Below are 288,358 nucleotides of genomic sequence, written 5' to 3'. Positions count from 1 at the left end.
TTAAGTTTTAGATTACATTTTCTGTAAAACACATGTCACCTAGAGTCTTTTCATCACACAGCACCAAGGCTGTGTCTGAGTAAATTTATCCGAATGCTTCCAAGAAACACATTAGAATTGCCAGATAAACACCCTCTAATATGATACTTTTTGAAAAGGACAAAAATAACACTTTAAATGCAAATAGTCACAGAACCTTAAAGTCTTTATCTCTTTAAACTTTATCTCTTAAAATGATAAATTTCTGCATTTTAAAATTAACTTTCTTGCAAATAAGAGTAAAAGATATTGCAATGAATGTTCATTAAAACCAGAACCTGTCACAGATTCCTTTAGGCAATTTTGCTGTAAAGTATATACCTATAATCTCATTATGTAATGTCTCATCTGAATAGTTAAAATAGGTCTTGTATCATACTCAAAACAATGGTAAACATACATGGTAACCTAGAAACATGATTTAAAATGTTATCATCTTACATAATCAAAACATCATTTAAGTAAGTAAGCCAAGATGACTGCATATAGCTGCACCTATTAATCTATAAATTCAGATGAAAGTTCATTGTCTACCATGGTAAGAATACGAGTTTCTGATTAATTACTTCTTCAAGGTTATATTATTATGGTGGAGTTTTCAATTGATGGCCAAAGCTCCTTTGGATCTTTTGCAGAATATTGATGCAAAGTAGACTCTATTATTAAGTTTAAGGAGACTGCCCAGACTTGGAATGTTTTCATTCATTTTCATTGATAGAGTATGCATATTATAGAACCACAGGATATTATATCTACAAATTGCTGATGAAACTGTATCATATAAATTTAGCAGAAAGATTACAATAAAGTAGATTTGTCTCCACTGTATTGTCATTTATTATAATTGATTTATATTCTAATTTATTATATTATGGACTTACTTGTAATTCAGAATAGGTCTGATCTATTGGACTGTAAATGCCAAAGTAAATTTGTTTATACAATTGTCCCAATGTGATGATAATGATATTTTGTGTATGGGCATCATATTGTCAAAAAACTGGAAATACTTATTGATCCACTTTTGAATATATAAGCATTAGATGATTTAGTCAGTATCTAGCCAGTATGATTATGGGCACATAAAATCACAACCACAATATGATGTTGTAAATGTTAAGTAGAAAGGAGGCAACAATGCTCGATAGGAAATGTACTCATTACCTTGCTCATGTAGCTGTAACTCCTGTGTACAGTATTTTTACAATAAAAATGTACGAAAAAAGAAGGCATAGAATGGTATAGGAACACAGAAGACTTGTGTGGACAATGGATTTTGGGATTATACATGTCAAAATAGGGAATTATGTTAAGGAGCAATTGAAGTACTGTAAACAAAAGGCGATGAGGGCCTGGATCAATAACACAGTTTGAGAATAAATTGACATCACTTTTCAATGTCACAGTTTGGGATAAATTAATAGGCCATAAGTATCTATGGCTTATCTTTGTAGTTATATCCAATTACAGTTTAATGTAGAGTCTGAATTTAGATTAAATTTAAATTTAAACTAGATCTCAGGTATCACTGGTCTCATCCAATCTGTCTGATTTCTATCACTGTAGTCCTAGCTTTAGTCTATTACATCTCATATTTTGCTTTATGTGCTGGTATTAAGAAGTCAGATAGTGAGAAGGAAGGAATGAGAATTGAGGTGCATATTTATTTATCAGACATACATTCATTTCTAAAAGCTTTCTAAAGCCAGTTGGTGAAAAACGAATAATAATGATCATAAACTAGCAATCATCTTTCTTCTACCTTCCTTTTTTACCTCTCTAACTTTCTTTCTTCCCTCCTTATTGACTTAAAACATGTATATGAAACCAATTCCTTGTATTGATGTAGAGGTTGAAGTGTCATTAAACATAAAAAATTCCTTGTCCCTATGAAATTTTCATTCTAACAAAATGAGGGTGTGAGTGTAGAGCCTTTCTATGTAATTCCATGTACACTTTATAATTTGTTTTTACCAATAAGTTGATCAACTCCAAGGGGCATGATTACATAAATTGTTCAAGATCAGACTAAGGGCAGAGACAAGATTCCAACCTAGGTGAAACCTGACTCTAAAGCTCAAATGTATGACAGGAGAAATCAAGCTAAATTAGAGATATTCAGTGCTCAGTGTGAAGAATAGACATTTGGTAGATGATACTTAAGTCTAAATACAAATTAAGTATATTTTATCTAGAATAGAGTGCTAGGAACATTGGAAAGAATCTGGGGCAGTTAATGTGTGAGATGAAAATCCAAAAAATTGGTCAAAAGTTAGAGTTTGAATTTACTTAATATGATATTCTAGAAGAGTTTTAAAATATTCTAACAAGACCATCTCAAGTCTTCTCATAAGCAAAAAACCAAAGTGGTCAATTGATGCAAATTGCCTATAAACTATTTTTTGCAAAGTGCAGAGGGACCTAATGGTATGGTAGTACCATGACTGCCTCTGCCTCAGCCAAGCCCAGGCACAGGAAACAGCATGTGAAGCTACATAATGATGAATGAACTTGAATTCCATAGGAGGGAAGGACAAGAAAAAGGAGAACTGCAGGAGAGACAGTCACAGAGATAGAAGACTAAGAATGAAGGATCTTACAACCTTGCTTAGGATTTCACTGGTAGTTGTCATTTAGATCCTGTATTAAATACCCCGACTCTCTGTTCAAGGTTCAGATTTGAAAAGGAATGAATCACAGATAGGACTTGGAGAGCTCAGGGAGTGGGTAAAACAGAAGAGATAACAATGCTCAGGCTCCTGCCAAACTGATTCCCACAGTATAGCCACACCCTGCTTGCATTTCATTTCTATCTTGAAAGTGGAGTTTGAGCAGACTGGGAGTGGAAGGTCAAACTGAGTACCCTGTAAAAATTTTGTTTTGATCTCTTTCCATTTTGTGCCTGGGCAGAAAAAATGGAAGATCAGCACGAAAATCAGTTATGCTGCTGATACGGAATTTAAAAGGAATTCTACCAATTATTTCCCTTCTAGAATATTAAGGGATATTTCTGCCAGCACAAAGGCTGATATAGTAATGCTATCCTGATTCGAACTTTAAGAGGAATTAACCATATATAAAATAAGTCACAAAGAACACAGTTTATAAATAAATAGTTCTTTCTTAAAAGTACTCTGCTTTAAAGGGCAGATTGAAAGTGAATTTTTTTCCTTCTCCATTTTCTATATTAAAAAGCAATTCGTAAAGAAGTTGTAAATATTCTATATGGAAAACACATGTTGTTGTTGTTATTATATGGTACTGTGCTTGCTCTGCCATATATTACTATCATATGATTCTATTCTGTGTTTCTGGGTAGATGACCACATTTAGACATTCTTAAGTTTGACCACAAATATCATGTGTTTTCTCTTATTCTTGATACCCCTAAGTAGTTTGATTGGCCTTTCACTATTACAAAGAATAGTCAAAAGTTCTTGAAGTAGTTTATTTATAAGTATATAAATATATGTTTATGGTTTTATTATTTTAGGCATGAGTAGCCAGAGAGAGAAGAGTAAATTAAGAGTCAAGATCATTATTACATTTGTGCATTAGACCCAATCATCAGTCCAAAATTCACTCAGAACCTTCAACAAACTGTGAAAGCTTTAACCTTGTCCTACATGCCTACATTCAAACTCATGGTTTTGAATGAGTGTAGTGCTCAAATCTCTCAAAACACATACCATGATTTCTATTCATTATTCAATAGATAATAGCAATGTGTTGAAACTCATAGTAGGGACAGTGATGACTGTATCAGTTGTCTAATTTCACTGGTACTACTGACTTGATTTTCTTTTACTTCTCTGGAAGCTGCAGGGGAACTGGATGATAGTCTTTAGATAGCTCTTAAAAGCATTACTTTTTTTTTTGTAAAGGGACTGCTTTCCTGGGCTTCCTCTTTTAATATATTCCAGTACTGAGTATTTCCTCTTCTGGGGCATTATCCCAGAATGTAAATGTCTGTCACAATCTCCTGGCATCGCTAAAGGTTAAATCCTTGGGTCATTACCACTCTCACACATGCTCTCTAATCTCAGATAAGAAAGTTATGTACTCCTTTTTATCTCTTATTACCATTTTCCCAAAACTTTCACAGCATCCTTAAAACTTCACCAATTGCCAACATATTCTTTTCCTTTCAATCAACTAACAATTCCATATACTCTCCTGTTGTACTGAATCTTTCCATTATCCACCACTTTTTTTGCTTGCTAAACAGTTAGTCTCCTTCTAATGGGCATTTGTATAATCTTGGACATATAATTTCATGCCACTTCAAGCAAGAGCTATACCTGTTTCAAAGAATTCACTAATTATCTTTTGAAAAGTACTTACTGCATTTATTAGGTAAGGGATATGTTAGGCATTTGGAAAATAATGAAGATATAAGACAAATGAGTCATCTGCCCTACTGGGAGTTTATGACCTATAACAGGTGTTGGAAAACTATAGCTTGTAGGTCAAATTTGGCTCACCATCTGGTTTTGAATGTAAAGTTTTATTGAACACAGCCATGTCTATGCATTAACATATTGTCTGTGATTATTTTTATGCTATAAGGGCAGCATTAGATAGTTGCAACTTCTGCTCTGGCCTGAAATGCCCCAAATACTATTTCACTTTATTCCTAGTCTAGAAGTATCCCTCAAATATCCAGAATGAAATATTAATTTAAAATGTTTTAATATGCTGGGTGCCCATGGCTCATGCCTGTAATTCTAGCTACTCAGGATCTGAGATCTGAGGATCGCGGTTCACAGCCAGCCTGGGCAGGAAAGTCTATAAGACTCTTATCTCCAATAAAGCACTAGAAAGCTGGAAGTGGTGCTGTGGCTCAAGTGGTAGAGCTCTGGCCTTGAGCTGAAGAGTGCAGGGACAGCACTCAAGCCCAGAGTTCAAGCCCTATGACTGACAAAAACAAAAAAACAAAACAAAAAAAACCCAAAAAAATGTTTTAATGTATCTATTACTATGGACAGATACTTCTATAGATTGTGAAAGAAATGACATACTGGGGAAAAAATATCCAATACTCAATCTTAGTTTCTCTTGGTAGATGGATGATAGTTTGCACACCAGTATTCATCACTAGAACACTAGTGCCAGCCTTTAAAAGAAGGCAGAAAGCAAGCAAGTAATAACAATTTTTTATCATATGTCAAATTTTACCAAGAATTATGATGAAGCATTATAAAATGATATAAGAACTAGTTGGAGTGGAGATCAAGATGGGAATGCTAAAATGGGGTTAAAGTGTGAATGTAGCTGGTTGCTGTGGTGTGCACCTGCAATCTCAGCTACTTAGATGAGTGAGTTGAGACCAGCTTGACCTAAATAGTGAGACCTCATCTCAAAAAACTGTGTAACCATTTTCTCTCTGTGTGGCTTTACATCACTTTCCCTTTGTGCCTGTTTGTGTCTTCACAAGACTTGCTCCATCTGTGTGTTTTCCTCTCCTCGTATTTTCAGTCATGTTGGATGAAAGCCCACCGAAATGACCTTGTTCTAAGTTGATTAAATCTGTAAAGATTCTATTTCCAAATAAGGTAATATGTAGACACTGAAGGGGTTAGGACTTCAGCATATCTTTTTCTGGAAAGGTTGCAATAATTTAACTTAGAACAGGTTCCAACATGATATTTACATTTCAGTTGGCAAAAGCAGTAAAGAGAGATTATTCCTCTTTCTTCAAGGATACTTTCTAAATGGTATGCAGAAGATTCTGCTTATGCTATCCATACCATGGCACAAGGAAGTTGGTGTATTTTAGTTTTTTCATGAAGAGAGAAGGAAAGCATCTATTTTAGTTGATAGCAGGTACTACCTCCATTTGCTTAAAGTTGCAAAGTTACACTTAGTAATTTCTCCGAGTTATTGGATTGCAACATTTGCACTCTCACAGGGAGCTATGTAGTCAGTTTTAGGCCTAGAAAGACATAGCAAACTTTCAGGAAGTTTCTGACAAGCCACTAAAATAGTGCAGTGAGGAAATAGGATTAGAATCAGATTGTAGGTTGGGAGGGTGTGGCTTAAGTGGTAGAACTTTATAGACGTTTGCTGTATACAAATCTAAGAAAGAATTCTAAAATAGAAAAAGGGAAGAAGGCAGGAGAGGGGAAAAAACATGGCTATCTGGATATAATCTAGAGTAAGGAAAAGCTTGAGGAAAATGGGTATACTTTTAATGTCCTTTTAAGTACATTGTTTTAAGACAATGTTTATTACTATTTACTCTTATCCATTCTGTTATGATTCATAGTTATGCTGCACAGTTGGAATAGTTGTTTGTGGGAGCAATTAGTTTTCAGCCAGTCTAGTCAGGAAAGACAGTATCATGTGTTCTGAAGTCATGGCAGGTATTATAGTTTCAATTAACCCAGAGCAGCCCAAGGGACTCCTTTTCTGTTGTATAGGTAATGGATTCAGCTTATCTAACAAACATGATAACAAATTGAGCCTGCTATTATTAGCCTTCTACTGTCCATGTTTTAAAATCTTTAGCTGGTACACATTGGCCACCTACCAAATGACATTTCTTGGACTTAATTGAAGTCAGGTATAATTTGATCAAGTATCAACTAAATTGATGTGAATACAGTGACGTGTACACCTTCTGGTGATGTCTGTGAAAGGAAATTATGTCTTTTTTCTTTTCCTTTTACCTAGGGAGTGTACTTGGTGGTGAATCTTCTCTGTTTGGGGGCAACTACTGAGGATAGCATAGAAATAATGTCATGTGAGCCTAAGTCCCCACTATCATGGAATTGTTGTTTGGGCCCACTTTTCGTAAACTTGTATTGCTACTGAAAGAGGAAGCATTTAAACACTGAAATTTTGGGCTTGATTATAGTCACTGAATTTGTATCCTACAAACATAAAAGTGGGCACTGACTGAGTCAGGAAGTGGCTATAGAAACAGGTTTACCAAAACCAGTATAGCTATTATGTAGTAAGAAAATTCTTGAACAACTGTTATTTATAGTTACTTGGAAAACAGACCAGGTTTAAAGTTAAGAGAAATGGTTAAAAAAAAACCCTCCACAATTATAGGCTGTATTGGATACTTCTTTGCATATCTTAACAAAGTTTTCAAGATAGATGTGGGCTGGATTGAGCCATCTTGCAAAAAACGGAAGAGAATACAATTTTCATAGGATTAACAGCAACTAGCAATCTAAATTGAGAAATTGAGTAATTTAAGAAGGAAGATTGAAAGAACCAACTACCTGTTCAGGGCAAACAAGAAGAAAGAAGAGTGGCAAGAATGCTGTCTTAGTCCCTCACTTCTACTGACTCTTCCAAAACAAGTCCAAATAAAACTTATAATGGTTTCAAATAATTTTTCTTCAGTGAGTATTTCATGATGGCATCTTTAAAAAATTGAAGTATTTTTGATTGGAATAAACAATCTAAATAAAATGAATTGTCATTCCATGCAAATATAGTTTTAAATGAATTTCATCTGAAGATTTTTCAATCAAATATGTACATCCCTGTTTTAAAAGATTTCTCAGGTGATTCTTGGACAGAAATATCTTTCAGGTAGTCAGTATTAAATATTTAAGTTTATTCCTTCTGAAAATTGATAAGAATTTTTCCTGTAACCAAGAGTTATTGTATTTCCCTTTAGCTGTCTTTACTTTTGCCGGTCTTCCTCCTGACTACAAAAAGTCTACTACTTCTCTTCCAATTCCAATCTTATATTGCAAATGTGCTATACTTTATGATATTTGCAATAAAGAAGGACTAATAATATTGATAACCAGATAACGTCTAATTAGGATACCTAGACCTTTGGGTCATAGGAAAAATACATTTAATTTCAACTTTGATACTTTTCGTCATTGAAAATAAGTATGGTTAAATGATGGAAGTGACTAATATGAGGCTGGGAGCACAAAATTATTATATTAATATATAATTATATAAGGAAATTGAAAATGAAGTATGAATTTACAGAAGAAATATAACTATTTGATAAAAACTTGTTCACATTTTAGAGAGTGAATGTTAATTTTTACATTCACTATACATACATACATATTTTTACACTTTATAAACACTATGTTATTTACATTCCTCTTGGGACATTTAAAGGAATTATATAACTATAGAATATTTGGAGTGTCAAAATACAAAATATATTGAAATTCTTTTTTCTTTTATGTAAATTTATGAGAAAAATAAGAAGTATTTAAGTATTCTTTAATTGTATACTCAAGCAAAAATGTTTTAAGATAGCATTTCTATTCCCCATTGCAACTAGATTATTTCTCTTAAATCCTTTCTATTTATAGAATTATGGATTTATTGTTGCTCCTGAGTAAATGATGCCCTGTTTAGATTTTCTGGTGACTTCTGGATGTTGTATGTTGTCTAGGGAGGCAAGTGAAATCAGCAGGAATTTGTCTGCATAAGTGTAGAGAAGGTTAGTTAGACTTGAGTATAATGAATTGGCCTTTCAGTTTAAGTATAAACATAGCATTAGGTTATTTGAGGTGAAGGAACATGTGGAAACAATAACAATGTATGTTTTTTTTCTTTTGATGAGGTCTTCCTTTTTTTTTAGAAAAGGTTGAAAACTACTTTTGCATTCCTTCCATATTTTATACTGTTACATGGAGATAATCCTGCTGAAACAATGTTACTCTACATGCTTTTCTTGTATCCAAAGCAAATACTAGTTTCCAGTCTTTTGTATTTTTTTTTTCCCAGTAGGACTGTAGAGTACCCTATTATGAACTGCATTCATTCTGCTATAGCTAGAAGGCTTGGCAAGTACTTTCTAAGGAAACGTTGTGTACCTTATTAGGTTCATAGTTTTTTTTTAAACAAAAGGTACTGAGAAAAACATGTCAAAGGAATGTTTTTAAAATATTTTATCTTAATTTTCCAATAAGAAAACAAAGATAGATCTGATTTGCACATTAATCACATTTTTACAATGTGGGAAAATGGGGACTCAATGTAATGTTAATACAACTTTACTTTCTAATTTCCTCTTTGCTATACTGTATATTGCTTCTTGAAAAGCCACCTGTGAAAATGCTAACAAAATATGATAACTTATCTTCTGTTTGGATATATTGATTTCCCTTTTTTTGGTGAAATTAGAGCAATGAAACTCACAATAGTTTTGCCAGTGAATTTGGACACTCAGTTGGAAATCATCAAATCCTTGTGATAATTCTTCTGGGGTCTCTTTTTTTCCATAACAATTATGATCTATTTGCTCCCTTATAAGATATATATTACCACTACCATCAGCACCAACATTCCTTGGCTGCCTTAAAAGATTGTTAACAGCCAGCAGAATTGTTCTCTGTGCATCTCTTCCAAAATTCATTTTTTTGGAGGCGGATTGCCAAAACCTTTTCTTTATATTATGCCTTCATTTTTCATTCTCTAATCAAAGATAGTAGCAGATATTTGTGGATTACTAAAACACTGAATAATCTTGTGTCTGTTGGAAATTTAACACTTGCTTTTCTTCTTTATTCTCATTTCCTATTGAGTGTAGGAAGAGTCCTTGAGTTTAAAACCCAAACATCCACAATTTGGGCATTTGGATTAAGGAACTAATATAGACCATGAAATGAATAGATATTACCAATTAAAATTTCTGATGTCTGCAACTTGCAATTTCTGCAGAAGAAATCTCAAAAAGATCATGTTTTCTCAAAAGTGAAAAGGATGTTTTTATCTGTTGTTACTATGTAATCATTTTTAGAAGAAGAGATGGCTTCCTGATTTCCTCTTCCTTCACAAAGGTGGTTGCATTCCCAGCTCCTAGTTAAAAAACAAATAAATTCAATCATAAGTAGAGAATAAATTTCCATCTAAGCCTGACTAAGTTCCTGAGAGAAACTATGATTGGCTCAGCTCAGGTTGGAAGGAGAACAGGCTGTAATTTCTGGTTTAATCAATCAAGTACAGTGGAAGTGGATTGTTGCATAAAACTAAAAGAAAGGAAAGGTGGGCACTCATGCCTGTAATCCTAGCTATTCAGGAGGTTGAGATCTGAGGATAGAGGTTTGAAGCTAGCCCAGGCAGAAAAATCCCTGTGAGACTCTTAATTTCCAATTAACCACTCAAAAAATCAGAAGTGGTACTCTAGCTCAAGTGGTAGAGAAGTAGCCTTGAGCACAGAGGCTAAGGGACAGTTCAAGCCATACAACTGACAAAAAAAGTAAATAAATAAAATGCTGAAATAAGGATACAGGTTGACCCATTGTAACAATGAGATGTACAAAACACTATTTTGAAAATGAACTTTACAGCTTTGTGGGGGAGGGAGGAGTTAGGGAGGTGGAGAGGAAAGGGATGGTAGGGGAAAAACAAAGGAGGAGGTAACAATGCTTGATAGGAACTATATTCATTACCTTACTCATGTAACTGTAACCCCTCTGTACAGTATTTCTACAATAAAAACCATATATAAATAAATTAAAAAAGAACTAGTAAAACTCTTCAAAGCACCAAGAAAAAAGTAAATAAATAATTTTTAAAAATAAATAAAAGGAAGAAGACATCTGTGGGGTAGCATGGACAATTCCCATGCCCAGGGAAGGTGAGACTTTAGGAGCTTTTTGTTTTCTCATGAATTTTGAGGAAGGGGAGGGATTAGTATCTAAATTCTCTTAGGTTACAACCTGAAGAATAAAATACCAGTAAAAAATCATGGCACTGACTATAAATCTATTAGTAAACCCAACAGATAGTAAAAGGCAAAAAATTATACTTGGGCATATGATAAATTAAATAGCAGTCTAAACCAAAGAAGAATATTCTCAGGAAGAGATCATAAGAGCTCAATAGCTATGTACATATTATCATGTGAAATGATGCTTATTGAAATGAACTCCAAGAAGTGGAATCAAGAGGTTTTTTTCATTTACTTTTTGCAGTTCTTTTTAAAATTTTATCGTCAAGGTGTGATGTATAGAGGGGTTACAGTTATATATATATATAAGGTAGTGAATACATTTTTTTCTATTTTCTTCTATTTTGTTGCTGGTTTTGATTTTTTTATCTTTTGTCCTGTATGTAAGTTTTTCTGATTTGGGAAGGGGAAAGCACAGAAATGGTAGAACAAAGGGTGAGTGAATTCAGCAGTGAAACTCACTAGACACCATTTTGGAAATGAACTGTACAATTTGGTGTGGGGGGAAGGGGAGGAAGGGACAAAACCTTGGAGAAAATGAGGGAGGGGATGACACTGTTCAAAAAGAAATATACTCAGTACCTGGCTTATATAACATCTCTGTACATCACTTTTCAATAACAATAAAAAGTAAAGAAAAAAGTCATGGCATTGGGGTTGAAGATGTGGCTCACAGTACTAGCCAATTAGCACATGTTGAGTTTCAAGTTCAAGTTCTAGTCTTGGACCTAAAAAAAGCATTATAGAATTTATGTTTCTGTTGTTTAAATCATTGTTCTCAGTTTTGGAGGAAGTAAGAGGAAAGATCAGGCTCACATATTAGTGTTACTAAATATCACTTTATATTTAAGTAAGCGTTAGTAACTAGTAGCAGGCACTGACGTGTCATAGCTGATACCTTTTTAGTGTTTCTAAGCCTGTACTCCTTTGAGGGGAGGGAGAGAGGAGTGTTTCTTATTTCCATTTCCTATAATCTTTCTGCCCCATGACTTCTCTGATTTTATGAGGATCTCTTGATTCAAAACCAGTTTGGGCAGAAAAGTCTGTTAGACTCCATGTCGAAAATAATCAGAAAAAAGCTGGACTGGAAGTATGGCTCAAGTGATAGAGTGCCAGAAAGCAAGGCAAAGAAACTAAGGCTCTGAGTTCAAAACCCTATACTAGCAAATAGATCTATAAATGATTTTGAATGATGGAAGGATTCTGATTTTAAAAATGTATATATATATATATATATATGTGGACTAATTAAATTGCAACCCTCTTGGATAACCATTTGAACATTAAAAAATAAAAAGAATTGAGAGTCAAATATCTTTTGCTGTTTAGTTGTTGAAGTTAATGTGTATGTTAGCTAATAGCTCAAATGAATAAACGTTTTGTATGTGTGAGCTGGTCCACCAAACTTCAGCTTTTACCTGAAGTTTAGCCATGTAATCAGAAATGGATTTTCCATTTATTTTTACTAGTAATATTTCTTAAACAACTTTATAATGAAATATCCTACAAGATAATTTGGAGACTTTTTCAGTGTGTTATTTTTACATTGGCACACTTTCCTTAGTGTATATAAGAGGGGTCAGTGTATTGCACAAATTGTTTAGTTTATTGGCATAAAATTGCTCCTTTTTCCTTTTGATGTCTACAAGACTTCTACAATAATTTCTATTATTTATAGTTTTTGTTCTTTCTTTACAGTTCCTAATCATTCAGTATAAGTGGGTTCATTAATTTGTTAGCCTTTGTAAAGAACTGCTTTTATTACGTTTTCTATTGTTAGCTAGTTCATTGATTTCTTCTTTTCTTTTCTTTCTTCAGATTTTTTTTTTTTTTGGTCTGGTCGTGGGGCCTGAACTTGGCCTGGGCACTGTCCCTTAGCTCTTCAGCTCAAGGCTAGCGCTCTACCACCTGAGCCACAGCGCCACTTCCAGCTTTTTTGCTTTTTGCTTATGTGGTGCTGAGGAATCGAACCCAGGGCCTCATGCATGCAAGGCAAGCGCTATACCACTGAGCCACCTTCCCAGCCCTTCAGATTTTCTTTCCTGTTGTTTTTATATTTGTCTGAAGTGATTTTATACATTACTTATTTTCTAATATAAACATTTAACACTGTATATTTCCAAATAAGTGCAAATATTCTATGATACATATTTCCTTGACACTCAGTTTTGAAACATAACACCATTAAAATATTGAATTCTCCTTGTTATTATTATTTGTGGTATTTATTTATTATTTACTTTTTGAAATATGATCTCATTATGTAGTTCAAACTGTCCTCAAACTTCCAATCCTCCTGCCTCTGCCTTCTCAGTGCCAGGATTACAGATGTTTAGCAAGCTCAGGCATTGTCATTGTTTGTTTTATATTTTTCTAATGTCTTTTTCACTTTCTTTTCTGAGGATACAAGTAATTTAAAAGTATGCCATATGATTTCCAATATTTTGTATTTTTTGTTTTATTTTTATTGGATTGTTACCATCATGTCTCAGTTTTCTGTGTCCCTGAACTTTTTTTTGCTCAAGGCTAAAGTTCTACTTGAGCCACAGCTGCACTTTTGGCCTTTTTGGTGGTTAATTGGTGAGGTGACAAGAGTCTCATGGGCTTTCCTGCCCAAGCTATCTTTGAACTCCAAATCCTCAGGTCTCTGCTTCCTGAGCAGCTAAGATTAAAGGTAGGAGTCCCTGGAACCTGGCTAAAATTTCCACACTTTTGGTGCTAAGTTCTGGAATTTCTAAACCTCTATCTCACTTCCGTGGCAACTTCAGAGTTTGGATTTAGAGGAGATATCTTTGTTCTTTTACCACATTTTCTGGAAAAACTAGTAGATTCTAAGATAGATAAATCATTTTGCTGTGTACCTAATATTTTCTAATGTTAGCAAAGAAATGATAGAAAGAGAAAGGAAGAAAAAGGAAGGAAAGAAGAAAGGAAGGAAGGAAGAATAGAGATAGATAGATAGATAGATAGATAGATAGATGGATGGATGGATGGATGGATGGATGGATGGATGGATGGATGGATGATGGATGGGTGGATGGATGGGTGGGTGGGTGGGTGGGTGGGTGGATGGATGGATGGATAGATAGACAGACAAGACAGACAGACAGACAGACAGACAGACAGACAGACAGACAGACAGATGGATGCTGATAGTCCTCCCATCAAGGTGTTTTTGTTTCTTCTCCTTCTTGCTAAACTTTAATGTAGTCAAATGACTTGCTTTAGATAAGGAACCCTGAGCCCACATCTATGTATCACTTCTGATGGAAATCCTAAAAGCTAGCTTGCCATTTTCTCCTTTATTATCTGCCATGATATGTACTATACTCATGTTCTGGATCAAGGATTAAAATTTCCTTCCTTCCTTTCCTTCCCTTCCCTTCCCTCTGTCCCTCCCTCCCTTCTCTCCTTCCTCTCTCCCTCCCTCCCTCCTTCCTTCTTTCCTTCCTCTTTCTTTTTCTCCTTTTTTTTTTTTTTTTTGTAAAATCTGGTAATATTTTAGGTTTTGTAGACCCCTCTATTGCAACTAACTACTCAGCAGTTTTCTTTCTTTCTTTCTTTCTTTCTTTCTTTCTTTCTTTCTTTCTTTCTTTCTTTCTTTCTTTCTTTCTTTCTTTCTTTCTTTCTTTCTTTCTTTCTTTCTTTCTTTCTTTCTTTCGTTCTTTCTTCTTGGGTCTGGTCGTGGGGCCTGAACTCTGGGCCTGAGCACTGTCCCTCAGCTCTTTAGCTCAAGGCTAGCACTCTACCACTTGAGCCACAGCGCCAATTCCAGCTTTTTTCTTTTTGCTTATGTGGTGCTGAGGAATCGAACCCAGGGCCTCGTGCATGCAAGGCAAGCGCTCTACCACTGAACCACCTTCCCAGCCTACTCAGCAGTTTTCTATATGATAGTACAAATGAGCCACAGGCAATATATAAATGATTGTGCATTTCTGTGCTCTAGTAACACATCTTTTATGGACTCTGAAACTTTAGTTTCATATAATTTTCACATGTCACAAAATATTATTCTGTTAAAAATGTGTTGACTCTTTAAAAAATATAAAAATCATTCTTACTCCTGGGTCAGAAAAAATCAGGCAGCAAGCCAGTTTGTTCCACAGGCCAGAGCCTTTTCTACAGAGAAGCAACTTCAAAAACCTAATTCCCACAGGGAGGTAGCACTGAGCAAAATCTCCAGCTGACCCACAAAGGATATCCGGTGCATGGAAGAAAAAAAGAAAAAGAAAACTTATTATTTTAAGAAACAAGAGTTGTTTATTAAAATTGTACCATAAAACCCACCGAATCTTCTACACGAATTCTGTATTTATGTAAAAAGTAAGGAATGAATAACTAGAAGAAAAATTTCAGTGGAAAGTGAGAAAAGGTCTGGAGGAGCTTAAACTGAAAGTTAACTCATTAAAATTCAAATCTGAAGTTTTCCCATTTTTTTCCTTTGAACTTCTGATCTTCAAATCCTGAATATCTGCCTATTTACACATTTATAATAAGATGATCTCTTTACAGGGTGCTTGAATGTTGACCCTTTCAAATAATAATAATGATTAGTAGTAGTAGTAGTAGTAGTAGTAGTAATATCACTGCAAGATTTTTAAAGTAGATCTGAAAACTGTATGAAAGGCCAAAATAAGGAGCCCTGTTAAAAGACATTCCATCAACAAAAAAATCTTTTCTCTCTCTGCCATGGCAATTCCAAAATAGTAAAGAATATGTAATATGCAGTATCCTTATGTGAACTAGGATGCTGAGAATCATGCAGCCAGAAAATGTCTATTTTGATGGCAAGAACCAGCAGATAGATTCTGGAAAGAGATTGTTCTTATTCGGTAGCACTTATTGAACCTTTCCAATTGGTAGTGGCAGAATTCCAGAGATAATTTGTACATTCTTTCTCCAGTGGCTTGTAACTGTGTAGTTGCTTTGCCCATTTTTGTAATTGTTGTGGCCCTAGTTTGTATGTAGTGGATGTGTGTTAAATAATCCTTCACTGAATGTGCCAGGGGAGGAACAAGGTGAGATGTTTGTGGTGATACAAGTTACACTTGCAGAGTCTCTTGCCTTGGAAATGTTGTGGGTGAAACAGTCCTTATTTGATCATTTTTGGGGTGAGGAAAATGAAAATAAGTCATGTGCAGAATCTCTAACTGCCTCAGGATTGCTAAGTGGGAGAAGAAACACTTTGGAAAACTTACAGTTTATTCTTACAAAACAATGTAGCTTCTAAGAAGTTGAAAACATTTGGAGAAAGTACAGAAATGAAAAGCATTGTTGTGTGAAGTTCAAACTCTGAGGGGGAAAAACTGTGTTCTATAAAAGGCTCAGACTTTACTTTTTGCCTTGGAAATCCTCTGGGCTACAATATGATTTGTTTAAAATATGGCACTTAAATATTTAAATGTAGCAGGCCCTATGTGTTTGGTTTCTTTGTTTAACTGGTACATAGTTTCCCAACTATGTAGTGACTGGTGTGAGGCTGTTCTAAATTTATGTGGCTCAGCTTTCCAGAATATTTGGATACTGGCTTTAAATATGTACAGTAATACAGTACTATTCCTTTTCAGCAGTGGTGAAAATACCCAAATACATCAGTATCACCTTCGCCTATTCCACTTCCTGACACACAGTTAAAAAGGAGAAGAGTGAATTCAACTTATCAATTTAGAAATATACCAGAATTTCAATTGCAAAATAAAATTTCTATTTACAGTGTGGAAACTCAGATGCCTAGTAAATATTAATTATCTTTTAAACAAATACCTTTGGTATACAAATTTTTTGTGTAGTATCATCATTTGAAAGAATTGGAATTATTTAATGTGAAACACAGAGCAGGGCAGTAGAATTTGTAAAATGATCATTGAGTTGATCTTGGCTCAGAAGCAATGAACAAGTTTTTAAAGGAGAAAAAAATGAAATGATACTCTCTTGTAATTGGTTTATACACAGAAATGAATCTTGTCTACAAAGGTTTGGCCATACTGGTACCCTGTGGCATAGATCCATTGTAACACAGAGAGAAATGAATATAAATGTCATGATTTGGTCTTGACCTTACTTAATACCTGGAACTTCTCCCTGGGGCAGTCCTTATTGGAGTAAAGTCAAAATCAAGAGTATTTCTTGACAGAAACATGAATTGATGAGCAAAAAAAAAGATTGACTATATAACAAATAATTTCTGGGCATAATTCAAACATTAAAAAAATCTCCAGATAGCATTGTCCTTTGGGGTATGGAAAACAAAGAAAAATAAAATAATAAAATTAGAGTATGGGAAACCATACTCAAACAACCATGTTTGTTTGTTTTTATTTTCTGAACCGGTCATGCAAGCTAAAACCATAGTGAGTTTAAGATATTCAGGGATGGAAAGCATAACTATGTTTTATGAAAAAAATGGGCAGTTGCTAGCAATTAACAAAATAAAATTGTTCTCTTCTTTTCTTTGTCTTGGATTTGCTTTCCCTTTCCATAGGACTTCATGTCTTTGTTTCTTTCCAAATGTCTTCTATTTTTCCTTCTCTCAGAAATCTGGTTCTTTCTTACTTCTCATCAACACAATTACACCCAGTAACCATCCTTGCTTGTGACACAGTCATATCTTTTTTGCTTTCACTAACTGCTGGTTCTGAGCCTGTCTACTTTCACAAGGGAGAGGACAGGATGGAAGCAGCATGAAGGTCAGATGTCCAGCTCTGATCCAATCAGCTCTTAGTCAGGGAGGAATGAGGTCCGGTAACACTAACAGCTGGGACTGGAGCTAGAAGAGGCAGGGCTCAGAGAAGATGGTATGAGCTAAGCAGGCACAGTAACATATGTTGATGACAGGCAATATGATTAATATCCAGGAGAGTTTTAAATCAGTTTTGCTGAGGAACAGTTTGGGAAAACATTTTATATCGAAGATGCAGTGTGTGTGTGTGTGTGTGTGTGTGTGTGTGTGTGTGTGTGTGAGAGAGAGAGAGAGAGAGAGAGAGAGAGAGAGAGAGAGACAGAGAGGAGTGGGGGGCGGAGAGAGAGAGGTGGTAGAGTACAAAATTCCCATTATAGAAGCCAGGCCTAAACAGGAAGGAAACTAATCTTTCAGATACCAAAAATGGACCTAAGAATAGTAGCTTTCTCTAGGGCTGGAGGTTGGAAATTATTTGGAAGATAATTTCTAAAAAACTGGAAAAGTGGACCTTATGAGAAGATAGCATCTAGGGAGAAAACCTTCGGAAGTTAGTACTGTATCTGACAAGGGCTCCTAAGGCAATTTCTTAGTGAAATTAACTCTTACTCACATGAGTAAGAGACTCAGATCATTCCGGCCCATCAACCTTTTATGTGAGTACAAACAAGAACAAAGAGTAAAAACAACGTAAAGCTAATAAAATGTTTAAAAAGGAACACAGAGAAGCCAGCGAAAGAGCGAGAGAGAACAAGAGCTTGATGTATTGACTAGCAAAATCAAACTCAGACTAAGCTAAGAACTGGGAAATTACTTTAGCTGTATTAACCCTTTAAAAGCTTGTATCCAAACACTAAAAAAAATAGAAAACAAAAAATTATGTCCAGGAATTCTCATTCAGTGTGGTAAGTAAGCTGTACGTGCACTGTGTTTGGATTGCCCAGCAATGGAAGGGGCCTGTGGAGAAAGATTTGGGCCCAGGGATTTATCAGATTTTTTGTGTGTGGAAAAATGTTTTAGTAGCAATTATTACTGGAGATTCAAAAAACTTAGGGGAAATGTAGAGTAGGGAAGTTAATTTTCATACTAAACTAAAAAAAATTGATGGTAGTATGCTTTTGCCTAATACTAGCAGTTGTTAGGTGAGTTCTGTCACTTGAGTCACACCATCATCTTTTTGCTTTTGCTTTTTTTTTTTTTAAGATATAATCTTGTTGTTTTGTCTGTGGCTGGCCTGGAAAATGATTCTTCTATCTGTGGATTCCCACAGAGGTGGAAGCCACACAAGTGTGCCATGACATCTGTTTTTGTTTTTTAATTGAGGTGGGTTCTGTCTAACTTTCTGCTCTAGCTTGCCTTGAACAGTGATCCTCCCAATTTCTACCTCCTGAATAGTTGAAATTACAGATGTAAGCCAACATGCCTAACCCATACCTAACTCTAAAAATGATTAAACTATACTAATTTTATAAGAAAACAAAACCAAATAATGTTGAAAACTTACAAAAATACATTAATATTGATAGCTATTATGTCCTGACTATGATACTAGGGTTTTAAAATAAATATATACGTATATTTAAAGAAATACATTACCTATCTATTTCTGGTTTTACAGAAACATTTTAACTGCATTGGCTGAAAATCTCACTAAAGTACATGTTGCTCTTTTGTTTTCTTAGGTAATATATTACTGACTCAGGAACAAGATGATTACCATGTGCAGAAACTCAGATGAAAGGCTACAAAGTTGAGTACCTTGAACTTTATGTGCATGTCTGTTCTAAAACAGAAATACAGCCTAATGCACTATTGTAACATAAATTACTCTTTTAGGAGTACATTATGTGGTTCCTGAGTTCTGGAGTATAATACATAAAGTAATAAAAACAATCTGATAATTGATAGTGCCCCAGTCGAAGTCACCTATTCTTAAGCATTTTAGTATTGAATTGAGAAAAATGATGATACTATTTTATCATAGCACTGCTTTTTAAAAATGTCTGGAAACCAAATCAGACCCATGATGTTACCTAGCAACAATGAGAAACAAACACTTTGTTTCTTAAGCTGACATTAAAATACTACCAAAGATGCCTAAAAATACCTACCTTGGAGTTTAGTTCTCAGTGAATCTTTTTATTCTCAAACATGACTTTTCCCATATCAGAACAGGAGACACTAAAATACTTTAGTAAGTTTATCAGCAATTCACTAGCTTCTTTTTCTTTGAGAAGGTTTATATGAGTACTGCTCTTATTAAAATCCATTTCAGTTTAAGTACTGTAAAATTACAAGTTAAATGCATGTAAATGCAGATAACTTCAGTACAACTTTGGACTTAGGAGATGTTTTAGTGTTACAATGTGTGCTGAAGAGAGAGCAGTTCTAAGTTGTGTTTTTCAGAATTCCCACCCCTGGGGCCTCATCCTAAGGAAACCTGATTTGTGGGGGAGGTGGAAGAGTCTGTTTATAGCTGCTTGGCTCAACTGTCTCCTCAGACCAGGATTATAAAAAGTTACTCTTCTAGATCAGCTCCTTGCCTAAATTGGAAATCTAGAAATCACCTGAACAAAGAGATGACTCTCAGAAGGGGAGATAGGTTATGTTCTGGATGGGAGAAATATCAGTAACTCACTGTGTCTTTGAAAATGCTACGATTTATTTAAGTTTCTTGGAATAGATATGGAGATACATCAAGTAAAACAGATGTAACGTGGCTAGAAAAATTAGTTCTGTTTATTGAAATTCAGAGAAATAATATTTTATTGAACATTTATTATGTTAGCACTAGAGAAATGCATTACACTTAACCTTTATAATTACAGTTGAAGCACATAGCAATGCTCCTCATTTTCAATATGGAGAATTATCAGAGAGTTTAGGTATTTTTTGCCTAAGGTCACATATGGAAAGTAGAAGAACCAGTTTTAAACCTGAGCCTATCCTGAAGCTAAAGGTCCTCTTCTCAACCACAAATATGCATATAAGTGCTCATTTGTTGTTTGATATTAGATAATTGGACAATATGGGGTGTTTCAATTTGTTAACTACTCAAGATATTAACAAATTTATTGGAAACTTTCTTTTTTTCTGAAAATACTTAACTAAAAAGTAATAATCAGGGTTATAGATATAGTTTAGACATAGAAAAAGATCCTACTTGTACAAGGCCCTGGCTCTGATCCCTAGCATTCCAAACATATAGCAAGCAAAGAAACAAAAAAGTGCTAATAGGAGTAATCAATGACTTATGTAAGAAAACCAGTTGTTACAAACTTGCTATGATGGCTCATGCCTGTAGTCTCAGTTACTCAGGAGGAGGATATAGGTTTCAACTCATCTCAGGCAAAACCCCAAAACCCTACCTGAAAAACAGACTAAAAGTAAAAGGACTGCAGATGTGAATTAATGGTAGAGTGCTTGTGTAGCAAACACAAATCCCTGACTTCAAACCATAGTAACTGATCGATCAATCAATCCATCAATAAATAAGGAAGAAAGAAAAGAAAGAAAAAGGAAGAGAGAGAAAGAAAGGGATAAAGAAAGAGAAAGAAGAAGCAATATGGGAAGAGACAACAGCGTACTACCTGGAAAATTTGAATCTCTCCAAGGATTTACCTACATTAACTCATTTACAACTCACAATAACCCCTCTCCAAGGCTGATTCTAATATCTTTTACAGATGAGCAACTTGAATCAAAAGAGGTTAAGGAAATGGCAAACATGATATGACTTGTAAATGAGCCAAAACTTAAACTGTCTAGCTCCAGAGAGCAGTAATTATGTCTTACAGTCTCCATAGGGTAAAGAGTAAAAGAATCAAATAAAACCACGTTGACTGGGACTCATCAAGTTACTTTTGCTTTCCCTTTCTCTTCATCTAATCTAGTACCCTTTTCTATGTCTCATGCTAATTCCTCTCTTCACTTCCAAGATGTATGTTTAGAGTGACTATCTTAGTTTGGGGCTGCTAAGACAAGTTACTAGAGCCTCAGTGCCTTATAAGTACCAGAATTCTATTTGTCATAAGTTTCTAAGGTAAGAAGGAAGTCTAAGTTAGCGAGGCTAGAAGTCTAATATAAGGTTGCCAAAGTAGTTGAGTTCTGTTGAGATCCTTTATTGGAGTGAAGAAAACTATCTTATTATAGTATTATCTTATGGCAGAAAGAGCTTAGGGGGGAGCCTTCTGAGATCTCTTCTAGAGGGGTACTAATCCCACTCAAACAAACTCCATCCTTAACAACTTTATTACCTTCCCAAGGCCCACCATGACTTGGGGAGTTAGGAGTTCAACAAATGAATTTTTAGGGGGAAAAACATTAAGCCCATTTCAGCAATCACATTATTCATATTATGTAGACAGGGCACTTTTGAGAGTAAGAGGCAGTGTTAATTCCATGAGCTGTGATAGTAAGCATGAACCACAATGCCCTAGAAATTGGGATTTTGGGTCACCATAAACATGCTATGAATCTATTCAGTGTCTTTCTTTGGTTTATGGGTACATGAAGTCAGCAAATTTTAATACTTTGCTTTCCCATATTTGTGTGTAAATCTGCAGAACAGGTTAAATAGTATACATATTTGTAGCTTTGAGAAACATTACAAAATCATACTTCAAAGAGATTTTACCAATGCATATTCTTGTCAGCACATATGAGAGTGCCTAGTCCTAATATATTTGCCAACACATTATGCAACAAAAATGTTGGATCTTTGCCTATCTGATAGATGTGAATGATATTTCAGTGTGGAACTTATTTGCATTTCTTTCATTTTATTTCCGTTTTAGTAGATTGCTTATTTGTTCTCTTTCCTATTTTTCCTTTTGATTTGTAACCTCACCATCCAAAATCTTTGTTATGAATTTGCTCTTGAAAGATAATTTTAGAAAATCATTGCTGTATTATGAGAGCACAGATTTGCTTCTAGTTCTTGACAACCCTAAGTGTTCAAGATGAGGACTTCTCTAAACAAGTGCTTTGTTACTTGATTTGTTTGAATTCTTAATATGTGCCCTGGATGATGGTTATTGAAAACTTTCTTTCTTTCCTTCCTTTCTTTCTCTTTCTTTCTTTCTTTCTCTCTTTCCTTCTTTCTTTCTCTCTTTCCTTCTTTTTCTTTCTTTCTCTCCTTCCTTCCTTCCTTTCTTTCTTTCTTTCTTTCTTTCTTTCTTTCTTTCTTTCTTTCTTTCTTTCTTTCTTTCTTTCTTTCTTTCTTTCTTTCTTTCTTTCTTTCTTTCTTTTTATTGGTAGTGGGTCCTGAACTCTGGGCCTGGGGTGCTGTCCTTCAGCTCTTCAGCTTATGGCTATCACTCTACCATGTGAGCCACATAGCCACTTCTGGGTTTTCTGCTTATGTGGTGCTGAGGAATCGAAACCTTGCCTCATGCATGCAAGGCAAGCACTCTACCACTGAGCCACCTTCCCAGCCCTGAAAACGTATTTTCCAAATCTATCATTTGTCTTTGCTCTTTGATGGTAAATTTTTGATATGCACATTTTTTGTTTTTACTTTCTCATAGTTGTATTTGTTGTTGTTCTATTATGGTTTTAACTTTTAAATCATGAGGATCTTGGTTTAAAGACAGACAGGAAAGTCTGTGAGGCTCTTATCCAAATTAACCACCAAAAATATGCAAATGAAGCTGTGGGTCAAGTGATAGAGTACTAACCTTGAGCACAAGAGTTCAGGGACTCAACAGCCTAGGCCATGAGTTCAAGCCCTAGGATAGCACTAGAAAAAAGTTTTTACATATTATAAAAAATTCACTGTGATTTGTCCTGTAATTTCAGTATTTTACTTTTCATATTTTTATAATTGTTCCATTTGAAGTTAATTTTGTGTAAAAATGCCACAGCAGAATAAACTTGTTCTCTAGATGACTAGTTTCTTATACTGCTTAGTAATCCATCTTTCTGATACAATTAGTCATGACACTATACTATATACTGATTTCTGGTAAGTACTCAGTCCTAATTTTGGGCTTTCAAAAGCAAAATCATACAGATTATAGTTCCATATTTCTGCTTAGCAAAGTGCAGGTACAGATTTTGTTAATTATTATGATGTTATAATATGATGTAAATATTTAGTTAAGCTACATATCCTTTTCAGAATTATCCTATATTTTATATATGATATATAACATACATCAGTTATGATATGGTATGTATGGTATACATAATACACACATATGTGTATATATCATACGTACACATGCACATACTATGGAATCAACTTGGTGAGGGGAGAAAATCCCCATGGCAGTTTTTAAAACAATCATATTAAGCCAGGTACTGGAAGCTCATGCCTATAATTTTAGCTACTCATGGGACTTAGATAAGAGATTGTGGTTCAAAGCCAGCATAGGCAGGAAAGTCTGTAAGACTCATCTCCAAATATTCAGCTAAAAGTTGGAAGTAGAAGTGTGGTTCAGGTGGAGTAGTGCTTGACTGGAAAAGCCAGACTGTACCCTTCCCTCCAAGTCATGTTAAATAGTATAAAATTACAGAAATTATATACATTGAGAAAATTGGCATTAGTATTTTATATTATATTATTTTATATTTTTATATTTATAATGTGATATGTCTTTCTACCTGTGCAAGTCTTCTTTGGTTCCTTGGTATTAAAAAAATTCTTTAAGCCAATGCCAGAGACTCAGGACTGTAATCCTAGCTACTCAGGAGACTCAGATATAGAGGATCACTATTTTGAAGCCAGTCTGAACAGAAATGTCTTTGAAACTCCATCCTCAAAATAACCAGAAGGCTTGATTGGTGGTATGTCACAAGTGGTAGAGCACCAGTTGAGCAAGCACAAGTCCTTAAATTGAAACCTGAGTAACAAATTTCCTCATGTGTATTTTACAAATCTGGTTAATTCTGTTTTTGGAATTTTATCTCTTGCTGTTGATATGGTACATAGGATTTTAGAAACATAAGACCCCATATAAAACAAGTAACTTTTCTCCTTCCAAACCCTAAAATTATCCCACATTCTGTTCTTTGAAGTTGAATATTCAGATATAGAAGAGCTAATAACTGAATATGAACATTATTATACATATATTCCTATTTGTACATTTCTTTAAACTATCACAAGCCTTTCCCTACATTTATATTTCTTGGACTGTGAATGATCTCTATTAGTAAATGATCATTTTTCAGCCAGCTGGTTAATTCAGGAGAAGTCCAACTCAAATTTATTTCTTCTCCTTTGTTTCTATCTCCTCTGTCTCCTTCCTCAAGAGTATCAAAGTGTATCAGTGTTATTAGCTGGTAGATATCTATTGTTTTCAAGAAGGAAAAGAAAAAAAATTCCTGACCCCTTAATTCCAGAGGAAATTTAAGATATGATTTTCTTTCTGGGATATAATCTTTATGAATCCAGAATGTGTGTACTTAAGAATGGGAAGACACCTTGATTTTAATAACTAGTGTATTTTTCCTCATGTGATTCCACACTCATAGTGAATATATAACATAGAGTTTTGTGTTTAGGCCACACAACTCTGTTCTTACCCCGAAATTATTTTGCTTACAGATACCATATTGCCTTTCTCTTCTCTAATCTCTGCTGGCTTATGTGACTCAGTTACAATTTTTTCTTTTTCCTTTCTTGGTGACTGTACCAACATTGCTACCAGAAGGAGAGGTGTTGACACATAGCTGACACATACCAGGCTATCAGCTGGCAGAATCTTGCTCTCACATCATTTTATTTATTTATTTTTTCTTGGCTGAGGATACTCTTGTTTGATTTCTGTCCCAAATGAAGTTTTTAGAATATTGGAGGAAAATCTCTTCTGTAAGAGAAAACATGTTATTAAAAAAGTTTCTAACCTCATTATCCAAAAATCTTTGTTATGAATTTGCTCTTGAAATATAATTTTAGAATATCATTGCTGTATCATGAGAGCACAGGTTTGCTTCTAGTTCTTGACAATCCAAAGTGTTCAAGATGGGGACTTCTGTAAACAAGTGCTTAATGTGAAAATAATTTTGAGTGTTTGGAAATTCTGTGCTGTATATGTGGAGGGTAAAGTGTCACTGTGTTAGAAGGTGAACTTCTCCACCTCAGCCAAGTTCATGCCAGTGTTTTCAAAAGGAAATATTAATTGCATAATAGTTGGGGATGTAATTAGGATATAATTTTCCAGCCAAATAGTAGCATAGGGAAGCCTTCAAAGTCAGACAGATCTGGTTCAGGATTCTAGTTTTATGACATACAGAGCCATAAATGTGATATATTCGGTAATCTCTGTAGATCTCAGCTTCTTCAATCATTAACTGTGTGTAAGTATGTGAGCCTGCATGTCTGTGAGTGAGGATGCTAAAAAAGGATGTAAAAAGGCCAAATTAAGAGGTTAAAAGAGTAGAGACTATTTTAACATTAAAAATGACTGTGGTAAAAGGATGGCAGTAAACATTACAAATCCTGGGCTATATTAGCCTCATCACAAAGTCAGAATTCAATGGGGTGTGTATCTGTAGTCTTAGATACGCAGTAAGCCAAGAAAGAAGAATTACTTGAGTCTAGGAGTTCAAGGAAAATCTGTACAACATGACAAGATCCTTCTGAAAACTAAACAAGAATGTAATGGGCATTTTTATTCAATGAACTGTTAGTGAGTACTATGAAGACAAAACAGTGTTGGGATTATATCCTTTGGAATAAAAGCTTCCAGCCAGCTGGGAATCAAAGTGGAGGGGGAAGATATCAAACAATAAATCTCCCTAAAGTTGCTACCATAAACCAAAGATTTTTTGCATTTAAATGTTGGCAAGAAATGTTGGGTGAACTTTACTCAACAGGAAGTTACTGAGTATATGAAAATACTCAGAAAATGTATGAATTCAGTCTCTTTTCCCAAGAAGATTATTGTCTTTTTGAATGCACCTTCCAATAAACTCAAGATATTCATGAACAAAGCAATAAAACATTGCTTTTGCTGGGTGCCAGTGGCTCATGCCTGTAATCCTAGCTACTCAGGAGGCTGAGATCTGAGTATCACAGTTCAAAGCCAGCCTGGGCAGGAAAGTCTGTGAAACTCTTATCTCCAATAAATCACCAGAAAACCAGAAGTGGCGTTGTAGATCAAGTGGTAGAGCACTAGCCTTGAGCTGAAGAGCTGAGGGACAGTGCTCAGGCCCAGAGTTCAAGCCCCATGACCGACCAAAAACAAACAAAAAAAATTGCTTTTTTTTTCCTTTTTAAAATTTTCTTTCTTTCTTTTTTTTTTTGTGCCAGTCCTGGGGCTTCAATTAGGGCCTGGGCACTGTCTCTGAGCTTCTTTTGCTCTACCACTCTACCACTTGAGCCACAGCACCACTTCTGCCTTTTTCTACTTATGTGGTACTGAGGAATTGGACCCAGGGCTTCATGTATGCTAGACAAGCACTCTTACCACTAGGCCACATTCCCAGCCCTAAAACACAGCTTTTTAATAAATTAAAGTTGTATTTAATTCCAAAGTATACTTCTAACATAAAGGGTACCAGTTATTTAAAGAAGGGTCCCTGTTGAGATAATGGGAAGATCTATTGCTTCTGCCTGCCTGAGACCACTGTTTGCCTCCCTGTCTACTTCTTTGGGAGTAACAGCTCTTCTCCAAACTACAGTTAGTGGTTATAGGAGGGATTATGAGTCATTGTTTCCTGACTTGCCCTTTGTGATCTCAAATTCCTCCTCTTCCAGGGATTAATAGGTTTATACTAGCATATCACTTAATAGCTTTTAGGATTACTCATAAACTGAGAGAATGAATCAAGACATACTAACTGGCATGAAGCTCTGGCCACTGACATTGAGTTTTGAGTGATGTTCCAGTCACGTTTAGGCTTAAGGTGAGTAAGTCAACATTGTAGGGCCTTGCTAACTTCATTTCCCTATTTTGGCCACCAAGATAATTACTGTAGGACCCATTAAGGTCTGACTCAGGCTCTTCTCTGCAATCCAAAGAAATCCCTTTACACCAGAATCACAAAAGGGTTAATTGAAACTATATAATTGATATGTGATCTTCCTTTTTATATATAGCAGAGTAGTCTTACTGGATTTATGGCTTGGGATAGATTACTTTGTTTTTGAACATTTTTACATTCCTGTAAAATAGTATATGATAGTATATACCTTATGTAAGAAGTAGTATTCAGTAATAGTCAAGTATACAGTGTCTGGGAGTAAAACTTTCTATAGTCAAATATTCTTACATCATCTATGAATGTAACATTTAGACTTTCTCTTTTCTATTTGAATGCCCTATCACCCTATGTTTCTTTCTCTTGCCTGATTACTCTGGCTGGGATTCCCAGTTATATGTTGAATAAAAGTGATAAAACTATTCACTGTTGTCTTATCCCAGATCTTAGTGAGAAAGCTTGCAACTTTTCCCTACTCAGTAGGATGTGATGTTGACTTAATACATATAGCCCTAATATGCTGAGGTTTATTCCTTCTATACCTAATTTGTACACCATTTTGTCATTAGGGATGTTGGATTTTTTTCCCGTATCTTTTTTTTTTCATTGATTGAGATGATCATGTAGTTTTCATTCTTCTATAGTGATTTGTTATATCACATCTATTGGTTTGCTTGTATATATTGAACCATGTTTATATCCCTGACTTTGACTTTTTAAAATGTAAACTGGGAATATATAATGACAAAGAATACAGTGTCTTCTAGAACAGTTTTCTGTAACTAGTTATGCTAGGTTGCCAGCATCTTAGTTGTATTATTAAAATAATTTTGACCTTGTGAATATTTCTGAGAAGATCTCAGAAATCCCTAGATGTTTACAGATTTCAGTCTTGGATTGCAGTTTTGAATTGTAGTCTTGGATTGGGAGAATTGTTAGAAGATAAAATTGAAGAGGACCTGAGCCCTATTGCAGTGCTGTGTCAACTACTGTAAACTAGGTAGCTTATAATAAACAACAGAAACTTATTTTTCACTGCTGTAGAGATTGGGAAGTTCAAGGTTAAGGTTAAGGTCAAGCCAACCAGATGCTGGCTGACTCAGTATCTGATAAGACTGTTTCCTGGTTCATAGATGAGTCTTCTAGCTGTGTCCTCACATGGTAAAAGGGGAAAGGTAGATCCTGGTGGCCTCTTGAGACCTTCCCCTTGGGGCATAACCTCCTAAAGGCCTCAGCTATAAATGTAACTACCTTGAGGGTTCAAAGTTCAACATAAGAACAAGCACAATAATTCTGAGTTGTCTTTTAAAAGTTCAGGTACAAATGTTTGTTTATTTATTATATAAAATGAGACTAAGAAAATGACAATCTAATTATCTATGTTGGGGAAACATTCACACATATGTGACAGGTTCATGATATTAGTGTACATTGAGGAGTTGTTTAGTTTGTGGCACGTCTTAGTTTACACTCTCTAGTTCTTTTACTTTCTTAAACTCTTATTAATTAGTGTCCTCATCTGAAAAATAGAAAAATTAATGTTATCTGTCAAAAGTGGTTATTACAATGATTACATGATCTAATATTTTTAAAGAACATAGCAATCTCTGTCAACCTATGTTTATACATGATTGTTTTCCCGTAAGAAAAATCAGACAGAGAAATTGAGTTTTTCTGTGAAAATCCTGGGACAGAAAAGAAGGTAGAGAATCGGGGCAACCAATACTTAGGAGAAAAGTAAAATAAGGGCCAGTGTAGATGGAGCAATGAGGAAGTCAGGGAACATTCCAGAGAGAGGTGTCTTAGAACCCCAGTGAGTATTAGCAGCAATGTAGCCTGTAGGCAGGAATGTAAACCTTGGTGGTAGGTGTTGTATCTGTTCTGTTCTGCCAAATTTGTTGGACTTAGTATAGTGCCTGATAGATGTCAGGAGCCTACTAAATACTTGGTGAATGAAAATGCTACTGAGTAGAGTTGAAATGTATTTATTCAGGTTTAGCAACATTTAGGGACATTTAGGTTTAGGTTATTTAGGGACTTAATTCTCTTCTGCAGTGTCACACTAACATCAGGATTTGAAATAAAGATTCTTTGTTTTTTTACTTAACCCTTAGAGTTATTGCTTCTTATTACCACCATTTCATTACAATTGGGCAAAACAGGCCTGAAGTACCATTGTTTTAAATAACTGTTTTCCACCTTGATCACAGGCATATTTTTAGTTCTTTTTCTTAATGCCCAAATTAGTCATAAGATGGAAGTCCTGATCACTAAACAAGCCACTGGATGACTCAATCAATATTCTACCATTTGACATCATATTAGTTTTCTAACAACAGTGTAGCTGTGTTTTATGCTTTTCAATTTTACTTTACCAAAAAAATTCAAATCTAAGATACTGATTTTGGGGCTGGGGATGTAGCTCAATGGCATACTGATTACCTAACATGGATTCAATCTCCAGTACCGCAAAAAGCACGGACAACAAGAACAGCAACAAAACACCTGATTTCCTTTCATTTAAGCTGTAGCAGAACATTGCTTGAGCCACAACTCCACTTCAACTTAAAAACATTTTTTTTTTTTGGTGGTTAATTGGACATAAAAGTCTCACGGACTTTCCTGCCTGAACTGGCTTTGAACCATGATCCTCAGATCTCAACCTCCTGAGAAGCTAGGATTATAGACGTGAGCCACTGGTACCCACCTCATCCAACATTCTTGTTTGGGATGACGATGACGATGATGATGATGATGATGATGATGATGATGACGACTACTTTTATTTTGTTATCCAGGCAGGTCTCAAACTCATAGGTTGAAGTGAGTCTCCTTCCACTTTCTCATCTTCCCAGGCAGGTAGTACTACTGCAATGTGCCACCACACTCAGCTTGGAGTTGGTATTCCAAATACTTGAGAACCAGGTCTGGAAACTTTGCTTGGCTTTACATTTTAGCTCTGTCATGTACTGCTATGTTGCATTGGACAAATAAAGTCTGTCTTAGTTTCTTCCTGTGTAATGTAGGGGATGACAGCACCTTCATCATTGGGTTGTCCTAATGCTTTGATAAGCAAATGCCTATAGAATGCTTGAAACTATTTAATACATAGCATACATAAGTGCTATTTGTATAGATTTATTGAAATTAGTATCGGAAAATTCTTAATCAATATATGAATTGAATTGATATTATATTCAGCTGCTTTTACATTTTGAGGTAAGCATATGTAATTATGAGTTTTAAAACTATACCAGCTACTTGGATGACAGATTTGAAGGATAATGATCAGAGACTAACCCTGAGCAAAAGCATGAGCTTCTATCTAAAAGAAAATAAGAGTAAATGACTAGGGGTGCCTCAAGTGGTAGTGCACCTGCCTAACATGCAAGAAACGAGGCCAATTAAGTTCAAGCCCCAGTATTCCCTCCCACCATTACCTAGTTTATTTCCAATTAACATTGTACAGGAAGTTCTAACCAGGACAATCGAGGAAGAAAATGTAATAAAAGGTATGCAGAGTGGGAAGGAAGAGGCAAAACCATACACACAGATAACATGATATTGTATATAGAAATAGAAAGGCACCCACAGAAAACTGTTAGAGTTAATAAACAAACAAATAGACCAGATGTGGTGGTTCATTTCTGTAATCCCAGCTACTAGCAAGCAGAAATTAGGATGATTGTAGTTTAAGGCCAGCCTGGGCAAAAAGTTACTGAGATCTATTCTCAGCCAACAAGCCAGGCATGCTTGTTCAGACTGGAATCCTAGCTATGTGAGATGCATAGGAAGGAAGATTGAAGACATCCCCAGCAAAAAAATGTAAGACTTTATCTGGAAAAATAACTAAATAAATTGAATTTGCTTCAGCACTTAAGCCATACCTTTAGCCCTCTGTGCTTTGTTATTGTTGATGTTGTTTTTCAGATATACTGTTGTATTTTTTGTCCAGTATCATAAAAAGAAAAAAGAAAGATGCAGTAGGAAGAAAGAAAGAAACAAGCTAATAAGCTAATAAATAGCAAATTCAGAAAAGGTGGCAGGTACCAGATCAATGTACAACAACAATTGTATTTCTACAAGCCAGAAATAAACCATCAGAAAAGAAGTTAAAGACAAGAACTCCATTTCCAGTAGCATTAAAAGTGTAGTCTTTATTTTACCAGAACACAAAAAAGTGCTTTGCAACTTGTTTTAAGAACTGTAAATATACTAAAAAAAAAACCCTCTGATTTTCATTCTGTTTCTTAGTGATTTATTTACACATAAACTACATGGTGTTCCCATCTCCTCAAAACTTGCGTGTGGCTCTTCTCTGTCCTGGAGTAAAAATCAAGGACTTTAAGGAATCTGGTTTCATATAAAATGAAACTTATCAAAATGAACCCAAAGAAATGGAGATGAGAAGTTTTTATAATGTACTGTTTGCAGTTATTTCTTTTTTCTTTCTTTTTTGTCCCCTTTGGTTTATGCCCAGATGTAACTGTTTTGATTTCTGTATACTTTGTCTTGTACATAGGTTTATCTGATTTGCAGAAGGGAAGGAGTATCACAGAGATGGTGGGACAAAGGATGAACAATGCAACAGTGATACTAGACACTAGGTTGGAAATGAACTTTACATGGCGGGAGGGAAAGGGAAAGAAGGAGAAAAATGGGAGGGGGGAACACTGTTCAAAAAGAAATGTACTCATTTCCTTACTTATATAACTATAACCCCTATGTACATCACCTTTACAATAAAAAAAGAAGAATCTCCTCAGTAGCTGGGATTACAGGCTAGTTACTCAAGAGGCTGAGATCAGAGGATTATAGTTCAAAGCCAGCTTGGGCAGGAAAGTCCCTGAGACTCTTATCTCCAGTAAGCCACTAAAAACCGGAAGTGGCTCTGTGACTCAAGTGCTATAGTACTCGCCTCGAGCTGAAGAGCTGAGGGATAGCATCCAAGCCCAGAGTTCAAGCCCCAGGACTGGCAAAACAAGAAGAAGGAGAAGGAGAAGGAGAAGAAGGAAGAATCTGGTCTCATATTAGTAGTTTAGAATGCTTATCAGAGGTTAGGGAAGTTGGGATTGGATGACAGGATGGAAGAATTGTCCAAAGAATACAAAATTACAGTTAGATGGATGGAATCAATTTAAGAATTTTACTGTACAATGTAATGATTACAACTAATGATGAACAATTGTGTTGGAAAATGCAAAATGAATATTAAATGTCTTTGCCACAAAATGATAACCATGTGAGGTAATGTATTTGTTAATTAGCTCTAACCATTCCACAATGGATATGTACTACAACATATGATGTTGCATGTGATCAATACACTCAATTTTGTCTGCCAATTACAAAGTCTTACATGAGACTTCTTTCATGCATGCTCCTGCCTGGAAGCCTTGAACTTACCGTCACTTGCCTAGGATTCTTGCCTCCACATGTCTATCTATATAGCTGGCTTCATAAGTGTGACATTCTCACTGGATCATTTCCAGTTCTTTTAATATAAATCATCATTCTTCCTTCCACTTTGGTGTTCTTCTTTCTCTGTACCTTAGCTAATTCTTTTTCTACCTAAGCTTTTACCTTCTATCACATTAGTAGTTGTGGTCAGTTCTCCCACTGCCCCTGCTACACAATTAAATGCACACTCAATAGAGACTTTGTTCTGGTCACTCATTTTTATCTGGTGCCTAGAATACTGCCTGGCATATAGTAGCAGCAACAAAATATAGCATTGAATAACTTAATTGGATAAATAAAAAAGTTAGCATGACTAGGGTATTTATCATTTAGGCTTTGTAATATCTCTAAACTCTATAGGATCTGTTTTGAGGCTACTGATCCCAATTTGGTCACAGTACAAATGTATTTGTGAAGAAGGGGGGGAGGGTTGGTTTAGCTCCTGCTTTTTACAATCATGTCTTTTTTTTTCTCCTACTTGTTCACATCTAACATTTCCAACCCGGCAAGTGGATTGTTTTTGCAGCCTCCTGCATGTTTATAAAAGTCCTAACCCAACTGCAGCTTTAGGCAGGCTGCCTGCTTCTGGCCCCTCTCTTGCTCACTGCATTTGCTTTGTGTTCTCTTTCTGGTTCATGGAGATATTTATCTTGAATTTGTACCCAGCGAATGTCACAAAGCTTTTATCTTTTTGTATATTTTTAATCATGGCTGAGTGTTTAGAACAGAGAGGGCGTGGTAATTTATGAACTTACTAAACCCTCTTGATTAGAAGTCCCCATATATTCTTAAGCCATGTTTGAATTGTTGCCAAATTGAAAATCCACAAGACAGCACATAAAAATTCAGATTTACGGTTTATCTTGAAAATTGGTACCATCTGGCAACACTAGGCCAGCATTTCTGTTTGTGCCAACTGCCTGCAGGGAAGGAAATATTAAGACCCTTCATTGGGTCATGGACTCTACAAGTTGCCAAGTCCTCAGCACTACATAGTTTCCCCAACTTGACAGAAATGACTTCACTCCTTTGCTTTATCAGTGTAACCCCTGTAGGTATTTTAATCTGTGAGCCCTATTTTGAGTACTTGATAAGCTAAAGCATCAGGTCATTTATTAAAATGTTTAAAATAAAAATCACAAAGCCCCAAACATAGTCCTTATTTTGAACATGATATAAAAAATGGAGAGAGGGAGGAAGGAAGAGAGAGAGGGAAGAAGGGAGGGAAGGAAAGGAAGACAGTGGAAATATGGAAAGAGAGAGGGAGGGGGAGAGAGAAAGGGGGAGAGGGAACATGAATTTAATTTGATATTTTCTCTTTTTTTGTGTGCAAGGTTTTCCATCTATCTTCATGGGACCAAAGATTACAAACCTACTAAACTTGAAACAACTTCCATTTTGGTGAGAATATGTCCATAGGGCATTTTTTCTTCAATAAAAATGTCATGTAAAACTTTGTAACTTGGAATACAGAGATGCCAGTGAGAGTGAAAAGCAAGTCACTGAGCATGCAACGTATGTGTTTTCTTTCTTATGTCAATCAAGATCAATTGCATATTGCCTTTTATTCTTTTCTTTCCTCCTCCTCCTCCTCCTCCTCCTCCTCCTCCCCCTCCCTCTGCCCCTCCCCCCCCCCCTCCTCCTCCTCCTCCACTGGAGTTTAGAACTGGAGTTTAATTTCCTTGCACTTGCTAGGCAATCACTGTATTACTTGAGCTACATTCCCAACTTCTTTATGCTCAAGTTAGTTTCAAGATGTGGTCTTGAATTTTTGCCTAGGCTGGTCTGGACCATGATATTCCTATTTACTCTGTCTGTCAGACTGGGATGACAGGTGGATTCCATCATGCTCAATGTTTTTTCAATCAAAAGATTTTTTTTCCTGGTGAGATGACTTCTGGTGAACTTTCTTTGCCTAGACTGGCTTGGAGCCACAATCTTCCTGATTTCAACCTACCATGTAGTTAGGATTACAGATCTTAGCCACCGATGCCCTGCCAAGAATTTGATTTTTAAATGCAAGAATTGAGACAATCAGATCCTTTTTTTTTGCACATGTATTAGAGATATTATTTCTCAGAACAGTTGGTATCTAGTTTCAATTATTCCTATTTCTTGATGTACAAATATATGGTTGATATTAAATAATAATTCTGTCAGAACAATACTGGTGGGGCTGGGATGGTGGCTCAGTGGTAAAATACTTGCCTTGCATGCATGAGGCCCTGGGTTCGATTCCTCAGTACCACATAAGCAGAAAAAGCTGCATTGTGGCTCAAGTAGTAAAGTGCTAGACTTGAGCTGAAGAGCTGAGGGACAGCATCCAGCCCAGAGTTCAGGCCCCATGACCATCAAAACAACAACAACAACAACAAAACCAAAAACTGGTTTTGTGATCCTAAGAATGGAATTTGTGCCAGGCACTGGTTGATCATGCCTGTAATCCTAGTTACTCAGGAGGCTGAGATCTGAGGATCACCGTTCAAAACCAGCCTGGACAGGAAAGTCCCTGTGAAACTTTTATCTTCAATTAATCACCAGAAAACCAGAAGTGTTGCTGTGGCTCAAAGTGGTAGAGCGCTAGCCTGGAATGAAAAAGCTCAGGGACAACACCTAGGCCAGGTTCAAGCACAACAACCAACAGCAACAAAACAAAAATGGAATTGGCATTTGCCATGTTTATGTGATTTGTGGGGCATCTGTTAAAGCAACTGCCCCATACTTGCTTTGCTAGTGTGTAATTGTTTCAGAAGTGATGGTAATTCTCCTTTATTCAGGGTATTGCATTGAAGCTTTTGCTGAATCACAAGAAAATCTTTTGTTTGTTATCATTATCATCTCATTATGGATTTCAGGTTTGCAAGAGAAGTTTACACAATGTTGCCTCTTACTTCCTTAATGCTTTGCCAGAAAACTTATTACACCATGACTAATATATATTTATTACTTACAAGTGCCTAAGTAAGGAGAATTATTTGTGATCTAGAATTCAATTTTCAAGAGTATTTCAAGGTTCTAGTTATATCCTGTGTTGATCTTTTATGAGAAGAATCTCATAAACAGAACTGTTTCTTCAAAATAAACATTTACTATAATTTAGTTACCATATTTCCGAGAGTCATTTATATAGGATAAGACCATAAAAAATCAAATATGCTAATTAAATTTAACAATAAATTAAATATTAACCTATTTATTTTTTAAATTGTATTTTTAAAATTATAAAGGTGATGTACAGAGGGTTACCATTTCATAAGTCACGTAAGGAATACATTTCTTTTTGGGCAATGTCACCCCTTCTTTTGGTCTCTCCCAGTTTTTCCCTCTTATCTCTGCCCACAAGACATACAGGGAATATAGGGAAACCAGTCTTTTTAACATAATCTTATTTTTTTAACCTAAGCTTGAGTTATAAATCCTGTTTTCAATTCAACATAAATTATAAATGAATACATACAAACATTGATGATAATGATGATGATGCCAGTCTTGAGCTTGAACTCAGGGCCTGGGTAGTGTACCTGATATTTTACACTCAAGGCTAGAATGCTACAACTTGAGCTGCAGCTCCACTTCTGGCTTTTTTGCTTAATTAGAGATAAGAATCTCATAGACTTTACTGCCTGTACTGGCTATGAACTATGACCCTTAGATCTCAACCTAAATAGCTAGGACTACAGGATAATTCTGTAGTCATTCTTCTTCTTCTTCTTCTTATTTTGGTAAACTCAGATTTCAGTGGTTAATTCTTCTGTTTTTTGTAACTTTATTTTTTTTATAGTGAAAATACTGTACAGAGGGGTTACAATTACGTGGGCAAGGTAATTAGTACATTTCTTATCAAGCATTCTTGCCTCTTCCTTTGTTTCCCCTTCCCATCCCTTTCCATCTTCCCTCCCCCATACCCCACCCCTCCCACCCCAGCCAAAGTTGTAAAGTTCCTTTTTGGATATAACGTCTTGTACATCTCATTGTTGCAATAGATCCACCTGTATCCCTAATAAGCAATTTGTTTTTTCCCTTCCCCTCCACAAATTATACCAACATCAAATACAGTGAAAACAGGAGTTATACCATGGGAGAGGGACATACAAAGCAAAAAAAATCTTATAAATATGTTAGAAACAATCACAAGAAAGAAAATCCTTATCTTGGGGTTCCTTTCGCCTAACACCAACTGATCTAACTGCTTCTGCTTGTCTCAGACATATACTAGTTATTGCAAATAAGGGAAACCATGGGACCTATGTTTCTTTGGGCCTGGTTTACTTCACTTAATATAATTTGTTCCAGGTTTTTCCATTTCCTAACAAATGGGGCAATGTCATTCTTTTTTGAGGCTTAGAATTCCTTTGCGTATATATACCACATTTTCTTGATCCATTCATCTACTGAGGGGCATCTGGGTTGGTTCCATATCTTAGCTATGGTAAATAATGCTGCAATAAATATAGTTGTGCTGGTAGCTTTAGTATGGTCTTGTTTGTGATCATTTGGGTAAATGCCAAAAGTGGGATTGCTGGGTCATAGGGGAGCTTTATGTGGAGTCTTTTGAGGAACCTCCATACTACTTTCCAAAGTGGTTGAAGAAGTTTAAACTCCCACCAACAATGTAGTAAGGTTCCCTTCTGTCCACATCCCTTCCAGCAACTGTTGTTATTAGTGTTCTTGGTTATAGCCATTCTAACTGGGGTGAAGTGGTATCTCAATGTTGCTTTGAATGCATTTCTTTTATGGCTAGGGAGGTTGAGCATTTCTTCATTTATCTATTGGCCACCCTTCTTTCCTCTTCAGAGAAGTTTCTCTTTAAGTCTTTAGCCCACTTATTTATTGGGCAGTTGTTTCTTTGAGGATTTGTTGTTGGGGGATTTAATTTTTTTCAGTTCCAGGTATATTTTAGATATGAGACCCTTGTCTGTTGTATGGCTAGTGAAGATCTTCTCCCAATCTGTGGGCTTTCTATTGATCTTGCTAACTATGTCCTTTACCATGCAGAAGCTCTGCAATTTCATGCAATCCCATTTGTCCAACCTTTGTTTGATTTGTTGTGTTTCTGGTTCTCTATTAAGAAAATTTCAGCCTGTGCCAAGGAGACCTAGGGTTTCTCCTATTCCATCCTGTAATGTTTTCAGAGTGTCTGCTTTGACTCCGAGGTCTTTGATCCATTTGGAGTTGATTCTGGTGCAGGGTGCTATATAAGGATCTAGCTTTAGTTTTCTACAGGAGATTAACCAGCACCATTTACTGAAGAGGCTGCCTTTCTTCCATTCTAATTTTTTCAGCACCCTTATTGAAGATTAGGTGGCTATAGGTCTGTAGGTTCATTTCTGGGTTTTCAGTTCTATTCCATTGGTCCTGAGGCCTGTTCTTGTGCCAGTACCAAACTGTTTTGATTAATTCTGTAAGCATTTGATCTCTGTCTCTCTGTGGAGCTCTCTCTCTCTACTCCCTCCCTTTCTGTTTCTCTTTCTCTCTTGTCAGTCATGGGACTCAGGACCTGAGCGCTGTCTCTGAGCTTTTTCACTCTACCACTTTGAGCTACAGTGCTACTTCCAGTTTTCTGGTGGTTAATTGGACATAATGATTCTCACAGAGTTTCCTTCCTCAGCTGGCTTTGAACTGCAACCCTCAGATCTCAGCTTCCCCAGTAGCTAAGATTATAGGCATGAGCCACTGGTGCCCAGTTTGATCTCTTTGAAAGAAAAAATCTTCAACTACTTACATAGAAACTAAAAGTGAAGTTACAATTCCTAGTAAATACTTTGTTCATAGGAAGGGACAGAAAAATGTTTCTGGACCCCTCTCTATCACATGACTCCAGGTGAACTAATTCCTTTTAAGCCCTTTAGAGTTGACTCTGAAGTCATGTGGGGACTTTCTTCCTGGAAAATCACCTTATACATTGGCTTAGCCTGTCTTTTGGAACCCCAAGCATGTATTAAAATTTTATATTCAAATTCCAATTTTGAGAGTTGTTTCTAAAAAAATGAGTTCAGTCTTTTCAGGGCCTTTAGTAAAAATGAATTCCTACAATTATTATGACTTAATTACAATCTAGCTGAACAGGACCAGGACCTTTGGTTAGATTCCTTCAGGTAGCTAGGACAAAGCCATCTATGTAACTTTGTGTGGATGTGGACATTAGTAAAGATGTGAGAAGAGGAAAACCATCAGATAGAACCTTCTTAGTAGCTGTCAAGAGTGTAATGAGTGTGCTTAATGTAATTCCATTCACTACTGTTCAGAATTCATCTACTAGAGCCTTAGTAGCCCATCAACAGCTTTGGTGCCCTCCACTTTTCATCTTCAACTCTTTCTCACTTTCATTTCTTCCTTTTTCTCCTCTCTCTTTCTCTCTCTCTTATGCTTCTTAAGTGCAAAACTACTTAAGACTAGTTTTTCTATTATTTGATTTTCAATGTCCTATTATGTAAAGTCTGATCTTGAGATCAGCAGTATCAGCATTACTTGGAAACTTGTTAGAAATTAAGAATCTCAGGTCTCCTTAGACCTGAGTCATATCCTTGTTATTAAGATCTCCAAATCTACAAAATATTGCGCTAATATACTGATCTTATTATTTTCCCCTACTACTAACATTTAATCTTCCTTCAACTTTTCATGATCATTATTAAGTTTAGATACCATGGCTCATTCTGTGAATAATATATTTATCAATACTCTCAACATTTTTTGTCTTGATTCCCTAAACTTCATTCTTGTTTGTCTGACAAATACCCAACTCTGAATTAACATATCTATATATTTCTCTATGCCTATCCCTGAATAGCTTGGCAGATTGATGCCAATATAATGGGCCAATTAAACGTACTAACTTTTCCATATTTCCCTGGTAAAATCTCTTCTGGTCTCTGCCACAAGTCTACAAAAAATCTACATTCTATTTAAACCTTGAAGTTTCTTAACTCCTCATTCTCAACAGATGACTTTGCCTCCTACTTCCTGAAGAAAATAGAAAGCATCAGATGGGATCTCTCTCAGCTTCTTGATACAACATCCATGTGGTTCCATCTGCACCCTTATTCTCTTTTCACCTATTTTAGTATGCAAAAATAAGTATTCTTCTCATTTCAGGCCAATCTCTCTACCTGTGCTTTGGGTTCTATCTCTTCATGTTTCCCCCCACTACATTGTCAATTATATTTAAATTATCAACTAGTGTTCCCCCAGGTGAAAAGTTTAAAACAACCTTAAAACAACCTTTTCTTGAGTCTTATGTTCCCCTTCAACTCTTTTTTCTCCATTTATTTCAGCCTAAATTTTCTGAACAGTTCATTTTCTTACCTCTAACTCATTGCTTAGCCTTCTCCAATTTGCCAGTTGTCAGCATTGTACCATAACAACTTTAGCAAAGGTCACCAGTCACCTCTAGGATTTAAATCCAATGCATATTTTCTAGTACTCTTTCCCATTTTTTTGGAAACATGTATTTGTTTTGGCTCCTGAAATACCATACCATTCAGGTGTGTCTTCATGAGTTTCAGCATTTTCTTCTCTATTACTTCATAGACTTTGCCCTTCTCAATCTATGGTTATAAGTACTTCCCTGTTTTCATTTTATTCTATGTTATAGGTTAGATTCACTAGATTAGTTGTGGTTGAAATGGAGTTTTGAATACCATATGCTTACTATAAATAAAAACTGTGGAAAGAAGGCAAAGAAAGGATAAAGAAATTGAACTAGGATGTAAGCTTTACAAAGTTTGGCAAACCAGGGGGCACTGTGAATCATAGTACCTTGAATCAAAATGTTGCTACCTTAATATTGCTGCCTTGTCATTCACCAGGCGTGTGTGTGTGTGTGTGTGTGTGTGTGTGTGTGTGTGTGTGTGTGTGTGTGTGTGTGTGTTTGGGAGGAGATGGGGTTGGGCCCTAGAGAAAGCTAATTCTGTAAGAAAGCTCTCTCAGATAAGGCAGACACTGAAAGAGCTGAGAACTGAATTCTATCTGTTGATCTCATTTGTCAATCTGGGCATCAAATCTTCTGTGGGAAGCACATCTGAGTAGTGTGTCTTTGTGTGTATTATGTATTTTCTCTCATAGATATTCTTTTGATAACAATGGCTCAATTTCATGAATTATCTGATGGTCCATAAATTTATACCTCTAAATCAGACTTTTGAGTTTTTGACCCTTATACCCAATATTTATACTTGGGTGTCTCAAAAGCATCTCAGATTCTGTGTCTAAACTTAACCAGTCAACAAACAAATCATGCCAGATTTATCTCCTACTTATCTGAGAATACATTCACTTTTCCTTTTCTACTGCTGCCACTCTAACCCTTATTACCATTTTTCTCTAGTCTGGACTTCTACAGTCACTCACTGTAATTTCTTTACATCTATCCTTTCTCCTTCCCATTGTTTCTGTATCACAGCCAGAGTAATGTTCACAAGCATAATTTTGAGTATTTGTTTGAATCTCATTTCTTCAGTGATTTCCCATACTTGTTTTAGGGAATAAATTAATGAGCATAACTTTCAATAGCTTGTATGATTTGGTGTCTATTTGTTTCCTGTCTACTCGGACTCACTTTGCTTTCCCCCCTTAATTTGCAGATTTCACTAGGACTGAATATTTATTTATTCATTTATTTATTTTTTCCTTAGGGGGTTCACAGACTCTTACACTATTGTTTTCTTCACTAGAAACAGCTGGTTCTTATTCTTTAATTTGTTAGCTTTATTCTTTCCAGTTCTCAGCTCAAACCTCATTTTTATCAGATAAGACCTGCATATGCTTCTCATATTGGGTCAGGCTCTTCTAATATTCTGCCTTATTTCTTCTTAACAAGTACGCTAGAATCTAAATGTTCACTCATTTACGTGATTATTTGACCAATATTTCTTTTTCGGTTAGTATTCTCCTTTAGTATAGAAAACCACTCACTTTTCAATATTCCCAACATTGGTACTGATGCAGAATATTTCCTTAGTATGTATTTGGTGAATGAATGAAAACTTCCTAGAGTATAGGATCACATTGTTAGCTACCATGTAATACAGAGTTTAGCATGCAAAACTTACATTCCAGGCTACCAAGTAGGCTTGGTCCACCCTGTCCATGAATGTGATTGGTTGAGGGTTGAATAGTTTGATTCCATGTACCAAGTTCAGTCAATCTTATGTTGGGTGCTACAGGTATTTCCTTCTCAGATGGTGCCTATTGGCAGGGCAGGCCTTGGAGTATAAGTGGCTCTTCTCCACTTCAGGAACTGAATGCATATTTTTATTGGCATTTTTTATTGGATATAAAAGAATAAAACTTCCACAGTCTGTGCTTTCCTAACTATTAGATGCAGTGTAATTCTAAGTGCATTTTCATTGTGCTTTTAACTACTGTTGAATAGAGCTCTGGGAAATTTACCTTAGGAATTGCTCATTGCAACTAACTGAAGTGCATAAAATCTAAACATTTTGCTCATATAAGCCCATGAATACTAATGGATGTCCTTTGATGGAAAAACTTTGAAAGTGGTTTGCCTTCTCACAGAAAGTTCAGCAATACTAGCCAGGTCTAAGACTACAGCTGGTGGAGGCTGTTTAATGTAGCGCAATTAAGCCTTTCAAAATGCAAATAGGAAGGAACACCTTATTCAGCTGAAGCTTCAGGGGAAATTTAGAAAGGCAAATATAATTATGCAAATTGGACAGCTGCCAAAGAAGGAGTTGGCCAACATCTTTAATTTTGCAAAGAGGTCCATTATCAATTTTTATATATAAATCTCCATCTGCCCCTGGAGAGATAATGAGTCCTCTAGGGTGCAAAGTGAAGAGATGTTTTTCATGGTGAATCAGTAATACATAAACAATGCCATTGATGCCAAGATACATATAGCATCTGCCTCCAAACACAGTTATGTGCATATAATTAGACAGTGGTAAGCAGTGGCCAAGGTCTAGAATTTTCATTATGCATGAATTTTTGTTTTTGCATTGTGAATAACTCCCCAGTGAGAGAGGACAGAGGATAAGCATGTCACTCCACATGTTGTCTCTCCAAAAGTGTCTGAAGAAAATAGTCAAACATATTCCATCAGTTTTTACAAGGTAAATGGTAGTAAATGCATGCTTATCATTTTTCTTACCCTTAAAGTAATATTCACAGAAAATTCTTTTACTTTGCCTTAAACTCTTCTTTCTTTCTTGGAAAATCAAAAGAGTAACTGATAACTATGGCGGGGGGGGGGGGGGGGGGAGGGGGGGGAGTAGTTGGGGACATGGGAGAGAAGGGATTGTAGGGGGAAAACAAAGGAGGAGGCAACAATGTTCAATAGGAAATGTACTCATTACTTGCTACTGTAGCTGTAACCCCTCTGTACAGCATTTTTACAATAAAAAACGTACAAAAAATTCTTTTTTTTGTCTGTTGTGTGACTTAAACTCAGCCTGGCCGCTGTCCCTGTGCTCTTCAACTCAGGGTGAGTGCGCTACCCCTTGAGCCACAATGCCACTTCTGGTTTTCTGAGTGGTTTATCGGAGATAAAAGTCTCACGGACATTCCTGCCTGGGCTGGCTTTGAAGCACAATCCTCAGATCCCAGCCTTCAGAGTAGCCAGAATTACAGGCATGCGTCACTAGTGCCCAGCTGAAAAGTATATTTTTTAAACATTTTATTCTGGTTATGACTATATATAATTCAGTAGAATACCTGGCTTTTAAGGCAAAAATTTGGTTCCATTGCAAGTCCACAGTGCTACAGAGAGCTACTAATTTTTCCAGGAAGTAGGTAAACAATTTTAAAGAAAAAGCACAATTTTCTAGTAGCATGACAGCTAGAAATATGACACAACATTTGTTAGCTAGTGAAGAAGTGAGAAATAGAGTCTGAAATATAGACACTAAAAGGAGAACTTGCCAGACTCTGGTGGCTCACACTTGTAATCCTAGCTACTCAGGAAGCTGAGATCTGAGGCTCATGTTCAAAGCCAGCCTGGGCACAAAGTCTGTGACACTCCTATCTCAAATTAACTAAAAATTGGACGTGGTACTGTGGCTCAGAGTGTTAGAGCTAGTACAAAAGAGCTTAGGAACATCACCCAGATCCTGAGTTCAAGCATTGTGACTGACAAAACCCAAAAAACAAAAAAACCAAACTAACAAAACAAAAAGGAGAAGTATATATACTACACTGAGCAGAATAGTATTCTGTTGTTTTTGTGGACCACATTTTCTGTATCCATTCATTCATTTATGGATGTTCAGATCAGATTGTTTCTATATCTCAGCCTTGTGAAAAATGCTGCAAAAACCCTTAATAATATGGATTTTGCACAACTAGCTAGTATCTTTTCAATTCTCCTTAGTATTTATTACTTATTTGATGATACAGAGCCTCATTCTTGCTAGGGATTTGCCCCTTGAGCTATACTTCTAACCCATTTACTTTTTCCTTATTGTTTGAGTAAGGCCTTAAGTTTTTACCCAAGGCCAGCATGGACCATGATCTTTCTGCCTATGCCTCCCATATAACCTAGATCATAGGTATAACCTAGATCATAGGTACACCTCACCACACGTAACTTGTTGGTTGAGATGGAGATCTTGCTAAGTTTTTGCCTTGGTTGCCTTGGAACTCTGATCCTCCTGATGTCCATCTCCGGAGCAATTGGGATTAAAGTTATGTATAAGTGGAATTACAAGCACGTACCACCATGATCAGCCTCAGAATTATATTTTTAAAATAAATAATTTCATTATGTCCTGTATCCTACCAATTCTACCTCTATGCTTAGTGGTTGCAGTGCTTCTTTCTTTATTGCTAACCGTGCCTTCTATATCTTACCTATCTGCCCAATACCTCTGCTTTCACCCTTTCTCTTTTTCTTCATGACACAGAAGGAAAAATGTCATTCCCCTGTTCAAGATAACATCTTCTGTTCTTTAATTTGTATTCTTTTTTTTAACCTCTTGTGAGCCTTACTTTACCAGTCTTCCTGTCTTCTTGGTATCAATCTTCATTAGTTCTTAATAAGTAAACTATTTAAAATATTCCCTTAATTTCCTATTTTCCTTTGCCTATGATTCTTTCTTTTTTCTTTATTCCTTTCTTTTTTATATAAATGTATCAATTTCCTCCCCTCTCATTCATACTTTAACTTACTACAGTAAGATTTCTGCCACTAGTTTCTGCCCCTAGTTTACCAATGATTTCTGCATCTTTTTTCTCCTTATCTTCTGTGACCTGTTTGCAACACCTGGGGTTGTTGATGGCTCTTGCTTTGAAATAATCTTCCTTCTCACTTTTCTGTTATGAGACTTCTCTCATGTAGTTTCTACTAGCTGTCTAGTTGGGTAATTTTCTTTGCTAGCTCACCACTAAGGACTAAGTCTGCCTCATGACATACACTAAAGTAATAATAGAACCCACAATCATTGAACACTAGTTTGTGCTGAGCTTAGATAATTATATTAACTTTTTGAAATAAGAACATTTCTTATCTCTTCTTTACAAATTCAAAAGTTGAGATAAAGAGAGAATATATGACTTGCTCAACATGGAGTCAGGGTCTGAATGTAGAGTCTGCTTTATATTAAGAAGTTCATTTTTTAACTAAAAAAAGCATACTATCCCAAATGATAAATGAACAAATGCTAGATGAAATAGGCAAACTTTCTCACAATGTTCTCAGCACCCTAGAAACTGCTTTGTATTATCTCAACACTCCACAAGGACACCTACATCCAGATTTCTAAATTCAGTTAGCTCTACATCTTTTCAACCTCATATAAATAGAATTGTAGAATTACACAGGATATAAGATGCACAGAAAAGCTCAAAATATTTATTCCTTTAACTTACTACAAAAGTAGATTCTTGGATTGAGTAAACATTTTCAAATGTGCATTATTTTCTTTTTTTCTTCAAGTGCCACAGAAACATCTAGAAGCTCCAAATGTGGCTAGCTTTTGTTTCTTCATGGTACAACTGCTGATATAACAGCCAAAGATACATTACATTTTGTTTTTGAGACAAGGTCTTGCTATGTAGCTATATAGCTCAAGTTGAATGTTTGATCTTCTTAATTCAAGAAGTAGGAACAGAACTGGAATTACCAATCTGTACCACCTCACCTGGCTAGTCACATTCTTTGGTTCAAACTATTTTCCTGAACAAGTAGATTTTGCTTTAATCAGTGCTACGAGTGAGTGTTCCACAGTGTTCTAACTGTTTCTGTTTGAAGCAGCTGACTCCAATACTAGAAAATCATGTGTCATGGAATACATACTGTGAACCCAGTAGTTCTCTGTGAAGGAAACCCATTGTGAAGATCCTTTTACACTGTACAGGGCTGAATAAAGTCAAGTCTTTCTTCATTCTTTGAGTGATTCTTTTATCCCACAGATATGCATAAGTTAAAACCTAACATTACCCAGCTCAAATGTTATGTGAACATAGTGCCAGAAAAAAATGCACTAGAGTTTGACTGACTTGTATTTTCTTCTTGTTTACAGTACTTTTACATTCCAACTGTTTCATTTCTTCTAATCATTTTGCTAAGTAAGGATCATAGTTGTCCATGCATCCTTACATACTGTTACATTTATCAAGATAGAAAGAACAGACCTGTCAATATTTTGTCCTTCCTCTATATGAATATTAATATATATGTAGTGAGTATTAAAGCATAGTAGAAATATATACCTAGTGATTGATCATTAAATCATCAAGAAAAAGCAATTCTGGTTGAATATGCATGCTTTAATTTAGTGTAGAGGCATTGCAATGAAATATAATCACAGCCAACATTCAGAGTCCCATGAACTATTTTTCTATAGATATAATGTGTCAGATGGAAGAGATCAGGCAGATTGTGATTTAGGCCAGCTAGAGTAAAGGTTAGCAAAGTCCCATCTTGAAAAGATTCCAGGCCTGTTGGTCCATGTCCACATTCCTTGCTGTTCCAGAGGTGTGGGTACGAGACATTGCTGAGTCCAGCCAACTGCAAAAAGCCTAAGACACTATTAAAAAAAAAAAGCCAAAAAGGGCCAAGGTATGGCTCAAGTGATAGAGTGCCTGCCTAACAAGACCTTGAGTTCAAACTCCAGAACCACCAGAGGAACAATAAAAAAAGAAAAAGCTGGGCAACAGTGGCTTGTGCCTGTAATCCTAGCTACTCAGAGGCTGAGATCTGAGAATTTCAGTTCAAAGCCAGGCAAGAAACTCCATGAGACTCTTATCTCCAATTAATTATCAAAAACACCAGAAGTGAAGCTGTGGCTCCAGTGGTAGAGGGCTGCCCTTGAGGGAAGAAAATAAGCGTAGACCCCAGGACTGGCACACACACACACTCTACACTAAAAAAGGAAGTAATGAGGAAGAATGGAGTCAGCTTTTACATGTAAATAAGGACTAGTCAATATTTGAGAAATTTATGAAACTAAAGCCTTTGCAAATTGCTCTTTTGAATGAATATTTATAACAATGCCAATGTAAAGTTTTTGTAAAGTCATCTTACTAGAAGTTTTCTCCACTGACATGTATAGAAACACCAATGTTTCTAACAATGGTTTTCATGAAAGAATGCTTTTAATTTAATACCCACTTGTAATCCCTGTTTGATAATGATAAGTTTATTTAATTAAAGAGTGTGTTTTAATTTTAAATAGTTCAGGATAACAATCTAATTTCATGGATATAAGTAGTTCAGCAAAAGAGAAATTACTGAACTATCGAAAAAGAATATTTGTGTTTTTCTTATCTCATGTGTATTGAATATTAACCTCAGACTTGGTACTGATTTCTCTTTGCATTTGCAAATTCTGTGGTTAGGCTTGGCTCTTAGGAGCCCCAGCAAGAAGAAAAGGGAGGGAAGAGACAAAGGTCCTGGTTTTTCCCTTGCTACCTTCTTGAAGGGTAAGCATTAGGCAGCTTAGCTAATTAATCCTTTTGCCACTGGCTATGACTTCTACCAGGTGGCATCTCTACAGGATTTAAAATTTGAGGTCATCATAAATTCCTTTGTAACCGAGCATGTGTAGTATGCATTGACTTGGTCTCTAGTACACTCAATTTCTAGTACAACAATTTTCCCTTCACTCTATGCCATTAAAAATATTGACCAGCCAGTCACCAGTGGCTCATGCCTTTAATCCTAGCTAATCAAGAGGATAGAGGTTTGAGGTGAGCCTGGGCAGAGAAGTTTGTGAGATTCTTAGCTCCAGTTAACCACCAAGAAGCTGGAAGTGGAGCTGTGTTTCAAATGCATGTACCAACACACACACACACACACACACACACACACACACACACACACACACACACACACAGATGTCAATTATCTATAATTGACTCTAAAACCCTTTTAACTTTTAAGCTTCTTCATCCTCAGAGTGTGTTGGAGAACATCCAGGACATTGTTAAAACAAGGAAGTACTCAAATAAGTGATTGTTTTAAAAATAAGCAGTATTTTCCTTGCAAAAAAATGGGAGGCTGGAGACAATTTATTCCTGAAAATTGAGACTAACAGACTCTTTATGGGACTGCTTTAAGTGCCAGCAAGAATTTTTTGGACATTATTATCAGTATTTGAATCACAGATAATAAATGATACATAAGTTATGGAAATATTGTCATTCACAGAGGCTAAGTGCATGGGCCCAGGAGGCAGAAGAGCAGTGTCTCAGGTCTTAATTCTGCCACTTGCTTGTTGGTGGAACTTGGGCAGATTTTTAAAAAAATCCGTATATACCTCAGTTTCTTCACCCAGTCAATGGGGGGTTAATTTATCTCCAAGGATTATTGTAATAAATACACAAATAAATACATGAAAAGCAATTACAACAGTTCTTGACATATAAGCAGGAAGGAAGATGGGCTTGAAAAAGAGAGTTTTAAAGTTGAATTCAAATTAAATGACAAAAATCTGTATGTATAACTTCTAACCAAGGTTGACAATTTATTTTTATTATGAGCTTATTTAAATATGTATATATGTTAAGCTAGATTTAAAATTCCAAATGATACTTCTTAAATGCCAATAAAGTAAATACAAATGTAAGATACTGTGAAAATCAATGAGATATACATTAGAGACATTTGGTATGATGCAATTCTGTTGGAAGGAAATTGTTTCTTGTAATGTGAATGCTCACTATTACAATACTGATTCGATTCGGGCTGCTGCTGTGCCTACCATAAATTTTGTGATGACTCACTTTAAAAAAAAAAGCTGGTTTACAAGGAAATAATGTGTATAGCCTGCTTTAGTGTCATCTTTTGTCTCCACGTGGCACAAGAATCATCACTTAGGAATTCAGTCAATCTCTACTTCTTTCCCATTAAGCAGTGACAATTAAAGCAGTAGTCTGTGTTGATAGCATCATCATAAACAGAGGCACACATTCAGGCACTAACATTGAGCCACAGTATTTAGTTACGAGAGCTAGTGATCCATAATCTTTTTTCCCATTGTATTGTATTAACATCAAAGTAGACTCATGGAATTTTAAAAAGTCCTCAGAGAACCCTTAATCCTCTGAAAACATTTCCAAGGACAAATGTGAGAAACATTGATTTGTAGAATTTTCACTTTACAGACTATAGATACATATTAAATTTATTTTTGTTAAAATGATTATGAAATCATGACTGACAAAGTCTTGAAAGTATGAAAGAGAAGTACAAAACAATCCTGTGACGAATGGACTAACCCATACATTTGGCACATCAAAGTTACACAGAGAATTAAAAAGAAAAAAATCATTCTTCAATAAATCTAATATTCTGTTAAAATTTTACATTAGAAAAACTTTGGACCTTCACCTATTAGCTGTGTGGTGAATTCTTCCTTTGCCTTAAGTGTCTCTTGGATTAAAACATAAACCAGCAGCATTGTAATGTTGGATGCCAAAAGCAAACGTGGAATGCATATATTTCATATTGTCCAGCAAAGAAGAATTCTCAACAAGACCAACGAAGCACCTAAATAAGGTGGCATTGAAAGAACTGAATATAATACATCAACCAAATCACATTGAGTTGTCTTGAGTTCAGAGGTGGAAATAAACAAGTGGAACACCATGTCTGTTCTCTACTAGGAATGTGTATTTTTAAATAACTGCAATGAAAAGGAGGGGAAAAAGACCAAACACTATATACTCTTACTTTCTTTTTCAATTTAAATTTTTGACCTGGAGGAGATATATTAAATCTTAAAGGTCATAATATAGAAAGGAGGGGGTAACCTGCACTTTTGCAGTTTAAATTGCAGTTTTTCTGTTTATAAAAGAAAATTGTAAATCTTGGGAGAAGTTTCAGCAATACAGAGCACATTTTGCAATATCCATCTCCTCATGTATTTCTCATTTCTTTTGGTTGAAAATGTTTAAATTCCTGTCTTCTAATAGAAATTGATTCATTACATTAACATTAAAATTTAATTTACATTAAATTGAATCGATGCAATATCAGGATTCTCTTATTTATGGTCAAATTGTATTCTATTGTAGGAAGTAGAGCTGTGGCTGAAGTGGTATAGCTCTAGACTTGAATAAAAAAGCTTAGAGATAGTGCCCAGGCCCTGAGTTCAAGCCCCAGGACTGGCACAAAAAATATTGTATTTATATACCACATTTTCTTTATCCATAATTCATTCATTTCTATACCTACTAGAGAACTTGGTTATTAATTGTGAGCAGTTGTGAGCAGTATTGCAATAAACATGTGCATTTACATGCACATTTCTCTTGACAAACTGATTTTATTTCCTTTGGTTATATACCCAGCAGTAGAATAGCTGGATCACATGGTAGTTTAATTTGGAAAAAAAAATGGAGGAATTTCCATGCTATTTTCCATGATGGTTGTTCTAATTTACTTTGTCTCTGACAAGTTCCCCTTTCTCTTCATGTTTATTAGTATTTTCATTTTATATTTTAACTGGGATAAGAGGGAAGATATCTTTGGGTGGTTTTGATTCATATTGATTTAATAATTAGTGATGTTGAGCATTTTTCTCATACTTGTTGGCAATTTTTTTGCTTCTTTTTTTCTTGAGAAATAGTTACCAAGACTAATTTTATTTGGATTGTTCATTTATTTGCTATTGAGATTTTTGTGTTTTTTGCGTATCAAGGATATTAATCTTTGGTCATTTGCATAGTTTGCAAATATTTTCTCCTATCAGGCAGGTTTTCTCTTTATGCTAATTACTACCTTCTCTCTATGTAATCTTCATAAAAAAATTCTTATAAATCATTTTATTTGCTTTTGCTTTGTTGTGGGGCTTGAACTCTGGGCCTGGGTGCTGTCCCTCAGCTCTTCAGCTCAAGGCTAGCGCTTTATCACTTGAGCTACAGCGCCACTTCTGGTTTTTGGTGATGTATTGGAGATAAGAGTCTCACGGACTTTCCTGCCCAGGCTGGCTTTGAACTGTGATCCTCAGATCTCAACCTCCTGAGTAGTTAGGATTACAGGCATGAGCCACCGGCGCCTGGCACTTTTAAGTTCTTATCCAAAAAACACTTGCAAACAAAGAAACAAAACAATTAACCTGTATTCATGTATTTAAGTTTCCTTTATGTTTTCTTTTTGTAATTTCCTAGTTTTAAATTTTTCCTTTAGGTATTTGATTCATTTTGAGTTGGTCTGTCTTCCTTCCTTCCTTCCTTCCTTCTCCTTCCTTCCTTCCTTCCTTCCTTCCTTCCTTCCTTCCTTCCTTCCTTCCTTCCTTCCTTCCTTCCTTCCTTCCTTTCTTTTTCTTTCTTTCCTTCCTTCTTTCTTTTTTTTTGCATAAAGGAAGAGATAACAATGAAATTTTATTCTTCTGTATACAGATATTCAGAGTTCCCAAACCTATTATTGAAAGGATCATCTTTTCTCCAATGTATAGTTGGGTACCTTTGTCAAAGATCAGATGTATAAATTCGTTTCTGATGTTCTCTGTTCTATTACCTTGTCTATGTGTTAGTTTTTATGCTAGTGCTATGCTGTTTTGGTTATTATAGTTCTATAGTATGCTCCAGATTTCTTTCCTTATTTAGGGTTTTGGTGGTTCCATTCAATTTAAATTTTTCTTTTTTATTTCTGGGAAAATAACATTAATATTTTGATGCATAGTTTGCACTTTGTATATTTTAACAGTGTTAATTCTTCTAATCTATGATCATTGGTTGTCTATCCATAAATTATGTACTCTTCAAGTTCTTTCATCACTGTTTTGTAATAATTTTAATTGTGGATATCATTAATTTTTTATTAGATTTATTTCTAGGTATTTTCTTTATTTTTGTACTTGTAAATTTATTTTTGTAGCTATTATAAATGAGATTGTTTTCTTAGCAAGTACATTATTGTATGTAGAAGTGCTACAGATATTTGTAAACAGAATTTATATCCTGCAACTTTGCTGAATTCATTTATTATTTTTTAATTTTAATGAATTAATTAAAGTTTTTCTTTGTTAAGAGTCTTTGAACATATGTGTTTACAAGCAAGGGTGTTTATGAATTTTATCAAATGCTTTTGCTGTGTCTATTGAAATGAGTATTATTTTCAGTCTGTTAATGTGATGGATTACATTTTTTATTTCTTTTTGTTGAAATATTCTTGCATCTCTGGACTAAATCCTATTTTTTATTTTTTTGAGATTTTCTTGATGAGCTACAGGATAAGTTAGTATTACTTGTAGAAAATATTTGCATCTATGTTCACCAAGAATATTGGTCTTAGGTTTTCTTTGATGTCTTAACTGGTTTTAGTATTTTGGTCATTATGAACTCATAGAATAAGCATAGAATTATTCTCTGCCTTTCAATTTCAAGGGGAGAGCTGGTTAATTCTTTGAAAGTTTGGTAAAATTCAACAGTGAGACTATCAAATCCTGGTCTTTGTTGAGAGACGATTTATTATTGCATCATTACAGTTACTTGATATTCGTCTATGAAGGTTTTTCATGTATAAATGCCTCAATTTTGATAGGTTTCACGTGTGTGGAGGTTCATCTATATCTTCCAAGCTTTCTAGTTCAGTTCCATAGAATTGGTCACATGTTCCTTGTGTTTCTGTGACACCACTTGTAAAATCCTTCTTTGCCTCTCTGAGTTTCCCTATTTCAATCTGCTCTCCATTTTCCTTGGCTAGTCTAATTAAAAATGACCTAGGCTGCCTATTATTTTTTAACATTTATTATTATTATTATCTTTAAGTAGTTGTACAAAGAACTTCCCATTCTACAAAACAGTATATGAATACAAGGAGTCTGACAACATTGTCACCTATTGCTCCTTACCCATGTCTATCATTTTTTAAATGGCGGGGCAGAAACACTTTGGCAGAAAGACATGGTAGGAAGAGACCTGCTAACCTTAATGAAGTTAGGAAGCTGAGAGTGCACAGAAGGATCCCTGAGCAAAACAGACCCTCCAAAGGCATGCTCCCTCTAGAGGCTATGTGTATATATATATATATATATATATATATATATATATATATATATATATACACACATACACATATACATATATATGTATATATGCATATATATGTATATGTATATATACATATATATGTATATGTATGTATATATGTGTGTGCATATACATATATACACACACATATGTGTATATATATACATATATATATGTATATATATACACACATATATCACACACCCAGAAGTGATTCCAACATATGCTGCTTTGTACCTTTCCAAATCTCAACAATATATTTTTGACATCTTTCAATGATCTTACACTAAAAGACAGTAATGGCTGCTCACTTGTACCTTTGTAGATGACAAGCAAAGGATTGTTTAATTAGAATTCATTCTAGTTTTTTGTAATTACTGGAGGCTGTAATAAATATATTTGTCAATATTCATTTGGATACAATTTGGTGACTCTATCAGAAGAAACCAAATTATGTCTTATTATTCAGCAAGTTAGAAACACTAAGCATTTAGATAAAATAATGCATTTCTTATTTACATAATGCCCTGTAAGACATAATTGACTCTTCTGAGAAATTTTTCTTCATGAGTTGGTTCACAATTTGGGGGCGGGGGAAATGCTTTGATATCAACAAATACTCGTGTTTATTGTGACAGGAGAATGAGTTAGGAGTCATGCAGTGGCAATCATATTCTTTCCTTGTGTGAGCCACCATAATACTGACCTAAGCAGATAGCATGATTTTGTGTAATTTCATGGGAACAGAAGGTATGGTGGTTCTTTGCACTTGTGGAAAAGGAGATCTGAAACCCGATGAACCTGACTAGCATAGGGACTGATTCATGGATTGTGGAAAATAAGTGAGGAGTCCAAGATAACAAAAGGTTTTTAAGTAAGTGCAAGAATGCCATTAATTAAATCCTGGCTTACATCTGGGAATGATCAGTTAAGTAAGATGGGATGCAGATTGTGGGAAGGAATGGGATCAGATATTATGTCTGCTCCTTGGCTGGGAGAATTTCCCAGCAGCTGCTATGGACTGGAGATTGCAGTCTAGAGAAAAAAAAATATCATAGTGTGGAAGGAGATGATATTTCAGACACAGATTAGACAAATGGTTGGCCTTGACAAAAACATGAACATGAGGCCCTATTGTCCCAATAGGTAGTTGGTTGGAGACTAGGCCTGACAAATCCAGAATTAGTGACTTTTAATTGGAGCCTAAAAATGGGCTTGGAGAATGACATGGTTCAAGGTGTCAGCATGGGATTCAAGATCAAACATGAGATATCCCTACAAATATAGCAATACTAGCCAAGTGGATTTCAAATTTGATAAATACAGATTATATTCTTAATGCTGGAAAACATATGAATACAATATTTTCAATTTTTTAAAAACTGAAATCATTATACATCTGTAACACTAGGCATTCTTTCATACTAAAAGGCTGCAGGTATAGAGACTTCTTTTCCCCAAATGTCCTTGTCTTTATTATATTACTAAAGACATATGTCTCTTTGTTATCTCTTAGCTGTTACCATACATCTCACACTTTTCACAGTGTTTCACAGATAAAGACTCATATTGTCATTTTAATACAAGGAGAAGGTTTTTAAAAATATTGATTCATTAGAAAGTAAGACTCTTTAATGAAAGATTTGTGTTGCAATATGGTTCACATAGCAAAAAAGTGACCATCTTAAACAATATTCAATGGTTATTAGTATTTTCACAGAGTTAAGCAACCATTATTATAACCGGTTTTAGAATGTTTTCATTATCCAGTAAAGAAACCTTGTTTGATTATCTGTCATTCTTTACTCCCTTTTCCTCCAGGTCCATGAGAATAATCTCTGTATACTAAGGTAGATTTAGAAAATAAAGATTTCCTCAATTCTACCTTAACGATACCTGTTGTCATTTGTTTGGCTAACTCCTCACTGAGGAAACCATGAAACTAAAATATTTGGGCAGGTTGATTAATTGGTAGTTAAAGAGATCTAAGTAGACATGGATAATTGTAGACTTAAGTAATTCTTATTTGTTCCCTTTAGAGGTGGGTAATAGGGGACAGGTTAAAAAAAATAAAATTATGGATGGCCTAGTTCAGCTCACAGTGAAATGACATGTTCACAAAGCAGCTTGCTGGTCATTGCTCTGGTTCTTAAATGCCTAACTGGAATGTATACACCTGAAAATGGAAAGAAGCTACACTTTGTTTCTGATGTAGAGGGTAAGCCCTATCATTATGAGGAAGTCTACCTGGGAAACTGTGAAATTTCACTCACATCCTGGCCCAATAGTAAATAGAAAATAATGTTGTGGAAGAAGGAGAAGGCGATGGCAAAAGTCAAGGCCATTCTTAAAAAGATTCTTAAAGATAACAGAAATCATGAGCCCCATCATGTTTTCTTATAATTCCCAAGTCTGGACCATAGCAAATCAGGTGGACTGTGGAAGATGACTGTAGCTGGATGCAAATCCATCCAAGAAGTAGCCCCAGTTACTGTTACTATACTAATGTGGTGTTCCTGCTTGATGATAAATCCAGGTGCATGTTATCTTGCCAAAGAACTTTTTGAACATGTTTTAGTCTATCCCTCAAAATAATCTTGGCAAATATCTGTGCTTATATTAACTTGCAAATCTAGACACACACAGTGTCTTTACTGTAACAGGAAGATTATAATAACATCAATTTTATAAAGATGTTGTGGGAATTAACTAAGTTGATCTATGCAAGTTGCTTAGCCAACACTTGGCTCAGAGTACTCTGAGTTGTTAATTGTAGCTGGTCTTCTACAGAGAATTTAATAAAATTTTGTTTTGAGAGAGTCCATACCTGAAACTGGTAAGAACTTTTATATTCAAATCCATTTCTATCTTTTTAGAGTTATGATTTTAGGAAGTTATTTAAATGTTTTCTATGTTAAGGTTTTTGTTGTTGTTGTTGTTTTTTGTCAGTTGTGGGGCTTGAACTCTGGGCCTGAGTGCTGTCCTTGAGCTCTTCAGCTCAAGGCAAGTGCTCTGCCACTTGGGCCACAGTGCAACTTTCAGTTTTCTGGTGGTTTATTGGAGATAAGAGTCTCATGGACTTTCCTGCCCAAGCTGGCTTTGAACTGCGATCCTCAGATCTCAGCCTCCTGAGTAGCTAGAATTACAGGCATGAGCCACAGGTGCCTGACTACGTCAGTTTTTTTTATAGAGTAGTGTCAATGGTTATAATAAAATGTGTATAGCATACTAAATATGGTACTTAAAATCATTAGTGCTTACTATATAATAGAGATGAGAAATACTATTAGATTAGTCAGCAGTCATAATTGAAAAATTACATTGCTGATGTCACTTTTCAAAAATAGTCACCTAATGAAATAAATGTGTGGCAAGATCAGTAATTTTTTCAGGACTACCTCTGCATTAGAAAATGTTGTGCATTAAATCACAATGAGGTTCATGATGAAAAGCAGTTTACCATTTGGGAGATTAGTCATCCACAAATGGGAGAATTTTTATGACGCTTTTAGTCTGTGTTCTGACTGTCACAGTGAAAGCTCAACCACTGAGTACTGACACTATATTTTATTAATAATAAAAATATACTTAACAGAAAGGTAGATGATATAAAACCAACAGAGTATATGGATGTGTATCCTGTATACACTAAGAGGCTAATTAGGAGGTAGAGATTAGTGTAAAATGGGAACAAGATGAGGTGAAATTATAGTTGATTTTCTTGTTATTCACAGCAGTTATGTTCTATCAAGTTACCACAGCATGAACTTGGGAACACTGGAGCTAACTGCTTCAGCAAGGAAGCCCTGTTTATGGGGGAATACATGGTAATGTGCTGGTTACATGTTTTTCAATTGATCAATACTTAACCTTGTTTAATGTGTTTTTGTTTATGGACACCTTATTTAATATAAATTGTTCATTCATTAATTTTAAACTAAAGGTCAACAGTTCTGTAACCTATGTCTGAGTTATGCTTGTTGGACACAAATATTTTCTTTGTATATTTCCTGTGCTTAGAATTAGTAGACAGCCCTTCAGCACTATGCTTGGGCTCCATTTAAAAAAATAAAACAAACAGCCAAAGCATAAGATACAAAACACATGATATTAAATAGATGGTGAAAAACGTATTTGATTACAATAACATAGCTTGAATAAATAAATAAATAATAGAATGGACGAAAGAGGAAAAAAGGAAGGAAAGTAAGAAAGAATGAGAGAAAGGCAAAGCTGCCTTGTTCTATCTCTGCTGGGAACATATCTGCTCATTTCTGGGAATGAGCTCAAAAACAAAAATCAGTATTGTTTTAAAGATTACAAATAAATTTTAACCAGCAGATGAATTTTCACATACCACACTTGTGAATAATTAAAATCACTGTGTTCTTTAAACCTGCAGGGCTTCATGAAAGAGGAGAGTCTTGAGCTTGGCCTTGAAGGATGAACAAATAAAGATGGGAGTGAAGGATGGAAGAAATGTCATTCCTGACAGGTTTTTGTCTCATAATGCTTCCAGCTCTGTCCACAGATTTCTTTGCTTACTGTAATCTGCAAGCTGTCTCTCAAGCTGAATCTTTGAGCTTCACACATCACTGCTTATTGAAGAAGCTGTGTCATAATCAAATGCAGGTGACATCTAATTATAGAATATTGTTCAGTTTTTCTGAACAATCTTTTATGTAAGGCAAACTTCTTTTTTTTGTAAATGAGAACAATCTGGAGATTTCACACTTGGAGGTAGATATTAACTAAAAGATTTGCTTCCATTCCCACAACTTAATCTCTAAATCAGAACAGATGATGGTTATTATTTTGTTATCATGCACCCATATTAGGCAGACCAGACATAGAGGACTGGGGTGGGGGATGATGAAGGAGAACCTTTTAACTTTATCCCTCTTCATAAGGTTATGTATTTTATTGTCTTCGTTAAGTAGAAAAAATGATTTGCCCTTATTCTATAATTCAAACATTACTCCGCAAAAGTGATTAAAAATAGCATGTAGGTATTAGTCAAAGAGTTGTTTTCTCAAGATTTGGCTCAAAACCAAACTAAAACTTCCATGTGCTCCAATAAACCCAGTGTTTCTCATAGGTTGCTATTTCTGATCCCTGTTGCCGTGGAAATGGACTTTACATCAGCAGAAAGGGGATGAGGTACTGAGTGATTTATGCCCACTGTTTGATATTTTAAGTGATTCACCACTGCTCTTTTCCTTTTCTGTAGAAAGTATAGAAGGGTATTTTTCTTGTAGGGCTTTCAGATCTTCAGATAAAGAAGCCCAAGAAATTCAACCCTTAAAGGGTAAAGCCATCACCAGGGCCTCCCTGATAAGACTTGGGCACAAGTTTCAGTGCTCACATGAGCCATCCTACAAGTCACGGTAGATGGCTTCCCTACTCATAATGGTTTGATGGAATTGAGAGGTTTATGAAACATTTATTCTGCAATACCAGGTTGGAGGTATGGAACATTTAAAAATTATGAATAAAATGAGACAGTTCAGGAATGACTGTTACTTACCTCTCTACATTTAAATTCAAGGAACACTAGAGCCTCACTCAGTTCGAAAGGGCAGTGGCTTGACTCCACTTGCCATGCAGAGAGGAGACAAGTAATTCAGATGGGTCCATTGGTAGCCCATCAGTCAGTGCTGCTAATTGCTTCCACATCAATGGGAATAACTAACTCATCAAAATCAGCTCTGCAAGGGTCAATTACACACATGGCTCTGACTGACGCCTTTCTTATTATTGGGCTAAAATTTTCACATTTCACCAGAGCCTGGCAGTCAGGGATACCTCTCATCTACAACTGACAGGTTACAAAGTTTCTCCAAGAACTTGGAGGTTTTAGCTGTCCAGTTGGTAGCATGTATTTTTACTGTAAAAACATAGTTATACTAAGCACTTGATAATTATCAATAGAGGCTCATATACACCCAAATTGTTGAATTCTACTTTTTAAAGCTTTTCAAACTTCTGGACATTATTTGATTAAATTCACTGATAACCTGTGTTAAGTTGTTAAGAGGCAGTAGTTAGGAACAGAGGTCTCTTTTTGACAGAAATGATCCCCCTCACCCTTTTTTGTTTCTTTCGTGCCAGTCTTGGGGCTTGAACACAAGGTGTGGTTGCTATCCTTAGCTTTTTTGCTCAAGGCTAGTGCTCAGCCACTAGAGCCATAACTCCATTTCTGCCTTTGTTTGTTTGATTGTTTGCTTGGTTTTGGTGCTTAACTGGAGATAAGAGTCTCAAGGATTCTTATTCAACCTAGGCTGACTTGGAACAAACCATGATCCTCAGATCTAAGCCTCCTGGATGACTAGGATTCCAGACATGGCCCCCAGTGCCCAGCTAGAAATTAAACTCTTTCTTTTAAGCTGGTGTTGGAGGTGTGAGCCATTCTTACAGCTCTGTAATGTTTATGCAAAGGAAGAATGACTCAGACTGGATGTCATTGTTGTGGTAAGAGAAATAAATCCTTTCCTACTTTTGTTTATTCAGTTCCTCTACTTTCACTTTTTCCCTCCATGTAGTTCTCCTTTCAACTGGAGAAATTATTTCTTCTAATAAGGCTTAAAGTATACACAGAATGTCAGGTCTGGAGGTGTGTACCAAGTTTAAGTGATAGGAAGCTTGCAAGTATGAGACCCTAAATTCAGTCCTCAGTACCTCTACACACACACACACACACACACACACACAGACAGAGAGAGAGAGAGAGATATTGATGTACATATCATATATAAGCACATATATATGTATATAATATATGTGTGTATATATACATGTATATGTATGTATATGCTTTAATGCCTCTCTAGCATGGAAACTTATTGACATTAAGGTATTATTTTCTGTTTTAAATGATGAATGTATTCTCCAATAGGACTAGATTCATAGTTGCCACTGATCAAGCACTTAAATATGAGCTTGGTGAAAATTTCACATTTCCAGTATGCTGATGAATAAACATTCAGTAAAAGGTGAAATGGAAAGCCCCAGTTTTCAGAAGTAGGTTTCTCTTACAGGGATTCAAATGTTTGCTTTAAAAGCACTTAGGAGGTTCCTGCAGAATCTCTTGCTATCACTTTTGGACAAATACGGCTTGCTCCTCCTCTTGGAAGGTTATTGTTAACCTAAGAGTTTAAATAAAATGATTTGGAACAAGTCAGAACAGGCTGCATGTCTCTCTGTTGTTTTTGTGGTGGCAAGTGGGTGGAATGCACATCCCATCCAGTTTTTTTTTCTAACACAAAGAATCCTAAGTACTCTGAGTATCTGAGTATAAGAATCAAGGTAGTCACACCCCCCTCCCCTCTTTCTAGAACTGTTTTTTTCTCCTCCCCATTTCTCTCCAACCTCCTCTCTTCTGTGAAGGCTTTTGAGTGTTTGCCACCTAAAATAGAAGGCTAGGCTGACTGTTCTCTCACAAAGGTCTCATAATTCAATGAAAGTGAAGTAAGAAAAATAATTAGACTGTACCTTATGAATAGTACATTCATCTTGGGGCCTAGTCGAGGGACATATAACACAAAATATTCAAAATATTTAGTACTTGGTCTCATATTCACATTACATTACCTAGTAAGTGTGAAAACAGTATTTCTAAAAAATGTCTTCATGTAATAAATGAAGAAATAGAGTTTCACATTGGAGAAGCAAACTGACTATAAGGGGATATGAGGTGAGCACTTGTATTGTCTCAGCCTCACAGTGTACAAGAAAAGGGGGAAACTACTGCAGGTAAAACTACGATATTGATGTCTTCAATACAGGAAAGCAGAAAATCCTTTCAAGACACATCAGAAATTAAAATATTCCATTTTCAATTTCAAAAGTAATCTGGTAAAAGTGTATTTGGTCTGCAAGGACCAACAGATATCAAGTTAATGCTCTTTACTCTGAAATGCAAACTTATGTAACCATTTTTCCAATCCAGACTTCTGTAATTTTCTTTTTACTCTTTCCCTTCAGATGTCCATTACTTCTGGATCTATGGATTTATCAGGTGATGAATCTATTCTGCTACCTCTCCTTAAACCCAATACAAGTAGGTTGCTGAATATAGTCGTTAAGAGGCTCTCAGCCACTTGGTCCCTGTGTGACTGAGCTAATTACCTGCTTCCTGTGTCTCTCTGCTTATCAGCAAAATGATGAATGAATATAGAAGCTTTGTCATAGACTTGCTGTAAGACTTTATGAAACTAACATGTAGATGTAGGCCTCTCTATTGATTGTGTTATGCCAAGGTTGCAGGACCCCTCCCCGCAAGAAGACCACCGAAAGTTAGACTCTGCAGCTGTTTTATTTAAACAGGCTGCAGCTCGGGCCTTGTCCTACACTCCGACACAGGGGAGCCTAGGAGGAGAGCCCCAAGCTAAGGATTTACAGGTCTTATAAAGGCACACAATCAACCAGGTGTTTTGATTATCACCACGTGTTGCTTTGCTAGATAGAAACAAGCAACATGTGGTGGTCACTGCCTCAAACTTTAACCCACCGTGTGGGTCGGGGTCCTTGGAACCCGCTGTGTGGGGCGGGGGTCCTTGGAACCTCGCCCATGTGAATTGTGGGGTGAGAGTCAGTTCTGAGGCCCAACTTGCCCACTGTGGGTCTGCTCCTTCTGCTGTGGGGCATGGGTGTCCCATTACAGGAGTCAGCGGATCAATTTGGGAGATCTCCACTTCTTTTTTTCGTAACTGTCAGGCCTGCGTGTGTCTTGTTTGTACTGGTTGTTGTTTTTTGGACTGAACGACTGACGGGACTGGAAACCATGGGCACCACTCCATCTAGCCCCCTAGACTTACAAAAAGAAGCGGAGAAAGAGGAAAAGAAAAGGTACCCCCCGGTTATTCAGGGAGATAACTTGGAAGAAGAAATGTTTCCTCCCCCATACTCCCCTTCCCAGGTTCCTTTTGCAGAACCTGAGAATGATCAAGAGGAGGAGGGAGCACCTGCCATTGTTTCTGAGGGGCCAGTCACTCAAGCCACTGTGGAATCAACCCCCCTTCTACTGCAGCTGTTTTTCCTTTACGCGCCATAGGTCCTGTGGATGTGAATAGTCAACAGCAACTCCAATATTGGCCATTTTCTACCAGTGATCTATACAATTGATGCACCCAAAATGCCCCCTTTTCTGAGAAACCCCAGGACTTAATTTGTTTGCTTGAAACTATTCTCTTTATTCACCAGCCCACTTGGGATGATTGCAGTCAGCTTTTACAGGTCCTTTTTACCACTGAAGAGAGAGACCATATCCAAAAGGCAGCCCGGAAACATATCCCTGGCCCCATAGGAGCGCCCATCACTGCCTATTTTCCTGAGATCCGACCAACATGAGACTACAATATGGTAGAAGGTAGGGAGCGACTCCTAGTCTACCGCTAGGCTCTGTTGGCAGGTCTCAAGGCGGTGGCTCGCCGACCTACTAATATGGTCAAGGATTATGATGTAAGACAGGGAGGAAGTGAAAGTCCAGCAGCATATATTGGGCGGCTCATGGAAGCTTTTAGTCAATATACCACATATGATCTTGAGACCCAGGAGTCGGCTCAGATGATTATGTTTGCCTATATAAATCAAGCTGCACCAGACATAAAGAGAAAGTTGCAGGCTCTAGACAAACTTGGTGAAAAGTCTATTAGGGATCTAGTAGCCGCGGCGGAAAAGGTTTACAATAAGAGGGAGACAGAAGAGCAAAGACAGGAAAGGAAGGACAGAGAACATGAAATTGAGCGTGAAAAGAGAGACCAAGCCAAGGAAAAGAGGCCAGACTTGTTGGACTCGCCACTATCACATGCTGAGCATACCTGGTTCACAGACAGCAGCAGTTTCATTCGAGATGGAAAAAGGTACGCGGGCGCAGCAGTCACCACGGACACTGAGATAGTGTGTGCAGAAGCACTCCCCCAGGGAACGTCTGCACAAAGAGCAGAACTAGTGGCACTAACAAAAGCCCTGCAAATGGGAAAAGGGAAGAGACTAAACATTTACATAGACAGTCAGTATGCTTTTGCCACCGTGCATGTCCATGGAGCCATTTACCAAGAGAGGAGGCTGCTGACAGCTGAGGGAAAGGCTTAAAAACAAACAAGAAATTTTAAGCCTCATCCAGGCCATATGGGAACCAGCAAATATTGCCATTATGCACTGCCCTGGCCATCAAAAGGGAACTGATTCAATAACCAAAGGAAATAACTTGGCCAATCAGGCAGCTAAGGAGGCGGCCCTCCAGCCCAGAGTGGAAGTACTGACCTAGGGCCACGAGCTTTGCCTCCTGAGTCTCAGTACTCCCAAGAAGACTTGGAGTGGATAAGAAAATTCCCATGGCGTATAAACCCCCGGACAGAGAAGGAAACAAAGACTGGTGGAAAACTGGTGAGGGAACCTGAAGAAGCAGGACTTGCTCCAACACTCAGAAGTATTAGGCAAAGAAATCAACTCATTGAGGACATTGTTAAAAAGAAATCAACTCATTGAGGACATTGTTAAAAATTGTAAAGCCTGTCAGCTCACCAGTGCCCCCAATCAACTGGTTACAAAAGGAGCTCGCCTCCATGGAGAGAGGCCAGGTGAATATTGGGAAGTAGACTTCACAGAAATTAAAACTGGAAAATTTGGATATAAATATTTGCTAGTTTTTGTACACTTTTTCAGGATGGGTTGAAGTCTACCCAACAAAGCATGAGACCACGAACATTGTGGCTAAGAAGATTTTGGAAGAAATCCTACCCAGATATGGCTTCTATCCACCATCGGGTCGGACAATGGACTGGCCTTCATTTCAAAAGTAAGTCAGGGAATAGCTGTGGCACTGGGGACGGATTGGAAATTGCACTGTGCTTATAGACCTCAGAGTTCAGGGCAGATAGAAAGAATGAATCAGACTCTAAAAGAGACCTTAACTAAATTGGTCTTGAAGACTGGCACAGACTGGGTATTGCTCCTTCCTTTTGCCTTGTTTAGAATAAGAAATTCACCCTATCAACTTGGTTCTACTCCTTTTGAAATAATGTATGGACACCTCCACCCATTATCCCTAGCCTTCAGACTGAATTGCTTGCTGATTTGGATGATACTGAATTTCTGTGTAAGCTTGACTATTTACAGCTGGTGCATAAGAGTATGTGGCCCCAGCTTAGAGCATTATATGCTTCTGCTTCTATTCCTACCCCCCCCCCCCATTTGTTTAAACCAGGGGACTGGGTATTTGTTTGAAGGCACAACTTGAGATCTCTGGAATCACGGTGGAAGGGACCTTACGTGGTGCTACTGGCTACACCTACTGCCCTTAAGGTGGATGGCGTTGCTGCTTGGATCCACCGCTCGCACGCCAGACCAGCTGACCCCTTTGCCCTGGAGACCGTGGAGAAACATGGGAAGTCTCCAAGCATCCTACCCAACCACTCCACATACGCCTCAAAAAAAGAAAAATGGACTGATTGTTATTGGTATACCCATTCAAGGACCATAAGTCAAGGGTGGGGGGGGGAATGAAAGGTTAAAGTTTGAGGCAGTGACCACCACATGTTGCTTGTTTCTATCTAGCAAAGCAACACGTGGTGATAATCAAAACACCTGGTTGATTATGTGCCTTTATAAGACCTGCAAATCCTTAGCTTGGGGCTCTTAGCTAGCTAGGCTCCCCTGTGTCGGAGTGTAGGACCAGGCCCGAGCTGCAGCCCGTTTAAATAAAACAGCTGTAGAGTCTGACTTTTGGTGGTCTTCTTGCGGAGAGGGGTCCTGCGACCTTGGCATAACAATTGCACAGAGAATAGTGTCAAGATGCTTATTATTGCTCATATGACCTCATTATTTTTCCCAAAGCTAGCCATTTTCATGATTTTCTTGTGTGAACTGCACCAACATGAGGCTGCTTAGTGGTGCAAGCCCGATGGGTCAGTCTAATTTATTATTAAATCATGTTGATATGGCCTTAAGTATTTCTTGAAACCATCTACTTATCTGTGCTTCATCTACTTCTTTATGGTTTATGGAGAAAATATCAAGGTGTTTATGAAGATCCTAATGATAATGATTCATCAGATTCACACCAGAGTCACCTTCTTTGCTTTCTTACAATTCTACTGACAACGACTTGGCTTTTGTTATTTTTTGTCAATATTATATCTTCTCCCCGTTATTCTCCCTACTAGAATGTTCTCATCTTCCCATAATTAATGCAGTTAATTCCTCAATATTCAGCTTAAATGTTGTATCCTTGGCCTCCAAAGAAGTCCAGTACAACTGTTATATATATTCAAATCAGCCTGTGCTTTTTTTCTAGTGCTCTTAGGGTTTGAACTAAGGTTATATACTTGCTAGGCAGGTGTTTTACCACTTGAGAAACATTTCCCAGCACTCCCCATTTTTCCCCAGGCTGGGCTCAGACTCTGATCCCTTTACCTATGACCTATGGCTGTAACCACAAATCCTTGCCACCACCCCAGACTTGATTGTTGAGATGATGGGTATCTCACTAAATTTTTGCCTTAGCTAGCTTGAACCCTGATCATCTTGATCTCTGTTTTCTGGGTAGCGGAGAGTACATATGAGAGCCACTGTACCTGGCCACATAGGATTCATTTAAAATGTAATCAAATAATCATTTAGATAATTGATCTATCTAGTGTGCTACAGTGTGAGTACCATGAAAGAGGTTGAATATTTTGCATGGATATGTCATTCATTAAGTATTTATTGAATGGCTTTCTGCTTTTAGGAATTTAGTAGTAGCTGAATAATACAAGACATATTGTTAGTGTTTTAAAAATACCCACAGCAGATCTGAGGATGTAGCTTTGTGGCAGAATTATTCTCTCACAAACTTCTCTGAAGAAGAAAGAAGGATGGCCAATAGACACATGAAGAAATGCTCAACATTCCTAGCCATAAAAGAAATGCAAATCAAAACAACATTGAGATACCCCCTCACTCCAGTTAGAATGACAAAAATCAAGAACTCTAACAACAACAGATGCTGGAGGGGATGTGGACAGAAGGGAACCTTACTTCATTGTTGGTGGGAATGTAAATTTATTCAACCACTTTGGAAAGCAGTATGGAGGTTCCTCAAAAGACTTCACATAGAGCTCCCCTATGTCCCAGCAATCCCACTTTTGGGCATTTACCCAAATGTTTACAAACAAGACCACACTAAAGCTACCAGCACAACTATGTTTATTGCACCATTATTTACCATAGCTAAGATATGGAACTAGCCCAGATGCCCCTCAGTAGATGAATGGGTCAAGAAAATGTGGTATATATACACAATGGAATTCTATGCCTCCATCAGAAAGAATGACATTGCCCCATTTGTTAGGAAATGAAAAACTTGGAAAAAATTATATTAAGTGAAGTAAGCCAGGCCCAAAGAAACATAGGTCCCATGGTTTCCCTTATTTGCAATATCTAGTATATTTATGAGTCAAGCAGAAAAGGTCAGATAATGTGATGTTAGGAAAATGAATCCTTAGATATGTATTTTAATGTTTTTTCTTTTTATGCATTTGTTTCTAACGCATTTATAAGATTATCTCTTTATAGCTTTGTATGTCCCTCCCCCACAGTATAACCCCTGCTTTCACTATATTTGAAGTCAGTATAACTGGTAGAGGAAATGGGGAAAAAAGTCGTATAAGGATACAGGTGGAACTGTTGCAACAATGAGAAGTACAAGTTGTCATGTCGAAAACGAGCTTTACAATGTTGGTGGTGGGGGGAAAGCGGGGAGGATTGGGTGGGGGGTTGGGGGGTGGCTGGGAAGGGATGTGAAGGGTAAACAAAGGAGGAGGCTGCAGTGCTTGATAAGAAATGTACGCATTAACCTGCCATGTAATTGTAACCCCTCTGTACTGTGTGTTCACAAAAAATTAAAAAAAAAGAATTCTTCTCTCACATGCATGAAACTCTAGATAAAAGTCTTAGTACTACAAATCAAAAACAAAAACAATATCATACGTTTGAAAACATTCATGTACAGTTTGAAAATTAATATTTTAGACCCTTGACAACTGATTTCCTTGCTTCTGAAGATTTAATAATATTTCAAATGTTATTAACCTTTTGTGCTTGGGGATTTGAAATTTTAATTTAGTTTATATAGAGTATAACCTGCTATTTTCCCCATTGACTTATTCTAATTACCAATTGTGGTTAAGCTGTAAAAGTGAAAAATCCCAGTATTTGCTTCTATTTTAGTCTGAAAATAATTTGAGACTGTTAAGAGTGAAGTCTTATGCTAGGTTCTGTGAGGGATATAGAAATATATGAGCAAGAAGCCAAATCTAAATGCAGATTACAAACTATGAGATAGGGTAAGAGAAACAGTCAAGTATGCAATAGATTTTTGGTGAGGTCAAGAGTTTTCAAGAACTCTCAATCCCACCTCTTATACCTTAGTTGTTTTTTTTTTTTTTTCTAAAATCACATGCCTTAAAATCTTTCACTTCTCATCTCTTTTGGACTCACCTAGGTAGCTTTATAAAGTTGATACCTTGATAAAGTTGTTTCTTGCCTCAGACCAACTAAATTAGAGATGCCAACAGGAGCATGCTCCATGCTATTATGTGTGGTACTAAGCATTTACTTGGAGAAGGACCCAATGTACTCAAATGGTTAGGGCTGAGGATACACATACTAATGTAGAAGACACAATGTCTTATTAAAATTTCTGCAAGAAGAGCTGTGAGTAGGGCTAGATGTTGGGGAGAGATGCCTAGTCAGGCAGCTCTTCAGTAAAAGTACTTTGATATTATGTCACACAAAAATTTACACAATGGGTTTATATCATCAGTCTTTTATAATATCAGGATGAACTTACCAAATTATAAACCCAAAACTTGTGAGACAATGCAAAGTAAAATTAAGAAAATATACTGAGGAAAAATTGTGACTGAATTAGCATTTTCACTTTGGTGAAATTTATTTAAAAATATTGTGGGAACATATGCAATTGAAGTATGTGTGGGTTCAAAACATCTGTGCAGAGGAAGTTATATCAAAATAAATTTATTATCCCTCACTCATAAAATGCTAGAGAAAAAGTAAAAAGGAGATTAGAGTTCATTCCCCATTTAAAGTTAGAGTTATTAGAGAAGTCAGTTTATTTGCTTAAGGTCACACTGTTGGAGAAGATTTATTTGGGGAAGATTTATTACACACTAAATTTCTAAAGGAAAGAGAAATAAAGATATCAACTCAGAAGATGCTGTTTCAAGATAACAGGTTTTATCTTTGCACTGAATGTTTTCATTGTTCTTGGACAATGTCCAAATTGATTTAATACTTTTTTTTCCGAAGAGTAAAAACTGTCAGTGTTTTTATCTCAGCATATATAGATATTTAACTATATGTTAAGAATCATAGCTATAAAAACTGAATATTACTATAAAAGTGATGGTTTTTAAATAACATTTATATTTTCTAAATATTGTCTCCCTTCTCCTTACTACACCCACACAGACTTTATTATTCTAGATAAAAAGTGATAAATTCATATCCTGTGTATAACTACTTTTAGAAAACTATTACTAACAGTGGTTTACGGAAAAGTTTACAAAGTACTGGAATTTTGTTATCAATACCTGACAGAACATTTACTAGAAACTATGAAAATCTCCTTTCCAAAAGATACTAGAGAAACATAAGTATTAATCTTTTGTATATAAAAACATTTCCATCAAAACATGAACAGACTATGTTTTAGATATGTTCAGAGTTAAATATAAGACCAATATCATATATTATTAAAAATAAAAGAGAGTCACTCCCAAACCCACAAGAATAAAGGAATTCAAATCATAACCACTGCAGTATATTGACTAGGCTATGTATTGACTCCAAAGGATAATACTTCATTCAGATGTTACATTCAGACATTACCACTTAGTGGCTGTATGTGGCTATAGTTACTCAGGAGATGATGAAGGAAGATGTTTCAGAAACTACTTCATACTTCACAAATCCATGTAGAGTCCCACAGCACTGGACTGATATTCTAGTTCACTTTAAATTTTCAGTGGATTTGACAATTTCTCTCTCTCTCTCCTTCTCTCTCTCTCTAGACATATATATGTACACACACATATATGTGTGTGTGTGTGTGTGTGTGTGTTTTAAATCTGTTCAGAGTAAGTGTCATCTTCTTTAGACCCCATTTTTCTTCTTTCTCAAAACATTCTTACTAATTTCTTCTCTTGCTTTCTTCTGTTTCTTGCTTTCTTCTGTTTATCTTTCCTAAATGGATACATACTTTTAGTTTTGTAGGCAGGTGGCACAGGTTTTACAGAAATTGGAGACACTTGTGTGTGGGAAACACACAAACACACCATGCACACATACAATCCTATACCCCATTCTTCACTAGTACTCATTATATGTACTGCTTTCAGTTATTTCCTACTTTAAAAACTTTGGCTGTATTTAATTAATGGCTATGATACAGAAAGCACGGATGAACTGAGCATAATCTTATTAATTCAGCAACAAAACCTGTGGCAACATTTATTATCACTATATGTGGGAACATGTTTTTGAAGCACTATTCTCTTACTTCTGCTAGTTTATTAAATAAATCATGTTGAAGTACCCATTTGGAAAACTTACCACAAATGTGTGACTAACCTCTTTAGCATTAAATTGGATAGATGGATTATGTTCTGCTTGATATTGGCTGGATATTGTCAGGTGATCCCTTGGTACCTTGGTTATGAGCAGATATGTCTTGAACGACTGTATTAGTTTTCTACTATTGTCATAACAAATGATCCAAAACTTAATGAAATGTTATTCACATGTTCAAAAGCAACATGTAAATTGCTAATATCAGAAACTTGGCAAATGTACTTCAGTTTTAAATTTAGCCATTTAATTTTCTGTGAGTTGGTTTTAGAACACTTGCTTTTTGACATGGTGAACTGCTTCCTTATCAAATATATAATTGGAATATTATAGTAAGCTTGGTTATATATTATGCAATAATTCTGAATAATTCTTTTTGTGGTGACACGTAGGCATAGACATACCTAATTTTCTTTTATAAATAATTTATTTTTATTTTTATTTTTTTGTAATTTTTAATATTGTGAATAACATGTTGCAATTTTTATGCCTGATTGATGATAAGAAATTTGACCACTTGGGTAAATGGTATTTGCTTTGTTGTCCTCTTATTAAATTACTTTTTCCTCTCTTTGCAATTCATAACAATTTATGTGGGAGATATTTTCAAAATGTGTGAGAAGTCTCTATCTTGAGCTTTTAACTTTGGTTTTAGCATCTGCTGATGACTTGCTTGAAGAGACCATTATTACACTGATGGTTTCACAAAAGAGCTTTCTGTTATTCTAACATTCTTTCCACATATAGTGCTGTCACTCTACTATAAAGAAATTTCCCATTACCCTTTTCCCTTCTTTAGTTTCACTTCGGATATATAGGTTCTTTTTTTCCTTTCTTTTTAAAAATTTTAAAAAGAATTAAAAAATTTTATTGTTACTATTATTCTTTCTGATGCTAAAATTAGATAAGATTTAGCTATCAGTCAGAAAACTGAGGGGAGCCCAAAGACTGGCAGAAAAAAGTCAGAAAGATACAAAAATCCATGTGTAATTTTACATTAGAGAATGCAATCCCAGGGATGTTGGTGTGAGTGAAAAGATGACATAGGAAAACTAAATGAGGATATATTCTGAGCTGGCCTCTGTTATTACCTGTTATTACCTCTGTTATTACTTGTTATTACATCGGATTATTAATCCTGAAGGGCTTCCATCCACTAGGCCATATTGAACATGTTATGGGTGGGAGGCAGTTGTTCCATATTGGGAAGAAGAATTTATCCAAGAATTCTCATCTGCCCTTGCTCAAATGATTTGTCTAACAGCATGTACTGCCATGAACAACAGTTATGCCTGTGTGCATCCTTAGCACACGAGGCAGAGTTGTGGCCTCGGGGGAAGCCATGGGCTAGAAAATAAAAGGTGATCCATTGTCATGATGTCAGTGCTGTTGGTTAAGAGTTGTCAGAGTCCATGCAGAATTGGTTATCAAGTAAAGGTTCAGGTGACCAGTTGGAGAAGGATCTCAGGATTGAGAGAATCTGGGATGGTGTGAAAAAGGTATTTGATAATATTCACTTTTACTTGTGAAGTTTAGTTACATTTTAATTGCTACACATAAAATACAGGCACTAACAGTTATCTACAAGTCATTTTAAAATATAAATTAGAACATAGTATATTTCCTAAAACAGGTTTTTTTGATTGTTTTCTTTAATAAATTTAAATTCATTCAGTTATTTTAGGTTTGAGACATTGGAATAATCTGACTCATTCTTACTGTGTAATCACAGAAGTCATCATTGAGAGCTACTCTTCATGATGGCTGTTGCATACTTGGCCTCACTTCCTTCCAATGCCATCACTTTAAGTCAGGCTTTGAGAACATTTTGCCTTGAAGTAGCCATCTGATGTTTCTCTTATATCTCTCTCTCCTTTCCTTTCTCTTCCCAGACTAATTATCCTAAGACCTCTGCTTATGTATTATTCCTTTTAAACATAAATTGCTCCCAAGAGTCTACTAAATTCTGCCTCCTTTCTCAAGGACCTAAAAAAAATCTACAGCTTAATTATACTTACCTTTACTCATTGGTTCTCTTTTGTTAATATCTATGTACTTAGTTGCAATCAGGTTGACTTTCATAGCTTTTCTTGGACAGACACTATTCTTTCAGGTTATTCCAGCCTCATATTCTTGCACAGTATTAAATATCCTTCCTGCAGTTGCATTTATTTATTTGTTTGTTTAAAAGTATTCCACTTTCATCAGGCACCAGGGGCTCACACCTGTAATGCTAGCTATTCAGGAGGCTGAGATTCAGACGTTCAAGGTTCAAAGCTATCCTGGAAGTTCCATCTCCTAAAATAACCAAAAAAGAGCCAGGCTGGAGATATGTCTCAAGTGGTAAAGTGTCAGCAGCAAGCATCCAAACTAAGCCAGTTTGAGGCCTCTGAATTCAAGACTCCATATTGCCCTGCATCTTGTATGTACATTTTCTAATTAGATGAGAGGAAGGCAAAAACCAAAATGCTTAAATTGAGATAGTGGCTGACCCATTGTAACAATGCCAAGTACAAGACACTATGTTGAAAACGAACTTTACAACTTCGGGCGTGGGGTAATAGGGAGGGAGGACTTGGGGAGGTGGGAAGGGAAGGGATGGTAGGGGAAAAACAAAGGAGGGGTAACAATCTTCGATAGGAAATGTACTCATTACCTTATTCATGTACAGGGGTCTATACAGTATCTTTACAATAAAAAATTATATATTTTAAAAAAGATTCCATATTAGTGGTATGTAACCTCCCTTCCTACAAAACACATCTTTGAAAGCCAGCAAGGAAAGTCCCTGAGATTCTTATCTCCAATTAACCACCAGAAAACCGGAAGTGGCGCCATGGCTCAAAGGGTAGAGCGCTAGCCTTGAGCTGAAGAGGTAAAGGACAGTTTGCAGGCCCAGAGTTGAAGCCCTACTACTGACAAATAAATACATAAATAAAATAATGAATAAATAAAATACTTTTTTCAGGAAGTCTGGGCAGCACCTCAGTTGCTTGGGTATTTTTCACCTTTTATGTGAACTCTTTTTTTTAACCTTCCACTATAGAGGAAGAGATCATACTGCTTCTCTATTATCAGAGCTACAGGACCCCACCAACATGCTGTCTGGCTTAGAAGGTTGTTTTAAACCAAGAAAGAGTAAGTTTGGCAGAGTCAGATACTGGGAATCAGAAGGAATGATGATTCAAGCTGCTCATGTTTTGTACTTCTCCATTCATCATCCTTCATCATACAAATCTACAGAAAGGTCTCTGACCTGCCATCAGCCATAATGCATGATTGAAATAGGCTGATCAATTTTGCAAAGAAAAGTTACAGTATTTACTAATAAAAACCGTCTGTTGGAAAGGGGACATAAAGGTTATAATACTTGTTTATCCCTGATGGCTCAGGAAGGTGAAGGTGACACAGATCTCCTATTCCCAAAGAATGGAACTACAAATTCAATACATTTACAAAGCACAGTGTGTAAATGTTCAAGCAGTTGATCTCTACCACAGTCCTTTGACATAATTATACTTGGGAGCACTAATATGAAACATGGTTTAACTGACATATTTTAAACACTCAGATATTATTTGCTTTATTTTGGTGGAGTTATTTTTATTTTAATGGAATTAGGGAAAATGACTCTCCCTACATATAAGCTAACATTTTGTACTAGTGAGAACATATTTTGGTAGGAAAAGGATGAAGGCTAAAAATAGCAACCTGGAAAAGTTATTTTTATCAGGCAGATATGACTAAGAAAGAAAGATCCTAAAACTCTCATCTTAAATGTTTAAGCTTAGATCTATTATTTTTTGTCATATTAAGCAAAGGAAAAAAGATTGTCCATTGATATTGATATTGAATATTAAGTGAAGTTTCTGGTTTCAAAGCAAATAGAATTTTATATATTGAGAAAAATCCTGCTTCTGAGGAAGAAGCTGGCTAACTTTGCTTTTCCCTAGAATCACAATTTTCTATCTGATGAGAATTTGAGGAGTATTATTATTTATGCTGGAAAAAGACAGTGGGAGGATGATAGGAAAAGCATCAAGAGATTTTTATACTAAGCTGATAGACACAGAATCCAATATTTTAAGAATTAGGATTGTAGGACATTTTCTTAAGGTGAATAAAGTGTGATTGAGTTCTGTGAATACAAAATGATGTTATCACGTGAATCTATTTTTAGTTTATTTATAAGGGTGATGTACAGAGGATTACAATGACATGAGTCAGGTAATGAGTACATTTCCTTTCATGCAGTGTCTTATGTTCACTCATTCCCTCTCAGTCCCTCCCTCCCACCTCCACCCATGAGTTGTATAGTTTACTTCCATCAATGTCCAGTAAGCTCCACTGTTGCACTTTTATACCTTTTTCCTTTAAGTTCTATATTATCCCTCTCAACTCTTCCAAAGAAGTACTAGTGAATACACCATACATAAGGTGGAGAAGACAGAATCATAAAAAACTAAAAACTGAAAAAAAGAAAGGGAAAAAAGAAGTCTTTGTTTTCATATCTTGGAGTTTGAGTATGCGTATTATTTTATATAAATATGAAGAAGCACTTAGGAATTATACCTTTGTGTTTCTCTCATGAGAAAATCCTCTTTTGTTTTTTAATTTTTATTCTTAATATGTTTTTATTGTAAAAATACTCTACAGAGGGGTTACAGTAACATGAGTGAGGTAATGAGTATATTTCCTATTGAGCATTGTTACCTCCTCCTTTGTTTTCCCCTATCACCCCTTCCCTCCCTCCCTACCCTACTCCTCCCTTCCCCCCAAGTTGTAAAGTTCACTTTCAACTTAGTGTCTTGTACATCTCATTGTTACAATGGGTCAACCTGTATCCCTATTTAAGCATTTTGTTTTTTCCCTTGCCCTCCCCATATTAGAAAAATGTATATACAAGATGTGGAGCACTGACATCAAATACAGTGAAAACAAGGGTTATACCATAGGGGAAGAACATACAAGAGAAACAAAAGAATCACATAGTACATTTTAAATATGTTAAAAACAATAGCAAGAAAGGAAAAACCACTTGTGTCCCTGCCTTGGGTTTCATTTCACTTAACATCATCTTGTATGGTCATATGTACATAGCTTTTGACCTTTTCTGCTGGTCCTAGACTTATACTAGTTATTGCAAATAAGGGAAACCATGGGATCTATGTTTCTTTGGGCCTGGCTTACTTCACTTAATATAATTTTTTCCAAGTCTTCCCATTTCCTAACAAATGGGGCAATGCTATTCTTTCTGATGGGGGCATAGAATTCCATTGTGTATATATACCACATTTTCTTGATCCATTCATTTACTGAGGGCATCTGGGTTGGTTCCATATCTTAGCTATGGTAAATAATGCTGCAATAAACATAGTTGTGCTGGTAACTTTAGTATGGTCTTGTTTGTGATCATTTGGGTAAATGCCCAAAAATGGGATTGCTGAGTTATAGGAGAGCTCTATGTGGAGTCTTTTGAGGATCCTCCATACTACTTTCCAAAGTGATTGATCCCTTTGATCTAGATTTGTGTCCTTACTGTTTCCTTTGATCAGCAGGTTGATTTTTTTCTTGTTTATTTTTCTTTCTTTCTTTTTTTTTGGGGGTCCGGTCGTGGGGCCTGAACTCTGGGTCTGGGCACTGTCCCTCAGCTCTTCAGCTCAAGGCTAGCACTCTACCACTTGAGCCAGAGAGCCACTTCCGGCTTTTTTCTTTTTGCTAATGTGGTGCTGAGGAATCGAACCCAGGGCCTCAGGCATGCAAGGCAAGCGCTCTACCACTGAGTCATCTTCCCAGCCCTCTTGTGTATTTTTCTAAAACAGTTTGTCTTCTTTTTAAAAATAATTTATTTTTTTGACATTGACTTTGCTTCGATTCAGTTCAAATGTGAGGAGACATTCCTGTTTCAGAGGACCCTATGGGATGGGTGAGGTGGGTGTTGCTCAGTCTCTCCTTCTGTCCTTTTCTGCTTTCATCATTCACTGTTGTTGCTGGGAACACTTCCAAGTGAAGATCTTGTATGTAAATATCTGGCTCAGGATGAACTCATGACTCTAAAACTACCTCAAGTAAACCATCCAAAATAAAAAGATTATTTTCCAAGTGTATGCAGTATTAAAACTTCTGGACCTACTTCTCAATCACAGTTTTCCCTTAAAGCTCCTTCTTCAGCTATTCTGGAAGAACTATTGATTCTAACTCACTGCCAAGTATAAACATTAAATATCTCCAATAGCCTAATCATCCTCAGAAATCATTTTTGTAGAGGTCTGTAATTCTTCCCTAGAAGGGAGAGAATCTATAAAACACAAAGTAGATTCAACTCATTTAAGGGGAAAAAAAAGCAAACGAACCAATCAAAACCCCAAACCAAAACCATAGCAGCAGCTCAGATGATCTTACTTGATTTTCTAAATTGGCCAAGTAAATAGAATACTCAACACAAAACTTTTTACTTTGTGTCTTGTAGATGATCTAAAATTACAATGTAATGTCAGGCTAGTGGAACTTTGATGGAATTTAGGTGAAACTTAGATGAAGATGACAGGATAGTATAAATCAGTAGCAGAAGGTTCTCAGGGGGTTTATGTGATGCAAGTGGCCAATCCTTTTATCCTTTAGTTATGTTAGGCAGGAAGCATTTGTAGTAACTTCCAGTAACTGGAGGTGAGCCTAGAATGTAAGAAATGCACACAGGGAATAGAGTGACACATAACTTACAATTTGTTCTTAGTTTCAGAACATGATTTTGTAAACCTAAGATAGAAATTAATACAAAGTCATCATAAGGCTAATAAAAATGATTAGAGCCCTAAATCCATCTGAGGCTCAAACTGTTAGAATCTTTTTCCTTTCTTTTCTTTTCTTTCTTTCTTTCTTTCTTTCTTTCTTTCTTTCTTTCTTTCTTTCTTTCTTTCTTTCTTTCTTTCTTTCTTTCTTTCTTTCTTTCTTTCTTTCTTTCTTTCTTTCTTTTCTTTTCTTTTCTTTTCTTTTCCTTTTTTTGTTGTTGGTTGTGGAGCTTGAACTCTGGGCCTGTTGCTGTTCCTCAGCTCTTTAGTACTCTATCACTTGGGCCACAGAGCCACTTCCAGTTTTCTGGTGGTGTATTGGAGACAATGTCCTTTCCTTGCCCAGGCTGGCTTTGAAGCTGGACCCTCAGATCTCAGCTTCCTGAGTAGCTAGGATTATAGGCTTTGTTAGAATCTTTTGAGGTTGATTGAGAAAATAGCAACAACAAGGAAACAGTTGAGAAATTCTTTGAATTGTGCAGGTAACTAAATAAAATTGAGATTGTATTTAGACTGATACATACTGACATATACTGAGTTCTAGGAAAACATTCCATTGCAATAAGGAAAGAATAAGCAAACATGCTGTCACCTCAACACTGAAATAATTTTCAGTACCCTAATATTCTCTTTGCATGATCATGATTATGTACCAAGATAATGAATACAAGACAGAAATAATTGTGCTTTCTCATTTCACTGTGCAATGACAAAAATAAAATGAGGGTACAGCCAAGGCAGAAGTTTTGTGTGAGATATAGTACAAGGTACATTGCACTACTAATTGTCAGCATTGTTATTGGATGGAAGAAAATTCTGCTAGCTGAGATTAAGATGTAACCGCCAAGAAAAAATCCAGATGTAGATTCAGAAGATAATTTCTTTGTATACTCTTTGCTGACTGTGTTTATAGAAGTAAATGTCAAGGAAAGCTTGGCAGGGAACAAAAGAGATGAGTCACATTTCTCTAGTCTCATTCCCAAGATGCTATCTTTTACCTTTCTGAGTATGCACAAGTCTGACATAGGGTTTCGACTCCTTTATGGGAAACAGTATGCAAACACTTAAATAGCATCAGGGCAGTCATTTTTCATATATACTTTGTTTTCATTTCTATGACTTGGAAAGACCAAGTTTCTAAATGCAGAAATCTTTGTAATTGCTCTGCAACTCAAGTCCTTGCTTGCACTCTGAACTTTATGAAACAATTAGTTTTAAAAATGCATTTGGAAGAAAACATAAGCTTTGAATTAGAAATTCCTTTTCTTCATGTCTTGCTTTCACATCAAACAAAACCAAATTCATTTAGAGTATAGAAAGATGTACTGTCAATACTTGGCCTTTCTATATATTTTCTATTTCTGAGATTGCATCTAACCAATCAACTATTATGTTATAGCCTGCAAAGCTAATGTGTGCTAACAGAGATTGTGCCAGCTATAGAAAATGTTGACCTAGTTGCCCATTTTTTGTTTTTTTTTCTCTTTAGTTGTTTGATTTTTTGAGTGATTTATATATTGTGATTATATCAGATGGATGGCAGGCAAAAACTGTTCCATTTTTGTAGACTGTCTCTTAATGCTGCTGAATGGTTCTTTTGTGTGTAGAAGACTTTAATTAAGTCACATACAATTCCACCTTTAAAATTCTTGCTCTTATTTTCTAAGTTATTGGTATTCTATTCAGAAAATTTGTGCCTATTCTTAGATGTTGAAGCATTTCTCTTATGTTTTCCTCTAATAGGTTCAAAATTTCAGATCTTACATTGAGACCTTTGACCCATTTCAAATTTACTTGTTTTGTACAGTGACAGAAACATCAAATTTCAATCTTCTACATGCAGAAATCCAGTTTTCCTTTCCCTCTCTCGTTCTCCACTTCCCTCCTTCCCTCCCTCCCTCCTTCCCTTCCGTTTCCTTCCTTCCTTCCTTCCTTCCTTCCTTCCTTTCTTCCTTCCTTTCTTCCTTTCTTCCTTCTTTCCTTCCTTCCTTCATTCCTTCCTTCGTTCCTTCCTTCTTTTTCCTTCCTTCCTTCCTTCTTTCCTTCCTTCCTTCTTTTTCCTTCCTTCCTTCCTTCTTACCTACCCACCTACCTTCCTTCCTTTCTCTCTCTTTATCTCATGGATACAGGGGTTTGAACTCAGGGCCTTATGCTCACTCAGCTTATTGCTCTTGGATGATTCTCTACCATTTGAGCCATGTTTTCAGCCTGGCTTTTTGCTAGTTAATTGGAAATATAGCTGGTTGGATTCTTTTTAGTGTACTGGCTTTGAATTGTGATCCTTCAGAGTTCAGCCTCCTAGGTAGTTAGAATTACAAGTATGTGTCACTGGTGCTCAGCTATTTCTGAAAGAGGCTGTCCCCACTAATATGTTTTTGGCACCTCTCCCATTAATCAGATGGCTCTAGCTGTGGGCTTTATTTCTATTATCTTTTTTTCTGTTCCATTGATTTATATGCCTGCTTTTGGCTATTTTAACAATATTAATTATGCTGACTCATAAACATTAGAGGTCTCTTTTCAAATGAAAAGTACAAATGACCAATAAATGCATGAAAAAATTCAATAAATTTAGCCATTATGGAACTAGAATTCAAAACATTGCACTTCTGTATCACCCCAGTCAGAATGGCAATCATAAATAGCTCCAAACCTCAAAACCAAACCAACAGTCTCTAACTCCCATTATCTGCATGGGGAACAGGAAATGTCTCCTGTAGTCAAGGTACTGTGGGAATACATATGGAGGTTCCTTGATAAATTAAAATAGATAGAACTTCAATCTGATAAATCTCTATCACTTCTGAGTATATACTCAATATATCAAAATCAAATATAATAGAAATACCTGCATGCCAATGCTTATTTACAATGGCCAAGCTAAGAAATCAGCCTCAATTTCCAGATGAATGGCAGAAGAAATTGTGGTATATATACATACACAAAATGGAGTTTAGCTATAAAGAAGAATGAAATTGCTGGGCACTGGTGGCTCACACCTATAATCCTAGCTAGTCAGGAGGCTGACTTCTGAAGATCATGGTTTGAAGCCAGCATGTGCAGAAAAGCCTGTTGAGAGTCTTAACCATCAAAAAGCTAGAGGTAGATTTGTGGTTCAGGAACAGCACACAGGCCCTGAGTTCAAGTCTCAGGTCTGGCACAGACACGCACACACAATGCACACACATACACAGAATGAAATTATGTCATTTTCAGGAAAATAGTTGGAACTGCAGATTGTCATGTTAAGTGAAATAATCCTCTCACATTTCCTCTTATGTGTAGAATTTTACATGGGATATGAAAGTAAAAGGATGACTATTAGGGATGCGTGAGGAAAGGGGGAGGAGAGAAAGGAATAAGAAGGAGTAGTAAATGGAATGAATATTATCCAAGTATATCATCTGCATATATGGAAATATAATAAAACATTATTTTATATAACTAATTATTATATAATAGAGTATGACCTTTATTACTTATTGCTTTGAAATGAGGATGATGGGACCCTTCTTTAACATCATGTTTTTGACTTTTTGTTTACTTCCATGCTTCCCTAAAACACTTTCTATATGTCACCTCTGTTTCCTGACTTTTCATTTATTCTTATTTCCATGTGGTCTGAATTTTACCCCATCACCTTTCTGAAATTTTCTTCACAGTCTTAAGGACTTTTTTAGGAAGCATGCCTAACATCTTCTGAGAACTGATTCATTTTCTGGACTTTTCCACAGCATTTACCTTGTTGATCCTCCTTATTGCTTTCAAAACTATTCCTTTGTTCTTGTAACTTCCAAGATGCCATACAAAGCTGATGCTTAAGCTCAGTATGTTTTCTCCATTTATTTATTTTGAGCAGGATTTAAAATAATGTAGTTATTTTTTACTTATTTTTATTTCCTCCTAAGTCTTGCCTATATTTCTTTTGCAATATTTTAGCTTTCTTTTGTTCTTCCAAATCTTGTTAACACACTTGCCCAAGTTCTATGTCAGGCTTTTGTATTTTTTTGTGGGGGCGGGAGGGGAAGCAGTTTTGCATTATTTAGGCTGGTTTTCCAACTTGCTATAGAAGACCCAGGCTGGCTTCAAATGCATAGTCCCTGTGTGTCTACCTTCAAGTTCTGGTGTTACAGGTATGATGCCACCACACCCAACGTTCATACTTGTTCTTCATAACTAATATTTTTGTGCTCATTTTTCCTAATTCCAGTCATTACAAAAGTTCCATCACAAAAGTGCCTTGACTTAAGACAGTGAAGAATGCATTTTTTGATGATACATTTCCTTTCTTATGTAGCTGTAACCTCTCTGTACATCACCTATACAGTAAAATAAAATAAAATTACAAAAATAGAAAAAGGCAAAAATAATTAGGCAGACAAACATTGGCCTTGTCTTGGATAAATATGCTGAGGTAGGACAGTTTGATCTACACTTTGATTTGGATTGTATGGGATAGAGGTTAGAATTCTTCATTTAAAGGGAACTTGAAGAGCTAGAAGTTTAAATGGAACCAATGCAGAAGTTTGTTGAAGAATATTAGTGGTTCTAACCAAGGAAACAGCAAGCCAGCGTGAGGACAAGTAAAGGTAGGTGTTATTCAGGCAATAAAGGAAGTGGCCAGTTTATGGACACGGTTGAACAAATTTTCATTGACATACTACTAGAGATGATGTGAGACTAAGAAGAGATTAGCCACTGTTCAATGCATTTTTGAGACAACCATAGGATTAGATGTTTGCCACCCTATGGGCACAAACCGATTACGTGAACAGTGTAGTCAGCAAGAGTCTGCCTGGACCTTACTCTAAAATGATCCCTTAAAAACAACTAAACTCCACAGTAATGGATATCAAGACACTGAAGTGTATGAAATCTCAAAGAATTCAATTATAAGAATGGGCAATGAACATATAGAGGGCACAGATAAATATTGAATGAATCCAAGAGAATACAAATTAACAGCTGTATGAAATAAGAAAGACAATGCAGGACATGAGAGGAATTTGATATAGAAATTCTAAAACAAAGTTAAAATGCTTGAAATGAAAAGCCTAATAAATCAAAATTTAAAAAAAATGCTGATGAAAGATTCATTAATTGACTGAATCAAGTTCAAGACAGACTACTAGGATTTTTAAGACAAGGTAAAAGAATTAGAACTTCTATACAAAGATAAAGAAAATAATAATAAATTTTAAATGAAATATGCAAGAAAGACCCCTGGTACACCATTAAAAGTCTAAAGCTAGAAATCTTGGACATAGAAGGAGAAAAAGTATAAGAAAAGGTACAGAAAATATACTCGATAAAATAATAAGAGAAAATGTATCAAATCTTTAGCGTCATCTAAAGATAGAAAAAGTCACCTGACAAGAACAATAAAGGTAATCTCTGTAATATGTTTTAGTCAAAACACTAAATTACAGAACAAGGAAAGAATATTGAAAGCTTCAACAGAGAAGAGTCGTCATCTGTAAAGGAAAACCTTTATAAATAGCATATTTCTTTTTTTTTATTGTGAAAATACTGTACAGGGGGGTTACAATTACATGGGTAAGAAAATGAGTACATTTCTTATCAAGCATTGTTTCCCCTTCCTCCTTTGTTTCCCCTTCCATCCCTTCCCATCCCTACTCCCGACACCCCCTACCCTATCCAATCTCCCCCCCCCCCCCCAGCCAAAGTTGAAAAATTCATTTTTTGACATAACGACTTGTACATCTCATTGTTGCAATGGGTCCACCTGTATCCCTATTTAAACTATTTGCAATAACTAGTATATGTCTGAGTCAAGCTGAAAAGTTCAGATAAGTTGATGTTAGGGAAATGAACCCCAAGATAAGTATTCAAATGTTGTTTTTTTCTTTCATGCAATTGTTTCTAGCATAGTTATAAGATGATTTCTTTGTTGCTTTGTATGTCCCTCCCCCACGGATAACCCCTGCTTTCACTGTATTTGATGTTGGGATAATTTGTGGAGGGGAAGGGAAAAAATATAAATAGCATATTTCTTAAAGATTTTTAAAAAATGTAGGAATCCTATATACAATGGAGGAAGATAAATAGTACCACAAAAATATGGAAAAGAATAAATATCAGCATATGATTCAACAAGCAGCTTATTAGGAAAGTAGTAAATATTATGAAATTGGGAATCACTACATGCCCTTCAATAGTAACTGAATATTAATAGTCTCACATTTCCAATGAAAAGGCATAAACTTCCAGGGCTGGTGGTGCATGCCTACAATCCTAGCTATTCTGGAAACTTATGTGTGAAAATCACAGGGCAACGCCAGCCTGGGCAGGAAAGACTCTGAGACTCTTATCTCCAATTAAAAAGTCTGTGAGGCTCTTGTCTCCAGAAAACAGGAAGTGCTCAAAGAGGTAGAGTGCTAGCCTTGAGTGAAAAAGCTCAGAGACAATGCCCATGACTGACCCTCCCCCCCCCAAAAAAGGGCACAAACTGCCGGATTGGATACAAAACAACACCTGATCATTTGTTGCCCACAAGAAAAACACCTCACTGGCTAAAGCAAAGGAGGAGTTAACGTGAAAAAGAGTTGGAAAAAACATTCCAAAGTATATAAAGAGCCTGAAAGCAAATAGGAGTAATTACACACAGCAAAGCAGTTTTCAAACAAAAGGCAATCAGAAGATGCAAAAGAGGTCATTCATCTTGATAAAAAGAACAATCTAGCAAGATGTAGCTGGGCCAGTTCACACTCCCCAGAAGAGCTGAATATTTTCATTATGATGTCACATTGACTTCTTTTTCAGCTTTGTACTACTTATAAGGAGATCAAAATATCAATTATAATTCTACATTTCTCAAAACATGTGCTGGATTCATTGAACATTAGCTCAAGTAATTAAGTCATGAGCACATGAAATTAAATATTCCTCATTTCTGCCCTGAAACATAAATATTCTTGGCCTATCATTCCAGCAACAATATTTTCCAGAGATAGGTAAGATTCCAAAGGAACAAAGTTTTATGGCCACATTTTTCTTACCTGCATGTCATGCTGATTAAACATTACAGAACATTGTTGAAGACAGCAGGACTGATGAGGTTAGAGTTTTCCCCATTTTCACCAACATCATGAGTCAGAAAAAGCAAGATGAATAGTCAGTTTTCTACCTCTTTATCCATCCCTGTTACATTTGTAATAAAATTGCATTTTACTTAAGCAACATTTTGATTGTATGTTTGTGTTTATGAATTTGTGTAGTTACATATTTATTGTTTATTTGAAATATTGATTGTTGTGCTACATGCTATGCCAAGCACTCTACCACTTAGGCCAACCCTTCCACCACCCTCAGCTTATCATCTAAATTTAAAATGCAAGTGAAGTGAGTAAATTAAATTGTTTTCCAAGTTGCCAAGGTTTAATTTTTGGTTATTTCTTTAAGGGGAATGACTCTAAATTTATAATTAGGATCTTATTTCTGAATTTAGAAATTTTTGATTAAAAGTGACTTTTGGACTTGTTCTTCCCTCTACTTGGAACAAATTTTCCCCAAGTAGTGACAAACAAGGTTATCAGATAAGCCGTTCCTGACCACCTTGTTGAAAAAGTTTTTTTTTTTTTTTTTTGGGTCCGGTCGTGGGGCCTGAACTCTGGGTCTGGGCGCTGTCCCTCAGCTCTTCAGCTCAAGGCTAGTGCTCTATCACTTGAGCCACAGCGCCACTTCTGGCTTTTTTCTTTTTGCTTATGTGGTGCTGAGGAATCGAATCCAGGGCCTCATGCATGCAAGGCAAGTGCTCTACCACTTAGCCACCTTCCTAGCCCGTTGAAAATTTTTATTTTTACCCTATTCCTACTTTCTTAGCTATCTCATAAGCCTCTGTAATTTTTCTCTTATGTCATTTGCTGCTATGTGCTGTATTGGTTGTTTTATTTATTTATTTATATTTTTCTTTCTTCAATTTCTCTTCTAATTTCACTGGGAAGTAAGCTCTTCAAAGGTAGAGATTTCAGTCTATTGTTGCTATTGTACTTGGAACTGGAATTTTGCTGGGCACATATTGCTCCAATTTATAGGAAACAGTATTTTATAGCTGTCTCAGAAATGAGATTTTACTAATAATGCAAAAGCTGTTTTTCTTTATACTACAATCAGTAGGAAGTACTTAACCTCTCAAATTTCATTCGATCAAGTCAATTATAATTAGTCCAAACTTCTGTGTGGTATTTATAAAGAAAGCTAGTGGTGGGCTGGGATGTAGCTCAGTGGCAAAGCGCTTGCCTAGCAAGTGCAACGTCCTGGGTTCAATCCCCAGTACCAGAAAAAAAAGAAAAGACAAAAAAAATACAATTAAAAAAAAACAAACAAAAAGAAAGCTAGTGGTTACTATAGCTGCATGTTACTAGTGTGTTACTAGATTAGCAAAGAAAAAATGCCACTGAATTGATATTTTACTGAAAATTTAATTATCATCTAGTATATATATTTCTAGCAAAATCCACTGTGAATAAGCATTTATTTTCTTGTTTACACACAGAAGACATGAGCATGGTGTTTTAAAAGGATCACCTTAACCTGTCTAGATGTTCTTTGATGAACGTGTTGAGAAACAGAATTGACCAAAATAACTTGCTAAATTAGAGAGTTGACCTAAGACAAATCAGGTCACACTGTGGAGGTTTTAACATCATTCTGTGTGGAGCTCAGACCCTAATCCTTTTACAAAACAATAATTAATGCTGATCAAATTCTGAGAATTTATTTTTAATCCTAATTTTACAGATGAGGTAGCAAATGGGGAAGAAATTAAATGGCTTATTTAAAGCTGCATCACAAATTGACGGAAGCTGGGACTCTGTCTCATGTTTCTAAGTTTATTAATGTCATGATCTACTGCCAGGATAATTGCTGCAGCTCAGGCCTTGGGAGCATAATTGATTTTCTGGGGGTGCCTATGTGATGACTGAAGACTTCTCCACTAAAATTCAGTCTCTGGAACAAGACATGGTTCATGTTGCTATAAATGGAGCACTAACATGTATTTCTGTTCTTTGGGAAGAATCATTATCTTGATTTCTCCTAACTTTTACACAGACGAACTGAAATAATAGGCTCAGTGGAAAACTCATATTTTATTCTAATGTGAATACAAAAGCATATCATGATTTATAAAGAAATTCGATGTTGGAGTTTCTCAGAGGTGGTAGGTAGATAACTCTTTTCGAGACAGTTAAATACTCAGTTATGCAGACAATGATGAGTTCACTGTCATCAGTATGCCCCAGTTTATTACAAGGAACCAGTCTTTATTTATGGTTAACCGGGTTATTCTGAAACTTAGACACGCATTTGAGAGACATAAAGCTTTCAGCCATTTCATTTCCTTGAGGGCTGGGATTTTGTGTGTGGAGGGGGCCATGTACATAGACTTTTCCTTCTTGGTTTCTGCAATTATTTGAAAATATTGCCAAACCAAGTTTTTTTTTTTATTATCTCCATTAATCTTCCCTTGCCTATAAGGAATTAGAGTCTTACTGAATCTCTTCCTTTGAGCAACAGCTTCTTTCTTTCTTTTAGAAAAAGGAGCTTAGATGGATAAGTGCACTTACTAAAAAGCTGTCAAGGCCAGGTGCTGGTGGCTCACGCCTGTAATCCTAGCTACTTAGGAGGCAGAGACTGAGGATCCAGTCTGGGCAGGAAAGTCCATGAGATTCTTTATCTCCAATAAACTACTCAGGAAAACTGGAAGTAGAACTGTAGCTCAAGTGGTACAGTGCTAGCCTTGAGCACAAAGAGGCTCAAAGACAGTGCTCAGGCCCTGAGTTTAAGCCCCCGGACCAGCAAAAAACCAAACCAATCAAAATAAAAGAAACCTGTCATTTACTCAATAAGGATATTTTTATATTCTTATTTTCCTTATCTGTAATATAGTAGTCACAGTAGAATGTTGTGGGGCTTGTGGAATGGCCCAAGTGGTAGAGCCTTCCCTGCCAGTAAGTGCAAGGCCCTGTTTACAAACTAATGTTTCAAAAAAAGTCATAGTAGAACATCTCTAGTAAAGATGAAATAATTTAGTTGGCACATTGATTGACATATGGTAAGTCTATTCATCTTTTGCTTTCTTCTTATTATAATGCTGATGATTAGTATATGAAGATGAGAATATGTTTCCTACAGATGAAAAGGAACAGGAGTGGTAGGGGAGAAGATTTTTCTTCTCTTCTCTTTCAAAGACTGGCTAACAGGGCTTTTGTTATCAGACGTTAAATAAGAACATCAACTTTGTTAAGACTGAAATGATTTCAACATCGAAAGCCAATGGCTAAATTATTGATGTTAAACAATAAAAGCCAATGCCAAGGAAACATAAATTTTTGTTTTTGTTTTTGTTTTGGTATTGGTCTTAGAACTTGAAATCAGAGTCTGGGCACTGAGCTTTTGGGCTCAAGGCTAGCATGCTACCACTTGAGCTACAATTCCACTTCCTTTAAAAATGTTTTCTCCTTTTGGTGTGGGGAATTGGAGATAAGAGTCTCAAGGACTTTCCTGCCTGGGCTAGCTTTGAACAGCTATCCACAGAACACAGCTTCCTGAGTAGCTAGAATTCCATGCACGAGCCCAGTGCCTGGTGGTTTTAGAAAAAGACAGCAGTTCAATAACAAACCCTCTCTGAATAGTGAATTGATGTGTTCTCAGAGAATAGAAGTTATACTGAGGCCAGAAATGTTAAGCTCACATTGATTGCTGGCACATTATTAACTCTAAAATGTTTTGTGAGTGAAATATATATGTATGCACATGTATGTATATGTATATGTGTGTATACACAAGAATATACATATACATGTATATATACGTGTAGATATACAGGTACATATATACCTACATATGCACTTATATACATTTACATATATATTTAAATTCACCCAACTTACTGAATTTACCTTCAGGTAACTAATGCCAAAGACTGAATTAAATCCTAATTGTAAATTTAAAAATCGTTTGCTCCACAAGAATTATAAAGAACCAATGATATTGATACAGCTCTTGTAGATGTTTTCTGGAACTTTTAATTCTTATATCTTTCCTTTTTTACATTTCAGGCAGGAACTGGTAATGTGTCACATTTCCTGAGTTCTTAACTTGTATTAAGTAGGTGGCTATTTGAAGTAAAAATGGCATTTTAAAAAAATTAGTGATCGAAATAAAATCGAGCTGTGCAATTATCTTTTTTTAAAAAACTTTATTTGTGGAACATTAATACTTGCAGAGGCTTATCTTTATTTTTCACTTCTAATGGAAATGGCTAATATTTAGACTTAAGATGTAAGATGTAAGATGTTTTTATTAAAACTTCTTCATATCTGTATTGAGGGAATATTCCCTCACCACTCACTCAAGCCAGAAAGGTAGTATCTCTCTTTCACTTCCTGTAGCCTAGTAAAAACAAATTACTTTCATTTTGTAAAATTAAGATGTGAATGTCTCTTCTCTGTTCCTACTGTGGATGCTACAAAGAAAAAAATCTTTGTTTTTTGAGTTGGGTTACATGAAGCAGAGAAAATTAAACAGTCATCAGAATCTAGGTATAGAGAGAATGGGATCTAACAGAAAGAAAACAACATACAAACTTTGGTGAAGAGGATGCTCTCACTTTACATTTGATGGGAACTTGACTAATGCTTATTTTAAAAAATTATTAATATTAAATCTGGGAGGCTTTGGTATATTTAGGCAGCTATGGAAAGGGATGTGTATGAGAGAGAGAAAAAGTGGCCTGGCTAAATTCCCATGGCAATATTCCAACTGGGGAATATTTTTTGATAACAAAGAATGAACTAACCTAATGGTAGGCAAACTTGATACGAGTTAACATAAGGCTTCTCTTTGTTTCTATATTTTTTGTGAACATTCCTGTACTTTTTGTTTTCATATTTGAAGTGAGTATTCCTATATTTTATAAGAGAAATGTGAATATATGTGAGAAGAGAATGTTTCCTCAGATTGCATTAAGTGGCTCTTAAATATATGCTCCATATTACATTTCTGAAGTCCAAAATATTCAGAATTCCACTGACAGCCAATATCATATGCTGCTAAGAAGGGACCTGAAGTTGGATTAAGGAAGAATAGGTGGTGTTTGGGCTGGGAAGGTGGCTCAGTGGTAGAGCGCTTGCCTTGCATGCATGAGGCCCTGGGTTCAATTCCTCAGCACCATATAAGCAGAAAAAGCCAGAAGTGGTGCTATGGCTCAAGTGGTATGAGCACTAGCCTTAAGCTGAAGAGCTGAGGGACAGTGCCCAGGCCCAGAGTTCAAGCCCCACAACCGGCAAAAAAAAAAAGAGAAAGAATAGGTGGAAAAGGCTTTCACTGAGCCCCTTAAATCACAGCCTAGAAGTCACTACTTGGTCTGTGTTTAAGAGGATGGTAGACAAAACCATTAGTTAAACAAGTATTCTTGTTCTCTTCCCTTTCTTCCCTTTATTTCTCCCATAGTTCATCATATGTCTTCTGCTTCCTTGGATCCTATAGATTTTTATACAATAGATTCTCCACATTTAATTTTCATTTTACAGTTTTTCAGGTAAAGCTCTTATTATTATACATCAGAGTAATTTGGAGCAGAAGAGGAGGTGTGACTCATTTCATCCATCATATTTGGTGAAGTGTGTTAGTTGTTCTCCATGGCACAAATAAGGTAGAATATGGACAGTAAACACATATGTGCTCAAAACCTTATGTCAGTCACTCCTGTACTTGTAACAAGTGGCAAATCTTAACTGCAAAGGCAAGCTGTTCTTGTCATAAACTATTCAGGTGATCTATTTCTAAATCTAGAAATTCTTTTGTGCTAAAAGATACAGTATTACCCTTGGAAAGGCTAAAGTATTACCTAGGCGAGAGTAAGTAGCACTCAGAAAATAACTTACTTGGTCACAGATAGAGGTGTAATATTCTTTTGTATGTTTGATGTTTTACAAAATGTTCTACAAAATGTTTTACAAAATGTTTTATGCCTCTCAATATAATATCTGATGTACAAAAATAGGGGAAAATAAAAAAGAATTTCGGTAATTGTGGTGAGGAATTTGATCTCTCTCAAATAGAATCCTACATGAACCAAATTTGTTGTTCTTTGTAAATCTCTCAAGAGTATTTTTTCTGTTTACCTTAGTGAACCAAACTTGCTTGAAAATTTTTATCTATCCTCAATGTAATATTCATTTAAAAAAAATGTTTCTTTCTATTCAGCTATGACAGAATAATATATTCCCTGCTGAACAGAATGTCAAGTAATTTTGTATCCAATAAAAATGAAAAAAAATGAAGCTGTTCAAAAGAAAGTTCCAAATTGCTCTGCAAATGAAAATCAAGAGAGTGACCCTGGTAGCCTGGGAGATCAAAGAGTAACACTCAGAATGTATCTATCTTCATTCTTCTTTTATCTCTGCAGCTGGTGATGTGCTACGTATTGGGTTTTTGCTGTTTGTAGACAAGAAACAAACATGGCCATAACTGGGGAAAGAAAGTCTTGAAGCTTTGTAGCAGACAAAAGAAAACTCATAAATAGTTCTTAAGTCCACACAGGCAGCCACTGTGATTGTTTTTAGTAATGGATGGTGTGGAGCAGGTATTGTTCATTTTCACTGTGTCATAGAATATGACATAAAATTTAGAATTCTTGCTCCACAAAGAAGTACCTTCTATAATTTAAGAAAGTGTGCAGATCCTGTGGCAAGCTCAGGTCTGCACCTCAACCTAAGTCTACACAAAGAAGGCACAAAAAGTTAAGTGAAAGTAGATCCCTATGATTTCTTTGCTTTAAAAAGCTGTTTCTCCAAGTTATGCTTGTTTTCTCTTCTGTGTATTTTAAAGAAACTATGAAGAGAGGAAAAAGGTTTAATTATTTAATTCTGGAATTTTTAATGGATAGAATAATAATAGAAATGATAACAAAATCAATTTTAAAATCCTTATGAGACTAGATAGACCAAAACAAACTATGATGAGATTTTTTCTAAAATTAAAAGTATCAGTTTAGGGGCTGGGAAGGTGGCTCAGTGGTACAGTGCTTGCCTTGCATGCATGAGGCCCTGGGTTCGATTGCTCAGCACCACATAAGCAGAAAAAGCTGGAAGTGGCACTGTGGCTCAAGTGGTAGAGCACTAGCCTTGAGCTGAAGAGCTGAGGGGCAGCGCCCAGGCCCAGAGTTCAGGTACCATGACTGGCAAAAAAACAAAACAAAACAAAACAAAACAAAAATATCAGTTTACCTGGAGACATTATAAAGAAAAATTCTGTATAAAAGAGATTGAGGGAAGAAAACAATTTTATTTGTATTTGAGTCGGTACTGCTTTTTGGAGCGTGGAATTTTACCTTTGGATGTTGACTAACTTCTTTTGTTGGCTGCCTTGTATGTTGGGACTGCTCTTGAGTGGAAGTGATAGGGGGGAAGAAATCCACTAGTCACTAATGGCTCTCTAGCTTAGAAGACATTTAAAAATTATCATTATCAAGCTGGTGGCTCACACACTCAGGGGGTGAGATCTGAGGACCACAATTCAAAGCCAGAGTAGGCAGGAAAGGCCAGGAGATTCTTTATTTTCAAGTAATAACCAAAAGCTAGAAGTGGATTAGTGGCTCAAGTGGAAAAGCAACAGCCTTGGGTAAAAAAAGCTAAGGGACAGCATCCGGTCCCTGAGTTAAGTCCCAGTACACACACACACACACACACACACACACACACACACACACACACACACACACATGAAAGATAGATAGAGAGAGAGAGAGAGAGAGAGAGAGAGAGAGAGAGAGAGAGAGAGAGAGAGAGAGAGAGAAAAGGAAAAGTGAAAAAGAAAAGAAAGAAAAATTATCACTGTTATCCCTAAGGAGGATCATGACTTTAGTACTATATGAAACCCAATAACAATAACAATAATTAAGCATTCAGTAACTTGTCTAGTACTTTGCAGTTCACTTTACAGGTATCAGCAATGTAGCCATGTAATATCACCATGTAAAATCAGCCATGTAATAATCACTATTCTTACTTTTCAAACAAAGAAATTATGGTCAGAGATGTCCAATCACTGCTCCATCAAACTCAAGTTGTGACAGATATAGGGCATAAATCCTTCTACTCATTGTTCACTTCAAGAACAGCACATTCTGTGCCGGAGACACCTGGCCCTGTGGGTGAAAACTGATGAAATCAGACCTATTTCTCTTAGGCCAGAAGAAGCATGGTCACAGAGCATTTTGGGCCCTTAGAGAAAAAACAGAAAGGAGGACATGGTAAGGTGTAGTGCTCAGTGTGTCAATGAGGTGAGAGAGGTCCTTAGGAATGTAGGGGTGATGGATGGGGAGAAGCAGAGGCCCAATCAGTTTTGTGCTTCAACTTTGCTGAGGAAAATGCCAAGAAGATTTTTCCCTCCCAAATACCAGCCTGCAGATGAAAGGTCGGAAGTGGTAGAACAAAGAGTGACAAAGGCACAGTATGTTCTAAACTTGATGACAAAGTATATGCAAATAAATAACTGGAACTGAAAGATATTCATCCGAGAGAACTGAAGGTACACAAGAGTAAAATAGTCTGTGGTTCTAAAGCTATTTATAGTCATACATAACCTCACTATGTACCTAAAATTTGAGGACAGGTAACAAAACGATCCCCTGCTGAAAAATCCAGCCTTTGGATGGCCAATAGACACATGAAAAAATGCTCAACCTCTCTAGCCATAAAAGAAATGCAAATCAAAACAACATTGAGATACCACCTCACCCCAGTTAGAATGGCTATAATCAAGAACTCTAATAACAACAGATGCTGGAAGGGATGTGGACAGAAGGGAACCTTATTGCATTGTTGGTGGGAGTGTAAACTTGTTCAACCACTTTGGAAAGCAGTATGGAAGTTCCTCAAAAGACTCCACATAGAGCTCCCCTATGACCCAGCAATCCCACTTTTGGGCATTTACCCAAATGATCACAAACAAGTTCATACTAAAGCTACCAGCACAACTATGTTTATTGCAGAATTATTTACCATAGCTAAGATACAGATGCCCAGATGCCCCTCAGTAGATGAATGGATCAAGAAAATGTGGTGGGGGGGGAGGATTGAGTGGGGGGAGAGAGGAAGAGTATGGGAAGGGATGGGAAGGAGAAACAACAAGGAGACAACAATGCTTGATAAGAAATGCACTCTTTATCCTGACCATGTAATTGTAACTCCTCTGTACGGTATTCTCACAATTTAAAAAAAAAATCCAGCCTTTGTCAGCAAAGGCTGGATTAAAGAAAACAAACAATAATTTACAGATGTGATTTTTTTTTTAAGGTTTGTTAAAAAATTGGGAGAGAGATGATTTCCCATATATTACCAGTTTTAATCTTTTCTAACTACTGGAACAAACAACTATGTATGGCTAATAAACTAAATTTATTTCCCACATTCTGCAAAGACCAAGCTCAATACAGCTGATCTGATCTCTGATGACAGCCTGGGTCCTTGTTCATAGTCACTCATTATCTTACTTTGTCTTTTAGCAAAAAAGGCAGGGGAGTTGCCTAGGTCTTTCATGTAACTGTGGCAGTAGTCCCCTTAATGATGTACTGCACTCCTGAAATAATCCTCTTCTACTGGCCCCACATCTTAAAACCATTACTTTGGGGATAGCATTTCAACTTCAGAATTTAGGCAGAGGGCACAGACAATCTAGGTCCTCCTTGTCCTCACGCATGCACAGCATCTGTCATCAATATCCCCTATCAGAGTGGCATATTCGTTATAATTGATGAATCTACATTGACACCAAGTCATTCTATGTGTTTGTGCATAGTAAATAGTAACAGGAAGAGATAAATAAGGGAGAATACATAAATCATAACCCTTATTAAAAAGTGAATACGATTATTAAGAAATGGAGATATTTTCAAGTTAATAACTTCAATCACACCGTGTAGCTACTCTGATGATATCATATAGCATATTTCCAGTGCCCTAGGATTCCTCTGTGCTCTCCTTATTCATTTCCTTTCCTCACTCCCCTAATGTGTGAGTCTTTTCTAAAGTCGAGTCTTTTCTACAACTTCTCCACAGTTGTTTCTTTTCCAGGATGCCATACTGTTAGAATTATACAGTATATAGATGTTTCAGATTAGCTTCTTTCACTTGGTAACACACATTCAAACTTCCCTAGTGTTTTTTCATGTTTAGATAGATGATTATTTTTAAATGTTATTGAATAAATTAAAATGGAGATCACATTTGAAGAATCCTGAACAGACTTTAGTCTGTTCAGACCACTTAGGCCTCTTAAGTCACCTAAGTCTGGCTTGTCTTGTGAACATATGTAAAACTTAATTTTGACTATTTCTTGTAAATTCTAATATTAAAGAAAAATTAAACCTGTCAATTTAATAAGAAGCTACCAACTAACTTTTAGTTATATAGCTTAGATTTGTAGCAGGATAGACCAAATAAGGCCACTATATGTCTATTTTATTTCCCTGTTTGTCCTACAAAAGTTTTCCTCTTAGATGTCTTTTTCCAGCACTGCTTGATCCATGAATTACTGTTTAATCAAATAAACTTTTTTTTTAAATTGTGAAAATACTGTACAGAGGGGTTACAATTACATGGGCAAGATAATGAGGACTTTTTTTCCTGTGAATATTTTTGAAAATGTTTTTATTGTGAAAATACTGTACAGAGGGGTTACAATTACATGGCCAAGATAATGAGTACATTTTTTATCAAGCATTGTAGCCTCTTCTTTTGTTTCCTCTTCCCATCCCTTCCCATCCTCTCTCCCCCCGCCCCCCCCAGCGAATCCTCCTCGCACCCTCCCCCTCCACCAAAGTTGTGAAGTTTGTTTTTCGACATAATGACTTGTACATCTCATTGTTGCAATGGGTCCACCTGTATCCCTGTTTTAATGATTTGTTTTTTTCCCTTCCCCTCCACAAATTATACCAACATCATATACAGTGAAAGCAGGGATTATACCGTGGGGGAGGGACATACAAAGCAACATAGAAATCATCTTATAAATATGTTAGAAACAATCACATGAAAGAAAAAAAATTGAATACATATCTTAGGGTTCATTTCCCTAACATCAACTTAACTGACCTTTTCTGCTTGACTCAGACATATATTAGTTATTGCAAATAAGGGAAACCATGGGACCTATGTTTCTTTGGGCCTGGTTTACTTCACTTAATATAATTTTTTCCAAGTCTTTCCATTTCCTAACACATGGGGCAATGTCATTCTTTCTGATGGAGGCAGAGAATTCCATTGTGTATATATACCATATTTTCTTGATCCATTCATCTACTGAGGGGCATCTGGCTTGATTTCATATCTTAGCTATGGTAAATAATTCTGCAATAAACATAGTTGTGCTGGTAGCTTTAGTGTGGTATTGTTTGTGATCATTTGGGTAAATGCCCAAAAGTGGATTGCTGGGTCATAGGGGAGCTCTATGTGGAGTCTTTTGAGGAACCTACATACCACTTTCCAAAGTGGTTAAACAAGTTTATACTCCCACCAACAATGTAGTAAGGTTCCCTTCTGTCCACATCCCTTCCAGCAACTGTTGTTATTAGTGTTCTTGGTTATAGCCATTCTAACTGGGATGAGGTGGTATCTCAATGTTGTTTTGATTTGCATTTCTTTTATGGCTAGAGAGGTTGAGCATTTCTTCATGTGTCTATTGGCCATCCTTCTTTCCTCTTCAGAGAAGTTTCTCTTTAAGTCTTTAGCCCACTTATTTATTGGGCAGTTGTTTCTTTGAGGATTTGTTGTTGGGGGATTTAATTTTTTGAGTTCCAGGTATATTTTAGATATGAGACCCTTGTCTGTTGTATGGCTAGTGAAGATCTTCTCCCAATCTGTGGGCTTTCTATTGATCTTGCTAGCTATGTCCTTTGCAATGCAGAAGCTCTGCAATTTCATGCAATCCCATTTGTCCAACCTTTGTTTGATATGTTGTGTTTCTGGTTCTCTATTAAGAAAATTTCAGCCTGTGCCAAGGAGACCTAGGGTTTCTCCTATTCCATCCTGTAATGTTTTCAGAGTGTCTGCTTTGACTCTGGGTCTTTGATCCATTTGGAGTTGATTCTGGTGCAGGGTAATATATAAGGATCTAGCTTTATTTTTCTACAAGTGATTGACCAATTTTGCCAGCACCATTTACTGAAGAGGCTGTCTTTTTTCCATTCTATTTTTTTAGCTCCCTTATCGAAGATTAGATGGCTATAGGTCTGTAGGTTCATTTCTGGGTTTTCAATTCTATTCCATTGGTCCCGAGGTCTGTTTTCGTGCCAGTACCAAGCTGTTTTGATTACTATGGCTTTGTAGTAGAGTTTGAAATTTGGTATTGATATTCCTCCAGCACTGTTCTTTCTGTTGAGGATAGTTTTTGCTATTCGGGGTCTTTTATTGTTCCATATGAATTTTTGGATTGCCTCTTCTATTTCCGTGAAGAATGAGGTTGGAATATTGATAGGTATTGCATTGAATTTGTTGATAGCCTTGGGAGGTATTGTCATTTTCACGATGTTGATCTTTCCAATCCAGAAGCATGGGAGTTTTTTTTTTTTTGCCACTTTCTAAGTTCTGTTTTTGTTTCCTTTTTCAGGTTTGTAAAGTTTTCATTGTAGAGGTCCTTCACTTCTTTGGTTAAGTTAATTCCTAGGTATTTTATTTTTTGTGGGGCTATTACAAATGGAGCTGCTTTCCTAATTTCAGCCACATTTTTCTCATTGTTGGCATACAGAAAAGCCATTGATTTTTGAGGGTTAATTTTATACCCTGCTGCTTTGCCAAAGTTAATCAAACAAACTTTAAGATTTGAGTTGCTGGTTTACTTTTTCACAATGTTGAATAATCTTCCATTGTCTTGTTCATGATACTTTATTTTTTTTATTTTTTATTGTGATTAAGAGATTACATAAATTTCATACCATTGTGAAATAATGATATTTAGTTAAAGTCACAAACACATTCTAACCTGCATGAGGCAAATAGTCATTATTGTGGTCTCTAAGGTTTGTGATTTCTATGAGCTTTGTCAATATACAGCTATTTTTCCCACATTGGGTGATATGTACATTTCTTTCCTTTTGCTTAGTGTTAGCTGTTCCCTCTATCCCTCTCATTCCCTCCCTCCCATTGCTGCCCTTGAGTTGCTCAGTTTTTTTTCATCCATGTCCAATGCAGCTGATGGATCCCTCTGTTGTATGTTGCCCCTGCTTCCCTCTGATTCTGTGTCCTCCTCCTAGTTTCCCTCAGATGTGCACATATATTACCTTATATATGGTCAGCAGCATGGGGTCATTTATTAATGATATGACAAGATGAGTAGAGGTCCTTTGTTTCTCAAGTCCTGTTTACTTTGTCATATCTCCTTACATTTTGTATTTAATATCCACATATCAGGGAATGTGCCGTTTGTCTCTTTGCTTTTGTTTTACCTCACTCAAAATCCATCATACTTTATTAATCCATGTACCTATTTAAGAACATCTTGAGCAGTTCTAAACTTGGGAAATTCTCCTTGCTTCAAATTTGAGTAATTATGAATAAAGCTGTTAAGAATAACTATTTGAATGTTTTTGTATGGATAACAGCTTTTGAATCCTGTGGGTAAATACCAAGGAATGTGATTCTGGATCAAGTGCTAAGGTTGTCTTTGGTTCTGTGAGGTATTACTGTCTTGTAAATGGTCAACAAAAGTTGAGAGTTTTTGTTGCTTTACGTCCCCACTAGCATTTGATTTTGTTATGTTACAGATTTTGGCATTCTTATAGATATCTAATATAATAGTAGTATCATGTTACTGTTTTAATTTGAATTTTCCTGATGATACAGCATATGGGTTGTTTTAGTCATGTCTGTGAAGGCAAAAATATGCTGACAATATATTTCTGAGATTGTATTTTTGAGCTCTTTTTCTGTTCCATTGATCTATTTGTTCTTTTATCAATATATAATAGATATTATATAGCCACACCTACATATATGCTTGAATTTAAATGAATTCCTGTAACTAAAACTGGAAATTCTTGTTTTCATATTACCAATGCACTTCTTCAGCAATATGCTATAGTTCTACACATTTGTGTCTATGTGTGTTCGTGCAATTTAGTGTAATACTTGCCTAATGATAATTTCTTCGTATGTAATGGAGCTAAATAGAAATAAATGAAATTGAAGTTAGTAAATTCATACAGAATTTAAGTATAGAAAAGCACCACAGGATCACAACCGTTTTCCCACAATTCTCAAATTTATAAAGCTCTGAAAACTAAGCTTTTAAAAAGTAAGCTATGCCAGGCACTGGTGGGCACCTGCCTGTAATACTAGCTACTCAGGAGGCTGAGATCTGAGGATTGCAGTTCAAAGCCAGCCCAGGCAGGAAAATCCATGAGACTCTTATCTCCAATTAACCACTAGAAAACCAGAAGTTGTGCTGTGGCTCAAGTGGTAGAATGCTTGCTTTGAGCTGAAAAGCTCAGGGACAATGCCCAGGCCCAGAGTTCAAGCCCCACAACTGACCAAAAACAGTTAAACTCATTTGATTAAAAATTCTGAAATGAACTGATATGAAGCTATCTACAGAACTATGTATACTACTTAATATAACTTTATTTATAAGTTTCATTGCAGAAAAATGAATATACTTGATCTTAAGAGACTTGCCAGAGTGTACTGGGGATGGTAAGTAATAAGGGTAATGTAAACATATAAAACTCCAAAAGATTCTGAATTCAGAAATCCTTTGGTCCTAAGGTAGAGGGCTATATGGCTATATCATATTTCAGCAAAGAAAAAGTTATCTTTGAAGTGGGCCTTGCAGAATTCATAGAATGGCCAAGATGAAAGATAATGGTGTTTTGAGTGAAAAGAAAGCTATGAAGAAAATTGTGAAAAAGGGAAAAATTGCAGTAATGAGGAAAATAGTAAGTAGTAATAGAAGGAGATAAATAAGGAAGTATATATAAACCATAAGCATTATCAAAAATTAAATATCATTATTAGGAAATGGAGATAATTTCAAGTTAATAGCTTAAATAACACTGTGTGTTAAAAGAATATTAAACTAGATGACTATTTTAATAGGGAAAATATTGGACATGAAGTATATTTAACAGGTTGCTTTAATAAGATGAGTCAGTACAATTGAAATTGAGATGAGGCAAAATCATGCCCAGCACAGCACAGTGTCAAAACATATAGATTCTACAGAACATGAAAATAGAGTAGGTGAGGGGGAAGAAAATGGGACATCTAATTACATTCTTAGTCAATTAGGGATAGTCTTAATATGAACAGAAATATCCAAGGCAGGGAAAGGAGCCAGTCTGGGGGAGGATAGAATGTTTAAGTTAGGACATTTTGAGGGAGCAAATATGAAGGCCATCTGGAAGTGACAGAATGTATCTGCAGATGGAAAACAAATACCTGCTTCCTTAAAATCATTTATAAACTCATGAGGATGTGAAAAAGTGAATTCAAACTTGAAATTAGCATATGGAACTCCAATGCACAACTGATAGATTTTCCGCTGGTAAAGCTCTTGAAAACACAAGTCTTGCCAATGCTTGAACTTAAATAAATTTCTATAACTAAAAACAGAAATTCCTGTTTTCGTATTAACAATTCACTTCCTCAGCCCATATGCTATCATTCCAGAATTAGAAGCTGAAAAAAATTTCAAAGTGATTTTTGTGGTTTTGATTTTGAGTTTGGAATTATCTTTCTGCAGCAATATGAAAAATATTATTCCTCAAAAGTAGTTCATTAAAGAGACATGTTATCTTCGTTTGTGAAATGTTAATCACAAAACCACAGACATAGTTTTATCATTGCTCAAGTACTACTGAAATTGTACTGTCAGGGAAACAGATGCATGTCTCTAATTATAAAGACAGTGTCTTGCTCATAGCACACATAGTTTCCAAGTTTCCAACAGTTTCTTTTCCATCACATAGATATCTGAAGCTAGAACAAGAAATGAATACAAAGACACATGTATGAGTATGCTAGGGCTGCTGTAACAACATTCCATAGATGGATAGTTTATATGACAGAAATTTATGATCTAAGTTTTAGAGACGCGAAGTATGAAAGGCAGGTGTCAGCAGGATTGTGGCCAGAGGACAGATTCTATTCCCGGTCTCTCTCATTGATTTGTAAAGGCTTTGTTTTTAAATAAGAAGAAAATCTTAAGGAAAAAGTGCAGAAATGCACAATGAATATTGAGAACTAACATGAAGAAGGGACAAGATAAGAGGAACATTTGTTGGCAATAAACAATGGTATTTAGTGAAAATGAATGCAAAGGATGGAGAGGAGAGTTCCAAGGACACAGGGGGTTGGCATGAGTGAAATGTGAGAATGATGTTGAAATGAATGCATTTAGAAAATTATCTCATGATAGTGTTTGTGGGGGACATGGAAAAAAAGAGGCCTGATCCAGGTGAGCTGTCAAAAAATATGAAGAATTTTTTTTCTTTCACTTCCATCTGATAGGAATTTTCTTCTAAGATTTCTTTACACCTTTTTTAAAAATTAGAAATATGACACAATAAGGTTGAAATTATATGTGCTTTGCTACTCTGATAACTGCTGATCATACCTCACTGCTTATTTTTAACTCTTGCTAAGAATGCACATACACTCATGCTCTATATTCATTAAATATTTAAATAAATCAGACTATGTGCAAAGCATTATATCTGATGTCACTAGAGGTGATGTGGTAGTGACCATCAGATGTTTGTGCAGAGACACGTGACAAAGTGTTTCCATTAGGAAACTAGATATTCTACATTTGCTCTTGCCTGCCTCCCCAATCATTCCCTGCTGACTACCTTGTATTACTTGTTACTCTTCATAACAGCTTCAACTCAGTTCTGTTGCCTTTTGGCGTCCTGAATTCAGTTAATGAATGTACCAGCAGAGAGTCAGATGCTGGGAAAAAGTCTGCTTCTTGCCTGATGGGCCTGAAGATTGAGAGTGGCTGAATTTTTTCTTGGGTCGGGTCGTGAGCGTGAACTCTGGGTCTGGGCGCTGTCCCTCAGCTCTTCAGCTCAAGGCAAGCGCTCTACCACTGAGCCACCTTCCCAGCCCGAGAGTGGCTGAATTTTTTAAAATGCAGTTTTAGAAATTTCCATTGAATTTCTTTTCAGTAGCAGTGGCAGCCCTTTCCTAGAGCTACCACTCACCGTAAGTTCTGGTAATGGTTTCCCCTATCTTGGCCCTTTAAAATAGAGCAAGTGATGACAATAGCTTCTTGGTGTTGCTCATCCTGAGTTTCTCTTAATTCCACTCATAGTTTTATGAATGATCCTTTTATTCAGCCTTCTTCAATTGTTCCTTATTTTGCTATCTCTTCTGTCAGAACCCTGACTTATACACCTACTTACAGCAAGGTCAATATGTGAATTAAGAGACAAATGTGTTAGTTGACTTTTTTCCCCAAATGCAAACTTTGCTGGTTTAGTAGTATATATTTTCATATATTTTTCTCTTCAGAAAATTCTTTTTTTATTAATAAGTTTTTTTTATTGTGAAAATACCGTACAGAGGAGTTACAATTACATGAGCAAGTAATGAATACATTTCTTATCAAGCATTGTTGCCTCCTCCTTTGTTTCCCCTTACCATCTCTGCCCTTCCATTCCCACCCTCCGCCCAAAGTTGTAAAGTTTGTTTTTCGACGTAATGTCTTGTACATCTCATTGTTGCAATGGGTCCACCTGTATCCCTATTTAAACAATTTGTTTTTTCCCTTCCCCTCCACAAATTATACCAACATCAAATACAGGGAAAACAGGGTTATACCGTGGGGGAGAGACATACAAAGCATCAAAGAAATCATCTTATAAATATGTTAGAAACAATAGCAAGAAAGAAAAAATATTAGAGTCCTTATCTTGGGGTTCATTTCGCCTAACATCAACTTATCTGACCATTTTGCTTGTCTAAGATATACACTAGTTATTGCAAATAAGGGAAACCATGGGACCTATGTTTCTTTGGGCCTGGTTTACTTCACTTAATATAATTTTTTCCAAGTCTTTCCATTTTCTAACAAATGGGCAATGTCATTCTTTTTGATGGAGGCATAGAATTCCACTGTGTATATATACCACATTTTCTTGATCCATTCATCTACTGAAGGGTATCTGGGTTGGTTCCCTATCTTAGCTATGGTAAATAATGCTTCAGTAAACATAGTTGTGCTGGTAGCTTTAGTATGGTCTTGTTTGTGATCATCTGGGTAAATGCTCAAAAGTGGGATTGCTGGGTCATAGGGGAGCTCTATGTGGAGTCTTTTGAGGAACCTCCAAACTACTTTTCAAAGTGGTTGAACAAGTTAGAAAATGCTTTTTATATATACTGTTCATCTTCTTTGAGATAGTAATTGTGTCATATACTATGTAGTATATTAGCTTTATTTTCCTTCTCCTTTTTCTCTCTTTTCCTTTCCTAATTTCCTTGTTCTTTCTGTTTTCTTTCTCTTTCCAGAATGTCAAGAAAAGCAACATTTTAGCAATGTTTGGACAAAACTATACAATGGATGCTTTAAGGAAAGTGACTACAAGGATATATATTTTGATGCCTATCTTGCATTAGAAAAAAAATTAAATGCTGGCATTTTTATTCAAACGTTATGATGCTTCAAACCCAAATACTCACTCACTGTAACCTTCTTGCCCTTCTGCAGTTTGTTACCAAATCCTAAATCTTTTATTTCCCTAATATCTCAAGAACTTATTTTTATTTCTCTATGCTTACTATAATTCCCTTTAAAAATTCATTCTATGGTACGATACCCAAAATTGAATAGGTGATAGCTTAATTATCTCTTTTCCTCTGTAGAAAAACTCAACATGGGTGATAATGGTAGAATCTCATTCTTGTTCCTTAACTTTTGCCATGTATTTCTGAGTAAAGACTGTCTAGATGGAAATGGAATATCAGATAAGAGCTCTAGTCTAAGCTTTGCTTGCTTTTTTCCTATATTATCCTTTGATGGTCAGTCTCTGTTTACATGAAGTTTACATGAAGTTATGAGAACCACTTTCAGTTCTTTGAGCAGTGTAGTATACCTGATAGTTTCCGGTTTCCCTGTCTCAAATTTTCCTGCATGGGCTGGCTTTGAACCGCAGTCCTCAGATGTCAGCCTTCTGAGTAGCTAGGATTACAGGCGTGAGCCACTGGCACCCGGACCCTGTCTATATTTTCAAAGATGTAGTTCTTTCTGATGGGTAAATTGTATTATCCTTGATCTTACTTCACCTTTCCCATTTCGAATATCTATTGCAGTTAAGCTCTCAAATAATACATGGCTTTTAAAAACACTGGGGAATTAAAGTCCTTCTTATTCCAAAGATAGGGAAATGGAGCCTTTGAGATTTACCTGCTAACATAAAATCAAGAGATCTATAAATTATAAGTTGTGTAGAGAGAGTTAGAATTTTAGTTTGCAATTCTAAAATATGTGCCTTACTGTGTTATATAGCTTTACATTATTATAGTGAAATACCTGAGATAATTAACTCATGATAAAAACAGATTGGCTTATAGTTTTGTAAATTCCAAACCAAAGCTGAGGACTCCACTGGTTGGAGCCTCTGAGTAGACAGTACCTCATGGTGAGAGTGTGTGGCCACATGCTCACCTCATAGCTGAGAATTAGAAGAAAAAGAAGAAGAAAAAGAGTTCCCAAGCCCCTTCAAGGATATCTCATTGAACTATTTCCCTATCCTTACTGTAATTTCCTTTACAAAATTTGTTCTATGGTACAACAAACAAAATTGAATAGATTATGATAGCTTCATTTCCTCTTTTCCTCTGTAGAGAAACGCAACATGGCTGATAATTTTGGTAGATGCTCATTCTTGTTAAGGATAGCCCACCTTTGCCATGCATTTCTCAGTAAAGACCAGGTCTTACGAGCTAACGGTTCTACTTACCCCCTCCCCCCCCATAACCATCCTGAGGGCAAGGTCATTACCATATAGACCTTTGTGTGAAATTTCTCCAAATCTTAGTAATCACTGTAATTACTGTCTATTCATACTGTGGATATTTATGAAATTCCTGATGTATTAGTGACAAGGATATTTACTGGTTTAAAAATTCTCAGTTTATGGGCAGCTACATGCAGAAAACTAAAAGTGGACCCCAGCCTATCACCATGCACCAACATCAACTCAAAATGGATTAAAGACCTTAACATTAAACCTGAATCTCTGAAACTACTACAGGACAGAGTAGGAGAGACACTTGAACTAATAGGCACAGGAAGGAACTTCCTGAACAGAGTCCCAGGGTCACAACAAGTTGGAGAGAGACTCGACAAATGGGACTACCTTAAAATAAAAAGCTTCTGCACAGCTAAATCTATCGCAACTAAGCTAGAAAGACAACCAACTAATTGGGAAAAAATATTTACCAGCAATATATCAGACAAGGGGTTAACATCCTGTATATACAGGGAACTCAAGAAACTAATCCCTCCCAAACCTAACAAACCAATTACTAAATGGGCAAGGGAACTAAAGAGGGACTTCTCAAATGAAGAAATAAAAATGGCAAAGAAACACATGAGGAAATGTTCATCATCCCTGGTGGTGAAGGAAATGCAAATAAAGACAACCCTGAGATACCACCTTACCCCAGTCAGAATGTCCCACATCCACAAATCAGCCAACGACAAATGCTGGAGGGGATGTGGAGAAAGAGGAACCCTATTACACTGCTGGTGGGAATGTACACTTATACAACCACTTTGGAAAGCAGTCTGGAGTGTCCTTAGAAAGCTAAAGATTGACCTCCCTTACGACCCAGTCATACCACTTCTAGGCATCTACCCTGAACAACAGGAACCAATATACAAGGACACGTGCACCTCCATGTTTATTGCAGCACTGTTCGCAATAGCTAGGATATGGAAACAACCTAGGTGCCCCACCACAGATGAATGGATCCAAAAATTGTGGTATCTATACACAATGGAATATTATGCAGCCATTAGAAATGACAAAATAATGGCATTTGCAGGGAAATGGATGGAGCTAGAAGGAATCATGTTGAGCGAGGTAAGCCAAGAACGAAGAGACAAACGGTACATGGTCTCCTGATAAGTGGATGCTAAATCCAAAAGGTTAGGTGATACGACAAAACTAACAGGACTTAAGAAACAAAGAACTCCCGCTCATCTGGTTGAACCACTACTAAATATCCCCATGCTGCTGATCACAAATATGGTATATAACATGTGAACACTGTTATATATTACAGACTGTGGTAGACAATTTGCTCCAGGGAAGTTAGAATGAACTTGTGACTTTGAAATTATGTAATCATTTAATCACAATCAAAAAAAAAAAAAAAGAACCTCGGGGAAGGGAGGGAGGGAGGGGATGGTAGGGGGAAAACAATGGAGGGGGTAACAATGTTCAAGAGGAAGTGTACTCATAACCTCACTCATGTAACTGTAACCCTCTGTATAGTAGCTTTACAATAAAAAAAAAAAAATTCTCAGTTTAGGGCTGGGAAGGTGGCTCAGCGGTAGAGCACTTGCCTTGCATGCTTGAGGCCCTGGGTTCGATTCCTCAGCACCACATAAGCAGAAAAAAAAAGCTGGAAGTGGCGCTGTAGCTCACGTGGTAGAGTGCTAGCCTTGAGCTGAAGAGCTGAGGGACAGCACTCAGGCCCAGAGTTCAGGCCCCACAACCCGACCCCTCCCCCCCATAAGGATAGTAGGTAACATTTTTTTTTTTTTTTAAAGGACAACTTAATGGTGGTAGAATCAGAGAGCAAAGGAGCTGCCATGTACTAGGAGATCAGAAAAATTGTGCTATCAAGGTGACATTGAAGTCATGACTGTTCCCATAGGTTTTTTTTAAAAAAAAATATTGTATTTGAAATATTTATTTATATCTATGGGTTCTTTTGTTATCTCTTCGAATTTTGTTTTTGAAATGAGTGTTTTCCTTTTTTTTTTTTTTCGGTTGGGTATGGGGCTTGAACGCTGGGCCTGGCGCTGTCCCCCAGCTCTTCAGCTCAAGGCTAGCGCTCTACCGCTTGAGCCACAGTGCCACTTCTGGTTTTCTGATGGTTTTTTGGAGATAAGAGTTTCACGGCTTTTCCTGCCCAGGCTGGCTTTGCACTGTAATCTTCAGATCTCAGCCTCCGGAGTAGCTAGGATTACAACTGTCTCTTGGCTGTTTTGCTTTTTCAACCTGTTCTTTTCCTCAGTAACAGTTTTGGGATTGGTCAAAGTAGTTTTCGAGGGCAGAGTGAGGGTGTGAGTCTGTGCCAGCTCTGGAGAGATGGAAACTGCTCCAAGATGGGTTTTGCTGGAGGGTGAAATAGCTGTGTAACAGGCTAAACATTTTTGTTTTGATTTTTTGAAAGCATATTTTAAAATCAAGAGTGATTTGATCATATCTGATTTTTCCAAGATCCATTTAGAGGACAAGAGTGAATGAGATCAAGACCTGAAATGGGGAAATAAATGGAGTCAATTCCATTAAATAAGATAAGAAATATTGAGCACATAAATAAGAGCAATGATACAATTACTTTATAATTATATGTTTCTGTTTCTAATTATACAATGATTATTTTTTCTTCAAGGAACAGTCATTTGTTCAAGAATTTTTTTATTTTTTTGTTTTATTTTATTTTATTTTTTTGTTGGTCATGGGGTTGAACTCTGGGCTTGGGCTTTATCCCTCAGCTCTTCAGCTCCAGGCAAGTACTCTATTGCTTGAGCCACAGTGCTACTTCGGTTTTCTAGTGGTTTATTGGAGATAAGAGTCCCTGCCCGGGCTGGCTTTGAACCTTGATCCTCAGATCTCAGCCTCCTGAGTAGCTAGGATTATAGGCATGAACCACAGGCGCCAGGCTCAAGAATTATTTTTAAAATGTCATCATCTGTTATTCTCTTAATATTTTGATTGACTTTAGGTATAAAGTGAGATGAATCATTTTTACACCTCTACCACACAATGCTTTATCTGATTGATTCTTCCTTTGCAAAAAAAAAAAAAAAATCAACAGTAAGAAACCCTATGGTTTATTTTGTTTAGCATCTCAGTACTTAATGAAAACATGAAAAACAAAATAAGAGCAAAAAGCCTGCACAATTGAGAATAGTCTCTAGTTACTTAACAATTATTCTTGTAATTCTTTACAAACTCAACAGTAATGGGAAAGCTCTTTCACAATATAAATGCTCAACACATTCTACTATCTTTTAAAATTTATTGACTTAGAAACAGCATTTGGCTCTGTGAGAGGACTTATTTATTTTAAATTATAACCTAAGTCTTATAAACATGGATTTATAAAAATAAAATAAATTCATTTAGAAGAAAGTTCATCCAAATTTAAGTCAACCAGTGTTAGGTCATATTCATTATTTAAATTGTGCTAGTTTTGGGGGAATCTCAGAGTATTATTCTACAAAGTTAAGATATGAAAACATAAGGGTCAATTACTTTCATTAAGAGTTATAGCCATGAGTATGAAATTATGAAGAATGGAACAAAGTTTGTCCTAGAAAAAAATAAGCTACTTTGGGAGGTAATGAGTACTTTTATTTTGGCAGTGACTCCTGGAACACTGGAGAATATTGTTTAATAGGTTTTTTAAAAGTGTTTTCCTCATTGGAACTTCACTATGAAGTGTCTTACATTTTTTCCCATTTTAATTTAACTTTTGATTATATGTATGTAATTATAAGCTTCACAGAAAATGCATATTCACAATATGTTTAGTTTCAATTTTATAACAACAGAGCACAATGTTATTAGTGTCCTATCATAAAATGAATTCTCTCTTTTTACAGTAGTCATAGGATGAGGAGTAGTTTCTTATTAGCTTTAAGAATAAAACCTTTCCTAAAAATCTTACAAAATTTACATATGTTGGTAAGGTATTGCCATCATTTTCTTTCCTTTCTTTTCCCCTTTATATCCACTGTTTTCTACTAATTTGACCATTTTTTCCATTCCCAAAGTTTCAAAAGTCATCTCTTAATTGAAGATTAAATCTTATCAACTTACTCCTGTCTTATAAAGCTATAGTTTTGTGAGCTTTTTGAACTTTTCTCTAAGGTTTTCTTATTTTCTGTCTGGTCATTATAGAGAGGATTGCAGATGGCCCTGAAATGGCTTCAACATTGGATTTGAAGTCCATATTTTTTTGTCTTTCCTTTTCTCTAGAACTGTATCTTTCTGATACAGTTTTTACCCTCTTTCTCTCTTTCATCCCTCTACTGGTGTTCTTTTTTCACAGTCACAATGGATCAGCTATGCTTGGTTTTCCCTAGTTTAATATCCTCTTGTCTCCCCCAACTCTCCCAGTTGCTAATTTATTATGGTAATGTTCTTGAAATATAAGAATGATTGTGTTATATGTTTTTCCTTGCTTACTAGTAAAGGCCAAATATCCCAATCATCCTAACCTATCTTTATTTTATTGCATTTAAATTTGGCTTTGTAAGAATTTACAGAGTATAAAACTTAATTTCTTTGGGATATGCAATTCAATGAGTTGTGAGAATGTGTAATGACACATAATCATCACCATAATATTGTACATACATTTTGTCATTCTCAAATTATTCTGCATGGTGTTCCTTTGTAGTGCAGTCTTCCCTGATCATTGGCAGTTACTGATGGTTTTTTACTTCCTGTGGCTTTACCTCTTCTAGAATATGTCTTATGTGGAGTCATGAGTATGTAATATGTGACCCTGGATTCTTTCTGTTAGTATAATACACTTGACATTTCACATAACAATAGTTCATTCTATTATTATTATTATTATTATTCCTGGGAAGTATTCTACACCAGAACTTTCTATGCATTAATCCACTGAAGGACATTTGGGTTATTTGAAGTTTGAGGAAATTACAAATCATACTGTTATAAGCATTTGCCTATAAGTGTTTTATGAACATATATATATATATATATATATTTTTTTTTTTTTGTGGAATAAATACCTAGGAGTGGAGTGATTGAGTCATATGGTAATTTATATGTTTAGTTTTATTAGAAACTGTCAAGCTATTTTTCAGAATGGTTATACCATTTGTTTACAATAGCAATTACAGGAGTTCCAATTGCTTTGAATACTTGCCAGCACTTTTTTGAAGCTATTTTAATCCATGTGTAGTGATAGCTCATTGTGGCTTTATTTTAATTTCCTTTTCCTTAATGAATCACAATATTTAAAATATTTTCATGTAACTATGTGTCTTCAGTATATCTTTTTGACTAAGGTTCTATTTCAAAGTTTTATTCAGAATTTGTCAGGCTATTTCTTATTGTTGGGTTTTGAGAATTTCTTTGTATTTTGTTTATGAATCTTTTCAAGTTTGTATTTTTTCTCTCAGTCTATAGTTTGTACTTTCATCCTACTAACAGTATGTTTGAACACAAGAATATATTAATTTTGATGGAACCTTACATTAATTTATTTATTGGTGGCTTATCTCAAGTTTCTTTGTTGAATGCAAAAGCAGGGAAATTTTTTCCTTTGTTTTCTTCTACAGTGTGTGTGTGTGTGTGTGTGTGTGTTCCAGTTCTGGGACTTGAACTCAGAGCCTTGGTTGTGTTCATGAGCTTTTGTGCTTAATGTTAGTTTTTTACCACTTGAGCTACAGCTCCACTTCCAGCTTTTTGGTGTTAAATTGGGGATAAGAATCTCCTGTTCTAATTCTATGCCTCCATCAGAAAGAATGACATTGCCCCATTCGTTAGGAAATGGAAAGACTTGGAAAAAATTATATTAAGTGAAGTAAGCCAGGCCCAAAGAAACATAGGTCCCATGGTTTCCCTTATTTGCAATATCTAGTATATGTCTGAGTCAAGCAGAAAAGGTCAGATAAGTTGATGTTAGGGAAATGAACCCTAAGATATGTATTCAAATGTTTTTTTCTTTCATGCGAGTGTTTCTAACACATTTATAAGATTATTTCTTAGTTGCTTTGTATGTCCCTCCCCCACAGTATAACCCCTGCTTTCACTGTATTTGATGTCTGTATAATTTGTGGAGGGGAAGGGAAAAAACAAATCGTTTAAATAGGGATACAGATGGACCCATTGCAACCATGAGATGTACAAGTCATTATGTTGAAAACGAACTTTACAACTTTGGTGCGGGGTGGGGGGGGGTGTATGCGGGGAAGGATTGGGTGTGGGGGGGGGGGAGAATGGGATGGGAAGGGGAAACAAAGGAGGAGGCTACAATGCTTGATAAGAAATGTACTCATTATCTTGCCCATGTAATTAAAACCCCTCTGTACAGTATTTTCACACACACACACAAAAAGAATCTCTTGTTCTTACCTGCCCAAGCTGGCTTTGAACAGCAATCCTCAGATCTCAGTCTCCTTAGTAGCTAGGATTAAGGGTGTGAGCTAATGGTGCCCAGTTACTCTACAAGTTTTCCAATTTTACATTTAGGTTTGTGATCCATTTTGAGTTATTTTCTTTTACAATGTGTTAGTATATATGACTGTTAGTATATATGAAAGTCCAGTTCACATACTATTGGTTAAAAATAGGTCTTTTCTGTATCGTATAATTACTAAACGTACTTGTGTTGATATTCTTTTTTTTTTCTTGTCGGTCATGAGGCTTGAACTCTGGGCTTGGGCACTGTCTCTGTTCTTCAGCTGAAGGCAAGCTCTCTACCGCTTGAGCCACAGTGCCACTTCTGGTTTTCTAGTGGTTTATTGGAGATAAGAGTCTCAGGGATGTTCCTGCCTGGGCTGGCTGTGAACTGCAATCCCCAGATCTCAGCCTCCTGAGGAGCTAGGATTACAGGAGTGAACCACCGGCTCCCGGCTGTATTGATATTCTTTTGGATTTGTTATTCTGTGCCAATGGTCTTTCTTTTTTAATTAATGTGTTGACTGTAGTAATTTTATAATAACTCTAAAAACCTGGTACTTTTCAAATTTTATGTTTGGGCTTTATATTGGTTATTTTGTAATATTTAAAAAATTTCACTATGTAGGTATCATACATATTATGTTTTCCTTTCCAGGTTGCTTTGAAGGTTTGACAAACCTTCTAGTTAACTAAACCAAATTTTGTTTCACTACTATGATAACACTCTAGTTAAATCACAGTGAATTAGGAAGTTTTCCATTGTGTCTTGTCAAATTGAACCCAAGACTTTGAACACAATATGCAAGACTACAATGAAGCTATACCTCCAGTATTAGTAAACGATTAGTTCAGTTTTGTTTTAGACATGCTGAATTTGTTGTATTTATTGACCTCATTATAGGCAGTTAGATGTATTAGTTTGGAGTTTAAGAAGCAAGTGGTATTACAAACTCATAGAATTTTTAAATCACCAACATTTTGGCAGTTGTAAAAGACATAGAAATGTGTAAGTCTCCATGTGCTCAAGACAACCATGATTAATGCTAGATACTATCCACTGTTCTTTGAAAACTAGGTTTTGCCCAGGAATGTTGGAGGTTGGGGTTGCAGAGTGAAGATCTTCAGTTGGCTGCTGAAGGGATCAGAGCAGATAGAGACGAATAGAACCCATTCTCCACAGAAACATTTCTCAGACTTTGAGTTTTGGACAAGGGCATGATGACTCTCTGAGGATATTTCATTCCTGGCTATTAGTGCTATTATATCACTGTCTTTGGGTGTGATCTACATCCAAAGATTCTACATTTTAAAGAAAACTTTAGAGAGGGTATTATAGTAATCTAGAGAGTTTATCTTTTCAAATACATACTATTTGGGCCCTTTGTTAGTAAAACTAGAAATTTAAACTAGGGATTAAAAACATGTAGTATGTTGCCTTAAATTTTGTTTGCCTGTGCTCACAGCAAACACTTTCCTGGTGAACCCAGTCATGACCATAAAATATTTTCGAAGTTCCACTTCAGACAGGTCCTACTAAACAATGAGTTACAACATGTCCTTATAGTAAGAATTCAATGAGAAACTTGTTTTGATTCTTAAACATTATAAACCCATGGCGTGCTGCCCTCTATTGGTTACAGTAGCCCCAAATCCAAATTACCAAATAGGGAAGGGTGCTGAATGACTCATCTTTTCCTTTTAGCTAGAACTCTCATGAAAACAAACAAGGCAGGGTGAAATAATTCCACTCTCTTTTCTCATTTTATCTGACTTCAAAGATTGTTTGTTTAGGGAGATAGAAGACAAAATCCATACTGAAAACTTAGACCTCTACAGATTCAAATCCTATAATATATTTAAACTTGGAACTCCAGAGTTCCAAAGATCTTTACATCATAACACAAACTTGTATCTAAAAGTTAAGAGGATGAGCAAAGAAGACCATATCCAAGGGCCCTTTCAGGTTAAAATCAGCTTCCTGATTTAGTACTATGGACACAAGTGGAAAGGTAATTTTTCATCCTGATACTAAGTACTTGACTTAGTGAGGAAAATTAGGGGCTGTTTTAGAAGGTAAAGTATATATTTCCTCTTCTTGTCTTCCTCCCTTCTTCAGTTCCATCCGGCTTCATCAGTCGATTTTCAGTTACCAACGATCCATTTTGATCATATTCATCCTTTCATCTCTCTCTCTCTCTCATTATCTCTCTCTCTTTCTTTCTCTCTTTTTCTTTTCCTTTCCTGGGGCTTCAACTCTGGGCCTGGGTGCAGTCCCTGAGCTTCTTTTGCTCAAGGCCAGTGCTCTACCACTTAAGCCACAGCACGACTTCCTGTTTCTTTTGAGTTATTTATTAGGGATCAGAGTCTCACAGTTCTCTGCCCTGGCTAGCTTCGAACCATGACTCTCACATCTCCTGAGTAGTTAGGATTACAGGTGTGAGCCACAGGTGCCAGCTCTTTCATTTTTCTAATTTGCTCAATCTCCTCTTGCTAGTAACAACCCCCCCCCCCCCCCCATACAACAGAGTTTATTTCTCTTTCCTTGAAATAAAGTATACTTCTGTAGATCATGTAGAATTTCTAATTGGGTCTCTGCTTGAACCATTTTTGAAGATCCAGCAGAAGTCCAGGAAGAATAACCCTCATTCATTTAATATAAGATGACAAGATAATGGATGCACAGGAAAATTGTCCCCAGTGAATGAGGTCTCTTATATGATAGGAAAGTCCTGGGCTTGTTAATTTTCCAGTGTTATAACCAAATGTTTGTTTCATACCTCATGGAACTTCACTTAGTATAAAGACAATGAATAGTAAATAGACATGCACTATAAATAACAGGAAAACTCAATTAGGACAGGCTTTGAGCTTTATCTCAAATGTCAGTAAAACCCAACTTTCTTGGATGTGAGAGGGAAAGGCATTCCAAAACTGAAAGGCAGCGGGTGACAGGATGCTCTACACCTCTCAGAGGACAGAGAGGTTTGTAGGCTGGTGCCTGATGTGGGATTTGCACCATCTTTGATTAGGGGCTAATCTTAGCAGAAAGATCATGTGTCAGTCATGAGCAGACTTATCCTCTACTGTCTTGGAAAGGTCACCGGATTGCTGCCCCTTCGTTTTTGAAACCCAATCTGGGGTCCACATAGCCACAATGAGTTGGATCACTGCCATGTGCTCTAAATTGGGAGAGGAGGCTGACTCAGTGCCAAGAGTTGATACAGGATGCAGCTTGAAGTATTCAGTTGGAGAGAGGGCTGAGGTTTCTTTCTCATTTTCATGATTCTATTTGAGGAGATATGATTGTATATGAACATCAAAGAATAAATTAAGTGTGATTTGTCATGCACTTGGATAGAACTGATCCACAAACTTTCTTATGTTCAATTTTAGTGCTCTTGGGTTACTTTGCTGTATTTGGAGGCTGATGGTCCTTTTGAAAAAGTCTGATCTCTTTAACCTTACAAATTGTCTAAAAGTTTATAAGAAACAAAGGAAATCACTCTTACAAGTAAGGATATGCATAGATACATGAATACAGTTCCTTTTATTTGTGTGTGAATTTGCAAGCAGTACCTCACTAGAGCTGAACTTTTGCTATATAAATAAAACCATCTGGCATGTCCAAAGAATTCCAGTCTCTAGAGAACAGGATCATAAACAATCGATCCTCCACAGACCTTCCAGTGTTTTAGTTTGAGCAGTTTTCCCACAGCACTGCTTTGTTTTATCTGTTTTTAATTTTCTAAAGATTTTTTAAAATTTGGTTTTTCAAACCCAATGTCTTTGTGTGAGTACTGGGGAAAAAGCTATCCACCATTTTGGCAATATAAGAGAAATTCAATGCATCTTTTGGGGTATTTTGATGAATAGATCATATATATATATATATATATATATGCAAAGGCAGATTAATAGAAAGTATTGAAGAAGGAATTGCATTAATCCATTTTTTCCTGATGAGATGATACAAAGAGTGACAAGTTCAAGATCCCATATCCCACAGCTATTAACTGCTGAACATCATTCAGATTCTGTGAATCCCAGTTGAGTAATCTACTCACACTGTTTTTAACTTGATGTTTATTTTAAGCATGGATAGCAAGCATGCTTCTGAGTAAAACAAAGAGAATCCAGTCTTTGACCAGTTGACCAAAAAAAGACCCAGGATCTGGGAAGTAAATAATAATAAAGTTTAACAAGAATTTTAGATTGTCTTTTTCTTTAATCTCTCCTGACTCTTTTAGCAAAAGAATTTCCACTATATGGCTAATTGTTTTTTGAAGAAAGCCTTTAAAACTAGAGTGTATTTACCTAGAAGACCAAAATGAATTGCTTGCAAAATTTAAATCATTGAATGTTGGCCAAAGTAATATCCCCACCCACAAAACTGTGTTAGAATTCTCTAGAGCTTTAAATATACAATGCTAATGGCTTGATCTCAAGATAGAAGGAAGGATTTCATTGATTTGGGTGGCAATGCTCTCCAAGATGATTCTATATATGCAGGCTATGTTTAAGAATCACTATTTGATGAGATAGACCTTGCCATTCATGGAGTCAGTAGAGATAGGTGTTCCTATCTTTCTCCTGCTCTTTTTTTTTAAAGCAATAATGTGAAGTAAAACTATGACATTAGATAGACAGCAATCAGGATGGAAGCTCTGAGGGATAGAAAATCGCTGAATATTGTGGAGAGATTCACCAAAAACTGGGTTTTTATTCTCCTGGAGTTCAAGTAGACCTCCTAGTATAGCTTGCTATACTAGGAGGAAGCTGGAGAAATAAGTCTCAGAGGCTCCTGTTAGAGCTGGCCACCAAATCTCAGGCACTTCTTTTTTGTAGCTAGCTGAAACATTATAGATTCTGCCTTTATAGCCTGGATATAAAGCAATGCTGTTGCCTTTATTTATTTTTGCATGTGGCAGTTATCTACATTGAAATTATATTTAGATGTCTCTTATTAGGCTGCTGTATGCATGCACTGATGTTTGCTGAATCATTGCTTGAGAACAGAATGTTCCTTGAATCTCAAATGGACATGTAAAAGAGCCTTCCTAGTCTAGCAAAAGGGAGACTGCAGTGAGAATAATTTTGAAATATTTTATGCTTAGGGATAATACAAAGAAATTTGAAGAATCATAGAAAGTAGTTAAAACCAATGTCAGCCTTTTCTTTTAGACATCCAGGTTTCATGGGTACAAAGTCAGTTTTGATTTGTAGTTGGTGTAGATCTATTCATGACATCTTTCATCAAAACCATAGTCATTGTCCATCTCAATTTGAGAGTAATCCAAGTTTAGTTTAATGTTAGAGTTCTTACGGGTTTCTTTTTTAAAAATAGTTCTTACTTTACTTTGTAGTTCATACTTTCCCCAAGCTGGTATGGGGAGTCATGGTGAGGCTGTATCTAACAGGGAAGGCCAGCCCGTACATTAGGCAGGCTAAATCTCCTATTCTGAAGGCTTTTTGTTCCCATAGAATGGGCTGCAAGAGATAGAATATATAACCCATGGACCTCAAATTACTACCTCTTTACCTTCTGTGTAGATCAAGCCCTGACAAAAGACATACTGAAGTTTATTTTCATGTCATGCCTCTAAGATTATTGGATATGATTAAGATTTGGTTTCAGAACAAGTCAGGGAACAGCTAAATGAGTTTTAAAAAACCACTTGATGTGTTGCTTAATATGTACATATTTATTCAAAAGAACTAAATATGGTAACAATTTTAGAAAATATTGTTTTGTTCATCATTTGTCTTTCATAATAAAAACATAGCATTCAGCTAGGTACTGGTGGCTCTTGCCTGTGGTCCTAGATACTCAGGAGGCTGAGATCTGAGGATTGCAAAAGCCAACCCAGGCAGGGAAAGTCTCTCAGACTCTGATCTCTAATTAGACACCAAGAAGCTAAAAATGGAGCTGTAACTCAGGTGGCAGAGCACTAGGCTTGAGAAAGAAAAAGTTCTGGAACAGCACCCAGACTCTGAGCCCCAGCTCAGGCACCCCCCCCCCCCAAAAAAAAAGTAACATTCAAACAGTAAAGTTTTTCCTGAGATATTAGGATTTTATTGACATCTGATTCTGTGAAGGCATTGTTGGTATCTAGTTTCTTTCTTTCTTTCTTTCTTTCTTTCTTTCTTTCTTTCTTTCTTTCTTTCTTTCTTTCTTTCTTTCTTTCTTTCTTTCTTTCTTTCTTTCTTTCTTTCTTTCTTTCTTTGTATCTAGTTCCTTCCTTCCTTCCTTCCTTCCTTCCTTCCTTCCTTTCTTTCTTTCTTTCTTTCCTTTTCTTTCTTTCTTTCTTTCTTTCTTTCTTTCTTTCTTTCTTTCTTTCTTTCTTTCTTTCTTTCTTTCTTTCTTTCTTTCTTTCTTTCTTTCTTTCTTTCTTTCTTTCTTTCTTTCTTTCTTTTTTTTGCAGTCATGGGGCTTGAACTCTGGTCCTGGGCACTGTCCTTCAGCTCTTCAGCTCAAGGTGAGCACTCTATCACTTGAGCCACACTGCCACTTCTGGTTTTCTGGTGTTTTATTGGAGATAAGAGTCTCATGGACTTTCCTGCCCTGGCTGTCTTTGAACTGTGATCCTCAGATTTCAGCCTCCAGAGCAGTTAGGATTATAGGCATGAGCCACTGGTGCCCCGTGGTAACTAGTTTTATAATGCTCACATTGTAGTAGAAAGAGTGATGGCTGGGGAGCAGCCAGAGTGAGTAAATGTCTTTTTAATAATCTGAAGGGAGGACTTGGGAACTGCTGTACTAGCTTTCGACATGATAGAGCATTCCATGAGATTTATATTGTATTGAAGGAATTCTAAGTGAAATCCGGTTCAGATTTGCTTTCAAGAGCTTTATATTTGAATTCAAGTTACATTGTAAAGCAGATTTTCTGTGAATGAGTCATCAAGGTTGACCAATATAGTTGTTTCTTTGCTTTTCTTCTTTTTATTCTCCCTTTCTCCTCCTGCTTTTTCCTTTTATGGGGAAAATCACCTCCCTGGTCTCTATATTTCAGAAACTTAGGCATATTATTTGGTCATTCTCGGATACCCACAGGGCAGATGGTGAACTTTTTGATTAGACAAGATGACAAATCAGACTCCAGAGCCAAAGTTCCTCCTTAGTGATTGTTTCCACTCTCACAGGTTTTGCTGTGGTGTGTATGTCCCATGAAATCAGTATAGTATCAAGTAGGCTCCAGCCTACTTGTCTAGACAGGGTTGGCTATCTGGTGTTCTGACCGTGATGACTGCAGACCAAACTCTGCCAGAGATTCTTCCCTTCTTTCCACAGAATTTTCTCTCAGCTCTTCATTCCAAGCCCTTCCGTCTTAGCTCTCACCATGGGAGCTTACTCTCTCACAAGATTTTGTGGGATATTCCTTTTAGTTAAATGTGAATTTCCATACTGGAAACATTGCTCTCATTAAAACAAATCATAGATTTTACAGAAAAAGCAAGTTTCCTCAATATGGCATAAAGTTTTACCCAACTGCAACGCTGTTTACCAAAAGTAAAAATAGCTTGCCCTTTTTAACAGGCAAGGCTTTCTGAAGGGAAATGCTGTGTGATATTAAGAGAAAAGGCACATGTATTTTTTTTTGTCTAGTGTCTTATTGTGTTTTAAAGTAGGCAAAATATCTGCCAAATTAAGAATAAAACTTTCTTGGTGTCTCATGGTAGATCAAAATAATTAAAAGCTACAAAGTTGCTTTAAAAATAATATATAATTGTTTTAACCATAAAACTCTCAAAAGAAAATACAGTAAGTACATAGGAGGTAAACAAATATTTCATGAACTACAACAAAAAGTATGACTTAAACAACCAGCAGTTCAAATTGAGAGCCGGGGATCATTTGCACATAGTATGAACATAACCAAAATGGTTTTAAAAAATGAATGAGTTGAATTTTATGAGAATTGCTGGTAGAACACTAGGACTGGGTATTTTTGAGAGGGCCCCCAAGCCTCTTAAACTGGAAAATACAAAATGTCCTCTAGATGGAGCACCAAGCCTTTGTTTTGTTATGATAACTGGTGAAAGGAACTTCAGAACTTCATTTTAAAAAGAAAATGCTTCAAAGAACCAGACTGGGGTCTAAGGTGGGGGGAAAGCACTAGAGTTTGAACTGAAGCCTTTGTGCTTGCTCTGCAGGCATCTTCTCACTCCTCCAGCCCAAGAACCTGATTCTTAATCATGGCTGATGTCACTGGGAACATCTATTTTTGGCAAGGGAAATGTTCTATTTCAGGCAATGTAACTTATCATCACATGTACTTGAGTAAAGTACAGTTGACATTTTGAGTTCTTCAGGTGAGAGCCATTGAATTTTTTGATGTCATAGTGGCAGGTACATTAACCAGGAAAGCCACAGGTGCTCTTGAAGTCTCAACTTTTCATCGAGAGGGAGAAAGGGTGAGGATTGAGGATGGCCAAGGTAAGAAAAGTTCTTTGCTGGTGGAAGAATTTCCTAAGGATGCTTCAAATATAATTATGAATGCGAAACATAGAAATTCTAAGTCATCTAATACAATCTTCTCACTTTATAAAAGAAGATACAGAGGAGATGCAGATAGGAAGTTGTCCTTGTCTTGCATTGAGGGAGATAATGATGGTGCAGAGTAAAATGGAATAAACTGTGTAGTGAATCCTTGTTTTCACTGCCTCTTCCTACAGTGCTTTTCTTTGGGGAATAATATTCTATGGAGTCTTGGAAAGATGGTAAAAGAAACTGAGAGATCCCTAGAAAGTTTTTGTATGTAGCCAAAGGTTAGGTATGTGACCCAATCAGTCACTGGTGGGACTTCACATCTTCTACAGAGTTTTTGCAAGGAATTTCCTTTATCTTTGCTGGCAATATAATATCTAGTTCTGTGGCTTTTCCAGTACATGTCTACCCATTTTGCCTTTTGCTTAAACTGGCCCAAGTTAACATGTGATACCTGACACTAAAGTATCATCAGTAATTCTCACACCAATGATCTACTTCTCGCACTGACATTTAAGTTGCTAAGAGTAGCTAAAAAATGATTCTTATAGGAAAACATCACTCTTTTCAACTTTTCCCAACCAGAAATATACTCTGAATATTATGTCCTACATCTTTTGAGTTACTACAGAGTTATGACAGTTTTTAATTACAGTAATATGGATATGACAATGGTATTTGCAGTCACTGTTACATAATTTTTTTTTTTGGGTCCGGTCGTGGGGCCTGAACTCTGGGCCTGGGCGCTGTCCCTCAGCTCTTCAGCTCAAGGCTAGTGCTCTACCACTTGAGCCACAGCACCACTTCTGGCTTTTTTTCTTTTTGCTTACGTGGTACTGGGGAATCAAACCCAGGGCCTCATGCATGCAAGGCAAGCACTCTACCACTGAGCCACCTTCCCAGCCCCACTGTTACATAATTTATACCAGAGAGCATGCAAAAATATATTTCAATATAACACATATAATTTTTCTGATTAGAAAAGTAGTTCTGATATTTTGGCAACTTTTAAAATCTTACAAACTATTTTAAATGAATAAATTTTAGTTTGTTCTCTTGTTAGAAAGGAGAAAAAAACAACTTCTAAGCTGACAAAGCAATAAACCATTGATTATATAATGCTTGAGATAAGCAACAACATTTTTTAACATTTCCCTCTTTAAATTCAATTCTCAAAAGCACCTAGCTTAGCCAGGCTATTAGAAAATGTTACAAAACGACCCCATTTTTCTTTTAAATGTAATTTATTTCTGTGTATCCAGCAAGTGGACCCTCCTCTCCCTCTTTGTATAACTTGGAACATAATTTTTAAAGAGTTATTTGATGTTTATAAAATTTTCTTCAGGCTATTATAACTAATCTTTGGGATAATACAGGTTATATGATTAATGAACTGACAAGTCTTACATATTAACAATGAAATCTTCTAGAAACTGTTAGGCCACTCTTATCTTAATGGCATTTTAAGACAGAGTTGGCAGGTTGGCTCACCTTGCAAAATGGGCAAAAAATGTCCTCCTGTGTGCTTGTTGTCTTTCAAAAGTTAGCCAGCAGAGGGCTTTTTGATAATTGACACAAGTTATTTATTAGTAGCAGATTCCTTGCACAACTGAAGAAAAATTACCATATAAAATATAAGCCCAGACTAAAAGGAAATAATTTTCAGAGACATAAGTAGCTTGAATAAAAATAAAATAGAAGGGATAGTTGGTAGAATGACATTTATGTCACTTAATTGCTAGATCCTTTCAAAGATCACAGTATACATTACACAGGTAGATGTATAGGTAAAAACTTTCCATTTTGTGGGGTCCTCTCAAATTTTGATGTAGATAATTCTCTGAGTGAGCTCTTTAACTGGATCATAGCTGTGTGCCAGAACTAGCTTTTACTGGCTCATAAAAGCTGATGGTTAAATTTGTAGGGATTTTATGAGCCATATGAATTATGGTGTGACTCCAAGTTGGCCATGGTGGGTAGATTTCTATCAGGGAAATCTAAAAATTCTACAAATTAGGATACTTCACGAGATGTTTGTTAGCCAGTTACCAGAACATGACTGGAGACAACAGAAACGGGATTGTCTTGAGAACCACATCATCGATCACCATAAATACATTCTCATGATTGTCCATGCCAGCTGTCTCTAATCCAGCTGAGAATACAAAATCAACCTTGTAGATTTCACTCTAGTCCTTCACATGTTCAGAGCTGAATCTGACTCTCTCCTAGCCAGTGAGGTGAGATCCAGAGATAGACTTCGGAGTCGCCTTAGTTTTTGGTGTGCAGTGGGAGATCTGGGGATGAGATTCTGAATAGAGAGTACTTCTATGTGTCTGAGTACTGAGCTGCAGCTCCGCACTCCTTCCTGTGGTATATTTTGTCCTCTCTGCTCTTTCACAGGGCGTGAAATGCACAGGATGTGGTGAATGTCATTTTCCCAGGAATGGTTCACTGGTTTCTCAGTTTTATCTTTTAAAATGCCATAGCCTTTTAACCACACAGGTCACAGGACACCTGACATTGTTGATGCAATAATATTATTATTTTGTAAGTGTAGTGAGCATCCTATTCAGATGTGCAATAAGGTGGTTTTTTTTTTTGTTTTATTCTTGTAGCTGACCTTATGATCTCCTTCCTTGATCTATTTGCATGACTTAGGTAGATGTCTTTCAGGATTCCAATCCCCTTTTTGATCTAACATATGTGTAGGGTTAGGAAATGGTTTCTTTGTCCTTGATTGTCTTTGAGACACAAGATTTGAAATCTGGGTTGCCTTTCTGTATGTGTGCTGGTCTCTGCTGCTGGTGACTGCTCTGGCCTTCTCTTTGGACTAGTGATCTGCAATACATAATTCATCCCATCCCTGGTCCTCTGCTGATGTCTGCAACTGCTAGCAAAAGCTGCTCCAATTTCAGCCTTGTTATGATTATTTTCTCTGATGACTGAGGGTTCTGTGTTGGTCCTAAATGGCTTTGTGGGAACCCCTGCAGTCTGTCTGTGAACCCCAGTCAATGTAGTTTAACCTACAGACTTCTTTTACAAAGATGATTCTTTCTGCTTTGCAGCCTAACTCTTCCTCTCACAGCATTCCTTTATAGACACATGGCCACATCTCTTAAGAGGCACCTGAGCAGGCTAAGAGAGTTTAACTCAGGTTTTCTCTTGCTTATCCACACTTTGCTTGTACCCTCCTCACATCTTCCATTGGGTCATCTTCTTGTTTATCTCTGATTCTTTCTTTTTCTCACAGTCCTAGCTGTGACCAATGACATTTAACTCTTTCTGCTGGTCTCATTGGAAACCCCATCATGTAAACCTCTAAGATACTGTCCCTCATTTTTTACTCTTAATATGCCTAGTGTTATAGTCCACATTAAATGGTAGATGATTTGTATGTTTTTTTTTTTCCGTCCCCAGTCCTGGGGCTTGAACTCAGGGCCTACGCACTGTCCCGAGCTTCTTTTGCTCAAGGCTAGCACTTTACCACTTGAGCCACAGAGACACTTTTGGCTTTTTCTGTTTATGTGGTACTGAGAAATGGAACCCAGAGCTTCATATATGCTAGGCAAGGACTCTACCACTAAGCCACATTCCTAGGCTGATTTGTATATTTTACTTTTATAAGTTTTTATACATTTCATATTGTTCAACATAGTGCTAAAGCTAAGGCTAAATCTTCAATAATTTTTTTTTTTTTTTTTTTTTTTGGGTCGGTCGTGGGGCTTGAACTCTGGGCCTGGGCGCTGTCCCTCAGCTCTTCAGCTCAAGGCGAGCGCTCTACCACTTGAGCTACAGCGCCACTTCCAAGGCTAAATCTTAATAACCATTCCAAAACTTTATTCATATTTAGTTTTTTGTGAATACTTGGGTTTCCCCCCCTACTTTTCCTCTGTTCTCTCTTGTCTAAATGAAAAGCAGAGTATTTTGTGAGATATTTGTATGAAGATGAAGGTAACAAGAAACTCATCAGAAAGCAAACAAGATGTTGGGTTCTAAAATGTATTATTATCTTAGAACATTAAAAAAGAAAGCTATTAGTACTTATAATTATTTCACTGTGTTCAGACTCACGTCCATACTATTCTCTATGAAACTTACAACTTTCCATGGCCTGAACTTGACCCCCTTTCTAGCTTGATTTCCTATTCCAGTGAAGTTTTGATTCTGATCTTCCCAAGCTCTACAAACATATCAGCAGATGATTGTCAGCTTTGTTATTATCATCATCACTAACAATGTTTGATAAGGCTTTATCCTTGGTAAGCCCTATGATCAATTTGGATCATAGCTCTTAATATCTTGCATATTTGATAGAAAGCATTATCTGTACGCATGAAAGATCAAGAGGAATATAATTAGTTATAGTTGGAGCCAAGTAGTGATCGAGAGATGTGCAATTTCTTGAGATGTGTAATAGTGCTTTATTCACATCTTTATGTTTGTGTTTCCAAAGATAAATGTGATTTTGGAGAAACAAGGAAAAACAGACAAGGAAGAGATATTTCTGCCTTTCTCTATGAAGACAAGTCCTGTGGTTTATCCATTGCTTTTAGAGTCTTTCTTCTTCTTCTGTGTCTTCAGAACTACTATCACTGCAACCTGAACTCAGAATAGAAAGGAAATGACCAATAGTCTTCATCCAAGTTCTCTTGACTCCCTAGCTCCAAAACTTCAGAGATGACATTTTTTACAAGCACCAATATTACCTTGATCTAAGGAGGCAATGCTTAGATTGGTTCACATGCAGGAGTTAGTTTGGTACACTGGCTTGATTACATGGCTTTGCTCACTCTTCTTTCCCAAGGCTCTTATGTCGATGCAGACATTAATTTAATAAAGCAACAAACACTTGAACATACTTGACTAAGCAACAAAGAAGAAATTAAAAATGTATCCATGCTTTCAAAGATCCACAGTAGGTAAGACAGATTAAATAAAGAATAAATATAATACATTGTGATGGGAATAATGGCATAGGTAAGAATGAGTCATCACAGAGAAGGCTGAACACCTTGATAATGGAGCACAGCTCAGATTTAATCTAGAAGATAAACAAGAATTATCTTTGCTCTGGCAGAAAAGTAGTTATTACTTCTCCTTTGTCTCTTATGCCTCCTCCCACCCGATAACTCAGAAATAGCAGCACTTTGGTCTAACCTGTGGAAGAAGATGGAATGATTGCCAAACACAGTTGAAAGCATGTTGGAACAAAAGCCCTAACTCTAACCAGCAGATTTGTCCATCTCCACCCTAGTGACTCCATAGGGAAGCACAGAGTGAATAGGTTCTTCTGAATGTATCAAGTCAGTCCCACAATAATGCTGCATAGAGCTAGCAACTCCAAATCTTGGCATAGCACATGTTTATTTCTCTTGCTTATGCAAGTCAGCTCTGTGAAGGTGTTTCAGGCTGGACATCTTTCCACATGTTTTCAAATTCTCTTTGGACTAGTGGCTACCCAGTTCACCTTCTTCTTCTGGTGGATAGCAGGAGCATAGGAAAATAATCTCAATTTCCATGCCCATCTGAATTCTCTGCTAGAGTCATATGTGCTGTTTACTTTGTCCAGAAAGAGTCACTTGGGTACTCCAAACATCAATGGGGCAGGTAAATATGTTCCTTTTACTCTTTCTAGTACAAAAGTACATAGAAACAGGAAAGCATGCCATTATTTAAGAGGGAGGCAATTTAAAATACAGATGGCTAGTGTCCTTAGACTCTATCCAAAAACATGAGATAGAGTTAAGGTGGGTTTTGAATCAGTGCTTCTAGTATGTTCCCCAGGTAATTCTTACACGCACTAGTTAGAGACTGTATCCCTGGCTGTACTCTAAGCAAAGCTGATAAACATATCTTGTTAGAAGAGAACACTGAAGAAAACCTTCTAAGAGAACTAGGCTATTTTCACTGTAGCTTCTGGGAGATAATGGTAACAATGTAACTCAGTAAGATACTAATTCAGACTGGGGCAAGGGAAGAGGTCATAACAAGATAAAGGAGGAAACACTAGGGATTGGTGTTGATAAACCTTTGTTTGACTCATAAATCACAATGAAAGACTTAGTTTCCACTAAGTCATACTTCATACTGATTTGTGCTCTGCTAAAAATCGCAGTACTGCTGTATCTTCAAAGACAGTTTTCTCCAGTCACAACCTTTGCAATTCAGGAGAGGCATAAGATGATAAAATGAAGCTTGTCACTCCATAGTGTGTAACAATGAAAGTTGTCCTAAATTAGGTTACAGGATGTTCTCCTGTGCCTTCTTTATAAATTTGCAGTTGTTTGTTTCTAATACTTTTTGTTTGAGATTAAGCTAACAAAACTAGAATTAAGCTGATTGAGTATGAAAGCAAATATACAAAGAAAAGTACGTTTGATGTTTGATGTTTTTGTTCTAGCAGTATAATGGATTAGAAGACCTGAAATTTTGCAAGCTATAAAATGGTTGGAAAAGACAAGTAAATTATAATAGTGAATCATGAAAGACATTGGATGCTTACATGAGGTTACAGTGGATTTCACTAGAGGCCAAAATCAAAGCAAAAATTCAATTTGGTCTTCCTTTACATTAAGTTTGGGATTTGAATTTATGCTCCATGGTCTAAGGGCTTCCAAACTGAGAAATTAACAAGAAATTCCCTGAAACACTTCACAAGAATAGCTATAAAACCTTTCTTTGGAAAGTCATTTCTTTTAGAGTGGCAACAAAGGATTGTCATAAGAAAATAACCCTACCAGGCATGGATCAAAATTACAAAACACATAACTTAATCCTCATTGAGACAAGAAAACACAACCAAGGGCTGGGAAGGTGGCTCAGTGGTAGAGCGCTTGCCTTGCATGCCAGAGGCCCTGGGTTCGATTCCTCAGCACCACATAAGCAAAAAAAGAAAAAGCCGGAAGTGGCGCTATGGCTCAAGTGGTAGAGCCCTAGCCTTGAGCTGAAGAGCTGAGGGACAGCACCCAGGCCCACAGTTCAGGCCCCACGACCAGGCCCTCCCCCCCCCCCCCCAAAAAAGAAAACACAACCAAGAACAGGAATAGAGCACTTACCTTTCTTCCTTGGGAAACTGAATTAATAATCTCCCTTTGCAGTTTTCAAATAAAAACATAAATAATGAAATGTAACTGAAATGAAACATATGAGAAACCAACTTCATTCATATGATCATAATTACAAAATGAGACAGTAGTTCAGAAAATAATATATATATTTATAAACTAAAAGGTATTGACACAAAGTACTGGTGTTAATATCCTTCTGATGCTATACTGATGATAAGAAGCAACTCTAGTTGAAGGAACATTACTTCCTTAGAAACATCACTTAGATATTATAAGCTAATGGTATCATAGCAACCTGAAGAAAGAATGTTCCAATAAAATAGAGCCAAGTGACTGATGGTTTGCTTTAAATTGAAATTCAACTTTAAATTGAGATCATGACCAGCGCACACACTTTTTGAAACATAATCATGTCCTTATTGAGAAAAGCTACGATAGATGCCACTTCTAAATTTAATTATATGAAGCGCCAAGGAAATTTCCAAGTAATACCCTGATACTCTGAAAACATAAATAGAATATTATCCAATAATAAGGTGGTAAAATCTAACATGGTAAAATTCATTCTGAAGTTGTAGGACTTTTTTTTTTGCTGACTCAATGATAACATAGATAAAATCATTGAATGTGAAATGTGTTAGGCTCAATGAAGCAAGTCAGAATAATTGCATTTCACTAGTAGAACATGATATTATGGGAGCCAAGTGCTATCTACTTTAGATTTGATCTCAGTTAATGTAAATGAGTGTTATGTAAGTCACCAAAGAAATGAAGTTGTCTCAATGAAGACGAATATAATTAAAAAATACCTATCATTGATATTGATATCATCAGTACCAAAATTTCTTATTTTTGCCAGTTGTTTCTGTGTGGTATGTTGAGGCCAATAGGAGTTCAGGTGTCAACTTTCTGAAGATCATATTCCATGTGGGAAAATATACAGTCTTTTGTAGTAGAAAGGGAACTGTTTATTACATGCACTATATAGTTTGCCTCAGACTTTTTTTATGAACTTGATATCTCTTCACAAGTTGGTGGCTGACTCACATTTTGCCAAAGTTTCTTTGTCAGAGTAGAATGCAATATAAAAGCTGTCATTTTGACAGGAATAATTACACATAGCAAATCATAAATTCCTTTTTTTGTGTTTCTGAGTCTAAACTTTCATCTAAACCCTCTGTTCTATTGTAGCTATTCATGGAAGTCTATTTTGCTTATTTTCATGCTGACTACCATGTCAGGTAATGCATTCATAATGTAGCAGCTGAAAAAGTACTTGTGAGTTTTGTTATTGCTTTCTTTCCCTTTGTTCATTCTCCCTTTGGAACTTTTTTCTTCCCTATTGTAAGACTAGATGGAGGAGGAAGTCTCTTCCTACAAAAAGAATACCTGCCCTGGTGATTCCTTCCCTATTTTCTTCATTAGTCAGAACAAGTTGCAGTTTTTGAATACATGCAGTTAAAAACAGAAAACTAATTTAAAAATATTGCTAATACAACCTTTGAATGTTCACATTTATTCAGTGAAAATTGCTGTGGTGATTTTGAATAACAAGTTTAAAGCTATTAATTATAATGCAAGATGACAATTCAGACATATTACATCTTAATTTCACAAAATATTAATGATTATATGAGAATGGTATTTTTCATATAGCTTTATGTTGCTAAATACCTATCCTTTCTCAGCAAATTCTTGGAATATAATAAAACATTACTTTTTTTTTGTTATTATAAAAGTGATGCACGGAGGGGTTACAGTTACATAAGTCAGGTAAGGAGATTTCTTTTTGGACAATGTTACCCCTTCCCTCACTCTCTCCCAGATTTTCACTCCCATCTCCACCCATAAGTTGTATAGTTCATTTCAACATAGTGTCTGGTGAGTATAACTGCTGCATTTGTTTACCCATAATCATTAATATATTTTTTATGTGTGTTGGTGCTGGGGCTTGAACTCAGGGTATGGGCGCTATCCCTGAGCTTTTTTGTTCAAGACTAGAGCTCTACCACTTAAGCCACAGCTTCTACTTCTGGCTTTTTGTGGTTAATTGGAGATAAGAAAGTGTCTCAGGGACTTTCTTGCTTCCAACCATGATCATTAGCTCTCATCCTCTAAGCTAGGAGTATTGGGATGAGCCATTCATGGATGCCTAGCAAAAACATTTATTTTATTAAATTATAAAATTCAGCTTTTATTTCTACTGTAGAGTATTGTTCTATATGTGTACCACTCATAAAAATGTTTAAGCTCAAATAAAAATTTAAAATGTTACTAGATTGAGAAAAACTCTGAAATATGATTTATACATCATTCAATTTGTAGGTTTATTTATGTGGGAGACTAGGAAGCCAAAACAAAATATTGTAATTTAGAGACTTAATAATGTATTTTGATCATAAATATTTTACTTAAAATTTTTCTCCTGTTAGTTAAAGAAATTCTTTGGAGGATATTATTGTGTTGTAGATTGATTTCAACCTTGTTTTGCTTTTGGTCAGTCATGGGGCTTGAACTCAGGGCCTAAGCACTGTCCCTGAGCTTTTTGGCTCAAGGCTAGCACTCTACCACTTTGAACAATGGCTCCAGTTCCAGATTTCAGGTAGTTAATTGGAAATAAGATTTTTAAGAACTTTCTTACTCTGCTTGGCAAGAAAAGTACTCATTACTTTACTCAAAAAACTGTAACCCCTCTGTTCAACATCTTTACAATAAATTTTTTTTTTTGTCTTTGAACTGCAATCCTCAGATGTCAGCCTCCCGAGTAGCTGGGATTACACCAGTGCTTGGCTTCAACCTTAACTTTTTACCTGATTTTGTATTTGCAAATCTTTTATTTCTTTTGTGGACAGATTTATGAGTACAATATATTACATCTTATGTATGGTCTTTGTGTTCTCTGGAAAGAGGGCACTCATACCAGTATCATGTAGCTTTTGATATCATGAAACCTTAGGTCTAATGAGTCTAAAACAAATTAGGATCAAAATAAAACTTATTAGATGTATAAACATCTCCTGAACAGACTAGCTTGTAGTTTTGATTTTGATCGACTAGATTTGTTATTTTGGACCAATATTCAGAATGTAAGTACAAAATTATTGAGTTATCTGCTTTGAGTTAGACAATTATCTAATGATTTCAAAAGAAATAGACAAGTTTACCTTTCAATAAATATTAACAAACATATGCTTCACTTGTAAGCATATTAAAATTTTAAAGTGAATATTTGAATATCAAGGATATGTCACAGGAAAGAAAACACTTATTGGAAAAGATATACTGAGTAACACAGGATAAAAAGTGCTGTTCAGTTTTGACTCAGAAACTACTTCCTTAGTAACTGGACACTTCTTAACTGCTACATCCTCATTTGTTAAAGGAGTCTGCTAGTAGTGAAGGTATGTCATAAATCCACTATAGGACATGCACAGCCAGGGCTTCCATTCATCTCTAGGCTTGGGCTTAGGTTATCTGTGGGATACACATTATGAAATATTAGAGCACTTCTATGATGCCATTCTAGGCAGTCAGTTACTTCCAGAGAAAACTTCTCTTCCTCCTAGATTAAGAAGTTTTTTTTTTTTTGTCATCTAATTGGGTACTTATCATAAAGGGTCAAAAACAGTATAAGAAAGGAATGTTTTGGGGGTCAGGTAAATGACTTTATTTTCTTTATGAAAGCCATATATTAGAATAACAACTCTCGTTCCCTCTTAAAGTCTGCTTTTGTTACAGAATAATTAACAAGAGGATCTGTGAGCCTGAGGAAGTATCAACTTATACTAAATTATAATGGATTTGAACTGAAAGTACATGCACTTAGTTTTGATTTTAGTTTAGTTTTTAAAATTCTTTAAGAAATAGTTGTTCTAAGGAAAATTATAGGAATTTGCAACCCCTTGTTCCAAAGAATTCTATTTATGACTTAAAAATATCTAATAACATAGAGAACTGTAAGAGACATCAACAAGTATTTTATCATACTACTGTTTCAGAAGCTATGAATGGCTGATACACACACACACACACACACACACACACACACACACACACAATGAGTGTGATGGGCAGGTGTATGGCAGAGTGTAACTAATACCACCAGCTCAGGTAAAAAGCTGCCATGAATTGCTAATGAGAGACTCAGGCAAAGGGTTGTCTGCAAGTTCTAAAGCTCCAGATGCTGTATGTAGCTAGAAAGTCTACAGTATTTTTTGCATTACTTTGTTACATAACTGTATTAGAGTTTGAACACAGCATAAATATACTTACTTCTAAGATGACTTCATACTTAAGACCAACAATTTGATTACATTTCAGGGAGAAAGGCTACACTGAAATGACCATTGTGAGAAAATTGAATTTAATGATACCTTTGAGTGTTTTCTTGCTTCACACATTGCTGCTTTCTTTACAAGGTAAGAACCTATATTACATTTATCATTCCTTTATCTCCATGTCAATATAGTTTGTATTTATATTATAAAGCATTTTGAGGTCATTACAATGAATATGTAAAAATGATACTCAAACTATCATATTGAAAATTCTCTATAATGTAGAAAATTTAGACTTTTAAATTAATTTTAGAAATTTAAGTGTCTGTTTAAAATATGCTTTTATTATGATATACTCTGATTCTCATTTTTCTCTTTAATTTATCTAGAATTGCTTTCTATTTATAACTTAATCATTTGGATTTAAAAATAGACATTGACCTGAACTTTCTTCAGGCCAGCAGACTCAGAATTGGTTAAAAAAAAGAGGGGGAAAAAAGAGAAAAGAGTTTTTAAAGGAAGAATGAGATTATCATTCGAGGCTAATAATGGGTTTTCAATTATTTTTATAGCAACTTTACTTTTAACAAATCTTTTTTCTGGAGAAGGCATTTATTTACTTATAGTTCTTAGTTTTTAATCTCTACAAAGGGCTTTCTGTTTTGAAACTTGAATGAGAAATGGGAGAAATTGCTGAATTGTAAAAGATAAGCAAGGTCAAAGTTGCTATTTACTATTTCTAATAATGACTTCCCCCATTGAGAAAGATCACAGAATATTCAGTTAGAGGGACATTGGAGATCAATTTGTACAACACCATCATTCTGTGGTGTTTGGTAAGACTAGGACTTAAACTAAGATCTTTGATTTTTTTCTGTCATACTGAAATGTTTATGCAGTGACTGTGTAAATCCATACACACTGCCCACAGCTTTTAAATTATCAGTCATACCAATGTCGCACACAAAATACATTGTTCAGAAACTTCTACAGAGTGAAAAAATAAATAACAGTAAATCTCAACCTAAATGTGAGATGTGTTAAATAACACTGGCCAAGATAATTACATTATTTTTCATTATTACATATAAATAAATAAATACTTATTTGTTTCTGGCAGGTGATATTGGTGCATCATCCATCCAGACGGGAAAATGGAAGTGAGTGTTTCTTCTTTATGCCCTGTAAAGTATAAAGTTCATGGGAGAAGGCAAACTCAGCAGATAACTTATAATTGCTCTTGAAAAGTCAAATATTTTACCATAAGACATGGGTTGTAGCTTTTGAAAACATTTCCACAAATTCACAGTGATTAGATATACATTTCCTTAGTTATAAAGCAAAAATATTTCCTTTCAATTATAAAGAGGAGTCCTTTGATTTCCTCTGACTATACATACATCACTTTTATTTCAAAGACATTATTTTAATTCAAACATGTATAAAGATGTTACATTCAGTAATATGTCCCTAAAATTGTTATTATTAATATAGTTGATTTAAATGTGCTGTATTTGTAATATAGAGTAAAATGGAACTTAATGGTAAAAAGAATAAGGTGATTTGCATAATAAATGATGGTCATCATTAAATTGCTTAATGAAATGGATAATTCTATAACCAGTTTGATTTTGAATACAATTATTATCTATAAGTACAACACAAAGATATGAAAAACATGAAGCAATGTATATTTCAGTGAATTAATCGCTTAATTTTTTGGGGGGGTGGTCCGGACGTGGGGCCTGAACTCTGGGCCTGGGTGCTGTCCCTCAGCTCTTCAGCTCAAGACTAGTGCTCTACCACTTGAGCCACAGCGTCACTTCTGGCTTTTTTCTTTTTTCTTATGTGGTGCTGAGGAATCGAACCCAGGGCCTCAGGCATGCAAAGCAAGTGCGCTACCACTGAGCCACCTTCCCAGCCCCTTAATCACTTAATGTTATGCATTTCAATTTGTTACCCTCACATTTATATTATCTATCTGCCTTTTATGACATGAAACAGGACAGAATTGAGTATTATTTGAAAAAAGTGATCTTGTCAAATACTGACTTCCCAGCTTTATGAAGTCATGTGGAAAAAGTATTGTACTGTTTAGAATTACAATCTTACATCCTTTTCTTTATTTCTGTTGCTCCAAGTTCCTTCCTAAAATTCAGTTTACATCAGACACTAGAGAGATCTGGGGACACTCCCAAATTTTGTAAAATGAGACAGCGCCACAACCCAAATCTAACCCTTACAAAAAGGGGAGGGGGACCTTTTAAATGTTAAACCAAGAAAGACCTCTTTGATAAAGTGATGGAAATCAGGAGGAAAACACCAGCTGTCTCTTGGGAAAGACATGTTCAGGTTGCCTAAGGGCTTTTGACTATACAAGTTCTTTTTGTTTCCTTCCAGAAATGAGTTTAATGAAAATCGACAGAAAAGAGCTCTTTTAGCAGCACAGGTAGGCTACGCCTCAGATGGAGAGAGGCAGAGAAATAATCCATTCTGCTTTGGACTGCGCTGTCACTCCAACAATGAGACCTTTGTGGAGGGAAATAAAATGCTAGCAACAAGACAGGAAGGAGGAGGAAGAGGCAAAGTCACTTTTCTGCTGCTTTTTGCGACTCTCCAATTAATAGTTCTCTTTGCTGTTTTTGTTACCTACTTATAGGCTTGAAGTATTTATGGGGATCAAATTCCATCTACTTGCTGGAACATTTGAATTTACTTTGAAAGAAAATACAGTATCAGGAGAACAATGCAGAAATAAGCAAAGAAAGATGGAAACATTATGAGCCAAATACTGCAAAAAGAACATCAACATATCCTATGTCTTAGAAATAGATGTTATTTTTTTCTAAAAAGTGTAACTGACAAGTATCTCTGAGGAAGTAATTGATTTTTTTTTTTTTTTTTGGAGCAGTGTAGCATTGAGTTTCAAGGAACCTTTTTGCCTGGGTTCTTTCTTATAAGGAATACTGAATAACATAATTGCATTATGTTCAAATGAATATTTCACTTTTAAGACAGATAACAAAATAGACATTCTTTGTAAAGGTACTATTTTAAAAAGTAATATGATTTGAATATTTATTTTGTCGGTTGTGGGTCTTGAAATTTGGGCCTGGGTGCTGTCCCTCAGCTCTTCAGCTCAAGGCTAGAGCTCTACCACTTGAGCTACAGCTCAATTTCCAGTTTTCTGGTGGTTAATTGGAGATAAGAGTCTCATGGACTTTCTTGCCTGAGTTGGCTTTGAACCGTGGTCCTCAGATCTCAGCCTCTTGAGTTGCTAGGATTTCAGGCGTGAGCCACAGGCGCCCAGCTGATTTGAAAATTTTTAGCAAGTAGCTTAGACATAAAGGAGACCGCTGACTAGCATTTCCAGAAGGATGCCTGAATTTATATATTTTATTCTGTTATACTGAAGAGAATTAGTAGGTAAACAGGGGAAAGATCTTATATGCTATTGCAACAACTTAGAAGATGGACTATTCAGACTAATCAAGAGTAGTAGCAATATGAAATGAAAACTTTTTTTTTTTTTTGCTGTTTTGGGGTTTGAAGTCAGAGTTTCATGCTTGGCAGGTGCTCTATCATTTAAGCCATGCCCTCAGCTCTTTTTTACTTTGCTTATTTATTTATTTTTTGGTCGGTTGTGGGACCTGAACTCTGGGCCTGGGCACTATCCCTCAGCTTTTCAGCTCAAGGCTGGTGCTCTACACTTAAGCCACAGTACCACTTCTGGCTTTTTCTGCTTATGTGGTGCTGAGGAATCGAGCCCAAGGCCTCATACATGCAAGGCAAGCGCTCTACCACTGAGCCACCTTCCCAGCCCTTTACTTTGCTTATTTCTTGATTAGGCACTTACCCTTTGCTCAGGCTGGCCCGGGCTGTGATTTTCCTTTTATGCTTCCAGCATAGCTATCAGACTTCTGTCACCACATTCAGCTTGTGTGTGTGTGTGTGTGTGTGTGTGTGTGTGTGTGTGTGTGTGTGTGAGTGACTGTCTGTCTTGAGGCTTGAACTCAGTACTTGGGTGCTGTTCTTAAGCTTTTGTGCTCAAGTTTAATACTCTAACATTTTGAGCCACAGCTCCATTTATGGCTTTTTGGTAATAATTGGAACTGAGAGTCTCACTGACTTTCCTGCCTGAGCTGACTTTGAACTAAGAACCTCAGATCTCAGCCTCCTGAGATCTAGGATTACAGGCATGAGCTATCTGTGGCTGGCCTGGACTCAGCTTGTTATTGATTGAGATGGAGGATTTTCATGAACTTTTTGTTTGGGCTAGCCTTGCACTATGATATTCTCATCTCCACCTATCAAGTAGGTAAGATTATAGATATGAGCCACTATACCTAGTTTAGTTTTTCTTTAAAACACATGTTTTATACTCTGGAAGCTAAGACACGAGGATCATGAGTTTGAGTCCAAACTGCCTGGGCAACACAGCAAGAGTCTGACTCCAAAACAGACCCTCACCCCTCAATAAAATAAGGAAGGAATATAGCAAGTAAAATAGTGTTCTGTGTGCAGAAGTGCTTATATGTCTTGTGACATATTTAAAATAATTTTCCTCTTAGAAATTTTAAGTATGTTTGTCAATTAGAACATATTAATCACCAAAGGTCATTAGCATGAGAGTATCAAAATGGATTTTGAGAAAAACTATATTCTGGTCAACTCAGGAGATTGAAAGCCTATGAAATAGACCCTCACAACAGTGTCAAATAAAGCACCCAATGGATGGAATCTTATTACTCTTCATGTGGATGCCAGAATTTGTAGAATTTACCTCAATGGAACTAAATTAGTACTCCCTCTTAATAGGAAGTGAGGAACATACTTATCTTACATTGATTTCCATTTTAGGGAGACTGAAGAACAGGAGATATGCACTTCTATTTCCTGGAAACATGCATTAATTACCATCCAATGTCTGAAAAACTGTTAAAAATGTGTTAAAGAAGGAAATTTGAAGCCAGGCACTGGTGACTCACTCCTATAATCCTAGGGACTCAAGAGCTCAAGAAGCTGAGATCTGAGGATCATGGTTCAAAACCAATCTAGTCAGAGTCCATGATACTCTTGTCTCTAATAACCTCTACCTCCCCCCCCCCCAAAAAAGCTAGAAGTGGAGCTATGGCTCAAATAGTAGAGTGCTGGCCTTGAGCAAAAGTTCAGGACAGTGCTCAGACCCTGAGTTCAAGCCCTAAGACTGCCACCCCCTACCCAAGATATGTTGAACTGTTTAGAATTTCATATACTTAAAACCGTTATTCTTAAATTATTCATTCCTCTGCTGCAAGAAAGTAGCACTGATGGGTACATAATTGTACTCAGAAACTGGTAGTGAGCAAGAAAAGGCTAGACACAGACTTCTGTGTAGAGTATGTGTGAGCTGCAGTCATCTTCCCACAAGGACCATTTATTTGTTGGTGTTGCTCACCTTCCTGTGGATGTGTAATCAGCAAGGAAGGAGAAAAAATATAGACCATGGAGCCAACAGGGTATGGCAAGGAGTTTAGAAATGAGTCTCCAAATAATGAGAGAAATTTCATGAGCAAGGAGTGGGCTTTCCTGTGGAAAGATGATAGATACAAAACTAAAATGAGGAAGAGGGTTGAGGACTTTGTCCTCATGTCACATCCCTCTTCCTCCCTACACTTTTGTCCAGTTTTCTTTAACATCAGCAGCTACTTAATTTGGTAATTATGTGGCAAATTGTGGGTGTATATGACCTTGGGCTAAACGGTCAATTGACATTGATCCATAATAATAATAATAATAATAATAATAATAATGATGATAATAATATGTAACTGATTATTGTTAACAATGCACAGTGATTTGCCATAAAGCAGCAAAGTTTCATAGAAGTTGTTTTGAATCAATATAAATCTCTTCATTGCTAATTTCCTGTGTAAGGCACTATGCTAAAATCTTTACATTGTTTTACTTTATTGTCATAACTGCGCAGTGAAGTGTCATATTGTTCATTGTACAGACAGTGATTGGTAGCACTAAGAAGAAAGGAAACTTCCCTAAATAGGCAGAAGGTGATACTGTCATGGTATTTTTGTAGGTTAGTGCACTGGCAGACAGTTTTAACTGTTGGTCCAACAGCCACAAGCATTTTTCACCCACAGACCCAAAGATACCTGGAAATGCTAGATAACTGCTATTTCTATAGGCAAAGTGAATAGTTAATCCAAACACTGGGCTCCAACCAGGCTCCTTTCACAAAGGAAGTGGGGACAGGCGGTGATGGCTTGAAACCGGGTCTTCTAACTGTACTACTCCACAGGCACTTCTGCTTTACTGCGATTGCCTCCATTAATTATCAAAGCAACATAAACTGAAACTCTATACTTTCTGTGTTCGTAGCTGTTTTTTCAGATTTTTCCATTTGCATGTTTGGTTTAAACAACTTAACTATTTTGAATTCTCATTTCTTTCTTTTAAAGTTTGAAGCCAGTTCTCCAAGGTATTTTTTCCATGAAGCTATTAATTGGGGTGAGAGTAAAATAAAAGGTCAGTGCTTATACTTGTGGCTTTATTTCTGTTTATTCTAAAAGTCCCTTCGAGAGATATATTAATTTTTTTTATTGTTCCCACATACAACATGGAGGGAACTAGGCCTGGATAGTAATATTTTAAACTTCTTATAGAAATTCAAATTACTCTGAATTTGAATTTTGAGTATCAGAAGCCCTTTCTGATGCCATGATTCTTTTCCTTATGGATTTCCCATTTCCATTGAACAGATTGTTGATAACAATTTAAAATTTAACGTCGGTGATAACTAACAAATAGAAATGTAAACTACTATAATTTTTAATATCATGATATAATAATGGTAATAAGTTAGCACTAGTTTTGATTTGGTGTTTGTTTATAGAGAAAGGATAAGAATGTAAATAACATTTTCAAGAAGATACATTGTTTTATCTAAGTACACATCTAAACAGGGATTTACTTATTAGAAAATAAAATAATTTGTTCTTACTTTTTGGCAGAACTATGGTTAAATTATTGCAGTTAGATAAGTGGCTTTCATGAGCTTGATGGAATCCAGGCAGGCCCAACTTCCTGACTAATACTTTACAGTAACTCAAAAGATATTTGTAGTTTTGTTAACGTGTCATGTAAATCCTTCCTGCTTGAGTTTTGCCAGTTGCCTCTTGTCCTCTGCTTAACAGAAGGAAAGTTTCTACTGTAATTCATTTGCATTCTCAAACTCTCTCAATGATGACAAAATTAAGTTACTTGCTTTTTCTTTTCAATGTAATTCTTTAGGGTCACTTTTTCTTTTCATGAAAAAGAGTACTTTTGTGACCACAAGGATTTTGGCTTCTGCCTCATCCATATTAAGCACAGGTTCCAAAGATTGCATCATCTGTATCCAGTCTAAGGATTAATAGACAAACGTCAAATGAAGTGTGTCATTATTCTCTTCTCCAGTGGTAGTTTTCTTTTTTGTTCTATACTTTTTATGATCCCACAAGTTGGCAATAGACAGCATCCTCTGTGAGGGTGCTTTCTCCTGGGAGAGGGGCCAATGGTGCCAGAATCTAGCCACCAATCTCTGCACCTTGTGTATTTCTGGTTTTCATCTTCTGGGACAGGGATTCCTTACATGGGAACTTGACCTTTCAATTGCTTGAAGGAGGCTAACCTTTGCTCTGGGAGTTCTTTGAAATGTGAAAGCCTGTCTTTCTTGCTTCACAGCACGCATCATGAAATGAACTTGATAGAAATTTGATGGTTTAATTCTTTAGCTCTGCAAGGCAAAAGGCCCAGAGTTCTGTTTAAGTTAATAGTGGTTACAGTTAGTCCGAACTTGATCTTGACATATTATGTTTATAAGAACTGATGCATTCCAGAAGATAACTTATTATTTTGTCCTCAGGTTCTTGTCCTCATGAATGCCTTAATGGAGCTTTCTGTTCTAAGACTGGTACATGTGACTGTCAAATATTTCAGGCTCTTGGGACCAGGTGCCAGATTGGTAAGTTTAAGGATATTTATGAGAGAATTATAGGATACTGAAGCAACATTAAGGCATAATTTGCTACAGGAGTGTTCATGTATTGGGAGTTGGTACAGCCACATTATATATTAACTAGAAAGCTCACAATTCATCCTGAGTAATTTGGTGTCATATAGAAAATAGATATACCCACTTTCTCTACTCACTGATCTAAACTATTTCCTCAAAGATTTTTTTCCACTTTATATCATTCTAGCCTGTTGAAATCAGACTCACATTTGTATCTTTTTTTCATTTGTAAATTAGATTCCTCCTTGGAAACCACTCAGTTTTTTAATTCTGAATTATCTGGGCATTCTATACATAAAATTGAAATTGTATTGTGTGTTATTCAAAGAAAGGGAAAAATGTCCTTTCAAATATCTTTACTAAGATAGGATCCTTTATTAGTAAAGATAAACAAACATTAATTTGTTTTAATCAACATTTACTGAACATCTACAGGACCCCAGCCTAAGGGGATACCTGGTGCATAGGACAGATATATCCTTGATTCCCTGGAGGTACCCAAGAGCTCTGTGCCATGCACTCAGAAGGAAAGCTCTTTCCATAGACCACAGAGATGAGACACAGGCAGGACAAACAGCCTGAAAAACCAACCAGGTGTGGTCTATTCAAAACTAGCAACTTTAGCTACATTTCAAAAAGAAAGAAAAGGTATGAAGATTGTCCTTTGTCTTCCCCCGCCTTCTTTTAGAATGTTTGTTTTGTTTTCATTTTTGAAACAGGTTCTTCCTATTCAGCCCAGGTTGTCCTTGAGCTAGCAGTGATATGCCCTCCTGCTTCTGCATCTGGAGTATTAGGATTACAGACAGGCACCCCCAGGCCTACTTTCTTCTTTATGCTTCTATAGCATATATTGAAGTGTTTTAAACATTTTATATGCTCAAAAATATCACCAACCTCTACATTAATCTGACATGAACGGTCCAGAAAATAAACTGAAGTCTATTTCACCAGAGTAGGCATAATCATCATACATGAAAATTGTTTGAAGCCAGGCCCCGGTGGCTCACGCCTGTAATCCTAGCTACTCAGGAGGCTGAGATCTGAGAATCACGGTTCAGAGCCAGCCCGGACAGGAAAGTCCGTGAAACTCTTATCTCCAATAAACCACCAGAAAACCGGAAGTGGCGCTGTAGCTCAAGTGAGGGACAGCACTCACGCCCAGAGTTCAAGGCCCATGACCGACAAAAAAAAAAAAAGAAAAGAAAAGAAAATTGTTTGACTTGAGATGAATACTCTTTGAAATTTGGCCAGTTTGAGGTCATGGTTTTCTAGATTCCAGTAAACTCTGAAGTTTCTAGACATAATAAATATGATTTCTTCTTAATTGAGTTATTTTTCTCTCAGATTTTGAAAAAACTGAGGAGACTAGAAGACTCTAATGCTGCCCATGCTAATTTTTGGGACACTCAGTTGTGACACTTCTTTCTTTTCTGAGCCACTGACTTGCTTCATCACCATCACTTTTTCCCTATCATTTTACCTGCTCATCCTTTCTCCTAGAGTCTTCTAGAAACAAAAATCTGTGAAGTTTCTAACGTAAATTTCTTTCTGCGCAACAATCTGGAGACTCTTTTTCTTCAAGAGGTTTGACTGTTTTGAGAATACCTGGTAATTCTATGTTGGCTATTTCTTCATGTGCTGTAGACCATTATAATAAAAATCAGGCTCACTTACCTTGTTCTAAGTTTACTAGAAAAAAGTGACATTTATTTTGTCCTACTTTGTCCTGTTTTGTCCTACTTTGTCCTGTTTTGTTTCAGTCCCAAACATGGGCAGTGGAAGAGATGGAATTTGCAAAACCTGGGGACAGTATCATTTTGAAACATTTGATGGCATCTACTATTACTTCCCAGGAAACTGTTCTTACATTTTTGCAAAGGACTGTGGTAACTTGGAACCTCGATACACAGTATGGGTAGGTGATCTTAGGCTATAACTAACTTAAAAAGTTATCACTAGAAAAGCATGTGTTTAAAAAGTACTGGGAAAAAATGGTACGGAAAATAAATTACTCAAGAATAAAGACTTAAGGCTCTGTCCTTAGTGGAAAGGTTCAAATTGGTTGCAATGTTGAGTATAATTCTATTGACATGAGGCCTAGCACAGTGAGACATAGGATTTAAATCCATGTTAGAGAGTCCTACAGGCAGTGAGGGATTGTATCATATACTTTGTTGCAATATAAACTTCAGCCAATATCCTTACCTTCATATTTAATTTGATCATTTTGAAGATCGTTGAGTTTGGGCACCAATCATATTATTAACAGTTACTTTCCTCTTGACACTCGAATTGAGAAATGCCCACATGATTTAATTAAATAAAAATGTTCCCCTTGGTCTTGGGTTATAGCCCAATTGTAAAAAGTGTGCTTAGCATTCATAGCACCTAGGTTCATTCAGCTTCCAGCATCGGATGAAATGAAATGAAATAAAATGAAATGGCATGCTGGGAATGAACATTTTAGAAAATAGAGAACATGAGTTACATGATTCCTAGGCACATTGGTATTGCAAGTCTGAGCTCAAAGAATTGATTCTTTAGTTGCTGAATTTGTGATTTGAATGGGGTTTTAGAAGACATCAAAATTCAAGCTGCAGAGTGGCTATAGTTGAAGTAAGGCAGTCAGAGATTTCTTTCCCTGCCGACTATTCTCTGAATTTCTAAGAATCTCACAGTTCAACCAGGAGACTGCTGTTCTGTTCCCTGTAGAAGCTAAAATTCCATATAGCCCAGATAAGCTCTAGGTCTGTGACCTAGAAAGGCAAGGAGATATAGTGAGTTAAATTATGGGGTATTGGATAAAATACCAGCAGTCTCTTGAGATATGAAGTTAGTGTCCCCTGCCCTAGTTTTATCACTTGAACTCATCTCATTCTCATTGAAATGTTCTTGTCTAGGGCTCACTCTTTCAAGGGCTAAGGTGTCAACTAGGTCTTCTTAGAAAATAGCACAACGCAGAACAATGTCTCCACAAGTTAATAGATAATGTTTCTGTTGGATCCAGGATTTTTTTTTTTTTGAAACATTTACTTTCAAATCAAGAAATACATTTATTTTAAATGTCATTTTTCCAACTGGTTAAAAAAGTATTTCACATCTTTTGTAGAAAATTTTGAAATTTCAGAGAAGTCTATAAAACAGTATTAGGATTATTAATCATGAATTGCTAATGGCTTGATGTATATTTCCTTATAGAATTTCTTCCTCTGGCTTTTATTTGCATTTATAAAACTTAAATCATATTATTCATAATTCTTTGTTCTGTGTGTTCATAGACTAATAATACATAATACATGATAATAATTATATATAATAATATACAAATAATACATAGCAATACATTATGATCTTTCATGGCAAATATTTTTCATAACAAATTTATTAGATAAGTTTGTTCAAATTAATGGGATAATCAAATGACTATAAATATTCTTTTTTGTAAATTTATATTTTAAAATCAGCATTTCTAAAAGATATACTGATAAATACTTTATTTACATATATTTTATGTCCAAGGTTTTTCTTATTTAAATTTAATTTTGCTTTTATGATAAGGACATATGAACATAGTTAAAAGGACTTCTTCAAGATATATCAAAGCAGGGGCTGGGAAGGTGGCTCAGTGGTAGAGCGCTTGCCTTGCATGCATGAGGCCCTGGGTTCGATTCCTCAGCACCACATAAGCAGGAAAAAAAAAAGCTGGAAGTGGCACTGTGGCTCAAGTGGTAGAGCGCTAGCCTTGAGCTGAAATGCTGAGGGACAGCGCCCAGGCTCAGAGTTCAGGCCCCATAACTGGACCCGCCCTCCTCCCCCCCCCCCCAAAGAAAGTAAGATATATCAAAGCTATAGCCCTGGATCTGAGTACCTGGCTCAAGAAGTGGAGTCTCTGCTTAGCATGCTCAAACCCTGGGTTTTATCTTTAATGCTGCAAGAAAAAATATAGTTCTGCATTTTTTTTTACCCATTCCAACAGAAATCCATCTCAGTATTCCTGCTTTTAAAAAGCTGTCATTTAGAGCTTTTATCGGATGTCAAAATATACTATTATTTCCTTACTTTCAAAGTTGAATCTTATTTAACCACTTCTTAGTATGATAAATTAGGGATCATCTTAACTACATTACTCTTCATGCTACTTAACAGGCACACAGACACATGCAATTCATAGACAATATGCATATACCTGCATATCTTCTCCCTCATTCTAATAGAGTTATATAGAGTTGATTAGTTAAAACAACATATAGATTTTACATTATTGTCATTATTTCCCTCCTAGTTGCAATCCTTCTATTTATGCATCCTGTATAGCTGGGATGACAGGTGTGTATTACCATACCCAGCTTTTTTTTGAGGTGTCTCCTTTTTGTTTGCCTGGGCTGGCCTCAACCAATTGTCTTCTAGATCTCTTCCTCCTGAGTAGTTGCAATTACAGGAATGAGTGAGTTAGTACACTTAGCCTTGAACTGCTTTTTTTTTTTTTGTCAGTTGTGGGGCCTGAACTTTTTGGGCCTGGGCACTGTCCCTCAGCATTTCAGCTCAAGGCTAGTGCTCTACCACGTGAGCCACAGTACCACTTCTGGCTTTTTCTGTTTATGTGGTGCTGAGGAATCGAACCAGGGACCTCATTCATGCAAGGCAAGCGCTCTACCACTGAGCCACCTTGTCAGCCCTTAATTCTTATTTTATAAGTGTCATCTACTCACTTGTCCTTCTAAAGAGGGAAATTATCCCTCTTATGGAAGTTTCTTTAATATTGAGTTTTTTTATTTCTCTGATTTCCTTTTGTTTATTTGGTATCTTTCATGTTGAACACTTCTATCAGAAGATGAATGATTTGTAAACATTTGTTTACATTTGAGGATAAAGCTCTAAAAGCTGATTGGAAAGTTTTGATCTATGGAGTGAGTTTATTTAGCTGGTGTGAGATGAAGCAGTTGTCCATTGGTTTCATTCGTTAAGTGCTCACATATTGATATTTATATTTCTTTTTTGGTTTTGTTTTCATTTTGCTTCTCCGGAGAAGTCTATCCCACCATCTTTCATGGAAGTGGAGACTGGATATTGAAGATTCCTACCTCAAGATTTGTGCTTGTGTTCTCTTTGTCTAGAATCAGTTTCTAGAGTTCTCGTACAGCTTGCTCTCATATTCCTTCTCTTTCAGAATTCCACTGCCCCAGAAGGACCTTACTTGTCTACTCAATCTGAAATTAATTCCCTAAACTTGACACGTCTCCTTTTTCTGTTCAGTATTTCTCCCTAGTGTCTCCCAGCATTAAAGAAGTTTAAATTATGTTTTCCAACATTTGCAAAGGGACAAAGCTCCATGAATGTGAATTTTTTTTTTTGGTCAGTTGTGGGGCTTGAACTCTGGGACTGAGCGCTGTCCTTCAAGCTCTTCAGCTCAAGGCAGCGCGCTACCACTTGAGCTACAGGGCCACTTCCGCTCTTCTGGTGGTTTATTGAAGATAAGAGTTTCACAGACTTTCCTGCCTGGGCTGGCTTTGAACCGTGATCCTCAGATCTCAGCCTCCTGAGTAGCTAGGATTACAGGCAGGAGCCATTGGCACCCGACTAAATGTGGATATTTTTATCTGTTTAATCTAGTACAGTATATTGTACATGATTTGTAGTAAATGGAACTTGTAGATTAGCCATTTGATTGATATACACTAAATTACTACCACCTTTAAATTCGACCTCAATATTGGTATTTTAATCAGATATATACTGTATTATATTTGAAAGTTCTTTTCTTTCTTTTTTTTGGGGGGGGGGGTCCGGTCGTGGGGCCTGAACTTGGCCTGGGCGCTGTCCCTCAGCTCTTCAGCTCAAGGCTAGTGCTCTACCACTTGAGCCACAGCGCCACTTCCTGCTTTTTTCTTTTTGCTTATGTGGTGCTGAGGAATTGAACCCAGGGCCTCAGGCATGCAAGGAAAGCGCTCTACCACTGAGCCACCTTCCCAGCCCTTGAAAGTCATTTTCTACTCCCACAGTTATCTATGTTTTTTCAGTAATTTTGTGTTTTTCGTTACTTATACTTCATTTTAGAGAGCTTCTGATGTTAATTTGGTATAAGAAAGAAAATTAACTTGTATCTTCTCTCTTCTTCCTTGATTTACTTTTCTTTTACAAGTAAACTAAATTTTTCATCAATGTTTTAAGTAATAACTTCAATTTTTTCTAAAGAATCTGAAAACAGGTAAAAAGAAAATAAACTTTATATTTACTGAAGTCATGAGCACATTTCCAACCTTTAGATTTTGCTTAGTGTAGAGCTCTAAGTGGCTCTTTTTTGTGATTCTACAAAATATATATGGATATAGATATTAAAAATGTGTTTCTTTGCTGTACCTATCGTTTTTCCTATCAGGACTATTTTTTCAACATGTACCAGGTAACTTCAGAATATTAATATTCAACATGCCAAGATTTATATATGTCTAAAATTATCCTGAATTAATTAGCACTCATAAATGTAGTGATAACTTTATAAAGCGTGGGACTGATGGTGCCATAATAGAATAGTAACCATCTATAAAGATTTTAATCATCCAAGAGACCTTACTGGTTGTTGGTTCTTATGCTGTCTTTTTGTTTTTCTTCCTGAAAGGTTCATAATAGTCCTCGGTGCCTGGGGTCAGTGTACTCTTGCTATCGGTCAATCAGCTTATTTTTCTCAAACCAAGAGGAAATTCAAATTTATGGTCATGAAATAAAAAGGGATGGAATCAGGTAAGACATGATAAATTGTCTCATGAATATGATACCATAGATTAATTGATTTTTCAAATATCACAGATTATAAGTGAACTGTAGAGTACAAGACAGAAATTTCCTTCTTTGACAGTGGCCTCACAGCTATGTTACATAGACAACAAAATTCAGTAGGTTCTGAGGCCAATCAGATGGCCAAAAAAATGTAGTTTATGTAATCTCTCTACTGCTTGTACAAAATATAAGCATTGTTACATAGGCACATGTAAGAATCTCTCTCTCTTTTTGGGGGGGGTGGTACTGGAGTTTGAATTCAGGGTCTTACACTTGTTAGGCAGGTGCTCTAGCAGGTGAAACACTCTGCCAGCCCATTTATGTTGGTTATTTTCAAGATAAGATTATGCCAGTGCCAGACTAGACTGTTATCCTCATATTTGTGATTCCCCATATTACTAGGGTGACAGGTAAGTGCCATTGTGTCTGCCTGCCTGCCTGCCTGCTTTCTCTCCTTCCTTCCTTTCTTCTCTCCTTCCTTCTCTGTGATCCTTGTTTAAATAGGTTAAATTGTATCCAATAAGAAAAGTATAAATATATAAACTCTATGCAATTCTCTAAGAAAAGCACATTATATTCCTAACACTATTTCTTTGTTTCTTTTTTTTGGGGGGGTCTGGTTGTGGGGCTTGAACTGTGGGCCTGGGCGCTGTCCCCCAGCTCTTCAGCTCAAGGCTAGCACTCTACCATTTGAGCCACAGTACCACTTCCGGCTTGTTTCTTTTTGCTTATGTGGTGCTGAGGAATAGAACCCAGGGCCTCATGCATGCAAGGCAAGCGCTCTACCACTGAGCCACCTTCCCAGCTCCTATTTCTTGCAACACTAAAATTGTAAATGAGAACTAATCATCCCTAAGCATTTTCTTTTAGCAACATTGGTTGATTCCAAATTGCCATTTTGGTGATTGAAGCTATTTCCTTATAGCCATTTAAAAAATTCAGTTAAACAAAATCAGAACTCAAGTGTGTTTGTGTATTTTAACTGCTGTTTACTTTTACTTCGAAATTGAATAGGATTATTAGATTATATTTAAGTCTCTAGATAAAAAACACCTAAAAACCTTTACATTCTGAAGAGGCAAAGCTACTTCTTAGGTTTAAAAATGTATCTATAATTAGCATGTGTGAATTTTTTTTTATTGTGAAAATATCATACAGAGGGGTTATAATTACATGGGCAAGGGCATGTATGAATTTTTGGTTGATTAAAATAAGTATCCAATTGTAAATGTAACTAACTCACAATGGCACAAGAGTATTATCATTTTTAAAATTTTAATATTAGAAGAATTAATATTTAATCTTAGAATGAACATTACTAACATATTATCACAGTATTAATTGTAATTAATTGGTATTATTTGTTGACATTTAATGTTAAATACTATTTAATATTTTCAAGAACGTTGAAATTTCTTGTTGGATGATTGCTCTGGGGATCTCATTGAATACTTTCTTCAATGATAATAAGGTCCTTTTAATTACTATCTGGTCACTCCAAGAAGAAAATACATCTCTGCAATTAATGGCTCATCATAATTCTTAGATGGCTTTTACTCTATTTTTTAAGTTTAACGTTGCCTCAGACAATTGGACAGGTTTTCATTGAGAAATTAGCTGACTACATTCTGGTAAAAACAACCTTTGGCTTTACTTTGGCTTGGGATGGAATATCTGGAGTTTATCTCAAACTGCCTGAAGAACATAAAGGGAAATCATGTGGCCTGTGTGGAAACTACAATGACATTCAGTCTGATGATTTCATCATCGAGCAAGGTAAGTGAAGCAGAAGGAAACATGTGGGTACTTTCCAAAGCCTTTCTCCTCTCATCAAGCAGTTAGAACCTCGAAGTGTCACAGACCAGGAAAGTCCCTGGCTCTAACTGCCTTTCACTTAGGTTGAAAAGGAAAACATTTAAGGACATTACTGAAAACCATGAACTTGGTTTACATTTCCTAAGTGAAGATGAAGCACATGTTCAGTAAATATTAATGGAGCCATTTACCTTCTGTCTGGAGCTTGTGCCTCTGCATCTACTGGTGTATCTATATTAAGCAACTTGGCACACTTCAGGGAATGAGGTGTTGACCTCTCTGGTCTTGGATTTTTGGTATAGTAGTTCAAACCCTTTTGAGTCTAACGTGTTTGCTTTAGAACAAAAATTTGTTTTTTACTCCATCTTGATGGAGAGTAAACAACTAACAAATTCTGTAAAGATAAATGATATGTGAGTGGGATTATAAAAGTTGAATAGTAATTCAGAAACGTTTTATATATTTACCTGATTAACTATTAAGTCTAAATCATGAGTTATTAGTAATAGAATCTATTTTAGTACAGGTACTAGTGCCCAGTAGCAATAGAGCAGGAGGACCATGAGCCATAATCATAACTTAGGTTTACATGTAGTGGTATAAAAAAGAATATTGTTCCTATCATCAGTTCCCTTATTGTCTGAACCTTGCTTCAGCTCTTACAAATTCTGTAATGTAATCCACTTAATCGTTTAGATGATCAGCTTCTTCAGCTGTCCAGGAAAATAATTCCAAACTTTCATGTTGGTTAGAAGCAATGGATATATAATATTGTTAGCCTCAGTAACAATATACTTTGCTACTATTAATAGTAACAGTTAATATACACAATGGCTACATATTTCCAAACTTTACAACAAACTATAAGCTGGACAGTGTTTTCTTAGCCTTACAGTGAAGCACAGGTGGTGTATCCAATGTCATGGATCTTGTAAAGGTACTGTTAGGGTTGGACTGCAGATCTGATTGACTGCCCACCATTTATTTAGATAAGTAAGTGAATAATTGCCTCTAAACTCTAATTTGTTACAAATTAACTTTTGTTATGCTTTAGACACAAATAGATATGCTATTTGTGTGTTTTAAGAGAAATTAAAAATACCACTTTAGAGTGTGGGCTCTGGAATCATTGCTATTTATTCAGTTGCTAAATTTAATGATATAATGATTTACATTTTACAGAATTTCAAGGATTAAATGAGATAATTAGTGTAAAATACTTAGAATGTTTGACATATAGATAATACTCAGTACATTTCACTCTCTAAGCATTTCTCAATAAACCTGTACTGCAGCTGAAATGAAATTGTTCGAAGATGCATTCGAGTATTTTTAAGCAGCCTTATTCAAATGCAGACAAATATGCCTGTAAGCGGTAATGCATCCTCAGGTCTTTTACTAGGACCTGGATTAGACAGCAAGACTCCATAAAACCACATAAAACCAATATGACAAATATGGAAACTTCAGAGTGTGTTAGAAAGTTGGCTTTTGGATTTAACCAGAACTAGTTAGTGATAATTTATTATTTTTCTTCTATATTAAAGCTACACGAAGAACAGTAGTCCAGTTCTCAGAGTTAGTTTTAGACAAGAGTGCTTTGGCAACTAACCCCAGGATATCCAGGGAACGTGGTGTGCAGACCAGGAAAGGAAATGACACTATCTTGATAGAGATAGAGAATCAGGTTAGGGGGCTGAGTAAGGGCTAGACAGACTCCATTACCTGGAAAATAGGTGGTTGAGCATCCTAAGAGAACTATGCAGCACAGAAGAGGCCGTCAGGAGACTACAAGAGAGGAAATTGGCAGGTGGCAGTTGTGTTGAATTATTGGGTGGTGGGTAGGAAGCATGTGGGGAGATCCCAAAGAGACGTTTCATCTTCTTCACAATTTTATATGACCAAGTAACTTAAAAAAATCCTACAGCAACTTTTAGAGATGTGATTTAAAAAAAAACTGTCCCCCCTTTTAAAAATTTTTGTAAGGGTGATGTACAGAGGGATTACAGTTACATAAGCAAAGTAATGAGTACATTTCTTCTTGAACGTTGCTACCCCTGCCTCCTTTTCTCCCACTTTGTCTCCCCCTTCTTCCCTCCTAAGTTGTAAAGTTCATTTCCAACATAGTGTCTTATGAGTATCACTATTGCATTAGTTCATCCTTTGTCCTTTGTCTCACCAAGTCCTGAAAGAGTAAAAAAAAAAAAAATGTCTACAGATGGGTCTTATTATCTTTGGCTTTAACTTGCCTAGTAATTTGTTTTGTTTTGTTTTTGAAGCTTAGTTTGTACTTTGCCGATTAATCTTTAGAGAAGTTTGACTGACATTGAGTTATATGTCTAACAGTAATTAAAAGTGTGTTTTCCCTGCAATCCTATCTATCCTTCAGGCATGAATTCACAAAGAAATTAGGCTTTTCAGAATTTCTTGTCTAGTTGAGAACTCCGTTTTTGTACGTGATGGCTAGGTCTCACTAGCCACCAATATGCAGGTCTTGATCTTCAGGCTTCCTTCTCAGCATGATAATCCATGGCCTCCTTTTCACTATCAAAAGCATCACAGCAGGGATACTAGATGATTGGGCTCAAGTGTATTTCACACGAAGCATTCTAATGTAGTTTAGTAAGCTCCTACAATGCCTTAGGTATTGATTTAAAGTTTCATGATAAACACCTTTGTGACTCTTTTGTGATTATAATGTAGTATTAAAAAAAGCCAAATGTGTAGTACAGCAGGGTTAAAATGGACTCTTAATGATTGCCTGGGTTATTTAGTTTGTGCATAAATATTGAAATATATATGCCTTTAAGAATATTTTGGTTCTTTAGTCTTTTTTAAGGTGTTCTTATTTTATTTCTTTAAAAATGTATTTTATTGTTATTGTAGAGGTGTTGTATTTGTTCACCCATTGTCCCACTTTTTTGTGCCCCCCCCTCCGACCCTCCCAAATATAAATAAACTAACAAACAAAAGGAAAAAACAACAAAAACAGCAGCAACAATAACAAGAATCTCTTGTTTCCATTTCTTGGAATTCATTTTGTAAAATATTATTTTATATGATCATATGCACATAGCTATCTGTTGCTGCTCCTTTGAATATCTTCCTTTGGTCTTACTGTGTGATTATCTAAAGACCTGTATATCCCAGTCTCTTTATTTTTAATCATCTAGTGTGTTTACTTACAGATTTATAGGCACATTCTAGTTACCACAAATGAGGGAAACCATGCAACCTATGTTTCTCTGGGTCTGGCTTACTTTACTTAGTATAGTTTTTTTCAAGTTTTCAATTTCCTTATGAATGGTACAATATTGTTCTTTCTGATGGATGAGTAGAATTCCATTGAATAGAATACCACATATTCTTGATCTAGTCATCTGCTTAGGGCATCTGGGTGGATTCCATACCTTGGCTATGGTGAACAATGCTGTAATGAACAAGGTTGTGCTGGTGCTTTAGTGTGGCATTCTTTGTGTTTTATTGGATAAATGTCCAGGAGTGGAATGGCTGTGTCATAGAGAAGCTGTATGTTTAGTCTTTTGAGAAACCTGCTTACTGCTTTCCAGAGTGCTCGAACAAGTTTACACTCCTACCAACAGTGTAGTAGAATTCCCTTTAGACCACATCCCTTTTAGCATTTGTTTTCTTCAGACTTTTAAAGCACGGTATTTTCAAACAAATTGTGACTGTTAATTAACTTTAAAAATAATTTCTCACCACTTTTAAATAGGTTCATTAGAGCAGATTCACTTTGTATACTTTGCTCACAGGTCAGATAGTGAGATAATTCAAACTTGATTTAGATACAAGAGTCCACAATGTTCCGTATCAAACATCTGTTAGCTCATATATGTGCTACAAATGCTGGGAAAGGCTCAGGATTCTTAATACTGGGCTCTTTCTTGAGCATATTGAGGTCTATAGTTAAGCATATTTAGATGAAAAAGACTCATTTCTTACATTTTTCTTCTTTAGGTACCTTTTCTAGTTCTTTTTATTGTCTATGTAATTATTTACAGGAATGTCCCTAAGTACTCCAACAAAATAATTATTGTGGCCTTTCAAAAGGGAAAAGCAATTTTAACAAGCTTCTGAGTAATGTCAACTATCATGAGACAACTGTCTGAAAGATTTCTCAGCAAACTTTTATTTATGCATTAGCTCTATAAATATTTTTCTTTTCTTGAGCACAAACTGAATGCTGTCTAGTTAACTATTGCTTAGTATGAATGCTGCACTAGCTTGCCTTCTATCTTTCTCTTTGTTATTTCAATAGTCTGATTTTTTCTTTCAATTATACTAATTCTTATTTGGTATTTATGTTTATAGAGTTTAGTTTTTATTATACTGAAAGAATGTTATAGTTTGATATGATATTGGTAATAACAAAATTAAATATAACTTTTTGAATAGCAAGTTAATGTTGAAGAACAATGTCTACGACAATTGAAATTGATATAATCATGGCTGTTTGTGTGTTGTATGAAATATAGAGGACTACACAGAAGACATCGCAATGTTTGCAAACAGTTGGTTGGTGCAAACTCCAGATGACACCAAATGTGTACCCACACCCTCAGATTTTCCAAACCCATGTTCCAGTGGAATGCCAGCATTTGAGGTAAATTTGATGTGAGTAATTTGGGCAGGTTGAACTCAAAATAAATGAATTGTTTCTATGTTTAGCATAAGTTTTTTTTTTATTGTAAATAGTTAAAATATTAAGTTAAAAATTAAGTCTAGGATATATAACTGCAATAAGGGAATGACTTGAGGATTATTTAAAAAACTCGATGAGTTTTATAAATGCAGTACTTATCATGAAAATATGTGGATAGAAAATTGTTGATTAAAGTTCTTAAACATAAATGGTCCTCTCTTTCCTGGTAAGAACAGAATCAGCGAACTAGATTAGTAAAAATGGAAAATAAGAAGACATACATTAGTCAATATGTCCTGGTAACTGGCATCTGTTTATTCACAGGCAATCTTCTTCAAGTGCCAGATACTGTTGCAATTCCCTTTCCTAAGCTGTCATGAATATATTGACCCATACTTATATATTGCCAGTTGTGTTAATGACCTTTGCAAGTAAGTGAACTGATTAGAATTTGCCATAACCCTTTTCTTTATGTGAAATCCACTTCTGTAGCTTAGCCTTCCTAGCAGTTTGCAAAACACAGTACTTATATAAAAATGACTGTTACAAGTTTACTATGAGGCAGAATATAATGGCTTGGCAGAGATTGAGAGAATCATGGTTTGAGCACAGTCTGGGCAAAAAGCAAGACAACCACAGTGGTTCAATTACTGGTAATCTCAGGTAGGAGGGAAGCATAGGTAGGAGGATTTGTAGTAGAAGGCTATCCTGGTATAAAAGTGTCAGACCCTGACTGAAAAATTACCTAAAGCAAAAAGTGCTTGAAGCATGGCTTAATGACAGTACTTGGGGTCTCTGAGTTCAAACTTAAGTTCTTCTTCCCCCTACAATAAAATTTACAGTTACAACATAAATGTTTTACATAACTTCATGACCACAATGCTGTAGCTTTAAAACATTTTTTTTGTGCTACTATCCCCTTTAGGGATTGTAGAGATGTCTATAGATTTTTATTTCTTCAAAATAGTGCTTGATGTAGGCATTGGTGGCTCATGCCTGAAATCTTAGCTAATCAGGAGGCTGAGATCTGAGGATTGTAGTTCAAAACCAGAAAGGGCAGGAAAGACCATGAGACTTCTATCTCCAATTAAACAAATAAAGCCAGAAGTAAAGCTGTGCCTTCAGTGTTAGAGCACCAACAATGAGCAGAAAGAGCTAAGGGACAGTGTCTGGCTTCTAAATTCAAACCCTAGTACCAGCAAACATACACAAAAATGCCTGAAATATACAAAATGCAATATGGATGTGAAGAATGCTAATGAAAATAAAATCATTATCATAATAGTAAAATAACTGAATTTTATACATATGTATGCTTCCAATATGTTTTTGATCTCATAGCTACTGCTAATTGACAGTGAACATAAGCAGTATTTTGTAATATTGCCAAAAATTGTCATAACAAGTGAAAAAAAGAAAAACATGAGATGGCAAAAATCACAGACATTTCTCAGAAAATTGTCTTGTGTCACCCATATAGTTTTAGTGAGGAAATAACTGTAAATTAGCATTAGTAGAAAACCAATTCCTAGCCAGGCTTATAGATGCCATTTGAAATCACGCTAGCAGCTACAACAGGAAATTGTCTTGGCAACACATTTATCATAGGACATAAGAGAAATAACCCACCATTGAAATGGAGTAATCGTTTAAAGAAATTACCAAGTGTATGTGATTAGACAGCATGAATATTCAAAAAACTGTAAGGACTTTTAGTATACCTGCATGTTTTCTGAATTCTTAAAAGAGTTAGTGAGTCACAGCTCCATGCACAGCTTTTTTTGGTGCTTAATTAGAGTTAAAAGTCTCATGTGCTTTTCTGCCCAGGTTGGCTTTGAACTGCCTTCCTCAGATCTCTGCCTCCTGAGTAGGTAGGATTAGAAGTGTGAGCCACAAGTGTCTGGCCATTTGAACTTTTTTTTTTTTTTTTTGTAAAAGATAAATTGGCTTATGATTGAATAATGCCACTGTGAGGACTCTTGAGCAGCTTGTTAAGAGGTTTGAGTTTATCAAAGGTGACAACACAGAAGAAAGGCTGAGATAGTATGGAATTGTGTTGTTTACAAACACTCTTTAGTTAAATGGAGATTCTTACAGAAGCAATGAATGTAGTAGTATTTTTAAAATTTAAATTGAGTTATTTAATCTTTTCATTCAGAGCATATTTCAGTTATGCCCTTGTTTCTATGTAGAGTGTCAAAATTTCAAGGATTCCTGAACTAACAGAAAAGCTTTAAAACTGCTTCCCCTTTAAAATAGCTTCCTGCCTAAAATAGTGAACAGTGACTTTACTGCATACTTAAAAGTTCTGTGATCTTTATTTTATTTTGTTTGTTTTTAAGAGGGGCATATTAGATCTTTGTTCTTTTACTCAGTCTCTTCTATTTGAGGGTCTCCCTAGGAAGGCTCTGGCCCTTATTTAGCTATACATAAAGAATTTTAATTTTAAATTGTCCTTTACTTGATGTGATTTCTTAGACCACTGTCCATGAGTCTTTTCATTAACATCTTTATACACATATCTCATGTAGGGTGAGATGAATATCATTTGGTAGGTCCAGAAATATCACTTTTCCTTGATTAGCTTATAATACTACTTGCCATCTTCAACAGCTGAAGTAACAATGGTTTAAATTAAATGGGATATTTGTATTTCTCTCACATGAAAGTTTAAGTAAGTGCTCTTGAGTTGATGTCATGCTTATGTACCCATAATTCTCACTCACTGTGACTGCAATGTTGTTGTTATACCATCTCTTTAGCCTAGTGTGGTATTCCCAATGCCATGTCCATGTTTAGTCCTTAGAAAAATAGAAAATAGAGGACTGACATTGTTTGGCCTAAATGTTTCAGGAATTTTCACTTAGAAAAGTCTTTTGGGTCTAAACTTGGAAACATGACCACTTCCTAGATTCAAGGAAAACTAGCAATGCTGTCTTTGGCTTGTGCAGTATTGCCATTTTCATGATGTTAATCCTCCCAATCCATGAGCATAGGAGGTTTTTCCACTTCCTTAGTTCTGCTTTAATTTCCTTATTCAGGTTTTTAAAGTTTCCATCTTAGAGGTCCGTCCTTCACTTTTTTAGTTAACTCTTAGTTTGTTTGTTTGTTTGTTTTTGGTGGGACTATTACAAAAGGAGTTGTTTCCTGATTTCAACTACTCTCTTCTCATTATTGGCATACAGAAAACGCATTGATTTTTGAGGTTTAATTTTATACCCTGCTATTTTGCCAAAGTTTTGGCTCAGCTTGAGTAACTTGGGAGTGGAGTTCATGGGGTTCTTTAAATACAAGACCATGTCATTTGCAAGAGGAAGAGTTTTACTTCTTCTTTCCCTGTTTGGGTCCCCTTTATGTTTGTATCTTATCTTATTGCTCTGGCGAGGCATTCTAATACTGAATTGAAGAGAAGTAGAGAAAGTGGACATCCTTGTCCTGTTCCTGATTTTAGAGGAAATGCCTTAAGCTTTTCATCATCATTAAGTATAATGCTGGCTTTAGGTTTGTCATACACAGACTTTATTTTATTGAGTAATGTTCCATGGATTCCTAGTTTTTCCATAGCTTTCATCATAAAGGGCTGTTGAATCTTGTCAAATGCTTTTTCTGCATCTATTGAGAAAATCATGTGGCTCTTATTCTTGCTCTTGTTGATGTGATCAATTATATTGATTGATTTGCATATATTGAACTAGCTTTGTATCCTGAAATTAATTCTGTTTGATCATGGTGTATGATTTTTTTGATGAGTTATTGAAGTCAATTGACCAAAATTTGTTGAGAAGTTTTGCATCAATGTTCATCAAAGAAAGGGGTTTATAGTTCTCTTTCTTTGATGAGTCCCTACCTGGTTTGGGGATGAGGGTATGATGAATTCATAGAAAGAGTTTGGTAGTGAACTTTCACTTTGTTTCATTGTAGAGTTGGAAGAATATTGGTGAATGTTCTGCTTTGAAGGCCTTGTAGAATTCAGCTGTAAATCCTGGTCCTGGGCTTTTCTTGTGTGGGAAGTCTCTTACTGCTATTTCTATTTTGATGCTTGATATGGGTCTGTTAAGTTGGTTTAACTCATCTTGGCTTAGTTTGGGCATGTTGATATTTGCTAGGAAATCATCCATTTCTTCAAGGTTCTCATACGTATTAGCATAAAGGATTGAGAAGTATTCCCTTATAATGTTCTGAATCTTGGTTGTTTCTGTGGTGATGTTTCCATTCTCATCTCTGAGTTTGTTTATATCGGTGTGTTCTCTTCTTTTTCTGATAAGATTTGCTAAGGGTCTGTCAATTTTGTTAAAATTTTTGTTGATTTTGTTAAAATTTTTGTTGATTTTGTTGATTTTTGTTTTGTTGTTTTTTTTCTATGGTTTTTTTCAGACTCTAATTCATTTAATTCTGATTTAATTTTAATTATTTCTTTCCATCTACTGGATTGGGTTTATCTTGCTGCTCTTTTTCAAGGAAGTTCAGCTGTCTCATTAAATTGTTGGTTTCAGATCTCTTCAATTTGTTGATGTAGGAACTCAGAGCTATAAGCTCTGAGTACTGCCTTTGCTGTGTCCCAGAGGAGCTGGTAATTGGTGTGTTCATTTCTGTTGAATAACAGGAACATTTGAATTTCCTTTCTAATCTCTTCCATGACCCACTCATGTTTCAACAATGTGTCGTTCAGCCTTCATGTGTTACAGGATTTTTGTTGTTGGCTTTTGGTGTTGAATATTTATTTTATTCCCTTGTGTTCTGAAAGAATGCAGGACATAATTTCAATATTCTGAATTTGGACAAATTTGCTTTGTGACCTAAAATGTGGTCTATTTTGGAAAATGATCCATGTGCTGCTGAGAAGAATGTGTATTCTGATGCTACTGGGTGAAATATTTGGTAGATGCCTGCTAAGTCTAGTTGATCTATGCAGTCGTTTAGATCTGAGATTTCTCCGTTGAGTTTTTGCCAGGTTGATCTCTCCAGCCGGGATAGTGGTATGTTAAAGTATTTGGATCTATGTGATATTTGAGGGAAAGTAGTGTTTCTTGGATAAATTTAAGTGCTCCGTTATTTAGTGAATAGATATTTTGAATTGTATTATCCTCCTGAAGAAGTGATCCCTTAATTAGTATGTAATGACCCTCCTTATTTCTTCTTGCTAATTTTAATTTGAAGTCTATTTTTATTTGATATTAGGATTGCAATTCCTTCATGTTTATGGGGGCAGTTTGCTTGGTAGATTTTATTCCAGCCTTTCACTTTCAGAATGTTTTTTTTTTTGGGTCCGGTCATGGGGCCTGAACTCTGGGCCTGGGTGCTGTCCCTCAGCTCTTCAAGCTCAAGGCTAGTGCTCTACCACTTGAGCCACAGCGCCACTTCTGGCTTTTTTCTTTATTCTTATGTGGTGCTGAGGAATCGAACCCAGGGCCTCAGGCATGCAAGGCATGCGCTCTACCACTGAGCCACCTTCCCAGCCCCAGAATTTTTTTTTTCTTTTTACTTTTTTACATTTTTTATTGTAAAAATGATGAACAGAGGAGTTACAGTTACATGAGCAAGGTAATGAGTACATTTCTATCAAGCATTATTACCTCCTCCTTTGTTTTTCCTATTGAGCATTGTTGCCTCCTCCTTTGTTTTCCCCCTAGTATCCCAGAATATGTTTCTTTTTGTGGGCAAGGTGTGTCTCTTGAAATCACAAGGCTCTTATATTATGGAAATGAAAAAGTGAATTGGGTGAGCACAAATTAATTTCCTATTTGGATAACGATGGCATACTAAATTTGATTCAAGGCTCGACTTTTTGAGCATGTACTCTGAACTGAGCATTGTGTGACATGTGCACAAGCAGAATCAGGTTAGAAGTGGCCTTTGGCCTGTGAACCCAGACTTTAGTGTGGCAGGTCTCCAGCAGTGACTCAGTGCTCTAGGGGCAAAGTACTAAGCATGTGGAATTAGACCTGACTCTCAGGGAGTGTCTATAAGACTCCATATAGGAGGTGGTATTTGAGTTGAAACTTAAAGGATAATATAATACCAGACCTTTAAGCTTTTTATGACTTTGCTTCCAAGAATATCAGACTTTACAGCAAGGAAATGATTTTAATTTTACCATGCCAAAGTCAACTATGTTAGAGACAAACATTTTTTTCTTTTTTACTATCTTCTTGAGACAAAACCATTATTATAATGTTAATTTTTAAAAAAATTAAAGTTAACACTTAAAATAAATAAAGGCTTATTTCCTTTGATACATTGTGGTAAACACTTCTTTCCTTACTGTATGTTAATGTATCTAGAATGTTTACTAGAATGATGTAGACATTTAACAAATGATAGTTTAATTTAAGTTGCATTTTCTTGAGAAACCAATAATCACTTACTAACTTTCCAAATCACCATTAATTGTAGGAAATACACACAGAAAAAATTCAGCTACTCACTAGACAGTGTGTTGGAAATGAACTGTACAACTTGGTGTGTGTGTGGGGGGGGATGGAGGGAAAAAAACCTAGGAGAAAGTGAGGGAGAATGTGAAATTTGTCAAAATTAAATGTACTCATTACCTCACTTATGTAACTCTAACCCTTCTGTACATCACCTTTACAATGAAAATTTTAAAAATAATTTAATTTTAATTCTTTTAATCTGTTGCTATCTCCAAATCATTGTACAGGGGAGTTACAATTTAACATGTCCATTATTGCTAGTTCCATTTTCATGTATACACATGGAGTCTTATGTCTGTATTCACTCACCATTCCTCTTTCCATCTTCTACTCCCGACATGCACACTCTTTAAAATAAATCCTGAATTTAATGTCTTTTTAGGAATCCAACAATATTTAGCTTATACTGCTTTTCAGGAGGAATTTCCTTTTATTTGTAGTTTTAGAATTTTCTGAACTTCCAAAGTTTCTATGTCCAGGTTCTTTTTCTGCTAAAGCTGAGTTAATTGGACTGGGTAAGCTGCCTTACTTCCATTACAGGAGCCCAGGATAAGAGTAATTTGAGATGGCGAGTTTTACAACACAGGCATTTTAAATGTTAAGGTTCGTACAATGGAATGTTCTTAAGGTCATTATCTTTAAAAATATTTAACTATTCAATTTTCAGTTTGGATTAGGTTGGAGAACAAGCCCATTGCCTTGTTAAAAAACCTGTTTATTATTTAAGGCACCTTGTTAATCTGCTTTGGGAACTGGCAGATCCTGTAAGAAATTATTGTTTGAGGGAGCTCCTAAAGTGACTACAAGAAAAAGTGATTATTTACTCTTGGCAATGATATAAAAGTATTGAGTTTTAGTAAAGAATTCAAGATCTTCTTTTAAAACTTCAGCCAAATGCTGTTTATTTAATCTTTCAAGCATGTTTAGGAATCTTATTGAAGAGTGTTGAAGAATGATAGAAATAATTTTAAGCCTCATAGACTAGTGATATTATTGTATTTCAGAATGTGGACAATTAAGAACATGATGCTTGGAAACAACTTTCATGCTTGAAGTTTTTGTTGGGATAGAATTTGATCTCTTTTAATGGGATTTAAATTTTATCTGAGTAGTATGATTATTAAAAATTTAAATATCTGGGATAGTTTGTGCATTAAAAATTCTTCTGTACATGTATCCATATATAGAGAGAGACTGATAAGAATTTCATTATTAAATAGAAATTTTTTCCAGTATGGATTCTACTTGACTCAATAGATAAGTAGTGTGCTTATTGTAGTGTACTTACTGAAAGACTTTAGTGAAGATAGTACATTTAAACCTAATTAACTGAGATCCTATGCTTATATATTTTCTACCTTGTTAACCCTAATAAGTTATATTCTGAAGACATACAAAATGACATCAGCTGACACCGGAATAATGGGCATGTTTAAAAATTAGTAGCTCTGAAGCAGAAGTTCCATCAGTGCTTACTATTTAATCCTGCTCTGTCTTTCACTTCCTAGAACTGATGATGATGAAACATACTGCCGAGCAGCCACTGAGTATGCCAGAGCCTGTTCTCATGCTGGCTTCCCTATTCAAGATTGGAGAGATGACTTTTCAGCTTGCAGTATGTGTTTACTTTTCAAGCTATGCAGTTAACTTTAGTCTTATATTGCAGCTTAACATTTACTTTAATATTCAAAACTGGTGACTTCAATTTTTTTAAATTATACAACTGTATGTGTAAACTTAAGTATTTTTATTCCTGTAAATTTTTTGAAAGAGATGTGAATAAAATTAAGCTTCTCTGCCCCTTTAGTTGATAAATGTGATGACAGCTTTGTCCATCGGGACTGTATCAGTTGTTGCCCACCTACCTGTACATTTGAAAAGCAATGTCTTGGGAGCAATCTGCATTGTCTTGATGGATGTTACTGCCCAGATGGTAAGTACATTGTGAAGGAACCCTGTCTGCTCTCATGGAAACCAACATTCAGTTATCTGAGTGTCACATCTTGATCTTGCTGTCCTCTCTCAGAAAAATGAAGAGTATTGCCATTTTTCACCTTAGTAGGATTTGGTCCTTGAAGTGACTGAGAGGAATGGTTGCTTTTCTTTCACCAAAGGCTCACTATTTGACAATGTCCAAGGAATGCTTGGAATGTAAAGTCCTAAGTTTCTTATAGCAAATTTACAAATTCACTTATTTGTATTTTTCTAAAAGATACAAATAAGTTTTAGAAAATGCTTTCATTTTTTATTTTTTTTAAAATTTTACTTTATTGTAAAGATGCTGTACAGAGGGGTTACAGTTATATGACTAAGGTAATGAGTACATTTCTTGTGGAACATTGTTACCCCCTCCTTTGTTTTTCACCTACTATCCCATAATAAGACTTTAGCTGGATATAATTTTAGTATTTTGAATGAAAAAATAACTTTGCAGGTGATAAAAAAAGGGTTTTCAATTTACAAGTTGATTCACTGTACTGATAGAATGGTGAGAAAATTTATTCAAACTCTTTTATTTTATTTTATTTTATTTATTTACTTTTTGGTTCAGTCATGGGGCCTGAACTCTGGGCTGGGCACTGTCCCTCAGCTCTTCAGCTCAAGGCTAGCGCTCTACCACTTGAGCCACAGCACCACTTTGGGCTTTTTTCTTTTCTCTTATGTGGTGCTGAGGAATCGAACCCAGGGCCTCAGGCATGCAAGGCAAGTGCTCTACCACTGAGCCACCTTCCCAGCCCCCAAACCCTTTTATTTTTACAGACTTAAAAAAGAAGAATATTGAGGGTATTGCTCAGTAATAAGCTGCTTGCATAGCTTTCATATGCTGGTTTCAATTCCTAGCATCTCACATACACATATCTACACACACACACACACACACACACACACACACACACAAAGCCCAGAGATATTAAGTGATTTTTTCCTAATGTCATAATCTTAATATAAATTAAGATTACTTGGAAATGAGCAGGTTTACTTTTAGTCTATTGTTCTTTTGGTCACACTATATTGAACCACTACAATCAATGACAAGGTAAGGAGATTGTATCTAATGATAAATCCATGGATCAAAATATAAGTCAATGTTTTTCCTACAAAGTCTTGGTATGTATAATGAAATAGACATAGCAACATACTTGATTTATTCTTTATTTGTCAGAGAGAAATAATAAATGTAGTACCACTGTGTCAGACAATTAAGTCTCAATACTTTCTTCTTTGTTATCTGTGTGATAGTATCATAAATATCTGTCATTTGACAATGAACAGAAACTAACGGAAGTTTCTACTTTCTTTCTTTTGCTTTCTGTTTGTCCCTCAAATTTAAGGCAGCAGTATTTAATTACTTTTATTCTATGTGATGAAACCTGAGCTTTTAAATTAGAATAAATTAATCCTACAAATGGATTTCATTGTGATATTTATGTACATGTTTATAATTTACTCTTATCAAATTTACCTCTTCTATATTATTCTTCCTTTATCCTTTTTGCTACCTTCTCTCCACTTAAAGATATTTTATTGGGTTTCAGTCTGCTATGTTCAAGTATATAAATGTGTATATAAATTTTCTCTAATACATATATATACACACAAAATATTTTTATAATGTTCATGAGTCATGGGAGAGAAAAGTTGAAATGCACCAAAATAGACCCTTACAATGTAGCTACTGAGAGCCAAAAATCCTTTTTGAGAGAAATTTGTACTATCAGTACCTAGTATAAGCAGGTGTTCAAGCAAAGTCAGTTGCATTATTGTATTTTGAAAAGCAATCATTTTTAAATCTCCTTTAAGCATGTGGAATATACTTTTCTTAAATAGGGCTCATAATGGAAAATGGAACTTGCATCTCCTTGGAAAACTGCCCTTGTAGTTTTCATGGATTAGCTTATTCAGTTGGCTCCAAAATTGAACAAGAGTGCACTGAATGGTATGTGATTAATGTATGGTTAATTGTTTCTGATATCTAGCTAGTTAACAACTTACTCATGAGAGATAACATGTTTAAAAGTATATACTTATTGTCATTCCAAACATTTTTGGATATGTTTGAATTTTATTTAAATTGCATGACCAAGTTTTCTGTCTATAATTTCTTCTATGATGGCATGCCTACTAGTTTAGTTCCCTTTGTAATTCCATGCAATCTGACACCCATCAAATGCATTTCTTGTATTTTCCTATACTTCGTAATTAATTTGCACACATAGTGCAAACAAATGCTGTCCCTGAGCTTTTCTATTGGATAATTTAAAAAAAGTGACTCTATATTGCCAGTTTTGAAAGATTTAGAATTCTTTATTATATTAGTTAAGCATGAAATATTTTTTAGGGTAATCCAAAAAGGTCAGAAGACTAGGCACCATCTTTTCTCTTTGGTGTCAGTGTTTGTAAGAGAAATGGGATCAGATAATTAGCCATGGTCTGCTCTGTTTTCTGAAACTCATATCTGTGTTAAGGTACATAAGACAACATCTATTTTCTTTCCTCAATGCCCAATGACATTAAATGTATATAGACTATAGGTAATAATTTCTGAGGTTCAGTTCAAAATCAGCAAACTTTTGTAGAGATGTTTTTCAAGATAGACTGTTCAGAACCTGTAAACATGATATATTTTACTATATTAATCAAAATATTGATACACATATTAACAGCTTTTATAAGTCATTAATTAATATTTAAAATTTCATTTAGTGTGTGTGTTGGCGGAGTTTGGAACTGCACTGAGCATGACTGTCCAGGTAATCTTTGAAAATATGTTTGATGCAAATGTCTTAATTAAGACAATTGGAATGAAAAATAGCTCTGCTTTTTATAAGGACAGCTCTATATAGCAAAGAATATGATAATCTACAAATGCTTGTACTGAGGATAAGTGGAAAATTGAGTACATGATAGCCTTGAGCAGGAGACTATTGTAACATGTATAAATGTAATAAAAACTTTAAAGTATATAGAAGGACTTTTAACAAGCTCTAAATTTCACTAAGTAATTAATTTGAATACTTTAACTTAGTCTAATAAATTTGCTCACATCAGTAAAATGCAAGTGCTTCAGATGTTCTTTTTGATATGTGATTATTTATCCTAAGTGACTTCCTGCTATTTAAGAATTAACATAAGTTCTTCCTCTTCCTTCTCCAACTCTTCCTTTTCTTTTCTTCCTATTCTTCCTCCTTTCCCCTTCTTCCTCCTCTTTCCTCATCCTTTCTCTCTCTCTCTCTCTCTCTCTCTCTCTTTTTTTGGTAGTTCAATGCTCTGTTGTGGGTGATTCTCATTTTACAACTTTTGATGGCCGACATTATTCTTTTATTGGCATGTGTCAGTACATCCTTGTGAAAGGAACTGGAAAAGATAGATTCACAATTACTTTACAGAAAGCTCACTGTGAGCAGGTAAGACAGCATCTCAAATGATAAGAAGAACATGTATTTTTCATGCTTACATGTCATATCTTAATTAGGATACTATAAGAAATACTGTCATACCACAAGAGGAGGGGAAAATGCTGACAATCATGACATATCATTAATTGCATGATGTACTTTGATTTTAGAGATATCAAAATGTGAAAGCAATATAGGTTCTGTGGCTCAAGCCTCTAATCTAACCTACATGTTAGATGGAGATAGAGGATTTCAAGGTTAGCTCAGGCTGACTATAGTAGCACATACCTTTCATCCCAGCAACACTGTGAAGGATAAGCAAGAGAATCACAGCCCAGGCCAGCTTAGGCACCAAATGAGACCCTTTTCTACAAGGCAAAAAATAGTGAAATGCCTGCCTTGAAAGCCCACGAGTTCAATTCCCAAGGCCATAAAAATATTTTTGTGTGGCTCATTTATTATACAATAGGAAAATATATCTTATTAGAAACAGGGCTACATGAAATGTATGGACAGTTACTTCATTATATCATGCTCAAGGATTAATTTGTATTTATAGTATTCTTCCTTCTCTCTCTCACTGTCTCTCTGTTTACTCATCTCTCCTCTCTCATCTTCTCTACCACTTTCTGTGTCTATGTCTGGCTCTCATTCCTTTCATTGATAATTTGATTTTAATGCAGAACCTTGGCTTGGTCTGCCTTCAGTCTATAACTCTAATCCTAGAAGATGATATTAACAAACAAGTGACCCTCAGTAGGGGTGGACAAATCATCACCAGTCCTAACCAAGGCTTCAGTCTGAATGGTAAGAAACAAGGCTCTCTGTGTGTCACAGATTCTCAGTTAGAAATGGGGGAGACCCCCCCCCCCATGTCCGAAATATCTACTCTTTACATCAAGTGGCGTAGAATTTGGAAGGGAAGGGAGAAAACACAGACATTAATATTTATTGAAGATCCAAGAAATTGGGAGAAAAAAAGAGAAATGTGAAAAAGAAACCAGTCATAGGTGACAAAATTAGGGAGAGAGAGAGAGAGAAAAATGACTTATAGGAAGATCAGTCCTAGTACAAGTGTAACAATGTAGTATTACACACACACACACACACACACACACACACACACACACACACACATATTTATTTATTTATTTAACCTGTAAGTCTCAAAGCTAACTTACATATGCTTCTTTCCTGAAGGTATTGTTGATATTCAAACTCTGTCATCCTTATTTATTCTTCTAAAAACTACATTTGGTTTAAAGATCCTATTTGCTATTGATGGGGAAAGAATTTACATTCAGCTCACTAGTACATGGAAAAGAAGAACATTAGGTCTGTGTGGCACGTTTAATGGGAACATAAGAGATGATTTTCTGTAAGTATTATTTATGAGTTTAATGACAGTGATTTAAAGTCTATCAATGTATTTAAATGTTTACATAACTAATAGGAGCTTAGCTGTCAATAGTCTAATTGATTTACACTGATCATTATATTTAAATTGTATAGTAATTCCCTGATTAGTGTCTTTGATTTACAGATATGGAAGGAAACCTTCATTTGGTAAGTAAATCATTCAAGGCCCTGTAGCTCACAATGGAGCAAGCTTTGAATTTAGACAGTCTGACTCAATTAGAATGTCAGTTAATTGTTGCCATTCCGTCCTCTGCTACCTATCAAATTCAACAGCATTTTATTTTCAAAAACTTTCAGCCTTAAAAAAAATGAAATGTGCTGGGAAGATGGCTCAGTGGTAGAGCGCTTGCCTTGCATGCCTGAGGCCCTGGGTTTGATTCCTCAGTACCACATAAGCAAAAAGAAAAAAGCCAGAAGTGGCACTGTGGCTCAAGTGATAGAGCTAGAGCGCTGGCCTTGAGCTGAAGAGCTGAGGGACAGCACCCAGGCCCAAAGTTTTCAGGCCCCACGACCGGACCCACCCCCCTCCCCAAAATGAAATGTTTGGTGTTAGTGGCAGTAAGTTAGGCATTTTGGCATTAGTTAAAATTGGATTTTGAGAAAGGTGGTTTGTCACTGGAAGAAAAATCAGCAAAATACATCTGTGTCCCTTGTATCAACAAGGGGTTACAGTTACATGAGTAGGGTAATGAGTACATTTCATAGCGAGCATTGTTACCTCCTTCTTTGTTATCCCCCCCTACCATCCCTTCCCTCCTCTCCTCCCCAACTCCTCCAACCCCCCCACCCTGATATTGTAAAGTTCGTTTTCAACATAGTGTCCTGTACATCTCGTCGTCACAATGGGTCTGCCTGCATCCCCATTTAAGCATTCCCCAATATTCCTTCCCCTCCCCAAATTACAAAAATGTATATACAAGGTGCAGAACACCAGCATCAAATACAGTGAGAACAGGGGTTATACTGTGGAGGAAGAACATACAAAAGAAACAAAAGAATCACATACTGCATTGTAAATACATTAATGGATTAAATTTATTTTGCTGAAAGCACAGTGGTAGTAACTTAAGTAAAATGATTTTGCTGTTTTGAAAGGCATTGGTGTTGCAGATAAAGGATAATCCAAACATTTTAATAATATGAGGCTTTGAATAGAATTTGAAGTTTGGTAGTTATTCCTCCAACAACACTGTTCTTCCTGCTAAGGATTGCTTTTGGGGTCTTTTGTTATTGCATATAAATTTTTGGATTGCTCTCTCTCTACTTCATTGAAGAATGATGTTGGGAGTTTGATGGGTATTGCACTGAATTTGTAAATTGCTTTGGGCAGTATTGCCACTTTTCATGATGTTAATTCTTCCAGTCTAGGAGCATGGAAGAAGGTTTCGCTTTTTGTTTTAATTGTGAAAATACCATACAGAGGGGTTACAATTACATGGGCAAGATAATGAGTACATTTGTTATCAAGCATTGTTGCCTCCTCCTTTGTTTCCCCTTCCCATCCCTTCCCATTCTCCCTTACCCACCTACCCGACCCTCCCCCCTCCCCCCAACCAAAGTTGTAAAGTTCAGTTTTCGACAGAACGACTTGTACATGAAGAAGGATTTTGCATTTCCTTAAGTCTTCAAATTTTCTTTCTCAATTTTCTAAAAGTTTTTACATTAGAGGTCCTTCCCATCTTTGGTTAATTCTTAGGTATTTTTATTTATTTATTTAGGCTATGACTAAAGGGGCTGCCTTGGCCTTTAAACTAGATTCTTATATATCATCTTACACCAGAATAAATTCAAAATGGATAAAACCTCAATGTAAGGCTAGAAACCATGAAAATATTACATCAAGGGGTAGGGGAAATACTAGGGCTCTAAGCACTGGTCAAAACTTTCTAAATAAAGGTCTAGAGTCACAACATATCAAAGAAAGACTGGACAAATGGGGTTGTAACAAGCTTAAAAGTCTCTTCATGGCAAAGGATATAGCTAACAAGCTAAATAGAAAGCCCACAGAATGGGAGAATATTTTCACCAGCTATACATCAGATAAGGGTCTAATATCCAAAGTATTCTTAGAACTCCAAGAATTACTCTCTTCCCCCGCCCTTCCCTCCCCCTCCACAATAAATCCTCAAAGAAACAACAACTCAGTTAATAATGGGCTAGCGACTTAATGAGAGACTTCTCAGAAGAAGTAGAAGTGGCCCAAAGACCCATGAAAAATGTTCATTATTACTGGCTATAAAGAAAACGCAAATCAAAACAATACCTTTAGGGGCTGGGAAGGTGGCTCAGTGGAAGAGTGCTTGCCCTGCATGCATGAGACCCTGGATCAATTCCTCAGCACCACATAAACAGAAAAAGCCAGAAGTAGCACTGTGCCTCGAGTGGTGGTGCACTTGCCTTGAGCTGAAGCGCTGAGTGGTGGCTCCCAGGCCCAATTTGGGCCCCATGATCCACAAAAATAAAAATAACAAAACAAAACAAACAAACACCATTTAGAATGGCCAATATTAAGAAAACTAACAATAACAAATTCTGGCATGGATGGGTCTAAAAGGGAACTCTATTACACTGTTAGTGGGAATTTAAGCTATTCAACCATTTTGGAAAGCAGTATGGACATTCCTCAAAAAACTAAACCCAGAGCTAACCTATGACCCAGAAAGTCCACTCTTGGAATAGAGCACAAGCAACACCACACTAAAGCTGCCAGCACAACCATTTCATTTTATGTAGCCAAGATATGGAGTCAGTCCAGATGTCCCTCCATGGACAAACATATCAAGAAAATGTTTTATATATACATAATGGAATTCTACTTATCCATCAGAAAGAATACTATTGCATCATTCATAAGGAAATGGAAAGACTTGGAAAAAATTACATTAAGTGAAGTAAACCAAACCCAGATAAATTTAGGTTGCATGGTTGCCCTCATTTGTGGTAGCTAGAATGTGCCTATAAATCTACAGGTCAACACACTGTATGGTAAGCAAGGGGCTACAAACAGGTTAACTGAAGTGTAATAGACTCTATGGAGAGTACAAATAGTATAATTCTTTAAAAAGACTAAAACAAAATAAGTAACAGGAAATGAGTACTTGAAAGGGGGAAGATGGGGCCAAAGGGACAAGAGAAGGATGAAGTAGGGTTGAAGGGGGGTGAAATGTTGAAATGATGTCACAGATGAAGATACACTGTATACAGAAAATGCTTTGATGAATGGCAAAAAAATTAAATATATCAAGTTAAGATGAGTACATGAAAAGGTGGGTTTGGAGAGTGAGTGAGAATGTTGAAAGGGGTGACATATATCAAGATATACTATATTCATAAACTGCTTTGGTGAATGGCACCTTCTTTGTATAACTACTTAAAGATAATAGAAATATTTGAAAAAAGGAAATATGAGGCATCTAAAAAAGTAAAACTCCAGTGATTGTTACTAGCTGAAGGTTAGAGTAGGTTGATGAGAAATACTACTCAAAGAGTTGCTTTTAGTTAGACATGATGGATAGAGATCTGGTGCTTAAAGCTGATTTATTAGACATCTGAAACTTTCTAAGACAGCTGATAGTAAGTGTTCTCACACAAAAATGATAAGAATATGAGGTGATGGTTATGTTCATTAGCTGATTTAGCCATTTTATAATATGCCATCAAAACATTATGTTGTATACTCCAGAAGTATACACAATATATTTAATTTTATATAAAATATATACATAGTTACTTAATAAAAGTACAAATATTTAGTGGTTACTGAGGTGTCAACCAATAATATGCATAAAATACCAAGACAATTTCAAAATCTTACATGTTGAGCTTTGTGCTCATAGCTAAATGTGTAGTGGGAATTTAGAGATCGTTATTTTGGGATAGGAAACCAGGGAATATTTCACAGAGAAGATATTCTCCAAAAACCATGATATATTTTATATAAACACACTTTTATATGTATTCTTTTTGTTAAGGGTTATTTCACTCTTCTAGTCTTTCTTGTGAACTCTTGATTAATGTCAGTGCAGACATCTTTGCTTCTAGTTTATGTCCCACTCAAATTAATTCTACCTATGTTATCCACAAAAATGATCATTTACATAGAGAATGTAAGTAGCAGGATCGTATCATTGGTCCTTGTCATCACAGGTATCTTATATTCAGTGTAGAGTTGAATTGAGTAGAAATTTTAATATTATCAAGAAAATAATTAGGATAGACTTAGAAAACTGGAGTTCCAATGTTAAAAATATGTGATTAATTTGCTTTTTTGGTACATTTTTGGGTTTATGTATCATAGGTCAGGCAGTGATACATTTCTCACTTTTGAGAAACAGACACTGTATTTTATAGGCTTGGCTAACATGTTCAGAAAACATCCGAGCCTTTCTCTGCCTTCTTTGTCAGTGTTTAGCAGATGGCTGATCTGTTGGCTAGTCTCCTTCATGCATAAACACTAAAGCACGATAAGAGTGCAGGGTGATATTTCAATCAGAGATAACTTCTGAACATGGTTTAACTTTCCAACTTAAGTACTTAAAATTCTTTACTTCAGAAAAGCTAATGCCAATCTGTAAACATAGCATAATGGAAAATATTAACTGAAAAATTAACTTGCCTGCTTTGTTATAGCAAGTCAAATATGACAGACTTGTTTATTTGGCCAGCTGAAAGATTGTTTTATAAAATGCACTGCAATAGTGAATGGCTCTATATTTTGGCTCTTTAAAAAAATACAGTATCATTTTAAGTACACTGATAAGATAATGGAGCCAGGTTCTGGGTCATTTCCACCTAGGAGCCCTGACTACACTAACCACCCCAACCTATTTTATTGTCCCTAAGAGAGGAGAAAGGGGAAGGCAGGAGAAAGAATGAGAAGAAAGCTCGTGCAAGGCATGCAATTGTGTGTGTGTGTGTGTGTTTGTGTGTGTGTGTGCCTCCATGCCTTCATGTGAACAAAATGAAAATATTATAATAAGCTTATTGGAATTCTTTACAGTTCTAGATGTTGAGAAGTATGAAAAGAAAGGAAAGGGAGGAGGATGACAAATACACATACTACATTGACTTTTTTTAAAAAAGGAAATGAGAAAGTATACTTTTAATCGTTAAGGATACTTTGATCTTCTGATATATTTGTAAATTGATCAACACTAAAAAGAGGTATTAAGTAGGCACAGAACTGTTACAAAGTTCTACCTTCTGTTTTTTGTAGAGGAAGACAAACAAAACAAAAACAAAAATGACCTCAACAGGACAATTGACACCAACTCCCATACCTTCAAGCCCACCTAGGCACACATCCCTCAAAGCCCTACATTGCCTCCAGAAATCATAGTACAGGCCCAAAGAAACATAGGTCCCATGGTTTCCCTTATTTGCAATAACTAGTATATGTCTAAGACAAGCAGAAAAGTCAGATAAGATGATGTTAGATGAAATGAACCCCAAGATAAGGACACAAGTTTTTTTTCATTCTTGCTATTGTTTCTAACATATTTATAGGGTGATTGTTTTGTTGCTTTGTATGTCCCTCCCCCCATGGTATAACCACTGTTTTCACTGTATTTGATGTTGGGATAATTTGGGGAGGGGAAGGGAAAAAAATTGTTTAAATAGGGATACAAGTTGACCCTTTGCAACAGTGAGATGTACAAAATGCTATGTTGAAAAACGAACTTTACAACTTTGGCGGGCATGGGCTGGGGGGGCGGGGAGTGTAGTTGTGGAGATGGGAGGGCAGGGATGGTAAGGCAAAAACAAAGGAGGAGGCAACAATGCTTGATAAGAACTGTACTCATTACCTTGCTCATGTAATTGTAACCCCTCTGTATGGTATTTTCACAATAAAAAAACTTATTAAAAAAGAAATCATAGTACCTTGTCTTCTATAGCTCCACATCTCTCTTCTCTCAGTGGTTGTGGTAACTCAGAGTTCAGGATGACTATGCTAGATGATTATGAGAGTATCTGATGTAAAGCTGACACTGCATTCATCCATATTGTAGCAATTAACATAGTGGGCCTAGTGGTATGTTCAAAATCTTGTGAAAGACTTAGTTTGATATATTTAAGTTGTTGTGACAGTCTGGCACAGTGTCTAATAGGGAATGTCATTGAGCAAATGTTGGCTCTTGAATTAATACAACTTGATGGCTGATGGAGGTAGAATGGTATATTTTAGCCTCTAGTTGTTACTGTGGTCTCCAAGTCTGACTTTGAAGAGGTAACTGTTTCTTTTTCATTTTTATTTGCTAAAGAAAGTGAAGATGTTAGCAAATTTGGAAGAAGAGCAACGTTTTACCACTTCCCCTCAATTTTCTTTGGCTTGTTTGCTCACTATTTTAACCTTCATCATGGAACTTGATATGCTGTGTCAGTAAGATTGTTATTTAGAACATTTGTTTTCAGCAAGGAGAGATTTGTACCATGTGTACCTATGTCTCCAAGTGCCACCTATCCCAAACACCTTGCGGTCACTTAAGTGGTGTTTGGTTAATTCACCAAGAACTGGGTGAGTGTAGCTTTGCCTTTTATAAGTCTGAGGATATTTAATACAGAATGTTTTCCTCATAAGGTGGAGATGAAGACAGAATAAAATCCTCTAGGTCTTTACCCTGTAAAGTTTTAATAAAAGGAAACAAATTCCTTTAGATTAAAAAAAAACTGGCAAAAATTCAAGCTGTGAGATATCTTGGCACATTATTGAAATTTTTTGTTGTTGTTGTTGGTCATGGGGCCTGAACTGTGGGCCTGAGCACCGTCTTTCAGCTTTTCAGCTCAAGGCTAGCACACTTACCACTTGAGCCACAGTGCCAACTTCTGGCTTTTTCTGCTTATGCGATGCTGAGGAATCAAACCCAGGGCCTCATGCATACAAGGCAAGCACTCTACCACTGAGCCACCTTCCTAGCCCCTCATTATTTAAATATTTAAAGAGTACGAATTAATAAAGTGAACAAGAGAGACTAGGAAGAACTTTCTCTTTGCTTTCTAGTTCTCCATCAGGCATGATAGAAGGCACTCCGCAACTGCACGCCAATGCGTGGAGAGTTTCCTCCACATGTTTTGCACCCGTACATGTTCCAGTGGTGGACCCCTGTAATATTAACCAACAAAACAGTAAGTTCCATTTGGCATGTAAAGTTAGAAGTAATGTTCTATGTTTGACTATAATTTTGTAAAATTATATAGTGATTCATAAATTATGACAAATCAGTACCATTTCTTGCATACTGTTGCTTAATGTTTTGCCCTTTTTAGTGCAATAGAAACTATTTGAAAGAACAGATGATGATAACTTTTTTTTTGACTTCATTTTACCTATTTAAAGTGTTTAGTTATGTACCTATGTTTTTGCAAATTCTTTATTGTGATTAAGTGATTACATAATTTCACACATTTCACAGCCTTGTGGGATAGTGATGCTTAGTTAAAGTCATACACACATTCTAACTTTCATGGGGCAAATTGTCTATCGTGGTCTATAAAATTTATAAGTTCTATAATCTTTGACAATGCAGTTATTTCTTCCACATTGGGTGATATGTACCTATTTTAAGGTGGTTAGATACCCCTTCCTCCCAAAATGTGGTTTAGCACTTTGGAGCTTTTAGAGGAGACTTTGAATGATTGAGCGATATTTCTGGAAATATTCCAGCAATGCTGTTATAGTTCCTGGAAGTTTGGTTGCACTTTTACAGTGTGGTAACTCAAATTCCTCTTCTGTTTATTATCATCCAATGACAAGTTCTAAACTCACAACACATATTATGTCTCTATAAGCAGGAAGCCAAAGATGGTTTTGTGTGACTAAGTAGGCAACAATTTGAGATGATCATTACCTGGAGTTCTAATTTGCAGTGACAATGCTACTGAAATGCCAATATTTTGGAAGCTTTGGGGCTCTCTTCCTATTTTATGTACTAAAGCCACAGAAATCCAGGTTGAAGGCTAGTACATTTCTAGCCTTTAACATGTCTTGAGAGGAAAAAAAAAAGGAACATGAAAAAATTGAAATTTTTTTCAAGAAAAGAAGCTTGTGAAAAAGGCTATGTACTTGTTTAGATATTCATAATTTTAATTTGTTCCTTTTCCAGATTTACTATTTTTAGGTAGTTAATCTTGTATGTTGCTATTATTGCTTGAGCCTCTGTATCCAATTTCAAGATTTTGTGGGGGTTGCGTGGGAGAATGTTGTTGACTGTCACAAGGCTTTTTTAAAATAATTAACCTAAAGTTTGGTTGTACTAGGAACTACATTTGCTCTCAATACTTAAATATTTTTAAGGATGACTTTAAAACTTGAAGATTTTGAAACTTATTTATTTTCCTATCTAAAGCGTAAGAAGTTTTTGGTCTCTGTAACTTACTGCTTGTAGTTCTGCTCCCATTTTCCCTATCTCCAAATTTTCACAAATCTACCTCCTTTCAAATACTCTTACTTGTTTTTTTCCTTACTTCCTTGATATTAAACTTTATTTTTAATTTTTAAATAATGTAAAAGCATAAGCAAGTTTACTTGATAATTCAGTTTCCCTCTGCTTTCTTCTTTCAGAATCTTCGATGTATTTGTATATTGCTTTATTTTCCATCACTTTCCTCCCCATAATTTTTTATCTTCTGTGATGTAGATTTTTCAGACTTCTATCCTTTACATTTTTCCATAACATATGACTTAAAAATTCAAATTGATAAATTTATAAAGATTTCCAAAGAAATGAAAATAGACAAAAATCAATAACTGAATTGAATTCAGAGTTCCAAAATCTTTTTTATAAGAACTTCCTTGAGTTATGCTTTTCTTAATGCTGTAAAAACATTTTATTTTAAAAATTCTTAGGGTAGCCGGGTGCTGGTGGCTCACGCCTGTAATCCTAGCTACTCAGGAGGCTGAGATCTGAGGATCGCGGTTCAAAGCCAGCCCGGGCAGGAGAGACTGTGAGACTCCTATCTCCAATAAACCACCAGAAGACTGGAAGTGGCGCAGTAGCTAAAGTGGTAGAGCGCTCGCCTTGAGTTGAAGAGCTGAGGGACAGTGCCCAGGCCCAGAGTTCAAGCCCCATGACCGACAAAAATAAAAATTCTTAGGGTACACAAAAATGGTGCAGTTGGTATGTTTGATTACTTTACCAGAGTGTTTGAGGTGAGCAGTATATATACCAACAGTATGCTGCTGCATCTTTCGTTTATTTTCATATTGGTACTACATACACTCAATGCAAAAATACTGCAACTACCATGTTTCTTACTAATAAATATAATTTACTCAAATAAATAAATTCAGTATAATTCCTTAGTAATAAAAATAACTTTTATGCCCAGCAGCCTATCTATTCTTTCAAAACAATGATAATAAAAGATGTTTCAATTTTATCCATGAGGAAACCAATCAAAGTCCAATATATTAAGGAACTGCAGGACTGAATCTTTTTAAAAGCTCTATTATGTCAACTTATTTTTCATTTCTATAAGGAAATAGGATATTCATTCTCATAGTAAAAAAAATGAACAATTTTTAAGGTGTGATCACACACGTTATGTCCAAATGATATAAGGATACTCATGGATTCCAATTCCCAATTTCAATTTGTTATTCTTGCATTGATAGTTTCATTTATAATTGAGTTCCTAATAACTGTGAAACATTATACACTCTGCATTGTGCAGACATTGAACTCAAGGACTATGTGGCATCTGCTACAGTACCATCTGAGATTCCACTGGAATGAAATGGTTTCCCAATCCTTCTTGGGTAATTGGATATTCCACTAAGTTGCTATCATATCTGTGATCTTGAACTACTTTTCTTACATGAATATGTTGCAGATAAACCTCTGAGAGCTTCATGTGGGTTTTCTAAGATGATCCATATGCAATGCATTGATTGAGTTTACTGTTTCCACAACTATGCTGTTATTCATGTTACTCAGGCACAATATGTTTTCTTTTGTGTGTTTTTGTGTGTTTATAGCTAGATGACTACTGCACAAGGACTAAGTATTGTTAATTATATTACTATAAACATAAACAGAAAGACCAAAAAAACCTTGTAAGCTGGAAGAATTTGCTATTATTTAAAGTTACATACAATAAATTACTCTTTAGAAAAGCAAGATGCTTGACTAGTTCTGAAACTTGGCTCCTTAGGGTAAGATCTGGACTAGTGTGTGATAGCTTAATGGGATCTCTTATTTGTTAGTTGGGTATGCGGCACACTGTGATGTTATCCATCAGGAGCTCTTTGCTCCTTGCCACATCTACGTCAGCCCGGGGCTGTACTATCAGCTATGTCGCCATGATGCATGCAAGTGTGGAAGCTCCTGTCTCTGCAATGCTCTTGCTCACTATGCCTACCTCTGTGGGCAGCGTGGTGTTCCCATTGATTTTCGAAGTGAGATTTCATTCTGTGGTGAGTACGATAGTCAGATAAAGACCATCAGGTAACAGATTGTTGTGTTTTTAAGTGCTGCTTTTATTTTTTAAATGGAAGGCCAATCAAGTGAATTATATCAAGTGAAATATATATTTTTGACAGTACTGGGGTTTGAACTCAATACTTTTTGCTTGTCATGTGTTTTTATAAATCAAGTTTACTGGAAAGCAATCAACTCATTTTTTTATGTTGTCTATGGCTACTTTTGTGCTACAAAGGGACAGATGAGTAGTTGTGACAAAGTGTATGATTTTAATGTTCGGAAATATTTCTTACCCCTTGTTTAATACTTCCATTCAACTGAGGAGCTTCAATAGCTAGGATTACAGGCATGAATCATTGTCACCCAGGTTTTCCTGTTTATTTTTTCTTTTCGAGAAAGGGTCTTGGTTTTTCACAAGTCCAGTCTGGACTGTGATCCTCCTACCATAGCTCCTACCATAGCCAAGTGCACATTACTATACCCAGCTTTTTAAAACAGATGTAGGTTCTCTCAAAAGTTTCTGCCTAGGCTGACCTGTAACTACAATTTTCTCCTAATGTGATCCTCTTGTGTAGATGGGATGAAAAATGTGCTCCATTATGCCTAGCTATTGGTTGAGAAGGAGTCTTATGAGCTTTTGTCTAGGCTGTCTTCAAAGTGAAGTCTTTCCAATCTACCTTTTGAGTAGCTAGGATTACAAGTATAAGCCAGAAATGCCTAGCAAAAGTTGCTTTTTTGAGTGTATAATTTAAGGGCTTACCAACCGTCTCATGTGTAAGGGACCAACTTTGGTTTTTCATTTTTACATGAATTAAATATAAGGCTCATACTAATGAAATTGATCCCCCACTCCTCCATTCAAAGTTCTCGATTTTGTCCTTCATCATTTCTGGCATCTGACTGTTTCTCTGTGTGTGTGTGTGTGTGTGTGTGTGTGTGTGTGTTTTACAATATATATGTTTTATCTAGCATTCTCTTAAATGTTTGTATAAGTGTATTTTTAGGTTAATTTAGCTTGTCCATTACAATCAGTCAGTTCTATATAAAGAGAAGCATTTAGAAAAAGTATAGAAGTGATTAAAAAGGAAAAACAGTAAAACCTATAAATATGGGTAAAGTCAAATTTTCTCTTACTTGTATGAGACAAAGTTTACTTAGGTTTAAATAATGTTAGAAAGGTTACAATGATGGTATATAGATGAATTATAGATAGTAAGGAGAGGGTGTTTATAAAGATATATGAAAGACCTCCCATATTAAAAAAACCATTGCGTTTCAAACATTATGGAATGTTACACTTAAATATACCAAAATGGAGATTTTATTCTTCTATTATACTTCTATGGAGACCAAGAAATCATTTAATTTCTTTATCTCTTCATTGTATTTTAAAGAATTTTTATGGTCTCTTGTTTAGTGGTGCAAGGTAGCTTTTGTTTCATGATTACCCTGGGCCTCTAAGTAAGCAGGAAATGGTTCTGTGATATGTACAAGTCTGTCTCACTGACCATCCCTTGTCCTCAGCTGTGGTGTGCCAGCAGGGCATGCTGTACCACCAATGTTCCTCATTTTGCCACCGGTCCTGCACCTCTCTCTCCTCCCTGGAGCAGTGCAATGATGACTGTGCTGAAGGCTGCAACTGTCCTGAAGGAAAATTCTATGAAGACACTCTGAACTTCTGTGTGCCAATGTAAGCTTCTTCTTCTTCTTCTTCTTCTCTTCCTCCTCCTCCTTCCTTCTCGTCTTCTTCTCCTCCTCCTCCTCTTCTTCTTCTTCTTCTTCTCTTCCTCCTCCTCCTTCCTTCTCGTCTTCTTCTCCTCCTCCTCCTCTTCTTCTTCTTCTTCTCTTCCTCCTCCTCCTTCCTTCTCGTCTTCTTCTCCTCCTCTTCTTCTTCTTCTTCTTCTTCTTCTTCTTCTTCTTCTTCTTCTTCTTCTTCTTCTTCTTCTTCTTCTTCTTCTTCTTCTTCTTCTTCTTCTTCTTCTTCTTCTTCTTCTTCTTCTTCTTCTTCTTCTTCTTCCTTCTTCTTCTTCTTCTTCTTCTTCTTCTTCTTCTTCTTCTTCTTCTTCTTCTTCTTCTTTCTTCTTCTTCTTCTTCTTCTTCTTCTTCTTCTTCTTCTTCTTCTTCTTCTTCTTCTTCTTCTTCTTCTTCTTCTTCTTCTTCTTCTTCCTCCCCCTCCTCCTCCTCCCCCTCTTCCTCCTCCTCCTCCTCCTTCTCCTCCTCCTTCTTATTCTTATTCTTCTTTGTTTTTGGTCGGTTGTGGGACCTGAACTCCGGGGTTGGGCACTGTCTCTCAGCTCTTCAATTCAAGGCTAGCAGCTCTACCACTTGAGCCACAATGCCACTTCTGGCTTTTTCTGCTTATGTAGTGCTGAGGAATCAAACCCAGGGCCTCATGCATGCATGGCAAGCACTCTACCAATGAGCCACCTTCCCAGCCCCGTCTTTAGTACTTCTTAATGCTTTCCCTGTTTGTTTTGTTGTTGCCTCTGTAATGTGTATATTCAGATAATAGTTAATTCGGAAGTTTATTCCTACTTGTTCCCCCACCTTATTTGTATGGATAACTAGGCGGCGCGTGGCTCCCTGTCCTGTGGTATGTGTTAGCAGGATTGTGATGTGTATCAACATTCAGACATTTCCCCCTTATCACATAGAGTGGACACTCCTTACACATAGGGCGAAAGGATGACTTTCTCTGGTGAGTAAACTAACACAGTTCGTGGAATCTGTTTTAGAAAACAAAATCTAAAGCACACAAAATTTGCATCCACTTGGTTCCTGCCATTTGCATTAGGGGATCGCCTGGAGTCTCAGAGAACAGTGACAACTTTAGAGCATGCCTCACACTGACCAATACAGAGCATGGGCTTTGCCTGGATTTCAGTGGCTCTCGTAAGAATTTACCTTCCATCCCTCTTTTTTTCCTATCTCCTTGTAGATATCACTGCCGGTGTCACTACAGGGGCAGCATCTACCAACCTGGGGAGCTCATCCCAACACCTTCAGGCTTATGGTAGGTTTCGAGGAACACATTAAATGTATGTTTACGTTAGAATGTGGGATGTGGAATGCCTGAGTCTTGCATTCCTCACTGAAGAAAAGAATTCTGAATTTAAGTGCCACGCAGAAATGACAAAGCCCTTTAGCTCATTTTTTCTTTGATAGAAAGTAGGAGAGAGATGGGTGTTCAAATATTATGTATATTACTGAGGGCTGTTGGATGAATGGTTCATGGTCTGGCTCTGAATACAAACAACTAAATTCCAAAACAGATTTGAACATTGTCACACATTTAATCAATGTGTCTTCTCCCCAGTGTGTGAAAACTGTCATTCTAGTCCTAACCTGCCTGTTAAAAAAAATGCAGGCATGTCTATGCAGCAGCACACTTTTATCTCCATCAGTTCCTAACTTTGTTTTAGTTGTGTCATAGATGTCCCCAGATAACAAGATAAAAAGATATTAGCGGTGAACACAATGACATCTAGCTATTATTGTTCACTTTCTATAGTCCTGGCACCATTTTGAGTGTTCTATAATTATTAAAACATACCTATCAATCTAATAGGTTGACATTATTACTTTGTTCCAATTGTAAGCAAGGAAAATGAGGCAAGTAGCCAACCAATTTGATAATAAAGCTGCAACGGATTCCCAGGCACCCAGGCTCTGAAGTGCTTGCTGTATTGTGGATCTTATTCTGCTACTCCATTTGTATTGACAGTGGAATATAATTTATACTCAATTTACCTTATCCCCTCCTGATTAAGATGCAAAGACAACCAGTTTTATAACTTTATTTAGTAGATAGAGATCTTAGTAGCTACTAGCTGCATGCTTTCCAAATCAGAAGTCTGAGAGTCATTTTTGACACCTCCTTCTTACTCAACAAACCTTGCCAGTAGATACCCAACATCTTTGATTTTATTTGGTTTTACTTGCTATACATAGTTGACTTGTTCTTTTTCTTTGCATGCCACTACTTTATCAATTCTCTCATCCTTGTAAGTTTCTAAATCGTCTTAGTGTAGTTTGTGATGGTGTAGCAAAATATCTAAAGTTGAGTACTTTACATAGCTTATTTAGTTTGAAGTTATGGAGAGTTATAGAGGTCCAATGCCATGGCACTTATAAGAGCTTCTGGTGAGGTCCTCATGGGAAACAGACTCCCATAATCCCATGATGGAAGTGTGTGTGTGTGTGTGTGTGTGTGTGTGTGTGTGTGTGTGTGTGTGTGTGTTAGAGAGGGAGAGGGGAGATGGAAAAGAGAACCAAGAAAATCAATAAACAATCTCACTTGGAAAGTAAAACCAACAACCTCACTCTGATGATAAAATCAGTAATCCCTTTAAAGGCAAAGCATGGAAAACCTAGTTACCTTCTGCTTGACTTCATCTCTTTAAGGTTCCACTTTTTAGCACTACTACATTAGAGACCACACCTCAACATGAATTTTATTAGGAACAAACCAGATCCATTCTGCTATTTCCATTCTGCTAAAATGTTGGGTTCAATGTAATTGACAAATTCATGACAAATTAGCAAGAACAACCTCAACCCCTATTCAATTTGAAAAATAAAAATTCGATTAGCATTGACCTCACTTGTATTTCTTTCAAATTGACTCTTTCTGTAAAGAACTGTTACATTGAAGACCTGGATGTATGGTCTGAGATCTGTCTATCTCAACTACTCTATGTCATTTGTAGTGTGAGTTAACTATATCTCCAATTGTCATTCTCCTGTTAATGGACGCTTATACATATTTCCCATGTGATGCAGCTCCTTATATATTAGTTAGTCTCTTCATCTTGGCTCAAATCTGGAACACATGATCTGCTGCAAACCTGAAGGAAAAAATTTCCCTTCAGGAAAGTTCTTCAAGTAATTATTGAGCATGGGCATGCTGTTCCATGTCATACTATCATCTTCAAGTTACTTCTCTTGTAATGTGTTTTTTTGTCTGATACAAAAACTTTTAGCTTACAATCCTGATTGAAAGGAAGAATATGAATCTATGATATCATCAGTTCTGTTGTTGGGATGGCTTTCCTAAAATCCAAACCAACCTGCTGACCTTTCTGTCTTCAGTGTTGCTTAGTACCTCAGTAGGACCTGGACCCTGCCTCTTTGACCATCTTCATCTCCTGGCACATTTTTCCATAGAACACTTCTTTGCTTCTTCCTCATTTATTTGTTTCATTGACTGTTATAGTCATCCTACTTTATACCAATCACGGCCACTTCTATTGTTCAAATTTTTAAAGGTTTTCTACCTCTGATAGTACTGATTCAGTTGGCATCAGATTTTGAATATAATACTGGGTTGTATATGCCACACTGCATAAATTATTGTGTGTATTACTCTCCCAGTAGACTATAAATACTTGGGCAAACAAATCTGAGTTCTGGTGTTTGTGTCCTAACACCTCTTACAATGCCCATATGTATTTGACAAAAATAAGTGAAACTGAAATCACTGCCTTCAAATTAGATCTAAGGTGATAACATTTCTAAAAAGCATTCATGAGAAAAGGATAAGCATTATAACACACACATATATAAATTTCATATTAGACTGTTGTTGAAACACAGAAAAATTGAAGGCTTAGGTTCATAAGTTTTCTTTTCTTCCAGCCAGTGTTCAAATGGAACTGTGAAATGTGATGAGCCAGCCACGCCCTCTGCTGGTGAGTTCATTTTCCTTATGGAGAATAGAGCTCTAGTATTCTTCCACTGTTCTGTCATCCATCTTAACACAATCCTCCTTGCCAAAGTGCATGGATATAAGCTTTGGAATGTTTCTTAACATAGTGTTCTTTACCCTTTTTCTTATACTGAGAATTAGAATATTTGTATAATACTCTGATGTGAGCATATACGACTGCTTAGGAACCGAGCTGATTAGCTCAGGGATGCTGCCTATGAAAGGACCGTCTCTTGTGTCCTGTGGGACATGAGTTCATGAGTTGTGGATCACAAATTGAGAAAAATATACTGTCAATTAGTACCTTTTAGATTTTACTGTGTGTACAATCACCCAAGATCACTCAATCGGTCTGGAGCATTTCTATCAATGACCAAGGTTGTGTTAGTGATGTGGGTTTCTGGGCTACATTAGGAATAGCAAGGCTCTGGGACTAGTCAATTAAAAATGGCATAAAGAAGATCTCTATTGTTATCTTTCCTTAGAATATCATTTTATCATGAAATACCTTTCACGAATATTTTGTGTCAGGGGACCTTATATTATTAATGTACAGCTAGAACCTCAAATTCTCAGTGACTATAGTGGAATTCTTTGCCAATGAGTGACCTTGCTTTCATTCTTGTGGGTAGGGAAAAGTTAGGCTGATAAAAGTTTGCTTTGCTAATTTATTTGGATGGCCATGTATATATTATTATAAGTGAGTTTTGCATTCGATGCCCTTGATTTACTTTTTGAAGACTCAGGTTATGTCAGTCTTCTTGACAGGTTTTGTTCCAGAATCATGCTCATTTAATACCTATAGAGCATTTGCTCTTCCTTTATGCTTCAAGTGATTTGCCGAGAAAGAAGAGAAGCCCAGATAGACTGCAGTCAAAGTATTCCTTTCCTTCTGGACAGGCATGAACTTCAGAGATAAAGCACAGATGAAATGTCCTTACCTTCACATTCATTCAAAGCACAAATAATCATACATATGCCACTTGTTCACGTCTTTAGTTATTTCCTTAGAGAGGCTGATAAGGTTTTCAAATTCAAAATAGGTTCCCGAAGCATTGGTAACTAAAAAAACCTAACTAGGGAAAGTGTGCTTGCTCATATCTTAAAAGCCACATACTAACAACAGCATTGTCTGATCATAATGGATGAAATTCTCTATGGTAAATTTTGTTTTGATGACAGATATATGTCCATATGATTATTTGTGCTTTGAATGTATCTGAAGGTAAGGACATTTCATCTGTGCTTTATCTCTGAAGTTCATGCCTGTCCAGAAGGAAAGGAATACTTTGACTGCAGGTTTCCTGACCCTGCGTTGCCAGCTGGTGGCATAAATTGTGAGACTACATGTGCAAACCTGGCCATGAACTTCACTTGTGCCCCATCCTCACCTTGTATAAGTGGCTGTGTTTGTGCAGCAGGGTAAGTGTCTCTTTTTTTTCTTTCTCTCTCTGTTTTGTTTCCTAAAGTATGTGATGCTATTCTCTGCCTCCACCCGCTCCAATCTAGATCACCTTTTACTTTTAGTTTCACAATGACTTTTTACGTACTGATTAAATGTTGTTAAATTTCACTACCTTTCTGATTGTACGGAAATATAGTGAGCCTTGCTTTAGAGGCCTCTGACTGACTTGGAATTATTTAAAACAGAAATAAATAAAGTTATTTTAACTGTTTTTTTTTTTTACAGAAATAAAGTTACTTGAGGTGATGTAAATTTACCCTGTCTTCCATCTGACTGTAACTGGCTCTTTTGGGGGACAATATCCTAGTATCACATGCTTCCATGGATCCTGATAGTGCCAACAGTTTCTATACCATAGAAGGACCCATAAGGAATATTTTTATTGTGGAAAGAGGCAAATATAAATGGTGTTAAGTATTGGTCCTTCTTATTAGATAAAGTATCTTAGGGCAAGGAACAGTACTCATTTGGAGAATAAGGACAGTTTTAAAGAATAGGCTTCATGATATTTGCTTCCTGAATGGTTGACTAGAAGTAGCACTCAGGTTATATAGTATGTGATTAGTGTTTATGATATACCCTACTGATCGAACCTACTTAAAGTAGTTAATGTACAGTGATTTACAGCTTTCCTCTTTTACTTTTTTTGTTAGTCACCAAAAAAATCTAACCAGTCATTACATAATCACTTAAAACTATTACTTTGACCAGAATATATAGGGATTGTGCTCCAGTGTTTGGAGCCCAGTGTTAAAACACTGTGGATACAGGATACAGGAGAAGGCACTAATATATGAATTTTATATGAAGTAACAACTTTATATACCTTAGATATTGTCATTATGCTAAAAGTAAGTAGTACTACATTTAGGGTAGTTTCAATTCTGGGTCATAGAAAACAGTGAAAAATATTACTTTTTGTTACTGGTGTCTTTACTGTCAGAGTAACACATTTAAGGAAGACCTTAGTTTATTGTGATAATCTACCAATGATAGTTTGTATAAATTACTAAGTTACAAGAAGCTGATTAACACTATGGTTGAGGCTTAAGTGAGGAGAATGGATTTCTAGAACAGAGATGCAAAACTTAGGAGTAACAAGAAGTTTGGACAAGTTGAGAGGAGAAATCATAATCTTAGGCTTTATTAGCTGACAGAAAGCAATCTATTGAGATAATGCCTCATTTACATACCAAAGTACCTTTATTCACTGTTACTCAGCCATCAATATGATGGTTCTCCTAGGTGGAATTTCAATGGAAAGCATATCACTGAATAAGGAAGCACAGTGCCATGGGAGAAGAAATATGAGAGGGAAAGTCAAACACTAAAAAAAAAAAAGCAACATTCAAGATTCTAGACTCAGGGTTCATACTTGCTAAGCAAGTGCTTTATTGCTGAGCTACATCCCTGGACCTATGTTATTTTTCATAATGTCAAATTATTGCATTTTAAGACAAATGTAGAAAAGTGACACAGTTTATGTATTCTATTAGCTATTTTTATTATTTTATTACAATTATTTCACTTATTTTCAATTATTTTCTTATTTTATAATACTTATTTCATATTGTCTTATTACATTACACATTTAAAACATATTTATAGTATAGTTATAATATTTACTCTAAAATTTATTTACTATAATTAAATTATTTATAAAAGATAATTTAGGAAGAGAATTTTGAGAATATTTAAAGAAACATAGGTCCCATGGTTTCCCTTATTTGCAATAACTAGTATATGTCTTAGACAAGCAGAAACGTTCAGATAAGTTGATGTTAGGTAAAATGAACCCCAAGATAAGGACTCAAATGGATTTTCTTTCTTGCTATTATTTCTAACATATTTATAAGATGATTTCTTGGTTGCTTTGTATGTCCCTCCCTCATGGTATAACCCCTGTTTTCACCGTATTTGTGGAGGGGAAGGGAAAAAACAAATTGTTTTAATAGGGATACAGGTGGACCCATTGCAGCAATGAGATGTACAAGATGTTATATCTAAAAACAAACTTTACAACTTTGGCTGGGGGTAGGAGAGGAGGGTGAGTGGTGGGGGAGGGGGAGGACAGGGATGGTAAGGGAAAAACAAAGGAGGAGGCAACAATGCTTGATAAGCAATGTATTCATTATCTTGCTCATGTAATTATAAACTTATTCATTAAAAAAGTTAATATTGTAATATATAAATATATATCCTTATTCATTTTCATATTTAAGTATTTTGATAACACCTCAAAATTAATTCACTAACACTGAATTTAATTTCATAGTAGTGTTCATATTTTGTGACAAATTTCTATGTTTTAATCTTTGTATTCCTAAATATCTTTAGGTACTTTTTCATGGTATAATAAATGAAACTAACATTCAAAATAATGCATTAATAAAAATGAGATATGTTTGCTTTATTTATAACACATCTGGAGAAAACTCTCTTTATTTTACCTAATAAGAAAGAATTTTATCTATTTAACTATTTTAACTATTTAACCAAAAGAAACTTTGATTGCCCTGTATATCCTGTAACATTTCACAATTTACTGTTCTATCAAAAATTGTTACATTTATAGACACTTACAATAGCTAATAGTGAAAGCAGAGATTTTCCTTCCTATCTAAATGTTTTCTTCATAATAGCTCACATTATTAGAAATATGGGTTTCTGTTTTCTTTTTTTTTAAATTGTACTACATGACTAACAAAAAAGTAAAAACAATCACACTTGTTCATTTGCCTAGAATTTATTCTTTATTTTTTTCAATTTTATTTTTATCATCTTGTACAAAGGGCTTACAGTTCAACATGTCAGTTTACGAGTACAAGGTATCTTGATCAGTATCATCCCTTTCATTGTTCTCCCCCATCCCTCCCAACCCCATCATCTACCTCAGTGCATAGCATGGCATAGGGTGATGGGAGAATGCTGCTGGAATTTATTTGATGTGCGATTTGCAAGGAACGCTGTGTAAAGATGTGAAAAATTATTAAACCTCTGATCAGAGACTTTATTTTGCTATTATAAATATGAAAATGTAGAAGATGGTGTGGAAAGTGACAGGATTACTGATATTATTTTTAAAAATGAAAACCGGCAGTTTTTACTAATCATGTTTTCCTTTTTTCATTTCGAAGAATGGCAGAGCACAAAGGGAAGTGCTATGTTCCTGAAAGCTGTCCATGCATCTGGAAAGACTGGGAATACCTCTCCGGAGAAGTCATTGCTACACCATGTTACACTTGGTAATGAGATCCATTTAGTTCACAACTCTTCTGAGCAATTGCATTCATTTTAATTACATAGCTGAATTTGCTTCATGCCGAAGTAAGAGTGAGTAAGGAGAATTTTAAAGCAGAAAAACGAAAAAAAAAAAAAACCCGAAAAAACAACAACAAAACAAACAAGGCAAGCCTACTAAGCCAGATTTTAAAGGCTTCAGCAGTTAATGGAGAACTACTGCTGTTTTGGTGCATACTTTTTGAGCGAAGAAGAAAAGTGTGAATAGAACAATTTGGGAATTTAATAGGAAAAAAAATCTCAAGTTTAAAATAAGATGCTAAATGTTTTAAAGTGTAGATCACATTTAATGGAAGGCATTCTGTCTGGAAAAGAAGTGACCCCTCCAAAACCCCACAATAACTTAAATATAACGCCCATAAAATATGCACAAAGTTTCTGAAATCACAGCTAGGTATTAAGTTAACTTTAACACCGAAGATGATACTGTTTTTTTGTTTTGTTTTGTTGTTGGCTAACAGACCTAGATGGTTAATTTTTATTCCACCATCTATTTTCTATATGACTAAGAAAATTGGCTTCATTTTGGTGACTGCTATTATGTTTAAATGAAGTATAAGTTTATGCCTAATGTACAGATTTAATAGATTTATCCACATAAATTTGCACTGTTTTTAAAAATTGTTGCCTGAATAAATGGTCTTTCTCTCTCTTTCTGTCCCCCCCTCTCTCTATCGCTCCCTTTCTCTGTCTCTCTTTCTCTCTAGACTAGTTGGTTTTGAACTCAGGGTCCCACATTTTCCAGGCAAGCACTTTATTGTTGAGCTGTGTCTCCAGTGCAGGTGAATATTATAGAATACAAGCTGAGCAAATGTCTCTTGAAAAACATTATATCAGGTTTCTTGGTACGGTGTATCATGTTGTCTCTTTTTAAAAAACAGTGTTTGTCGACGAGGAATGTTCAACTGCACATATTACCCGTGTCCAGCAGTGTGCACAATATATGGAGATAGGCATTATCATTCTTTCGATGGACTGGAATATGACTACGTCAGTGACTGTCAGGTGTTTTTGCTTAAGGTAGATAATGGTTACTCATTTCTACTTGAACTTGCATAAAGACAATATATGACGGCATGTTGATATCTGACATAACAAACCCATAAATCATTAACAAAATGTGTGTAAGTCACAGTAATTTAAAACTAGTATATTATGTCCATCAAGTAAAAATGAATAGTATAATTTGTAGCATTCTAAACTTAAGCAGAGCTCTTGCTTATCTTTTAAACCATCAGAGTTTTTTGTTGCTGCTGTTTCAGGATCCCTTATGAATGACTTTAAGTTTCTTATAGGGAAATATCTGAGAATGAGTTTGGCGGTCATATAATCATAGAGGATGGCATGCAGCTTCCGTGTGTGTGTGTGTGTGTGTGTGTGTGTGTGCGCGCGTGTGTGTGTGTGTTGTTTATTTTTGGAGCATAAGACAGGCACAGTAATGAACATATATGTTCTGTGAGTTTTAGAAAAAACATTTGAACTTAGAATTTCTCATACCTTGAAGTTCAGATTGTGAATTTAAAAATCAGGAAGAATATTTAATAAGTTAAGTCTTTCAATGAATAGGCTTTATTCTCAGGATGTCTCAGATTGATTTTTGTATCTCATTCTCGTTTTAATTTATATTTTGGTATCTCTATCAGCCCTTTGTTACCTTGCTTTGGATTGCTGCTCCTTTCCTCTTCCATAAGAAAGATGACTCTAGCATTAGTTCCTTTAAGGCAAGGGTCATCTCTTAGTCATCATTGTTTCACAAGAGAGGAACACCATGATGGGAATACAGTGTGGTCCATTAAGTGTTGACAGAGCTCTTGGTTCTCTGCCCTTCTTTCCTAATGTCTGATGTCTTCTCCTGCTCCTATGAGCTTAGCTATACTTCTGACCAATAACTCCCAAATCAATATGTACACCTCTAACCCTTTACTCTTGAGCTGTCTTTCCAGCTCAAGTTCCTCTCTATGACAAATTGTCTCGTTCCATTAATATTTCTAGTACTATATGTGTCATTTCTCATTAAGAACCACAAAGACTGTGGCTAAGACTATGCTAACCACCCAATCTTTGTGGTTCTTCATGTGACCTGTTTCATATAAAAATTCTCTGCCAGTCTTTCTGAGGTCTCTTAGTTTTTCTTCTGTCTTTACTCAGCAAATTGTCTATATCTGAGGTCCTCTGCTGTCTCAAATAAAAGTTTCTAGCCCATATTGATCTGTCCTGTTCTCGTATTCTACTGGCTTGGTAGTTTGTATATCACAATTATATGTGCAGAGGCAACAAATGTAAACTCAGTTATTTTTTTAACTGAGCCATTAATATTTATGAAAAATCCACTCATTATGAAGTATATAATATTTCTTTCTTTCTTTCATTCTTTCATTTTTTTTCTTTCCTTCCTTCCTTCCTTCCTTCCTTCCTTCCTTCCTTCCTTCCTTCCTTCCTTCCTTCCTTCCTTCCTTCCTTCCTTCCTTCCTTCTTTCTTCCTTTCTTTCTTTTATTGTCAGTTGTGGGGCTTGATCTCTGGGCCGAGATGCTCTCCCTCAGCTCTTCAGCTCAAAGCTACTACTCTACCACTTGAGCCACAGTGCCACTTCCAAAGATAACACTTCTTAATTTTAGTATCAGTGTACATCACCTTGGGATACTTTTAGGATATTATTGAATTTTTGTTGTTTCAAATTCATTCCATCCCTACTAGTCAAAATATGGTTTGTAGACATAAAGCAAAAATGGATGGATTATTAAGAAGTCAGAACTCAAGTCCATTCCTTATGCTATAATAAATACATACCAGTCATGTTCAGTTTTTGATAGAGTTGCTTGCCCGTGTATGAGAAGACACACCATAAGGAAGTTTTCCAATTTTTTAGTAACAGTTAAGCTTGGATTAATACCTGGTTGAGGATTAGTTCACTTAATAAGAATTAAATATGCATAGTATTAAAATCTAAATTGAGCTTAGTGTGGTGGTTCATGGCTGTAATCCCAGCACTTGGAGAGCTGAGGTAGAAAGATTTCAAGTTCCAAGACATCTTGGGCTATATAGAGATACCCTAGTTTAGAAAAAAATGTCCAAACTAAGTTATAGAATTATATGTGCCTTTTTATGACAAAACAAAAATATTCTTTAATTTTCTTACATTTTTCAATGTTTTTCCCCCAAAAATTGTTTGAAAAGAATAGATTTCAGAACAGCCTGTACTGAACTTAATTTAGTAATTTGGATAGAGAGAAACTATTAATAATAAATTACCATTCTACTACCTAATTTCTTTTTTGTTCATGGAATTCCATTTTATTTTATTTTAAAATATGTTTTTATTGTAAAAATACTGTACAGAGGGATTACAGTTACATGAGTAAGGCAATGAGTGCATTTCCTATCGAGCATTGTTACCTCCTCCTTTGTTTTACCCCTACCATCCCTTCCCTCCTCACCTCTCCTATGCCTCGCCCCCAACCCCCACCCCCGCTGAAATTGTAGTTTGTTTTCAACATAGTGTCTTGTACATCTCATTGTTACAATGGGTCAACCTGTATCCTTATTTCAGCATTTTGTTATTTCCTTTCCCCTCCCCAAATTAGAAAAACGTATATACAAGATGCAGGGCACCAGAATCAAATACAGTGAAAACAGGGGTTATACCGTGGTGGAAGAACATACCAAAGAAACAAAAAAAAAATCACATAGGACATTATAAATATGTTAAAAACAATAAATAGCAAGAAAGAACAAACCACATGTGTCCCTATCTTGGGGTTCATTTCACTTATGATCATCTTATATGATCATATGTACATAGCTTTTGACCTTTTCTGCTTGTGCTAGACATATACCAGTTATTGCAAATAAAGGAAACCATGGGACCTATGTTTCTTTGGGCCTGGCTTACTTCACTTAATATAATTTTTTTTACCAAATCTTTTCCATTTCTTAACAAATGGGCAATGTCATTCTTTCTGATTCTTTGCTTATTTCACCCACTAAGAAAGTTCCTGTGAAACATAAAAAAGGTTTTTTTCTTCTTCTGAGAGTCAGTATTTCCTATGAGGCATAGGATGGCTGCAGCATCGTTCATTTACTTCCTGCCACTTTAGAGTCTGGAGTCACTTCTGTGAACAGGGATTCAGTTTCCCCTTCCTTATTAAATAGCCTTCTTTCCTCTTTTTCCATTCCTGTTGATTAAAAATTCCAGATGCAGGAGAATTGCATTTTTCACTTTATTACAAAACTAATATAAAAACATCATCACAAAAGTCAATAACTACCTAGATGCAAAATCCAATTAAGTATCTTTTCTCTTCTTTTTTCCCCCTCTTGCCTCATTTTTCTGTTTCTCTGATTACACTGTCTACTCTGGTGCCTTTTACCTGAAGTTTCTTAAAATACCAGGCCCCACAATTTCCATATCCCCACATCTGTTTCCTCTACAAAACTGTTGGTTGTAGTCTCAAAATACTTTGAAGATACAGATCCTGTTTATTTATTTATTGATCTATAAGCTACCATATCTGCAGAGATTTTTAAAGGGGTTGGGGTTGTCATGGGACCAAGTACTGAGATTGACATGAAATATAGTAATTAATATATACCTTGACAGTTGCTGACAGTTCAAATTTTGGAATCATTAAGAGGAAATGTCCTCCGTCAGAGCTTTCAGAATAAAGAGAATAAAGGGTGTGAGGAATTCATGTAACAAACTGATATTGACCTTTTTTCTCTAGCTTTGTAATCATTACTTACTATGTTGCCTAGCAACCCTCTGGCATTATTTCTAAACCTAATATTAACTTGAAATAGATTAGAAATAGAAATTGTAGAAACACAACTCTTAGACATTTCTGTTGTTCTAGATTTCTGTCAGCAAAGCATGATGTTATAAGACAGACAATCTAACATGGAATATATCTTGACATTTTTTACTTAATATAAAAATATAGCTAACATTGAACACTTCGAGGAATAAGAATAGAAATTTAATGGCAATAGAAGCTTTGCAGCATGCATTTCTCATCCTTTAATATAATAACTCTTCTGAACAGGAAGAGCAAAACAAAATCTCTGAATTCTGTGCTTTCTTTCTTCTTTGAAAACCATTCATGAAAGCATAAAGTATGGTATTACTCTTTTGAGCAGCACAATCCTATAATCATCTTAATGGCTCTTATTATTCTACTTTTCAAAATTTTGGCAATGCATTGTGAAAGAATTGTTTAAGAGGAATAAAAGTGTTCAGCACTTACCAAGGAAAAATGAGTCACAGAGAGACACATTAATTCTTCCATCAACCCCCTTCATTGAAAATCTGTCCGCCAGGCACAAGGCTAAAGTAATTACTAATAAGTCAGGAAGAGTGTGACTGAACTAGAAACATATTGATCCGGTGTTCATATTACTAGTGATGTGAGAAACTATGTGTGAAGAATTTACATGAAGTCCTATTTGACTACTAAGAATTTAAAAGCCTTATCTCACTATGCAAACAAAATTCACTCACGTATCTCACAACGGAAAAGCATCAAGAAATGTATGCAAATCATTGAAAATTGCACATTTGGTCCAAAGAGAAACATCACATTCCTTCCCTCCCTTTTGATCAAATTCTAACCTTCCTTAAGTTAGCAAAATGTCAAGTGGTAACTTCCAACTTTTGAGTAGAGAAGACCACTTTGGAAATTTGCCAGAAACTCATGGACTTTCTTCCTGGAAAAGTGATATGTATAATGAGATCATTAATATGTTAATTATTCTACATTGTATCAACATACCATAATGTCTTACAAATACACTGAAAATGAATTTGTTGATTAAAAATAAAATATACAGATGCTTAATATAACATTTTATAATGAATTTCTGAATTCTCCAAAATCTGAGCAGCCATCTGTGAAACTGGAAGACAAAGTTAGGAAATGGTTCTTTGGAGCATGTTCTACGGGATGGAGTGTAAAGTTGGGGGAGAGAGTCTAAACAGAGCTTAGATTTAGCCTGTGGATGCTAAGTAATGCTTTTTGAAAGTACAGATTACTTGTAGCCTGATGTTGATTTTTCTCCTCAAACATTGCAAATCCACCCTCAATTTCTCCACCAATAGTAGGAAAACAATTCAAAACAGATTAGACTTTTGAATTCTGTCTCTGCAGTTATTTATCTAAGAAAACTTGAATGATTTCACCATGCATACAACAGATAAGGGTTTCCTATCTAAAATATACTTGGAACTCAAAAAATTAAATCCCCCAACAAGAAATCCTCAAAGAAACAACTGCCCCATAAATAAATCGGCTAAAGACTTAAAGAGAAACTTCTCTGAAGAGGAAATGAGAATGGCCAATAGACACATGAAGAAATGTTCAACTTCTCTACCCATAAAAGAAATGCAAGTCAAAACAACATTGAGATTCCACCCCAATTATCCTTCTTAACCTGTTTCCTGATCTGTAAAAATCTCATCAAAATAAATTTAAAAGTTATCATAAGAATTAAGTAAGGTATCCTATACCAGGCTTAAAACAACATCTGTAAAGAATATACATTTTTAATTTACTAATGCATGCCATAGTTTTGTAATTATTACAGTTCTAACTTGAGTGCAAAAACTATTCAGCCAATAAACTCTCTAAAATGAAGCAAAATGTAGGCTTGCCTGACGATAGTTATTCTAGGACTCCCTTAAGTGAATGATTGACTTGCTGGTTATTTGTTGATAAAGAAAATGATGATAATAGTTAATAAACTTGAGTTTAAAATGTATAAAAAGCTTTGCTAGATCAAAACTTTAGTAGTGTTATTAGAAGCATGTGTTTAAATGTTGAGCTATTTTTTCCATAAATACTTTTATGTTATTAGATTAAGATAATTTTGTTGATTTTAGAAGTAGAATATTTTCAATTCTAATGTAACCCATTATAAATTGGGATCTTGATTGCTAATAAAAATAAAGTTAGGTATACTGAATTTGTATATTAATAAAATGTCTTTGACATTTCAGACTACAGATGATTCAGATATATCTGTGATTTCCCAGAATAAGAAGTGCTTCGACAATGATATTGTTTGTTCTAAAAGTGTCTTGATTTCAGTTGGGGACACTGAAATTTATCTGAATGATACTCCTTACAAACAGGTTAGTGAATTATTTTTTTTAGGATCATTTTAGTTTGTCCTGAGGATACTGAAAATAGAATGAAATGCTTCAGCGTATTTTTTTATGTCAGTTACGTTTGCATATTTGTCATTTTATGCGACTTTTATCATGCATTCCTCATTTCTTCTGTTTACACTCCACTTCTTCATATCCCCAATTGTTTCTTCATTTTTATGGTCATCAACGGACACTAACTTCCTAGACTGCTCCCGTACCTCCACGTTGTGTCTGACCTCCAGTCATTGTCCTTCTCCTGTAATCCATCCTCACATACTATAATTAGAATGGTTTTTCTTTTTAAAGTTTTGTATTATCTTCAAGCAGTTGTAGCAAGGAGTTTCAGGTCCGCATATCCCTTGGTGAGCACAGTGCATCTTGATCAATACCGTTCCTTCCATCATTCTCCCCATCTCTCTCAGCTCCACCCAGCTCCTTACTGAAATGGGAAGCCAGCTTAATGCTTCAAAACTTTCACATGCCTCTTCATTGCTCGTACCTGGCTTTGTAGAAGCTGCTGTTTTCACCTTCCTGTCTCATCTCTTATCTCTTTCTATTTCAAACTCACATTCCAGAATTTGGAGAGCCCCCTCACCTGGTTTACATACTCTATAGTCTTATACCTCTATTCCTTCATGAAATATCATTGCTTCTATCTTGGTATGACTTTCAGTTTGACATATTCTCATGCACGATGTCTTCCCTTCTTCAGGAAGCTCCTCCTCCTTATGCCTTCAAGTATCCTGTTACATCTTGGAGAAGTTACTTATGTGGTTGTCTATCTCTCTCAATTATATTGAGCTGTGTAATAACTGAGATCATAACTTCCTTCACTAATTCTTGTACCCTTAGAACCCTCGCAAATCTAACAAAACAAATAATTTGATTCATTCATTCATCCATTCACAATATCTTCTGTATATCAAAACTGTATTGAGACTACAACTGTGAATCATGCTTGCCTTTAACTTACACTCATGTGAGTGATACATTCAGGTACATAAAGATGTGCAGCATGATATGGCAAGGCAAGAGTCTATAAAGGTATTATTATTGGAACTTCTGGGAATGCCTACAGCAAACTTGGATGGTTAGAGTGATTGTTAAGAGCATAGATTTTGGAGATAGTAGTGACTTAAAACCCCTGTTTGTGACCTGCTATCTGTGTCATACCAGACAAGGTTCATAGCTTTTCAAACTGCAGCTTTCCCATCTGTAAATTTTGGATGATCGTCACAATCTTGAGCTCAATTGGGGATTTTCATCATAATGTGAAATAACAGATTTCAAGAAATGGTTCCCTTCTTCTCTTTCATCCTTCTTAATTCTAAAGGCCCAGAAGATAGGCTCTGTATGAAACAATCTGGACTACATCCTAAAGGACAAGTAGGTACTGGCTCAATGAAGACAGGGAGTAGAATGACAATAGAGAATGCTCATACTTAAGGAAGCACAGTTGGAAGACAAAATTGGCGTGTATAGATAAGTGCAAGTGGTTTCATTTTGTTTAAGCAGGGCATATGGGATAATAGGTGAAGGACAGATACTAGATGAAGAGATTCAAGGGGGGATATCTCCTTACTAGGCAGGGGTCAAGAACAGTTGTCCAGTAGTGGACACATCTACACTATAGAAGTCCTTAAATAACAGAAGACATTCAGATTCCGAGAACTTTTGAAAATGGGAAGCATAGTAAACCTTTGACATCCATAGGTTTTGCTCTTCCAGAAGAGTACTGCTGAGAAAAAAAAATAACTCTGAAATCATAGGATACATAGAGTTTAGTACTGTAATATTTCCCCCCATTAAGCAACTCTACTTCTGCTAAGGACAAACCAACAAATCAAAGATTCTCAACAAATCTAAGATTTTCAGGATGACAGGAAATTTCAGTTAAAGATGTGAAATACTAGTGGGAGCCAAAAGGACAAATGTAGACAGTGAATATGGTTAAAATTTATGTACATTTATGTACATTGCTAAAACAGAACAATAGAGCTTTTTGAAATCAGTTTAGAAAGTGGGGGAGAAGAAGCGAAGTGCCAGAGGGAGTGAGTCTAATGCAGGTCTATTTAATACATACATACATACATACATATACTGCACACTACAGGGTATGCCAAAATGAAACACCCTTGTACAGGTAATGAGTGCTGATAAAAATGTGAGAAAAAAGCAAATCTGACTTCCATAAAAAATCTAACATCTTACCTCTTCACTTTTGCCTTTTCTGGCAACATTTGCTTTTGGATGTCTAATGTATTTTTATAGAATTAAGGCTAAGGGAGCACTTCATAGATCACAAAATAATTTAAAGACAATCAATAACTGACAGAGCTTTTCTGTATCAAATGAACTGCCCAGTGTCCACACGGGAATTTATAACTTTTGCTTTTGAAAATTTGTTTGATCAAAACAGCAAGGCAGGTTTACTAAATATGATCTGATAAATGGTCCTTTAAAAAATGACCACTTTTCTAAGGCTTCAGAATACCATTTCTCTAAGTTTGGTATGCAGATCTTAACTAGAGCCATCTGCAATATTTGTCATATATGCTGCTGATTTCCATGTTCTGCCTCATAACTTCAGTGGATAAGATTTAAATTAAGTGAGTATTCTTTAAAGTATCCCAAATTCTCCTACTAAGGTTGGAAAACTACTTCTTTAAAACATATCTAAGGTAGAAACATTGAAACCAACCAGGAAATAATCACACTTTGGACAAAACAGAGCCTCTTCAGTCACATTGACATCTTTTTGAAATAATTACAGGACTTTGGCCTAGCCATCAACTGGCTATTCATTTATAAATGAAAGTTTTCTTTATGACCACAGTGTTTAAACAAAAAACACCAGAGAAAATGGTAAATGCTCACATAAAAACTGTTTGACACATTCTTGAAGTGGTAATTACAGCTCTGTGTAATTTTCAACTTCCGATTTTCATCCATATGTGGGTGTTGATGAAGTATCTTTAGATAGGATATAAACAATGAAGTTTGGGTAAGAAAAGTCACAAAAATAATTTGTCCCTAAAAAATCCCCTACTAATAGATACTTGTAGAAGAACACAAGTAAACATCATAAGGAAAAAATGACCATTTATTTATGACAAATGGTTTATCCAAGGAAAAGGGGAAAATCTGTTTTTTTTAAAAAATATAGACATGGTCCTAATTCAATCAGGCATGAAGGAAATATATGTTTAGTTTATCTAAACTATACATGGTTTTATTATCTTACAGTAAACTTCCTTGTCTAATCTTTTGCATCTTAATAACTAATTTAAAACCAACCTGTAAGGAAAGGCAATAATGTCAAACATGAGTTGAATTACTAGCTACTACTAAGTGTAATGAAAACAAATAGGTTTTAAATAGATTTTCTAGCAGAGTACCCGTGTGGCAGATCTGGTTACACAAATTGTAGGACCCAAATGAAAAATGTGGGTTCACTTGTTACAGCAATTTTTTAAAAGGACAACAACTATGACAAAACTTTGTTTCGGCTGGGCACTGGTGGCTCACGCCTGTAATCCTAGTTACTCAGGAGGCTGAGATCTCTGGATCGCAGTTCAAAGCCAACCCAAGCAAGAAAAGTTAGGGAGACTTATCTCCAATAAGCCACTCAGAAAAAAACCAAAACAAACAAACAAAAAACAAAAAAACCCACGAAAGTGGTGCTGTGCTGTTGCTCAGGTGGTAAAGCACTAGCTTTGAGCTGAAGAGCTGAGGTCAGTGCCCAGGCCCAGAGTTCAAGCCCTGCGACCGACAAAAACAAAAACAAAAAACTTTGTTTCATGTTTTTCTTGACCTGTCATGGTATTTCTTTCTTTCTTTAAAAAAAAATCATTTAATTCTGTGCTCTCTTGGACACAGCAGTTCTTCCTGAGGAGAGTGCAGACCCACACAATGCTGAGGATCTTGCTTGTAGGCAATGAAGTCCGTGTGCCTAACTTCCCCTCGCCCTAGCTCTGCATGATAGACATTTACAGTATGTAGTCCCTGGGCAGGGCAGAAAAGCAGGCTGCTGAGGATCAGTCCTTGGAAACTGGGCCACATTTGGAAGAGGAAAGCCACCTGAGTAGATGCTCTGAGGCACTGTTATGTACTGTTTGTGCCAATGGACTTTCCTTACTGAGCACATATTCAAAGGAAAATTATTAGAATTTAAATTCTAAAGGGGGGACCCCTTCACTGAGCATGGACTGACTAGCCAAGTGCTCACCAATCCAGTCCATTGGGGAAATGGAGTAAGAGATTTTTGAGGGCCATAAAGGAGACCTTTCTGAGGAGGGAGCAGCATGGGACGGTTTGTATAAATAAGACAATCAACTTTTCTGGGAGAAAAGACCTAGCAGGAAGAAAACCAAGAGGACTTGAGATGGCCTAATCTTGAAAAAACAGGAAGTATAGAAAGAAAGGCAGTCTGGTTGGAGCATAGTCAATACAGCAGGATTTGAGGAACAGAAGAATGTGAGGTTAGTATAAGCAGCCATCAATGTATGCAGGTGTATCTTCTGTATAATGCAGTACTACACACCTCGTTTAAATGCAGCCATGGCCTAAGAGACTGAAAGCTTCATAGGGATATAATTAGGTTTATTTTATTTGTCCTTTGACATATTTATTTAAATGCCACTGCAGTAGAATTATCCTCAAGCTATGTTTCTGTTATTACTTTGGGGAGAAAAGTGAGGAAAGGATTTCATATCTCCTTCACCTTTTTCTTCTGCTTCTGGATAAATTAGTTTTACCTACTTTGACACAATCATGTATTTTTAAAGCTATTATTTAAGTTAATTTCAAGGTTATAGTCAATATAATTATATTTGGGCGAATACTCTGTTTTCATATTCTCACTCTGCCTGAGAAAGGAACTCTAAATTAGTTTTCCTGTGTATTTCATCTTTAATGTCTCTCTACTTTTGACTTTTGCATATTCACTATTTTCTTTAAATATGCAGAGACATTATTTTCTAGAATAAATATTATTTTCTTTAAATATGCAATGTCACTTCCCTTTCACTTTACTGACTATATTCTGTACCTAAGATAGTTACTCTGTTATGAGTATCAGACTATCAGATAATCCATGCTATAGCCCTTAGATGATTTTTTTCTAGTCCTGAACATGTCTTGGACATTTCTTCCCCTAAACTTGATTTAATCCATTTCTTATTCTTAGGATAACTTCTTCATTATCATCACCAGGTATACTTTCCTGTGTATAAAGGTGTACAAATCAGTTCACATCCTACCTTTGACAAGAGACTTTCCTAATCCCTTTGAGAGTAACTCATCTTCTCTCTCATTTCTTAATGTCCTTCATGGTTATTCCCATGTTTTGGTTTTGTGTTCTCCATAACTGATAAAAATTTTACTTTTGCACATTTATCCATGTTGAGCCCTTCTATGAGTCTGCATCTAATTATCAGTCTTATGTATTTCCTACTTTATGTCTTCGATTTTCTTTACAGAATTCAAAAAAGACATGACCAAGAAATAATACTAGTATATAGGTAGTTATTGGCAGATATTGATATAATTTTTTATACATCCTGATTAGAAAACAGGGTACTCTTATTTGTTATTATTTTAATAAGTTTTTTTATTGTGAAAATACTGTACAGAGGGTTACAGTTACATGAGCAAGGTAATGAGTACATTTCTTATAGAGCATTGTTGCCTCTTCCTTTGTTTTTCCCCTACCATCCCTTCCCTCCCACCTCCACAACTACACTCCCCCCCCTCCAAACATCCCCCACCCCCCCGCCTAAATTGAGAAGTTGGTTTTTCAACATAGTGTTTTGTACATCTCATTGTTACAATGGGTCGACTTGTATCACTATTTAAACATTTTGTTTTTTCCCTTCCCCTCCCCAAATTATACAGACATCAAATACAGTGAAAACAGGGGTTATACAGGGGAGGAACATACAAAGCAACAAAAAAAATCACATGGTACCTTATAAATACATTAGAAACAATAGCAAGAAAGAAAAAAACCCTTGTGTCCCTATCTTGGGGTTCATTTTGCTTAACTTCATCTTATCTGGTCATATGTACATAGCTTTTGATCTTTTCTACTTGTCCCAGACATATACTAGTTATTGCAAATAAGGAAAACCATGGAACCTATGTTTCTTTGAGCCTGGCTTACTTCACTTAACATAGTTTTTTCCAAGTCTTTCCATTTCCTAACAAATGGGGCGATGTCATTCTTTCTGATGGAGGCATAGAATTCCATTGTGTGTGTGTGTGTGTGTGTGTGTGTGTGTGTGTGTATATATATATATATATATATACATATATATGTATCAAATTTTCTTGATCCTTTCATCTACCAAGGGGCATCTGGATTAGTTCCATAACTTAGCTATGGTTAATAATGCTGCAATAAACATAGTTGTGCTGGTAGCTTTAGTGTGGTATTGTTTGTGATCATTTGGGTAAATGCCCAAAAGTGGGATTGCTGGGTCATAGGGGAGCTCTATGTGGAGTCTTTTGAGGAAGTTCCATACTGCTTTCCAAAGTGGTTGAACAAGTTTACACTCCCACCAACAGTTTATTGTTATTATTATTTTTAGAAGAAACGATCAGGTTTCTTTCTAGAAAATAAACCTACCTACCAGCTTTGGAAGGCTGGATACTACACGGTGGTGTACTTCCCAGAGGAAGATGTTACTGTTCTTTGGGATCAGAAGACAACTATTCATATCAAAGTTGGACCACAGTGGAAAGTAAGTTAACCTAACCTATACAGTTGATGTATGAAATGAAACTGCATTTATCTTTTGATGTTTGATAGAAAGAAAAACGCAATATTTTCAGAATTACTTAACCCCTTTGAAAAATGTTACCAACTAGAAGCCAGTGATGTGAATTCTGATCCTTTTTACTTTCACCTAATAGTATATTTTCCAGGATTGCCTAGATCAACAATTTTCTTCCTCTGTTTTTCAGCTTTGATTGTAGTACAATTAGATTCATTTGCTGCAATCTATTTTCTCTATTTTGTTCAATATTAAGAATATTTTAATAAGTTTAAAAGTGTTATAAGTATATAGGAATATATCTAGACTTATATACTTATAAAACATATAGATATATACTGATATAGCTATATATACTTACAAACATATATATATATATACATACTATATGTATATAATAGTGTCTGCTTATAGTTTTTCTGACTTATTCATGTTATTAGTAGCATCAGTTCTAAAATGTTTGTAACTTGTGAATTAGTAAAAGATTTGGAGGCTGGCAAATAATCACATTTAAAACTAAATAGGTAAGAAAATAACTTTCTTCAACTTATTTCTCTTTGTAGATAATTGCTTTCGAATTTAATAGCTGTATGTTTTAATCTTTCAAACTTTGGATATGAGTCTGTAAATGTTAAATATAAAATGTTTCGTGATATTTGTCTCTTACTTTAGAATAAACTGTCAGGATTGTGTGGAAACTTTGACAAATGTACTTCAAATGATATGACCACATCTAATAATTTGGAAATACGAAATGCTCAGGTATTTGGAGATAGTTGGGCATTAGGACAGGTACGTTAAGTATATGTATTTTAGAATAAGACAACATATTTTACAACTTTTTATTAGGAAATTTTATTCTTTGAATAAAACATTAAATTATATTCTAAATATATTTATGTTAATATTTTTTCATAATGGTCTACAGTAATTTATGATGGATGAATTTTCAGATTTCTCTTCCAATGCATTTGAGTGACAAACTTATGATGCATACTTATGATGCCCTGTCCCATGGATGAAGAAATTGAATCTTACTGAGTTCAGGTGACCTGTGTCACCTTGTGCGTTATATAGCCAGGAAGTAGCAGAGATTATGTGTGAACTTACATTTTCTTCCTCATGTTTTCCTGGCCATAGCAAGATACCTTGCCAATATATCTGCATTTCTAAGACGTATATACACTTGCCATCTTAAAACAATGAATAAATACTAGCAGAATGTCTTTTAACATTTGTTTTCTAGAACACAACCTCTGTTAATGCTGCACAACACAAAGATGTGCACACACGCATGCATATAGGGAAGAACATGTTGGATGTCTGCCTTTGGGGAAAATTAAATAAGTTGTTAGGCATGTTTTTTCTAATATATATTTTTCTAATATGTATTGTAAAGATACTGTAGAGAGGGGGTACAGTTACATGTGTAAGGTAATGAGTATATTTTCTATTGAGCATTATTACCCCCTCCTTTGTTTTTCTCCTACCATCTCCTCCTTCCCCACCTCCCCAACCCCTCTCTCCCTCCTTCCCCCCGAAGTTGTGAAGTTCATTTTCAACATAGTGTCTTGTACATCTCATTTTTACAATGGGTCAACCTGTATCCTTATTTCAGTTTTTTGTTATTTTCCTTCCCCTCCCCAAATTAGAAAAATGTATATATGAGATGTAGGGCACCAGAATAAATAAAGTAAAAACAGGGGTTATACCCTGGGGGAAGAACATACAAGAGAAACAAAAAAATCACATAGTACATTATAAGTACATTAAAAGCAACAGCAACAAAACATAAAACCTCTTATGTCCCCATCTTGGGGTTCATTTTTCTTAGCATCTGCTCATATGGTCATATAGATATAGCTTTTGACCTTTTCTGCTTGTCCTAGACATATACTAGTTATTGCAGATAAGGGAAACCATGGGACCTGGCTTACTTACATGTTTCTTTTGGAAGATTACTTGAGGCTTTATACACCCATAAAGGAGGGGAGTGTTTGAAGGATTTCTCAAAGTCAACTAACATGAAATTGTACCTTAACTTACAAACTTTCAATAAGGTATTGTTCAATGGAACACATCTTAAATGTTGAATTAACTAAAAACAGATCCAAATTAGGACTTGATAGTATTCTTTCCTTGTAATGTTGTTTTTATGGCTAGTATTATGAAATGATAATTTCTTGATTGGTTGCCAACCATGTGGTTATTTACTTTAGTTCTTTGCAAAATACTCTTAACATGTATTAAGACATTTAAAAAATCAACAGAAGATGGGTTTAAACATCTCTGATTGTGTAAAAATTGAGCAGTTTATTTCAGTGTGATATTGCACCAAGATTTTATTTTTTAATTATCTAAAATACCTACTGAAAGAGACAAAATTCTTTTAATTATGACCATATTCATTTCTCATGAATGTAGAAGTTTTGTAGATTTCTCCTATTTGCAAATGAATCAGTGAATAACAAGTTTCTCATAATTCTGAAACATTAAGAATGTTAAATGATTTTAAATGTCATAAAATGAAGTTCCATATTTATATCTCATAGAATGATCTAAAAGTCAAATCATCATTTGTTTTCATTAGTGCTTTAATTATTTTGCAGATGATATCTCATATTTTCTGCCGAGGCAAACTTTGGACCATGATATTTTTTTTGTCGTTGTTACTTGTGGGGCTTGGACTCAGGGACTGGGTGCCATCCCTGAGCTTTTTGCTCAAAGCTAGTTCCTTGACACAGCACCGCTTCCAGTTTTTTGGTGGTTAATTGGAGATAGCAATCTCATGGAATTTCATGCCCTGGATGGCTTTGAACTCTGATCCTTAAATCTCAGCCTTCTAAGTAGTTAGGGTTACAGACATGAGCCACTGGCACCCAGCTTGGACCATTATCTTCTTACCTACATCTTTGACCTAATCACTTGGCTACACCACTTCACTGGGCTTCATTGTTCAGTTGGAGTCTTAATCAGGGTGACCTCAAACCATAATCTCCCAGTCTCTATCTCACAAGTTGCTGGAGTTGCAAGTGTGAGCCATTACCTCCAGTCCATTTGTCACTAAAACAAATCTTCCCAAATCCTTTCTGCTAGCTTTTTTGAGATATATAGTATACAGTCACTATCCATAGTCATTTGACTATGCAATGATAGCATAACACACATTCTTCTTACCAAGCTACAATTTAGCAACCATTGGTCAGTCTTATCCCTCTTTTTACTCTTAAGTTCATTCTCTAAGTTTTATTTAGCACTAGTTTTTCCATTATATTTAGATTCTGAATATCAAAAAGACATACTTTCTTGCTAAGAAGTTTCAAAGATTAGCTTAGTGAGGTCAAGAAAATTAACAATAAAAATAATTGTAAGATAGGTGCTCTGATAGAAGCATACAGTATGTAGATAGGATGGTTCTTGGAGAAGGTGATCGGGGGATGAATTCTTTAAGAATTACAAGATGTGGGGAGGAAAATTTTATGGAAGAGAAGATAGCAAAAAGAGGCAGGAGCTGCCTCACAAGTGCGAGAGAGGATGGATAGATTAGAGTGCATAAAATGAATTTTTTAAAAAAGTCAATATTATTGTGGTGAATAGTTTGAACTAGAGAATAGCTGGAATGCAAAGTACAGATTTGCAAGATATTAGGGTCACAAGGCTCCAACATTCTAGCTAGAACATCATCAGTGGAGATGAGAAAACTATGCAACTACAAATATAAATATACAAACTACGGTTTACATAAAGAAAATTAACTCCAAATTTCATTAAAGATGAAAGTAATCATTTTGGTTGAAGAACGTGTTGTGAGATATGCCTGGGAGATATTTAGGTGACCAGTTTAGAAGTACAAACAAGGTCTGGGATGAAACAGGGTTCGGACAGTCGTATATTTAGGTTGTTGAAGTCATGGCACCTGTATTAAATGAGAAAAATACAGGTTTAAGAAGAAAACTGTGTCAAGAGAGGAGGGAGCTGGAGGTTGGGGAATGGCAGCAACAGAAACTCAGCAAGTCATGCTGCTGAAGCCAAATGAAGAGACATTTAAGAAGGGCCAAGTGCTAAGCAGAAAGGTCAAGCTTTGCAGATTGCAAAACTGCCTTTATGTTTAATAGCGAAGAGGTCTCTGGGGGAGGAGGGAGGTCAATTCTTTCTCAGCGCAGTTTCAGGGAAGTAGATGTGAGGATTGGAGCTCAGGGAAGTTGAGGCTGCAAAGACATGAATACAATATCCAGGAAGACAGACTGTGACAAAAACGAAAGAGGAAAATATTCATGGAACAAGGCTCCTGCTCATAGCATTTGTCAAGCAAATGCTGCACTTAAGAAAAATCAATATATTTCCATTCTCTTTCTAATATTTCTATGCTTCTTCTTTTTCTTTTGGTTAGTTTTGGGGCTTGAACTCTCAGCCTGGGCGCTATCCCTCAGTTCTTCAGCTCAAGGCTAGCTCTCTACCAATTGAACCACAGCACCATTTCCGGTTTTCTGAGTGGTTTATTGGAGATAAGAGTCTCACGGCCTTTTCTGCCCAGGCTGGCTTTGAACTGAGATCTCAGCCTCCTGAGTAGCTAGGATTACAGGCATGAGCCACTGACACTGGCTATTGCTATGCTTTTTAATACTCAGTTGCTGTTAAAGAAGACAAATACTATTCAAATACTATTAACCATATATGAATGAAAGCAGATGTTGTAGGCAAAGCCCAGCTCAATGGATGAGAATGTTAGATGTCACTGGCATGGATGGAGTATGCAAGGTTATTTAGGGGTCTGTTTGAGAAATCCTGTCTTTAAGATCTTCCTTACTCTTAACAATCTCAACAGTGTGAAGATCCAGTTGAAGCAATGAAACCCTGTGAAGCTCATCAAAACAAATTTCCTTATGCCAAGAAAGAATGCTCCATTTTGTACAGTGATGTCTTTGCTCCTTGTCGCAATGTGGTAAGTGACTTCTTTACTAATTCCCAAATGTTAAGAGGTACAGCTGTATCTATATCAGACAGATGAGAGACAAAGAGCTTAGATTCCCAGGAATTTCTTTCTTTCAGATATATCACTGAACTCTCATAAGGAGAACCTATTTGATAGTGGTTTTCTGTAGAAGTAATATATTTACTGGACTAGCTCTCTTGTTCCTGGCACTTATTTAACAGCCTCTGCCTATACATATCACTTGTAATATTTTCTGTCTTATGAAGTATTATTGTTTTGGTGGAACTGGGGGTTTGAACTTAGGGCTTTACACTTGATTAGCGGGTGCTATAGCACTTGAGCCATGACTGTAGCCTGTTTTGCTTTAGTTATTTTTCTGATAGGTTTTTGTATTTTTGACTAGGCTGTGGCCTTAGACATTGATCCTCCTTTTTACATCTTCTGCTTAGCTGGAATCCCAGGCATCCGTTATACTGAGATTAGTTTTTGACATTAGATCTTACTAATTTTCACCCAATTAGTGCCTTAGGGAAGTATTTCTTAGCTACTTTGCATAAATGTTAGTCTTCAGGGAGTATTCCCAATTGGACTTTCTTCTCCTTAACCCAAAGCATAGTTTAACAGAATTATTAGTGACACACTTAAAGTTGTTTTAAGAGCACATTCCAAGAATATTATTTATTCTGAAACAACTTTCTAAACTTCTTTCCCACACAATAATTTTAGGCCTTACAGAAGTTTTGAAAGCAGTTTAACATATTTGTAAAAGTCTAACAATATTACTGCTGCATATAAAGATACACTAGTTGCTTTGAGGAAAGACAGTATTGTGATTTTTTTCCTGTGAACATTTATACTTTAAAAGAACAAGAAGAGTGACAAATTCCAGACAAATATAGTAATTCAGACAAGACTATCTGGTAGATATTTACTTGAAAAGGAGTGGAATTAAGTCTGTATTATCAAGGAAAGTGACAGTTTTCTGTCCTTGAAAGATTTGAACTTTCTTTTTTTAATTTTTTTTTTTTTTGCCAGTCCTGGGGCTTGAATTCAGAGCTCGAGCACTGTCCATGAGCTTCTTTTGCTCTACCACTTGAGCCACAGCACAATTTCGGGATTTTTCTGTTTATGTGATACTAAGGAAGCCAACTCAGGGCTTCATGTATGCTAGGCAAGCACTTTACCACTAAGCCACATTCCCAACCCCAGAAAGATCTGAACTTTCAAATGAAAAGTAGAACTTTGTAACTGTCACTGTAAGTTTGAAGGTACTATAATACTTAGCAACTTTTCTGATAATATAGATGACTTTATTTACAAAGGTGATTTATTGATATTATATATATTTAGATGCATTACTACTTAGAAGATTTGTGTAAGTCAGTTCATTTTCCAAATGACCAATGTATGATGTTAATCAAGTAGAAGTAAAGACCTAATCTTCAAGTTGTTAAACCAAAGGATTTTAACATATTGAAACACAAAGTTTGTTGATGCAGTTTCAGGTTTACACTGCACCTAATCTTTAAGAAACAGTATTTTTTTTTTTTTTTTTTTTGGTCCGGTCATGGGGCCTGAACTCTGGGCCTGGGCGCTGTCCCTCAGCTCTTCAGCTCAAGGCTAGCGCTCTACCACTTGAGCCACAGCGCCACTTGCAGCTTTTTTCTTTTTGCTTATGTGGTGCTGAGGAATCGAACCCAGGGCCTCATGCATGCAAGGCAAGCGCTCTACTGCTGAGCCACCGTCCCAGCCCCAAGAAAACAGTATTTTTTCAAGTTTATAGTTTACTAAATAACAGTTACCTGAAAAAGGGACCAAAAGATTCCTTTTCCAAAAATTATATTAAGTGAAGTAAGCCATGCCCAAAGAAACGTAGGTCCCATGGTTTCCCTTATTTGTAATATCTAGTATATGTATGAGTCAAGCGGAAAAGGTCAGATAATGTGATGTCAGGAAAATGAACCCTTAGATGTGTATTTTAATGTTTTTTTCTTTCATGCATGTGTTTCTAACACATTTATAAGATTATCTCTTTGTTACTTTGTATGTCCCTCCCCCACAGTATAACCCCTGCTTTCACTATATTTGATGTCAGTATAACTTGTGGAGGAGATGGGGAAAAACCAGTTGGTTAAGGATACAGGTGGACCTGTTGCAACAATGAGAAGTACAAGTTGTCATGTCCAAAACGAGCTTTACAACGTTGGTGGGGGGGGGGGGTGGGCATGGGGGGGGGGCGCAAGGAGAAGGATTGGGATTGGGGGGGAGGGGGGAGGCTGGGAAGGGATGTGAAGGGTAAACAAAGGAGGAGGCTGCAATGCTTGGTAAGAAATGTACGCATTATCCTGCCCATGTAACTGTAACTCCTCTGTACAGTATGTTCACAAATAAAATTAAATTTAAAAAAAAAAAAAAGATTCCTTTTCCAAATGTATATCTAGATGGACATGATTTTCCTTATATGCTTTAACCAAAAGCAAACCAAAACATAAACATGGTAAAGGACTGAAGGAAAATGTTCAGTCTCTAAGTGACTGGACACAGAAAATGCTCTATTTAAAATGTCATGTGAATATGTCAACAATGAAACAAAGAACATCCAAATACATGAATCTGATATGCCACAAATATTGAAATGGTATTTGTTATTCTTATTACTTGCTTGTTAGTTGTTTGATATGATAGCTGCCTAATAATTCCTTTCTTCTTCATCTTTTTTCCTCCTCCTCCTCCTCCTCCTCCTCCTCCTCCTCCTCCTCCTCCTCTTCCTCCTCCTCCTCCTCCTCCTCCCCCTCCCCCTCCCTCCCTCCCCCTCCTCTTCTTTTTTTCTTTTTTGGCAATGTAGAGCATTGAAATAACCAGAACCCTCTAGGTGGCAGTGTTAAATAATGAAAATTACAAAAAAAAAACCCTGCCAGTTAGTTTCCTCTTAGAAGTTTGAGTTTTAAACAATCAGTGCTTATTGAAATTATGTCATTTTCACTTCATTTTCAGATTGATGTTACTTCTTTTGCCAAAAACTGCCATGAAGATACCTGCAATTGTAATCTTGGTGGGGACTGTGAATGTTTGTGTACTAGTGTAGCAGCATATGCTTATAAGTGTTGTCAGGAAGGGGTATCAATTCACTGGAGATCACCCACTGTATGTGGTGAGTACTCTACTTAGAGAATCCTTAGGGGGACACCTTTTAAGATCTAAATTGCTGGTGACTAATGCTTGTAATCCCAGGTACTTGGGAGGTGAGCCTTGGAGCATTATGGTTGAGACCCACCCAGGGGGAAAAATTATGATATCGTATATTAACCAGTAAAAAAAAAAGAAAAAGAAGGGGCTGGGAAGATGGCTCAGTGGTAGAGCGCTTGCCTTGCATGCCTGAGGCCCTGGGTTCGATTTCTCAGCACCATATAAGCAAAAAGAAAAAAGCCGGAAGTGGCACTGTGGCTCAAGTGGTAGAGTGCTAGCCTTGAGCTGAAGAGCTGAGGGACAGCGCCCAGGCCCAGAGTTCAGGCCCCATGACCGGACCGCTCCCCAAAAAAAGAACGAAAGAAAGAGAAAAGGAAAAAAAATCTGTGTGGTGGTGCACATCTGTGATCCTGGTGATGTGAGAAGCATAAACAGGAGCATAGGATCCAGGCTGGCCCAAACATAAACAGAAGATCCTATTAAAAATTAATAATGGGGCTGGGAAGGTGGCTCAGTGGTAGAGTGCTTGCCTTGCATGCATGAGGCCCTCAGCACCACATAAGCAGAAAAAAGCTGGAAGTGGCGCTGTGGCTCAAGTAGTAGAGTGCTAGCCTTGAGCTGAAGAGCTGAGGGACAGTGCCCAGGCCCAGAGTTCAGGAACCATGACCGACAAAAATATAAAAATTAAAAATTAAAAAAATTAATAACAATTCTGGGCGCCGGTGGGTCACACCTGTAATCCTAGCTACTCAGGAGGCTGAGATAGGAGAATCGCAGTTCAAAGTCAACCTGGGCAGGAAAGTCCATGAGACTCTTATCTCCAAGTAACCACTAGAAAACTAGAAGTGGTGCTGTGGCTCAAGTGATAAGAGTGCTGGCCTTGAGCTGAAGAGCTGAGGAACAGCACGCAGGCCCAGAGTTCAAGCCCCACGCACCCCCCCCCCCCCAAAAAAAATAGGAAAGAAAAAGTAGTAGGTTACCTACCTAATAAACACAAGGCCCTGAATTCAAACCCCAGGACCATAAAAGAAGGAGGAAAAAAAAGTAGATGGGACTAGATAAGGAGGAGGAGGAATGTATAAATTGTTTTATTATAAGCCCAATGCCATGGAATTGGTTTTAAATGTCTATATATTCCTTTGGCAATCATTAATTGTAGTATATGATAAAAAGGATATTTTTTCTGCTATATTTGATGAAGGTCCTGAAACATTTGAAATACACACAGACACACAGAGAAATTGTTTATGGTTTCAATCCTTTTATGACTTGAGAAGTGTCACCATTATAAGAAGCATTTCTTCTAAATTGTCTTGGATTTGACTTCAGATTTGATTCTTTAAGCGTTTCATTTACTTGTGTATATTAGTCACTTGATAAATAGATGACAATTTGGACAGCTTTGATGGATATTGCTAAATTAATAGGTCTATTTGTTTCTTTTTAAAATCATTGCATATGATGTATTAATTGCAATACTTCGCTTTAAAAAATTCCCTTTGGTCTAGAGGATGCTCTTACATTGGGATGTCATCTTCTTTTATGTATTTATTCAGATAAGTGTTTATGTAGCTTACTACTTATTCTTTTTTCTTTTAGCACTTGATTGTGAATATTACAATGAAGGTATGTGACATTTTAATAATGAATATCACTATTGAATTAGATATGGTTTCAGGTTAAAACTGTTAAACAATTTATACTGTAAACACAGTTCATAACTTAGCTTATAACTTATGAAAGCCTTTAACTTTTCAACTTTGCCTACATCTCTAAGCATACATATTAAAGTTTATTCCCTGAAAAATATTGTATAGCCTAAGTTCTTGGCACTTAAAGGTCCTCACTAAATATTTCTGATAGTGAGATTTAATAAATAATATTAGTTTAAAAATTTAAGTTAAATGAAAAACGACATACATCAAAGGTATATGTACCTTCTCAGTATGTACAAATTTGAATTGTACAAAAGTTTTAAATTCAATTTTACTTTTGTTACTAGTACATCTGTATGGATTATAATGTGATATTTTGATACATATAGACATAGTGAAATGATAAAATGCAACAAATTTGCATAGTGGTTATACAAAATTATTTGTTTGTGGAGAAACATTTAAAATACCGTCTAGCAAAATGGTATTTAAAAAATTACAACAAGAAATCTATTCATTTTTGTGACAATGCAGCCAACCTTAGAGAGTATTAGGTTGAGTGAAATAAGCCAGGCATAGAGAAAAATACTCTATCACTTCAATAAGATGTTAGCTAAAGTAGTGTAACTAATAGAAGTAGAGAGGAAAATGGAGATTAGGAGGGCCTAGGAGAGGTGTGTGTGTGTGTGTGTGTGTGTGTGTATGTGTGTGTGTGTGTGTATGTGTGTTAGTGAATAAGGAAAGATGTTAACAAAAGCATACTAAGTGTCACTCAAAGGGATCAATTTTGCTGATTTATTGAACAGTGTAGTGATTATTTAATTATGCTGTGGAAATCAAAGAAACAAAATTAAAATATGATAATATAAGAAATTTATTTTTCTATTACTAAGATAAAAATAATTATCTGTGTATCACCAGAATACAAATTTATTGAGATAATAATAATGTAAATCTCCTAGCCACTCCAAACACCCATATTTTCAGTGAGAGGTCTGAAAGGATGTGCTGCCTAAAACTAAGGCATAGATATAAGAAGATAAATTTTAGCTTCAGTGAAAATGTCAGAAACTAGCAGATTCAGTTTGTTTTTTGTCAAACCTACTTAATGAGGAAGGCAGAGGCACCAAAACTGATTCAGACAGGTTTTGTCAGGTTCTGGAATCAGTCTAAACCACTGACAGGTGAATGGTAAATTAGAATAATGGATATAGGAAATCTGAACCAAACAGCCAATTTAAGGCACATTGAGTCACTTACTAAGTCAAGAAGAGATCTATCTGCTGTAGATGTCTGAAGAAAGCTAGATAACTTTAGAGAAATAGAGACGATGAATTAGAAAGAAAACCAGCATTTTAGCAGTTAATTGTTTTTGTTATGTTAGGCTTATGGAAATTTAATAGAAACTTTTTATAATAGCTAAGGAAATTGTAATTTCTAAGGAAATTATAAAAGTTTAATTTTCTGACTTTACCACAGAGGGATGTTTAAATGTTGCAACATTTAAATGTCCCTCTAAGTAGATAAGGAAATCTAAAAAAAATGTCTGGTTTAAAAATATTTCTTGTTTATTGTGTCCAAGACAGGCAGATAGACAGAGAGACAAACAGATATACACAGACACACATATACAAACACACACAAAAACAATTGTATTTCATGTCCTTTAGATTCCATGACTAAAATGCAATTGATTTTCTAGAAATACTAGCAAAACTATGAATAGCAGTAGCTTTTGTTGTACTAACTACATATGATTTTAACTTGAAATATAATTTTATTTTATTTATTATTTTTATTTTAGTCTGAATTTTACAAACTAGGTAATATTAAGGCACAGATAGATTCCATACCGTATTTAAAATCATTTAGCCAAAATACGGTCAAACGAGATCTGGAAACCATCTGATTTCAGAGCTAATGAATTTGCTGCCCATGCTATTTGGACTGATGTGTGGTTAACACATCCCTTTCTTTTTGTGGGGGGGTCCAGTCGTGGGCCTAAACTCTGGGCCTGGGCGTTGTCCCTCAGCTCTTCAGCTCAAGGCTAGCGCTCTACTACTTGAGCCACAACGCCACTTCTGGCTTTTTTTCCCTGCATATGTGGTGCTGAGGAATCAAACCCAGAGCCTCATGCATGCAAGGCAAGCGCTCTACCACTGAGCCACCTTCCCAGCCCCAACACATCCTTGTATAGGTACAGCATACATTGTTATTGGAGACTCTACATTATGTACAAAGATAATTTAGGGAAATTCTCAATGTTTATAGACTTCTCTAGACTAGTTCTTATTCATTTTGTATTACTGTATTAATGCATCAGAGGACCTTCACAAGACATTGGTAGGCTCAATGGAATAGCAAAGAAATCTATTGTCTACAATTGAAGAAATAGGAAGGAACATATAGTCAGGAGAATAAGAATTTGTAAAATAACATAGGAGAAATAGATCTTTGAAGTGATTATAGAATTATGAAGATTGTTCTTACTAATCAGAAAGTGTTTTCAAAGGAGGTAACAAAGCTCAATAGGAAATGTACTCATTATCTTACTCATGTATCTGTAACCCCTCTTTACATTATTTTTACAATAAAAGACAAGAAAGAAAGTGTTTTACAAGACTGTTACTAAGTTATTTGATCCTAAATATCACAGCATTTTTTTTCAGCAATTGTAACATCATCCAGTATTCTTGGGACATGTATAGCTGAATCATCTTTATTTTCCTTTACTTACTTAATATGTGCCCAACTCTGGGGATATGGTGGTGTACCCTGTAATCTCTGCATTATAGTTGCTGAGAAAGGATGATCTTGAATTCCAGGTCTGCAAGACCTTGTCTTAAAATAAAAAAGAATAAACATAAACCAATAATTTAATAAAAAAGAACCCCAACATGCCAGAGACTACATTTTGTGAGTCAAAGAAAATACAGAAATAATTCTTTGTGACTTTATAGGGAAAAAAGTTTAAGTAGGAGAATTTAGAGGTAATAGCTAACACAATTTCAATAATCCCTACCACAAAAATTATATATAATAGCCATGACATTGTACTTATAAACGTATTTCTCAGATAACAGTTTTTCTTTAGGTCCTGAGGAGCAGTTTTAGTTGAGGAAGGGTGATTTTGTTTGACTGTTCCTCTCATTCTTTTTTTTAAATTAAATATATATTTCATTATAAAGGTATTGTACAGAGGGGTTACAGTTACATGAGTAAGATAATGAGTACATTTCCTATCGAGCATTGTTACCCCCTCCTTTGTTTTTCCCCTACCCTCTTTTTCTCCCCCCCCCACCCAAGTTGTAAAGTTCATTTTCTTGTACAGCTCATTGCTACAATGGGTCAAACTGTATCCTTATTTGAGCATTTTGTGACTTCCCTTCCCCTCCCCAAATTAGGAAAATGTATATACAAGATGTAGGGCACCGGAATCAAATACAGTGAAAACAGGGGTTATACCATGGGGGAAGAACATACAAAAGAAACAAAAGATCACTTAGCACATTATAAGTACATTAAAAGCTAGTTTTGTGTTCCTCTCATTCTTAAGTCAACTGTTCCTGAAAATGATCCAAGCCCTCAAGTTGCTGAGTATCTGTCTGTCTGTCTATCTTATCTATCTACCTTCACTCATATCTACCTAATTCCATTTGAGCTGTATTCTGTAATTTACATATGTATCTTCTTTTTTACACATTATTTGCATCTCTATCCAAACCAAAATATTTATCAATCAGAGTATATTTGCATCTGGAACACTGATTTCAATTGGTTCTTGTTCTTCCAGGAGAATTATCTTTTAGGTAGTAGAGACAGTGTAAGTGTCCCCAGATGCTCTATAGTGATGCTAGTGGAAGGGACAACTCCAAACATGCCATCCTCTGGGTGCTTTCCTTTCTTGCTTGGTCTATGTGATATAAATTTTGATCCTTGTTGGGGGATGGGGGATGTAGCTGAGGAGGTGGGAGGGAAGGGATGGTAGGGGCAAACAAAGGAGGAGGCAACAATGCTGGATAAGAAATGTACTCATTACCTTGCTCATGTAACTCTAACCCCTCTGTACAGTATTTTCACAATAAAAAACTTAATTAAAATTTTTTATTGTGAAAATACCGTACAGAGGGGTTACAATTACATGGGCAAGATAGTGAATACATTTTTTATCAAGCATTGTTGCCTCCTCCTTTGTTTCCTCATACCTTTCCTTCCCCTCTCCACCCCTCCACCCCCATACCCCCCTACCACCCACCCCCCACCCTGCCAAAGTTGTAAAGTTCGTTTTTGACATAATGTCTTGTACATCTCATTGTTGTAATGGGTCCACCTGTAACCCTATTTAAATGACTTGTTTTTTCCCTTCCCCTCCATAAATTATATCAACATCAAATATAGTGAAAGCAGGGGTTATATCGTGGGGGAGGTACAAACAAAGCAACAAAGAAATCATCTTATAAATATGTTGGTGGGAATGTAAACTTGTTCAGCCACTTTGGAAAGTAGTATGGAGGTTCTTCAAAAGACTTCACATAGAGCTCCCATATGACCCAGCAATCCCATTTTTGAGCATTTACCCTATTGATCACAAACAAGACTATACTAAAGCTACCAGCACAACTATGTTTATTGCAGCATTATTTACCATAGCTAATTGAAAATTTTTGATCCTTGTTTTCTTTTCTACTTCTTATCCCTTTAACCTACTTATCTCTCCCCTTACTTTTCCTGTGTCGCACTCCTTAATGGAGGAACATCGTGTTCTCATATATATTGAATCTCTCTTTTCTCCTTCCTTAGGGTAGGTCAGGGAAAATTGTTTTTGAGATGAAAATGAGAGGAAGGTGAATATGAAATACAGAGTGCAATACTATTCATCTTTTAGTATATAACCTGCTACATGTAATTAACATTACTATAGCATACAACACAAAATGTGCACATATCTGTAAATGGTATTCATCTGTTAATCATTAACTTAATAGTTGATTACGCAGAAGAAACTTTGAACATTAACAATACACAGTTATGCTGAGAACATTAGATCACAAAGAAATTGGATAGAAGTCAAACTGATCTCCTGATCATAAAATTGAATGCATACTTTTAATAATACCAATGAGCACACTAGTCCTTTTTATACTGCTTTTCCTGAGATGTGAAGAAAATTTGTTTTAATTAAGATTCAGGTTTACTTCTACACAGACTATTTTTTACCATAATAAATGTTTTCTACTTTATAGGAAACAATTATGATGTAAGTTATAAAGTCTTTGGACTTCTTGCCTGAGCTTCATCTTATATTCTGTTATGCATAGACATACCTCACTTCTAGAATAGGAAAATACTGTATATTATGTGAATTCTTTTTTCCATACAGTGCAACTAAGGGGAAATGAATTTTAGTGGATTATCTTAATACCTGCCATTGAACCAGCTAAGTATCTTTTGTTTATTGAGATAGATTACAGTCTTGGAACCACAGAATTGGAAGCTCAGCTGAGCCAACTTAATCATATAGGTAAAATAATTGAAGGCTAAATGTTTAAGCCAGTTTTCTATCCAGCTCAGTTTTCCATCTACATCAATACAAACTTGAACATATTCTTTCCCACATTCACATGCACACACCTTCATTTGTACTTATGTATTCTATGTTTCAAGTTGCATATTCTGTGTCTGGTAAATTCTTAACTATTCTATTAGTTTTGAAAACAGCTCAGTGAATTTACTGGTGATATTTTTAATTGTTCAATAGTTTTAGGGTATTTAATTAAAATTATTTCATTTACATGATAGAAATTTTAAAAACATCCTTTGTTTATTTATAATTCTCTTACTTGTGTATCATTAGGACTTGGAGATGGGCCATATATGCTGGCAAATTATGGACAGAGTGGCCTTATTCTGGGTGTCAACATGACCAGTAGAAGTGTTTTCTCTTTGCCCAAAAGTAACATTCATGGCAAGATATTTTTTAATTTTATGATCACTCCAGGCCTATTCAAAGAGAAGACATCATGTAAGTATAATTGGAAATAAGACATAGTTTTCTTTATTCACATTTTTATTATCCATTCAACTATTAATTTTGGATCCTATATGTTTATGAAACGTTTCTATGTTCTTTATAAAAATTTGAACTTTGATCTTGGCAATCAAATAGCTGTCTATTTCGTATATGAAATAAAGTATATTTTTGTTATATTTATGTTAGAACTGCTAATGTTTGATTACATTTTGGTCTTTTTTAATATATATTTTTTATTGTAAAGATACTGTACAGAGGGGTCACAGTTATGAGTAACGAGTAAGGTAATGAGTACATTTCCTACTGAGCATTGTTACCCCCTCCTTTGCTTTTCCCCTACCATCCCTTCCTGCCCCACTTCCCCAACTCCTCCCTCCCCCTCCCTGAAGTTGTAAAGTTCATTTTCAACATAGTGTCTTGTACATTGCATTTTGGTCTTAAAGCTTAACTCAAACATTTGAAGCTTTTACCGTGAAACTTGTTGAAAAACTTTTGGAAGACAGTGTTAGAATTTAAAAGATTTTAATGTCAGAATAAAGCAAAAGGGAAACCATTGCTTTGATTTCAGAGAAGATAAATATTGAGGGCATTATATTAGAGCATAGACAATAGCAGACATTGCCATCTAGTGGGTCTCCTCTTCTGGCTCATGGAATGTTTTTAGAGTGTCTAGAAGGTGGCTCTGCCTTTATTATTTTGGACCAAGTGGTTTGTAGTGTTTATGTCTATCAGACCCCTGTTCTGAATGTGCTAATATCCCCTTCAGGTACAGTGATATTAGGCTACTTTTTTATAATGCATACTGCATAGAACCATGCAGACCATGCTCTAGAAACTTAGCAAAACTTTCTTGAATTTAATGACTCTTACTTAACTTTTACTTATTTTGAGAAGTACTTGAATTCTCCAGTTAGAATAAATCATTTTTTAACCTATGAAATGAACTCTCTTAGTGTTAAAAACACCCACCAGTTCGAAATTTTAGTTTATGCCCATCATATCTACTGTTTGTATTCTTGCTCAGCTGAGTCACTTTCAAGATTTTATGACATAATAAATGAGTATCATATTAAACTTGTTAGTTCTTCATTTTATGACTTACCTTAAATATCATTCTTCATAGAATAATACAATGTTTACTTCAGAAAATCAACAAAATATCTCAATTAAAAACTTTTATAGCATGAGTTTTACCAATATAAGGGAAAATTAACAGAATATATAACAAAAAAGAATGATACTTCTCTAACACTTTGGGAGGTCTAATTGTTCATTAAACATTTGACAATCCTTTGGGAAATAAATAATATTGAGGAGATAATTTTCTCATTGCAGCAAATTCTCTTGTAAAAACAATACACTAAGAACTCAGTGAATGTTGAAAATGAACTTTAAAACTTCAGGGGTGGGGAGGGAGGAGTTGGGGGGGAGGGAAAGGATGGTAGGGGAAAAAACAAAGAAGTAGGTAACAATGCTCAGTAGGAAACGTACTCACTACCTTACTCATGTAACTGTAGCCCCTCTGTACAGTATCATTACAATAAAAATATATATTAAAAAAAGAACTCAGTGATACTAAAGTACAACTAGTTACATGCCTACTTCACTATTTTCTAATTCACTATTTTCTCACTTTTCGGTTCCAATTTAGGTGTTTATAAATTGTGAGCATTTGAAAATGTCAATGCTTAAAACCACAAATATGTCCAATTAATAATTTAATTTCTTGTATGAATCTGTTATTGATACTTACTTTTCTTCCTTTGAAGGTCATAATGAATGATTAAAAATAGAACTTAGTGAAGATCAACTTAGGAGATACCATTGTGTTGCCAATCATTTAAAAGTATTACATTTTCCTTTTAGAGGTCTTATTATTTATTTCTAAGATCTGTGAGATTTACATTAATTGTAATTTTCACTTTATAATGTGTACTTTGATAATGCCGGTGTTGGGATCTGCTTTCGATGAAACTCAAAACAGTTGTCCAGATACTGCTCTATATTTTTACAGCTTTGGCACTTGTGTCCTTGGAATCTGCTGAAAGGCCAAACTACTTTCTCTATGTCCGCGACAACGACGCACTCAGCTTGGAACTGTGGAAGGCAAATGCCGCCTTTCAACAGAAAGCCACATTTTTCCACCATCAGAGTCTCTGGATTCCAGGCTACAGTGCGTTTGAACTATACAGCCGGAAAGGCTTTTTCATCGTAGTTACAGACTCTGCCGTCAAAGCATCAAAATATGATGACTCTGAAGAATTCAAACAGTCAAGTAGCTTCAGCATAGAAGGTTTGTTTCATGAGAGTGTCAAGAGGACTCACACACAATTTATACAATGGGGAAATCATTGAGTTCTTAACATTATACCATTTTTTGATATATAAAGATAGTTATAACTTTAAGTAAGTTTTGTAACTGTATACCTTCTAGAAAATTTCCCTCTTTCAGCAGAAACCTGATTTTATTTCTAAAGTGCCTTAGAAGTCTGCAATTGTTGAATTTTGAGTTTCTGAAAACAGTCTTCATGTCTTTAATGCCATCTTTAAAAGTTATGGTTGATTGTTTTTTAAATCCAAGTGCTTGATTGCTGTCTTGTTTTGCAAACAATTTGTATCATTCTATCTAACCCTCCTAAACTAGTTCAAAAGAGCTCATCATTGCCTTTTGTTGTGTAGCCAACTGAATTGGAAAATTCAGATTGATCTTTAGACACTTGCCTCTTGAATACAGTTTCTGTCCTCAAAAATAATAAATTTGTCAGGAGGTTTTGCACAAACCCACTGTCAGGGTTCTACAAGGGTTCTGACCCTGGAAATGGGGCTCAAAGGAAAGTAAACAAGATCCCTAGCACCTGAACACATGAAATTTTAGGTATATTCTGATGAGACAGAAAAAGTCAGGCTCAGCAACTTTCTTATAGACAGCAAGCACCAACAGAAGCCTGGGATCCAGCATGAGCTGGAGTTCCCCAGCTTGGCAAATCTGTGCAAAGCAGATGGCTCATGTCTGCATATGTGCTCCATGATGCATTTCAACTGAAGAAGTGAATGCACTCCACTGTGAATTTTGTTCTCTGGGTACCACTGACATTATTGAACACAAACTTTCTTTATTTCTTTTTCTTTGGCAGCCCTGGGACTTGAACTCAGGGCTTGGGCACTGTCCCTAAGCTTCTTTTGCTCAAGGCTTGCACTCTACCACTTGAGCCACAGTGCCATTTTTGATTTTTTCTGTTTATGTGCTATTGAGGAATCTAACCCAGGACCTCATGCATTCTAGGCCAGCACTCTACCACTAAACCACATTCCCAGCCCAGAACACAAACTTTCTAAAACATGCTGTTTAGGATGGAGGAAGACAAACCATAGGCTGTTCCAAAAAATTCTTTTTTTTTAATTGTGAAAATACCATACAGAGGGGTTACAATTACTCAGACAAGGTAATGAGTACATTTCTTATCAAGCATTGTTGCCTCCTCCTTTGTTTCCCTTTCCCATCTCCTCCCCCCGTCCTCCCCCCTACCTTCCAAAGTTTCTTGCTATTGTTTCTAACAAATTTATAAGATATTTCTTTGTTGCTTTGTATGTTCCTCCCCCATGGTATAACCCCTGGTTTCACTGTATTTGATGTTGGTATAATTTGTGGAGGGGAAGGGAAAAAACAAATTGCAACAATGAGATCTACAAGACGTTATGTCGAAAAATGAACTTTACAACAAAAAAATTCTTATCTCATTCTGTTTGTATGTCATTCTCAGAACAATCTGTAGTTCTTGTTAGAATTGCAAATGGAAAAGATGAAAGACTGGTTAGCCAAGGTCAACTGGGAGCCTGTTTTGTGTTCTTAAGAAAAAGAGCCATTGTCATGACTACATAATATTCAATGGAACAAGTGTAATAGTGTAATAATTTCACTTTAGTTTTCTGGAAACTAAACTTTATAAACCCCTTTATTTCCTCTTAACTCTAGGAATCTGCTCTGTTAGACTATACCTAGTGTCTTCACTTGTGGTGCAGAGAATTGTAGCTAATGGCATTATCAAAATCTGAATTTGATTTTCTTGGTTTCCTTAGGCCTATGAACTCTAGGGTCTACCTTAGTCCTGGAAATAATCTTCTCAGCATGCATGAACTTATAAACTTAAGTTCTTTGGTTACTCTTATCTCCAGATGCGTAGATGCTTTCCAAAATATTTTATTTCCTTGCAATTCTTAGTAATTGAATTCTTTATCTAAAGTCCTAGAAGGACAACTGGGTCTTGAATTGGAATTCTCATGTTAGAGATAATTTATCTGTTCTCTGTGTTATCATATTAGCTGAGTTTGCAGGAGAAAAGTTTCAATTGAGGAGGCTTTCTAACTGTAACTTGAAATTTTAATTTACTCACTTATTCTTTGGTAATCTAACAACATTTATCATGGACAAGATAAGGTGGGGAGGGAAGGGATAGTAGGGGAAAAACAAAGGAGGGGGTAACAATGCTCCATAGGAAATGCACTCATTACCTTACCCATGTAACTGTAGCCCTCTGTACAGTATCTTTACAATAAAAAAGTAAAAAGATAATGTGTTAAATTTTGTGAGGGAAATGACAGTACATTCACCCTATATTTGAAATAATAATGAAGGCAGTTAGTCTGGCTATTTTTCTAGTTATTTGAAGTTCGCAAGGTTCTAGGCTGCTTTCAGTCTCAGTATCTTCCATTGCAGGCCAGAAGTAATATCTAGTAAATTGAGTAGTAGTAAAGATAAAATAGAATAATGGTAAAACATTACTTTTTATGAAATATATTTCCAAGCATGATACAGGGTACTATTAATGTGAAAAATCAGTGAAAATCCACTAGACACGTAAAGGAAGATTTTGAATTTTCCATGGCCATTTACAAACTTTGGCTTTAAAAAAAAATCTTTAAAGATAGATTTACATTTTGTAGCCAATGCATGAGGTACTTTGGTCCCCATGCAGTTACAGTGTTTTCATTTGATCATTTTGTCATTTCCATAAGTGTCCATACAAAGGTGCTTATCATGAGTTGCTAGTCTTCAGGCTGTGCACTTAAAAATGGACACATTCTAAACTTTATTTTCTCAGAGATCCAGGCTGCTGTGCCCTACAGGAGAGCATGTGAATGGCGATATGAACCTTGTGCTACTCCCTGCTTTAAAACTTGCAGTGACCCTGAAGCACTAGCGTGTAAATTTCTTCCACCGTAAGTAATGAGCAAACTACTGTTAACAGATTCTGTCCTCAGGGAGTTTTGTGTTAGATTTAAAAGTAGTCCTCCTCAAGAAATCTTGCACATGCTGTATACTAAAACACAAATTAATTCTATCATAATCAAAGCATAGTTATTGAGGTGTTACTATGTGTTAGGAATTCTAATTGCCAGGGTTACAGTAACAACAAAACTGATCAAATACTTCCTTTTGGGGGTTATAATCATTGGGTTGAAACAGAATGTGAACAAAAATGGAAGCTTATAATGCAACATATTTTTAAGAGTTAAATGGTAATAAATGTTATGAAAATATATGGGAAAGTTAAAGATACACACACACACACACACACACACACACACGCATGCATAAACACACATATACATATACCACAACTTCTTTATCCTTTTTACTGTTGGGGGGCAGCTTGTCTGCTTTTATCATTTGGCCGTTTGTATATAATGTTGCAGGAAACACAAATAATGCCTGTGTATTTTTCTGGTACATTGATTTACTTTCCTTTGTATATGTGCCCAATAGTGTAATTCCAGGGTCATACTGTGATCTTATTTTGGTCTTCTGAGGAATCTATATACTGATTTCCATAGTGGTTGTACTAGTTTATATTCCACCAACAATGAGGGCTCACTTTCCCACATCCCCACCAATATTTGTTATTGTTTATCTCTTTGTTGGATCTCATGTTGACTGTGGTGAGATGAAATCTTAGTGTATTTTGATTTACATTTCCTTTATGGCTAATGATGTTGACTATTTCTTAATATATCACTCATTTGTATTTTTTTTGTGAGAACTGTACATTCTGCTTGGATGCCCATTTATTTACTAGATTACTTTTTCTTTTGCTGTTTTACTTTTTTGAGTTCTTTGTATTTCTGGATATTAATCCATTATCTGTTGAATAGCTAGAAAAGATTGTCTCTGGTTCTGTAGATGGCTCTTAGGTTTAGTGATTGTTTCTTTTGTTACACATAAACTCTTTAATTTGATATATCCATTTTGTCAATTCTTAATCCTATCTTCTGAGCATCTGGAATTCTATTCAGAGAAAAGTGACTTATGCCATGTTAGTTGCAGTGTTTTTACTACATTTTCCCACAGTAGACTTAAAGTTTCAAGTTTTAATTAGAGCTCTTAGATCTAATTGGTGTTGATTTTTGTACAGTATAAAAGATAGAGGTCCCATTTCATTGCTGGTAGACTAAACATAGTTCTGAAAGGAGGAAGAGTTAGGACTTAAGTCTGGCCTCAGTATGTATTGAGTGAAACCAGACACTAGTTTCCACTTTTGTTGTCAACCTAGACAAATATCAACAATTTCATTTAGACCCAGTGGAAGAATGAATTACTATTTGTTGTGCTAAGGACAAAGATAGAAGGAGTTCCTTTGATGAAGAATCAAGAATTTGGTTTTCTTTTATATATCAAATTTAAGACTGAAAATTGCTCAGAGCATTTAGTAACCTAGAGTCTAGGAAGAGGCAAAATGAAAAGGTAGAATGTAGGCAGCTATTTGTTTTGAAAAAAAATTGCTTTAAAAGGGAACAAGGCAGTATATCAACAGTAGAAGGGAGTATGTTACATTTTTTTAACTGAATATCTATGTACTGTGAGTATGAAAATTATAAAATGTCCTGGGCATATGAATAAATGATACCTAGTCTTTGCCTGAGGGAACTCAATCTTTAGAACAGGGTAGAAATGAGACCAAATACAAGCAATACTACAGAATGAGATCTGAAGGAATGTAGTGTAGTCCAGAGAAACTACACTCTTGCCAGGCTGCTTTTCACTTCCACATTTACTTCTGTTTCCTGTCTTCTTCCCCTGTGCAGAGGTACTGATGGGCACTTCTCATTGTACTTGTAATAGCCAGGGGTCTCATGTACAAAGCTGCAGCTGTAACACATTCCTGTCCCCTCCTGCCAGTCCCCAACAGAGCCATTGCCCTTCTTCTAGATGATTTCAGTTTTTTTCATGAAGCAAATGTTAAAATAAAATATTTAGCGAAAATAAAAGTTTTGGATGACAAAATATGCCAAGAAGCTTATTATGGAGCACATATAGAAATAATTATTCCTATTATATATCTATTGTAAGAACCATTATGTATAGGAGATATTATGTTTATAGTTTAGAAGTCGGCTAGTATGTCATCTGTATGCAAAAGAAAGAAGGATCTTTTATGTGTGACTGTGAAGGCAATATTGGTTGAAAGGAAATATTGTAAGAGAAGATCTATGGTTTTAACTGGCATAGAACAATTTCAAAATGTTTGGGTTGCATCTAAATGGACAATGACTTCTTTTAATGATGACTGGTTATAGTCTTCTGCAATCTAGTAACCTTTAGATTTTTTTTCTACTGCTTGATAAATTTAGAGTATAATAGCATTAATAATCCTCTTTATTACGAAGCTTATTGATTGAAATAAGCCACTGATTATATATAAGCTGTTTATGTTCTTAAAAATATATATTGTGAAAGGACAGAAATATGAAGGAGATAGCTAAATGTGTCTTCTTCAGCCTCATTCAGTGTAAAACTTTTCTAGCTACATAGGGCCACCTGATTTTGCTTTGTTACTCCCTAGCATTGATTTAATTCATTTTCATAATGAGCATTTTTGTTTTAATTCTTTAATAATGGATGAAGTAATTGACAATATATTTTAGTGGGTACTAAATTTATTTTTAAATTTTTTATTTTAACACATTTATCTTAATATTTAATAATGATATCTGAAATTCTGGAAATAAAGCCTTAATTTTTATAAATAATATGGAAACTTTGAAACAAATTATTCATAGATGCTATACAATCGTAGGAGTATCATTTAGGTTGAATTACAAATAATGCCCTATTTAACACCTTCACTTTTAAGAACTTAGGGTTTTTGAAACTAACCAACCCTAAAAAGAGCCAGTCACCAATTTATCTTGTGCACTTTAAGTTTTTTTTAACACATTTTTTTTTATTCTTTAACTCCAGGATAATTTCTATTATCCTTTTCTTCAAAAGTAGCTCTTAAAAATTATTTTGTTCAATTCTCAATTATATTTCTTTTTGACCAACTGAAAACTGATACTGTCAAATTAAAGGGGTAAAATATTCTTAAATTGCAAATATTACTATCACCTGATAATGCATCTGAGATGCAGTTAAATAGGCTTTTTTTTGCAATAAAAGTTTGTACATAATGCTCTGTAGAATGTATTCCTAATATGAACCTGCATGAAAGATTGTATCAGTATAAATTGGACTCTGGGCTTCAATTGACCAATAGTAGCAGTAAGATGTAATCTCAGACAGAATTTTGGCTTAATTCCTTTAAAGATGGTTTTTCCTTTTCTTGGCCCACAGTCCCCAAGCCTAAGGCCTCTTGCAGGTTTAGGAACTCTTAACTTGGCTTCTCTGCTTCATGCAAGGACAGGGGATACATACCAGATGCCCTGGAGCTGGAAACCTGGCTTCCTTTTGGTCTTATACCACCATTTTCTTCCAACTCTGCCAACTCCTGCCTCATCTCCTCTACTCAAGATCTCAATTGTCTGTTCAGTGAGCTTAGGATTTAATAGTAGAAAGTGAGAGCCATGGACGATGCTGTTTCTATACTACTGACATTTTCATAGTAAGTATAGTCACAACCCATAGCAATCTGCTTAGGTATAGGGAACACTGATTTCATAAATCAAATTATTATACAATGTTAGCAAAGGAGTAGTCCTTAGTGCTTGAGAAGGAGGGAGAATTTCAGGAGCAATATAATTTAGTTGCATATATTCAATACTGAGTTTTATTTTATATTTTGTACTTTTTTCATTTGATTTTTTTTCATATGTAGGGTTGAAGGATGCTTGCCCTACTGCCCTAAAAATATGATCCTTGATGAGGTCACCCTCAAATGTGTTTATCCAGAAGACTGTAAGTGTGAACCTTATTTAATTTACTATGAAAAGTGAGAAGCACCCTATTAGGCAAACAGCTCTAAACAGAAGTTTTAGACACACGATAATTGTAAGATGTTTCCCTAATGTGACAGCTGTAGGTTATTTTCCTCACTACTTCCTAAATCATGTTTATCTTGCCTTTCAAATCCCTCTTTAGTTTATTTTCCAAAACATACTTGAAGTTAAAGAGCCCTGTATGTATTAGGTGGGTATTTATCAACTATTGATAAATACAGAGCATCTTTGTTTCTTTGTAGGTGTGCCTTTAATTCCTACAGAACCAGCATTAATATCACCAGGTACGCTGTTACAACCTATGGTTTCAGGTAAAGCTATGATTTTAGACAGTAAAATTAGCATCTGTAATGTACGTCCTGGCCTACCTATCACAGCCACACACACTAGGACTACTCAACCAACTCAAAACATTCCTGTCACTTTTGCTTCATGTTGCCCATCTTGTTGACAAGCTCAATGTGACACATTTTCTACAATGGATTCATCTCTTTTTCTCTTTCTTATATGGACTTCTAGGACATCTTTTACATAATCTTTCTAAGAATTTAGTCTTTACTAAACCTGTTTTAAATTTTCCCAGTAAATAAATAGGTGCTAATGAGTGTCAGATATAATTGTAAGTCTCTCTGTGGAGGCTCCATTTCCATTTTGTATTATATTCCAAAACATATTTGAAGTTAAAGAGCCTCGTATGTATTATGTGGGCCTCACCTTACTCAAATACTGATAAATATAGAGCATCTTTGTTTCTTTGTAGGTGTACCCATAATTCCTACAGAACCAGCATTAATATCACCAGGTAAGCTGTTACCTATGGTTTCAGGTAAAGCTGATTTTAGACAGTAAAATTAGCATCTGTAATTTAAGTCCTGGCCTATCTATCACAGCCACATGCAGTAGGACCACTCAACCAACTCAAAACACACCTGTCACTTTTTAAAATATGGTTTTTATTGTAAAAATACTGCACAGAGGGGTTGCAGTTACATGAGCAAGGTAATGAGTCCATTTTCTATCAAGCATTGTTACCTCCTCCTTTGTTCTTCCGCTGCCATCCCTTCATTCCATCTCCACAACTATCCCCTCTCCCCCGCCTAAATTGTAGTTTGTTTTTCAACATAATGTCTTGTATATCTCATTGTTACAATGGATCAACCTGTATCCCTATTTAAGCATTTTGTTTTTTCCCTTCCCTTCCCTAAATTAGAGAAGTGTGTATACAAGATGCAGGGCACAGACATCAAATACAGTGAAAACAGGGGTTACCTGAGGACCAATGGAATAGAATTGAAAACCCAGAAATGAACCCACAGACCTATAGCCACCTAATCTCTGATAAGGGAGCTAAAAATATAGAAGGGAAGAAAGACAGCCTCTTCAGTAAATGATGCTGGCAAAATTTGTTAATCACCTGTAGAAAACTAAAGCTAGATCCTTATGTATCACCCTGCACCAGAATCAACTCCAAACAGATCAAAGACCTCGAAGTCAAAGCAGACACCCTGAAAACATTACAGGAAAGAGTAGAAGAAACCCTAGGTCTCTTTGACAGAAGCCAATTTTTTTCTCATTTTTTTATTGTGAAAATACTGTACAGAGGGGTTACAATTACATGGGCAAGATAATGAGTACATTTCTTATTAAGCATTGTAGCCTCCTCCTTTGTTTCCCCTTCCCATCCCTTCCCATCCTCTCCCTGCCCCCCCCCGAATCCTTCTCCCCACTACCACCAAAGTTGTAAAGTTTGTTTTTCACATAACGACTTGTACATCTCATTGTTGCAATGAATCCACCTGTATCCCTATTTAAACAGTTTGTTTTTTCCCTTCCCCTTCATAAATTATACCAACCTCAAATATAGTGCAAATTTTCTTAATAGAAACCCAGTGACATAACAAATCAAAGAAAGGTTGGACAAATGCGATTGCATAAAGCTTCAGAGCTTCTGCATGGCAAAGGACATAGCTAGCAAGATCAACAGAAAGCCCATGGATTGGGAGATCTTCATTAGCCATACAACGGATAAGGGTCTCATATCTAAAATATACTTGAACTCAAAAAATTAAAACCCCCAACAACAAATCCTTAAAAAACAACTGCCCAATAAATTAGTGGGCTAAAGACTTAAAGAGAAACTTCTCTGAAGAGGAAAGAAGGATGGCCAATAGACACATGAAGAAATGCTCAACCTCACTAGCCATAAAAGAAATGCAAATCAAAACAACATTGAGGTACCACCTCACCCCAGTTAGAATGGCTATAACCAAGAACTCTAATAACAACAGATGCTGGAGGGGATGTGGCCAGAAGGGAACCCTACTGCATTGTTGGTGGGAGTGTAAACTTGTTCAGCCACTTTGGAAAGCAGTATGGAGGTTCCTGAAAAGACTCCACATAGAGCTTCCCTATGACCCAGCAATCCCACTTTTGGGCATTTACCCAAATGATCACAAACAAGACCATACTAAAGCTACCAGCACAACTATGTTTATTACAGCATTGTTTATCATAGCTAGGACAGGGAACCAATGCAGATGACCCGAAGTCGATGAATGGATCAAGAAAATGTGGTATATATACACAATGGAATTCTCTGCCTCCATCAGAAAGAATGACATTGCCCCATTTTTTAGGAAATGGAAAGGCTTGGAAAAAATTATATGAAGTGAAGTAAGCCAGGCCCAAAAAACATAGGTCCCATGGTTTCCCTTATTTACAATAACTAGTATACATCTGAGACAAGCAGAAAAGGTCAAAAGCCATGTACATATGACCAGATAAGATGATGTTAAGCGAAATGAATCCCTAGATAGAGACATAAGTGGTTTTTTCTTTCTTGCTATTGTTTCTAACATGTTTATAATGCCTGTCACTTTTGCCTCATGTTGCCTATCCTATTGACAGGCTCAACATGGCACATTTTCTACAATGGATTCATCTCTTTCTCTCTTTCTTATTATGGACTTCTAGGACTTTCTTCACATATTTTTTCCAAGAACTTAAGTTTTACTAAACCTGTTTTAAGTTTTCTCAGTAAATAAATGGTCTCTAATGAGTGTCAGATATAATTACAAGTCTTTCCATGGGGACTCCACTTCCATTTGTATCCTATAGGCTCTTGAGATGTATCTTGGCTCTTACCCTCACTTCCTTCCCTCACTATGAAGCTTGTTTCAGGGAAGAACTTAATATATCCACTCACAGGAAGCTTTGCCAAACTTAATTACTTCTTCTGGGAGAGTGATTTAGAAAATTTCTGATAGAGATGTTTATATTTGATGTTTTAATTGAGTATCAACTAAGCCAAGCATTGTCTAGGCACTCAGAGGGGATTGTTATGGTAGACAAAATACACAGTGGTCCACAAGCGAATGAAATACTATAAACGTTTCATACGTTTGGTCTCACATTTGTGGATTCAACCAATAGAACAAAATTCATCTGAGATGAACATGCTCACATATTTTCCCTATCCTTATTTCTTAAACAGCACAGCAAGGTAAGTATTTGTCTAACATTTACATTGTATTAAATATTATAGGTAATACATTGGTTTAAGGACTTATGATCTGTGGAGCTGCATGATAATAAGTTAATGGTAAATTATTAGATATATGACATTTTTATAGCAGGAATGGGAAACAAATTCAGTATTTAAAAATATTATCAATGGCAGACATGGTGATTGGAGCTAGGGAAAAGTCCAGTCAATCATTTTATCTCTTCTATAGTCCTTCAGATTTGAGTATTTTAGACATACCTCTAGTACAGAAAGAAAATACATGGGTCACACTCCTTTACACCTCCCCATTGGGGCTGCCATTGGGCCAAAGCATCATCCATTCTGCTTGCAAAGAGTTCATACCTGAGGTTCTTCAAGAGAAAAGGACCAGCTGCACTTCTTGTTTTGAATGCAACAAAATTTGTAGCTTTTGATGACTCTTTAAGGATACTATTGACATTTTTACCTGTTTAGACAACTTTCTTGACATCAAGGCAGTGAAGGTGTTTATGGAATGGTCAATTAAACTTAGAAAAGTCTGACTGTATTTGGACAGCAATTGTGAAACTCCTAAGTTAGAATTCTGTTCCTGTCATGTATGGATGTACTTTCTAATTGACTTAGCTTCTGCATCTGTAAAGCAGTCATATTTTTATCTTCTTCGTAGGATGTTTGTGAGGAACAAATGAAGTAATTGAAAATCTTTTAGCATATTTCCTAACACATGTAAATTGTATGCATGAGAGCTACTCTCCCAGTAATGGAGGTTGCGTGTTCATTTCTTATAGGTCCAGAGATAGTCACTACCTCTGACATCATCCCTACCACAGGTTTGGAATGTGAGGTATGTCTGGCTAAGCTCCTTTAGCTCTTGTTATTTCATTAGTGTCTGCTAATGAAATAGTCCACTAATCAAATCCACTACACAAATACAATTGAACTTCTTTTAGTATGCTCTCTAATCTTTGTTACAATGTAAGAATATGCATTACTTTTGTTGTCTTTTTAATTTTTTTTTATTGTCAAGGTGATTACAGAAGGGTTACAGTTACACAAGTAAGGTACATTTCTTGTCAAACTTGTTACATTTTTAACAACTGCAATTTCTTAAATACTTAGATACTTTTTACTAGTTAGCTTCTGTCAGATTAAAATCAAAATGCAGGCCAGGTCCTGGTGGCTCATGCCTGTAATCCTAGCTACTCAGGAGGCTGAAGTCTGAGGATCATGGTTCAAAGCCAGCCCAGGGAAAGAAAGTCGATGAGACTCTTATCTCCAATAAACCACCAGAAAACTGGAAATGGCTTTGTGGCTCAAGGGGTAGAGCACTAGCCTTGAGCTGAAGAGCTGAGGGACAATTCACAGCCCTAGAGTTCCAGCCCCATGACCTAAAAAAAAAAAAAAAAAAAAGCAAAGAAGGAGCTTTATAATGCAGTGTGATTCCTAACAGGCTAATTCATTATGGGTTTATGTGGGCTGTTTATTAGGCAGGTACTGTATGCCAGTCTCTAGGTAAGATGATAATGGCATATTGTAACCAAAGAACATAATATTCATTGACTTAGTTGAGACTTAGGCAAATTTTTTAGTTCAGATATGCTCCTTTTTTATTAAATGAATTAATACCCAAGCAATATTTACTTAGTATCAGTCTGGCTAAGCTCTGATTAGATGCCATTCAAGAGATTGAGGAAAGGGGTGAAATTGTCTAAAAGTATTGCACTCTTTGCCTGACTTGTGTAAATGTAACCTATCTATTTTTAGCATTTTCAAAAAAAGAAGCAAAAAAATTCCTGCTTGTGTGGAGTTATATTGGAGTTTCTGAGATTGTCACTAAACAAAATAAATTACTAATTACATAAAAATATTATCCCTTGTCACTGATTTTGGTACCCCGCGTATTATATATACATTTGTCTGAATTGGGGAAGGGAAGAACTACAAAATGGTGGGACAAAGGACAAAGGGTGAACTAATACAACAGTGATACTCACATGTTGGAAATGAACGTTACAACTGGCAGGGGCATTGAGGGGGAGGCAAAGTGTGAGGAAAAAAAGTGAGGGGGTAACACTGACAACACAGGTGCTCACTAGCTTACATATGTAACTGTCATCCCTCTGTACATCACCTTGACAATTAAATTAAATTTTAAAATATGTTGAAAGCCACTGGGTGCTGGTGGCTCATACCTGTAATCCTACCTATTCAGGAGGCTGAGATCTGAAGATCATGGTTGGAAGCCAGCCTGGGCAGGAAAATCTATGAGACTCATATCTCCAATAAACTACTCACAAAATAAGCTATTCAGAAAAAAAGCCAGAATTGGCACTGTGGCTCAAGTGGTAGAGCACTATCTAGCGTTGAGCACAGAGGCTCAGTGGCAGGGGTCAGGCCTTGATTTCAAGCCCTACTACCAGCAAACATTGTTTTAAAAAAAGTTTGAAGACTCTATTCAAGAGAAAAATTCAACTCTCTTCAATAAATTGGTCAGGGAATTTTTACTGATAGTAGAAAGAGGTAAAGCGACATTAGAGCAAAATTTCTAAAGATTATGGGAGACATTATGCAGAGAACCAGGCCTAAATTTCCAAACAAAGAAACTAAGAGTTGCAACTTCAGTTGAATATATTTAATGTACTAAAGGAATAAGAGATGAATACATTTGGAAGGAAAGTAGACTATTATAAAACACTGTGTCTTTTATTCTAAATGGCACAGGAAGCCAAGTGATCTTTTTGGCTGCCATGTTGCAAGAAGTGTATCAGGAAGTGTGAGGAAAACCTATGAGGGAGAAGCAGGCGGCTGTGGGCCTTTACATAAGAAATGGATGGTGGACTTGAGAAATGCCTGCTTGGAAGGCAGGTGTCACAGAATTTGGTTAAGAATTTGACATGGGTATCGTGTGAGAGAAGTGTTGTGGGGTCTGAGATTTTTGCCTTAAGCAACCGAAAGATTGACACTAAGCAGAATGGGGAAGTTGGGAAAAGTGAAGACCTAGGAAAGTGTAGTTTTAGATTCCTCAGTGACACCAATCAACTGTGGATATACAGCAATGGTAGAAACTCATGGATTATTGGATGGAAGTTAAGCTAAGGTAAAATTTTGGAACTTCTCAGTAGGTATTTGTATTTAGTTGGATTTACATGACATTTCCAAGTGAGCAAACATGCAGTCAGAGAATAGTAGGGGGCTGCTGTAACTTTAATATGTTGAGAGAAGATGATAGACCTGCTATCCTCTGCTAAAAGGTTAAGAAGAAGCCTGAGAATTGCTTATCAGAATGAGTGATCACAGTGCCCAGGTCTCTGTTACAAGTAATTTCAGTAGAGCAGAATGTATACAATCATTTAGGTGGTTTAGATATTATGAGGGCTTTAGTTTTCTTATAATAACTTTTATCTTTCACTACGAAGTCATGATGTAGTGGCATTCACTTGTTATCCAAGCTACCTTCAGGAAGTATGTAAAATGTGAGTATTATACCAGAAAAAAGTGGAAAGCAAGAGTAATGCCTGTGAGGTGGTATGGCTGGTTCCCAGAAAATCTTGGGACCTTGGGCCTACTTACTTTGGAGTTTAGAAGTTCTCGCTTCAGAGTCCTGTTATTTAGCAAAATTACTTAACTTTTTATCCCTATTTTTGTCACTATATAAAATATTGGAGTGATAGAAATTTATATTATAGATTAGGGAAAAGTAAATGAAATGAAATTTTATTACTGATAACTAATAATGGATGATAAACAGTTGTCATATTTTTCTCCATTCCTCAGAGTTGTAAATATAGAATGATGGACAGGAATTCTGAGTCTACTAACTGTTAATTAGTAGGGGAATGTGGACAAGCCACTTTAACCTTTGTACTTATTCTTTCAAATGTATGATAGGCCACATAACACTATCTGCCTCAAAGAGTTGTGGGAATGAAATGAGTTCAGTAAAACAATGTTGGTTTTATCACTATTATATTTATCACTAACTACTTTTACAGAAATTTGTAATTACTGTCGTTATTACTTTAAATAGAATTGGAGTTTTAAACATTGGAAAACACAACACATTATTTATTTATTTATTTTTATATTTTTTTTGTGAAAATACTGTACAGAGGGTTACAATTACATGGGCAAGATAATGAGTACATTTCTTATCAAGCATTGTAGCCTCCTCCTTTGTTTCTCCTTCCCATCCTCCCCCTACTCCCCCACCCAATCCTCCCTGCTCCCCTTCCCCCTCCCCCCCCCCCCCCCGCACCAAACTTTAAAGTTCGTTTTTGACATAACGATTTGTACATCTCATTGTTGCAATGGGTCCACCTGTATCCCTATTTAAACGATTTCTTTTTCCCCTTCCCCTCCACAAATTATACTGACATCAAATACAGTGAAAGCAGGGGTTATACTGTGGGGGAAGGACATACAAAGCAACAAAGAAATAATCTTATAAATGTGTTAGAAACAATTGCATGAAAGAAAAAAAAACATTTGCATACATATCTTAGGGTTCATTTCCCTAACATCACTTTATCTGACTTTTTCTGCTTGACTCAGACATATACTAGATATTGCAAATAAGTGAAACCATGGGACCTATGTTTCTTTGGGCCTGGCTTACTTCACTTAATATAATTTTTTGCAAGTCTTTCCATTTCCTAACAAATGGGGCAATGCTATTCTTTCTGATGGAAGCATAGAATTCCATTGTGTATATATACCACATTTTCTTGATCCATTCATCTACTGAGGGTCATCTGGGTTGGTTCCATATCTTAGCTATAGTAAATAGTGCTGCAATAAACATAGTCTGTGCTAGTAGCTTTAGTGTGGTCTTGTTTGTAAACATTTGAGTAAATGCCGAAAAGTGGGATTGCTGGGTCACAGGGGAGCTCTATGTGGAGTCTTTTGAGGAACCTCCATACTGCTTTCCAAAGTGGTTGAACAAGTTTACACTCCCACCAACAATGCAGTAAGGTTCCCTTCTGTCCACATCCCCTCCAGCCTCTGTTGTTGTTAGAGTTCTTGATTTTAGCCATTCTAACTGGGGTGAGGTGGTATCTCAGTGTTGTTTTGATTTGCATTTCTTTTATGGCTAGGGATGTTGAACATTTCTTCATGTGTCTATTGGCCATCTTTCTTTCTTCTTCAGAGAAATTTCTTTTTAAGTCTTTCGCCCACTTATTTATTGGGCAGTTGTTTCTTTGAGGATTTGTTGTTGGGGGGTTTAATTTTTTGAGTTCCAAGTATATTTTAGATATGAGACCCTTGTCCGTTGTATGGCTAGTAAAGATCTTCTCCCAATCCGTGGGCTTTCTATTGATCTTGCTAGCTATGTCATTTGCCCTGCAGAAGCTCTGCAACTTTATGCAATCCCATTTGTCCAACCTTTCTTTGATTTGTTGTGTTTCCGGGTCTCTATTCAGAAAATTTCGGCCTGAGCCAAGGAGATCTAGGGTTTCTCCTATTCCATCCTGTAATGTTTTCAGAGTGTCTGCTTTGACTTCAAGGTCTTTGATCCATTTGGAGTTGATTCTGGTGCAGGGTGGAATATAAGGATCTAGCTTTAGTTTTCTACATGTAGTTAACCAATTTTGCCAGCACCATTTACTGAAGAGGCTGTCTTTCTTCCATTCTATTGTTTTAGCTCCCTTATCGAAGATTAGATGGCTATAAGTCTGTAGGTTCCTTTCTGGGTTTTCAATTCTATTCCATTGGTCCTGAGGTCTGTTCTTATGCCAATACCAAGCTGTTTTGATTACTATGGCTTTATAGTAGAGTTTGAAATTTGGTATTGATATTCCTCCAGCAGTGTTCTTTCCGTTGAGGAGCGTTTTTGCTATTCGGGGTCTTTTATTGTTCCATATGAATTTTTGGATTGCCTCTTCTATTTCCTTGAAGAATGAGGTTGGAATTTTGATAGATAGTGCATTGAATTTGTAGATAGCCTTGGGAAGTATTGCCATTTTCACGATGTTAATCTTTCCAATCCAGGAACATGGGATGTTTTGCCATTTTTTAAGTTCTGTGTTTATTTCCTTTTTCAAGATTTTAAAGTTTTCATCATAGAGGTCCTTCACTTCTTTGGTTAAGTTAATTCCTAGGTATTTTATTTTTTGTGGGGCTATTACAAATGGAGTTGCTTTCCTAATTTCAGCCACACTTTTCTCATCGTTACATTGATTTTTGGGGGTTAATTTTATAACCTGCTTCTTTGACAAAGTTGTGAATCAGCTTGAGTAATTTGGGAGTGGAGTCTATGGGATTCTTTAAATACAAGATCATGTCATCTGCAAAGAGGGAGAGTTTTATTTCTTCTTTCCCTATTTGGATCCCCTTTATGTCTGCATCTTGTCTTATTGCTGTAGCTAGGCATTCTAATACTAGATTGAAGAGAAGTGGAGAGAGTGGGCATCCTTGTCTTGTTCCTGAGTTAAGAGGAAATGGCTTTAGTTTTTCACCATTGAATATAATGCTGGCTGTAGGTTTGTCATATACAGCCTTTATTGTATTGAGGAATGTTCCGTGGATTCCTAATTTTTCCAAAACCTTCATCATAAAGGGGTGTTGGATCTTGTCGAATGCTTTTTCTGCATCTATTGAGATAACCATGTGGTTCTTATTCTTGCTCCTGTTGATGTGATGAATAATATTAATTGATTTGCGTATATTGAACCAGCTTTGCATCCCTGAAATGAATCCTGTTTGATCGTGGTGTATGATTTTTTGGATGAATTGTTGAAGTCGATTGGCCAAAATTTTGTTGAGAAGTTTTGCATCAATGTTCATCAAAGAAATGGGTCTATAGTTCTCTTTCTTTGATGAGTCCCTGCCTGGTTTTGGGATGAGGGTTATGATGGCTTCATAGAATGTGTTCGGTAGTGAGCTTTCTCTTTCAATTTCATTGAAGAGTTGTACTTTGAAGGCCTTGTAAAATTCCGCTGTAAAACCATCTGGTCCTGGACTTTTCTTAGCTGGGAGGTCTCTTATTGCTGTTTCTATTTCTATGCTTGATATGGGCCTGTTAAGATAGTTTAACTCATCTTGGTTTAGTTTTGGCATGTCAATATTTGCTAGGAAAGGTCCATTTCTGTGAAGTTGTCAAACTTATTAGCATAAAGTTTTGAGAAGTATTCCCTTATAATGTTCTGAATCTTGATTGTTTCCGTGGTGATATTTCCGTTCTCATCTCTGAGTTTATTAATTTGGGTGTGTTCTCTTCCTTTTCTGATAAGATTTGCTAAGGATCTGTCAATTTTTTTAAGTTTTTTGAAGAACCAACTCTTTGTTTTGTTGATTCTTTCTATAGTTTTTTTGGATTCTAATTCATTTAATTCTGATTTAATTTTAATTATTTCTTTCCATCTACTGGATTGGGGTTTATCTTGCTGCTCTTTTTCAAGGAGGTTTAGATGTGTCATTAAATTGTTAGTTTCAGATCTCTCCAATTTGTTGATGTAGGAGCTCAGAGCTATAAACTTGCCTCTGAGTACTGCCTTTGCTGTGTCCCAGAGGAGCTGGTAATTTGTGTGTTCATTTTTGTTGAATAGCATGAACATTTGAAATTCCTTTCTAATCTCTTCCATGACCCACTCTTGATTCAACAGTGTGTTGTTCAGCCTCCATGTGATACCGGACTTTTCTTTGGTGGCTTTTGGTGTTGAGTTCTAATTTTATTCCCTTGTGGTCAGAGAGAATGCAAGGTATAACTTCAATGTTTCTGAATTTAGACAAGTTTGCTTTGTGGCCTAAAATGTGGTCTATTTTAGAAAACGTTCCATGTGCTGCTGAGAAAAACGTGTATTCTGATGCTACTGGGTGAAATGTTCGGTAGATGTCTGTTAAGTCTAGTTGATCTGCTGTTTAGATCTGCGGTTTCTCTGTTGAGTTTTTGCCGAGTTGATCTATCTAGTGGGGAGAGTGGTGTGTTAAAATCCCCAACAATTAATGTCTTTGGATCTATATGGGATTTGAGGGAAAGTAGTGTTTCTTTGATAAATTTGGGTGCTCCATTGTTTGGCGAATAGATATTTAGAATCGTAATATCCTCCTGAAGGAGAGATCCTTTAATTAGTATGTAGCGACCTTCTTTATCTCTTCTCACAAATTTTAATTTGAAGTCTATTTTATCTGATATTAGGATTGCAACTCCCACCTGTTTATGGGGGCCGTTTGCTTGGTAGATTTTGTTCCAGCCTTTAACATTGAAAATGTGTTTGTTTTTATGGGCAAGATGTGACTCCTGCAGGCAGCAGATAGAAGGGTCTTGTTTTTTAATCCAACTAGACAGTCTATGTCACTTAATTGGAGAGTTCAGTCTGTTAACGTTAAGAGATAGGACTGAGAGGTATTTGGGAGTTGCTGCCATGTTATCCACCTTCTTGGGGGCTGCGAAAACTGGGTTCTTCCTATGGTTCTTGGATTCTCAGTTTGGGTGCAGTTTCTTGGCCTTTATTGCGGTCTTGTTGGTTTTCTATGTGTAGGACATCTTTAAGAATCTTTTGTAGGGCTGGTTTGGTGGAGATGTATTGTTTCAATTTTTCTTTGCTATGGAAGGTTTTTATTTGGCCTTCAGTTATGAAAGAGAGTTTAGCTGGGTACAGTATTCTTGGTTGATAGTTGTTTGTTTTTAGGGCGTGGCATACATCATTCCAGGCTCTTCTTGCTTTGATTGTCTCTGCTGAGAAATCTGAGGTGATTCTAATTGGTTTCCCTTTATAGGTGATTAACCTTTTCTCCTTGACAGCTTTAAGGATCTTTTCCTTGGTCTGAGTTGATCCTGTGTGGATTATAATGTGACGTTGGGATGTCCTATTCTGGTCTGGTCTATTTGGGGTTCTAAAAGCTTCTTGTATCTGAATAGGCCTATCTTTTTGTATGTTTGGGAAGTTCTCTGCTAGGATCCTGTTAAACAAATTTCCTAGACCATTAACTTCTGTTTCTAGGTGCTCCTCTACACCCATTATCCTTAGATTAGGCCTTCTGATGGTGTCTTCCAGGTGTTGGATAGATCTATCATATTTCTTGGACTTGTCTTGGATGGTTGTATGTTCTTTCTCTATAATATCTAGGCTGTCTTCAATCCCTGAGATTCGATCTTCTGCATGGTCTAACCTCCGGTCAAGACTCTCTACTTAGTTTTTTATCTCTTTTCCTTCCATTTGGTCGGCTTTGATGGCTTCAAATTCTTTGTTGAAGCTCTGTTTTAGGTCTTGTATGAATTTCTTTACTTCCTTAATTTGATGTTCAGTGTTTGTTCTGAAATCACTTAGTTGATTGGTTATGGTTTCTTTGGACTCCCATTCCTTCTGTTGGGTTCCATTCAGCATTCCCTTTGTGGTCTCCCTGACTTCCCTCAGGTCTTTGTTAATGGATTCCATGAATGCCTTTAGTGATCTTTGTGTATTCTCTACCTGCTCTCTCAATTCCTGTATTACTCTTTGATTAGCTTCCTCTCGTTCATGGGATTCCTGCAGTTCTCTTTGAGTATTCTCGAGTTGCTCACGCAAGTCCTGTATCAGTTTTTGAGTAGCTTCCTCACGCTTATGATATTCCTGTATACACTTTTGGGATGCCTCCTCTCTCTCCCTATCACACTCATACAGAGTCCTTTGTAAGTTGTCAAACTTTTCATTTATCATGTTTGCCAGCAGTGTTTGTAGAGCTATTTGGGAACTCTCCTCTGGATTATTCATTATCTGTTCTGTCCCCTGATTATCAAGATTGGGAGTTGAGATACCTGGATTTGCCATTTTTCTTGTGTTTTTCCGGCTTACTCTGCCCATTTGAGATGAAAATAGCACCAGTTTTGTGCTAGAACACTATCTTAAGGCAACCATCAACCAAAGTTTGCATTTGTACAGTCAATAGTCTACAGATACAATCTAGTTCAACAGATACATCTATTCAACATCAAACAACTATATGTTAATGGGCTTCGAACCACAGAGAAGAATTTGGAAAACCAGAAATTATTAGGGTTAGGGAGAGATGTGGGTAAAAAATAGGAATAGATTGGTGTGGGGGGCACAGGGAGAGTTAACTATGTCCTAATCCCAATGCAGGAAATAGGTTGGGTAGGATGCAAGTAGAGAGAGAGAGAGAGAGAAAGAAGAAAGGGAAAGGGAAATGAAAAGCGACCAGAAAAAATAAAAACGTAAAAATCAATATTATTATGGAGATTAAAAGATTGTCTTTTACAATCTATTTAGAGAGGAATGTGAATATATTGAGAGAAGGGGAAGGACATAGAGGAGATGTGAAAAATTTAAAAAAATGCTTAAAATATTATATAGGTATAAAGAGGTAGTACTGCTAGTAAGGAATTTAAGTCTCAGAGGTTTTGAATTGAGTAATAGATTTGTGGATTAAGTGTGTACACCATGGGGGATAGGGTCTACTAGTTAACTATGGGTTTATCTGAGGATGTGCAGGACAAGAGTTAAGTCACATAAAGAAGAACAAAAGAAAGGAGAAGGTGAAAAGGATAAGAAAGGGAGAAAAAAAGATCAGAAGTTCAGTAGAGCTAAACAAAAAACCAAAAGATAATTAAAAGAGAAAGAAGACAAGAAAAGAAAGGAAAACGCACATTCATGTATTCCTAAAATAAAAATTATAAGAGGAAAAAAAAAGATACTGGAAAACAATTTTTTTTTCAAAAAAGGCAAAAATTAAAGATTAATAAAAGTTTTAGAAAAGAAAAAAAAATTTTTTTATATATATAAGGTACCAAAAAAACAAAAAGAAGAAAAAAAGTTCTTTGATTTTTTTTTTTTTGATTTTTTTTGGGAGGGGTGGGAAGAATCCTGTATCTCCCTTGTGTCTGTAACCAGCCTCTTGTTGGAGTCTCTGGTCTGCTTGAGGTCCTGTGGCTTGATTGGTTTCTTAAGTCAGTTTGTTCGAACAGGCAGAAAAATGCTCTGCTTTACCCAAGATTTTGAGATCCCCCTTCCAGGTTAGTTTACTGGGAGGGTGATCTGCTTTGAGAATCACAAAAGAGGGGTGATGAGGCTAGGTTCTGGTAGAGTTGAGGCCTTTCAACAAACAGTAGCTTTTCCCTGGGGCTATTTTGTGAAAAACTCACAGAGTCCAGCCTGGAGCCATTCTCAGGGTTTCTGTTTTTCAATTGATTGTGGAGGCTGCTAGAGGGAGGGGCAGCCTCTGGTTCTGGTTACCCAGTGGGAAAAGCCACTCCTATGGCTGGCGTCTGAGCTGGGTGACTTTTCCCTGGATGGAGCTGAGTCTGGTAGGTCACTTCACGGTTAAGTTCCTGTGACCTGCTAAATGACTCGTTTTATTCCAAGGCCTGAGTTGGATTTAGCAGCTCCTCTGAGCTTTGTCGGTATCCAAGATGGAGATCACCGGTGCTGGGGGGGGGGGGGAGTGGTGGCCTTCCCTCCTCTGCTCCCTGAGAAGGAGTGAGGACGTCGGGCTTCTACTCACGCCGAGTCTTGGTTCCTGGGTCGTTTCTGGTCTGCAGACTGCAGGATGAAGATGTCCGCTCCTTGTCGGTTCTTGCTGGTGTTGAGTAGAATCCGCTCGCCCGCTGCATCTGGCTCCTTCGTCCCAGACTCACTGTGACTCAGGTTTGGGTGCCCTGCCTGGCACTGCCGCCATGGCGGCTCCTGGCAAGCGCTCAGATGAGTCTCCTTGCCTTGGCTTCCCCTCTCTTTCCTAACTCTCTGTCCTGTGATGGCACACTTGGTGTGATTCTCTGGCTTAGGACTGTTCACTGGAACTCTAAAACTGCTTTCTATGCGAGAGCTTGTTCAGATTCCTGCTTCTCCTCCGCCATCTTCCCGGAACTCTTCGAGTCTCATTATTTTCATGGCAAATACTTTCACTTAGCGTAGCTGGAACAATAGATGAATGCCAGTATACCATGACTTTATAGTGAAATATTTGGCAGGGTTAAATTGTGATTTTTTTCAAATGATATTACAGAATTTATATTCATATGTTAGATTTATGTATCATAATAGGAAAGGTTGGCTGTTGCTACACAAGTCTGCTTACAATCAGCTGAGGTAGATAGCACAGGAAAAGACTGTTCAGATTCTGAGTGTGCTGGTAATTCTGATGTCAAAGTCAATATCAAAGAAACATAGGTCCCATGGTTATTTGCATTAACTAGTATATCTCTGGGACAAGCAGAAAAGACCAGATAAGATGATGTTAAGCGAATTGAACCCTAAGATAAGGACATAAGTGTTTTTTTTTTTCTTTTTTGCTATTGCTTGTAATGTATTTATAAGGTACCATGTGACGTTTTTGGTGCTTTGTATGTCCCTCCCCCACGGTATAACCCCTGTTTTCACTGTATTTGATGTTGGTATAATTTGGGGAAGGGAAGGGAAAAAACAAATTGCTTAAACAGGGATACAGGTTGACCCATTGCAACAATGAGATGTACAAGACGCTATGTTGAAAATGAACTTTACAATTTAGGTTGGGGAGGGGATTGAGGAAGAGGAGTGTAATTGTGGAGATGGGAAGGAAGGAATGGTAGGTGAAAAACAGAGGAGACAACAATGTTTGATTAAAAAATGGACTCATTACTTTGCTCATGTAACTGTAACCCCTCTGTACAGTATTCTCACAGTAAAAAACATTAAAAAAAATTAAGATAAATATACTCTCTACAGTATTCAGTATGCACTGAATTTAAAATTAATCTTAGTCCTGACTTGTGAAATTTTTACTGTTTCTCCAAAACATTCTGGTATTTAGGAATTATATATTATGGGCAATATGCAATCAATAAGTCAATTGGAAATATTTGTTTGAGGTGGTGAAAACTTATTATCACTCTTTTTTTGATAACAGCCTCAGCAGTTTGATCCTGTTTATAACTGTAGCCAATACATATGCCTTAACATGGAATGGACATTTTACAACTGGTCTCTGAACTGCCCCATGGACTTGCAAATGCCTGACTGTGGTTTTCGGGGGAGACCTGTTCAAGTCAACACTGATCTCTGCTGCCCTGAGTGGGAATGTCCTTGTAAGTCTGTGTCTTTTGTGATGGCCCATTTCTTTAATCAGCAAGAAGTGTTACTTTTTTAACTCATCACCTCATCTTACCTCATCATGCACAGATGTCTCTGAGTTTTCTTCACTTAAGATTATGATCCAGCATTTGTGAAATGTTGAGCTGCTTTGTGTCAGAGATGAGATTAACACTACTAGCCGTGAGAGCAGTTAGTACTAAACATACCAATGGTTGATAGTCTACCTCTGTTCTCTGTTGTTCTGTCTTAGGTCGCTGTTCCATGCTGTCAGAGCTGAGCATTATCACCTTTGATGGGAACAATGCTGCCTTGTACAGCATGGCTTCTTATATTTTAGTGAGAATCCCTGGGGAAAGTATAGTTGTTCACATTGAAAAGTGTTCCATGAACCAGGTAAGTCTTCACCACTCTGTATTCATTTATTCATAGACTGTAAGTGGGAGATCTGGTAACACTGGGAATTCTCAGTACTCACAAACTCACTGACATTGAAATAAAAATATGTCATATACATGTGCACACACATACACATATGTATTTCCAGATTATGTTTCTAAAACTCAAGATGCGCATTTCCTTTAAAAGTGCTTCTTTTTTTATACTTTATTTTTCAGAATGGGAACTCATTTAAAAAACTAGTAAGTATTTGTAAATTATGTAGTAAATGTATTCTTTTCAATCACTAAAATTATGTTTAACTCCATAAAACTTTAATACTTTTCAACTGAAGGTTTCTTCTGGGAGAATTTCTGGACTTTGTTTTAAGAAGTTAAATGTGACAACATCCGTACATAAAATTCTTGTCAACAGAGTGGCAAGGAAGGTAAGGGCACAAAACTAAAAGGTACATCATTAAATGAAAAAAATGAAAAAAGGGAATTACTTAAAATAACTTTTACTGAAGGGAGGGAAAATATTAGCAAACTTTCATTGCACTATGGCTAATAATTCTTCCAATGGGAGTTCTAAAACTTTTTCTTTGTTGTTTATTTATTTTTATATCTTTATTGTAAAGGTGATTAGGGGGTTACAGTTGTATAAATAAGGTAATGAGTACATTTCTTTTTCAACACTGTTACCCCCTCCACTTTCTCCAGCTTATTTCTCCCTATTCCCCACCCCCCCAAGTTGTATACTTTCTTTCCTTTTTGTGAACAGGGTGTCACTATTGGTTCAGGATGGCTTGGACCCACAATCTCAGCCTCCCTCTGGCTGGAATTATGGATGTATACCACTATACTCAGCTCAAAAATTTGTTTGTTAATATGTTATTTCTCCTCCATTTATGTGTCAACTCTTGAGACATCTTTCCTATGAGTTAACTTTGAGGTCTATGTGAAATTGGCTAACAACTACTTTGAGAATGCAAGTGGCCAAATGTTTTTATTCCACAGTGAATGTTTGTACTTCAAATCAGACAAAGTAAAAATGACCTGAAGAGGAAAAGAGTAGTAGCTAAAAATATTAGGATGAAATCCCTGAGAGGACAGGTGGAAGAACCTGTTGTATTTTGTTTTGTTTTGGTGGTACTGGTGTTTGAACTCAGAACTTCAACACTGGTTTGGCAGACATTAAAATGCTTGAGCCATGCCTCCATCACTCTTTGCTCTCATTATTTTTAGGATAAATTCTTGTTTTTGTTCTACCTGTCCTTGCCTACATCCTCCTGGCTTTCCATGTAGCTGAAATGCCAGGCACATGCCATTGAGCCCAGTTTTTCTGTTGAGCTGCATTCTCAAGAACTCCCCATACTCGACTGAATCAGTAAGATTAAAAACATGAGACACTAGCACTTGCCTAAAGACTGATTTTGAATTATGTTTACCATTAAGTTTTCAGTGAATAAGTAATAGCTAAAATAAAATTGAAGGCTCACTTACCTTTATTATTATACACTGAAGAAGACCAAGCTATTATTTTTAAAAGGTTTGATAGAGACCACTTAGTTTTACAAGAAAAGTCTTTATCCTAAGGAATGTATAGTTACCATATAGCAGTGAGTTATGAGCTGGATGCTTCACTCCAATCTAAATGGTTCTCTCTAAAGTATAAAAAGTAAAGATTTTGTTTACACTTACTGACATATATTCTTTCTAGAAGTAATTGCATCTGTCGGCAGAAGCCCGTTAAATGAGACAAAATATATTAACATGTTTAATGGGCTAAAACCTAAAGTACATGAATAATGCATTTTGTTGGATGACAGAATTTTAATATAGTTTGAATTTGATGAAATTGATATATTAATGAAAAGTAGATGGGAAGTAAACTCAGATTTCATCAGAGCCGTTTTTCTGAGCCTTTGGAAGGAAGGACTTATTTTTGGTCTCAAGTTAACGCATCACTGGTCATATATTTGACCAATAATCAATTATCTAGAAGGTATTTAATAAGTTTATGTGAAAATAAACCACACAATTCCTGATCTCAAGTAACTTGTAGATATATGGGTAAGAAATCAGGGAGGTAAAGTTGCAGAATTATGACCGAAATATGGAAACATAAACAAGGATCATTGATGACCTGATAAGAGGGTCAAATAAGTCTTTCTGAAAGAGATGACCCTTAAAGTAAATCTTACCTACTGAGTAGAAAGCAGGAAGATGTGGAGATGTTTCATCCCCAAGTAACTGTATGGCAAGATGAGAAATTGGATTGTTGGTGAGCTGGAACATCAGTAATTTTACTTCTACTCTTACACATGGAATTATATCATTGCCCCCTTCCCCTTTTTAAAAAAAGAGCATGATTCAAAATAGGGCCACCAGAATGGTTCTATGCTAAATATGTCTAGAATCCAAAAAGTAGGATCACTGGGAGCCTTAATCTTCACCAAGCTTGGCTGAACATTTTTAGGAACATTGTTACAGTTAAACAAGCACTGATGTAAAACATCAAAGTAAAAAAAAAACTCTCAGATCAAAGAAAACATCCTAAAAATGAATTTGTTATCTTAAATTCATAGTAGACAGTAATGGTGCAATCAAAATATATTGAAAAAAACTGACATAAAAGCATATACAACACAGAAGAAAGTTATATTTTAAGAAAAATGAAATGCAAAGGGGAAAGCACTGAATTTAGCATGTGGCAAAGGAAACAAAGATGCTTAAAATTATACAAATTGTATAGCAGCAGAGAAATTAAAAAAAACTATAACTGCTTTGTTAAATGGCACCTCCTTTGTACAACTACTTAAAGATGGTAAAAAAATATTTTTAAAAAGCCATAATATTGGAAATAAATAGGGTTTAAAAACCACCAAACATAACAGGAAGAACGTGTTTCTCAATTTGTAAAATCCAAATGCTACTTTCTGGAATAATAAATCAACTAAATATAAAAAATAAAATTTTATTGTAAATCCTAATATAGTTTTAAAAATGTTTTCTTAAAGTTTTTATTATTTTCTTTTTTCATTTTCTTTTGTATTTTGCTTATGTGGTACTGAGAAATCAAACCCAGGGCCTTATGCATGCTAGTCAAGAGCTCTGCCACTAACGCAGTTTTTTTTTTCCAGCCCTTTTTTTAAAAAAAAAAATCACATTTTTATAACGGGTGCATTTCTGTTATTATTCTAGGTAGAAGTGGATTCTATTGCTGTGCCCTTGCCCTTTGCAAGTCGAGAACTGTTCATAGAGGATTCTGGTACAATGTACGTGATCAATACACCAGCTGGGTTGGTTGTAAAGTGGGCTCACCTTACAGGGATTATAGACATTCACTTTGGCGTCCAGTTTAACTTCTCGTCTTATACCGAAGGACTTTGTGGTGAGTATTGATCTTCAAACCTATACTTCTAACATTTTGTCTTGTTTTCACTACATTGTTTTTTACTTTCCTGGCCCAGACTTGAAATGAGTACACACACTCCTTCAGGTAAATATTGAAGGCAATAAAGAACGAGGCTCAATGAGAGTTCAATTGGGACATTTTATGGAAATCTATACCTACTGTTGTGTACCTACTTTACATTTCTACTTGTTTGTCTTTTTAAAACATTAATAAAGTTTCAGCATTCATTTTATTTTAATGTGATAAAAATAAGGCACAGAAAGAGAAGACTAAATACCTTTGTTTCTTAAGGTGAGGGAAAACTTAAGTAATCTTGAGAGAATCACAGTGTTATGAACATTTTCCTAGTTTTATTATGTAGTTTTATATTTCTGTTAAATATAGTGTGGAAAAATTCATTAGCTAAGGAAAACACTTAGAAATATCTATAGCTATGTAACAAAGTTTTGAAGCAATTGAATCTGTGTCCTTTGGGAAGTTGAACATATATTCAAATTTCTATGTCTTTCCCAGCTTTTTGCTCCTAAGGAACTATTAGTTTTTTTTCAAAGCGAGGGAGGCAGTAATACCTCATTTCCAGATCATTAACATAATTTTTGTAGGTATCAAAATACCACCTTCTACTCTACAAATATATGCAATTATTGTGTGTCAATTAAAAATTTAAGATCATTGGGTTGGGAAGGTGGCTCAGTGGTAGAGCACTTGCCTTGCATGCATGAGGCCCTGGGTTCGATTCCCCAGCACCACATAAGCAAAAAAATAAATAAATTTTATAAAAATTTAAGATCATTGTCAGAAATAGATATGTTAACATAAAAACATATTACCTAATAAATACAATCAATAAATGCTTAGTACAAATATGTATACTTGAACCTTACTAAATACTAATTGAATAAAATTTATAGATTACCTTCTGAATGTGTTGATCTATACTCGATACTGAAACTCAAAAGGGAATAAGATTAAATCCTTGTCCTCAGTAAATTATATGAATTACCCAAGTTTTTAAAAGCACAAACATTTAAAAGCATGAACATAAAGATTCTGATCAAAGGAATGCCTTTGATCAGAGTATGCTAAAAATAGCATAACATTCTGTAGTGACTTAAGGTTATGACTGTGGAAATCTTTATAATTAAATATGTATTATCTAGAATGTATAATTCACTAGTTATTGAGTAATAATGCAGACTTTTTTTTTTTTTTTGGTCGGCCGTGGGGCTTGAACTCTGGGCCTGGGCGCTGTCCCTCAGCTCTTCAGCTCAAGGCGAGCGCTCTACCACTTGAGCTACAGCGCCACTTCCGGTTTTCTGGTGGTTTATTGGAGATAGGAGTCTCACGGTCTCTCCTGCCCGGGCTGGCTTTGAACCGCGATCCTCAGATCTCAGCCTCCTGAGTAGCTAGGATTACAGGCGTGAGCCACCAGCGCCCGGCATAATGCAGACTTTTTAATGCATTTTCCTATATCACTTCTGTGTAGCATGATTTCTGTTACGTTTTCTTCTCTGCTCTTACTTAGCACTTTTAAGGAGATCGACAATCTTCTAACTGCTTTTTAGCTCAGCACTTTAGAGAAGGGGCTAGGAATATTGGTTTTCCTAGCCATGTGTCACTGCCAAAACTCTGTAACCACCATAAGGGCAGAAGTGTGGTTCATTGAGAGGACATCTGATGCTATGAGGACTATGCTAGTTGCTGACTGAAGAAGCCATACTTAGCAAGAGCATGACCCAAACTGTACATGGACACACACACACGCACATCCACACCGAATGGGAAGCCATGTTGTCATGTCGTTTAACACAGCATCATGAAGTCTGTTGGGCTGGTGGAAGCAGTTGCAGGGTAAACATACTTTTGCCAGCAGTGAGAATTTAGACATAAAAATAAGCTTTGTGACTCTAATGAGTCGATTTAAGGAAGTGTACTGACAGTGTTCAAGTAAGCTATGATTGGGGCCCTGGATCCTTCCTTTGTACTGACCTTGGCTGTGCCCTCCAATAAAGAATCAGTAATGTGAAGGGTAAAAAAAGGAGGAGGCTGCAATGCTTGATAAGAAATGTGCACATTATCCTGCCCATGTAATCATAACCCCTCTGTACAGTATGTTCACAAAAAAAAATAAAATAAAATTTAATTAAAAAAAAAAAGAATCAGTAAGTGCCTCCTTGATCTGGCCTTCCTTAAGAAAGCTAGAAGATGTGGTAGAGAAAAGCACCATAGCCATTAACAGACCATGTTACCACAACAAAGGGACAGGTCTCAGGTCCAAGAATTCCCAATTCAGGCCCTGAACTTGACAAGGATTGTTCTAATATTGAGTGAATCCAAATGTCTGAGTGACTGTTATGAGACTGATTTGTGCCTGGCTTATCTGTATCAAGTGCAAATTACAAGGAATGAAGATTATCCTTGTGCCAATCAATGCTCTTATCTGGACTGGGGTCATGCTATTGGCAGTGGGAGAGGAATAAGTCCAGAAAGGGAAAGTTTGATGTTTTCAGGAAAAGTTTTGCTGGGAGAAAGGAAGACTGGGAATCAAAGAATAAGCTTCCATTGGTCTTGGAAATGCCTGACCAGGTGTAAAGGTCTGTTCTTTTTTTTTTTTTTTGTCGGCCGTGGGGCTTGAACTCTGGGCCTGGGCGCTGTCCCTCAGCTCTTCAGCTCAAAGCGAGCGCTCTACCACTTGAGCTACAGCGCCACACCACTTGAGCTACAGCGCCACTTTCGGTTTTCTGGTGGTTTATTGGAGATAGGAGTCTCACGGTCTTTCCTGCCCGGGCTGGCTTTGAACCGCGATCCTCAGATCTCAGCCTCCTGAGTAGCTAGGATTACAGGCGTGAGCCACCAGCACCCGGCTAAAGGTCTGTTCTTAAGCTTGGGGCAGATCATATAATTTAAGCTTGTGGCAGATCATATGATAAGAGAAGTGTGTAGGATCAAATAAATCTCACCTTAATTTTATATATCTCTTTATCATATCTTAATTTTTAGATCCATGATTTCTTTCTTAACTCATTGAAGCAGTTTTATATTAATATATCACAGAATCAGAAACATAATGTTCAACCCTTTATCATGGCTAAAGTTAAAGTATGCAAAACTGACTCATCATTCAGTAAATAACTCAGTTCAGATCAAATATTAAACTGGGTTAGTTGTGCTACTTATATTTGATTTAAGCTATTTTTTGTCTAATGTCATATGTTCTGTACAGGAATTTGCAATGATAATCCAGATGATGATCTCAAGATGCAAAATGGCACAATTATCACAAATATGGAAGATATAGAATTGTTTATCCAGAGCTGGGAAATTGAGAAGTCATTTGAAGTAACAATGAGAAGACCTGTTAGGAACTGTACTGAGCATGACTGTAGTCATTGCATTGCATTGTTAAATAGAGACATTTTCTTTTCATGTCATGATAAAGTAAGTCAAGAGCAACCACAAATAAGAACTATTGCATTAGACATGTTGAGAGAAAATGCCACTAATTTCCTATTCTTGCTGTGATACTTTTTTTTTTTTTTATCGAGAATAGTGTATCTCCAAACCTGTCATTGTATTTTGGAATTTAAGGTTACTTACTGCTTATAGATTTATAGAGATAAAAGACACAAATATCTTTTTTCTTCCTTGTATGATTTGTTTACACTCTGCATATTGAATTTGTGTTAATTTTCATCACTAAATTGACATTTTGATTTTAAACACTGTGTGAGAACACAAGATCTTCATTCAAATGGCTAGGTGTGAGTTCCTATTAGCAGAACTTTATTTTGGGGCACCAGTATTTGGACTCCAGATATTTATGTATTTTTTGCATTTTATGTAACTGTAACTCCATTGTATATCACCTTTATTTTTTTTATTGTGAAAATACCGTACAGAGGAGTTACAATTACATGGGCAAGATAACGAGTACATTTCTTATCAAGCATTGTTGCCTCCTCTTTGTTTCCCCTTCCTATCCCTTCCCATACTTCTTCCACCTTCCTCTACCCGATCCTCTCCCCTCACCAAAGTAGTAACTAGTATATGTCCGAGTCAAGCAGAAAAGGTCAGATAAGTTGATGTTAGGGGAATGAACCCTAAGATAAGTATTCAAATGTTTTTTCTCTTTCTTGCAATTGTTTCTAACATATTTATAAGATGATTTCTATGTTGTTTTGTATGTCCCTCCCCCACGGTATAACCCCTGCTTTCACTGTATTTGATGTTGGTATAATTTGTGGATAGGAAGGGAAAAAACAAATCGTTTAACTAGGGATACAGGTGGACCCATTGCAACAAGGAGATGCACAAGTTGTTATGTCCTTGTATGTTTTGTTAAAGCTCTATTGCTTTCAAAAAATAAAATTATTTCCTATGAACAAATGGCTCAGGAGAAAGAGATAAGTCATTTTTGATAATTAAGTATGTAAAGCTTTATTAATTTTTTATGATCCTAGCCTTTAGGGTTGTACTTCTCTAAGTAACTGCAACATATTCAATTTAACTGATATTTATTACTCCTTAGCTTTCTAAGTTCAAGTGATTGATACATGTCTTAAATAATTGGTCACTAATAGTGATTCATTGTTAGAGACAAAGGACAAATAGATTTTCAAGAATCATTTGACTAAATTATAGTAAGCACTGAGTGTTACATTGTGTTACAAGAATAAGATTTTCCTCTGTCCTTAACTTATTTAGAAAAAGGCTGTGAGCAGATATCCTACAATAAACACTATGGAGGTGCCTCAGACCTCAGCTTTGTAACAGAAATTGAGAAATCTCATAAAGCTTTAGACCCTTGAACTGTTTAGAAGGACAAATTTGTCAGGAGAGAAGGAGAGGAAGGAAGATATACACAGAGAAAGTAATACCATGCAAAAGTATATTTGGTATGGAAAGCCAGGCAAAGGTAAGATTGAAGTAATCTGGTGTGACATGTATAGAAAGAGTAGCAAGGAGAATAGGATGTTCTCTTGGTGTTTCCTAGTAAATTTGATAGTGAAAGGACAGAAAGAAGAAATTCATATATTCATAAGGAATTGGACACTAGCAAAAATGGCTAATATTTAATATCTAAAAATATACTATAGCTTGATGCCTTTGGCACATGCTTATAATACTAGCTATGCAGGAGGCTGAGATCTGAGAGGATCATAGTTCAAAGACAGCTCAAACAGGAAAATTTATGAGACTCTTATCTCAAGTTAACCACCAAAAAGCCTGAAGTGGAGCTGTGGCATAAGTGGTAGAGCACTAGCTTTGAATAAAAAAGCTCAGGGACAACACCCAAGCCCTGAGTTCAAGCTCCAGAACCATACCCTCCTCCCCAAGACATAGACTTGCACACACACACAATCTAATAATATAATCTAGTAATATGATCTGGTACCTAAGTAACAATCGTTTGACTAGGGAAGACACTGGCCATGTTTTTATAGTCAAGGTGGAAAATATAACTTTTCATGTAGAAAACAAATAACAGGAATGTTTAAGAAGGTGAACTGAAAGGCATCTAGACATCCCATAAAACTAGGTTAAAGCCTCTTCCAGAGAGCTGTATTACAACCTTTGACTCCATGCCTTCAACTACAACAACAAAAGATGGCTGTTAGGTACCAGGTGCAGGGGCTCAAGCTTATCATCCTAGCTAAGGAGGTAGAAATTGAGGGATCAGGGTATGATACCTACCTGGGCAATAAGAAATTTACAAGATTCCATCTCAGTGGTTAGGCATGGTGGAACATGCCTTTTAATTGGCACAGCTATACATGCCTGCCATTCCAAGCAATACAGGAAGCACATGTAGGAAGATCGTATCGTAGGCCCTCTCAGTCATAAAGTAAGATTCTACTTCCAAAATAGGTAGCACAAAAAAGGAACTGGTAGTAGAGCTCCTATCTAACAAGGGTCAGGCCCAAAATTCAATCACTAGTACTTTGCCCCCTCCCTAAAGGCTGTCAGAAGATGACCACCAGTCATAATAGTGGCCACCTTCTTGCTGAGGGTAATGACTCAATCATAGAGGTGCTGGAAGCTATGGGATTAATTTCCAAGTCAAGATGGGGATAGCACGTCACAGAAAAGTTTGCACAGTCCTACACACACACACACAAAGTGAGGAAGACAGGAAGAAGCCATATAAGCCGACTGCTAGTCCTCCCTGTAGGCAGGTGCAGACCCAGGCTCCTTGATAAGCAGGTGGATTCAGAGGAGAAAAACTCAAAATGTAGATACTTAATACATGTTTATGGGATGAATGAGTGGAGAGAGAAATTGTAATGAATGAATATTATGTTATAAATTAAATGATTCAGATTTATATCACCTCTAGATGGTCTAATGGTCTAAAAGGACTATAGTGAATAAAAGAAAAGTGGACAAGATATATTGTATCCATAAAGTACTTTGTTAAATGGAAACTCCTTTGTACAACTATTGAAAGATAATAAGAAAAAAGAAAAGTGATTTCTAATTAAAGCAAAACCTATAAATTTGTAAAAATTATATGTCTCACATGCAATACTACTGTGAAGTTTCTTGAAAAGCATTTTTGACCTGAGTTAATGAGTGATGCTCTACACCATATGGAAGGTTTTAATAGCTTACAACTTTATGTATAATAATTTATCTTATTCATTACATAGATGAGACAATTTAAATCTAAAGCACACACCAAAAACAGATTTTTAAGCCAGGTGCTGGTGATGGCTCATGCTGTAATCCTAGTTACTTAGGAGGCTGAGATCTGAGGACTGTGGTTCAAAACCAGCCTAGCCAGGAAAGGCTTTGAGACTCTTATCTCCAATAATCCACTCAGAAAAATGGAAATGGTGCTATGGCTCAAGTGGTAAAGAGCTCTCCTTGAGCTGAAGAGCTGAGGGACAGTGCCCATGCTCAGAGTTCAAGCCCCATGACTGACAATAAAACAAAAAACAGCAAACAACAGATTTTTACTGGGCCCTACATACTCTTTTCTATCTATATTAAAAAAAAGATTATGTTAGCCAGATGCTGGTGGCTCATGCCTGTAATCCTAGCTACTCAGGAGGCTGAGATCTGAGGACTGCGATTCAAAGCCAGCCCATGTAGGAAAGTTTGTGAGACTCTTATCTCCAATTAACCACCAAAAAACCTGGAAATTGTTCCACGACCCAAGTGGTAGAGTGCTAGCCTTGAGCTAATGAGCTCAGGAATAGAGCCTAGGCCCAGAGTTCAAGCCCTGAAGTCTAAGTGTAACCATATGAATATAAAATGCAACCCTTAGATTTTTCTAATCAATCTTCATCTAGTAAAAATCTTAGGAGCATAAAAGAATGTAATTAACCCAACACAAAATTATATCTCTAGGTTTCACCAAAGGACTTTTGTGAAAAAATGTGGATCAATTACACCTACTTCTGGAACTACGAATGTGATGCGATTTCTGCCTATGTAGCTCTGTGCAACAAGTTCGACATCTGTATTGAATGGAGAACCCCTGATTATTGCCGTAAGGAACAATGAACTAAATAAAAATTTCCAGCCATTAAATGATATTCCGATCACATATGTTAGTAAACCATAAAATGCAGAGAAAAAACCACAAGTCAAAACCACAAGCTTTATGTCTCAACTTCAAAATTAGAGGATTCCCACAGAGCTCCTGTGTGCCATTCCCCTAGTCTTTTCTTCTTCCCTGGATGAATGAGATTCCAGAGCTGCAGGACTGCTTCATCCATCTGCTGGTCGCCATGTCCACTTTTGCTTAGCACTGTCCACCTCTCCTCTATGGAGACTGTGCCCATTTATACTCCATCAGCTGAGTTTCCCCTTTTTTTTCAACAACAGGTTTATCATTTTTTTTAAAGAGCAGTCAAAATCAACTCTGAAAAAATATGGGTCAATTACACCTACTTCTGGAACTACTAATGTGATGTGACTTTTGAAAATCATCATTTGGAAACTGCTCAGCAATAAGTTTCTTGTGACAGTGAAGGACTATTCGTAAACATGAATAGCCTTTTTCTTTTTTTTATTACTCGGTGGAGTCACATATTTTAAGTGTATTTCCATGACTATTACAAGTAGTTAGTTAATGCATCTCCTCAGATGCATTAAGAGCAGTAAGAACATTTATGGGAACCAGACTTGCACTGCCTGCCCATCAGTCATATTTATTTGATGTAAATCAAATAAACACTGATAAATCTACTAAGAATTGAACACCTGGAAGACACTCAAAAGTACCCATTGTTGGTTTTGTTTCTGATTTACATAGTAAGTACAAAAAATGGGGTTTGAAGAGACTTACATGTGAGAATTTCATTTGCTGAAAGAAAGCTGAACTCATTAGAATTCAAGTAAGGTATTCCTATATTAGCAATTTCTGTCCTCTCTTGCTCACAGCTTTGAATTGCCCAGAGGGGAAGGAATATCAACCTTGTGTGAGGCCTTGTGAAGCCAGAACGTGTCTCAATAAATGGTTCTATGGATATTCTTCATGTTTGGATTTAAGAGAAGACTGTGTGTGCAAAAATGGGACTGTTCTTCACCGCCCAGATAAAACTCAGTGCATTCCAGAGAGAGAGTGTGGTAAGAAGCAAAATAAAAAAAGATTTCCTAGGATCCAGAAAAGAAAGAAATGCAAATAGGTTTTAGAGTTGGAAAGACATACTGTGAAAATGAATCAGAGATCACCTAGTGTTGGAAAGGAAACGAGTTTGTCATTTGCTTTTAATATGATTCCAATTGAGGTAACCAATTAGGAGCTTCGTTGATGATGTGTCTTGATCTTTATTTATGTATGTATTTACTAAAAAAAAAAAGGGCAGGGCAAGTTAAGAAATGAAAATGTAGGCTGTGGGATGGATTCTAATTCCAGCTATTTCATGTATTTATGGCTCATTTTCATTTCTATGAGCCCAAACCTACACATGTCTAGAATGGAGAAATTAACAGTACTTTGTGCGGGGATATATGAAAAAAGTATGGAGTATTTGTACTTAATGTGTAGGGATATATATAAAAATGTATGGAGTATTTTAACTTAATATAGAGCCTTGAGAAAATTAGTACTCAAGCCGTGACAGGTAGTAGTAGCATATTTTTTACTTTCATTTTCAAACTATTTATTTTTGATACAGTATCTCCTTGTGTGGCCAATGAAAAACTACACAATTGTTTAAATTGCAACACAGTACTTACTCAGGCATCAACATGATCAGAAGAAAGGAAAATGTTTTAATGAAGAAAGGGAAGGACAAGTAAAAGTGAAATGCATAGAGAGCTTCGGACACAAGTTTGTGATTGCCAACAAAGGAACTATTGGTGGCTGGACATGATAGAGCATACCTGGTAATACCAGGTATTTGGGAAGCACAGTTCAGTAGGATCAGTTTGAGGCCAGAGCAGACAAATACTTAGTGAGACCCCATGACAACAATTAAGTCTGGTACATGGTGGTCCACATCTGTAATTTCAACTACACAGGAGACCAGCCTGATTAAAAATTGAGACCCTGCAAAAAAATAATAAATAAAGTAAAGCAAAAAGCTCAAGTGGTAGAGAACCTGTCTATCAAGCTGAAGGCTCTGAGTTCAAACCCCAGCAGCACCAATAAATTAATGTAAGAAAAATAGAATAAAAGAAAAGTGAATATCTGGGTGAGTTGTGCAGTACTTTATCTGTTGAACAATAATTTATATGGCCTATTAAGGCTTTGGTTTAAAAAAAAAAGTAATATTGTAGCTGATGAAAGAGAAGAGGATACTGAGAAAGGATAGATTTGTGGCAGGTTGTCTGTGGCTGGATCACGTCAAGGAGTGATTTGTTTTAGGGCCCTGGGTATGAATGATATAAACTTGTTGGTCTTTTCAAGTGTGCACAGATAGGGAAGATCAACCCCGAACTGCTGGGGAGATTTGGAATGGGGGCATTGATGAATGCGCTCTCTACAAGTGTTTGGAGAATGGAAGCATTGTTCCTGTGGAGCCTGACTGTGAGGAGGATCCCTCTCCCACTTGTGAACGAGAAGCTGAGGTTCTCATGGGCATCGTTGATAAGCTGACCTGTTGTTCTAAAGAGGTTTGCGGTAGGTATATACAGGTGAATTGAGCCTTGTCTTTCAGTGAATACCATGAAATCGGCTGATATTCTTTGCCTAAGACTGTTGTTTGGATTAAAAACCATGTCACTCTCTCTCAAGGCAAGTTATGTGTATAGACATGAAAAACTTGCAACTAAAAATACTCAGCAGTGTGTGAGAATCGAAGGATCTGGGAATCTGACTCAGAATGATCAGGCAAAAGATTATGCCAGATGACTTTAAGTGATCCCTTCTTACATATGGCCTGGGGGGAGGGCTGATTGGGTTTGATAGCTGGTTAAAATATGGCTAGTGGAAGCCATTTCCCTGCCCTGAGTTGACAGCACAGGTTTAAATTATGTTCACTAACAGTTTGATGTTAGGCTGCTTTATTTCTAGGATGTGACATGACTTTATGTGAAACCGCCATTCCAGCATGTACGGACAGTCAGAAATTGATTGTTGGTTTTAGCCATCTTTCCTGCTGCCCGCAGTACAAATGTGGTAAGGTACTCAATTAGGAAAATGTTGAAGGCTCATTGTTCACTGAAGACAGTAGTAGACTGAACTCTCTCTGTATCTCTACGGAAATTATTTATTATAATAGATTATAGAGTTGCCTTTCTATATATTTCCATTAGTATTAAGATGTCCAAAGCAATAGTAAATGCAAAGAAAAGTAAACAATGCTATTTATTTGCCTTTTATTTTTGCCAGTTCTGGGGCTTGAATTCAGGACTTAGATGCTGTTCCTCAGCTTTTGTTGCTCAAGGCTAGTGCTCTACCACTTGAGCCACACCTCCACTTCTTGCATTGTAGTAGTTAATTTGAAATAAGAGTCTCAAGGATTTTCCTTCCTTGGCTGGCTTTGAACCTTGATTGTCAGATCTCAACCTCCTGAGTCACTAGGATTACAGGTGTGAGCCAATGGTGTTTGGCTTCTTTCTTCTTTTTTTAAATTTAATTTTAATTAATTTTTAATTTAATTTTAATTTGCAGAGGGGTTACATTTACATAAGAAAGGTAGTGATTACATTTCTTGTCTAACTTGTTATCCCTTCCCTCATTTTTCTCCCTCTTCCCTTCCCCTTAATCCCTCCCCCCCAAGCTGTCCAGATCATTTCCAACATGTTGTCTTGTGAGTATTCCTGTTGCATAGGTTTCCCTTTTGTCCTTTGTCTCACCATTTTGTTGTTCCCCTTCCCTTCCCTAGTTCAGATACAATACCCAGGGTACCAAAATTGAATGCAATGACAACAAGGGATAAACCATAGGAGGAAAAAACACAAAAGAAAAAAAGACATCACAAAGTATTTGAGAACAACAACAACAAAGAAAAACCTCTTGCGTCCACATCTTGGATTTCATTTCGCTTAGCATCATCTTATATGGTCATATGTACATGGCTATTGAGCTATTCTGCTTATCTGCTAAGATTATCCTAGATGTATACTAACTATTGCCAATAGTCAGTCAGTGGGACCTATGTTTCTTTGGGTTTGGTTTACTTCACTTAATATGATTTTTTTCAAGTCTTTCCATTTCTTTACAAATGGGGGGGGTGCCATTCTTTCTAATGGAAGCATAGAATTCCATTATGTCTACACACCACACATACACACACACACACCACATTTTCTTGATCCATTCATCTACTGGTTTATCACAAATGTATCCATGTTTTCACAGAATGTGACCCAGTCAAATGTCCCATGATTCCAACACCAGAGTGCCATGTAGACCAGTTTATGATTCAAGTTCGACAAGGAGAGCCTTGCTGTTTTTACCCTTTCTGTGGTGAGTACTTTAGAGATACTTTCTAGGAAGAAGAGAGAGCATGGAGGAAAAGTCTCTTATTTGTTGGAATTTCTTGGGACTGATGGTAAGAAATATTATGATGTTATACTCATAGAAACTAGATTGAGTAAGAAGGCTAGAAAAGCAAGCACACACTTTTCAATATCTTGACAGCCAGTATTTTCCTCATCAAGAAAACTACATGGGGGCTAGGAAGGTGGCTCAGTGGTAGAGTGCTTGCCTTGCATGCATGAGGCCCTGGGTTCGATTCCTCAGCACCACATAAGCAGAAAAACCCAGTAGTGGCAATGTGACTCAAGTGGTAGAGTACTAGCCAATAGTGCCGAGGCCCAGAGTTCAGGCCCCATGACCTACCAAAAAAAAGAAAAGAAAGAAAGAAAGAAAAAAGAAAGATAGATAGGAAGAAAGAAAGAAAGAAAGCTACATGTATAGACCAAAAATAGTCAAATAACAAAATCAAATGGTTTTCTTTAATAAGGTAAATATCTAACATGTTTTGGAGGTACTGGGTTTAAACTCAGGATCTTTTGTTTTCTAGGCAGGTACTCTATCATTTAACCTATATTCCCATCTTTTTTTGCTTTAGTTATTTTTAGCATTGATTTTCACAAATGCCTGGCCTTTTACCATAATTTACCTCACATATACCTGGGATCGCAGGTCCATTTCACCATCTCCAGCTTATTTGTTGAAATGGTGCCTCATTAACATTGTGCCAAGATCCTCTTGATCTCTGCCTTCTGAGCAGATGCAATTACAGGCATAAGCCAATACACCTACTTAGGCTTCTAGCTTTACTTGAAGAAAAATATAGATTGGCTTTCTTTGAATAGCCAACCAGAATAGTGGGTCCTGCTAAGACATTATAGGACCTCTTTAAAAATCCTTCCTCTGGGGCTGGGAAGTTGGCTTAGTGGTAGAGTGCTTGCCTCACATGCATGGGTTCGATTCCTCAGCACCACATATGCAGAAACAGCCAGATGTGGCGCTGTGGCTCAAGTGGTAGGGTGCTAGCCTTGAGCTGAAGAGCTGAAGAACAGTGCTCATGCCCAGAGTTCAAGCCCCAGGACCGACAAAAAAAAATCCTTCCTCTTCTACGTATCATGTATAAGCTATGATGATAGCAAAAGAGAGAGATAGAAACAAATAACATTGGGAAATAACTAGAGCTAAGTATTTTGAAATACTGGAGATTGAAAAATAAGATATTCTCTCTTCTCCAATTCAAAATGAATTATTGTATCAAAGATTGGTGGCTAATGTAGATATCAGACACATGTGAAAATCAAAATACATTTCTTTGAATTGATGAGGGATTTTTTACTATATATTTTTATTGTAAAGCTACTGTACAGAGGGGTTACAGTTACATGAATAAGGTAATGAGTACATATCCTTTTGAGCATTGTTACTCCCTCCTTTGTTTTTCCCCTACCATCCCTTCCCTCCCCACCTACCCAACTCCTCCTTCTTCCCACCCTGAAGTTGTAAAGTTTGTTTTCAACATAGTGTCTGGATATCTCATTGTTACAATGGATGAACCTGTATCCTTGTTTCAGCATTTTGTTATTTCCCTTTCCCTCCCCAAATTAGAAAAAAAGTATATACAAGATTACAAGATGCAGGGCACAGGCATCAAATATAGTGAAAACAGGGGTTATACCATGGGGGAAGAACATACAAAAGAAATAAAAAACCCACATATTTCATTATAAGTACATTAAAAACAACAGTAACAAAGAGCTCCCCTTTGACTTGGCAATCCCATTTTTGGGCATTTATCCAAGTGATCACAAACAAGGCCATATTAAAGCTACCAGCACAACTGTTTATCACAGCATTATTCACCATAGCTAAGATATGGAACCAACCCAGATGCCCCTCAGTAGATGAATGGATCAAGAAAATGTGGTATATATATATATATATATATACATATATGTATATATATATGTATATATATATGTATATATATATGTATATATATATGTATATATATGTATACATATATATACATATATATATACATATATATATACATATATATATACATATATGTATATATATATATATATATATATATATATATATATAATGGAATTCTATGCCTCCCCCAGAAAGAATGATACCGCTCCATTTGTTAGGAAATGGAGACTTGGAAAAATTATATTAAGTGAAGTAAGCCAGGTCCAAAGAGACATAGGTCCCATGGTTTCCCTTATTTGCAATAACTAGTGTACTTCTAGGAAAATCTTACCAGACAAGTAGAAAAGGTCAAAAGCTAAGCACATATAACTGTATAAGATGATGCTAAGCGAAATGATTAGGGATTTTTGGCTGCAAGTGCCAAAAGCTGATTGATTTTGTCTGGATGAAATAAAAGTAACTCTTAGAAGGAAGTACATTGACTCCAGATGGGAAGAAGAGATGCCATAGCTTTCAGTTCAGCTGTGACTTGTGGCTTTGTGTTTTCCCTTTAGTGTGTGAGTCATGCATGGAACCTATTCCACTGTGTACTGATGGGGAATTTCTCACAGTGGATCTTAATACCACTCATTCCTGTTGTCCTCAGTACTACTGCGGTAAGTATATTTTAACAATTTAACAATCCTTTAAAATTTAGACATTCAGTTGGTCTGTGAATCTTAGTTGCAGTATTGTACTTATTTTCATGGCTCTTTGCTTGCCAAACTATCCTAGCTTAACTACTGCGGTTAGATCTGCTTGACAGTCATTTGGCCAGTCCTCATCAATTTATGGCTAATGAGAGATTAAATAAATAACACTTGGGAGGTGTGAGGCCATGCTATGCCTCAGTAATGTAGGAATCTAAGTGGTAAACTGGCCAATGCATGAAATTCATCTTTACCTATGTGATTTCTCTTTTCAGTTTGTGAGCCAGACCTTTGTCCTACACCATTACTTCACTGTGCAGAAGATATGAATCTAGTGAAGGAAAATGTATCTGGTCAGTGTTGTCCAATATGGCATTGTGGTAAGTATTTTCATATTTAAAAGTTTTATTATAATAAATTGATGTATTTTAATCAATGTAAGAATGTTAATTTTGTCTTTTAGAATGTAACTGTGAAAACCTCATTATGCCAACCTGTGAAGTGGTAAGAACACAGATTTACTTGTCATACTGTCCAAATCAGTTTATCTTTCTCTATCCTTTTTATTCTTTGGAGTTAGTAGAATTATCCTCATTAATTTTACTGAGGATGAGTAAAATAATGTACTCTGGTATTACAGGCAAGTGAACCCTTAATGTTTTACTTGAGATAGAAAAGTGCAATACATCGGTGTTTTTAACAGGTGAATTAATCTGATCTTTGATGCACTAAAGGTCACTGTTCTTAAAATGATGCAAGATGTATTATTTTAATATTGAAAGGAATCTCAATGCTTTCTTAAAATATTCTAATAATGCACAGGAAGAGAGACTACAAACGTGACTACTTGTACCTCCTTCAGAATTATCTATTAAAATATATACTTTATAAACATTTCTAAGAACTAGGATAAGTGATGCTACTCAAGCAGATATCCCATGATGCTTTACATTTCTTTTATTTTTCTGATATGCCCCTAAGGCTTGAAAATGTACACATTACTATTTATCAGAGAAGACATGTTGTTTTCTTTTTCTCATAAAAAGGTTTTATTTTTTCCTTTTCTTTTCCTTCTCATTGTATATTCTCAGAGAGCACATCTAGGTCCTGGAACTATTCTGGAGAAAATTAAGGCACGTTTTGCGATAACAAAGCCTCTCTTAGTATGCCACGGCTTTGTTTTGAAAAAAAGCATTAATTCCACCTTTGCTCTAAGGATAAGAGTTATCACTTCTGATTTACATAGAATACTTAAAGTTTACAATTATCTTTCACAAAAATGTTCTCATTTTATTTTGTGAATATACTAAACTATATACACATATACACAAGAGTAGAATTGTAATACCATATGCTTTAAATCCATATAGTTTATTTACCATGTTTACCATTTTTAGAATATTATTGCACTGAATCTTGAAAAACTGAATTTTTTTAGCTTATTGTATAAATAAGAAAGCTGAATTCCAAGAGAATTGAGATTGAAAGAGATTGTTAGGATTTGAAGGAGGTGGTGTGTGTGTGTGTGTGTGTGTGTGTGTGTGTGTGTGTGTGTGTGTGTGTGTGTGTGTGTTTTCTTTTTCTTTTCCCTTTCAAAATGTAGTCAACAAACAGTTTGAAGTAACAATGAAAGCCAATGTGAGGCTTCTGGCTTCTGTTTCTGTCCTAGCTTTGTCTCACTTTCCTCATCTATAACACAAAATTAAAAGTTGTATCTAATAATAAGAAATGAATGTGAATTACACATTTAATACTTGGCACATAGGCTTGAAGTCTTATCCTGAAGAGCTCAGTGCAGACTGAATATGATAGGAAATGGAAAGGGTCTTGTGGATTATGATGTGAACTATGATGACATCCTGCAATGTAGAAGAATATGGGCAGTAAATGTTAGAGGATAGGATATCCAATCCCAGTCTTAGCAGAGATTGGGAAAGCCATTTATGAGTGAAGACCTTGGGTAGAGTGAAGTGTTTGTAAGAGGAGGGATTAAACAGGGTGCTGGTGGCTCATACCTGTAATCCTAGCTACTCAGGAGGCTGAGGTCAGAGGATTGTGCTTAAACCAATCCCAGGCAGGAAAGTCTGGGATACTCTTATCTCCAGTGAGCCACCAGAAAACCAGAAGTGGTGCTGTGGCTCAAGTGGTAGAGCCCTAGCCTGAAGCATAGGAGCTTAAGGACAGCACCTTGAGTCCAGCTCTGAGCTCAAGCTCCAGGACTGATGGAAAATAAAAAAGAGAGGAGGGATTAAAATCAGGAAGGCAGAGAGTCTTTTGTATATGGCTCCTTTTCTTAAATTAAGGTTGTGAAGTTTCACCCATGTTACAGTACCTATCACTACCTCTTTTCATTGTTGAATACGATTCCATTGTATGGGTACATGTAGGCACTTGTCGAAATAAGCTTTGTAAATGGCCAAGTGACTTCAATCTCAATCCTCAGACCTTCATCCCTCAGGTAGCTTGGATTACAGATGTGATCCACCAGCACCAAGCTATAGCTAAGCTTTTTCTTTGCATACATTGGTCTCTATATTTCTCTCAACAATCTTAAGTAGCAAGCAATGTTACCAAAAACATTTTATGAATGAGGGTGGCATCATGGAGATTAGTTAAGTAGTTGAGCCAGGAGTGGAGAAATGTAGTCCCATTCTCTTGTTCTCCATCTGTGCAATTTACCATGTCCTAGACAAGTCTGCTCCTGCTGTAATGGCCCCAGGAGCCTTGCTGATATCAAGGCACAGGACCACTTCTAGGGAACAGATCAAGAACATTTGCAGTAAACTAAGTTTCCAGGAATGACAGCAGTTTTTTTTTTTAAATTGTCAATTGTTCTCCCACTACTCCTCTCTCCCTATCCCTCTCTTACTCTCTCTTTTCCTTTTTTTAGTCTCTTCTTCCTCCTCCTCCTTTCTCTCTCCCTTTTTTCCCTTCCCCTCTCTCATTTTGCTATGTAGCACAGACCAGCCTTGTACTCACAATCTTTCTGTCTTGGACTCCATAGTATTGGGATTATAGGCATGAAACACCTCAGCCAGCTCATCTCTAATTTCACAAATAAAGATATTAAAGTTTAAAGAAATTGGTTGACCTGTGATCACATTTTTTATGGTGATGTTTCCCCTGTCATGTGAATGAATAGTTAATCCAAGATTTTTCATAATATGTTTGTCAAACAGTAGCTATTTTTCTAGACGTTTGGTAGGGAACTTACTTGATATTATAATTTATCTCTTTAAATTGTCTTAAGCTATCTGATAAGTCATTCAATAATGATTTCTTTCTAATAGGGAGAATTTGCCACAATAGACCATACCTTTCAGAGTGACTGTGGATGTGTACAGTATCTCTGTGGTAACTATTTTTTCAAACTTTTAAGTGGCGAATATTATTTATATCTGTTATCTACTATTAATAAATGTAAAATGATATTCTTTGACAGATTTGTTATACATATTAAGCCAAACACCAGTAGTTGTGTAAAATGATGAGAAATTTGATACTAGGACAGAAAAATGAATTTGTCTCCAGAGATTTCACAAATATTTTGTTAAATAAATTTGTCCTCAGAGATTTCACAGGTTTTTTTGGTTAAATCTATATAATTTTTAAAGTTAGTATCTAAAAGGAAGCGGTTGTTTGTGCCCATTTTTTTATATTCTCGATGCTAACATTGCAAAATAGAAAGCTGATTTTCCTATGAAATAATGCTTCTTCATGTTAAGTGTTAGTATGGCAGTAGAAAGTATAACTTTCTTTTAGTGGCTTAAACCTTTGTGTTTTTTTCACGAGCAAAGGTTGAAATCCAGAATTACAGAGGTAAGAACTTCAGCCATGAAGTTTATCACACCCCCCAGTCTATCCCAATATTTTAATACTTTAATACCCAATATTTTAATACTTTAATACTTCTTCTTTAGAGGAGAGTGGTACATTAAATCAGTTGTCCCTTCATAAAAGATGATTTATGTCACTTTATTTTGCAACACTAAAACTGGAATCAATTCTCTCAAAATGATTGTGAAAAATCATGGCCAGGAGCCAGTGGCTCACGCTTGTAATTCTAGCTATTCAAGAGGCTGAGATCTGAGGATCACAGTTCAAAGCTAGCCTGGACAGAAAAGTCTGTGAGACTCTTATCTCCAATGAACTACTAGAAAACCGGAAGTGGTGCTGTGGCTCAAGCGATAGAGCTCTCGCCTTGAGCTCCAGGCCCAGAGTTCAAGCCCCATGACCAACCAAAAAACAAACAAACATAAACTGTTATATCATAAAGAGGCCTACTAAAATTTCATTAGATGTTAGACTTTGCCTCTGTCCACATCCCCCTTCCCCACTGTGCAGTGATCATTTTATTTGTCCTGAAGAACAGGCAGCACATACTTTGCTCATCCTGAGATCTCATATTCCTTGAAGCTGTTATAAAATAAAGATTTCACAGGAAGTCGAAAATATTTTTTGTACCACTACTGGGACTGAACTAAGAGACTGGGTGCTCTTCCTTAGCTTTTTCACTCAAGGTTGGCACTACCCTTTCAGCCATAACTCCACTTCTGGCTCTTTGATGGTTAATTAAAGACAAGAGACTTATAATCTTTTCTACCGAGATCTCAGCTTCCCAAGTAGCTAGGATTACAGGTATTAGCCACTGGCACCTATGTAAAACAACTTATTTTACAGATCTGTTTTTGATTGTATGTTAAGAGACAAATTATTTTCATTGTTAAAAAAATCCTTGGGTTATTAGCAATATCTAAAGATAAAGGTCTTTCTTGATTTTGAAAAGTTGACACATCATAATGATAAAATGGTATTAAATTTACAAGTTTCACTGATTAATATAACACTCAACGTTTTATTTTCTTGATGAGTATTGTTTCCTGTTTTTCAGAAAAAGATGATGTGTGTGTATTTCAACAAGTAGCAGTACTGAACCCTGGGCAATCTATGATAAAGTATTTGGAAGGGGACTTTTGCTATACAATAGAGTGTCAGGAAGAAAAAGACAACCTGACAGGCTTTCTCACATTGAACATCACAATGGTGAACTGTTCAAAAGAATGTGATGTTGTAAGTATTCTTGTAACTTGTTCTGGTGAGGGTGAATAAATCTAGAGTTGGCAGCTATAGAATTTCAAGTAGTTCCATATCTTAGCTATGGTAAATAATGCTGGAACCAACCCAGATGCCCCTCAGTAGATGAATGGATCAAGAAAATGTGGTATATATACACAATGGAATTCTATGCCTCCATCAGAAAGAATGACATTGCCCCATTTTTTAGGAAATGGAAAGACTTGGAAAAAATCATATGAAGTGAAGTAAGGCAGGCCCAAAGAAACATAGGTCCCATGGTTTCCCTTATTTGCAATAAGGGAAATAATTTGTCTGGGACAAACAGAAAAGGTCAGATAAGTTGATATTAAGTGAAATGAACCCCAAGATAAGTATTCAAATGTTTTTGCTTTCATGCAATTGTTTCTAACATATATATAAGATGATTTCTTTGTTGCTTTGTATGTCCCTCCCCCACGGTATAACCCCTGCTTTTACTGTATTTGATGTTGGTATAATTTGTGGAGGGGAAGGGAAAAAACAAATTGTTTAAATAGGGATACAGGTGGATCCATTGCAACAATGAGATGTACAAGTCGTTATGTAGAAAAACGAACTTTACAACTTTGGCCAGGGGTGTGTGTGGTAGGGGGAGGGGGATAGAGACAGGAAGGGATAGGAAGGGGAAACAAAGGAGGAGGCAACAATGCTTGATAAAAAAAATGCACTCATTATCTTGCCCATGTAATTGTAACCCCTCTATACGGTATTTTCACAATTAAAAAAAAAGAATTTCAACTAGTGAATAAACCATGAGTTTAACTTATAAAGGTGAATAGTTCTTCAGCAGTCTGTTATTTTTAAGGCATTTATTTAATGTGCATCTCCATTTTGCTGTCTGATATTATCTACTGCTTGGTACCTCGCTTGACTTCAGGCTGTTACACTTGTTTGATAAACTTGGCTGTTAGTGGCTAATAAAGCTTAATGTTAATGTCACTTCTAATCTGGCTATCTAATGTCAATTCTTATTTGAAGCTCCTAGCAGTGAGAATGCTTTAGCTGTTCAGTCAGAGTATGTTTTTATACTCGGAAGCATCTTCAGAGCTAACTCATTAAAACTTCTATTGTCATATGCCTAATTCAATGCACTGTTGTTATATGCAGAACCAGATATACATTCCCTCCCCAAGTGATTATGATTGCTGTGGAGCCTGCAGAAATGTTTCTTGCAAATTTTACATGGAAAATGGGACATCAGTTATATATGAGGTATGAATTCTTTATTTCCTAAAACTATGTTCCTTGGAGGCTAGCTCTGTAGTATATTCTGAAGATGGAAAATGTAACTCTTTTATACCTTAATCAAACACAATACACTTAAACACACAAACAAATTTGCTCTATTTCTGGTGTAAAAACATGCTTAGATTGCTTTTTATAATTAATCTAAGCTTGAGTCATCACAATTCCCTTCCCCCAGATATGGGAAATGTAGATTCCTAAACATTACAAGAAAAAAAATAATACTGGTACAGAATTTGTTATTTCAGATAAATTAGATATGATTATGCTTCCTGAATTCGAATGTTTTTTTCTTTTACACTTGGTCATGTTTTCTGTTGAGGCTCTTGGAAGACCTGAAGCAACTCATAAATTGAGATACCAACTAGAGAAAAGAAATCATCAGGGTTGTCAATTTTTTTTTTTACTGTTCTTCAAGGAAAGTCAGTCAGTCAGTCAGTCTGTCTGTCTGTCTGTCTGTCTGTCTTTCTGTCTGTCTGTCTGTCTGTCCGGTTCTGGTCCCAAGCTTGAGCTCAGGGCCGGGGTATTTTCCCTAAGTTATTTTATTTTTTAATTTAATTTAATTGTCAAGGTGATATACAGAGGGTTACAGTTACATAGATAAGGTAGTAAGTCCATTTCTTGTCAAACATTGTTACCCCTCCCTCATTTTTCTAACTTTCTCTTCCCCCAAAAGTCCACCTCAAGTTGTAAAGTTCGTTTCCAACATATTGTAAGTATCACTGTTACTTTGTCCTTTGTCCTCTATCTCACCATTTTGTTGTTCCCCTTCCCTTCCCTAATTCAGGTAAATGTATTTACAACACACAGGGTTTTTTTCCTGAGGCTAGTGCTCTATCACTTGAGCCATAGCTCGCTCCACTTTTGACTCATTGCTGGTTAACAGAATGATAACTTTCTCGTCTGGGTTGGCTTTGAACTATGATCTTCAGATCCCAGCCTCCAGAGTAACTAGGATGATAGGTATGAGTCACGAGAGCCCATTTCCAAGGAACTTTTAAGATAGAATTTGATTTTAAAATGTAGGCTGTAAAATAAAAATGTAGATGAACAGTTCTGTTTAACACACAAATTATGCAATAGCTATTTAAGCTAACTATTTCTAAATGGATATTCTAAAATTAAAAATTTGTTATATGTAAACATTTTTAAAGTGACAAGTTTTAAAATTAATCATAAGTTAAACAATATTAGAACCACAAGACAATGAACACTATGATCCAAATTTTTTGCAAGTTTTAAGGTAAGGGAGTAGAAGGAAGAAAAGCAAATCTCCAGGAAGGAAGTGTGTAATTTATTTGATTTGTTGCTTTATACTTACTGAGGAGCTATTAGAATAAGACCTTTGACATTTAGCCAAATTAGATCATTTCTTTTGAAGTTGAAACAGATTTCTGTTTGCTCTTCTTTATTGCTTAATTTCACATTTATGTTTCAGTTCCATTATAAAACCAAACCTATAAATACATGTATTACTAATATATGTATTTTCACTCATTTTAGATAAATTTGGGACCACTTTAAAGTGGAACATGAAGTGCTCAGAATGTTAATTCTGTTTAAATTAAGTAGGATAGGAAATATTCTAGGTAAAAAAAATACCATAGACGTTAAAATGAAAAGAAAGAGATGTGAGGATTACAGTTTGATGTCAGCCAGTTCAGGAAAGTCTATGAGACTCTTCTTTTCAATTAATCACCAAAAGGATGGAAGAGGGGTTGTGCTTCAAGTGCTAGTCTTGAGCAAAATAAGCTTAAGGAAAATGTACAGGCCCTGAGTTCAAGCCCTAGTACTAGCACACGCATGCACACGCACACACACACATACATACACACATACACACATACATACACACATACACATATATACACAAGAAAGTCACATTATGTTTTATTTTCAGGTGGGGAGCAGGTGGAACTACAATTGCACCACGTATGAGTGTGTGAAAACAAATGAAGGAGCAATGATTCTGAACTACAGTATGGTCTGTCCCCCTTTCAATGAGACTGAATGCAAAATGGTTTGTACATCCCTATGCCAAAGAAAATCTTGTATCCATTATAATTTAGAAGATACAGAGTAATTTGCTTCCCAATTATTTCTGTACTTACATTGTGGCTTTTAAAAATTATGATAAATGTCTTCTATTCTTGCATAAATGAAAGCTGTTAGATTCCCTTAGTTTGATATTTTGAGTTCTGTATTGCTATCCGAGTTTGACTTTCTCTGAGTGCGCACTCTGACATTTCTAGGATTTTATATGTAAATCTTAAACTACTTTAAAATCAAACTATGCTATTATTGTTGAGGGATGGGACAGAGAATTGAATTCACGGACTTGGGTGTCCTTAGCTTGCTTGCTCAAGTGGAGGTCTACCACGTGAGGCCTCCTGTCTTGCTTTTTGCTGGTTATTTTGGAGATGGAGTATAGTAAGCTTTCCTGCCCAGACTGATCTTGAATCTTAATTCTCTAGGTCTCAGTCTCCAGAGTAGTTAGTATTACTGGTGTGAGCCACTGACACCCAGATTAATATAGATTAATCAACAAATAAATTAACTTTAATTAATTTTTAAATAGGCAAACAGCCAGATTCATTATATTGTTCACATTTTGTTCAGCAACTTCAATACAAAAGACAAATTCTGTAATACTGACCTACATCCTGGCCTTATGTTATTTACTTTTGAATTTACATTAGATTCCGTAAGTGTGGCTACTGGGGATCTTAGTATATCATTGCTAACCATTTAGTTCTTCTTTACCAATTCTCTATATATCTCAAAATGAATTTATTGGAAAAGTGATAATTCTTTTAAATATTTATGGTAGCTTTAATTACATTGACAATGATAATCCTTAATGAAAACTGAGAGAAATAGTATACTCTCACTAATTTCTTCCCCCTAAGATATATCTTTTTAAGTGATGATAGTTAGCTAGCCACTTATAATGTGTTAAAAATCACACAATTAAAGGTCTGGAAAGAAAATTAGAAATCATACTGTTTCAGAGACTGATCTTTATAGAATAAATTAATTGTATTTGAGTTGGAATTGGCAATTACTGTAAGCATTCCAAAAGGTAATTAAGAGAGGCATCGGTGGTGGCTTACACCTGTTAACCCTAGCTATTCAGGAGATTGAGATCTGAGGATCAAGGTTCAAAATCAGTTTGGGCAGAAATGTCTGTGAGACTCTACCTCCAATAAACCAATAAAAATTCCAGAGTGGAAGTATGGCACAGCATGGGCATTCACAAAAAAAGCTAATCAATAGTTTTTTTAAATTTGCTTTTAAAGCCCGAGTTTTTTGAACAATAAAATACTAATGAATAAGATATGCTCTTTGAACATTTAATTATATTCAGAAATTTCATCAACTCTAATAGAATATGTTAGATTATTTTGAGGGTGTAACTGTTATTTTGTTTCAGTAAGAAGTATTTTGTAGAATTTAAAGATGTTTCTTAAAATAACATTGGCCTGTGAACTTTTATATGTTTTTAATTTTAAAAGGACACAATTTAAAATAACAACTTCCTAAGAAAATTTCATGGATATAGTGATACACCAGTCATTTATCTATATTTCTTACAAACATAGGGAAAGTTAGTTTTGATTTCCAGTCTAGGAGGACATCAGTGAACACTGTATTGTTTTATTTTATTCTTTTTCTCTTTCCTAGAATGAAGGGGTTGTAAAGCTTTATAATGAAGGCTGTTGCAAGATCTGTAAGTGAGGCTTATTATGTGCAATGATAGATTACTTTTAATTGCTCATGCTGATTATGTTTTTTTAAAGATTCAGCTCCTGTGATATAAAGAGAAACACATTGATGAAGTATAAATTTAAATGCTTACATGTTGTGTGATTAAAAACCTTATAATTCAGTCTCTTTTGTAGTGTACACAAAATATTTTCAAATGAAATGAATTGTGATTTCATTATTGGGAATTTGTTGTTGTGGCATTTGCTAGAAAACATTGCCTAAGATTTTAATAGGTTTTACATTTTCAAGGGCTCTGTGATCTAATTTGCTTGGACCAGGTGTAACTATGAAAGCTATGTAGTTTATTACAAGAATGGTATTGATATTCTAATAAGGATGTAGAAAGCACAGAACTCTTTAGGTTTTTTTGAACAAGTCTATGAATCTGTACTTTGGGGAAATGCTAGCATAATTGACTGTATTTTAATCTTATATGTTAAAGTTCCTGTGATAGTTTTTATAATTAAATTTATATACATGTAACATATTTTATATGTGTTTGAATTTCAAGCCTAATTTTATAGTAGTTTAAAAATTAAGTTCTGAAATAGAGTAGAGGCCTATTCATGCAATGGCTTTTTTTTCTTTTTTGAAAAGTAGGAATTTTTGTCAATAGCATACAGGAATTTTTTGGATAATTGGCATAGTAAAAATAATTTAGAGAAAATAATTTAGAGAGGCTTTTGGGGGAAAGGACACACATAGTTGAGGTTAGTAATAACATAGTACTAGATGCTTAGATACAAATTGCCATGCTTCTCTAATTAGATTTCTGAACTTTATGGAGGGTGAATCACATAAATATGTCAGAGTGGTAATCTAGAGCTACACAATACTATTGAATAGATATTTAGAGGTATTAAAATAATTATGGAATGTAATTATATACCCTTGAGCATGTTACTAAATCAAGAACTTAAGTCTTTTATACAATATTTGGGAGGAATGAGTAATCTTGTCAAGGAAATTAATTTCATGCAATCTCATGTATACAATGCTGCTTCAATCAGTATAGGTGAACCTCTAATTTATTTACATGTTGAGGTTTCATATATAAACATTAATTAAAATAGAATTTATTGATGAAACTCATTTGAAAACTGGCGATGTAATTCTACAATTCTGAACAAAAGTATTCTCAATAGAATGACTTAATGACTTTCCTAAAGGGAAAAAAGGCCAGTTAGTAATAGAGTAAGGTAACAATTTTGGTCTTGTGCATCCCGATTCTGGAATTGCATCTACTGTCATCTACTATTAAAAATGCATTTTGGAGTACACTATCAAGTAGTAATCTCTCATACACATTGGGATTGGGATTAGAATTGTAATCATTAAAAATCATTAGACCAAGAATGACCCATCCATACTTTTAATATGATTTTTAAAGTGTTCTATTTTTATATTATTTTATATTAATTTGTACTATGATAATATATTTTGTCTCTAAATATTTATTTAAAATCTATGTATGTATATACTCAATTACATATTATTATGTATTTAGCTGTTTATTCAACAAATTATTTTATAGCCACATATATACCACATATAGGTTGATATTATCATTACCACATATGTGGAATACGTTTTTATTTGTACTGATAATTATTCTAAGATGAAAATGGAAATATGTAAGTATGAACTTAGAAAGTATAAGGTAATTTATTTAGAAGACAAAAATAAATATTACACAAAATAGATAACAGTGAAGTTTAATAACTTTTTGACACTGGAATATGTTACATATAAATATATCAATTTTCACATTTAAATATAGTCACAGTTTAAATTGAGAAAGGCATTTTCATGAGCTTTTGCATGGATAAATAGCTTTTGTATTTTATCAGGCAAGAGAGAAGAAAGAATATGCCAGAAAGTGATTATTAAGTCAATCATAAGGAGACAAGACTGTGTGAGCCAAAGCTCTGTAAGTGGAAAAATATCATTTGTTATATAAAGAGCACATATCTTTCCAGAAGTACATACGTCATGAGCACAAAGCACTGACTAACTCATATGCCAACAAAATGCCAACATATAATACTTAACTTTGAGAGTGTTCCTACATCCTATTATTAAAGTATTCTGTCTGTGAAGAGTTATGAGTTATTCTTAGCATAAATAAGCAACTGTTCTCAATGATAATTGCAATACAGGAAAATAGAAATGTAATCTAAAAATTTTTGACTATGTTTTTCCTTTTAACTATATTAATTTTATTCACGTAACATAATCCTTGCTATGCTCTTGTCTCCTTTAATACAATCTGTTTAATTCTATTCTCTGTACCCCATGCTATAACATGGGGTCAACAGAGTAATTAGAGAGGAGAGTTTATTCCATATACTGTCTTAGTTATTCTTTTACATTTCATGCTTTGAATTATATTAACATCACCAATAATATGACTTTGATGTTTATTTGAGTTATGTTGTAATGTAGTATTTTCTAAATCTTCTAACATATAGAAGAGTGAGGATTGAAGACAAAAGCCTCACTTTCATTGACTCCTTAGTGGAATCAAATTATAACCATTTAGTGCTTCCATTATTTGAAGATTTTTTTCCACATTATCTCTCCTTACAGATTAATGTTGCCTCTTGTGATGGGAAATGCCCATCAGCTACTATATATAATGTCAATGTTGAAAGCCACTTACGATTCTGCAAGTGTTGTCGTGAAAATGGAATACGAAACTTGACTGTGCCTTTGCATTGCTCAGGAAATGGCACTGAAATTATGTATACACTCCAAGAGCCTATTGACTGCACATGCCAGTGGAACTAAACTCTTGGATTCCAAGAACACCAAGAGAAACCTTCTCCTCAACAAATTACAACACTATAATATCAAGTTGAGTCAATTTTTATCATTATTCTTTAGGCATTTGGAAGACTTCAACTGCTTAATAAGTGCATTTTTAAGACTATTGGGATATGAAAAATTAGTACACAACTTCAATGGAATCAAATAATTTTGAGTTTGTTTGGTTGAAAAGCTGTTATGTCTATAATTGCAACATGGCACAAACCTGGAATATCCCTAGCAGGTAGAAGGCTTTGGTGTAGACATCCTTCTCAATTTCACTCACCAGTATTTTTAGTTTTAGTTTGCAAAGTCTTCCCTAGCTGTACTTTTAATCTTTTACTGCTTAATCTGATTAATGTCATCAGTTAAAATGATAGCCACAAAGAGTTTTATGTTGAGAGTCAGAAATTACAACTCTAGGATTTTAGATTATTTAAAAATCAAATGAATATTAGAGATGTTATTACAAATTGTTCTTATTTTGCGGGTGTAATGCAACTTATAAAAATTAATTCTGTGTGACAATATGATGAATTTATGTTGACAGCCTGATTAAACTCTAGGTTTTTCTTTCCTACCCCCTGTTCTTTTATCTTGAGTATTAGCATAAGATGACTATCACATAATCTTTAAGTTTGCATTGGATTGAATTTAAAAAATCAAGTTCAATATGCTTTTGAAAATCACACACACATATACTATTGTTTCAACAGTAAGGAGCAAGGAAAAGTGATATCAGTTGCTAAACAGGAGGCTCTTGGGCTTTTTAAGTCATTAAACTGCTATTAAATGTGTTAATATTATTTAATAGGTATTTGCTGTCTCATTGACATATGATTTTTAAGATTTATTTGTGTACTATCAAAGCTGAATGTCGTTGTGCTGATAATGCTGCTGCATTGTCAATAGTGAAATAAAATTATCCGAATATATCAATAATTTTACAATAGGATGCTACACATTGAAAGTACACTATTGACATTTGAAAACAATGTGTCCTTATATCTTTTCAAATTGCAATTACTTTCTTCTTAGAATATATATGTACCTGTATTTCTTCCTCAGTAAATACAAAATGTCTTGTACCAAAGGAAGTCCATCATGAATAAGAAAAGGATAAAATTGCATTGAAAAAGCAACTGTTTGGGGCCTAATGAGCTGGCTCAGTCTTGAGTTAGGTAACTTTCTTTCAGATATTAATGTTTTCTTTTAAAATCATGTATCCTAGAAGCATAGAAAATATAGTTAATATTTGTATCTTTGAGATAAAATAGAAATGAATGAAAGAATAAACATTGCACCTGTAAGTTCCAGTGTCTACTGTATATGAAAAGTGATGCATTTTGTGTTTAATCTGTTTCCTTTAGATGTAAACATTTCAATATCTTTGATTATTATTAACATATACACTGAATATTTTGTTTAAAATATTGACATTTTGCTAAAGGGAAAAAGATATGTAGCTTAGAAGTATGTAATGTTGTATATTGTCTATCATTTATTTTTATTTCCACTCTGTGAACAATTTGTTATGAAATTAAAAGTATAACATAATCTTAAACCTATTTATGAGAAAAAAGGAAACATTTTTCCTAGAACCAAGAAATACCCACCAAAATAACAAATTCCTGCTGTGTTTGGGATCTCCAGATGGAAATGGAGATCCCAAAACTTATTGGAATCTAGTATGAGAGAAGGATAGCTCTCATATCAGCAGAAATGTGTAAATAGACTACAAATGTATGGTGTGGGACAACCAGATAGTCATTTGGACAGATATTTGGATTTATCCACTCATTTATAAGTAGGAAAAACAGTACATCAATATGAAATGAACAAGATATGATGTCCAAAAGAAAACAGGGAAGAAACTTATTATTATCTTAAGGTAATTCCAACTCAATAGGTAGAAGTCCAACTGAAAAGATTGATACATTTATCAAAGCTACTGCAAAAAAGCAATTTGCCATGGCAAAAATTCAAACAAACTATAGAACCAAAGATTCAGTATTTACAATGTCACTGACAAAGACTCCTGAAAAGTAAGTAATTGACAAAAAATGGGCCAAATCTTTACTATTCAAAGAAAAATACTACTGGGCTGGGAAGGTGGCTCAGTGGTAGAGTGCTTGTCTTGCATGCTTGAGACCCTTGGTTTGATTCCTCAGCACCACATAAGCAAAAAGAAAAAAGCCAGAAGTGGCGCTGTGGCTCAAGTGGTAGAGCACTAACCTTGAGCTGAAGAGCTGAGGGATAGCACCCAGGCCCATGATGGACCCCCCCCCCCCAAAAAAAAAGAAAGAAAGAAAAATACTACTAGTGAACTGAGCAAGTGCTACCCATTTATTCTGCACTGAAATATAACTAACTTCTGTCCTGTCAGACTGGTAAAAATTAATTGCTTCTATTTTCTAAGGCAAATGTTTGGAAGATGATAATTCTGGTAAAGTATTGAAAGACCAAAATTAAAAGAATAAACTTGTATATATAAGCTATACACAAAAATTCTACTCATTCTCTAGGATTATTTAGAACAATATATACAAAGAGCAAGCGTTGTAACACTGTGTAGAAGACATAAATTAATCAAAGGAGATTGCATTGTGAGTCATATTAAAAGACAGTAATGTTTGTATTTAAAAAGGAAGTACCACTTTAAAAATGTTTCCAAATTTAAAATTTCTTCTCTTTCCTAACAGTTAGATATATTGAAAGGGATGTTGTTTATTTCTATCACTGTCAAATTACCATATTTGGTAGCTTAATTTTATCTACAATAGAATACGTTTTATGCTTATGTGGCATGCATGGTTGAAATAGATGTTTGTTCCTTTTCTTTACATTTTTAACTCTATTTTCATTAGAGAGCTACATATTCTAACAATATATAGTATTTTCTTTTCACTCTAAGCTTTTTAACTCACTTTAATTTGGAACATTGAATTTCTGAGAATCAAATGCCCATATTATTGTTTTTAAAGGTCCATAGCTTTGAAAGGATCTCAGAGAAAGCAGCCCAATATACAATGAGGGCAATATTTAACAAAATGTGTGAGGGTTCTTCAGTGTTAGAATAGTGTATTGAAATCAGCATTTAGAAGATAATGCGCTGGGAACTGGTGGCTCACGCCTTTAATCCTAGCTACTCAGGAGGCTGAGATCTGAGGATCACAGTTCAAAGCCAGCCTGGGCAGGAAAGTCCGTGAGACTCTTACTCCAATAAACCACTCAGAAAACCGGGAGTGGCACTGTGGCTCAAGTGGTAGAGCACTAGCCTTGAGCTGAAGAGCTGAGAGACAGTGCCCAAGCCCAGAGTTCAAACCCCACAACCAACCAAAAAAAAAAAAAAAAAAAAAAAGATGATGCATTGGCCTTAATACATTGGCTATAAAAGTTTTCAAGTATTCAATGAAGTAATATCTACATACTTATAGTTGCAATTATATTCCTTTTCCTTCTTGTTCTAGCAATAACTAGTCTACATTATTTAATCACTGAGTAAGGAAATTCCATATCACGTCAATGGAAAAGAGAGCAAGATTTTGGATCCAGATAGACTTAAATTCAAATCTCAATGATGCTAATGCATAATCAACTCAAGGTATTATTACTTAATAATTTACGCAATGAGACATGAGTGTCACTTCAAGAAATATCCATTAAAGTGTGTTAGATGTATTTCCCACTCTCAGACTTTTGAGCAGGCAGGAAAAGAGTGAAATATTACCAGGATTCAAATGCATTAATCTCTGCTAGTTTTTTTCTTCTCACCCCCCGCCCCGCTTTTTTTTTTTTTTGTACAGCCACGTAGTCAATTTCGGTTTCTTGTTCAGGAGTTGGTACTTTCCCACGCCAGTTCTCTTCATTGACCTTCCTTTCCTCCCTTCTCCTATGTGGAAAGCCATTCTCCACACATCAGCGATTCTGGACTCTCCCACTCCTCTTCCTTCCTTTGCTTCCCCATTTCCATGGAGACCTTTCACTTAATTAACCAACCCAGGGAGAGGACATAGCCGGCCAGAATGAAACCCACTGGAGCGGCAGTGTGGGAAGAGCTTAGAGCAGAGAACGAAGAAGGAAGAAGAAGAAACTGATGGCAAGGTGGGCTGTGACCAGGGGCCTTGGGATGAAGGACTCGGCTGCTTCCCTGGTCATCTCTGAACTTTCGGGCTGCGTCTGGGTGAGGTTAGGACAGAGTGCCGGGCACCTGCAGGAGGTTCAGGTGTGCGTGGCTCAGGCTTCGGTTTCATTCCAGGTTTCTGTTCTTTTGTCCTTTGGTCCATCAGTCTCATGAAAAGCGGTGATTTACTTTATACTCCCGTCTTAGTTGGCTGTGTTGAATGATTTTCTAAAACCTTGTACCTCAGGACAGCAGCCCTGTCTTTTTCCACCTTGGGTGCAAACGTGACACAGAATTGAGTTGCAGCAGGGGTTTGTACTTGAAGAACAGCAGCCAGGAGCAATCTTTCCACTTGTAACATCAAGCTTTTGAGATGCCACATTACTCTTTGATTTGTGGAGAGGAGCAGGATTAGTACTATGACACTGGGATAGAATACTTACACCCAATTGCTTGAACAAATGAACAAGGCTAAAGTCGGTGTGGTTTTGTGGATTGCACGATTGGATATTTCTTTTTAATCGAGTTGTATTTTATCTGAGGTGAACACCTGCTTAAATAAGAACTAAAGAGGATTTTGTAAGGAAAAACTAGCCTTATAGAGATTAGAATGAATCCTGGAAACCCATTTGTTACTAAAATGGAATTTCCCATTTTTAGAAAATACCTGTGAAGTGCTGGGATGTTCACTTTTTCTTTGAAGTGGGACATGCAAGTCTGGATTATCTATACTCTTAAAGAATGCTGCAAAAGCATTTTAGATCATGTATTTCAAAATGAAGTTAGAGCAACTCTTGAATGTTTTACTATTTAAATTTCAATCTTATGAACATTTGTGAAATATTTTTCCTAATGAAGGTTTAGTTTAACATGTGAGGAATTACTTCCAAGAAGATATGTGTAGGTGTTCCAAATTTCTACCAATTAAGGTTAAATAGTTTTACATAATGTGATACCACTGTGTGTAATTACCTGCTAATTCATTTTATTTTTAACACTTTATACGCAATTAAAGCAGTTTTTAGAAGCAAATTGTCTTCTTATATGCTAGAAGGTACTGACATTTCCAGTTTTATTTAGTGAATGGTCTGCAGCAGATAGTAAATTCTTTAATGTGCATTAATGTAGGATGAACAGCCTAAATATATTGAAGTGATATGTGCACACACATACATGACATAAAGCATGTCTGATAGTTTAGTTTTGAAGCTTAAATTGTGCATTTACTTGAAATGAATACATTTTACTTTCCAGATGGAGAAATCAATTAGTCTTCTACTCTGGTTACAATATGTGGTTAAGGTAAGATGTTTTCCATTTTAGAATAATTAGTGAGCATAATACAATTGCTTTGATTCTATTATTTTGGAAAATGGAGTATTGTGGAGAAATAACTTTATCAAGTTAAGTACATGAGAACATTTTTTTCTTCTTTAGGCTTTGCATTTTTATGTGCATATGGAATACATGTGTTCTTACAAATTGGAAAAAGATGTGGTAAGCAGCAAGGAAGAGATCTAAATTTGTTAAAAGACATTTTGTAATGAGGCATCCTAAAGTAATTTTTTAGGATTTCCAATACAATCCTCCCTCACTATCTGTTGGAAAGAGATTTCAGAAACAGGGGATGGTAAAATCTGTTAATGCACAAGTCATTAAAGAGGACTTCGTGTTGAAATATAACCTATGCACCCACTCTGCTATACTTTATATAGTCTCTAGATCACTACTAATACCGAATACAATGTAAATGCTATAATATTGCTTAGGGACAAATAACTAAAAAGATAAAAACAACTTAAAACAAAACACTTTGAAGTATTTTTTGTGTGTGCATGTGTGTATACATATATAATACAAATAGTCAGAAATGTCTGCAAAACACATATGTGTGTGCAAGTGTGTATACATATATAATCCATATAGTCAGAAATGTCTGCAAAATTCAGTTTTGTTACATTATCTCCAAAGTCATAAAGGACACCAAGAAGCATGTGTTGGGTATTTATTTACTTATTTAGGTGATTTTAGTCTCTTCTTTCTCCTGAACTTAAGAAAACATGATCCTAGTGTGATTTACTAACATCTTAGATTTACTATCTCTTATTTTTATTTGTTTCAGTCACTTTCAAAATTATATTTATGAGTAACCAATGTATATTATTTAATTTGCATTTAGAAACTGGTATTTGTGCAAATGTTTTTAAACTATAATTTGACATATTTCTACAGAATGAAAAAAATATTTGCAAATTAAAAATCTTACAAGGAGTCAATATGCAGATTGTGTAAAGGTCTCTAAATAGAACTATCAAAAACTAAATAACTATAGCAAAACTGAGAAATAGCGTTAAACAGCCATTTCTTAAAAGAAGTCACATCAATTGCAAAGAGTTATATGAAAAACTGTTCAAAATCACTAAGCATCAGAGATATGAAAATCAAAACCACAATGAGATATTACCTTACCCTATTATAAATAATTATTGTCCCCAAAGACAAAAGGTTAAAAAGTACTGTTGAGGATATCGAGAAAAAGGAACACTACTATAAATTAGTACCTTCACTATAGAAAACAGAATGAAGCTTTCTTAAGTAGGTAAAAAATAGTTAGGTGCGTGTAATAGTTGCCTCATAGCAACTCACTCAACTCAAGCAACTCAAGAAGCTGAGATCTAAGGATCTTGGTTTGATGCCAGCTATGGCAGAAAAGTGCAAGAGACTCTATTTTAAATTAACCACGCAAAAAAGCTAGACTGTGGTTAATAGAGTGCCAATCAATGCCGGTGAAGCCAAGTTAGTCTGAGGTCCTGAGTTTAATCTCCAGTGTTGCCAAAAAGTAAAATTAGGACTGTGATATGATTCAGCAATCTCACTACAAGTATATATTCCAAATGAAATGAAATCAGCATGTCAGAGACTCTTCCACGGGAGGAGCTGGAGGTCATTGTGTTAAGTGAAATAAGCCAGGCTCAGAAAGATAAATACCCCATGATTTAAGCATATATAGAATTAAAACTTGATCTACTCAAGGTTGAGAACAAAATAGTGTTTACCTATGGCTGAGGGGAATAGAATAGGGTGAAGAGAAAAATGGGTTTAATCGATGGAAAATGAGTTGCAATTAGAAGTTTTATTCTTTTGCCTAATTGAGTAAGAATACATAGCTGTTGTGCACTATATATCACAAAAAATTATTAACACATGTTTTGAATAGTTTCAACTTAAGGAAGCAATGTGTTTGAATAGGTAGATATATTTAACCTGGTTATGTAATGTACACAAGAATTAAAGCATCACATTGTACCCCATTAATATGAATAATTTTTGGTTCTTTATATATTAATTAACAATAAATATATGCTCTGGAAATAAGAGTAATATTTGACAACAGAGATTTCGTTGAATTAAAAACTATGTCTGTAAATCACAGGAAATAGTCACCAGAATAAAGAGATAACCAACAGAATGGGAGGAAATATTTATTAGATATTAATTGGCTAAACGACTGATATTCAGAATCCATAAAGAGCTCTAAAAGTTAAACAGCAAAACAACAAGCAATGCAATTAAAACTAGGAAAATGAGTTAATCAGACATTTCTCTAAAAGTATCAATGGCCAATAAATACCTGAAGAAGTGTTCAGTATCTTCATCCATGAAGAAAAAGTGCAAACAAAGTGAAGTGTGATTTCATTTTAGCCCAACCCATGTTTCCTTTGATTCCCCAGATTTTTTTTTTAGAAGAACCAAAAATTTTTATTGTTAAGATGCTGTGCAGAGAAATTAAAGTTACATGAGTGAGGCAATGAGTACATTTCTTGTCCAGCATTGTTTACCTCTTCCCTTGTTCTCCCACTAGCCCTTAACTCCCCCACCTTCCCCCCCCCCCAGTTGTTTTAAAGTTCATTCCAATATAGTGTCTTGTGGGTATCATTGTTGCAATGGGTCATCCTGTGTCCTTGTTTCAGCATTTTGTTATTCCTCTCCCCTTCCCTCCCCAAATTAGATAAATGTACATACAATATGCAGGGTACCAAAGTCAAGTACAGTAACAACAGGGGGTATATGATAGGAGGAAGAACATACAAAGGAAACAAAAACAATATAGTATATTAAAACCAACAACAACAAAGAAAGACCCCCTAGAGTCTATATCTTGGGGTTCATTTCACTTAGCATCATCTTATATGGTCATATGTATAAAGCTTTGGAGCTTTTCTGCTCATCTGATAAAATTATCCTAGACATATACTAATTACTTCAAATGAGGGAAACCATGGGACCTATATTTCTTTGCGTCTGGCTTACTTCACTTAATATGAGTTTTTCCAAGTCGTTCCATTTCCCAACAAATGGGGTGGTGTCATTCTTTCTAATGGAAGCATAGAATTCCATTGTATATATAAACCACATTTTCTTGATCCATATATCTACTGGGGAGCGTCTGGGTTGGTTCCATATCTTAGCTATGGTGAATAATGCTGTGATAAACATAGTTGTGCTGGTAGCTTAATATGGCCTTGTTTGTGATTATTTGGGTAAATTCCCAGAAGTGGGATTGCTGGGTCATAGGGGACCTCTATGTGGAGTCTTTTGAGGAACCTCCATACTGCTTTCCAGAGTGGTTGAACAAGTTTACACTCCCACCAACATTGGAGTAGGGTTTCCTTTTGACCACATCCCCTCTAGCATCTGTTGTTATTAGCTTTCTTGATTATAGCCATTTTAACAGGGGTGAGGTGGAATCTCAATGTTGTTTTGATTTGCATTTCTTTTATGGCCAGAGAAGTTGAGCATTTCTTTATGTGTCTACTGACAATTCTTATTTCTTCTTTAGAGAAGTCTCTAAGTCTTTAAACCACTTTATTAATGGTTCAGTTGTTTCTTTGAGGATTTGTTTTTGGAGGAGTTAGTTTTTTGAGTTCTAAATATACTTTAGATATGAGGCCCTTGTCTGTTGTGTAGCTAGTGAAGATGTTCTTCTAGTCTGTGGCTTTCTATTGATCTTACTAGCTATTCAGAAGCTCTGCAATTTCATGCAATCCCATTTGTCCAACCTTTCTTTAATTCGTTGTGTTTCTGGGTCTCTATTAAGAAAATTTTGGCTTGTGTCAAGAAGCACGAGAGTTTCTCCTATTCCTTCCAGTAATGTTTTCAGAGTGTCTGCTTTTACTTCGAGGTCTTTGATCCATTTGAAATTGATTCTGGTGCAGAATATGGGGATCTAGCTTTAATTTTCTACAGGTGTTTAACCAATTTTGCCAGCACCATTTACTGAAGAGGCTATCTTTCTTCCATTCTATTTTTTTGGCTTCCTTATCTGCAGATTCATTTTGGATCTTCAGTTCTATTCCCCTGGTCCTCAGGTCTGTTCTTGTCCCAGTACCAAGCTGTTTTGATTACTATGGTTTTGAAGTAGAGTTTGAAGTCTGGTATTGATATTCCTCCAGCACTGGTCTTTCTACTAAGGATTGTTTCTGCTATATGGGGTCTTTTATTGTTTCATATGAATTTCTGGATTGCTTCTTCTATTTCATTGAAGAATTAGGTAGAGATATTGATGGGTATTGCATTGAATTTGTAGATAGCCTTTGGCAGTATTGTCATTTTCACAATGTTAATCCTCCCAGTCCAGGAGCATGGGAGGTTTTGCCACTTCCTTAGTTCTGCTTTAATTTCCTTTTTCAGGTTTTTAAAGTTTTCATCATAGAGGTCCTCCACTTCTTTAGTTAACTCCTAGGTATTTTATTTATTTATTTATGTATTTATGTACTTATTTATTTATTGTGGGGCTATTACAAAAGGAGTTGCTTTCTCTATTTCAGCTGCACACTTCTCATTATTGACATACAGGAAAGCCATTGATTTTGGGGGTTAATTTTATACACTGCTACTTTGCCAAAGTTTCGTGATACTCCAGTTTTTTTTTTGATGACTTTTACAGTATAAATTAACCATCTCACTTTCTGCTGTTGAAATGTCTATTAAGCTCTGCTCTTTCATCCAGTGTGAAGCTCTCCCATTACTTTTCTGTGACTAGACTTGAGAAAAGTTTGGAGAACTGCAGGGAAGATGGAGAGTGTTAAGTTTTGCTTTTTTCTTCTTCTAGTTTCATATCCCTCTCTTAAATGGTCAGAACAGGAATTAGAGAATAATCATAGAAAGCTGAGGTCAATACTATCTCTGTGATGACTGAAAAGTTCCACTTAGTATTCATGGCAGGAGTTATTGTGAGAACCTGGGGGCAGGAAGTCCAGCCCCATGCTGATGTCACCACCATGCATGCCACACGCTAGGCCCCTGGGGGCGGGTGGGCAGGCCACGCCCAAGAAAGCCCAGGCCGGCTTAAGGAGAGACTCCGCAGGAAGAGAAGCTCAGGCTGGCCGGTAGGCCCTGGGGTGCACACAGAGAGCTGGAGAGCTGAGAGACCGGCAGAGAGGCCCTCGGAGAGGCGGAGAGGCCTTGGGAGAGCCGAGAGGCAAGGCTTGCAGGAAGGAGGAAAAAGGAAAAAAATTTTCGCCCTTGGAGATTGCCATTGCTCCTAGTTCTGAGGTAATCTAGGACAGGGTTGCAGACCAACTAATACAACTCCTTTGACATCTTTAATATTTAGCCTTGGTGAATTTTCTCACTCACAGGGTATTGCATTATTAATAAAACAAACTGTTGATATTGCCTACATAACAGAATAATGAAAAGAGAGTAAGGTAGTTAAAGCATTATCTCTCACTGGTCTTCCCTGGTTGGAAAAGAAATACGAGTTTCCTCCAAAGATGCTCTATATATTCCTAATATGGCAAGGTTCAATGCTCATGATGTGAAGGCATAAGTTGATGTGCTTGAACATGCTGTTTTCTCCTGTCTTTCTTTGGTGCATATATTAGATGATAAAACAAAATAGCTGCTCTAGAATTTTCTTTACAAGTAAAAAAATTATAAAGTTTACAAGAATTAAAGCAGAATTCTTAGCAAAATTGTGTCTAGTAGTATAAAATTTAACTAAGTTGAAATATATTAAAAATTCTTGGTATAAAAGGAAAGAAAGGCAAGCTAAAATTAGATTTCCTTAGAAAGAGAAACATATGTGGTAGGTCCTAATGAAGTTATAATTGCACAATAAATCCACACAAGTAATTTTCACAACTACTTTAAAACTATTTTAATTGGTAGTAATTCAGTTACTTGTTTAGTAAGTGCTTTAACTTTTTTATTTGCTTGAGAGAAGGCTGGATAAAGTGCATATTTAGTAGTCTGGGAATTCATGATTAACTTCTATGCAAGTTCTGAAGTGTAATTGTGAGATGTTATTTCTCTCTAGGCAGTTTTCTTTTTCTTTTTACATTCATATGATGGTACACTTTGATATACCATTTAAGTGTATAGTGTATCTTGATCAATATCACTCCTTCTATCATTCTCCTTTCCACCTATTCTTTCCCCAACTAATCACGTTGTTTTCCACTTCCTTTTATGCATGTATATATTGAGCATTATGACTGTCCATCCTTCCCTTTTACATAGACCCACAGCCTTCCTATTCAAGGAATCAAGTGTATTGAATAGTGCTTCAATACAAATGGATGTGGATGTGTCTTGGTTGTATCCTGTCTTGCAGCCTTCCAGATAAATGCCCAAGAGTAGTCTCACTGAATAATCACCACATTGCCTTCCACAGTGTTTGCACTAATTTATATTCCCACCCACCAACGATGTTCTAGGTTCCCTCCTCCCTTTCCCTACATTCTCATTCTCTGTTTGTTTTGTTGACCATTCTTGCTGTTTCATTTTTAAAGTGCAGCACTATGCATGAAGTGAAGTAGGATGAAGGTGAATAATGGAAATTGAACTACAGTTTGCAAGAACCAAGACTCAAACCCAAATTCTTCAAACTAGGATGGTCAGAAATGCTAAATGAAAATTTATGTGATGAACTCATATCATAAATGCAATATGTTTTGGATAATCTGTCAGGATTATCATTGTCCAAAATTTTAGAGTTGCAAACTTGATATATTTCTACACTGAGCCTCCAGATTCTGTATCTTTCTACCATTTCCTATTACTGTTTGAATGATGAAAGAAGCAAAACAGGTGTTTGTTGAAAAAAATGTAACAATGATAATTGGAGATCTGGAGTCTTTTCATCATTATTGAATGCATCTGTTCAGTGTAGCAGAATAAGTAACATTAGTTTACTTTCAGAAACCTATTTCAAAAGTTGCAAGTCAGCACAGGTGGGTTCATGCCAAATTTTAATTAAAAATAAAAATCATATTTCAAAATACACATTTTTGAAGTTTATGTTGATTTCTTTGAGTACAAACTGTAATACCTGAACATGTATTCGAGTTTTTATCATCATTTTAAGCTAGCATTGTAAATACTTAATTCAGGTGACTTAAACTCTTTAAGCATTACTGCAATCTGCATTTTATTCCTAGTAATAATTTTTTTCCCATGAGCAAATCTCCTTAGATTTTTGGATGGACAGTTATAATGATCTATCTATACATGCATAAAAGGAAGTGGGAAACAATGTGACTAGTTGGGGAAAGAAGAGCTGGAAAGGAGAATGATGGTTCAATTTTTGTTTTGTTTTTAAACAATAGAAGTAACAAAGGGTTTTATACATTTCACTGGGTTGTTTTCTCACAGTTTGTTGAGCTGACCTCCAGGGGGCAGCCTCATTCTAGGAATTTTGGCAAATACATTTTTGGCAAATACATTTAAGCATCACATGACAGTTTTAAAATCTTGCATGGAGAAAAATTATTAAGTTATTACTTAATTAGTAATTGTAGTTATCCTCTTGAGTAAAGGCAATGTTTTTAAAAGATATTTATGGAAGAGATACATAAGGAACCACGTTTTGGCTCTATATCCCTGTCTGCAGGGAGCATTTGTGAGCCTATTTAGCATGCTATAGGAAGAATTATCTGACTAGAATTTCATCAGCTGAAATATAAACACTCCAGAGCTCAGAAGGGTAAAATGAATGGAAGTCTTGCATACCCATAGCCAAAGTGCAATTCATTGTGTATAAGTGAAATTATTTGAAAAAACCACAATTTATCACTTAGTAAAGACAAATGTTTAACATATAAATATTTGCTGTAGCAAATCCTAATGAGAATATTTTTCCAAGTGGATTTAGGTGGCAGATTTTTGTTGTTGTTGTTGTTGGTCGTGAGGCCTGAACTCTGGAACTGGGCACTGTCCCTCAGCTCTTCAGCTGTAGACTAGCACTCTACCACTTGAGCCTCAGCCCCACTTGCGGCTTTTTCTGCTTATGTGGTGCTGAGGAATTGAACCAAGAGCCGTATGCATGCAAGGCAAGCACTCTACCACTAAGCCACCTTCCCAGCCCGCAGAGTTTTTTTTCTTCCCAGGAATCAGACAAAGCATCCTTCAATTAGCAAATCCTTTACAGGGTGTTTCTGTTTTGTTTTGTTTTTACACTTTGGGAAGTTATTTTTCTTTCTTATCTTGCAGATGAAGATTTCTTACATATCTATTAAGTCTAAAGTCAGCTAAACTTGACATGGTATATTCTTGTAAGTAGTGGGATAGGAGAATGTGGCTCTGCATATTTATTTTGAAGGTCATTGGCTCTGTACATTGACCAGAAGATGACACACTAGAACAAGTTCAGAACTGAGGAAACCCAGTGCATACTCTTTTTACTTTCTTAAGTTTTTTCAATTAATTTTCAATGAATAAATTACTTGTCAGTATCAGGAAGTGTAGAAGGTAGTAGACATACAAAAAATGAGAAAAAGCTGGTTGCAATGATATGTATATAAAATTAAATGAGACAAGTACTTTTTCCAACATCAATAAATAATGTTACATATGATTGTGTCTATGCTGTGGGTACTATGGTGGTATAGAGAGAGATTAAATCCCGACTCAGGATTCAGGAATAGTCTACTACTGACAGGCTGGATTAGGAAGGAGAAAAAACATAGGCAGTGGTCAGCAGGTGGTGCAAGAGAGGCAGAAGTTTCCTATTTTTAAACCCAGAATGCTTTTCAGCAATCAGTGAAATAAACTGAAATTCTGGCTGGGTGCTGGTGGTTCATGTCTGTAATCCTAGCTACTCAGAAGGCTGAGATGTGAGGAACATGCTTCAAAGCCAGCCCAGGCAGGAAAGTCTGTGAGACTCATCTCCAGAAAAGCACTAGAAAACCGGAAGTGGTACTGTGGCCCAAGCTGAAGAGCACAGGGTCATCCCGCAGGCCCAGAGTTCAAGCCCCATGACTGACAAAAACAAAAACAAAACTGAAATTCTGGATAATAAATGCCAGTTCTAGAAATTAAAAAAAAATCTTATGTCAAAGAGTTCTAAAGTTATACCTCTAGTCTGGACCTTTGTCTTGAATTACAGCTTCAAACATTAAATTATCTACTATCTCACTTAGGAATCTAGGGTTATCTCCAATTTAACATATCCTAAACTCCAGATGCCTTCCCACAGCTCTCCTCTTCTAAATTTGTGGTAATTGCATTCATCTAGTTTAGATACACAAAACTTTAAAGTTACCTTGCTCACACAACCCATACCCAGTTGTTCAGGAAATGTTCATCCTAGTTTCAAAATAAATCCAGAATCATACCGTATCTCTCTAACTTCCTAGGTACTATTTTTATTCAGGCAACCTTCAATCACACCTAGATTACTGGGCTTGTTCCCTATTTTCACAATTAGCACCCACTACAGTGTGTTTTTACACAGTAGAGCAATCCATTCTTAAATCTCACTAACAGCCGTCTTTGAATGTAAGTTAGTGGTTGATACCATTTGATTGGAAGTAAAAGCTATGAGCGTTCCTTGGCTTAGCTTTCTACTCAACCCTAACCTCCTTCTAACACTCTCTCGGTTCACTCTGGCTTTTTTTGTCTCTGAATAGTCTAGATAATCTCCACTTTAGTGTCTTTACTTAGCTTTGTCTTTACCTTCAATTATCTTCTTCCATATATTTGAATGTCTGACTGCTTCACTTCCTTTAACTTTGCTGAAAATCCCATTTTTTTTCAGAGACAACTGCCATGGGATTCCCAAATAATAGCATTAACTTCCTTCCCCAAGACCATACTCTTGATCTTTCTCAAGCTGATTTGCTTTTTGCTTTCTACATATCACCTCTAAAGAACTATATAATGCATGCACTTATTATATGTATTGTTTATTATTACATATTTCCATCCATTAGAATATATATGCCATGAGGACAGGGATTTTTCTTTTTTTTTTTATCAATTCACTCTGCCTGGTATGAAGAAAGTGCTCTCATATATTTGATAAAAAAATGATTCATTTCAATAAGGGCAAGAATATTTTTGTGGAACTCATACAAAACTGATGAATTTGCAGACACTTGAAGATTATGCTTTTCTTTTCCCTTGAATTGTGGTGTCTATGGTTGGTCATTTTCATAAATATTACAAGTAATAAAATTGAATAATTTCAGGACAGTGACATACAGATTTGATAAGTGTACCTTAGAACTTAACTAATATAAAACTGAGTTGTTTTTTACTCAACAGCATGAATAATACTAAAGATGAGTAATGCCAACACACGTATAGTTATTTGTTTCTTTAAGATATTAACATGCATCAGAAAGTTTATGCTGGACCTGAAGATATGGGAGCTCTCACATGATGGTCATGAAGTCTGTATTCAAGCCTAGTTTGTGTCAAGTCCTAAAGACAACATAAAGTCTTAAAAAAATTACCAAAGATGTTGGTCAATTCATAACTGATAATTTAATCCCTGGAGTGGAATATATGGCATAACTCTTAGAGTGGCAGCATTGATGAGCAGGATGTGAGTGAGTGAGCTGGTAGCTACTTAACAAACTCAGTAAGAATCAAATGCCTTCCATTCTTGCATGATGCAGTGGTTGGAGCACACTGTACAACATTCTCTGATATACTCCCCCGGTAGCACATTGTACCTTTTCAAATAGAGTTTTGGTGTGTTCTGTTTAACAGCAGCCTTAGAACCTGGCGCAATTGCTGTTTTTCTTGAAAATGCTCCAGGATTATGAATCTGGGTCCACTCCGTAAATAACAGTGAGCAATATAATTAACCTTGTGATGTTCGGGGAAGGACTGGGTACTGGGGCTTAACTAATGGCATCAAACTCTCACTTTTTTTTCTGGTTCATTGGTTACCTTTTTTTCTGCTTAGGTTGGCTATGAAAAAGAACATTTGGGTGTTGGAA

The 288,358-nt window shown here is 35.9% G+C and overlaps 1 protein-coding gene across 1 annotated transcript; it reads left to right on the top strand.

The window, feature by feature from the left end:
* The first annotated feature begins 129,951 nt into the window (after positions 1 to 129,951).
* Otogl (otogelin like) lies at positions 129,952 to 272,575 on the top strand. Its single transcript, XM_042698990.1, has 58 exons — positions 129,952 to 130,030; positions 131,010 to 131,049; positions 132,290 to 132,338; positions 136,345 to 136,411; positions 137,790 to 137,888; positions 139,700 to 139,854; positions 144,556 to 144,677; positions 146,284 to 146,489; positions 151,025 to 151,152; positions 151,516 to 151,622; positions 159,131 to 159,237; positions 159,430 to 159,555; positions 161,451 to 161,559; positions 162,327 to 162,373; positions 162,882 to 163,027; positions 163,702 to 163,825; positions 164,219 to 164,396; positions 171,435 to 171,559; positions 174,639 to 174,848; positions 176,380 to 176,545; positions 177,794 to 177,868; positions 180,493 to 180,545; positions 181,822 to 181,984; positions 185,165 to 185,272; positions 186,209 to 186,347; positions 192,317 to 192,451; positions 199,063 to 199,212; positions 199,918 to 200,037; positions 204,071 to 204,187; positions 207,173 to 207,329; positions 208,964 to 208,990; positions 214,874 to 215,041; positions 217,065 to 217,343; positions 220,150 to 220,267; positions 224,140 to 224,219; positions 225,021 to 225,086; positions 228,524 to 228,609; positions 240,585 to 240,762; positions 241,020 to 241,162; positions 241,384 to 241,407; positions 241,500 to 241,592; positions 244,351 to 244,540; positions 247,788 to 248,002; positions 251,918 to 252,059; positions 252,956 to 253,141; positions 254,427 to 254,639; positions 255,033 to 255,137; positions 256,323 to 256,430; positions 258,932 to 259,033; positions 259,342 to 259,446; positions 259,530 to 259,570; positions 262,357 to 262,420; positions 263,958 to 264,136; positions 265,289 to 265,393; positions 267,327 to 267,446; positions 269,111 to 269,156; positions 271,045 to 271,124; positions 271,784 to 272,575. Exons 1-58 carry the CDS (start codon positions 129,952 to 129,954, stop codon positions 271,982 to 271,984), a joined length of 7,071 nt encoding a protein of 2,356 aa, XP_042554924.1. The 3' UTR covers positions 271,985 to 272,575.
* Positions 272,576 to 288,358: the final 15,783 nt, after the last annotated feature.

Source organism: Dipodomys spectabilis, unplaced genomic scaffold, assembly GCF_019054845.1.
Source record: "Dipodomys spectabilis isolate Male_0828 unplaced genomic scaffold, ASM1905484v1 ptg000234l, whole genome shotgun sequence".
NCBI lineage: Eukaryota > Metazoa > Chordata > Mammalia > Rodentia > Heteromyidae > Dipodomys > Dipodomys spectabilis.
Note: the sequence above shows the minus strand (reverse complement) of the source record. Positions and strands in the feature narration are given on the sequence as shown.

Excerpts from the sequence above, each read along its gene's own strand:
- Otogl (XM_042698990.1), top strand. The coding sequence starts at position 129,952 with ATGACCATTGTGAGAAAATTGAATTTAATGATACCTTTGAGTGTTTTC. Across the intron at positions 200,038-204,070 it reads ATAGTTGGGCATTAGGACAG|TGTGAAGATCCAGTTGAAGC; the intron begins GTACGTTAAGTA and ends CAATCTCAACAG. Across the intron at positions 256,431-258,931 it reads CTGTTTTTACCCTTTCTGTG|TGTGTGAGTCATGCATGGAA; the intron begins GTGAGTACTTTA and ends TTTTCCCTTTAG.